The sequence below is a fragment of the Aphelocoma coerulescens genome, chromosome 4, assembly GCF_041296385.1.
Source record: "Aphelocoma coerulescens isolate FSJ_1873_10779 chromosome 4, UR_Acoe_1.0, whole genome shotgun sequence".
Classification (NCBI taxonomy): domain Eukaryota; kingdom Metazoa; phylum Chordata; class Aves; order Passeriformes; family Corvidae; genus Aphelocoma; species Aphelocoma coerulescens.
The window spans coordinates 33,041,171-33,329,528 of NC_091017.1; the positions used below are offsets into that span (position 1 = coordinate 33,041,171).

General features: G+C 39.0%; 2 protein-coding genes across 7 annotated transcripts; one reads left to right on the forward strand and one right to left on the reverse strand.

The window, feature by feature from the left end:
• Window positions 1-25,365: 25,365 nt before the first annotated feature.
• Window positions 25,366-142,718, forward strand: FHIP1A (FHF complex subunit HOOK interacting protein 1A). Of its 6 annotated transcripts, XR_011150652.1 has the most exons (14): window positions 25,366-25,571; window positions 25,838-25,926; window positions 71,829-72,061; window positions 73,460-74,086; window positions 78,835-78,993; window positions 81,140-81,226; window positions 91,575-91,742; window positions 93,875-93,954; window positions 95,386-95,573; window positions 96,080-97,117; window positions 100,588-100,766; window positions 101,055-101,193; window positions 102,812-102,907; window positions 105,195-105,278. XR_011150652.1 is itself a non-coding variant. In XM_069013477.1 (13 exons), the coding sequence occupies exons 3-13, from the start codon at window positions 71,960-71,962 to the stop codon at window positions 141,328-141,330; spliced, it is 2,787 nt and encodes a 928-aa protein (XP_068869578.1). In that variant the 5' UTR covers window positions 25,366-25,571; window positions 25,838-25,926; window positions 71,829-71,959; the 3' UTR covers window positions 141,331-142,718. The 6 variants fall into 6 exon arrangements, 5 of the variants coding, with proteins under 5 accessions (XP_068869578.1, XP_068869573.1, XP_068869575.1 ...); XM_069013477.1 differs by lacking the exons at window positions 102,812-102,907; window positions 105,195-105,278 and adding an exon at window positions 141,311-142,718; XM_069013472.1 differs by lacking the exon at window positions 102,812-102,907 and having other exon boundaries at window positions 105,195-109,582.
• On the reverse strand, window positions 117,355-160,257 carry GATB (glutamyl-tRNA amidotransferase subunit B). Its single transcript, XM_069013478.1, has 13 exons — window positions 160,043-160,257; window positions 157,932-158,082; window positions 143,469-143,582; window positions 140,250-140,448; window positions 139,150-139,272; window positions 136,188-136,301; window positions 135,081-135,165; window positions 134,676-134,720; window positions 132,570-132,759; window positions 125,947-126,080; window positions 125,483-125,561; window positions 120,034-120,168; window positions 117,355-117,811 (listed from the first exon to the last, which is right to left on the reverse strand). The coding sequence occupies exons 1-13, from the start codon at window positions 160,198-160,200 to the stop codon at window positions 117,683-117,685; spliced, it is 1,656 nt and encodes a 551-aa protein (XP_068869579.1). The 5' UTR covers window positions 160,201-160,257; the 3' UTR covers window positions 117,355-117,682.
• Window positions 160,258-288,358: the final 128,101 nt, after the last annotated feature.

Genomic DNA, 288,358 nt, shown 5'->3' on the forward strand with positions numbered 1-288,358 from the left:
TGCTGGCAAGTTTAATAATAGCATAGGCCAAACAGAGTAATTCACAATCATTTGGCTCAGATCAGTACACACACACACACACACACACACACACACACACACAAAGACTTTCTGCTGCTTGGTTGATGAACCCAAGGGAAGAAGGAAACAAAGAGGAGGGGAGAATGAATTGGACCAAATAATTTAAAGTGCAGAAGGAGTTAAAGCCATGTGGGAAATTCTCTTCAGAAAGGCAAGGGACCAAGCTCCCCTTTTACTTTTCAGTAAATAAACTGATAGAAATTATAAAAAGAAACAAAATGGAAAGAAAGAGTACATATAGATGCAAGTTGCAGAAGTTGAATTAAAAAAAAAAACAACTGAAAAAGAAGGAAAGCATTTGCTGTAGTCTAAGGTAGTTGAGAGGAAAGCATCAGCATGTGGCATATGTTGCTCTAAGGCATTTCATGAAGTACAATGTATTTGTGTCTTACAAGCAGGATGAAGGAAAAATAATTGCATTCTTGTACTTCAGTGAGAATCTCTGCTGCATACATGTGCGTAGGAATAAAAGGCTTTTGTATATTTTCATAGTTGTGCTTCTCCAGGAAAAAGAACTTTACTGTTTCAAAAAGTCTGCAGTGTGGTTAATAAAATCTGGAGATTTCTCACTGAAATTTTACTTTAGCATATGCATCTTTGCTGTAATGTACATACTTGTAATTTCACAATGGTAGAGTAAAAGAAGGAAATAACTGGGTAAATGGGTCTTTGTACTCTCTGCTGAATGCTTACAATTAGTTGCCTTGGCAGTTATTATTTTATAAGGATTTTGTTCTGATTTGCATCTTTGGAAATGCCACTTTGTTTGGCCCTGCAAAAAGACACTGTTTTTCAACAAAAAATGTCAGTTCTATGGAATTGCTTAATTGAAGTCACCCGTGTAGCCTCAATGTCTATTTAGGCTCTGCAAAGCAGCTGAAGCCTGCAATGAATGTATCAGTGTTTGGCTGAGATACAGGAGCCTCAGACCACAAAAGAATGCAGACAAAAGATTTTTTAAAAATGCAAAAAGAGGGGAAAATGTAGCCTTTGGACGTGACAACATTATTTTTATTCTGAGTAAAAATAGCAAGGGTCTCCTTCAATGGACGAATGACGTTAGCGATACAGCCAGTGTAGGAAGCTGACATTGCTGAGGGCCAAGATCTGATAATTTGATCTCCATTTGTGTTCAGCTGATCCAATGAGTTTTAGCGTAGCTGGAGAATGACATATCAGGAGCCTGCAGGCTTCCTGAAATATCTTCAGCTAAATGCAGGTTCTCCTTGCATTTTTACAACTACTTGTGGCTTCTAGCATACCAGCATGATGACAGTCTAAAGGTAAGTGGTTTTGTGATGAATGAAGATAATTAAAATAGAAGACTATTGGTTTCCTTGAATAATGACCTTTCTTATTGAAACCCTGGAAAATCACCTTGATGCAAAACTAGGAATTTTGAGACTGCTCTCAAAAAATTAGAAGGATTTTTCTGCATCAAAGCAGCAAATCAAATAATTTCAAAAGAGCAAAAAATGGCAGCTAAGGGGGGAAAACCTATTCAGAGAGAGATTCTTACAGTTCTTTGTTTTTAAAGTTACTTTTACAAGTAATTTTTGTTACTTTTGCTGTTTTCCAACTTTTGTGGGATAAAGGCATCCTTTCCTTTCCTGTCCTGTTAACAAACATCTTTCTAAAGTATTATTCTCTTTTATTAGTCTTGTCATTTGTGGAGTAATAAATAAATAAATTTGTTTCTACTGCCTTCATGATTAGAGAGAATAAGAAAAAGAAGTAGAAAAAAGTGAGAAAATACAGAAGGGTAAAGAGCTGGTACAGAGCTAAATACTTCTTAGAATGAGAGGCTGTCAAAGCCAAATTGATTCATAGCTTGAGTGCTGAAGTATGCTCATGTTTGCTCTGTAACCACGGAGTTATCAGAGGACAAAGTTGATGTTGTGCTAAGTGAGCTGGCAGCAGCATGATGTAAGAAGTATTATCACATTGGACACACGTGAGTCTAATACCTAAGGATGTACAATGCTAGCCCCAGGAGAGAGGCCAGCAGCTTTCCTGCAATTTGCACTTCAGTGCAAAGAGCTGACACAGGAAAAACTTATGGAAGAGAGCAGAGTCCTAAAAAATATTTCAAGAGGTGAAACAGGGTCATAAATTTGTCGACTCCAGTAAATTTAGGAGTTGGCAGTAAGTTTAGGAGTCACAGTAATTTGTCAATTGAGGTAAATTTAGTAGTTTCTCACAGTACTGAAATGGGCTAAAGGTATGAGTAGCTCTGATTTTGTTTTCTTCTGTTCCTCTGTCATTAAATGCATCTAAACTGCCTTTCACTGGAAATATATATGACATACAGGTAGAGAATCTTCACAGTTCAATACAAAAGTTTAGAGTCTCCTGGTTTTGGTTATTTTTCTTTATTTGGAGGTGTGTGTATGTTTAGTTGGTTGGGTTGGGGTTTTTTCCCCTCCACAGTACCACCTGTGAGCACTCAGGCATTCTGTAGCATTCTTCTTGTGCTGAACACTGACAGAGTTCACACTTAACAGAAGTTTTCACAAAGCTACGTTAATATGCAGCAAAAGAATAATTTTTCTATTAAATATTTGTATGATAATTACTAATGCAGTGCTCAGAAGTTTAATATTAATGAGGTTGTAACAGTTTAGCTGCATTAATGTGTATTTACTAATGGAAAAACACTTTTCTAATGTGGACGTTTAAAAAAAACTCAAAATACATGATGATAAATAGAATATTATGAGTTTCCAACTTTAAAAATAAATTACTTTGATCTGTTCCAGACATTATGTTTCAGTCGTAGATCCAACAACACACAACTTCTTAAAACAATTTTGTTTTATTAGAAGTTGAGTGAAAAAAAAGTTTGATGGTTTTGACTGGGTACTTGGCTAGGACGCCTGACAAATTGTGAGTGACACCTGCTTATTTCAAGCCAGACAGCCAAACATGATGCAAGATACAACAGTGTTTATTTTTCAATTTCTTTGGTAAGAAGGGAGGACCTGCATACCTAAGTAGCAATTAAGGAGAAAAGAAAAATAATCCTACCAGATAGTGTCACTCCTGTCTTTTTCAATTTTACACCACAACCCTTACTCTAATCACCAAATGTCAGTAGAGGGATAGATGATGACAAGCATCCTCATCATCAGGGCCTCCATAGTGGCTTTAAAGAGGCTTAAGACTTGACATCAACTAAGGGGTTTATGTATTTAACACTCATGCTTGCAAGAATCTGTTTTGCTAGGCTTTTAGGGGGCCTTCACTCCAGTTAAAAATACTTGTTTAAATAACTGTAGTTTCTGAGCTGACAACTCCCAGAGGCATATCTATACTATTTAGATAGATGAAAAAATGAACTCCAGAACTATTCCTTTTTCTGATTCCCAGAAACAGTTTCATGTTATTTATACATTGCTACTACAAAGTAATCTGGTGGTTTTGGTATCAATGACCTCTTGCTAAATTCTTCAGTGTTGTGTTTTATTAGCAGTATAGCAAGAAAGGAGGCCTTATCCTATTTTTTTCTACCTCCTGATTACTTTGCATATACATATACACATTCACTGGGTTCAGCGTTTTTTCTGTGTTCACAAAGTATGATCATAGGATTGCATCATTCAAAAGAAAAGGGTTCATATGATTAAAAAAATACAAAGCCAAAGTTTATAATGTGATAGTAGAACAGTAACCAAATTTCCCATTTTAGTTAATAACTGGATGGTGCCAGACTCTTTTCAGTGGTGTGCAGTGACAGGATGAGGAGCAATGGCCATAAACTAAACCACAAGAAGTTCCACCTCCACATGAGGAAGAACTTCTTTATGTTGAGGATGGCAGAGCACTGAAACAGGCTGCCCAGGGAGGTCGTGGAGTCTCCCTCTCTGCTCTAGGTGGCCTTGCCTTGGCAGGGGGGTTGGACTAGATGATCTCCAGAGGTCCCTTCCAACCCTTCTGAGATTCAGTGAAGTGAAATCCAAATATGTGCCAAATGTCTGGAGCTCCCAGTGAGGTCTGGACTGATGAAGCAGCATTTTTGCAAGATGCTGTTGGCAAAATTCTGACAAGGATGGAAAATTTCTCACAGCAAGCTCACACCTTGAATCAGAGCTTCACAGCAGCTGGTTTCTGGGTGAGATCTGTATACAACAGTTCTCAACTGAAAACTGAAGCAACTTGGATTTTCCCTAAGGCATCATTTTCAAACCTTTTTAGAGTTCCCTCACATCTTCTTTTCTGTGGCATTTTATGTCTCTCCTATTCTTCCCCAATGTGCGTATATTGTAACTCCTCTAGCCTGTCCCAAAACTCTGTCTTTCTCAGACTACAGCTACTCATACTGTTTATTCTTCACAATGTTTATTCCTTTACCCTTAAAGAAAATGCACTCCTTCCTCACAGAAAAACAGCTCATAAGTCCAGATCTTACAGCTGCTTATTGCAATTTTATTAGCTCAAAGGAAATGCCACATTCTTCAAGGGGCTGCTGAACAGAAAGCTTTAGAAGTGTGGAAAGCATGAAAGGCAGAGAAAAGCCTGCGTAGAATTTCCTGGGGTTTTATACCATGGAAGGAGGTACTGGCTATTCCTCTCTCCAAAAAAGGCCTCACTCCTTTACATGGGTTTTTCGTGTTTTTAAGGACAGGAAGTGGTATCCAGGAATTAGTAGGGCAAAAAGAATTCTAGACACACTCACCTGTGCTTTCTACACTCTTCTGGTTTTCCCATTGACTAGCTAAATTGTCTTTATTGACAAAATTCTCTAAATGCTTATCTCAGGATAACTTTATCAATTCAGGAACTGCTTCACAGAAAAAAATCTTTTATGTCTACTGTGAACTCCCCTCCTCCCAATGCTGTCTAAATGCCAGAAGTTGTCTAAAGTATCTCTACAGTGTTCAATTCCCGATCAGTAAGAGTTCAATGGTCTGGAAAATAAGGAAGAGAGTGTCAGAAGGAGTTTCTGGGATGCTTTTACAAAAGCCATGTGTTCAGCACTGTGCTGGAGCCAGGAACAACCTATCAGTCCTGAAGCAGCTTTCTCAGATACAACTTTATTCCACAAAACCTTCAGGATTCTAAAAAAGCCTTTGTATTCTGAAAGTCTATGATGTGGTCATGCCCCAGATTTGTACCTGGACAAACAATGTCAGACTTCCTTCAAGATGAGAGAAAACAAGTGAGATGTTCTGATTTAACGGAACATATAATTAAAACACAGTTTTTGATCTAGAATTCAGCTATGAAATCTACCCTCTCTTTTGCTCAGGTTGGAGGGGTGCATATAAAGAAGGTAGGTTTGAGTTACTCTCTTGTCTATATTTTATCTGTGCAGCAGCACATGGAATTTTCTACTGTTGATAGCTCTGGCATACACAATTGCTATTGGCAAAGCAATGATTTAAAACTGAGAAAGGAATGCAGAAATTTGAAAAAGGGTAATATAAAATATGCAGATAAAACCTCGGCCCCATCTCAATTACAATTACAGTAAATACGACCTTCCAAGGGGATTAGTATGGGTTTATCATCCAGTCCCAGGGCAAAACATAGGGAATGTTCAAAGCAAAAATATATTGAGAACTTTTGGAGTAAACTGTGTCTTGTTTTACTCTGGTGCTTACACTGGCTGAATGTTGATATACTGCTTCAGCACTAGGGCTCATCCATCTTTGGATTAGCACTAAAGAAAATGCCTTAGTTTGACAGTTGTAAGTGAGCCTTGTGCTTTTTCTTTTTTATTCACAGCTGGTTAAGTGTACAGGTCACGTTTCAGCCTCATTAGTGAATGGTGGCAACTGAAGTCTAGTTATTAATTCTCCAGCTTGCAAGTTGTTAGCAACTGAAGCCAAATAATATTGACATAATGTTGGCTCAGAGATTCCTGAATCTAGTAGAATCTTTATTTTTATTCCTTGATGGAAAATACCTTGTTGAAAAAAGTGACTCCTTAGTGCTAGACAGGTTCACATATGCCAACATTACACCTGGTATGTTAACAACTGGAAAAGTTATATGCCTAAATGTTTCTGTTCTGATTCTTTTCTTGGAATTTGTTCAAGGCTTCTGAAAATTTACAGGCCTGACTACACTTCCTGTTCTCCCTGGGAAGTGAATTTTTTAGTGAGTGCAAAGGTTCTTGTTAGCTTAAAATGCAAAAATATCTTCCATTTTCAAGATGTAATCTCCATCTTAGATACTCTGAAATACTTCAACATTCTTCATCTTATACCAGCAGATGTATTGTATTCATTCTCCATCATTACTTGGTCAAGAATTTCAGGGAAAAAATATGAATTTTCATATTTTCCTAATGTGTGACAAAATATATATTTGAAGAGGGCATGAGAGATGGAAAATCATCCCTGTTAAGATATCTCTAATGTGCTCATGATCACAATACCCTGGCATGTTAATTAAATTAACTGAAGCCTAATTCAATTAGGCTTTTTTCATCCTTCTCGTTACAATATCATGACTTTTATTTGTGGTTTTTTTGCATCTGTTTGTGTACACATAATCATTCCTGTTTCTGTCAGTAATGAAGACATAATTTATAGAAATAAGCTAAGATTGTCTTTTGTCCCTAGTAATGCAATTAAACCCCAGAACTAAATGAAGTAAAACATTATGTTGCATGACAGGACAGCATCTGTTTTCTCCTGTAGTTACTACTACGATGTAAAGGGAATTTTGTGTGCCATTTTTCCAATCTCTTCATTATCTTATGAATGCTATTCATATGTCTTTTTTTTTTATTCTACAATTCGAGCTCTCCTTTTCAAGAGTCTGTAAAATTAGCATTGTGGCTTACCTTTCAATTCTTGGAAAAGCCAGTGAAATGAATCTCTGGCTATTCGTGGGTACACATGTTGCTTTTCTTGCTGTGACTGTACTCTGAACCGTTGAGTTGAAGGAATATTGCAATGTCAGCATGCTTCTTGCCTATAAATAAAGAACAGGCATGTAGAATGAGTGATGTCAAGAAGGGAATGACAAATCATGTTCACATATAACCCTATATTTCTTGTGTGTGGCCCCCCTACAGCTCTATCCAATATTGATATATAATTTCTGCAGTGTAATCCAAATCACATTCAAAGGATGGACAATTTTTATTACCATTCATCTTTGTCAGGATCACTCAAACAGCACATGTAACTGAACTCTGCAAGAGGCAATCTTTTTCTGTGCAAAGTGATATCAGAATACAAACAGTGAGCCAAGAAGAAATAGGAAAAACAGAAGTTCACAGTACTCCTAAGAAAGAAAATCGAAGAGATTATATTGAACAAAGTAAAAGCCTTTTAAAATTATGCCTATTGGACTTGATTTTTGATTTGTCTAATGTCTTGTTTCCAGAGTCCTGTCAAATGAATCCTTTTATACTGAAAATATTCATTAAAAGGCCTCCCAGTTGTCATAGTTCCTCTAATATACACATGCTACTTGAAAGCTTATTTCAAGCAGGAAATTCTGAGGCTACCAGAAATATCACTTTTATTAAAGGCTAGTGAGAAATCAGGAAAAATGGTAGAATCAGAAATGAGGATTCAGGAGAAATTATAGAATCAGAAACCATCTAGAGGAACTGTCTTGTATAATCAGTGAAGGACTGTGACATGATCACAATGAGGGAAAGCCGTTATAAGGAACAATGAGTTGGAAGTGAGAGACAGAAAGCAAGGAGTGGCAGTAGAAAAGTGAGGATCAGAACAAACTGCTATATATTTTAGTTTATTTCTGGTTTCTAAATGCCCCAAGCATCCCCTGATCATTTGCGTCTTAATCCAGGAAATTAAATTAATGAAGAAACACACTGAGATGTTATTTCACAGAAATTCTGGCCTTACATTTGGTATCATAGTTCTTCTGTTTGTTCCGTCAACTATATATTTGATTAATTTCTTACTTTTCTCCTGGTTACATTACTCTTTTTGTTGGCTACAATAAAAAGTTGTGTTTATGTAGTTGTTCTTTGTGTAATAAATATTCTTGCATATTTATGATGAGTCCACATGGTCCACAATAACCCAGACCCCGATCAAAACAAGCTCTGTGTAGGTTTCACCACAGTGAAACCTACACAGTGTCATGTTTTCTCCATTTCTCCTGTTACTCTTGGGAGCAAGTTCAGTGATGAACAGGCACAGTGACAACAGAGATGTATCAACACAGTGCTTCCAGGTGCATAAGCCTCACTGAAATACCTTAGGGCATTGCAATAGTATTGAAGTAGTTCTTCTGTACTTCAGATGTCTTCAACTGTGCTCTACTCACTTCATGCTCATTAAGATAGTTGTTTTGCAAAGGGGGGAGTCCTTCTTGGTGGTGGTATATGGAATATAAAGGCTGTTTATCCAAAGGCCTCTTGCAGAACATGGCAAACAAGAGCTGTCAGAGCCAGAATCTCAGCACTAGTTGGAAGCCAGTTCAGATTGCTGAGCAACCCAGAATCCAAGGAGTACAAAGATGGTTTAAGGGCAGTCTTACTTATCCTCCCCTAAGGCTGTGAATTCAGTTCTCCTTCTTCTGCATATGCAGTGTAAAATTTCTACTGTAGCCCTGCTGCATTGTTTACTTAATTTGGCAGGCTCCTTTCTACATCAGGATTGGGTTTCCTCACTTAAAAAAACCAGTACAAATAGGAATGCTTTCCCTGTGTTGTAAACAGGCACAGGAGCCTGGCACAGGTATTTCTGTACACCTATTTTAATCCCTGTCAGCAGATGAGGACATACACTCCAAAGAGTTACAATCAGTCTTTCTGCAAACTTCAGCTGGTTTTGGGTCAGGCATGTAAATCCTCACATTATCCACAAAATATTTACAATGTAGAAGTAACTCAATGGAAAACTACGTATTTTCCAGGCCTGCAGATTGATTTGATGTGATCATAGTTGTGGGGCAATAGTGCCATTCCATTTCAGTCCTTTGCCTCTCTTCTAGCAAACCACAGGGCTGCCAATTTCTGCCAGCTGTGAGAAATTCTGAGATATGAATATTTATCCATTTGGATGTGAAATGAGAATAATAAAGGGTGATGTTTCAAAAAGCTGTATTTTGAAGGGAAAGAAAAGAACACCCGCATAATTTTGTAGCAATTTGTTAAATGTAAGACTGAAGAGAAATCAAGCCAACTTCTTGAAGCTGGTACTGTGAAAGAGGCTAGCTTTTTGAGCCTTATATTTAATATACTGCTCACAGAATTTATCATATCCAGTTCTTTTATGACAGTCAGTATAACTTCATGTTTGTGTGTGATTGAGAGCTATATCAAAATGTGTTCCTGAAGTGTTGCATTGTATTGAGCCATTTTTCTCTTTACACTTCAATAAATTTACTACAGTGTGTATAGTGTCCCAAAAAAATCTCTTTTATAACTAACAGTACTGGAGATTCACCACTGCCTGAAGGTTGTGCTAGATTCCATGCATTTTCAGGATAAGACTTTTGCAGTCAAGCCAACAGGAAAAGAAATTGTAACCTTATAGGCATAACATGAAAAGAAATAGTTCAAACAGTGCAGATAATTAAACAAAGCAGGAGAATCAAGACAGAAGATTATTTCAATGCAAAACTTGATTTGAGGTGAGAGAGCAGAGCACTGGGCAGCTCAAGGGGATACTTCAGTATCTCTTAGGGTTGTGTTCTTAATTGGACTGGACCATGACTTCCACTGTTTTGCAAGGATGGTAGCAGGTGTCTGACATGCTCATTTTAATCTGCTCATCCCCCCAAAACAGAGTATTAGTGAGGAGGAAGTGCTGTGAGGAACTATGTCTAGTGAAATAAAGTTAGCTAGAGTAGCCAAGCTGAAGAATTTATTAGTGTGATTATACTGACACAAAGATATTCCAACTCATATTGGACAGTTTAGATGCACTGTTCCTACATTGAATAGCTTACTGTCCAAACAAATATTTTAAAAAGACCAACAAAACCCAAAGCAATGACACCGAAAAGCAAGCAAACAAACAAAAGATAAAAAAGACAAGAGGAAGGAAATATAAGGCATGAGGAAAGTGAAATACAGAAAAGTTAAACAGCATTTCACCAGGAATGGGAGAAACTGGTAATTAACTCAGCCTCGCTAAGGCTCTACCCTTGCTAGTTCAATGATGCTACCCAACGTCTTTGGTGGCAAAGGTCAGGAAGACTGGGAAAACTACTTTTGGGTACCTCTAGGCACTTTCTGTTTTGCCACAACAGGATTCTGGATATAACTAAATCACCTGGAAACTATGATAAGATAAATGCACTGAATCTGTTTGACTGACTATTTCCTAGTAAACAGAACAAGAGAAAAGAAATGTAAGGTAAAAGCTGTTATTTTTATTTTCATGTCTTGACAATAAGGTTAATTTGGTTTTATAGGCATTTTCTCCTTTTGATTAATTTAGATGCACAGGGGAAAAAAGGCCCCTTTCTAAGACATTTTTACATTTCCAAAATATTGAGGGCATATTATTTTGTTTAAAAAAAACATACCAGTTTTGGCCACCTATGGTCTCAGAACGCAATCCAGACAGGTGAAAAGTATGCAGTTAAATACAAGTCTGTTATGTGATGCCATTGTAAAACCAAAGAGACAGTGGCACTCTGAAAATAGCCATGGCTCATATTTGAAGCTCAGCAGAATAGATAATATTCTATACAGTCCTGTTGTAGCCCTATTGCAGCCATATCTAAAATACACTGGCATTTACAACCATTTAGGAATAATGCAGAAGAAGTATGGTAAATGGTGACACAGTTTTCCAAAAGTTTCAGGGGAAAAAAATACAACCCTTTGTACAAGATGGACATTTTTAGGAGCTCCATGTGCAGGAAATAGTTCAGTTTATTACAGCAGCTCAAAACCAATGTTGACTGTTACAGGACCAGGTTTGGTTTGCAGCTCAATTCACCTTCATAAACCAACAGTTAAATTAATTCTTGCAAATCACAGCTAACCTGGCTTTTGCTAGCTCCGTGTCTCTGCATATATATTTTGATGTGCATCTACCCGACAGTGCCACATAAAATGTGTTGATATTTTTTCACTGTCTACTGCTCTAATTCTCACTCTTTAGCCTTGCTGGTAGATTTGAGTGTTTCAGCTGCATGCGTTAGGTGTCAAAGACTGCAGCAACTGCAGCACTTGGTAGATTTGTACGTGGCACTGATGGTAGCTTCTGCTGCAACAAATAAACTACAGAGAGAGATCTTGCGCTGCCTGCATCATGCTTCAGGCAAACTCACTCTCTTTTGCATTCCAGCCTCTAGCTATTTGGTCAGCATCCCTGTTCTTTGAAAATGCTTTAATTATCTTTCAATATTGTCACTTGGAACTTCAGCGTATGGTTTTAAGTCATGCCGCTTATGTTGCTCTTGCTTGCCTGACTACTGTAGAAATACTTTAGAAAATGAGGTAATCCTATATCTCCTTTTATACTGGTTAATTTCCTATACCCAAGATGTTTCTTGTCCAACTTCTTTCTGAGATCTTTAATTATATTGTTTTATGATTTCCCCTTCTTTCTTAATCTCCTGTTCATAGTAAAATCTTCTTGTAATATTCCTAAATGGCGGGATATAACTGTAGCATTGAGAGCCTCTTAATATATATAACAGTTCAGATTATTAGGACATGGGCACTGTTACCTTCTTGGCAGAACTAATTAGCACTTTTAACAGCTGGCTCTGTTTAGAAACCTAAGTTGCCTTATGGCTGAGCATCCTGGAAAATACTATTCTAAGAAGATTTGTCCCTTCTTATATATTAACCTACATTAACAAAATATATTAAAATGCTGAAGAGAGTGTCTGGAACAACGTTACTAACATGGCCAAAGGTCAGCACCTTAGTTTTTAGTTTAAATCAATGAAAACTGTACAATGTTTTTTTATTTTAGTAAGAGCAAGCTGTTTAATTTTTAACAATCCTTCTTTCTCTCTGCCCTCCAGAAAATCTAGGAGTGCATACAGGAGAATATTCAAAGCAAAACACATATTAAAAATTCTGAGTTTCTTTTCCCTCTACTGGGCTTCTCTGGCCAATAAGACCTCTTTTATTCACTTGAATGAATTTTCTTTGGACTCAATCTTTCAGATTGCTTTCAAACAGTGGGTATTATTTATACAGAAAATAGTAAAATTTTGAAGCCCTTACAATATTTTAGGTAGTAACTGATGGTCATAACCATCAGTTACTACATCATAACCATAACAAGTCATAACCAGGGGCTGTGTTCTTTAGAAGTTAACATCTACAAGAAATTAGATCTCCATCAGCCTTGGAGTTTTCCTCTTAACTTGGGTGTTGTAAAAATGATGGCAGGAACACATCTCAAGTTTGCTTTTGTTCCACTTTCTGAATGGAAATATGCAAAATTGCCCAAGGATGAGGAATATTAGTACACACATAGGAAGTGCCATTCTCACACTCTCGAACATTACTTTTGGCTATGAAAGGTCTTGAAACTGTAGAACTCAAGTAAAAGTGCTTACAGGCAGACAAATCTACAACTTGCTCACAGCTCTCCAGAAGGCAGATCTGCTAAATTTCAATAGTCTCCATTTGCAGATGCAGATATGAAAACAGTGCCTTGCATAATAACTTACTAGGCAGCATACTCTAACCTTGCATAAGTGAAAACATTCTTAACAGATGTTTAACGCCCCTTTAACCCATTTATACACCACTGTATAGGGCTACATATAAACATCTAAACATCATATAAAACACTTCACTTCCTTGACTTAGTTATTGCACAGATTCAAAATCATCAAAACTTCATACTTATGAAGGATACCAGGCATGGATCAATCTACGTGTTTACTTGATTTCCTGGCCACAGTATTTTGAAAGCATTATCCTTGTGCTTCCCTTTGAAAATCCAATTCAAATTAGCATTATTTTAGACAGCCAGGACAAGCAGGGTCTATATTAGAGTACTACAGTATGCACATTATTAATGATCAAAAAAATTCTTGGTAACAAATTTAAGATATCAGTCTGGTAGATGCCTACACATGATATGGTAGATTTTCCCTTCGTCCTCTTTTAAGGTATTCGTACTTTCCTTGTAGGACATGAAGCCCAGATGTTCTCTTACTCATTGCCAGAAACTCCTGCAGTACAACTTACTCCAGTGGAACTAAAGCTGTAGTTTATCCGCACGGCCATAGAGCGGCAGCCTAGTAACAAAAAAAAAAGATGCACTTGTTGTTACAAGAAGTGGGTGTTTCCTAATGGTTTAACATTTCAGAGTGGTTTCTAAACAGTAGAGAGAAAAATGCAGGAGGCGTGACTACTCCCTGGTGGCGGAGGGGAGGGGGAGAGAGGGGGGGAATCTGGCCTTGATAAAAGCTCAATACTAAGGGGAGGGAAGGGGAAAGAGGTTGAAAATTGGATGGCAAAGGGGGTCAGATTACGTGGCTGTATAAGCAAAGCTGATCAAAGAGTAAGACACAAAGTACTTGACTTATATCTTAAAAATCAAATGCTTTTTCTTCCCTTTGATACAGGCAGTTAAGCACTTCCATCATCTGTGGAAACTAGTGGACAAGCTAACGTTAATGCAAGCTAATTTTTTAGCTAAGCAGTTTCACAGACTTTTCATTGATCAAAATACAGCTCAAAAAGCCTCTGAATGTTCACCCAGCATTGCAAATCTAAAATGTCAAAGAACAGTATTTAATTGTTCTGTTGTTTGCCATAGAGTTTTATGTGTGAAATAAGAACAATTAGATCTCTCTGCATTACGCTTTATTTTTATGTGGAATTAAGTGAGTTTAGCAATTTCAAGCACCCTTGAAACAGTACGTAAAAAATCACTGAGGCTGAGCTTTCTTTGCATTTATGTAAATGAAAACTAGGATTAACTCCATTAATGCTGGTGGAGTTTCAACAGCATGAAATTAGTGTGAGAAAAGCATTAGCCACAGCAACTTTTAAAGAAGTTAGTTCCCAGTGCTACTAAATTATACAGCTCATTATCCTTAAAACCAAAATTATTTTTTATGAACCATTTATAATTTTACTTCAAATGGCTGCAATTATCAAATTTAGTTATTACACAATAAATATCTTCATGCTGCAATTCTTTTTTTGTTTTGTATCTGTGATGTCCACATATTACTTATGTCCTTTGGAAACCAGGAGTGATACAAAATAGAGAAAAGTGGAGAGATAAATGCCAATCAATTAGTAATCAAATATTGGCTGCACTATACTTTAAAGTCAACAACTTTGACTTCAGCAAGCCTGAAGATTACCTATCAGACTGAGAAACAAATTGGAAGAGTACCCTCACACAAAGTTGAGGAAACCTCTGCTGGCAAACTCATGTTCCTTCAAATTACCACATATCTCTTTTACCGACACATACCCATCTGACTTACTTGGCTGACATTCAATGATTAAATTTCAGAGAATTTCAATACTTCCCAGAACTGTAACAATTACTTGCAATAAATTGATGTTTCTAAAGAATTAAAAAGATAATGGGAACCTCCAACCTTCTCAATATCTTCCTGGTTATCAAAACAAAGTCAACATATTCTTTTCTTCAACTTCTATATCACTACCACTTAGCCTGTTGATACTTTCATGTTTTTAATGTGAAAAGAGATGAAAGTCAAGTACACAGTAATGGCTCACAAAGTGAGCCGCAGATGGGTCTGTCCAGCCTGATATCCTATCTTCTACAATAGCAAAAAGTCCATACTTCCAGGAAAAGTATGAAAATAGCTTGAGTAACCTCTCTCTCCAGCAGCAAGCTGTTCAGAAACTTTCTGAGCCAGGGAAGTGCCAGAAGTACTTTTTTCCATATCAATTATAATCAATGAGACTAGTCCTCCACTTTATTTACTCCCCTTTGATCCTGAGACCTCCTCCTAGGCTTCAGTTACTATCCCTCACACTACCTCTACCTGCTGCTTACTCGCTTTAAACCTGCAACCAGATCTCTCCATTGGCAGCACTCTAGTGCTTATTTTATGAGAATAATGGTGCCACAGATTCTACTGACTGAAATTAAGGGAATAAACATCAAAAGGCTTCAGGAAACTATCTAGGACCAAGGGTACAAAATCCAGCTAGCTGTAACTTATTAGCAGGGCCTTCAGGTGGAGTTGCATACTAGGGTCAATACTGTATAACATCTTTAATAAAGACCCAGATGGTGGGATGGATTGTATGTATAACATGTTTGTGAGTGATACCAAACTGGAGAGCATGGCTAGAGAGCAGAGCGGCTATTCAGAAGGACCTCTGTATCCTGGATGAATGGGCTGATGGGGACCTCATAAAGTTTAACTAGGGCAAATGCAAAGTCCTATGTCAGGGATGGAGTAACTTAATGCAATAGGACAGGCTAGAAGCCAGATGGGTAAAGAGCAGCTCTGCATAAAAGGATTGGGAGATACTGTTGGAGTTTGTTTGAGATTGAGTTGAATGTAGCTGGCAGCATGCCCTTATCTTTTATTGAAGGTGCAGAGCAAGAGGGCAAGAGGCAATGGGAGTAAGTTAGAAAACAGAAATTCCCACTAGGTATCAGAAACAACTTTGTTACCATGAGGGCAGTCCAATACTGGAACAATGGCCCAGAGAGGTTGTGGAATTTCCATCCTTAGCAACTTTTGAAGCATTTAAATCTAGGCTGGAAAAAGCCCTGAGCAACCTGATTTAACTGGCACTGCTCTGAGCCGGGTCTTGACCAGGGTGGCCTCCAGAGATCTCTGACAACGTGAATGATTCTATGTTTCTGTGCATCTCTGGTTGTTACAGTTGAACCAAAAGAAGGTGAGGAATAAGGTGGGGAACAGAAGAAGGATGTGGACCTGTTGGAGCGAGTCCAGAGGAGTGCCATGGAATGCTCAGATGGCTGGAACACTACTCCTTATGAAGAAAGGCTGCGAGAGAGTTTGGGTTCTTTGACTTGGAGAAGAAAAGGCTCCAGGGAGACTTTATAGCAGCCTTCCAGTACCTAAGGAAGGCCTGCAAGAAAGCTGGAGAGGAACGTTTTGTATGGGCATTTATTGGACAAGGGAAAAAGGCTTTAAAATGAGAGAAGGTAGATTTAGATTAGATTAGATTAGATTAGATTAGATTAGATTAGATATTAGGAAGAAATTATTTACTGGGAGGGTGGTGAGGCACTGGAACAGGTCGCCCAGAGCAGCTGTGGCTGCCCCCTCCCTTGAAGTGTTCAAGACCATTGGATGGGGCTTTCAGCAACCTGGTCTAGTGGAAGGTGTCCCTGCCCATGGCAGAGCGGTTGGAACTGGATGATTTTTTAAGGTCCCTTCCAACACAAACCATTCCATGGTTCCATGATTCCCAGAAGAGAGCAATTTCTATCAAAGAAGCCTGCTTGTGAGTCCCAGCTAGGAACAGATTAACTACCATAAATTATTTTCTGAAGCGCTTAGGATTCATACAGAATTGGTTTCAAAGAAATCTGGTTTTGCCATTTGAAACAACCATGCACTGTATAACTATAGCCCTTCAGCAGCACAGTCATCTTCAGAAGAAGTCTATAAACTTCAATTCTGTTTTCATTCCAATTTTAGTATTTCTTATTCTCATATATTCCTGGATACAGTTGCAAACCCAGTAAGCAACTTCCATTTAACTTTCCAAATTCCAATAAAAAAGTGAAACATTCTAGTTCATTCTGCCACTTTTTTCCTACAGATATATACACAACTTTCCCGGGTTATTTTTATGAAATTGGCAAGTTACATGTGTCCAGCTGATGAAGAATTTAATTTGCATATTTTAAAAAATTGTACCAGAGTTTTGATTAATTTATCATGTAAGAATACCAGCATTGGAATACTTGCAGAGGAATACCTATTTTGTCTGCTCTCTCAGGTTTATTGAGATATTAATGGAGTTGGAATCCTGAGGCATCATTAGGTTTCCTTTTCTTACTTTCTGTGCATCACAACTATCCAACGTGTTTATTGCTTAGTTTCTCAAAACAAAACAGGGAGGTGCTTTGACTACAGCAGATATGCTCATATGTGTGTTTTTCAGTTGCACTCACACCCACGTACACACAAAGAATTATGTGTATAGTCATACATACATATACACACACGCATTTATACTCTTCATACACATATATAGAGTAAGGTATCCTGGATCCAATAATAATAAACTAAAAGAAAAAATTACAGGCTTAGGTTTTCAACTATGCCACAGATTTTCCTTTTAATAACATACAGACTGAGACTGTACTAGCTCTTAGAATATAATGGGGTTTCTACCCATATGAATAATGCAGAATAGATACTAGAGGACTTCAAACTTTAACACAAGTTAGCGTCATCATTTGGCAGGTAAGGTATTTCCCACAGGTCACACAATTCTATATATTTATTCCTACTGATTTCACTAATCTCTGCTCTGGAAAGCCAAGCTCCTCTACTAGAGCATCTCATCCCATCTGATGCAGATAACTCCAGCAATAAGCCTCTAGTGACTGGAACAGATGTTGCTGTTTATTTAATTTATTTATTTTACTAATACACAGCTGCCAAGGCCAACAAATAAAAAACATTGAATTCCATCAGGATTGTGATTTCCAGTGACTACATCTTAAATGACAGACTCCCTAAAATTGATATTTTTTAAAAACAAGGATGTCAAGCTTGAACTTAAATAATTATTATGATAAGGAATCTAAAGGTGCTAGTATCTGGCAGCTTACATTCTAAATATATGAGTTCTTCATTGTGAAACTGGTTTCCCAGAGACAAGTGTATACAACTCATGCCCTACATTTAGGCCACATTTCTTGAACTGTAATGGTCCAAGTTCAAAGTTAAAAACATTTTAATATATCATCCAAATTATTTAGGATAGTAACCATGCATTTTTTTCTTTTCATTTGTCTTAATAAATGGCAACAATATGCAAGTTTCCCTTAACGCAGGTAAAATACTACAAAATCTCATTTTGGTGAGAGAAATATAAGGAAAAATAGCAAAAGGGAAAAAAATCAACAGAAATACCAAAAAAAGGCAGCTGAAAGACAAATTCCCTTGAATTATAATTCTGACTATTTCTGGTTTTCTATTTTGCCTTCAGCAAAACAGTTAATGGCCAGATTTCCAACAGTGGTGGCAGTGCCTAACTTTGAGGTGCATGGAGTGAGATTCACACCTGAGTTACGTGTCCTTCTCGGAGTGCATGGGGAGAACCAAGACCCTACACAGGCCACCCAACAAGTTCCTGTGAGCAGGGAGCTGTGCTGGGCCAGCTAAAGGGCTGTGTCATACAGAACAGTGCAACTGCAATTCTGTACTCCCTGGAGATTAAGGGTATGAACTAGGGCTGCAAATGAAGATTTTTTTATTTAGAAAGCACCCAGAGCCTAGAAACTACTCTCAGAAAGAACAGAAGGGAGCTTTCTTCAGAACATATCTGCTGAGGAGCTGCTGTTGGCTCTAGATATAGTACATTAATAGATCATTTGCCTGCAAAATAAAAGATCAGGACTTAATTTTAACTCAGCCAAAAAAATTAAAACTCACCTTCCCTTCCTTGCACCAATATTTCTTACCCATCACTTTATGCAAAGTGGGAAATTAGGGATTCTTTTGGAGCTGGAATACTACGCTGAAAAGAGCACAAGCCTGGAAGAGCAAGCAAAGGGAGGATGATTGTATCAGCTGGCAGCTGGGAACTAACTCTCAAAGGGTGAGAAAGAGACTTGGAGCTTAGTCTTTGAATTTTATCCAATGATTTTAAAATGCAAAGGGTTGTGAGTGCTTCTCACATGCTAGATGCTCTTGAAAAAATCCTAATAGGATTTTATTTCAAATAATTTAGGCACTTATCAATGCAGATATTTGACCCCAAATTTCCAACAGCCACTGAACTCTAATTCAGCAAATTTATGAGAATTTCAGTAAACCTTCCTACTGAATACCTTGCAAAACAAGGAGGGACCTTAAAACATGGGGCTTTATGTCTGTGATTTGACTGGTAGTCATACTGAAGGTTTTGTCTCTCTCCAGCTGTCTACTCTGAAAGTTTGAAGTGTCTAATTGCACACAAAGATAGGTGCTCAGCTTTTTACTTGAACTAAGTATTTATTTGGCATAAATCAAATTATTGGCAAAAACTTAAAAACAAGTTTTCAAAAGATTAAGTAAAAGCTTCTATCAATTAAGTACTTTATACTTAAGACTCTTAACAGCCACCCACAAACTCTGAAGAGAAGTTCAGCTACAATGCAAAACATTAAAAACCAACTCAGTTTCCAGGAAATAAACTTTTATTTTCTGTACATCTTATGCAAGAAATGCAAAGCAAAGCTTTCTTCCTTGGCAACTCTTACTTCTGTCTCTTATTTTCTCTATGGAATGTAACAGCTACTGGCTATGCAAAATATCTGAAAATGGTGAAGAATCACTTTATTCCAGACCAAAGCAAGGAACAAAAAAGTCCTTGCAGAGAAACAAAACATTACTAACAATTACTCTCTGATTTTTAGTTTTTTTTGCCTTGCAGCTGAATGGTTCATCTCCTGTCTAGCCTTGGTCTATTCATAGAGAAAATCAGCATTCATATACTCACACAAGAATGCTACTTAATAATATCTCATTGTATTTCAAGTAATATAAGAGAGACATGCCAGCTTATATGAACTTCCATTGCCTGTTGGTCTCTGCATCTTCCCAGGCATGCAGCTGGACAGTCATTGTATTCAGAGAGCAGCAGCTTATACAGTATGACATTTTATTTTTCCTTCCCTCAGTTTCCAGCAGACGAAAATTTGTATTATCTCAGGAAAAAAAAAAATTCCAAAATTCCAGCACGTCTGATTTCACATTTGGTAGATAGGCTTTGTGTAACTCGGACTGTGGGATTTTCTCATATCACAGGTAACCTATTCCCCATTGTCAGTAGCTCAGTGATTAGAGTCTACCAAAAGGGTAGTCTATCAGGAGGACAAAGTAGAAAGTTTTATGAAAGCAGAGATAGGTGTGACTTTGGAAGGGCAATATGATGGTGAAAACTAAGGGAGATGTTATGGAAACAGAATACTGTGTAGGTATTAATAAGCAAATGCTTCTCTAGGGAATTTTCATTGGCTGCATTGCAATTAGCTAGGAAGAGGCCTTGTATTTGACCCAGTGTGAAGCACTGCTGTCTTGGTCTACTAAAATTTTCTCTGCTGGTGAACTGTCAACATTATTTTTTTTACAAATCTGAGAAAATTAAATAATTTAATTCAGGTTTTCAGGAATGACTTTTGAGGGGGTAGCGTTAGAAAACATGGATATTTTTCACTATTGACTATGATGTGATACAGATGGCTATAGAAGAGTAGCTTTGGCTCTAAATTGCTCAAATACCATGTTTGCTAGAATCACAGTTTTTATAACCAGAAGAGCCGAGTAATGCAGATAACCTAATTTTCACTAAGAAATCTGTTATGTACTTCTTGGCCAAATCTCCCACTGGACCTTGGAGTACAACTTGTAATTAGAAAAGGAGGACTGTCTACTGCTACTCAGCCTCCAGGGATATATTTTTGTTAAATATCCTCCAGCTGTATTCTTAAGGTAAGGGGTTTGCAATGGTCCAGACATAAATGTTCTCTGGCAATGATGGTTTAGCAAATCTGAAAGAAATCTATAAGAGACAGAAAAATTTTCTATCCTGCAAAACTAGCAGCCTGTGGAGAAGGAAGGAGGTCTTGTCTTGTTTCTGCCAGAAGGAAAGATTTTTTTCTAAGTTGTCAGTTGCTTTCCTCCTCTCCAAAGACACAGCTTGGAGGATTTAAAGCACAAGTCCAGGGTTCAGCTCTGTGTCTTTAAAGCACAAAGAGAAAAGGCGAGCACCTAAAGAGAACACAAGCAAGTTCTCAGATAATGCAGTGGCAGTATTATATTCATGTGCTTTGGGCACATGATCTCAAACAAAAAAAACCCTCACTAGCAATAGAATACAGCACAATTGTTTCTAGATGCCTATCTGTTAAAAGCCATTTTTTGAATTATACTTTCAGCTTCATATATTCTCTACGCTAATTTATGGTGCCCCAGTTCATTCTTGCCCTCATGCTGCTCCCTCTCTTGTGCCAGAGTAAGGATTTATGCAGTGGCAGGTGAAGCAGATCAAAAAACTGATCCATGTTAAATTTAAGCACAAAAAAGGGGGGGTTAATTTTAATCTGGATCGTGGAACTGATCTCATTTATTAAACAGCTGCATAGATCAGGGAAGATGGAAATGTAGGGAGGAACAGAATGGGTGGAGGAAGGCAAGATTACTTCTTTTGATAGCAGTGCTGACCTGTGACATTTTACAGGGCATAAGAAATTACAGACTGTGAGTGGACTGACTTTTGGAGCACAGTGAATTAACTTACTCTCAAAATTACTGTCAGGCCCTTACAATGTATCACATATAACCAAATCTGGTTTTAAAGAGGAAAAATAATTTCATTAAAGGGGCAGTGTATATTGGTTTGTCTCATAAATCACTAACTTATAATAGTCACAGGTAAGTCCTTTTAACTAAATCCTGTCATACAACTTTTTAAACAAATTTTCTTTTATTTAAAGAGTTGTCTTGAAACAGGTAAATCAATACATACCAATTAAGATAGTTTACGAAATCTTTACCGTTTTTTCTGTTCATCAAAATACACACACTTAATGTAGTAATTTCCAATCTAGATACATATTTGTATTAGTTACCAGCCTAGCCAAGTGTCTGGATTCTATCCATGTAAATGCAACGTTTATCTTTCCTGTACTAATGATTTTAGAATGGTGCTACATTGCAAATTGTGTGTTGCAGCAAAATATCTGCAAAACCGTATCTCAAAAAAAGCTTGGGGACATCTTTGAACATTAAGGGATGAATGTGGCTTGTACCATTCAGATGAAATATGATTTAGGCAGAAGTAACCAAAGGTTTTTCATAGGCATTTAGAGTGCTTTCCTTTCTTAGTATGAAGGTTTTAAGGTATGTGTAGAGAAAATTCTGAAGTACCTTTCTGAAGATTTAAAGCAAACTTTCTTTTTTCCTGTTGCTCAGAGAAAATAAGGAAGAATGGCTGTAGCAAAGCATGTAACAGGACTTGGAAAATGCCTGTATTTCTCTTCATTCTTAAATGGGAAATGTTTATCTTCTAACACCTTTCCTGGAAATCAGATCTCTTGCTAAGAAGCAAATGTGGTATAGGTTTGTTTTACTGAAGTGGTATCTAGATCACATCTAAGAAAAATCTGTGTTAAATGGGGCAGTTCAGGGCTCACAATTTACAGTGAGCATTCTGGTTTGTTGACAGTAACTTGGGTTTCTTTTAATGAAACTATTTCTATCATGGGGATTTTCTCTTTGTAGTACACCTGTGACTAGTAATTGGAGAGTGTAATTCAATTCTTTGCATAAAGCACACTTCTTTATGGACAAATGGATAAAATACGTAACATGAAAAAATGGCAAAGAAATCTACAGTAAGAGAGCTCTTCTAAAAGCTGTCTGGTTTACCCATGTAGATACACTTGGTCATTTTTATCTGCAACAGTAAATACCTTTCTGATGCTGCAGGCATGCCCTGGGTCACAGAAAGCAGAAATTTTCTGGAATTTCATTAGAAAGCCTGAGCTTTTTGTGGAGTAAAACTGGTGACCAAAAGTATGAGCATACATGTTGTTGTGTTCTCTCTACTGTAAATACAAAGTTAGTTGTAATTATTAGTAACTTCACTAGAGGTACTGCACAATTGTACCAATGACACAACATTCAAGACTGGCAAGTGCCAGTCATGAAATCTCATGTTACCTTTACAACTTGCAATTATGCTGCCAGTCAGTTGTGTTTGGGTTCAAGTGTTATGCCTCTAACTCTTACACCTGGGTGAAGTATTTCTCAGTAGCTAAGAATGCCTTCAGAACAAAGAAGTGAGTAGGAGGATTAGTGTGAGCTTGTGATAAGCCATCTTTGCACTTCCATCTCATCTAACTCTGTATGATAGAACAGCTTATCAAATGATTAAGAGATAGGGATGCAAAAGGACAGCTATCTTGGATTCAGCCTAATTATCACAGCAAAAATAATTATGGAGTGCTTTTAAAATGCTTAGAGCAGCAATAGAAAGAAGTGAAACAGATTCTATCGGCATCCATAACAGGCACTGCTTCAGAGGCTCACTCCTTAATGACCTGCTTATGATGAGAGGTTTCACACAAAGGGCATCTTTCATCTGTGTGCTGGCTGATGGTTCCTGTGCTTCTGAGAACAAACAATTTAAACAGAAGTGTCCTCTCACTTTCTCCTAAGTCCTCTAGACAATTTTACCAAATTCCTAAGCTGGCCCCTGCTCTGCCATCCTAGACAGCAGCCAAATACCATCCATCTCCGCACCCAGGCTCAACATCAGCACTTGGAAGCTGCTTCCTGAATTTATGTAAAGAAATACCAGATGTAACGTTGGAAAACAGCTCTCCAAAGAGAGACATGCATGCTCAGACATCTAGGCAATAGATTCTGGATTCAGACTGTGAGGGGGATGATGTTAGTAGCTCTGCTGAGCACCGAGCACCTCTGCCATAGCATTTGCAATAAAGAATTATATGGCCTTAATATTTCATCTTGCAGTTCCAAAACCAATAAACAACAGCATGTGAGGGAGGAATTATAGTTTCTGGAAATGACTGTACTCCCTGCTCCTTAAAGTTTAGATTTAGTTTCAATGTGTGCCAAGATATAGTACAAGAGCCAATGATTCTTCCAGTCTTCCTAAGTGGAGGAGTGGAGGAACCTCAGTTATGTTAGATCAGTTTTATTTCTTTGTGGGTTTTTAGAGGATGGTTTCATCCTGGGTTGGGAAATCTTAACTCTGGCATACCTAGGTGTGTGCTAGTTTGTGTGAGTGTAGTTAGTTAGAAATTTCAGTAAATTAGCCTTTAACTACATAGAGCTTTGGAAAGAATGCTTCCTGAGCTCAAACACAATGCCATTACACTTGATAGATTATACTATACATTTCTTTAAATGAGCTGTAACCCTAATAGGCCAGCATCTATTCCTGTTTTGAGTCTTTAGTGAAACCATAATCAGAACCCTAACAGTCTAATTAATTTATCTGAAGCCTTTAAAAAAAAAAAAAGAAAGAAAATATAGCAGCATGTTGAACTATGCTTAACTATTCACCACAGCAGTCTATCACAGTTACAGTGAGGTATTTAAGAATAAGAACTATATAGTATCACAGAATCACAGAAAAGTTTGGGTTGGAAGAGACCTTAAATATTATCCAGTTCTGACTCCTTGTCATGGCTGTGCACTAGACCAGGTTGATCAAAGCCACATCTAAGCTACCCTTGAACACTTTCAGGGATGGAACATCCAGAGCTTCTCAGAGCAGCCTGTTGCGGTGCCTTACCACCCTCTAAATATGGTATTTTCCCTAACACCTCATCTAAAGCTCTCTTCTTTTAGTTTAAAACCATTACCGCTTGTCCTGTTACTATCTGCCCGTACAAAACGTTTTGAAGTTCTTCAGAGATGGAGACTCCCTGACCTCTGTTCCAGTGCTCTGCCATCCTCAACATAAAGAAGTTCTTCCTCGTGCTGAAGTGAAATTTCTTGTGTTTTAGTTTATAGCCATTGCTCCTCGTCCTGTCACCGTACACCACTGAAAAGAGTCTGGCACCATCCCCTTGGCACGTGCCTTTGACACATTTATACGCATTAATGAGATTTCCTCCCAGTCTTCTGTTCTCTGGACTAAACAGGACCAGCTCCTGCAGTCTCTCCTCATGAGAGATGCTCCCAAGTACTGGAAGGCCACAATAAGGTCTCCCCAGAACCTCCTCTTCTCCAGGCTGAACAATCTCAGCTCTCTCAGCCTCTCTTCAGAGGAAAGCTGCTCCAGCCCACTGATCACCTTGCAGCTTGTATCATTAGGGAACTACCTCTAATTTTCATTCGTAAGATCGGGATAGATTTAAAATGGTACTTCTGGCTTGCGGGTTTTCCATGTAGGGAGGCCGAGATGCCAGGAAGCTTTCTTAATTGCAGGCTCATCATTTCTAAAGTCGGGGTCTATTCCCCGCACCGTCTCCGGGCGGGCGCCTGCCCGGCAGGGGCCGCCTTGGGCCGGGCCTCACCCGGCAGGTCGCCGCTCCTCCCTGCCGCTCTGACTCACAGCCCGGCCCCACTTACACAAACTCGGCGGCCGGTGCCGAGCTGGGGCCGCCCGCTGTAAGGGAGCGGGGGGGGGGGCGTGGGGCAAGATGCCCGCCCTAAGGGGACGGAGCCTTCAGGGCGGGCGGGCGTGAGGGCGCTCCCGTCCGAGGGATTAACAGCGGCCCCGCTGTCCTGTCGCGGACGGCGATTCACCTGGGTGGCCACCACCCTCCCTCCTTCCCTTTCTCTTTCCTTCCTTCCTTTCTTTCTTCCTTCCCGGAGCTGGTGGTTTCGGCGGAGAGGGAGTGGAGCCCGCCTGGCCCCTCCCCGGAGAAACTTTCCGCCGCCGCCCGCGCCAGGTAGGGGCTGATCCCCCCGGGGCGGGAGCTGTGAGGGCGCGGCGGTGGCTGGGACGGGCCCCGGACCGAGTTTCAGAGGTGTCGCGCCGCCTCTCGGCCTCATCGCCAGGCGGGGAGGGCTGTCAGGCCAGTGTCCCCCCCGGCCGAGCAGCTGCCGTCTGCCGCAGGGCCGCCGTGGGCTGAGGGCGGTATATAGGTCAGTGGAAGTAATGCTCGCTTAATCCCCTTTATCTTTTTGGCTCGGCTTTTTTGCTGCTGCTTTGTAGGGCGACCCTTGGGCAGCTTTGGTCGCAAACTTCTGGGAGAGAGAGGACCCGGGCTTCGCGCAGGGCTGTATGAGCGGGCGAGTGCCGAGGTGAGAGCATGGGATACGCGCTTTTATTTTCCGGAAGGTTTTTTCCTCACAAGTGTGGCGCCTTACAGAGTGCCAGGTATTCCTGCGTAGGGCTGTCACTCACGTGACCCTGTGCATGAGTGCTCAGTTTGGGTTCGGACTTCTGTTTTAACAGGCTAATTAACATTGATTATTTCTTTGTCGTTGCGTCACTCACCGAATCACTGAAGGCTGTTTTGGTATTTGCTTTGGATGCCAAAGGAAAGTAGAGGTCTCGGCAACTTAGGGGCCCTGGTAACTGGAGAAGGCAGCGTGCCCTGACAAAGTGATTGCTATGCTGCTTTCTCTGGTTTTTGAGGAGCTGTTAGCAAGGTCATGTGAACCTTTCTGTCACTCAAGGGTGTTGGTAGCAACTCGGCATGCTTGAACTGCTCCATATGGACAAATACATAGGTGCTGGCAGATGCCCACTGTCTGGTAGGACGTTGTGCATAGGGCCAGCCTGCCAGTATAGGAGTTTGCCAGGTTGGGGCATATGTGGTCTCTTGTAACTGAGAAAGGCTAAGGCACACTTGACAGTATTTGGAGATTTTTATTCCAGTCTGGTTTTTCTCTTCCCTGGCCTGTTTGTTTGGTTTTCTGATTAGCATTAACATATCTCATATGATGGCGATAAGAAGAAAAAATGCATAAAAATGATTGTGTAATTTTATATGCCACCCTATTACTTCTAATTGAACTGAATGTGACTTCAGAATCTGCCAGTGTCCTCTCTGCCTGGATATTTTCTGTTTATCAGTGTGAAACTGATGCTGTGCAGGAGTTTACAGTTGCATTTTCCTTTAGTACAACAGTGTTTTTATTCTCTCTTATAGTAGTAAGAAGGATCTAGGGCCTCATCTTCTTAGCGGGAAAGCATTATGTTTTAATTTTATTTTCATTTTCAGAGAGAAGAGGTAGTGATAATAAAGCCTCTATTCAAAGAGATCTCTCATAAATACCAATAGGGCAATAGTGTTAGGTCCTGCAGTACAGACCCATGTTTCTGCCTTGTGCTGGTTTTATATCATAATTTCTAGAAGTATACCTTTTAGAAAAAATGTTAATTGGAAGGGTTTGTAATACCTGAAGGAGTGATGTCAAATTAGGGTTTTCACATTATTTGTGGTGCTTTACTTCCGCTGGGGTGTGTGTGTTCAAGAGTCCTCCTGATCTGAAACTAATCTAAGAATTAGGACCTAATGCTGTAATTTGTTTCTTCCTCTCTGGCTCTGCTTTAATGAACATGGAAGGTCAAAGGGAGAAGGGAAAGACAGAAAAACTTACAATTTACAAGGTGAAGTATAAATAATTGTAGAGGGTGAGATTGTACCAGTGAGATATTGATGTGTGATGGCACTTGGAAACTTGTGGAACATCCAGATGCCTTTTCCTCTTACCTGTCTCAATCAAAACAAATGTTTGCAACTGACTTTTGCTAACAGCTGTTTTAGTCTGTTTATTGACCCATGGTGATGGACGATGTGTGCTTTGAAAAAGAAGTGAATCCTACCAGAATGATGAAAAATGTGTGGACAAAGCCCATGGAAGAAACTTAGCTTTATGTACATAGTTTCCTTTTTTTTTTTCTTTAAACTTCAATGTGTCTACATGATATGGTGGTGGTGCTGGTAAAAACTGGATTGTCCTCCGTAAGGGTTTTGGCTTTGGGTTGTTTTTCTTGTTTTATTTTTGGGTTTTTATTCCTCTAAATGGGTTACAAACATTCATAACATCTGAAGCCGAGAGAATCAAAATTGGTGAAACTGCTGCTAATGTGGTTTTATTTGATCCTGGCATGAGACTGAGTATTAGAAATCTATAGCTATGTTTTCTCTTCAAGAAGATGCATTGATGCCTGTCAGGCTTAAGTCTTCAGATTTACAGACTCTCAAACTCTGAAGCATGTTTCTCTGTTAAACTGTACATTGAAGGATTATTGAGATTACTTTGATACACATCAGTTTAAGACTTCTTTTTAACAAAGAATTTATTCACAAGTGGTGCTGTTCCTCCCTGGAATAACTTAATTTATTATATATAAATGCTGTTTTTTGATGCCTGAAGATGGTTTCATTGCAAAAGACCTCCAAATTTTAATTAGTCTGATGGGAATCTTGTTTAGTTCTATAATGTTTGAGTAGCATACTTGACTTTTTGAGGATGCAGTTCTCCACGTCCTGATCCGATGTTACTGTGAGCAGTAGTTTCGCTCAAACATGAGAGAGATATGTTCTCTCTCTCTCTCTTTCTCTCATGGCATATTTAGTGTAGTTGGTATGTTTGTAGTGTTTGTTATATGCTGCTAAGAACAAGGCTTTTTTGACCTCTTGTTCCAGTTATCATTTTTAGTAACAATTTTATAGCTGTATTTTGGTTTACAGACACTTAAACTCTCAGACTCTTCTACTCAGACATGCTGGCTTGGCATTGTTACCTCACTTATGGTCTCTTCTCAGCCTAATGGGATAGATGAGTTTTATACTAAATAGCTGCAACCCCAAGAAAACAGTCATATGCTGTATCCCCATATGAATAATTGCCAGGAAAGAGGGCAGTCAAGGAAGGCTGTTGACAAAATAGTGCTTTTTGTGACCTACTTTTGGGTGTGTTTCAGGTAATTCAGTACACAACAGCAGATGCCTATACTTTTGGTATGTTATGGTTGCACTTTTAATGCTCTGATAGTATTGAGTAAAGACATACAATCTTGGGGTGCTTCCAGAAGAGGCTACAAAGGTCTGCACTGGTTAAAAGTTTGGGCATGAGTTACCTAGAAATCCTCAAATTTTTTCAGTCCTTTTTACAATACAGCGTAGTGGCCAAATGAAGACTTGTAAGTGGATGCTGGTATGGCTGTCCTGTAAGAATGTCTGTATCTTTAAAAACTCAGGCAAACAGCTTACAAGAAACAGTGCCATTTCCTGATCTGATTAATTTATTTGGAAAGTAGAGCTAGGACTTCATTGTGTCATGGGTAGCAGGTCAGTTGGACCTGGGTCGAGTTGGTGAGGCCGCACCTCAAGTCCTGGGTCCAGTTCTGGGCCTCTCACTACAAGGACATTGAGGTTCTGGAGCATGTCCAGAGAAGGACAGTGAAGCTGGTGAAGGGTTTAGAGAGCGAGTCCTATGAGGAGTGGCTGAGGGATCTGGGGGTGTGTAGCCTGGAGAAGAGGCTTGGGACCTTCTGCAACTGCCTGAAAGGAGCTTGTAACCAGGTGTGTGTTGGTCTCTTCTCCCAGGCAGCCAGTGACAGAATGAGAGGAAATGGCCTCAAGCTGTGCCAGGGGAGGTTCGGGCTGGACGTCAGGAAGAACATCTCCACTGAAGAGGTGGTTAAGCATTAGCAGGGGCTGCCTAGGGAAGGGATGGAGTCACCATCCCTTCCCTGGGAGTGTTCAAGAAATGACTGGATGTGGCACTTGGTGCTATGGTTTAGTTGACATGGTGGTGTTCAGGTCTTTTCCAACCTTAATGATTCTGTGAACCTAATGAATTAAAAGAACAGTTCTGAATGCACTTCTGAATGCATACAACAATAAGTGCTTCTGGCTTAATATCACTCCCTTGTAATACTTGTATACACATGCCAGTACATTTTAAAGTGTCAACTTAACTGTGGAGGTGCTGTGATGGTAACAAAGCATTCACCAGCTGAAGTTAGTGTTATGAACACTGAGGAGCTTTGGGAATGCATCTTCCCTTACTTTTGGTTGTAGGCATTGATCATAAGACTTCCTATTATTACAGGTAGATATCTCTCAGTCAAGGACTCATTGATGGTATGATAAGAAAGCTTTGCATGTCAAGCCATGTGGCCAAAAAATGCTTGTCAAAAGTGATCCTGAAGGACATATCCAGGTCAGGCAATTCCATGTGGAATTGAAACAGGGCAGGTAAGATAAGAGCTGGTAAGAGTGGTGATATAGGCTCAAGGCATGTGAAGACATAATCTAAGAATGTGTTGCCTATGATATCAAGTGGGATTACCTTTAATTAATGGGAAGATTTGGAAACATGACACAAGCATAGCTATCTGCATGCAGGAGGCCCAACATGTAGTTGGGACTTTGACTCAGATTATCTCTGAACCAAATGTAGCACCTTTTCCTAGCGGTAGGAAAATTTGCCCTGAAATTTATTCTGTTTCAAATGCTGCTGGCTTCCCATGGGTGTTGAGTTACTGGGAAATCAGTGACTTATTTCTTTTTCTTTTTTCATTAAAAAAGGTCAAATTTTGATGCAATACTGAGTTGCCTACGTGTACAGTAATTTTAGACCATGACAGTTAATTCTGGTCTAATCATAATGAGCATGGTGTTATCTACTTTTTGTGTGAGAACATACAAAGCATGGCTAGATTAGTTCTAAAAGTATGAGATAAATTCTTATCATGTAGTTTTTGCCATTTAGCTTTAGAAGCACAGTCAGATGTCTTCTCCCCTTGTACCTCTACTGCAGTCTCCAAGCATATGACAGACACGTTTTTTTTATTTAAACATTTGCATGCCTTAGAAGAACTTGTCCGTTGTTTTTTGTTTTTAAAGACAGGAAAGCTGTGTGGTAATAAAAATGTGCTAGATTCTTTGCATAAATAACTATTACTGAAAGACAATTGTGCCCATTATCATTCTGTTTCTAGCTCATTTTTGGAAGTTGCCTGTATTGTATATTGGTGAAGGGTAGGATTTCTTTCTGTGAAAATTTTTATATAGAAAGACTATTCTAGCAATAGTGGAGTTTGCCTGGGGAACTGATCAAATGATGCCCTCGAACAAGCTCACAGTTGGAAGGATTTCCTAATGCCTGTGAAAAAAATAAAATCTGTAAAGTATTGACAGTCCTTATATTCCAGTAAACCTTTAGATTGTAACTTAAATTTAGCTGTTGGCTAACAGTTGAAGAGTTAAACTGCTGAAGAATCAATCCCACTTGCATTCACAAAATCTTTTGTAAAACCTCAGATACCGTTGAGCAGGAGGGAATAGAATATTATACTTTTGAGTTAGTTTTATTAACAATTAGCAGTTAATAGAATTGTAATAACTAAATTATTTTCAGATGTTCAGGTTTTTTACACGACTGAGAGTGCTGTGGTTAAAAAGTTGCTGTTGTGCAGCCAAGTCCAAAAAGTAGCATAGGTTTTTATTGAATTGTGTTAACTCATTTTGCTGTGGCAGGCTCCTGCCCTAACACAGCAAAACTGAGAGGGAGAGATAGTTTGGTTTTCTGCTTCATCACTGTACTGGCATTACATTAAGAGTAGTGCTTCTGTAAGCATGTATACCTTAAACATACAGGGGAAGAAGGGAGCCTGAGAAGGGAGGTGTGCCTCTCATAATTACAAGTTGAAGGTGAAACATCAGTACACTGTTACACTGGACCCATGGCCCTTACTAAACAGAACTGTGCTGTTTCTTCCTTGCACGTTTGTGGCACTTTTACGCTTCATTTGTGCCATAAATGTGTTTTAGTTCAGGGTTATAAATTCAGTATTCATGTAAGGAAACCTATGGAGGTCAAAAGTTTATCTCCCCTTTTGAGGAATGCATTGATTTCCAATGCTAGACTTTGCAAGAAGTGCATGCCCCCAACCACAGCACAATGTGGATTTGTTTTGCAATGTGATCTCATCTGTTCCTCTCTGTGAATGGAATTAGAATTGTGCTGCTTTCTCTGCCTTGTGTGCCTGACCAAGGTACAGTGACAACAGGTGCTAAGCAGCCAAAAATTTTACAGCAAACCATAAAGATCTTCAGAAAAGTGTATGTTGCTCTTGCTGCTTTTTCTTTTGGCTCCGATGTTGTTCTCAAATCACCCAAATGTCCTTGGAATGCCTTTGGTATGGATTGGGAATACCAGTCATATTGTGACTGAGTTTCAAGGAAGTAGTGGATTTAGCTACCTTGTTGCTTTGACATGGTGGTTTGTTTTTTTTTTTTTCCCTTGGCCATTTTGCCATTCGGTACACGGAAGCAGAGAACACATAAGAACACACAGTCAGCAATAGGTGTAACAGGATAATTTCCTTTCTGAATTGCTGACTTGCATTAAGATTAATTATGCTTGCCTGCTTGAAGTGGTTTCAGGTAAACAGTTAGAAAGTTCTTTATCAGCTTCTTGAAACATATTCATAGGATGAGAAGCCTGTGAAGTAAGAGTATATTTTGGAGGAAAAACATGGAGGGCAGAAACTGATTTGCCTTCACAATGATTCTGTTCTTAGTATTTTGGTCCCAGCAGTGTGAACAACACTGAAAGATATTTCCATAAACTGGCTGCCAGATAACGCAGTGGTATTTATGGCTGTCAGTGGTTGCATCTGCTTTCAGCATAGTTTGCTGGCATGATTTTTACAGGGGTGATGTTTGCCAGCAACAGCCCAGTGCTTATGGGTTCCTGACTTGGTAGTGTTGTTAAGTGGAACATATAGTAGTATTGAGATGCTTTTGCAAAATTTCCTTTAGCTAGATAGGGCTGGGTTTGTTTTGCTTGGATGTCAGTGGAATCCTTGGACTTGGAGAACTTTTTTTTCTTCTCACAAGAACCTTTATTGTTAGAAAAAATAAAATTAAATATTCAGAGAGCAACAACTAAGGCAGTTTAGCAAAGACTGCATTTATAATGCATGCTTATTGGAAACATATCTTTTGCTAGTAGTGTTTTTAGTAACTTAACACTATGTGCTAGTGACATAGAGTAAATCAGAAACATTAACCCAACATTAAGGATTTAGAGATAAAGGTCAAAGGAAGCGATAATGCTCTTTGTTAGATCAACCTCTGTAGCTGAGGGAGTAGACAAAGTTTGGGCACACAGCCCTTGTTTCTCCTGACATTCAAATCAGCTTAGTTAAATCAACTGAATTATTTGACTTTAGGTGTCTGTAGAAGCTATCTGAACTCTTTTCCAGGTATTAATGTTTCTTTTAGTCTTTACTTATAAGGAAAAATAAATTATTAGCAGACTTTGGGGCTTGTATTTGCATGAACTTTTCCCATTAGCCTTCAGTGAAATTCGGCAGCATTTGAATTAATTTGTGTGCAGATACATCTTAAAAAGTTAAATGAATGAAAGGTGAATGACATGTTACCTGATTCGTCCTCTTGATAATTTAAAATTCTAACATGATAGCAATACCTCCCATTTCACGTATGTTGTATCAGTTTAGGAAGTGATAAACTATGCATGGCTTAAATTCAGTACTCCGTGTGCATTGCATCATTACCATAGCAGGTACATGTGTCACAATTCAGTAGGTGAAACATTACTGTTTGATTTTAAAGTAGTAGTAGTAGTGAGGGGGATAAAATTTTATTGTATTGGCAGCAAGGCATATTCTGTTACTACTGTACATTTGTTTTGCAAACATGTAAAGTGACAACAGTTCAGATTTAAAAGAGGCATCAAGTCAACAGCAGCATTTCAGGAGCACTTGGCATTGGGCTCGGTGGAAGGAGACAGTGTGATCTCATCAGTTACAATGTCAAAGTACATTCAAATATTCTGAGATAAAAATATTATTTATTCAGAAACAGGAATATTGGAGTCTGTGGCATATATTAATGGCAGAAATTGAAACTATTCTTTCATGGAGGAAAATATGAAAAGTAGTGAGAGACTGGCTTGGCTACTAGTGAGCTCTTCAGCATCAAACACAAGGAGGGAAAGGAATTCCCAGCTGGATTGCCAAGGACAGGAGTGAAAATAAAGCACACACACATTTAATTAGAATGCAACATTCAGAATGGCCAACTCAGAATAATGAGAAATCATTATAGAAATATAAAGTTAGTAAAAAGAAAGAGGAGGTTTGCTCCTGTTTGATGAGTGGAACTGTGGACAGATAATAAAAAGCAGGCTGAGGTCTTTTTTTGTTTGTTCACCTCAGCTCTAATAAAATATACTGGGACTTGGAGGTGAACATGATGTCCAAGGCAAGTGCTAAAACCTTAAGCTGGTGTGTGGAAAGAGTGAGTTTTAGAGCAGTTAGGTACGTTTAAGTTTGAAGTGTTTAAAGAAGCACTGTTGAAAGGGTAAGGGCTGGCTGATGTAATCCTTGAGCTGCTGCAGTTACTTAACTCATGGAGGGTATGTGTAACACTGTGCCACTGAGAAGAGCGATTGTAGTGTCTGTACAGGTGTCAGGGCAAGGGGCAAGTGGAAACGAGCAACTGTAGTCTCAGTTGTTTATCTTTATTTGTTCTTGTGTTTTTCTTGGGAATTAAACCCTCCCAAAGCAGTAGAAGATTACAAAGAAATAAGCAGTAGCCCATATGATTTTGTTTTTAAGATTAAGCCATTAGACTAATAGAATTTCTTTTTCCAAAATGCTAACAGAAGAGGAGCTGTAGGTCTCTGGTAGAAACTCTGTAATAGAAGCTGTCAAAACTTCATTCTTCTTAAAGAATGTCTGGATGAATTGACTGTGGGCAAATGCTAAACTGCTTGAAAAACATTGTTTTCCCTAGAAATGGACTCATGAGATAGTGTGCTTGTTTATGGGTGAGAGGTTTTTTTTAGATATATATATATATATATATATATATATATGAAGGATTTATGTATTTGAGTGGACAATAAGAATAACAGGAGCCAGCATTGCTATAGAATTGTAAAATTAGAGAATATCATACCAAGATACTGTCACAAAATGATTGAATTCTGCTCTTAGAAAAGGTTTTGGGTTATTTAGAATAGAGCTGGTTCTTAGGTTGGGACTGAAGTTTGTATTGCAAAACCCTGTAGCACAGTTTCTTATTTCAAACACATCAAGGCTGCTTTAAAGTAATTTCTGCCTTCTGGTTGATGGGAGCAATCGGAGAAGGCTAGAAGGACCAAATGCTTCTCCCTGAGGCGTGCTTCAGTTAACCTTAAGGACCTTTCCAGTTCTTGTTGTGGGATCCTGTGTCTGCATCACATATGTGTAAATAGAATTATGTTCTGCAAGTTAAATGAAGTAATCTTCCCAGCCAATATTGATGCAGTGTCATATTTTGAAGCTGGATTTAATTAAAAAGTAATTAAAAGAGAAAAAAAGAAAAAAAGAAAAAAAAAAAAGGTAATTGGAGGTGATTTTTTTTATCCTTTGAGTGCACAATGGAGATGGTTACTGTGGTGCAGCATGATGTGTAAAATCCAGGGAGAGCACAGTACTGAGAATTCACTTTCTTGGTACCTCTACTCTTATATTTCAACTGACAAGGAGGATCCAGAAGATATCGAAACATTATGCCTCTTTCTCTGTTGTGGCTTCTTTTTTTTTTTTTTTTTTTCACTTTCCATCTGCTTGGAGTAGATGGGGAAGACTTGTAGCTTCCCAGTGCTGTGGCTGTTGAAAAGTACTCCCTGTTAGAGATAACAACATGAAAAAATGACTGTGAGCATGCCTATACCCAGCAAATCCTAGAACAGGGAGTACAAGGAAATGGGGTGTGAAGATCCTGGATTAGCTTTGAAAACAATTTTGTCATATTTGTATGGCGTTGCATCCAAGGCACTGGGGTTTTACTGCTTCCAGACCTGTGCTAGCCTGCTCTCTGCCATGCAGACTTAATCAGCTTGTGCTAGTGAAAATTTGGAAAACTCTTTCCTGTAATCTGCTGTATGTTGTAAACAACTCTCTGTTGTGCTGCCCTTGTAGCCTGTGTTTATTTGAGTACGCTAATTCTTTTTCTGTAATTAATTGTCCAGTAACAGCCCAGAACAGCAGGGGCTCTTCACTGCGTGAGATTTCTTGTCCAAATGATAGGGATAAAAACAGTGACGTTAAACAAAGGTTTTAATTTCAGTTGCATGTTATTGGGCAAAACTGTGTGTAGGTGAAGGAAAATAAAGATTTGCGGAAGTCCTGTGGTGTCAGCTGACCTTTAAATCAAAAGCAAATAGCCACATCTTTATGTGAAATTAGCAGTTTAGAAGATTTCTGGTTTGTTATTCACAGAGGGAAATTTCCCAGGAGGTATCACCTCTATAATGTGTTTGTTATCTTAATTCATGCATGTATGAAACCGGAACATACTTCTCTCTTAATATTTTAAAGTCCATCTGCTGTTTTGAATGGCATCTATTGCTACTGGGAGTGTTTGTATTCATTCATGTATCTGTGGACTATGGTTTCTAGGATTATTTTCTTGGGCTTTCACGTGAAGGGGAAAGATAAGGAAAGCAATTTGAATTTCCCAAACCACAAAGCTATGCATCTTTCATAGTATCTAGCCTGGGTAGTGGTGTAGGTTAAGATGCATGGGATGTGATACAGTCTCTAAGGACAACTTCCATCACAAATAAAATGCAGTATAACCCTGAGATCAAAATTAATTGTGTTTAAAAAAAAAAAAAAAAAAAAGGAGGGGAGAGAGAGAGAATGTACAAATCCTTGAAAAGGGTTTTGCCATTCTGAGAATGCCCTGGTAGCCTGCCTGTTAAAAGAAAGTTTGACAGTCTTCTCTGCGGTGGCCTGAAGAAACATTGAAAACTGCAGTGTGTTACGATTTGATGATCTCAAGATACAAAGTAGAGTATCTTAATTCATGAAGGGTACTGATAAGAACTGATTATGTTCTAAAGCTTTTTGATATACGTGCCTTGCCACGCCCATTTTAGGACAGAATTTCAGGCTATCCAAGCAATGTGAGCTGAGATATATATTTTTTCTTATATTCCTATGATTATGAATCATATGATTCATATGAATAGTGTGATCCAAAAATACTATATAAAATTTGTAACAATCACGTGAGACAGAGAATATTAGATAAAATATAGTGTTTTCATATCTGGTTCATACCATTTCATATTTTCCTCACCTGTCTCAATTTTCAGAAATGAGAAGGCAGAACCTTTTTTTATTTTCTCCCTCTCCCTCTGTTCCCCTCCTTACCATCCAGGATACAGATTGCAGATGTGTATTATTATACATGGTTATACGTTATTATACATGGTGCCTATGTTGCCTGCTTTTAAAAAGCTGTGTATTTGATGCAAAAGCAGAATATTTGCTCCTCCAAGAATCTTACATAAGGCAAGACTGTGCTTGGCAGTAATGGTTTGTCAGTGCCTAGAAAGAGATTCCAGTGTCAATGCTCTCTGGAGATAAGGATGTATTGTTTCCTATCTGGCAATACTGAACTGGTGATACTGCGTGATTAATATGACTCTCCTGGGCCACAACTACAGGAAGCTCTCTGTTCAATTATCACTATGCTTCTTTAATTACAGCTTTAAAAATAATATTTAAAAAGATGATTCAAAATTGGAACTTGCTAAATTATTCAAATTTTTGTTCTTTCCTGTACTAGACTGAGTCTTCTTTTGCACTCTAACCTAAGGGGTGTCTGTGTGGGTTTTAGGGGTTTTTTCCAAATTTTTTGGGAAACTAAACACACTTAGGTTCTGGAAATTTTCCGTAGCTTGATGCTAAGGTTTCAGATTCAGATTTTTTTACATATTTTTGGTCAGGGAATTATTCCATGTTCTGAATGCCTTCTGTCTAAAACCTGCACATTAACTGCATATCATAGAGAAATCTTTTGTAGACTGCAAAAGAACTTTGTAGCCTACAAAAGAATAGACCTTTGTGATTTTCTTTACTGCCTCAGTAGTAGTAGCAAAGATTCAGTGAGTCAGTCTTGCAGGACTTTGAAGCTGAAACACTGAATAAGTTTGGATAATATGGCACCACTGTGTAATTTTTTATTAAGCATTTATTTGAAAACATGCACTAGCCGTGTCAGAAATGGGATTATCCCTCATGTGACTGTTCTTCATTGGCTCTGTCTCTCTCTCTCTCTCTTCATTGGTTTCAGTCTCTTATACCAGTTTTCAATTTCAGGCTTGTGGTTCTAGATAAAAGATTATTTTTAGATGGAAGCACGCTGGAATTTTTAAAACAAATTTGCTGAGAGGTTTTCCCTCCCCCCATGCCCACTTAATTCTGTTCACTTGAAGCCCCTCCGTAGATGCTTATTGCATAATCCTTTCCCACATCTGCTGAAAACAATGATTTCTAGAGAGGCTGTGAGTTATATTTAGTGCTGGACTTTAGTTTTGACTCTGGGTAGGGGCAATTTCTCTTCTAAATTTTTTATTCCCTGTTCCTCTTTTCTGTTCCCTCTGATGGATTATTTCATGTGTAGTAAAAGGAAATAAAAATACCAGGCTGATCAACTTGCAAACCTCAAAGAGGAGTACATCATTTAGACTATATCTATTTTGTTATGCATATGACAATAGTTTTTAAGCTATGCTACAAATTAAAGAGGATAATCCAAGGGAGAAAATAATTGTTTAAGCTAAAGGACAGTCTGGTCAAGAACATAATTATAGGCTCCACTTGAAAATTTACCCAGATAAATGATACAGCAAAACAAAAACAGAGAGACTGTGTTTAACAAATTAAACTTGGAACCTTATTTTTATGACCAGATGTGATGGATGTATGAAACAGACAGGAGAGAAGTTAGTATTAATTACAAATTATGGAGAAATCTCCTTTCTTTAGGGCCCTCACTTGCAATTATTTTGAGTAATAAGAAAGTATATTAAAAATAGCATGGTTTAGTGAGGTAGAATTCTGTGAACAGTATTTTACTACAGGAAACATTTTAGAGATGATCTGGAGGATAGCTTGACCCTGTTATCATTTCACTTGGAAATTGGCTAGGTTTTAGGACAGCCTCTTTGTTTTAATAGAGGGGGAAATTACGCTAGAAGTCTCATATGAAATTTCTAGTTGCATCTGTGGAGGAACCTGATACAATCATTCCTAAAATTCAGGAGCATGAAATGGCCAGGGATCTCTGGGGTCATCTAGTCTAGCATGTACCAAAACAATGTTATATTTGCAATATAAAAACAGTGTCTTCCCATAAGCCCTTAATTTTTGGCTGTTTTGTTCATGCTTCCCTGACGGGAAAGCTGTGTAAGAACCTGTTTTAAACTATGAGTTCTCGGTCAAAAACTATGTTTATATAAAAAATTATTTTTTCCCTTGATGTATATACTTTTTTAACTTTTGCAAGATTCCTTTCAGCATAACGAACTTTCAGAGTTTTACCTCCCTGCTTATAAGACACAAAAAAATAACAACCTCTTTGTTTTGAATTAATTTGTGTAGTCTGGAGGAATTTCTGTCAGGTTAGCAGGATGTCTGTGAAATCAATTTTGAATGCTAAGCACTGTGTAAATGAATAGACAGCCTTTTCATTCTTGCATTTTTTTGTATGTGTGCAGCCTTGTTACATGTCAAATATAAATTTAATATAAGTTACTTCATTGTTGACAGAAAGGTGTGGGTTTCTCCTTCTCCCTTGCATGTGTTTAGCTTGTTTAACAAGATGCGTTTCTTGTCTGAAAAGTGAGTTTTGTAATCAGCTTTTTGGCAACATAGCCTGCTTTAATATTCGGTGTAATACCACTTTTCTTCTGCTTCTGTGTTTTGTTTTTCCTCAGTGGTTACTTTTTAGCCAGAACAGTTTCTTAATTGCTTCAGACTTATTCAGTGTGTTATGCATGAGTGTTTTTGGGTTGCAGCGTGGATGCAAGTGTTTTTGAGTTGCAGCAGTGAACAGAAGGCAGCAGTGAAGGCAAATACGGATTGCTTCTGCAGTGGTGTGGGCTCTTAGCTGATGATGCCCTTGATGTTTTCAAGGGCTTCTCAGTGAGGTATTGGTGAAAGGCCTGGAGGCTCTGAGCTTGTCTGTGTGGATGTGTCTTGTGCTGTAAAATATGCTGGGTTACTGCTTCTCCTGAGTATTTGAGATTTTATCAGCTTGTTGTCTTTAAGATGGAGGTTTTTCCTTCTCGGTTCTTTAACTGCCAGATTTCTGTTAATAGAGAATGATAATTTTCTATTTTCTCTGCCTTTCCTTGTCTGCAGTGGAAAGCTGAATGCTGCTGAAAGCTGAAGAAACTTTAAGTCTAGATTTTTGACCAAATGGAAAGAGCTGCCAGAGCCGATTTTTCCTTGCTGACCTGTTGACATGCTTTAATTGCAAGTAAGATAAGAGTGTGTGTGTGTAATAGGTAGTTCAGAACAGAAGTCTCTTTGCTGAGCCATGAGCTTTCTATTTGGAGTGCTGGGTGTCACAATCAGTTTTTGTGGTACGAACACCCATCCTGTGAAAAGTAAGCTTGAGACTTTGGTTTTATTTCAGTTGCCTGATGGAGTCTCCAGTAGCACTCAGCTGCCTTTAGACACCATGGGCTCTGGAGCGTCCTGTCAATGTTTCTTCTGTTTGTGTTCACACCTGTACAGTGTAACTATTGTGTAATACTCCTGTGGCAACCACAGTAATTGCTTACATGTGACATGAATATACAGCAGTTATCAAAGGTGCTTTAGCTGTCTTTCAGTGCCCCATAACTTCTGGAGAACAAAAAATGTATTGTGACCTCTATACCCTGTAAGTCAGAGGCAGGCTGCCAGTAGCACATTGATGAGAATCCAACAGCCTGTACAGCAGGATTTTCTCGAGCTGGCAAGACTCCTCTTCTTTTTTGTTTGTTGCAGAATATCTCCAAATTGTTTGTCTTATTGTTTGGGATATGAAATAATTGAAATGCTTGTCATCTGAAGAATGTATGTTTTCTTTCTTTTCTCCTGACTCTTAAGAGGTACAATGTAGGATACAAAAAGAGTTGAAGTAGGAAACACTTGTATTCTCTATCTGATATTAAGACTTGAGCACAGAAACATTAGAAAACCTTTTACAACAAAAGCTGAATAAGGGCTAGAAGTCCTAGACTTTGGCTTGTCATTGGATCATCTTCCTTCATCTTATTCTGCATTGAAACTAGTTAGCTGACAGATAAAAATGCAGATAAGTCTTTTCCCCAGCCTGATCTGCAAGCACGAATATAATTTGGTTCTTGATGCAACGTTGTACATGTGCTTTGTTTTATTAGATGTTTTACAATGTGAAAAGGGATGAACGCTTATGAGTCACCTCCCCAAGAGATGCTTATTCTCAGTTTGCAGAAGGGGCTGATGAAAGAGCATGAAAGGGGGGTGTGGTTTTCATAGCCTGAATGTTTCATAGAAGAGTTGGCATCATTTGGGGAGTAGATGTGGGTGTTAATTGCAGGACTGTCATAAGGAAGTTGGTACAGAAGAGAAGCCCAAGCTAACTAGGGAGGGAGCCTGATGTGTGGGTGTGAAATGAGACTGGGATTAGTACAGACAGGCTTGAAATCACAGGAAACTTGACAGTGTGTTTGGTTTCCCAAGTTGTGTTTGTTGTGTCACGTAGAGCATTTATACCAATCAAACAACATTAGAAAGGGGAAGAAATATGAAATGATACTTCATAATAACCACTAGTTCCTGGTTTTTATATACCCAGATGTTCTTTCAAATTGATTAGCACGAATACAAATAGCTGGTAGATTATAATTAAATATTAACTGTCTGGTAAACTCTTGTGCTTTGTTTGTTGTTTTTGAACCACCAAACTCTTGCTTTATGAAAATGAGCACCATCTTTCAGCAGTTTGTTGCAATTCTTGATGCTGATGGGAGACTGTTTTGTCAAGTAGAAAGCAAGGATATTATTCTTCTCATAATAACCTACACTGCTCTGTAAAGATCAGGGAGGCATCTGGTTTCTCTGTAATAGTTTGTACAAGTTCCAAAGTATCATATCAAAGTATCTTTAGGAAAATGAGGGGCTATACATAGGCTGATGCTTGACAAGTTAAATATTGAGTATATTATTGTTTCCACTAGCAGAATGAGTCAGTTGGCAACACTGACAGTGTTGCAAACCTGTTTTATTAAATGCAGATCATTCAAATGTTTCTGAATATCAAGCCTTGTCTAAAAGCTCAGCTAGCAAGGTGTTTGTCTGGAAGAACTACATATTCCCAAGACTAATGGCACCTTATCCAATATTTATTGAGTATAAGCTTTTACATGTACTGACCCAACAGCTAATCCATGATTCTGTGGCTGTATGGAAGCAGCTTTGGTTGCCAAAGTGACTATTTGTCAGTCAGTTGCTGTAGGTAAGAGTTCTTCAGATGGTTTGTAGAAATAGAATTTAACATCTTGCACAATGAAGAGAGCTCTATTTCTTTCTCCACAGAGAAAACAAAAGAAAATTGTTAATTTAAACTAGAGTCTGGTCTTACTCTTTATTTCTAGCAGTGTAAAGCTTTCACTTGGCTGTTTCTTCTTTCCCTGACTTAAAATCTAGTTATGCTAATGGAAAGGCAATACAGTCACCAATGGTAGGACATGACATGAACCAACACAATGATGTGAAGTCTTTCTCTAGTTCTCATTTCTTCCTAATCTGTGTTTGTGTAACTCCTCAATTTTACTCGTGTTTGAATTCCCATTGGTCTAGCTAACAGCAGCAATGAAAAAAACCCCTAATTCCTTAACATAAAAGCTTTAGTATCTAGTCTAAGATTATTAAGTCTCTGTGATTATCAACTCTAGTCCCAACTGTTATTAAATCCTTAGTGGTTTTTGTTGGAAAATATTAATGCATTGGGAGCAAATATGTTCCCATAAATTTTTGTTTTCAATTAAACTTTTCTGCGTAAGACTTTAATATATTCAGGTTGGAATGTCAGAATGACCAAAGACACAAAGTGAAAAAACTCCATTAGTTTATGTGCAGTATCTTAGGATCGTGTTTCCTTTCAGCTGTATTCTTTTTGAGTTGTGGTGTTGGGGGTTTTTTGTTTGTTTGTGGTTTTTTGGTTGTTGTTGTTTTTTTTTTTTCTGGTGTTAGTTTGTAGAGTTTTGAGTTTGTTCTCATTAAAAAAATTACAAAAATTGTGAAGACTCAGACTTGTGAGGAGAAAAATGTCTTTTTCATTCAGCAGTGAGTTTGATCTTAGGAGCAAGCCAGTAAAAGCTTGATTACTGACAGTTATCTGAAATGAATATTATAGAGCACGATCCCGTTTTACTGATGTAGGTAATTTTTAAACTGCCTTGAGTTTCACAAAATGTTAATAGAAAATAGCTATTACATTATTTTACTCTTTCATAGGATTCCTTGGGCTGGTTACAGGCTACTTTGCATGGCCTTCTTGAGGAACCAGTGATGTTCTATAAATAATTTAAATGGTTCTGATTTCTAATCTTTCATCACTATACACTAGCATACAAATTTGCTCTCCCTGTGATGCTGAGGGAGAGGTCTGTAAAGGACACATCTACCTGTCAGTTCACAGAATATAAAGATGTATACATGGCTTTCATAATGCATAAGACATTTTTTCTTTCTCAGCTCAAGATAAACAAGGAAAAAACTCATGTATTTATCACACAATGTGAGCTATTCATTGTAAAGTTTCAGGGTATGTCATAAAGAATGTTTTGTCCAACCATCTTGATTTACTTGTCATTGCTTGTGTCTTGAGTTTAATTAGGTAAGTGCATATTTTGCCCTGAAGAACTAAGCACAGTGCAGGGAAGTTAGCAGTGTGTAGTGGTGGATAGAGGCCACTGGCATGAGGAGATAGAAAAGTACAACTGGTTTTCTGATCATAGTGTCAACAGTTTTTCTTAACTTTGGTCTTGTGGAAATAAACATGGTAAGTAGGTATTGTTTCAAAATTGGCTACACCTTAGTACTAAATCAGTGTACATTGTCCTTGGTAGCAGCCCTATGAAACCTAAGGGAATTTGTAACCATTCTGAATAGAGGATATTTGGTTAATGTGATGTTAGAAATTCAGAGATTTTATGATAGACATAAAGAAACCACAAAAAGCAAACCAGGAAAAAAGTGATTATGTTTCTCATAATAAAACTGATTATTATCAACATAGCGGTTTTATGTTCAATTTGGAGGAAAAGCCCACCATTGTGGCTACAGCTATCTTAGAAGGAAAAAAGTCAGATTCATGCCAAATAAGATTGTAGAACAAAATCTCGAAGGATCAGATTTTCAATTGACACGTTTTCCTGTGCATCATTGTTCTTTAGATCCTGATGTTTTTTAAAACAAAGAGGGTTTTCAGGTAAAGCTAGTGTTGATTAGTTAAATGGTTTTAGACTGTGCATTATTATTTCAAAATATAAACTTAGAAGAAATGAAAGAGAAGAAGAGTAAGATACACTGTTAATATATAGGCCTGCAAGAACAGATTGAATTGGAAGGCTAAATGTTCATTAGGTTTTGATTTTGGTTTTGCAGTGCTAGAATCCTTTGGGTTGAATAGAAACATATCATAGAAACCTCTCTGTAGCTGTTGTCAGACAAGCTTCTTGTTCATCACACAAGCAATGGAGATGTTTGATGTGTTTGTTGTATATGGAGCAGTGGGGATCACTGAGGGTTTTGAAGTTGAGCTGTCCTCACAGTAGGAGTTGATGGGAGAGAAGGGGGCAGGAGAATATGTGCATAGTCCCAGCATATGGTAGTGTCCCTGGTCACCTGCAGTCCATGGTCTTATTTAGTAGTCTTTCCATTCTATAAATTCAGTGGGTTTTGTCTTTTTCTTTCAAAATTGTTTTAAAAATCATCAGTGCTTTTGGTAACTCTTATGGCCTGTAACAATGAGTTCTGTAATTTGTCACAAATTATCACTTGAGCAGGAACAGAGATGGGAAGAAGAGCTATCTAGAGGAAGGAGAATGCAAGATCCAAGTTCTGGGTGTCTAAATTGTGTATCACATACTAATTTTAATTTTTTTAAGGACTCTGTGTATTGTATGTTTCAGCGCTATGAAGGTATATTGTCATTCAATTTTCTGGATTAATGGGAATTATTTAAAACTCTGGTTTGCTACAAATGGAACTGGATTAATGAAAAATTAATTGCATCTACTGCAAGTGTACTGTTGGGCTTTTTAAAGCAGTATTTGTGGCCTTTGTTTCATATAAAGTTCAATGTTCTGAAATGCACATTGAATATTTCTGTTGTCTTTTAAAACAAGGATTTGTACACTGCAAGTATAACATTATTAAAAAGGAATTTTGAATAAACCTTTTTTTGCTACCCAGATTAGATTAATGAGATTTTCTGGCAGTGCTTGAGGTTTAAAGTGAAGAAATGGGCTGGGAGTAAAGTAATTTATTCCATTGCCACACACATGCTCAAGTTTGCAAAATGCAAGCTAAGCAGAATACTTGTTTCATCTACTTTGTGGCTCTATTAACAGAAATAAACTGTAGCTTATCTTAACCAACAAAAGGTGGAAGTGATTATTTAAATATAATGCATGCCTGATATAATGCATATAATGCATTGCTTACTGAAACTAGCATGTAGTTTGCAATATGATTTATTGTAGTATTCTTTTTATGTCCATTCACTTTGACAGCTTCCCCTTTCTTCCAGTAAAGTGCTGCAGTGCATTTTATACACAAGCTGTTCTGTTGTAGGCTGTTTCCACATGCTGCAAAGGTGAGCAGCTAACTGCTAGTCTCATTTGAAGATTTTTTTTTGAAGCTTGCACAGAAACTGCTTTATGAAACACATGGGATTTTTGCCTCTCTCCTAGTAGGAACATAATATGCAAGAGGAGGGGAAAATCTCTTGCTGTATTCTAGATGTGGCACAGAGTCAGTGTGTGACAATATGTGAATGTCTTTGCTTGAATCTTTTGCTAAAGGGACTAACCTACCACAGCAGGAGGCTAACCTGAAATATTGAAACTTTGACCAAGAGTCGGTGTTCTTCTAGATAAAATTCCTGCAACTCCTTGACTTGATTGGCACTACGCTGGGATTTACTTTACCAACATCAATATTTTGTTCCAATGAAGAGCTGTTGGTGTTAGTCAGTTTAATCACTGTATCAATTGAAATCTGAGAGCTCTCTGAAGAAGTTTGGGATCCTTCAGATATAAAAAGGGGTACTAGAAACTAACTTGGTGTAAGTGCCACTTAATATTGATTTTGTTCAACAGCATTTTTTTCACTTTATAGTTGTTGTTCACACTTAATAGCTGCCCAGTTATACTGGGAAGACATGTAACATCATTAAAAAAACCCCTACCCCACAATTCTATCTCAGGATGTTGATATTTAATCAGTTTTGCTGATTGTTTTTGCATCCTGATGGGCTTTGCTTGAGTTGAGAGTTTGTTCTCTCTGTGTTGAAATTACATTGATGATCTCTAAAATGTTGTAGATTATCAAGTGACCTATGCAAAATATGCTTTCTACACTCTGGCAGCTGAGTATTACTGTTGTAGGATGTTCTGGAGAGAGGGACCTTCATTTCAGCCTCGTGATATAATTGCTCAGGTACACCCTTGAGCAACCAGTTGCAACTTCAAAAGATTCATTTTTTCAGAGGCTTTGGTAATGAAGTTTTTACAGTGAATTCAGTAACCTTAACATTTAAGTTGCAGTACAGTCATTAAAGATCTAATTACTTATCTTCTAATTTCAAAAATAGACTCGTAAAACACTCTGACTATAGTGTCATTCTATGGGTGATTCTAGTGAGTAAGTAGGCTATAATATGATACTGGGCAAAAAGTGTGTGGACTAATAGTTCACTGCTTTGGAAATGTCATAGTATCTTCAGTGAATGCAAGAGAACATTAAAAAGCTGGAGCCTCATCAATTTATGAAGGATTATAAATTATGATAACAGATGAGGGGGACTTGATAACCAAGGAAATCTTTCAGTTCCAAGTCCTAATGAAGGTCATGACACAGGGAAAATCTTTCAAAAGCCAAAGTAATTGAAGTATTTATCTTCTGAAAACAACTTAGAAACTTCAACATAACTTTTTGCAATTTATGAATGGCAAGACAGAAACTTTATTTTGCTTGGATTAAGGAAGTAATGGTAGGCATCATCCCAGGAGCAAGTCAGAAAAGTATTATGCCTTAGAGGGACAACTTTCCTGTTCCTCTCCTTATTTTAAGGCTGCGGTATTATCAGTCTGTTTTCCTTTTCAAAACTGTGTCACCTCTACACCAAAGTGCATTTTAAGGTGGGAACTAGTCTATTTACTGGTGCTGTAGTAGATGCATTTTGGAATTGATTCCCTCCATGCCAAGAATCTTTGAGGGTGGGATAGAATAGATGAGAAGTTGCAATCTCCATGGTTGTTTTTCTTTTTGGCCAGGTAGGGAGATGCCCAGTCCTACTTTTAGCTGTGTGAGATGCAAGAAGATCTGCTGGCCTCCAAGGTTCATGCTTAACTTGGAATTGGCTAAGTGCAGAATCGAAGGTTTAATTTTGGAGAAATAAAACAGTAGAGCAATCTTTGAGAAACCAGATGACTTTCAATTCCAGAGGAAAGAATGTGAAAAGTTTACTCTAGAAAAATCATGATTTTTTAAATTAATTTATTTGCAAAAAGAGATTAATCTCTGGAAATGTTTTCCCTAGTGGTCATATTCAGTATACCTAATGAATTTTTGTCCAGTTCTGCAAGTGTTTCATATAATATTTCTTTACATCTTTATCAGTTTGTGTCCCTTACCAGAGGTACAGTGGCTGCTAGGGCAGAGAATATTGCTCTTACATTAGTCAGTTCAGAATTAGGTGAGACCTGGAATGTGGTGTTTCTGGTGATATTTTGAACATGTTTGCTGCTAGTAAGTTTGAATTATTCTAAGATTATTGCTGAAGAACTAACACAGCATTAATTACTGTCTCTAAATCTTCAGAATCTGGTTTGTTGGCTCTAAATATGCAGTTATGGTAATAAAAATCAGGGAATAATTCTAGGAGCAGCAGAGCTGATGGAGTCTCTGTCCAGGGTGGACGCTGCACAGCCTTCCCAGGCTCTGTTCCCAGTTTGCAGTGACATGGGCTTGCTCCCTTCTGTTTTACTTTTCCTGGAGCTGCTGCTGAACTGACTTCCTTGTGAACTGAGCAGTAAATACTGTGTAAGTGTGCCAGGGATGTGGGACATGGGATAAGGACCTCGTTCCTGTGGGAGCCATGAACTGTTCTGCTCCTTCACTGCATCTTTTGGAGCAATGCTTTTAGTAAAATACCTATCAGGGATTCTCTAGATAACTGTTTTGTCCTAGAAGGATGCAACTGAAACGAAGATGAATTGCTAATCTTTGGGTATTAAAATTCATAGCCTAGAAAGCTTTGTTTCATCTTAAACTTTAAGACCATGCAACTGCATTCTGTTTTCCTTTTATTGGTGTAAATCTACCTTCATTTCACTGAAAGTCAGCCTAGCATGCAGCTGGAAAGAAAAATTCAGGCTATTTAATGAGATGCAGTTGAAGAAATCCAGTGAGACAAACTAAGATGAATGAACATGTGGGAAGCAACTACAGTCAAAGTGAATAATATGCTGCATTTTGAGAAATACAAACTAGTAGGAGGGTAGGAATAAAGTGCTTGCAGAGAGTAAGCCAATTGCCTAGAGCTGGGTATCTAACAATAGTTAATTTGGGAGATGAAGTTATTGTCCCATTGCATTGCTTTCCTAAAAGAAATGAGGTAAAACTGGTCTGTCACTTTTGAAAGGCAATGCAGCAGCTGAATCAGTATCGTGAATGAGCCTGTTCAGAACTTGTGGCTTTTCCTGAAGCACTTCCTGAGTGTGGAGGGGGGAACAAAACAAAAAAACCCTCAACCAAATGATAAAAAACCACCTCAAACAAACAAAAAGCAAAACCAAACCAAAACCAAAAAATCTGGAGCAGAGTTACTTATTCTCTTTTATGAATACTTTGGTTTTTCCTATTATAATGGAAATATTTTTAGTGTTTGCATGGTTATCTTACAAATACGTCCTCCAGAAAAACATCTGAACTGTTATAGGGCAGTGTGTCTTATATCTGTATCTTCTAAAATGCAAAGTGAGGAGGTCACGTAGGTGCAGTTTTTAGATGTATGTGTTCTTCTTTTTGTATTGCCTAGCATGTTACTAATAGTAAGACAAGGTGCTCTGTCAGCATGTTTCATTTACCATGTCACTATTAGCTTCCACAGAAGTTCTTAAATGTTCTGAAACAGTATGGGCTTTGAATTTAATTGAGACAAGACTGGTGCTGGATACTTTTGGAGGGCATAGATCCCATTCCCCTTCTATCAAGTTAGAGAATTTGTGTTGGGTGATTTTTTTTAGCATCTTACATTTTAAACCTGTATGGTATATTATCTTAGTTGAGCCTCTTAACAAAATTCTCTGTAGTAGCATACAAAAGTAGTAAGCATCTCATGATGTAGAATAATTGTCTTTAAATTATCTATAGGGGATTTGTTGGAACAACTGATCCCTGCAAGTGGGATTCCCACTTACGTTCATCAGGAGTGAGAAGATGCCACCATTTTCCCCTCCCCTCAGCATGCTCACAGCCTGAGCAGAGAATGCAAAGATAGGGTCTTATTTGTGCAAGTGGCCAGGTGTCAGCCTCTGTGCCTCAAAATTGCTGCCCAGGTGGAGTAGCCCAATCTGTGATCTTCCAATCACATCCTTTTGAAAGGAGATCAGTGTGTGTACATTTTCAATCTTCTAGACTGCTTAAGTGCTAAGAGGTTTTCAGTGCCCTTTTTTGTGTGAATCAGGAGAGCAGTGGTTAGGTAAATGCACGTCTCTTGTGGTTAAATATTTTAGTTGCCACAAGTTGACTCTACATCCTTTCCTGACTCCTGCAGTTATTAGCATGAGGGTGTTCACAGAAAAGGAACCTATCCCCAGGGGTGTGCTGTGTTTGTCTGTGGAGTATAGGTAGTTATTTTCTTGCTCATACGCTTATGTTTATACTCAAAGTACTCTTTAAGCTGCTTGTACTTCTAAGTGTGACTATTTTTCATCTATCACCATTCTGTTTCCATTTGTCTATCACCATTCTATTTCCATTCACTTATCGCCATTTATCTTTGTGATGCATAGCATGGATAGATGACAAAAAGGTTGAAAGTGTATCTTGGGTTTATAGAAAGAAATTATTTTTTCATTTTGATAAAAATACCACTGACTTACTATGCTTATACTAGTATCTCTGTATATTTCAATTTTTATTTTGGTTTCTTGCTTATTAGCTTTGTTGAGAATCACTCACAGCTCATCATATCCGTGTCTGGTATTCAAGGACTTATGCACTTTTCATTAAACTGCATATATGATTTTGACTTGTGGATGATAGAAAATGAAAGGTGAAAATGGAATGGCTACAGAGTTTTTAGAACTGAATAATTCCCCAACCAAGTTATGCAGTTACTTCAAGTGAAAAATTAACAACCTACTGTGCTTGGCATTTTAATAATGTATAGTAAGCTGGTCCCATGTCTGGGGGTTTTGTTTCTTTATTTGCTTTTTATTCTATGTGGGATTTGTTTTATTTATTTTTAATGTTTTGGCACATAAAGAATCAAGGACATTTATGGCATAAGGCTTATTTAATGCATATGTAATTGTTCAATTTTTTTTTTTAATAGAAAGATGTCTGCATCTCAAACTCTAGTTTTTATGTTCAAGTTGTAGATATTGAGGACTTGATATACTTTAGGTATGGCACTTATGGGATTTGACCATGAATTTAGAAATTCATGTTCAGTAAGTCTGCCTCAATATTAAGTATGCAGCAGCTCAACTCCTGACAGCAACGTGTATTGGCTTGGATGTGTATTGCTGTGTATGTGCAGGGTGATGGTAGGGGTTTTAACACTCAGGTACAGAAGAGGCTGATTAGTATTTTAAGCACTGTAAATCATATAACTCTATATTTTGTTTTCCATTTTTGTTTTTCTTTACTTCTTCCCATCACTTTTTGCCTGTTAAAAAATAAAGTTGGTTTTGTTTTCTTCATTAATCCTGTTTGCTGAGTCTGGGTGGGAAGTTTCTGTCAGAGGATGTGACAATGATACTTCTTTATTGTGGAGGCAGGAGGGAAGGGGAAAAGGACACAGTTCACTGCACTAGGGAGTTGTTTGAGTTGTTGTGGTGTGCAGAGTGGGAAAGACTGTATTCCTTTTAAAGTCCTGAGCTTGAGGCAGTAGTACTAAGCTTTGTTCTACCTCTTCAGTCTCCCTGCTATGTATAAAAGTAGTTTCCAGCATGCGAGAGGGCACTGTCTGAGCTAACCCTGGCAAAGGTTTCTATTCCCATCCTGGCTGAGAAGGAGAGGAGAATGTGGAAGTAGTTTTTTTGGGCTTCTGGTAAAAATAAAAGCAGGTCTCAATCCCCAGCTATAGCTAGAGAGTCTGCTGTGGTTGTTTCCTGTGGATTTTGATGAGTCATTTGAACACATAGGATGTTCTTGCAAGTTGTATTTATTTACCCAAATACTGCAACACCTCGAAAACAAACAAAACCTCAGTATCAGCTCTTAACTCTGACTTGTATGAAGTTATTTGGTTCTTTGACAAAGTGCTCTGCAGATCTAGGATTTTTGTACTGTGCTGGTTTTGGACTCAGGTAGAGTTAGTTTTCTTCACAGTGACAAATATGAGCCTGTGTTTTGGATTTGTTCAGAACACACTAATGATAATAGAGATGTTTTAGTTACTGCTGAGCAGGACTTACACAGAGCCAGGGCCTTTTCTGCTTTTTGTACTGCCACGTTGGTAAGGAGACATAATCTAGCAAGATGCAGAATCGTAGACTTGGTTTGTGAAGGGTACCACATCTGATATATGAAGGATTCCTGTGGAGATGAGTGCTTTGTGTTGCTGCTACTTGAATTGTTCTGTAGAAAACAGTTTGGATTCAGTGGTAGTGATGCTGAGCCAAACCTAATGAAATTCAGCCACTGTGGGCTGCTGTTGCTTTTTGGGTTCATCTACTCACTGTTGGCTTGAAAACAAAACACAGGGTTTGTGTTTAGAATTAATTGTGGTTTATGTAGCAGGAGTGACCTTCCTAGTGCTCTCAGTTATAAGCTTGAAAGATACAAGTTGTGAGAGAAAATTCAACCTAAGTGGATTTAAAGGTTAGTGTTTGGATACCTCTATTAATTGCCTAGTGTTTCTTATCTAGAATTGTCAAGGCTTATCTCAGCCACTTTAGTTGGGTGCTCAATTGTCATAGAATCATTTTGAGTATTAGTGCACATTTTAAATAATTCCAACAACTAAGCAGATATCCCCCTGGCTCCATTACAAATATGCCTTAAGGTGCAGAATACTTGAAGGTGACTTCCTATTTCCAGCTTGCACTTCATCAGCAAGGTGATTTGTAACATGTAAATGTAATTGATAGCTCTGCCTGGAATCTGGAGGCTTTGCATAATTCTATTCCTTACTGCTAATTAGTCCACTAGTCAGTTGCTTCTCATATGATCCTTTATATTTTGACAGTCCTAAGAGCAGTATTCATCTTTCACAGACATTTCTCTAAAACCAGCATTCTGTTAAACTCAGAGTCTCAAGTGGGATACTGAGTGAAGGCTCCAAACAGAGGTTCACAACCGAAATATTTTAGGGAGGTGACCTGACCTCTGTCAGCAGTAAACTTTTTGGTGTTCTTCACCACACCTGTGCCCTCCAGCACCAATATTTGAGGTGCCCTCACTGGTCTGGCTACTGGGTTCCATTAGGCTGCTTTCTAAAACTGCTTTCAAAGCAAGATGCCGTTCTCTATACTTTCCAGACATTCTGTGGAGGATCAAGGCAGTTCTTGATCAAGTCTTAGTTAAAGTAACTTGCTTAAGAAAAGCAGACTCTTGTTATTTAAGCAGTATTCTCTCTGGAGAACCGCATGTTCCAAACACTTCGTTATTTTGAAAATTCTGTCTCTGAATATCAAATTCTACGTGAGTCTCTGTTACAGTAATCTATTGGTTTGAGATTGGATTTGCTTGTTGCTAGTGCTATGAAAATGTATTTAAGTAGGACTTTGTGGCATTTCAGTGCAAATGAATAAGAGATGGGTGTATTCCAGACTTATTTTCATAAAAATGTAATAGAAGAAATTATTTAAAGCTTTCTCTTGCATTGACATACTGAAAATTAAGCCTATGAAGCACTAAAAAAATCAGAGAGAACAGGAGTTGGTTGGAGCTGGGTTGGATTAATTTTGTGCCTGGATCTTTGTGCTGTGCTTCTTAGGTGGTTTTTTGTGTTATTTTGAATTCAAAGAGAAATGTGAACAAAACATGATTTGTGTCCAACAAAAGAAGGGGCTTTAGCTGATAAAAATTATTAAGAAATCCATCTGGTTGCAAGAGTTGACCTGAAGTCTCCCTTTTTTTCTCCACCTGTCATTGATTCTGCCACTGCATATGATGAGGATATGCATACATACTCATAATGCAGGAAATGCTTAAGGTTTCCAACACCGTTAACTGAGGATGAGGATAGTGGCTTACACAAACCACTCAGATCCCTGCCATCATCTACTGCTTGGAGGAAGTGGCAGACCATCATCCAAAGTACTGCACCTCTCTCCTCACTATAAATCTGTCAACTGTTGAAGATCAACCATGTTCTGAGGGTGTGTCATAGTTATTTCTATTTTCTATGCACTAGCTCTTGCAACCCCACAATGTAGAATAATATTTTGGCAATATAAGATGCAAATTAAACAAATTTATTGACTATCCCAAAAATGTAGTTTGGGAAGTAACTCAAATCTCAGTTTGTTCTGGTCACAGTGGGTCAGCCTTATGTCCCATAAGTGAGATTATTGTTTGTGTTGCTTTGCTCAGGGGTGCAGATGTGAACATGTTTTTAGATGAAGATTTTCAAGGTGTGTTGTTCTGCTACAGGCTGGAACCTTCCTCTATGCCTCTTTGTTTTGTTGTTTGTTTTTTTTTTCTTTTTTTTTCTGAATACTGGTGCTGGTTTTTTTTTCCTGGCAGTAAATATGGCTGTCTAACATTCAGTTTTTCAGCACATACTCTGCTCTTAATGAATGTGATCATTTACAAAGTGTCACTGTAGTATTGGCATGCTAAATAATTTAGGGAGCTGTGGCAGGTAGATAGCTCTGTGGTGTCTATGTTACTATGGCAATACATTTGCTTAATGTAAATATTAGTCATTCTGACCGTATGAATCTCAGAGCCTCTGACATTATTAGCTGTGTCTGGGAGGTGGGAGTCTGTGTATCTGAAAGAAAAGTTGTTCTAGCAATATTAATAGTTTAAAGATGACTTTCTTTTTCATAATTCCTTCTGCTTTGTGACCGAGCTACATAATCTATTGATTGTAATGAGCAGAGCAGAACATTTCTCACATTTTTTTATCATGGTTGTAATGCAGCTCCATTATAAAGAAATAGATAACTGTATTCTGATCCTCTGAAAATTCAGCTGACTGAAATGATAGGAAATAGGATCTTGAGGGCCATCAGCTTTGCTCCTGAGCACAGTCAAGGCAGTTTAGATGCACAAGCAATAAAATCAAACTTGGAAGAAAAATTTCCAGGGTATTAGATTCAGTTCCCTGACTTGAAGAGGAAGCTAAGCCTAAGGGACTTTTCCATCCCCTCTATGGGTACCGGCAGGTAGAGAATTACTTAAGAAACACCTAATTTGTCAGAAAATTAATGCATAAACAATATGTTAATGAAGTTTGTTTCTGAAATAGTTTTTTAGATTTTTTTTAGTCCATTTTTATGAACCATTTCCAGGGAAAATGAACTACCTTCTGCAAAATCTTCCCTTTATTGCCAACTTATTCATGATTGTATGAACTATTCTTTGTTATGATCTGCTAGCACCTTTGAGGTGCAAATAGAAGCAGCAGAAGAATTAGATCACAGTTGATAGTGTATATAAAAGTTTGGTCACTTCAAGCCATGAATACTGAATATACTCCAGCAGTATTTGTAACATTTTATGTACTTTTTGAAACCTCAGAGTGTTAAACTGCTAAGCTTAAGATCAGTTTTAAAAAGATTATTTGTCTGGAATGTTCTGCCTTTTCCCTGTATTGAGAATTGTCCCCACCCTTCCTGCCAAACATCTGTAATGCAGAAAAAGAAAGCATGGTATGCAGTGAATGATGTCTTTAATTATTTGTAGGGTAGATTATACTGGAGGTTTCTGTGTGCTGCAGTCTGACATCAGTGCTCAGCATCTATCTGTGTTTGGCCCATTATCTGTCAAAGAAGGAAATAATTCAAAAAACAGTAGTAGCCAAGCAAAGACTTCTGGTTTCTTTGAATTTCACAGAAGAGATTTTGCCAGACTTGTATAAGTGTTCTTTACATTTTCTGTCTCTGAGATGATAAAACTTTTGCTGTAAGTGCTTGCACGTAAGGCAAAGCTCCTTGCTAGACAAGAATACAAACTAGAGTTGTTGCCTTTCCATGGCACTGATGCTCACAGATGCTAGTCTGGAACTCAAGTTAACCTAGGAAAATTAATTATTTACCACATCTTTTCCCGACAAGCCTGCCTGTGGGAATACTGTGCTGTTGGCTGTCTCCTCTTTAAAAATATAGTATGCTTTAGGTGTATCTGTTGATTTTAGATGCAGAGAAGTATTGAAACATTTAGATTCAGAATGCCTACCAAGTATTAGCATAGTTGAAATAGTAATTGGAGGGGCTTCTCTGTTTATGCTTTTAGTAAACAAACCATACTCATAAAATGGCTTGGGAAAAGCCACATCCAGCACAATGTATTACAGGAAAAAGACTGCAGAGGCACTTTCTACTCTGTGGGAAGAACCTGTGTAGAGAGACTTGCTCCTGTGGAACCAGGCTGGCAGGGTTTTCCCTTAGGGAAAGAGACTTGATGCTTCTGCTGTTCCGAAGTCACAAGTATCTATTTTCAAGACAGATTTCTGTGAGGGATACTTTGAGCTCTCAACAAACAGTCTTTCCTAGGTTTGGCTGCTGGAACTGCTGTGCGCCACAGGAACATGGCAGAGTGGGAGGGAGGGGATAGGGTGTGTGTTCCCTTGGCATAACTCATACCAAAGGGGTCTGGTGGAGGCTTAGCTGTCTTGGTGAGCTTGTGGCACTAGAATCTACCACTGAAGTAGACTGCTCTCTTTTTTTTCCCCATCTGCAGCACAGGCTTGGGGATGCCAGACAGTGGTGCCATGGCTTCCTACAAGCAGGGATGCAGTGGAATGCTCCACAGAAAGCTGTATACCAAATCTTCTCTTTCTGACCTCCACAGCATTTCTTTGCTTCTACTGCTGAAACACTGCATGCCTGTATTTTAAAGCTGGGCTGAAGAAAGTGGAATGGGTTGTGTTACAAGCTGAATGTTTAATTCAGGTGATAAATTGAAAGGAACAAAAGTGTGTTCAAAAAAGCAGTTGCATTTAATGTTTCACACATGATTTGCTCTGCTAGTTTTTTTTACTGTCACAGTGCAAATGCCTTTTCACTTTTCCCCACAGAAGAAAAAAATCTAATTGTTCTGCAGTGCCTTTTTTATGTGTGTAATGAATGTCTGCTTTTGAGCATTACCTTACAAATAAAGTGGAGATTTTATCTGTAGTGTTTTTATGCTTTGTGTTGTCATTCTTTATATTCTCCTTTGAAAAGGTAATGATGGCAGTTGTGTAGTCCTGTATGTGACTCTCCTAGAGGAGGGAGAGCTAGCACCACTCTCGTGTTGGGATGGAGATATCCCAGAGGAGCTTTGTTTCTCAAGCTTGTGCTGTGACTGTAAGTTGTTTTTGGACTGGCACATATGAGTCCTCACACTGGGTAGTGTTGATCCATGGATAGCTGGCACTTAATTATCCCATCTCACCTTCTTTTCACTGCTGTCACAGGACAAGTACATTGCAGAGATTAAAATGGAAAGAATATTATGGCCCTTGTCCTCTTCCGTTATCCTTAAAAATATTTATTGTCTGAGTGCTTATATAGATGTGGCATAAAAATATATAGGCTAGTTTAAGGTCTAAAGTATATTTCCAGTATCCTTTTCAGTAAATGGAGGTGCTTTTATACTTGTAGTTTTGACAGAAGATGGTGAAAAAGGTGATAAAAACCCAACAGCTATGGTTTCCAGGGTTTTGTTGTTAATTTTGTTAGTATCTCAGTGCTTTCTTTTTCTGTTAAGGATTAGAAAGTATATGTCAAGTGTAATTTAATATATTGTAGATACAAAAATATTTGTCACGTAGTCCTTATTGTTACTGCAGTAAGAGAGACACTGTTGAAATCATAGTAACATGCGATGTTTACCTGCCTGTTGCATTGTTAGAACATGGCTTTGGGTTCTCAGAAGGATCAGGAAAAAGGCACAGAAGGCTTGAGCTCCCTCACAGCATGAGCTCAACACGTGTTTATTTCCAGGTGCAGAAGACTTAACTTCAGAGCTACAGTAATACTAAAGGATGTGATTCTAACATCCTGCTTGATTATTACAGTTTAATGCCACTCAGCATTATAATTAGCTTTACTAGACATTAATAAGTGGGTTTAATATTCAAGCCATGGTGTTGGAGTTAAGTGTGCCAATGAACCTTATCAGTGGAGCAAAATGTAAATTTTAACTCATTTATCTCATTAGTCGTTAATAAGGCTGTGCTTCGCAAATCATGGCTGCATCATCTGCTGATTATACCCTCTGATCTGCTAAGCAAAACAGCAATCTAATAATAGCCCTACGTTGCATGAAATTCTCCCACTGGTGTTCTGAAACACTTCATGTATTTATTTTTTTTCATTTAGGGAGCCTTGATTGTGTCTTACCTCTTCTGCACAATGCCAAAATATAGAAGTGAAGGTAAGATGAGAATTCATTGCCCATAGGCCCTGGGTTTAGAAGTGTTTTGCCAAATAGGAGTTTGTGATGCAGGCTATAAGTCTAAGTGTGTAGTCTGTGAGTCTAAGAGTGTGGTGCATAGGGATTCTGAGAGTTTTTGGGACAGGTAAATGGCCAGACAATCAACTGAACAATGTTGACTTGCTCCCTTAATAATAATCAGAACTCTCTAAAAGTCTGTGGCCCTTGTATTAAGGGAGAAATTGAGCTGAGTGTTTTGCCTCAGGCCCGTGTACAAAGGAAGAGAATTGGAGGAGAAAGTAAAGTCTAGTGGCTTGAGCTCTTGTATGCAAGCAGTTACCATTGCAGCTCATGATGATGATCACTGTGTGCCCTGCATGTTATTCAGAGCAAGTAAGAGGAAATTGAACACATTTGAATTCTTCTAGCAAGTCCAGTTTTGATGCTTTTTCCCAGCAAGTTGCTCATACAGTGTTGTCTAAGTCTAAAGAAATTTGTTCAGTTCTTCTAGAAATTTTTAAGCTTTGAAGGTTTCCCAAAGAAATGTTGGTAAGATTCACTGACTGGGAGTGAACAGGGTTGATTCTGGTGTCTGAGGCAACAAAACTCAGTCATTCCACTTGTAAGCTAATTTGGTTCAGGTTTGCTTCCATGTGGTCTTTTATTTTGAAATATTTATTCATTCTCAGGTTGAATTTTTTAATGTTTGCATCTCTTTCTAGAGCAACATTAAAGCAGTATTTCAGATACATATGGTCTGTCATGAGAGAATCTGTTTAAATGGTTGCTAGAGGTGCAAGGGGAATCTCTTGTCTTACCATACTGCGTTAAATTGATATTCAAATCCCTTTGTAGTTGCTAAGGAATGTGAGATGGGACAGCTGCTAGCAGTGTATTTTAATAGCAATAGCTACTGCCCACACAGATGCACAGAGCCTGTTGACTACTTTTGGGGGTAGATGGACTGTGCTAGTAGTTATCCATCACAGTACTGTGTTGTATTTTCTGCATTGATCTTAGTGATGGTCAAGTCTGTTGGTAGATACATTGTCACAGAGAAAAGTCAGTTTTTCTCTAGAGAAAACCGTGGATTTGGCTCCCAGTCCTGCTGAGTTTGATGATGGAGAGTCATTCCATCTGTACATGTGGAATCCAGTGGTTTTCATTTTAAAGTGTTGGCAACTTTGGGGACTGATTCTTTCCCATTAGGCTGATTGTTGTGGTATCCATAATTGCAGCTGTATGTGCCTTTGGTACTGGCACTCCTGAAGAGAGGCTTTCATAGTATCATAAAATGGCTTGGGTTGGAAGGAACCTGAAAGATTATCCAGTTTCAGTCCTGCCACCCTGGGCAGGGACACCTTTCACTAGATAAGGTTGCTCGGGGCCTCATCTAACTTGGCCTTGAATACTTCAGGGATTGGGCATCCACAACTTCTCTGGGCAACCTGTTCCACTGTCTCACTACCCTCTGAGTAAAGAACTTCTTCCTATCACCTAATCCAAACCCCTCCTCTTGTAGTTCAAAAACATTTCCCCTTGTCCTATCACTGTCTGTAAAAAATTGCTCTCCCTCCTTTTTGTAAGCCCCCTTAAAGTACTGGAAGGCTGCAGTGAGATCTCCCCGAACAACCCCAGCTCTCTCAGGCTGTCTTTGTAGGAGAGGTGCTCCAAGCCTTCAGGTCATCTTTGTGGCCCTCCTCTGGACCTGCCCTAACAGGTCCGCATCTTTCTTGTGCTGAGGATTGTGGACCTGGGTGCAGTATTCGAGGTGTGGTCTCACAAGGGCAGGGTTTTCTTCTGTCCTTCATTAATTTGTCATTAGTCATATATATTTGGTTTTGTGCTGACTTACTAAAAACTCAGTTTATTTTTAGGTAGTTTTTTCAGCACAGACACTTGGTTGTATGCAAATGCTTCATAAAGTCACTGAAGGGCTTCCTGAGACATTCTGTGACACTCAGGACTGAGGGTGATGTAAAAGAGTAAAAGTCTGCTTGAGAACAGCAGGGATGTCTGAACTGCCTAACAGTTCTGAAACAGCAGGGAAGGACTTTATGATTGCAGTGGCTGTGGCAGGAATTACTGTGAAAGTGTAATGTTATCTGTGGGGCAAGGTGAAGATAAAACAGAGAATGGAGATGGCAGTATATGTGGTGACAGTAGAAATACTCTAAGTTTTGTTTTAGCAGAGGGATAGCTGGTGAACGATGTAACAGTTCTGCATATTCTGAAGTACTTTCATAACTGATGCATCAAAACAAAAAATTGGTTTGACATATGCTTTCTACAATTCAGAGGCTGGAAAAATAATCATAAATTTTTCAATTCAGTGTCAAGAATCATGTCCTCAGGAATAAAGTTGGAGGTCTCGCTTCCAAACATGCTGTGGTTATAGCTGACAGCTGTTCAAGGCCTGTGCATACACAGACTTTCTCATGCTTCTTTGAACTGCTTGTGTCTTCAGCTTGCGCTTCTCCTGTGGAGACCTCTGAGGACTGGTGTCAGATCTGACTGTGGGATACTGTAGCTTCTGCAGCTCTGACAGCCTTACATGGGAGGACAGAAGTGGAGGTGAGAAGCAGCAGGTTTCCCCACGATATACACAGACACTCCTCACTTTCAGAACTGTGCAGGCAGGAATGAACAACCTGTTGATGGGTGGAACCTGTGCTTTCCCACGCCGATGGAAGCCTCTGTAGGTGTTACAAAATTCGGTGGGAGAGGCTGTGGTTTGACTTTTGGTTATCTATGCTGAGAGGCGTTCCTGCCGGGGCTGACATCCAACTCTTTTATTTGCTAGGCTTTCCGTATTGGTCATTCCAAGTTTATTACTATTTAAAAAGTTTAAATAGTAATTCGATTTTATTTTACTTGAATCTGATATTTGCTCCACCTTTTATATTTGTGAGGCTCTGTGTTGTGCAGAACACTCCCTTTATTAGATGAATAGTCTTCATTTGCAATTTGTTAGGTTATTTGCCTTCTTTTACTCTCCAGGGTGTGAGAGGTGCTAGTTTATCTGCATTCCTTTCTGGACTAGAAAGACACATGTATTTCTGTTCATGTTTTCTCAAAGGTTCAAAGGCAAGACTGAAAAAAAATTATACAGAATTGTTATCAAAGTGTCAGATTATCTCAACCTTTTTTTTTTTTTAATTGTTCCTTTGATTGTTTATCAGTTTTTGTTTTTGCATGGTGGCAACATGTCCAAGACAGGTGTTGTATAGACTATATATGTTTCATTTTTGGCCAATGCATTCATATATTTCATTATCCAGGGAAAGGCATTCACAGGAATGGGAGGTGCCGTAATGATACTCAGTTTTCAGTTGCAGAAGACTCGGTGGTATAAGAGTGTAAAATATTTTCATAGTAGACTAGCCTTATGTTATGAGATCAGAGATGAAGAATTAATTTGCACTCTACATAATGGACAACTTAACACTGTTTACATGACACAAATAATTTTATTCCTAGGAAAGCTGGAGAAGCTTCGAGGGAAAGACATCTACCACCTGTATAAAATGCAATGTAACTAAATAGAAATGGAAATATAAACAACATGTAGATTTTTCTTTGATCTGGCTTTTTATGCACTAAACATCATAAAAATGCCAACAATCAGTTTTGAATTTTCTTGTTTATTACCATATGTATTAAAAGCAAAAAATTTAACTTACATATAGAAAACTCTAGTCTGCCGAAATCCACCCAACATGCAAATCTGTACTAATGTTATTAAAATCTGTACTGCAGGGGGTGAGTTTGTTTTTTCATTGAACTGTGCTCACAGATGTGCTATTTTATTGAGGTTCTTGACTTTGTTACAGGAATTAATATAACATGAATCTTCAACTTCTGTTTGTCTGCTCTGGGTTGGAATAGAAAGGGAGAGGGAGAGCAGTGCAGTGTCCTATGAGACAAATACCTGGAATTTTGTGCTTTGGGGATGGGGAGCTGGAGGAGTAGGATAGGATTTTGTAAGGAGTGTTCATTTTGCCATTCCCCCCCCCCCCCCCCTTTTTATTCTTCCACCCCTTTGTTCCTCAGTGTACAGTGAGATATAATGATTTGTGTGTCTCATTTTAAACAGTTCAGTGGTTTTGCCCAAATTTGACAATTGAAAATCATGAGAAGAATTTTGCAAGTGCTTTTCTCTTTGTCAAACTTGAGCATAATTTAGGAGAAAGAAGTTCACCAGCTTCTGGAGCTTTCTCCAAGCTAAATTGGAAATGTCTGATGCAAACAATATTGGTTCACAGTGTTCTGTTGTTTCTATCCTCCTTTTAATTCTTTTAAAGTAGGGAAGAAAGCTGACAAAAATACATTTTATATTTAAAAGTATCAATCCACTAAATATAACATTTTGCCACAAGGCCCTACCTAGTATGAGGTGGTAGATGTACACAGGGCAAGATAAGAAAATAACCTTTCAGATTTTAGTATTTCATTAAATTGAGTAGGTTTGAGGAGTAATTTGTGATAGGCATCTGCCATCCTACAGTGCACTGAGATGGTTGTCCTGAAGCTCTGTAACAATATGCTTTTGCTCAGTCCATTTGTTCATTAGTTCATCATGTCACTAACATGCTATAATTTCAGAGTGTAGGAAATAATGTTGACTTGGTGGATAAGTAGCTTGGGGTGATAATTCTCCCTAAAATGAGTAGTTTCAGTAACCATGTACAGAAGATAAATGACAGATTAGAGTTATCTAGTCAATTATTATAGTCCATCTACTATAATGAACATATTGAGAGGTATAAAAGGGTTTTACTGTGTGATAGCTACTTAAATTTAGATAGAGTTATAAACTGATTTTTTCTAGGAAAAAGAGAACTTTGTATTGTGAATGAAGTTTTGGAAGGAGAAATAAATATCCTTATAGATTAAGTATTATGTTAGCAACTGTGCAGTAACCATTCTATACCTAACAGTTTTGATTTTATGGAATATTTTGTCCTTTTCTGGTACTTTTAGTTTTAAAGAGAAAGATAAACAAGAGAGCAATTCCATCTGCAGAATGGAAGTTCTTTTCTCAGTGAAAACTTGGCAACAATCCTCATGGGAAGCTTGTTGTTAGGTTTGTTTCTTTATTGATCAAATAATCATGATAGTCTTAATGGTGTTTTACTGCTGAGTCTTATGTTTGAACTGTATCTAGAACCTGCAGAATAAACTCAGTGTAGAAATTAAAAAAAATTTATGGCTTCTTTATCATGAAACACGGAATGTTTAGAATATGTGTGTATTTGCATTTTATTGTGATTAGTGCTGAAAGCACACGCATCTTCTTTAGTGTCACTTTGTAGGCTTGAGAACATTATTCTTGGACTTCTTATGCTTATTATAATGAGTAATTTGACATGTTGTACAAATCATTTGAAAAATCGTCTTACATACTATTATAAAACATGTAGCTTAATCTTGTTTTCTGTAATCTACATATGATATTTACAGGTATATTGATAACATTTTTCTAGACCATCTTTCTCTTGGGAAGATAGTATTTCCTGTTCTGTATGCTAGTGTTCTGAAAATAGTTTTAAATCTTCAGGGTATAGAGTCTTCTATTGCTTTGCTGGTCTCATTCATCTTCCTGTCAGGAAAGCCTTTTCTAGAAAGGCAACTTAATAATTTCCTATGAATTTATTTTATAATTTTAGCTTCAGAAACTGTTTTACCTTTCTCAAAAACAATCTAAACAAGAAAAAGTGTTCCATCACTCCAGCATCACAACTTCAGGAAACATGTGGTTTTTCTAAATTATGAGCATGTTGGGGCCAGGTTTGTGTGTCACAAAGGTGTCAGAATTATCTTGGAAAGCAAAATTGATGCACAGAATGCATGGATCATTTTGATTTCTTTCTTCCACTTACATAATCAGAACATAGCGTAGGTTTTGTCAAATGTCTGTTTTCTGATGTGTTGCTCCATCCCACTCCTGGATAGCCATGAATTTGGAAATAAACCCTCTACAGATCCTCGGTAAAGATGAGGACTTTGGCAACAATTGTTTTTTAGCAATAATTCACTTCAATTATGACAAAATATTACTAGTCTAGACATAGCATGTGATATTTGTAATTCACCTGTAAATGAAGTAATGAAAGGTAGATTCTTTCACTCAGTGACATGTGCTGTGCCCTTTGGGGTTGTTTTGTTTCTCTTTGAGACTTGGTATGAAAACACGCTTGCAGTACAAAATTTTAAACTGAGGTTTATTGTGCTTGTAATGTCTGTCTCACACAGTACACCACCAAATGCTTTGATCTGTGGGCCCTGGACATTTTTGTGACTTGATTTTCTATGGAAGCAGTCTTTTCTGGGGTCATCAATTTTGGTGGTGATGTGGGAATGAACCAGCAAAGCTAAAGCCTTTAAACTGATTTCAGTTCAATGACATCTGCATTCTTTAGTATGTAGGTAGAAAAGAACTTTTCTGAACTGCTATTCTAAAGGCAATTTTTTAAAGTTTAGTTTTAATATCCCTTTTGCACCACCTGTCTGCTACTAGCAGACTAGACGCCTCAGTCATACTGTGCCAGAATGCTGTTGGGAATAGAGAGGTAGCTATCTTGGATTTTAAGAACCCTAGCTGCTATTTTATTACTAAGTTTTTAACCAATGTAATCTGTGTTTTGAACCACTAATTGTTACTGAATTGCTGGCTTTCTGTAGTAGGTTAAATATGAGGACATCAAATACAACAGAGAAACAGGTTTATTATATTCCTTATCTCTCATAAAAAGGATCAAGTCATACCATTAGAATAACAACTGTATTTTTTTGTCTCTCTAGCTTCAGAATTGTGACCTAGGGATATGAATATGTAGTTCATTCCTCCTGGGACTTTGCAAACATAGCTTCAGTAATTGTATGCTCTCAAGTTCCACTGAAATTGACTATGTGCAAATGTGTGTGGTAGATGAAGATACCCTGTGGTGTAACAGGTAAATCGAGCCTTTCCTGAGCAGGTCAAGGTCTCTGTCAAGTATTCTAGGTTGTTTAATTTCTGTTTTCTTGAGCAATCAGTGCCATTTCTCTACTTTGGTAATGTGACCTTTGATGAACTGTCTTTGCTGGGTAGCTGTTTACCGTCCTAGATACACTGTGTGTAATTTTAGCCTAACCCATCAATGCATTTTGGACCATACTACCTAACTGGCATCTCTGTTCTTTCATTTTGGCTGATCCATGCAGTAGGAGTCTCTGAGGGCTTGGAATGTGGCTTAGCCTGTGTCTCAGTGGATAGGCTGCCAGCAGGAGTTGATCCTGTTGCTTGCCCTTGAAGCAAGCCTGTTTATGCCAGTGTAGCACTGCTGGGCTGGGGCTGTCAGCTGAGCCTTGGGGTGTCACTGCTGCTTGCTTGCTGTGGGGAATTGACTGTTCATGTGTCTGAAGAACCATGTAGTTACTTAATGCTGGAACCTGGACCTCCTAATGTATAATACCATAGGATTATACAGATCACATGAAGAGCTTAGTGGTAGCCCAATTGAGCTAATGTGAATCTACAATAAATATGTGAGTAGTGTGGCTCCCCAGACATTTGATAAAAGATGAATTGTGGTTTTTAACTGAAGCAGGCTGACTGTAGATAGGACAGGAAGATTTTTTTCTCATTATAAAATATGTGTGTGTAGTTGCTCTCATGAGAGAGATTGTTAGGCAGTCTCTGTGGGGACAAGGCACAAGACATTCTTGCTTTCATGTTAGCAGGTTGTATTAAATTGTGCTTGATGAGAACAGATTGATACTTTGATTAACTACATTGCTTTACAGTTTGTGGTGACTCGTTCTCTGTTAGGCTTTTAAGCAGATACATTTATCAGTGTAAAACATATCTTGTCCCACCTACACATGGAAGGCTTAGCATCTCTGCAAATACTGCGTGGAAAAGCTGGATTGAGGAAAGCTGCCTAAATGTGAAATGCTTGCTTGAGGTGGACAAAAGACAGGACAAATTGGGACTGCAGCACTGAAACATCAAAGGACAAATGAAGAAGGAAGATAATTGTTCATGTCGTTTAAATGGTTCCTCTAGTAATCTTCAGTTTTCTTTCTAGTAGATCTTCTGAAGGATAGTAGGACTTAATGAAAATGAGGATTCCTTGATGCAGTGACTTTTAACCACTGACAATTTCTCAGTTGCCTACGACAGACCACCTGCTCTCCAGTAAGCAACCTGTAAGCCTTCGGCACCCTTGTGGTGATTGTATAGGATCATTAAGGCTGGTGATATAGCTGTTCTTCACAGGCTTTGCTTTTGCAGCAAAACTTTGCCACAAGCAGTATGAATCCTTTTTTTTGAAAGGATTGATGTCTTCCTTTGAAACAGTATTGTTAATAAGATTTAAACCCTCTCCCTGATCATAGTCCCTAAAGAAAATCCAACAAATTCATGCAGAAGGCTTTCTTTTCAATCAGAAGTAAACAAATCCTGAACAAGGTCCCTTTTAAGTTGAAGCTAAGTTGAGGCATGCTTAAATTTGCCACTCATTTTTCTCCTACCTTCCCTCACCCACTTATCAGAGACTTGCATAGCTAAGAGCAAGACCACATAATTTCCCTCTGCTTCTTTGAAGTGGTGTAATTTCAAGCCCCTTTATGCTACACTGATCCATGAAAAAGTTTTGATATAAGCTGTTTCTTTCACGGCCGTCGAGGTTTCTCTGTTGCCTCTTGTGTACCTGAACTGACAGGGCGGAAAGCTTTGGGTGTGTAGTATCTGACAACAGAGGTTCATTTGTGTTTGCAAATTGTTGAGCATGGCATCTTAATGTCTCAACAGAAGACAACCTTGATAAATTGCACAGCCTTGCAGCATGTTTTATGCCTTCTTTACTGTATTACTATAATACATTACTGTATTACTGTATTAGGCTGTGTATCTTTTGTCTTTGTTATACATTGCCTGGGAAATCCCAATCCTGCCAACTTCTGTTCTGGTTTAGGTTTTTTTTTTAATTCAAAAGTGAAACTTTTGAGAAGAGACACTCCAGTGTGAGAAGACTCCACAAGGGATTCTCTGCTAGGCTGTTCTTCCAGTGTACTTCACAGTAAAATAAGTACTTCTTTTGATTGGGGTGTTCAGCCCTGTAATCAGCTGTGTAAAAAGAGCTGATGGTTTCTAGGCTTCTGAAGGAAAACTGAATGCAGATATCCTCCCGTGAGTCCAATGACTGGGTCTCATCTCATCTAAAGCTACCCCATGCAGTTCTGGACTGCTGCTTTTCTTCACCTGGAAATAGGCTGAGTTGTACTAAGGCTTTCTGAAATAGCTCTAGAAGGCATATGTAAGTGGACTTGACCTTCTGATAGGGTTAACAACTGATAGATAAGATACGAAAGATTTACCTGCTAAGAAGGTTCTGTTACTGTATGGCAGAGTCAAAGTATTAAACTGAGTAGTGACTTTTGGAAGTAGAATTTTGAATGGACTGCATGAGAGGTATATTCACACTTGTCAGGTTATCAAATGATGGAGTAATAACTTCATCAGGATTTAGCAGAGACAAAAGGCTAAATTATTGTAAAATTTTAATAATGAACTGATTAAAATAATGGTTACTTTTGTTCTTAGTGGCCCCTGAGTTCACTTCTACTTTTTCCTCCATGAATTTGCGTTTTATTAATTAATTTACTTTGTCACCTTTGGACTCATTATGGTCGGGTTATTTGTCTTGTTTAATTGGAGTGAGATTTAATTCACAGGGAATGATGTGGTGTTACAGTTATTGTTCCACAATTAGTCTTGCAATAAAATCAAGAAAACCTAATCCAGTAACAAAATCTGCTTACAATGAATGTAGTCTGTCTGCTACTGCTGTAACTACAATATGCTGTTAGATTGAAATGTATCTTACAAGATAGTCTCTCTTCCAATTCAATTACCTTTTTTAAATAGGGATGCTGTTTTTAGGATCTACTCTGTGACCACTTAAGTTGTCAAAAGCTTTTTGAAACACTATTACAGAGTTTGAAGTCTTTGAAGCCTACACAGTCTATTAGTGTTTTGTATTAGTAAGGAAATCCCAGCATCCCAAGACGCTTTTGAAACTGGAAATATTTGCTTCCTTAGGGGAATTGATTTGAACTTAGAAATATTGTTGCACATTGCAGTCTGCAATGCTGTCTTGTTACTTTCAGATTAGAGATGATTAAAAAGCCATAGTTGGGCTGCTGTGAGGATAATGTCTGTGTTCTTCAACTGCTCTCAGATTTCTGATCCAATAGCTGGGCCAGAGGCAAGTGAACTAAGCCCTTGTCAACGTTTGCTGCAGGCAAGTTGTTTTCCACTAGTAATTTAAATTTGCCATTTTTATTCTTCATTTGATTCTCTGTATAGTCTGTTTATGATGGCTTTTGTGAAGTAGGAGTAAACATTGAGTGAAACATTAGAGATGTTATTGTTTGTCACCACAGGACAAATTATCTTTTTGGTGATTATTTCTTATTAAAGAGGTAAGCAGCTTTAATGTTGGGATTGTATGTATGTGCGGTATTCTGCTAGGTGCAGGTTTTAGTTATAGAACATAAATTCTGGAGATGAATTTGCTGTTTTACAGTTTGTTGGTCGCATACTCCTGAAGATCTTTACCAAGCAACGGGGTAGTGTTTGTGTCTGTATTAACAAACACAATCAGTGGACCAGGCAGGATTCATGAAACGTCACCTTGAGCGGACCTTCCTAAAAGGTTTCTGTGATTGGTAGCATAGACATTTCTAGAGTTGGCAACACTGAAAACCCTTGCTCTTCTGATCTAACTCTGACAAAGATGCAGTTTGAATCAAAATGTTTTTGGTGACTTGTGTATCTGAGAATTCACTGTGTTGCTATTTGAGTGTGCCCAAATTGGGACTTGGAAATAGCAAGAAGCTCTTAAGTATCTTGGATAAATAAGACCTTAGGGGTTGTTACACTGGAGGTGAGGGGGCACCTGCTTGTCTTGAAGGCATCTTTCACCGGGACTGTATCTGTTCTTTGTATGTGGTGGCTGGACTTAGAATATCCATGTGTGGGAAAAGATGTCCATTGTCCAAGCGCAGGCTGTAGCAGTAAGCTGTAGGCAGTAAGCTGTTAACAGGGGCAGGACTTGAATGTTCAGTGCCACAGTGATGGCTATAAATTCTTACACAAACATCAACTAAATAGCACTGTTGTGGAAAGTGAGCTTTCCTACTGGACACAGAAACATAACAGTGGCTCTGTCACTGGACCTCTTGGCATTTTGGTGTATTTTGAATGGGTGGCAAAGTATGTACCATTTTTAGTCACTTGAGGTCTTTTCCTAGCTGCAGAGAAGCAGGCAGTATTTCAGGAATCTGAACTCCAGTATGGAACTTCAACCCCAAGCAGTCTGTTTAGGGAGCTAAAAGATAGGGTAGGGCCTGTCTGGCAGTGAGGGAAAGAATCCTGTCTTGATGTTTGTGGAGTAGCATCTGAGGCTGGGATAGGAAAGATGCATGAAGAAAAGAAGAAAAAAGATGAAGAAGACAGAAAATTGCAAAGGCTAAGAAGGACAGAGGATTAAAACAGATTAGAGGAGAAGGGAGTGTAGTGGGTTAAATAGCTTTGGGTTGCCTGTGTGTGGTAACATCCTAGAGCTTTGCATGCATCTGGAGAGTCTTACATCACTGATTTTTATCAGAATTTGTAAAGAAAGCCATAGTCTCCCTTATTGTTGTTTATTATCTTAAGTACTGGAGGCTGATCTGAAGTTTCTGATTCTATGCTGCTAGCAGAATTTGTCATATGATAGGTATATGTGTATTATCAGTTTCTTTTATTTAAATTCTCAAACAATATGCAAAGGCTACATTGAAACAACCTCTAAGTTGTCAAGTGAAGGAACTCATAAATTCCAGAATGGATCTTGCCTCTGCTTTGTTAATTAAGTTCTCTTGTTGCACCTTCTGATACCATCTTTAATTACATGATCATATTAGTTTTTCCAAAGCTGCTTGCTTCGTGCGCAGGGCAGATCTGCTAAAATGGTGAATTAGGGCTGTAAAGTGAAGGACACTTTTGCCCAGAGGAGTCTGCTGGACTTCTACTGACACGGAAAGATTTCTGTTTGAAGGAGAGTGCTGTCAAAGAGGAAACTGGCAGGAAGTGGGCAGGTGATCTGAAGTATACATCAGTTAAATATTCCTTGGATTATTAGCTATGGTATTAGGCAAAGTGCTTAGAGCAGGCTTTTTCTAAATGGTGTGTAGGCATGCATCATGTTTTCCCAGTGTTTCTTGGTAGAAATGTTGAGCACGCAGAGCTGCAAGCACGTTGCCAAGAGTTGTGCATTAGAGCTATAGTGGTATCTGCTTAAGTCAGTAATAGTAAAAGTACCCAGATCCTGGCTGTCTCAAGTTGGGTTCTCAAATCTACTTGCTACTTTGATTATTTTGGTGTGTGGGTTGTGGATTTCTGTTTTTGTTTTGTTTTGCTTTGCTTTGTTTTTTCTGCGCAGGAAATCAGTAATGTAGAAATAGTACATTTCACTTTCACAGGACTGTTTAAGAAGTAGCAGTACTGGTAGGTGCCTTCAACTAAATGAGCACATGAAACAAGCTGTTGGGAAGGAGAATGCTTGGAAGTGTAAGGCCTGTATAAGCATGGAGGAGATAGGGGAGAAGTGTAGTCGGAGCAGGGGGACAAGGAGTATAGACTTTGATGATATTTTGTAAGTGATTCCCTCTATTTCTGGCATTGGCTGATTCTTGTGAGCTAATTCTTACTGGTTGTGCACAATCCTCTCCAGTGGATCTGGTTCCAAGTAGGTTATAATCTGGAGAGTAGTTTGTATGGAGTGCCACCTTCATTCTGGAAGTGGTGTTACCCAAACAGATAAAGTGTACAGGATTTATGCTGGTTATGCTGGTTTCTCCACACATGGAATGTGTTATCTGCAAAAAGGATGGGGTAGATTGTGTTAATTGTATTGTGTGAGAGTGCTTAGCAAATGCACAGGAAATGCATTGTAAGTGCTGAAAGAAGCAGGATTAGGATGGAGGGGGGAGGCTGATCATGCAATTGAATCTTGAACATATGAATATATGTGTATATATACACAGGGGAGTGCATAACCAGTTTTTGCTTTGCTTGCCTCAGAAATCTTAAAAGTTGTACCCTGTATTTTTTTAAACTCTTTTAAAATGGCAAAAGTTGCTGCTACTTTTGAGACAGGCTGGATGTTTTCTGTGGATGAAGTTTCAAGAATATAGACAGAGCACACATACAGGGAGCAGAAATGTCCACTACAGAGAAAAGATTTTCATCTTTAAGATATGCATAGAGAAATCCCTTCTATACTGGCAAAGAATTTCTGTATGGGATTTGGCAGCTTATGGTATAAAAAAATTCTGTTTGTTGTTGGGCGCTTTTGATTGGGCTTTTTTTGCTATGGTTCCAAACTGAAATAAATGCCTAGTCGGTTTGCAAAAAGGAGAATAAAAATGTAAACTTTATAAAAAGAAAAAATAAGGGGGGGTGGGGAGCAGGGGAGAGCTGTGTGGCTTAGGTACTGGTGTGTGAGGGAATAATATGTTGTCCTAAACCTATCAAAAATCTGCGAGATATCAATCTCTGTTTCATTTTAACTTTCCCCTGCAGGTCTGCAACTACTTTGATACTCAGATATCTAGGATATTAAATAATGGATGAAAAGAATGTTTCAATGTTTGATCCCATTCTCATAGTCTTTAATATGACATCTCAATTTATTTGTCTTTGGATACACAAAGGTTTTATCTTTTATGTTGTTTGGTTTTGCTTACTTTGACATTGATACAGATGCACCCTTCTACGTGAATATGGTAGATGTTTCCAACAGATGTTTCCAACTGTTTATGATATGGTTTCTGGCAGAACACTTCTAAGTACTTGTAATTATATCTATTACTGGGAATACTTTTTTAAAAAAATAGAGAAATAACCTGTACTTTTTTTTACCTATTCAGTCTATGCAGCATTAGTTACTAAGCAACTCTGAAGGGACATGGTCAGATGGCAAAAATGTCATCACGAGAAACTAAAAATGCAGTGACATGCACAAAATGTTTATTGCATAAGCTTCTGCTGTGCTTGTTTATTTAAGTAGCAATTTATTCTTATTTCAGTCACTGATCTCAAATGTTTGAGCATTATAAGGCATTATCATGAGCAAAGGTCTGAGAAGATGGTCCTATGTAACATGCTTTAACAAATTCTGTCCTCAAACTGAATTAAAAGAAGGAAAGTTTGTGTTTTCTATAAAGATGTTCTTTTTTGTTAGCTGCTATATTTTGATGTGCACTGGTATATGTGTGGGTTTTTTTGGTTTTGTTTTCTTTTTAACAGATTTCTGTGGGCATCAGAGCTCAGGACACAGTGTCAATCTCATCATGATTCTTCAACATCTGTAGCTCACCGGAGGATTTAAAAAAGAAATTCAGCATGGCCTAATTGTCTTGACCTTTGGAAATTTTATAATGTCCTCTGGAACAAGTATCAGCAGGAATAGGCAGGCTCCCAGCCTGCAGGGTGTTGACCCAGAAACATGCATGATAGTGTTTAGAACACACTGGGCACAGGTAATGTTAATTAGTTTTATTGATTGAAGTAAGCTGCATTAATACAAATTTGCTTCGTTCTTTCTTCTGGGATAATCCTGAGTTGCTCAGGAACAAATGTCTTTCATGCAGAATGTAGTAGATGACACTGAACTATTTTTAAAATGCAAAGATAATTGACCTTTCAAGGTAAGGTTAGCCTTTACTGATCGCACTTTGAACTCCATATTTGCATCTAAATGGGAAGTGGTAGGACATGGTAATATCTTATTGAAGGCCTAGGTCTTCTTACTGGCTCTGCTGTTGATTCATTGTGACTTGCACCCTGTTGCAAACTTCTGTGCTTCCTTTCCTTGTGCTGGGTAAGTCTTGCCTATCCTTAGTAAAGTAAATTAGATGCACAGTGCAAAGCTGTATGCACTCTTGTTTATTATGGATAGATGTAGATTATACACTTCAGCATATTCTAAAAATTGTTTGCATGTCATCAGGATTGTAATTGCTTTTAGGCAAAGGGGTGTTTTGCTCTGAGCACCATAGTATAAGGTCTTACTTGCTGCAGTAATATGAATAACAATTTAGATAAAATTTTTTTCTGTGCTGTTGTTTTTGTTGTTCTTTGGCTGTCCCAAGAAACCAGCCAGACAAATGGTGGTGTTTCTGAGGTGTTTCCAGAGTCAGAGGAGCTGTTGTTCAAGAGTCACCTTTTCTCACCTAACTAGTGATGCTGTCATGTTAGGAGATCCACTGTTCCTTTACGGTTTTGTGGCAATTATCTTCCATAAAAAGTCTAAAGACAATGGGTTTTTTGCAGACAATGAGCTTTATTGTTTGCATGCACAACAGAATGTAATTCAGGGTTAGAAGTGCTGGGATGACTATCACTACTTTATTGAAAGTTGTAAGATTATGTGGGCATCAGTGGCCATTTGGTGTCATAAAAAGGTGCCAAGCAAAGAGCAGCACTATGGGCTGCTACTACAATTACAGCTGCAAATCATCCCATGATATTGATACTCCTGGGCACAGTTACTCTGGCTGGAGAGCAGGCCCTTTAATTTCAGTCCTCTGTGACAAACTTGTTTCAAACATCACTGAAATTCAATTTCTGAACACTTAAGGAAACCTGGTTTATCCCTATTTCAGAGAACCCTTGGTTTTCAGGAATAGGGTAAATGACAAATTTAGGTGCTTATTAAAAAAAAAGTGAACAAAAGCATTGCAATTTTGCCTTGTACATGCCAAATGTGAAACTTCCAGGTTTTGTCTGTCAAACTTTCTAAGTTTGAAAACATGAAAGACTTAATGCTTTTTGTGTTAAAGAATTGTGATTAATTTTTTTTCCTTGTAGTGATAAGTGCATGCTTTTTGTGATGCATTCAAGCGCATTAAAACTGATCTGCCTTTGTTTCTCTTTAGGTTCTGAAAATCTTAGAGAAGCATGATCCTTTGAAAAACACTCAGGCAAAGTATGGGGCAATCTCACCTGACGAGGCCAGCACTGTCCAGAATTATGTAGAGCACATGCTTTTCTTATTAATTGAGGAGCAAGCAAAGGATGCCTCAATGGGGCCTATTCTGGAGTTTGTGGTCTCAGAGAACATCATGGAGAAGCTTTTCCTTTGGAGCCTACGGCGAGAGTTCACCGATGAGACAAAAATTGAGCAGCTCAAAATGTATGAAATGCTTGTAACCCAGTCTCATCAGCCTTTGCTGCATCACAAGCCCATTTTGAAGCCTTTGATGATGTTGCTGAGTTCCTGCTCGGGAACAACCACTCCAACAGTGGAAACAGAGTTGGTTGTCCTCTTGAACCAGCTCTGCTCTATAATAGCCAAAGATCCCTCCATTTTAGAACTGTTTTTCCACACTAGTGAGGACCAAGGAGCTGCCAATTTCCTCATATTTTCCCTGCTGATCCCCTTCATCCATCGAGAAGGAACAGTAGGCCAACAGGCCCGGGATGCGCTGCTTTTCATAATGTCTCTGTCAGCAGAAAACAACCTTGTTGCAAACCACATAGCAGAAAACACCTATTTTTGCCCAGTAAGTTGTTCTATTTTGCAAGGTCTTAAGTGCCAAAGTAACTGTCTTTCTTGCATTCTTTCATCCTTTTCTGTCATTTTTGGTAAAGAAGTGTTGTAACACATTTGTTTCTGCTAACAGCTATTTCACAAATGCTAATGCTGTTTAAACCATCCCTAATGCCAGACACAGTCTTGCTTCTTGTTTCCATACCAGTGTCTTGTGCTTTTGGGCCAGTGCAAGTGATTTTGCAGTCACACAGTGAATTGGATCAGGAAACTGATGGAAGTTATTGCAGAACTTAGTGGGAGGGAAATCTGTTCTGTGTCACTGTGAGGCCCCTTTGAGATTCTGGGGCTGAAGGGAGTGAGAAAGGGGATTGAGGTGTCCTGAGGTGCTTGTTTCTGGTGGCAGCACAAGCTTAAGCTGGCTGTGCTTCCCACATGGACATCAGTTCAACAGTTCAAAAAACAAGTGTGAGAATAGCAAGAGTGTTATAGAAGTGTAATAATTACAATAAAATTACAATAATTACAATAAAAAGTGTAATGCAACATAAAAGGGAGATTTTTTCATCAAAAAATTGGATGTTTCTATGGCTGTCTCAGGCTGACTACCATCTTGCTATGTTGTTCTATATTACAAAACTTGGTAACACTGTTGCATTGTTACACCTGGCAAATTGATCTTGCTACATGAATAGAAAACCTTTACTTACCCTGCTCTTAAGTAAGTAATCTGATTTAGCTAGCAAAGCCGTCCTACTGCAGTTTTAAAGCTAAAGCAGACTGGAATAACAACACCTGCTTCTTCAGGCCTTATCACAGTCTCATATCTGCAATGGCTGTGTTCAAACCCAAATATCATTCGGTACAAAAGTTGCTCTTTTGGGTCAGTTTTTGGATGGATTCTTTTATATTCTGCATGGCTTGCAATTTAATTTAAAAATGCCAGAAAAATGAAGTGAAGGACAGTCTTACATAGCTACTAAAGCAGAGAGCTGTAGAAGAGAGAACTCTAGAATCCCTGCCACTGCTTGACAGCTGCTCCAGCCTTAGGTTTCCATTTATTCTGAGATTGCTTTGAGCAGTAGGGCAGGCTAGGTGAGACCTACAAATTCCAAAACAAAACTTATAAATGGTTTCTTTTGTCAGTTGTAAATATTGCATCAATTTGAGACTCCAGTTGACTTTGTTTAATAGATACTGCCAAAGAATATGATATTGATTCTCAAACTGTCCCCAAGACAGATACCATTACTGGATCCATGCTATAACTTCCATAATTACATTTTCCAATTCATTAAAAAATGGAAAAAAAAACCAGCTTTATTACACTGAAGATAAAAGCCAGCTTTCAACAGCAGGGAGCCATGATTGACAATCATTCCAATTAGGAAGGCTTGTTGTCAAAATGTGCTAAAATCTGACTTTTCTGAACAGTAATGAGGTTGGCCTAAGTCTATAATAAGACTTTAATGTAATGTCTTAGATTTAGCTTATTAGCACGATATCATTTTTTTTAATTTAAGTTGTGATGAGCTGAAAAACATTTTGTTCTGATGGAGGATTTTGTAGGTGTCAGTGACATTGCTGTGTATCACTGAAATCAGTGCAAATGTTGCCTCAGGTACTCTGCAAAACAGTTAGTGCAGTCCTGTGTTGATAGAAGAGACATTTGGGTGGCACTGTGTTGATGTTATCTCTGTTTCTGGGGGTAGGTTTGCATGGAGGGTTTTCTTTACCATGCCTTGTTGCATAATATAGGCATCCCCTGGGATGGGGTCTGGCCATAAATCTCTGCTGCTTTATGTACCCAGATCAGTGTTAGATCTGTGCCAAAGCGAACCTGAAGGTTTTCATGGTACTGTTATTTGATATAACTTTGGTTAAGAGCTTTTAAAAACCTGGATTGTCCATAGATTCACACTATTCAAAACTGTAGGTGCAAAAACTATAAAGAAGGAAGGAGGCAGGTTTCAGTGGGATACATCACTAACAAATGTTTTTAACATGGAATGTGTGAGCAAACTGTTGGGTAAAGTTTTCTGATTTTACACCAAATAATTAATCATGTTTTGATGTTTTGACCTGAAAGTTTTCTGGACATGATTGAAGATATTATCTATTCAGTATTATAAATATGAAAAAAAAACGTTTCCAAAGAATTTTGAGTAGGATAACCACTGAAAGTCCCTCACAAAACTTTGTAAATACCTTGCAGCTTAGGAAAGCAACTATTAAAGCAGGAGGAGGGACAGCTCTGCAGTGCCCTTGAAAAGTCGAGGCTGTATATAGAAAGACTATGGATGTGGGAGGAAAGAGAATTATTAAAAGGAAATAATTGTCCAGGTAGCAACTGACTATGCATTAACAACACATTATGATCACATAATGTGCCTGGGATTACAAATAGTGTAGTCAGTGTCTTCTGTGAGTCAAGAGAAAGTAAATAGATCAAGGAAACTGGTTTGTAGAGAGACTCATGACTCAATGGTGAGAAAGAAACTGCTGGAGATGCTTGTAAAAGTAGGGCATGTAGGGCTGAGATGACAAATGTTGGAAATATTTTAAAAGGACACTGCTTTGCATAAAACAAAAAACAGTCTTGCACATCTTTCAGGATGTGAATGCATTCATTTCCTTCCCTTCCAGATTATTTTTTTTATTAATGTTTCATTACTGATTAAAACTCTGTTCTGCTGGTAATTTCAAATGGTAACCCTATTTATACCATATTCTTCTGTGAACATTTTAAAATATTTTTTATCTGAAGAGATGAAATTGCTTCCACTGGCTTCTCTCTGTCTCAGTGCTTAAGAAACATAATTTTATCGAGCCATTTGTGTTGTGCTTCATAGCAAAAATAAGAGCTTCCTAAACCTTACAGGTTTTAGCAGCTACATCTATCACTTCTTACTTCAGTAAGTCTGAAAGACGAAAGAATTCACGACATTGACTGATTGTGCATTCACTGCTCCTTTTAGTGGAGAGCAGTATGTCTTGTTCAAGGTCAGCTTCTTGTGCTTAAGGGCTAATACCCATATGAAGGAGAAACGTGGATGGGACACAGCTTTGAGAATCAGATTGCATATCGAGAAGGTGCATTTGTGTTTATGAATAGCAATTAAATTTTAAGCCGACAATGGAAGATCAAGTGTGCGTTAATTAAAAGTTCATGAGACAAACGAATCTCAAATTCTCTCATTGTCTGAAGCCTGGGTTTGTGAGAGTAAATGCTTGTGTGGGTTATGTCTAGGTAGTTCTAGAAGAGCTTTTTTCTGAGCTCTTCTACTGTGAGAAAGAAAAAAACCCCAAAGAGATTCTGGTTACAGAAGAATGGGATTGTACAAATAATGCTTTGCTCAATGGTTTTAGCTTCTTAATGTATGTCCAGCTTTGTCCTTTATCTATCTGTGTATATAGAATTGTGTATATGCCACTGTACTAAAGCAGTGAGTTTCCACAGTATTCTTCCCTCCCCTTTAATATTTGGCTTCCTTACCTGTGACAGAATAAATCCATCTTCAAAATTATGTGAATTAGGAATAAAAAGTATTCAGAAAGGCGCCCTTTGTCTGACTGTATGGATTAACAGTTACAATTGCTTGTGCATGTGTATGATCAAAACCTGATCACCTTGTGTGAGCCCTTGGTCTTTGATCTGGACATTGTCAACTGTTTGTTTTCTAGTGTTTTCTACTGCACAAGAGCTGTGTTTCATCTGAGCTTTGACAGTCTAGCTCTGTAGATGTGAAGTAGCCGTTTGTAAGAGGAAATATTCTTAGAAGAGTCTGTTGAATGAAAATTAAAAAGATTTCCATCAGGCCAAATTGTAATGTTCCCATTAAAATGAGAATCATCTTAAAAAATTATCGTGAAGTTTTATGAAATCATCTCAGAAGGATAAGAGTCCTCAGTAATACTTAGAAAGTTTCCAGCTTCAAATAACTTTAATAATTAACAGCTGCATGTGAAAATACCATACTCCAGATGCATTCAGCAAAATTTAAAAACTCTTTTGGAAGTATGCTTTTTAAATTGTAACTAAAAATGCTCTCTTGTTGTTAAGTGATACATTCTATTTAAATCACCTGTGAGGCTTACTATTACTGGAAACATTGTTTAAATAATAACCCATTTCAGACTTTTTAATTTTTCGCTTCCCTCTTCCAAATAAATAAGAAAGGAAAAAGAGACATTCTGGACAGTTAAATTTAAGTGGATTCAGCTGACTTGAAGTGCCTGGCAGTCAAAGTCAACATGTATCTGTGATCTAAGTGGGGCTGAACTTCATTTTTGTTGATGGGGCACTTTCCCCCTCCATTTCTGATGTTTCACGTTTCTGAGTGAAATGACTTCATACACGTGTGAGCAGTAACATTTGAATCACCAACAAAAGACAAGCTGTAGATATATGGCACCGGTGGCTGTTTTTAAAAGGGACTGAAGGAAAGTGCAAAGTAAGTTTAGAAGAATTTAAAAAGAAATTATAACTTTGGATTAAAAAAAAAAAAAAAGACAAGACAACCTGATTTTCTCCATCACTTTCTCCTAAATACCAGATCTTGAAAGAAACATATTGTATGGAAGGCTCTTTAAAATATTTATGTCTTTCTGCCACAGGACTTTTTTGAAAGGAAATTAAATTAATCTTAACACTCTATTATGTTACTAAAACTAATAGGAGAAACCATTTATGGTACTGCCATTCAAGCAGATGGACAGGTGGAAAGTTAACTTATTTCCTCTTCTGTTTCTGAAATGCAGGTGCTGGCAACAGGACTAAGTGGCCTCTATTCATCTTTGCCTACAAAGCTGGAAGAAAAAGGAGAAGAGTGGCACTGTCTGATGAAAGATGACTGGCTTTTGTCACCAGCCCTTGTACAATTCATGAATTCCCTTGAATTTTGTAATGCTGTGATACAGGTAATTGAACTGAGTTAGCCTATTCTTTCGAAGTAGTGGTGAATTATATCTCCTGCAGAAGTTTGTTAGTTATAGAGTTTATTTACTTTTAATAATGGCATGAACTATTAGACTAAAACAACCTGCTTGTAAAATGAATGCCTTGTGCTGTCTCTCCTGGTTATAAGGATTAACTAATATACTTGTGGTTTTCAGGTGCTACATGTTTCAAATGAGAGCTTCATATTATCTTATGTAATGGGGAGGTTTTTCTGTTAAAAGAAAACCAAATGTTTATTGCATTTTAATACCGCTGTCGATTCTAGAAGTAAATTGAATGCCTTTACATGTGGGAAAATGTAGGGTTTATATCTGTGTTTGTTCAAGCTCTCATTATGGTGTGCAAAAGAAAATAGTGAAAATAGTCTGTTTTTCCTGTTGGTGAATACAACATAAAGAAAGCCTTCCAAGCAGAATTATTTAGGTCTTCTCCTAGAAATATAAATTCATTTTAGATTGGCCTGTTTCGAATCTATTTTGTTCTTCCAGGTTTTTTTTTTTTTCAGTGCTTTGCTCCCTTACTGTTTTTTCCAATTTAAATGTTAAATGAAATTTTTGTCTTTACATATTGTTTTTAAGGCTTGAATATTCTATAGAACCCAAATCCAGTATTTCATTAAAACATGATAAAAATTCTGCAGATACTGGGGATTTGTGTTATTTGAAGAAATATGCTGGATAGAATTGAAAATTTAGTCACATTTTCTTTTAAATAAAAGCTATGTTTCAATTCAGTGTGTGCAAAGTACAGTAAAGGAACTGATTGACTATTAAAGCATTGAACAAGCAAAAATAATAGTAGCTGTCATTGTTCAAATGCACTATACCAGATTTTTAGCATGCATGTTTAAACATGAAGAGGAGACAATATTCATTTTGGTGTCTAACCAGTTATTCTACAGATCTGCAGGAGATCATAATTGATACCTTTATTTTTAAAAAAATGATATAAAGGGCACTGCAGAGAAATGAAAGAATGAATTATTTTAAAACCCCCATTCAACTAGATGCAAAATGGTTAAGGATTTCAGCTGAAATGCAGAAAGAGCAGTTTCTGACTGCCGCTTGATTGTGTCTGTATAGTCTTCAGCTGACTTGAAAGCTCAGTTACTGTAGGAATTTTTGCTCTGTGCATGGACTGGTCTGTGTTGACCCAAAAACTTTGGCCAGAGATTAAAAAGGAACTGTGTAGCCAGGACTTCTTGCCATTTACTACTTTTTCCCTGGACCACAGCATAGGAGGGGCCACCCTTTTTCTTCCTCTTACCAAATTAAGGGTTACAAGTTAGAGGAAGTCTGGTAAGAATTGCAGGTGGGAGACTCTGTTTGAGGCCACGAGTAGGCTGTGACACTCCAGTCTCAGTGAACTTCAAACATAATATATTGGCTTTGAAAACTTCTGAATGGAATTCTATTTTGCTTTTATATACATGAATTGATATGTTTTCATTGCAAAGACAAAATGAATGCTTCATTATAAAAGTAAGTTTTTTGGCTCCTAGTAGCAGTTTGGGGTTTTTGTTTGGTTGGTTGTTTTTTTTTAAAGCTCTTAACCATCCCGTTGAGTGAATTATGCAGGTTTTGTTGTAATTTCTGTTTGTTTTACAGTGGCTGGGAGAAGGGCATGTGAACAGTATGTTCTTACCACGTAGCTAGAGTGCTTTGGTTTACCTACCCTTGAAATAAAGGAAAGCGGCTGCTCTGCTTTTCTTTAATGTAGGAGGACAAGTTAACAATGGCAAATCCACCTTCAAGTGACCCTGACAAGGTTGCAGGAGCTAAATGTAGAATTTCAGCTCTTGCTTTGATACATGGCTATACACACTTTTCTGTCCATCCATTCATCTTTGTCAGCATGCAGGAAGATTGAAAAGCCGTGTCTCGAAGTTTGGCAGACTTACTGTAATTAAACATGGTGTGTGTATTTCTCTGTAGAAGGAACAGTTGTTAAGAACCTGAATCATATCAAATGCTGGTGAGAAGGACAAACGAATGTGTCTTATTAAATGGGAAAGGTTTTTGGTAGTGAGTAATAGCATTCTGTGCCCTGTCTTGTTTTAAATCTCACTGGAACTGTTCTGTGTCTTTCTCTCCTCCGCCCTCTTAGGTGGCACATCCCTTGATACGTACCCAGCTTGTGAATTACATTTACAATGGATTTTTGGTGCCAGTAATGGCTCCTGCGCTCCATAAGGTCAGTGACGTATGCAAGCATGGCACAAAATAATAACGGGCAAAAGTATTACGGAAGATCTCTGTGTAAGGATACTATCAAATGTACTGTCAGACTTCCATGCAATTCAGTAAGTTTCTAGACTGATTTTCCATTTTTTCATTCTATATACTTTCTTAAGCAACATACAGGTATTTCTGAAACATTTAAAATTCTTAAGTGTAATGAAGAACCAAAATATTTGTGTTGTTCTAGACTCACTTATCATCAAAAAAGAAGTGACGTTTTAGACGTTTTATCATGGCAGGCATGTTTCCTTGAGCATTTTTTTCCTAAATGAATATTTTTCTAAAGGAAGATGCCCACAAGGAAAATGTTTAGTCAAGAAATATTAAGCTAGTCTTAGCAAAGGTGCTATCGTTTTGTACTTCCTTACCATATTTGGTAGAGCTATTTTCCTAAAGTAGAGTTTGGTATCAGTTTTATAATATATTAGTGTACAATTTATGTTACTTTGAATAAAAAAAATTCAATTTTTCTTGGAATTTTAGGGTGTATCCTTTGAAAAATATGTCACCAATGTTAGTGAATTATTTATTTACTTTTTTTTTTTTGTTAGGCTACAAGAAGCTACATTTCCAGCTGTTGCAGAATATGTCACTTATGTCAATTTCCCATCCCTGAAACAAGGCCAGGTTGGATGGGACTTTGAGCAACCTGGTGTAGTGGAAAGTGTCCCTGCCATTGGGAGGGGAGTTGGAAATAGATGGTCTTTAAGGTCCCTTCCAACCCAGGTCATTGTATGGTTCTGTGATCCTATGAATTAAAAGCCTTCATTGCCCTGTGAAAGAACACTTCTTTTGAGGAGAAAATGTAGGAACTGCTGAGGGTAAAAATTCACAAAAAACTTCCAGAAGAGAACTATTAAATTATGTTTGTAAGATCTCCTAATTTTCACTAAGCCTACCAAGCAGAAAACATTGCAGCTGTTCCATTTTCTGAGAGGACAGTGAAACACCATATCCTGCTTCCTTGTTCACAACTTGTTTCAGTAGCACACAAAATTGTTCATGGTAAATAGTCACCAAGAAAGTCATAAGCAGTGTAAAGTCTTTTTTTAATGATTTGGCAGACCTCAAACACTTGAGAATTGGGTGAGAGTTGAAGTAAAATTTGGCTGTGATCCAGATCAGGGCTGTAGTCTGTCCTGAGGTAGTTCACCTCCTTACCTGGCAGTAATTTTTTCTATTTCTGTATCTGGATTTAATCCCTTACCAAGACTGGGAATTAGAAGTGAAAAGCCTAACCAGTTTTAGGTCAAGGTTATGGACAAGGGAGATATTAGAATGGATTCTAGTCTTAGTGAGTACTATTTTATCTCTGAAGTATTCAAGACTAATCTTAGATTGTTTTGAATACTACCATGCCTCTGAAAGCCATTCTAATTGGTCAGTAAATCTGCTAACCTGATATTGGGTTGATTACTTCCCTGTTGATGTTACTTAATTTAAAGATTGCTGTTCTGATTCCTTTTTTCCTTTGATGAAAATTCTGTTTATATACTCTGAAATTGGGTGACGACATATTTCTCTTGAAAATGGGGATGTTAGCTGCTACCATAGGTGACTTTCAAAGCCTAGATCATTCTCAAACCCTCATATTCTGTTTGGTGCCTTGTTCTTCCAGTAATAAACCTTTCCTTGATTAGCATTAAAATTGGCTTCTTCCTCATTAAAAATTAACTTCTTGTGTATAAACTTCAAATGCTTTTACTGGAGAAGATGGATTGCACCATCTAGTGGATCTGATACAAGGCTCTCACATCTGTGAGACCAAAACTCCATAGCAAAAGGAATTACGTAAGTTGAGGCACATTTGTCCTCTTCAGTCTTTCTGTCCTGTACTGCATGTTAATTTAACGATAAATAAATATTTTACCTTCTTGCTTTTGGGACAGATGTCTGTGCACTCTGATAATTATGCTGCAACAGCTCTTTTATACATTAAAAAAATTTCTAGTTGCCATTGAAAACATTAATGCTATGTGGAGGAGTGGGCTTTGAAAACTGTATCTCCCATTTGAGGACTTAATGTAATTAACCTTGAGGTTAATAAAAAATTGGAAAGGGCCAAAATGAGAGGCCAGACATACAATGTTTTTAAAACAGAAGTTCTTTCATTTAACACAATAGTAAATGGATTTTGATTTTTTCTTTTAAACTCACTGAAGTAGGTTTGGTGTCATAAAGTCTACTTGTGGCTGAAGATTTTAGTTTTAATTCAGTCATTCAGTTTGGATTATTCTGATTCATTCTGGCTTGAGTTCAAATACAGTGTGTAATGGAGCATGGTATAAATATCTAATTAGGAAGACAGATCAGTGAAAGGTTAAGGGGTGGTAAGAAGAGATGATGATAATTACTGGTACATCTTCCTAAGGTGTTTCTATACATCTTATTTCTAGAATTTAACTGGTGTGGAACAGCTGCTTCTGATAATTCTTGGTGATAGGGAGGGAAACAAGGGAAGGAAGGAAAGAAGAAAGCGAGGAAGGATGGAAGTCAGTCTAGACCTCGTGGGGCATAAAGGTCTTAACATCCCATATTCAATCTGGCACTCATGCTTCAGTCTTAATGTAAAAATTGGAAGGGAGATGAGCTTCTGGCTCTGCTCTTGAATGGCTTGGGTAGGCAGACTACTACAAACCTGGTCTTTCTGTACTTTATTCTAGTTTTTCTTCAAGAAGTATGTTCTGAGGAAAAAAATTGCTCTGCAGTAAGACACAGACTCACATTAATTGTTTTTGCAAAGACAGTTCCTGTCAAGAATGGGATTGGACTAGGTATCTCCAGAAGTTCCTTCCAACCCTAGCGATTCTGTGATTGAATACTGTGACTTTTTAAATCGATTTTGTCACCAGCTCCCCATCCCCATTCAGCAGTGAGCATGCATTTTTCACGATCTTTCTTTTACTGTTGAAGCTCTTCTTCAGCTCCAGCTGGGCTTTGGCTTTCCTAATCCTTTCTCTGCATACTCAGGCACTTTTTCCATATTTCTCTTGGCTCACCTTCCTGTGCTCCTGTCTCTTCATGTTTCAGACTTTTTAGGAGTTCCTAATTCATCCACACAGACCTCTTATCTCCTTTCCTTGATTTCCTTTTCTTCTCCCAACTTAAAACATCTGACTATCAAACAAGTTTGACTTTTGGTAAAAGTAGCATAAAAATTTCAGTAAGTAGAATTTCATTAAAAATAGTTCAGAGTTTCAGTATGTGGCTCAAAACTTTGAGATATGCTTATGTGTGATCTTGAAATGTTTGTAACATTTATGGAACCATGTAGTAAGCTCTGCCTTTTTAAAATTTCTGCAGATTGTCTCCCTATAAATACTTACTATGTACACAGTTCACTGTATGAATGAAACAGTACAGGACTGTTGAGGATGGGGATGTGTTTCTATAAAAAAGTCAGGGGGTGGGGAGACCAATATATTTTTCTTGGTGTGATTTTTTTGGCTTTATCTTGGGAAACTAGTATGGAGTTGATAATAAGAGTTCTCTAGTTCAGGTTTTTTTCAGTTAAGGAAGTTTCAAATTGATTGGGCAAGCTAACTAGTTTGACATAACATGTTTTTCACAGTGAGCTCTGCAAAGGTTATTTATGTAGCAGATTAACTGTGATGTGCTTAAATCACCCAAACATTCTGAAGCTTATGACTCCCTAACTTCATTTCTCAAAGATAAGTATCCTAAATATAGCATGTTCTTGTAGCCTAATTTGTACCTTGTCTGTCCTAGTCTTGTCACTTTGTGTGGGTTATCCCACCTACACGCATAATGAGCAATTGACAAGTATGTTCCTATCTCCAAAGCTGCACATTGCTGAATGGGTAGTCAGAGCCCAGATTTGTATTATGTAGCTGGGGATATGCATTAACTGGCTGTGCTGGAGAGCCCTGCCTTGTCCTTTGTTTGTCTGGATGTTACTGTACTTTTTACAGAAGAGCTACCTCCCTTACTTCCGACATATGAGTTGCTTGAGACATAAAAAAAAAAGTGATTCAATGAAATTGTTTTTGGAGGGGGGAGGAAGGCATGTCTTTGTGCAAGGTCACAAATTCATTTGAAAACAGAGGGTGTAAGATGGTTTGTCTGTAAAGATACAGAACTAAAGAAAATGTTAATTTGGTAGGTTTTCTCTATTACTAAAATTTTTGCCCTAACCGTCTTTTATTCTTTCTGGTGTAAGTGTTTGGGATTTCGGAAAATTAAGACTATCTGACAGAAACTGTTCTTAAATTAAGACTGCTAACTTTTGATGGCACGTCAGTTACAACTTGAAATTATGCAGCTCTGTATATTCTTCCCTATATTTTGATACTTAGGAAGAAAATATTTGTGAGAAGGTATAACTCTGTTCAGAGAATGGTACCATTAAATTCTATGACATATTTCATTGGCTATTTCCTGCTGCACTTTCAAAACTAACATTGAGCTCTATCAATAAAATACAAGGTCTTCTGGGGCCAGATTATACACGAGTCTAAGTAATTGAATAAAGCTAATTTTCTCCTCAGTTGAAATCTAACTGAAATCCCAGAGTGAATCCAGAATAACCCTACAGAAGTCATTTTTACTGATTCTGCTAGAGGCTCTATTGCCTTATTTTGGTCTTTATATATTTGTTAGTAGACAGTGTTTATTTGCCTTATTCTTTTAGATGGCTACAGCAATTCTGTAGAAATAGAAGTGAAATCCTTTTCAGAAGGTCTTGAATATGTATATATTTTGCAGTCAAGCCCATGTACTAGATAATTAGGAGCCACACTTTGGTATTTGTAAATATTATGTTTTCTTTGATACAATTCAGATTGGTTATATATGTCCTTCCACTGTCAAGGCACGTGATTTCATTTTAGTTTGGCATTCAGAGAATTTGGTTGACAAAGGCAGCTATTCAGAACATCTTGAATGTTTATGTAATTTGTGGCACTTCAATTTATTGAAGAAAGCACTAAAATTTGACAAATTATATGATAAAAGCAAATTTTTAATGTCAGCATTTACTGCTCTACTACATGGCATTTAATTGCTAACTATGATCTAATTATTTTTTATACTTGGAAGGCTTGTTTCAGTCTGAATAGGCTTGGTTTAGTCTGAATAATGGAAAATTATACCATCATTTTAGTGTAAAACATTGCTTTTGGCCAAGTGAACAGAATTGCTCAGCAGAGGTGCTGGCATGTCCTGTCAAATAAGCTCTGTCAAATGGACCTCAAGTCAACTGCACACTAACCCATCCAAACAAAAGCCTCTGACATAGTGTGCTACTGTGATAATTCAATAATATTTGCTTGATGATTACACAGCTCAGCTAGGGGGAAATGACCTGTATATTATACTGTACAGATTAGAAGGAGCATCTTTATAAATATCCTACAAGACTGTCAGTTCCCATTTAGGATAATGCCATCCTTCACCTTACTGAAAAGTGTTTGGACAGCTGCTGTAAAAACGTGTAAACCAAGTGTCACTGGAAAACTTTGAATAGTCTTGTGCTTTGCAGAAGCCCATTAATAGCTACAAAATTTAATTTTACCAGCTGTGGTGTGGATATATGTAAAATGCCTTTCACCTCTTGCTTCAGACATAAAGTTCAATTGAATTTTAACCTGGTATAAACTGAGGCAGTTTATAAATGTAAGCTGAAGGAAGCTGAAACAGCTTGGGTTTTCTGGTTCCCCCAGTGGGCAAACGTCCTCTGTCCCTGGTCCTGCTTGTCCCTCTCTTTTGCCAGGACAGCTGTTCACACTTGAAACTAATTGAGGTTAAAACTCACCTTTACTTCTGGATAGTTTTAATCTGAATCAATTTCCTGATCCAGTTCATTGTGCACCAAAGTGAGGCATGAACCCTTCTGCCTGTATAAGCAGGGGGAAAGAAGTTGAAAATTAATAGAAGAGACTGGAAGTGGTCGGATTTTTTTTATCAGTGAGGTGAACTTATTCAGGTTAAAACTGCTTTTAGATGGATCTAGAGGATAAATTCAAATAAGAACATTTGTGGTCTTTTTGTGGGCGATATGAAGTCCTTGTAAGAAGGGATATGTGATGGAAAGGAGGAATCATGTAGGCAAATTCTTGTAAGTGGGCATGAAGCTGTAAATTAGAAAATATGTGATTCCCAAGAGAAAATGACCAGTAGTAAAGAATCCATGCAATTGGTCTAACACAGTGAGTGTAATATATTAAACTGAACTCACAATGACAGTAATTTCTAGCTCTTTGCTATTACTCGGCAGAGTAACTTGTGAAAGCTGAATCTCTTTACAGTGTTCTCCCTCACCATCTAATCACTCATCAGAGGAGGCAAGAAAAGATTTCCTAAAAATTATTACATAATTATAGAAGGGTATTACATGGCTAAAAGTGGCCTTCTCTTTTCAATAATCTCCAGTCAAGTATCTGTCTGGCTATGAAGACTCTCAGCTGGTCGTTTTCGTTGCAGTTTATGTCTCAAAAGAGATCTGTAACAGCTGATTTTGTATAGAAAAACACGTGGATGAGGCTTTTAAAATGGTATTTTTAGATAGAGATTTCATATGCATATTGAAAAAGAAATCCAGCAACTTTTAATTGTTACATTTTTGGATAGTCAAAAATGGTAGTGATCTGATTATTGCAATGGATGTGAATTTTTTTTTTTTTTAATTTATTTTTAATCCTATAATTTTATTTTAACAGCAGAGATAACTCTGGTCTCTGCCATTAGCAGAAAGGTTCTAACGCAAGGGATGCTACTGATGGGTTTCTATTTTTGCTGTTGGGGAAGTGGTGGATTTTAGTATTGCTGATATATCTTTATCAAAAAGGTATTATCATAACATAGCTTGAAATTTAATTACTTAACAAAGGGCTTTTCTAGAAAACTACCATGTCTTGATTTTATTAGTCTCCCTTTGTTTTGGTATTTTTCTTGACATCTGAATTAGCAAAGGTGAAGAATTTTTAAATTAAATATCAGATTTGTTTAAGTTTTGGCTTACTATTTATCATCTTTTCAAAAACGTTCAATTCTGAGGACTAGTAGCTGAAAGCTTACTTGGACAAATGATACTGTAATCAATGTTTACAATAACAGATTTTGTAAAACTGCCTCAGGATTTGACTGTAGTGGACATACTTGACATGGGTAGTACCTGTTTAGTTCTCTGGGAACGTTTGTTCTTTTGTTGTTTATCTGAGTACTGATTTGAATTTATTAGAAATGATTTCCCTCTTCCCCCAAATCTGTCTCATGAGACATTTGTTTAAGAAGAGACAGCCAGCAGGTAGTCTGTAAGAAGCTTAATAGCATGGCTTTGGTATCATAGAAAACAGAGATCTTCAATAATAACTGCACAAATTGAACCAGTCTCACTTTCAGCACTCCATGTTTTATGTATGATGCAGTCTGTAGAGAAGGTATGCAGAGTTAAAAGGATTTTTGCCTTTGGAAGGTTGCCTTTGGAACCTCATCTAACTGATTTCTCCAGCGTCCATCTCCAGTTAATTGCAAAAAGAGTCAGTTCTCCAGAGGTTCAATCAGAGCAGACTAATGTATCCCATAGAGTAAAAAGATTAGCTTTGTGGAGTTAAAATTGGCTTTCTTGAATACTTCTCTAGGTGCCTTGAATCTTCAGAAGTTATGCTCACCATCAGATGTGCTAAAAGGGAGAAGTAAACCCAGAATGCAAGGTGGCAAAATAAGATATAATTGTAAAAGCACAGACATCTGCTTGCCAGGTTAATCGATCTTTTTCCTAAGCTGCATACCTGGCATTTAAGTGCCCCAAAGCTATATTTTTGTTTGATTTGCCCTGGCAAGGAAGCAGAAGGTTGGTCTCCTTGCTGGTTTATAGGGACAAGTTGCACACAAAGGCACACTGAGAGAACACTAGAACTTCTAGAACACTATAGCATTGAAGGTGCTTGTGCAACTTTAACTTGCCTGCTTTGAGTGTTGCACAGTGACCCTGCAAAATAGATCCTAGCTTCATTTTTTGAGGAAATTTGAAGGAGTGTTGTGGATAAGGCAATGCATTTTCACTGAAAATTGAAAAAGATTCTGACAAATCCATTTAAATCTTGCAAAAGTTAGTCATCTTGTCTCTTTCTTGGAAAACGGTTACTCAGATGCACCAACTTTTTTCCCAAGAAGGAATAAAAATTAAGCATAATGTGATACCCTTCACAAAACCCCTCATTTCAAAAAAACTAAGATTTAACAAGATTATAAGTAACTTATAAGTAACTCCTTTGTGAACTGTTAGGGCTTCATTAATCATTGGTTGGTTCTTCTAGCTCTGCTTAGTGGTATCAATGAAGTGTTGGCTATTAAACATGATTTTGTTTTTGTCTAGTGCCCAAGCTGTTAGAAGCACTGAACATGCTCTCAAAACGTAACATTTCTTTTCTAAACTGCTCTCCAGCTGGCTTTCTTCTGCTGCTGCTCTTTGTTTCATTCATGATACGCACTTTGAAAAGCGTGTGGGTTTCTCTCACTGATAGAAATGTAGGATGAGTTGCCCAAAGAGTGTGGGTTTTAGAAAAGGGTCACTGCCCTTGTGAATCTGCTGGCTTTTCTTGCTTTCATGTACAGCTGCAGTATTTGATACAAGTACATTCTGTCAGCAAACTTTGGTGAAACTTGGAGCCAAGAATGTGCTTCCTTTACCCCATAAAGGATGAAGAAGTGACGTGAAGACAACGATGTATTACTTCTGTCTGGCCTTTCCTTGGCAGAGAGTTTAAACTTGTCCATGAACTATATGATGTCATAATGATGTCACATGATGGATTTCTTGGGCTTTGCTTTTTACCACTCACTGCTATAAAGAAAAAAAAAGGCAAAAAAGGGCAAGAAAAGCCAGCTCTTAGGACAACAGACACTAACTTTCACCAGAAAGCTATTCCTTTTTACACCATAAGTCCCCAAACCTATTGCAAGAAAAAAAATTTTTCTGATTGGAGCTGGGCTGCTTCTATTTCCTGATGAAAAATTTGACTGTTGCTACTTTGCTGGTGCTTTGTTTCTAACGCTAAAATGAGCTAGTATCCCACTGTATTAATGATGGTGTAGCTGAGTATTAGAATAAAGCTTCGGACTGAGAGTGATTCAATGACCTTAGCTTTAGAGCTTCTCTCTCCATAAGGTCTGCAGGCTGCATACCCCATTCCTATGTTCTGTGTAACCACCCAGAAGCAGCTTGTGATCTTAAATGCTTTAAAGAGAATGTTTGCATCATGACATTGCTGTGTACATGGCTAACATGCAGCATAATGGAACAGGGATTTTAATATTTACAGCATGTTACGTAAATGTTGCCCTTCTGAGTATTTTCTAAATCCTCTTAGGTCTTAAGTGACAGCATTGATTTTTTTTTTTTTTAATAAAATCAGTCTTTTCATTTATCCAGCTAAGTTTGGTAAACAAAAGATGTTTAATACTTCCTTTCATATAGACAGATTCTTGTATTTAAGGGTTTATCTTTGTGCACCTAAGCTTATTAGATTCCCGGGTAACTATTTAAAAAATGCTGACTTTGCAAGAGCAGTACATGGTGCAGAGGTGGGCTTTGGAATTTTTCTGTGCTTTGCCAGTGTATTCTGTGAATAGATAATCTCCAAGGGATTGCAATAAGCAGAGCAGCGTGGGTTATGGTATGCAAATGTCACACGGATCATGAATTCTATTTTGATCTACTAATAGTCAGTAGTGAAGATTCTGGGTTGGGCTTTCTGTGTGAATATATTTGTATATATACACTTTTTAAAAATGGAGTAAAATGAGAAATTGTGCTGTGGCAAATTAAAAAGAAGGAAAATTGTGACAAAATTCTGGACATCTATGGGAATTTTCTCTTTAAAGCTTCACGACCGTGACTTTGTACTGTGCTTTGATTCTGCTCTGACATTTATTTTTAATTAAGTGGTAGATGCAGACATTCACAACATCTGAAAATGCTTCTAAGGGACAAAAGAAGCATGATGCAAAGGAGGTGACACGGGCAGAAAGGTGGTGGAGATCTTCTAGCATGATTTGGTCTTTGATTTTCACTGTGAGATCTGGGGTGTCACTTTGAGGGAGGATGTTTTTTCTTGGGGTTGCAAGACAGGTAAGAAATGGGTTCAAAATGCTAGAGAGGCAAATTCAGCAGTGAAGACTCAATGTTTTTGTGGCAGTGTAATGGATGGAGGGCTTTGCCAGATGTACAGTCACGGATGGATGGATGGATGGATGGATGGATGGATGGATGGATGGATGGATGGATGGATGGATATTTTGTGTGTGCAGTATGTTTGCATTTCCATTACTTTTGCTTACAGGTGACTGTGGAGGAAGTGATGACTACTACTGCATACCTGGATCTCTTCTTGCGCAGCGTTTCGGAACCAGCCCTTCTCAAGATTTTCCTCCGCTTTATTTTGCTGCACCGACATGAGAATGTGCATATCCTGGATACACTTACCAGCAGGATCAACACACCATTCCGGGTAAGACAAGCAGAAAGGAAGTTCAGGTACTCAGCATGGATGTAGGTTCAATAGTTAAATGGGAGGTTTCATGTATTACAGTTGGGTACTTGTTTAACTAGGAATTTTATCCCCTCCACCCAGTGGTGTGACTTCTCCATCCTTATAATTTTTTGTGTGTGTGTTATGACATTTAGCAACCACTATACAAAGCTGATAAACCTGTGAGGTGGTTTCACACATTTAGGAAATTGATAGAGGTAATGAGAGCCTCTGGAAGTCTGAATCCTGTTAGAAGATAACAGGTAAATTTGGAAGCACTTTTATTCTGAACAGTGCTGGATTAATACTATCATAGATAACTCTCCCTAGGACTTATAAATATACTTGTGGTGAGGAGTGTTTTTGATCTTTGGAGTTTTGCCAAGCAACAAGCATTTTCAAATAGTCCATCTGGGGAAACAATGGGAGCCTCTCTAAGGATGTCTCCAAATGGATCCCAGTTGTTAATTCTGATTTCACTGATGTATTTCTCAGGAATCTATAGTCTGTATTACTGTAGCATGCTTGCTTACCTATGATGTTGCCTGCTTTATTTGATTAAAAGAACACACTTCCTTGCTCGAATGATGAGGCTGCTGCTTCCTTCTCTTTGCCTTCACTCCTTCATGCAGTAGGGTTTATCCCAGATTTGTGCTGAGCTCCTTCTCAGCCTAGGCACAGTCCACCACAGTGGCTGGAGAGCTGCCTGCCAGGGACAGTTGGATCTTCTGGATGAGAAAATGACTACTTGTTGCACTGGACTACCCTTCTGAGCCTTGACTGGCAGCCTTGGCTGACTCTTTGGTGATGCACAGCTTCAGGATGAAATTAACAATACTGTTTTAGTGCAAGTGAATGCTTAGAATGTGCAGTAATGTTTTAGAGAAGCCAGAACACCAGCATATGCATTAAGTTTGTGTATTAGGGACAGTAGCTTCATCTGAAAATTGTTTTGAAATGTAAGTGCATGCAAATATCGATATATGCTGCTGTTAGTGCATCTCTAAGATGGATTAACTCTGAAAACTGAAAGTTCTGTCAACAAAAATGCAAATGCTGTTGTCTCTGCTAATCATTAATTACTGTTCCATAGGCAAACGAGATGGGAATTGTAAAGAATTCTGCAGCCCTGAGCAACTCAGGATCTCAGCCAAAATGGTTCTGTGATGCTAAAGGAGTTTTCTGCAGTATAGCTCAGCCAAGTGCAAACATAGCACAAAATCTGTGTACATTACTATTGATGAAAATACTGATTAATAATTCAGAGTTAAACTTATTTACAGACAGGTGCCCAAAAGGACTTGTAGAAATACTATCCTTTTTGTTTCTTGAGTGTATTTTAAATCTTATCTTTTTTTCACAATACAAAAATAGACTTAGATTTATTTGTTCAGAAGATTGCGGATTTGCAAATGGTTGCAAAGACTAATGATTACTGTTTTCTTGCAAACTGAAATTTCTTAAATACAGGATAATGTGAGGCAGCACCAGGCGTTTTTGAACTTCCATGGCATGAAGAAAAGTTATACTTGACTCCCTGTAAATTTCACTGAGGAAAAGAGATTTCCTGTTTTTCTCTTATGTCCCTTCCCCAGTTGAAACACACCTTTCATGCAAGAATCTGACTTCTTCCAAAGGCTTGTTGTGAAGCTCTTCAACCATTCAGCTTCTTAAAGTGCAGAACACTAATCATTCCTTAACCCTAAAGCAACAGAAACCTGAGATGATTTATAGCTTTTCTTTCAGAAAAGACCTTTAGTTGGTTCAAATTCTGTGTCAGAGGTAAAAACTAAAACACTATATTGGAAGTTAAAAGGTTCAGTTCATGCTAAATCAAATTAATAAATTGGAATAATATTTAATACTGCTTTTTTTAAATAGCTTATTTGAAGGAAAATTCTGGATTGTGTTTTGTTAAAATATAACTTATTACGTGTATAGCTCTAGACAACTTGAAAAAAGGATCTCATGGGGTGTTGATGAAATATCATTCTAAGAGTGTCTTATAAATCATAATGTTCTGGCAGAGCTATTTTGTAATGTAGGATGCAGGGAAGATTGGAAAGATACAATTTCTAGATCAAAATCTGACTGTGTTTATCATTTTCCAGCTCTGTGTGGTCTCCTTGGCATTGTTCCGAACGCTTATTGGCTTGCATTGTGAAGATGTGATGTTACAGCTGATTTTAAGGTAAAGCCCAAAGCCCTTTTCCCATTCTTCATCCTAACTCTGGGATGTATGGTCTCTGTCTGTGGATGCAGAGCTGGGTGGGAGTTCTCCAAGAGAGCAGAAATCCAAGTAACTACAGAGACAAAAGTATTTACGGTCCTCACAAAAGTCTACCAGACCTGACAAAGTTTGATTTACATCCTGAGATCTCCAGAGCAAGAGATTTTTCTTGTGATTTATTTCTATAAAAGTGAGAGAAGCTAAGAATGTATTTATCACCTCCAAACTCCTTATTCCCTGCTTCTAAATACAAAACTTTTCTCTCCAGCATGTTTTCTCTAGTGTATTATGCACTGTGATACAGACCTATATACTGTTTGCAGCTTCCACCCTTCTTGTTGTTTTCCACCTCTTTGATTCCTCTCTCAAAGAGAATACTTCAGGTTCCTGAACTGTTTTAGGTAGATTGTTAAGTGATATACTAAATGCAGTGATTAGTTTTGTTTTAACTTGTGATTCTATACATTGCTTCAAAATACTTATAATTTGGGTGTGTTTATTAGATGAGAACTGGTTATTTATTTGGAAATATTGGTGTAACTGACTTGGGTGTTTAGCATTGAAGATCACATGAATGTTCCAGATACTGTCTGTCCCTCTACACACAGGCACTAAGGTGAAATTCCCTATAGATCTGGCAGTTGTTCCTGGAAATACGGCTAGGATCTCTGTGAACACTAGTACATCACCACTCTAGCATTAGAGTGCTGTGGATGCTCTTTTTGTTTATTTAGGGAATCCTTTAGAATTTATTTGCATTTTAACTGGCAAATCATTTGTCCAGTTAACACTGGGGCTCTTACAAAAGTGCTTTTAAAAAGTAAAACAAAAGTGCTCTAAAGAAGTTCAACACGAGACTGTGCTTTCTCTGTTCCTTAGCCTTCTTTAGCTTCTTCTCTGCCTAAGAGCTCAGTCTTGATCTACTGCAGGAAAACACTTGGATGACCTTTCCCTCCTTTTTTTTCTGGCTGCTTGCATGACAAACTGCCTCTCTCTGGATTTCCCAGGAAAAAAAATAAATGGAGGATTCTGAGAAGGAATGCATTCATAGTTGGACCAAACCATTCTGCTGGCCTTTGGCATGTGCCCATGCCACACTCCCTCCATGCCTTCTTACAAAAGGTCTGCTCTGACCTGCAAAGGATTCCCTGTTCTGATGCAGCTGGTTTCCTATCTCTACTTGTCTTGACAGCTCCTCATCAAACCAAGCTTCACAATTATAAAGAGTCATGGTTTCATGCTCTTGAGAGGTTTAGAAAATGGATCACTGTAAATATTATTATTGCTGTTTCTTTCATTTGAGAAAGCAGGAAGGTGGGAAGGGAATTTTGTATGTTGTTGCTTTCTCTAACATGAAAGGACGATCAGTAATGCCGGGCACTGCTGTTTTAGGTATCTGATCCCATGCAACCACATGATGCTGAGCCAGCGACGCGCTGTGAAAGAGAGAGACTGTTACTCTGTATCTGCTGCAAAACTGCTGGCCCTGACACCTCTTTGCTGCTCCACTGGAATCACTCTGACGCTTGAAAGCCAAGGAAAAGATTATATTCTCTGGACAAAACCAGCACAAACTAAAGGTAATTGGTGCTCACGGGAAGACCAAATCATTAACCGAGTTTGGTCTGGTAGCACCCTGTTGGAGGAATGGGGAAAGAATAGGAGGGGAAGGAAACGTGGTGGGCAACAATAAACTGGGCAAACCTGGACTAGAAAGTTTGTTTAATTCCTTCCATATATCCAGGTCTATCGAAACCTTATTTTAACAGCTATCCAGCTTGAATATGCGTTCATGAAAATAGTGTACAGGTGCATGGCTGCAGCTCTGGCTGCTTCAGAGTGGTTTTCTGCTGCTTCATTGAGGTTTGAATGCAGGCTGCTCTCTAAGAAATCTTGAGTTACAGCTCTGTCTTTGCAATAGGAAGAAATTGTGTGTTTATGAGCAAATCTCAATCATTATGCTTTGGTCTTCTTGCCTTATTGGATGGTTAGGGTTAAAGACTCTACCTGCACTGTTTTAATGGATTCCTTGTTGCAGAAAATTTGATACAATACTCATGATATGAGTCATCTTCTTTACTTCCAGATCCTGGTAGGCACTCTTCTGAGTCTGCTTGCATTGTGGAGTATGGAAGGGCTGTGGACATCAGCTACTTGCAGTACCTGGGGGAAGCTCAAGAAGCGATCATCCAGTGCTTGAAAGATTGTAAGGTTTGGTCTGCCTTGTATGATGGAGTAAATCCTGATCCAGACACCTTTATCCAGACGCTTGCAGAGGAGAACAGTACAGATGTGGAACACCCCATGTTTCGGCTCCAGCAAAGGACACCTAGCACATGTAGCTCTGCTCAAGCAACTCCATTCAGTGAGAAGATGCAGCTGGATCTAGAATGGGATGATAGCTATGACACAGGGATTTCTCCTGGATCTAATGTGAGCTCACAGACTTATGATGATCTGGGAAGCATAGAAATGCAGCCACCTGCAGAGCCACCAAAACACATTCAAGAAATGAAAAAAAATGCCATTATGCTCATCAAAGGCTCTTACATAGAGGAGTCAGACTTTCAGGATGATGTTATGGTTTACAGGTTATGTGCCCAGAAGGATACTCAAGATGATGACAGCTCCAAGGAGAAAGCTTTAAATGTAGCCAGAGAACACAAGGTCCAGAGCCAGACAGTAGTCAATGGGTCTCTTGCAAAGACCCAGCTGGAAATGGACTTGGATGAGCACAGTAAGAGAAATTCAAGCTCAACTAAAGGTGTAATGAGAGAACAAATAAACCAGAAAATGACTGAGATTGATCCACAGCCAGACTTAGAGTTGAAGACTTCTTCTCAGGAGGCAGATTGTAACTTAAGTGTAAAACTGCTGAGTGCAGATGGTGAGGATTTCATTGCACAGTATGACAGAATTATTAAGGAACTGGATCCAAACAGTACAAGCTTGGAGGAGCAGAAGTTGGATACTCCTGACCCTGTCTCTCCAGCAGAAGAAGAGGAGGACTTTGAGAATTTCTCAGCAGATACCCCTTCTGCAGAGAGTATATCATCTCCCTTTGGACCAAAGGAGGATGTCTCTCCAAAGCACTCTCCAAGGAGCCAGAGCGCTCCATTTACAGGTGGAGTGTCCTGTTAATTTCATACATAACAAATATAGAAAGGCATGGGGATTAAAGGTGGCCAAATGAGATCACACTGTGTGTGGCACACAACACAGGCATAGACCAAGGAAGAGTCGTGGCACTAAACAGGGTATAGCCCAAATAGCTGAAACCACTCCAAGCAGAGTGAGAGATCCAATGTGAAAATACAGCAGAGTCATCAGTGTTTCAGGGGTTTATTTCTGGCTACTTTTTCTTGGTAATTGTTTAAAACATAGAGCAGGGGTTAAGTTGTTTGTATGTGAGAGCTCTGTCACTCCAGAGGAAGCTTTTGCAGTTGAAAGGTGTTCAGAGTAGCTGTTTTGATATACAGAGCCCAGGTAAATAATTTGTTTTTCTGGCGACTTTCATCTCTGATGGGATGAATGCAACATCACAGTGCCATTTTTCCTCTCTCTGCTGTTCCACATTGTAGCACGAGGTGTCAGCACTGGTGCCATGTCTGTACGTGCCTGTCTCCATGCTCTGCCCTGGCATCCTGTTCTCCAGTGTCAGGTCTGCCCTCGCTGTTGGCATGCTTTTCTGTCTAGTGCCAGGCAGCAATTTAAGATTGGTCTCTGCTGACTGTCCAGGCTATTCAGGAATGACATTACTACTGGAGGTCAGAGTGGGCTTTTGATCTGTATTTGTACAGCTCCTTGCACTGCAGGCTCCTGGTCTTTAATTAGGTCTCCTAGATACCGGAGTAATGCAAATAATAAAAAATAGTAATGTACTAGGTTTCCTCACCCAACACAAAACCTCTATAAGATGGCTTCTTGTTCATTTGGAGGGGGAAAACATGTGTGTTCGTTGAAAAGCAGCCCTAGGTCAGCTGTGGCCGAAATACTTGGCACTGTTCCTTAATTGAAAAATTCACTCTGTTTTTCAACTAATTTGCTATTTTTGCTGTGGTGGCAATTTCCTTGTACCAGAAGCTAATTGCATCCCAATTTCTGTTTTCCATTATTTGCTGTCAAATGTAGCTCAAAAATGTTCTCTCTGGCTCTCATTCTTCATCTGGTCCCTCTCTCCATTTGTTCTTTTTCAAAAACCCATCCCTCGCCCAAACCCACAAAAACCCCAAAACTGAGGAAAATTAAGACAAAAAGCTAAACACAATAAACCTTGATGTTTGCTACCCATCTACAGTACCCATCTAGACTCCTTACCTTGCTTTAATGGAGATCTTAGTGATTGCATGTAAGGAAGTACTCGTAACAACACCTTGGAAATGTTGAAATTGCAGGCCCTTTCAAAGACAGGAACCTTGTCTACTGGAAGGTGTTCCTGCCCAGGGCAGGGAGCTTGGAACTGGATGGTCTTTGAGGTCCCTTCCAACCCACACCGTTCTGTTATTCTTTATCTAATTTGGGGTGCTGTATTATGTTTGTAGATGTGTTTGATAGAGGTTTTAGGTTGCTTTTACTGTTTTGGGATGGGGCCTCTTTCTGCAGAATCAAATAACCTGACAGAAGTTTCCTACAGCCAGTAAGTGTCAGCAATGCAAAGATGCTCTCTTCAGGCCTATGGATCTGTGAAGAAAATGTCCTCTCAGTGTCTTATATCCACTGTAAAAGCATTAAACACTCTCCTCCCTATTTTTACCTGTGGTGTTCAGGAACAGGAATTTATTTTACTCCCTCCCTCTCCATGTATCAATGCTTGACTTCATGGCCACGAAAGGAGTAATTTTTTGACTTCTCATCTAGTTAACCTGTTTCTTACAAGGCTTCTAAACTCTGCTTTCAATAAATTCTTGGGGGGTAGAAGTCATGCTATTACTGAGAGGTTTTTTTTATGTATTTGGTAACCTCTCTTGCAGTGCCAAGCAGCAGTTGTTACAAGTACCTAGCTTCATCTTTACCTACTCAGCTTTGAAGTGTTACCTAGAGAAGAGAAACAGTGACACATCTCAGCTCCTTCTGCCATCCCTTTTGATACAGTAGGGCTCCCCTCAGGAGCTGTGTGAAAATGTCACCATGAACAGGATAGCTTACGCTGGGACAGAAGAAACTGTATCTCAACAAAAGGGTTTGGGGCTGCTCCACTGGGTACCCGGGCTGTGATGGCTGTTGTGGTGGTTGAAAGGCAGCAGCCACATAAAGCCTTGTCAACACTGGCCCTCCCACCTTTCCTCTTGCAAGTGGAGCTGTGCCAGCATTAGCCCTGAGAGATGAGTCTGGAAGGAGTGCTTGCTTTGTACTCACAGTTGCTGTAAAGCGTGACAGATTCCAACCTTTAGTGGAGCTCTGTTAAGTGGAATGGCAACATTCCTCATTTGATCCTTCCTTTTGCACTGGCCCAGAACTGCCTTAGCCTCTGCTGCAGTTTCCTGCAGGCACTGGGCTGCACTGTGCCCTGCTCAGATGGTAGCCATGTGCAAGCTGAGGGGAGCTGGAATGGGTTGGATTATGGCCACCTACTTGACCCTAGAAATGCCTATGGCATGCATCTTTTGCGGGTTCGAGAGCGGGATATTCAGTTAGCAGTGCTAATCATCCAGGGATTCTTCTGCATGGTTTTCCTAGCTCTTATGGAACTGGAATAGTGTGGTGGGATTATGGGTGGGACAAGGCACATTTCTAAGACTTTACTTGTGATAGGTCACTTGTACTGGCTGCCTCAAGCATCTCCCCAGCTGGGTGGTCTAACAGCCTAGTATTTGGGTGAAGTTGTTCTCAGCCTTGCAAAGGTTTCTTAAGCCAGAGTCCTAAGGGTTTATGTACTTCATGGTAAATGCTTGTGTATTTCAGTGGCTGTCCTTCAGCATGAATACACAAACTAAAGCTATTATTTATTGGTGACATTTATATGATAACGCCTATGTCTACCAGCAATTATGCTTATAAATCTATTTTAATGTCTTCCCTGCTTTGTGTGACTGTTGCTGTACTGAAAATGCCTTTTCTTGTGATGGGAACTATCACAGCTTGGTTTTTATGGTTAGAATAGCATTTTCCTGTTGTCTTTGTACCACCAGTTTTTTGGTAAGACAAGAAAGCTAGCGGTAATTTACTTTGCCCAGTCCTTACATAAAAATAAGGCACAGGAAGAGTAAAAAGAGCAGATTCTATTTGCATTAGAACTAGTAGTACCATTCCAATTTATTCAAGGGGAATAGAGTGGTAGACTGTAATGTCCTAGGCTAAATCCTTATTGGCACATGCAAAGTGGAATAGTCACGCGTGTTAAATATGCGGTTAATGTAAACTGATTGGCTAGGTAGCAGATGTGCTGCTAACCACAAAAGCTTTTAGCACCTCTGTTAAGTCTGCTTTTCTGTTCAGCTACCGTTTGAGTTTTCTCCCTGTTGTCTTTAATTAGTGTGTGGGAGGGATAATTTGGTTGGTTGTGATGGTCAAAATTCCCTTTAAATGCCTTTCCTGGATCTTAGGGTTTTTCTTCTGTGGAAACAAAAACATTGGTTCCTTCTCATTTTCTTGCAGGACCATTCATCAGCGTGGTGTTGTCGAAGCTGGAGAACATGCTGGAGAATTCCTTGCATGTAAATTTGCTGCTTATTGGGATTATTACTCAGCTGGCAAGTTATCCACAGCCGCTTCTTCGCTCCTTTCTGCTCAACACCAACATGGTGTTTCAGCCTAGCGTGCGCTCACTCTATCAGGTATTTACCACAGGTGTTAGCCATGCCTACTGGAGCAGTGTCTTTAGTGTCTCCTTAAACCTTACATTAGCTCCTTTCAGTTTCTCATGTAGCTTCCCTACCTGTCTCAGAGCTTCTTATTTCATTTCTGCGTTTTAACTACATTTGTGCAAAGAACTGGAAACTCTGTATGACCATAGCTTTTGTCAGAACTCTGTTTTAATGCAGGTAGAGAAAGCCTGAATATTCAGTCTGTGGCTGTACTGGGAGCAAAGGAGGAAGAAGTAATTGTTACTGTTGTTTTGGCAGGTGCTGGCATCTGTGAAAAATAAGATTGAACATTTTGCTTCTGTTGAAAAAGACTTTCCAGGTCTTCTCTTGGAGGCCCAACAGTACCTGCTTTTTCGTGTGGACGTGTCTGATGCTGCGGAAGAATTGCTCACCAAAGGTAAGTGTTAACCACACTCAGAGGAGGGCTGGATGGAATGACTTACCAGCTACCCCTCTCCTTTTCTTCAGATGATTAAAAGAAGGTGTGGTGCATTGTGAATATTATCAGCCAGATGTATCCTTTTGGCTTTAAACTGATGATGCCCAGTAGACCACAGTGTATGGGTCTATTTGGATATTCTTTGCTTTTTAGAATCTTTTACTTGTTATATAAAATATCTATTTAAAGAAGTAACAAAATCAGTTCTTGGCTTGCTGTCAGTAAACAAACTCACTTTCAAAGCTTGAGGTGAGGTGGCATATGTGCAGGATTTCATTTTATTTTTGGCTTGACCTTCAGCTAGTCATTGGTTCTTTTTTGATAAATGTTAGAGAGGACAGAAGTCCAGGATGAATTGGTTTCTGCAACAATTGAATAAGGCTTGGTATCAGGGTTTAGGCTACCACTGAAGGAGATAAGACACTGAAAGTTTTCTGGCTAGTGTCTTTCTTGTATGACAGACAAAGCAAAGCAAACAGAAGAAACCAAAAGTTGTGTGTCTAAGAGCAGTGGGGAATTAGACAGGTATCATCCCACCAAGCCAGCTTTGCAGGGGGCTCTGTAACATCTGCTGCTTCTCAAGCACAGTGCACACTGCACCTGTCTTTACAGTTACCCGTATTTATTTATACCTCTGTGGGGCAAGCTAGTAAAAATAAACAAAATGAAGTCTTAGCTGCTAACTAAGAACCTTTCAGACACAGCCAGGCAATGGGTAGAGTTGAAGCCCTGCTGTGAGGACGTGCTTGCCCTCAGCTTGCTGCTGGGTGGGCAGTGTTGGATGCAGGCTTCCCTTAAAAGCCAACTTCCCACATAATGGGAATGTGTTGAATTTGGTGAGTCATTAAGAGCTGACTCCGCAAGAGGGTTCAAGAGAGGCTGCATTTACAGGTGTGTGCTTACTCATCATTGGGAGTCATTAATAATCACCCACTCTGCCCACACTTCTGTGAAGAGGTTGATCCTTTTCTTGGATTTCCAGAGGTGTGGAAATCAGGATTCTTTATGTACCATTTTAATTGTGTTTTCATTTTTCAAGGCTCTGAAAAATAATCTACCTAGTTTATAGTCAGCATAGTATGTCTTTCTAAGGTTTGCAGTACATCTGGTCTGTAAAATTATGATCTTGCTAAGGCTGCTTCTCAAAGAATTAGTCTGTGGAAGATGCCTACTGTAAAAAAGCTGTGTACTGCAAGTGTCAGTAGTGTTTTAGGCTCTGCATTCTGGTCCATAGATGAGACACACAAGTAGACGGTATTGTAGCTACCATGTGGGAGATGAGATTAGGAGGCAACATTCAGAATCCTTTTTTTTCTCAGGTGCTGGCAATAAGAACTTTTACATAATGCATTCCTGATGACATTTATTTAAACTTCCTGTTTTACGTCAGTTTTCTTCTGTGGGCTTCAGAATTTTCCAGGTTGACTCATGCTGGTCATTATTTAGGAATTTGGAACAAGGCTGCTTAGTCACCCTGTCTTCTGTATAGTGGCAACTCCTGCAAAGAAAGCTTCTCTTGACAAATTAGTGGAGGGTAAATTAATGTCTGGATAACTGCAGACTTGGTTCCCTACAGGACTGGTGATGCAAGTCATCAAACTATAATCCTGGGGGAGAGTTGACTCAGTAGCCCACCAACAAGTAGTTCATTATATTGATTAAGAAGTGCAAGGTAAGAACTGCTGCAATAACAGTAAATGAAAAAAAACCCCAAACAAAACAACAAATTAGGAACTCGTCATGGGTGTCTTTGCATTAGCTTGAACACCACCTCTGGCTGTCACACAAACTGGTTGCTCTCTGAGTGATTTTTCCCCTGAACAGAAGTGGTGAATAACCCCAGTGTTCTCTGCAGGTGTGAGCACAGCTGGCCTCCTACAGAATTCACATACGAAAGCCTGAAGCCAGAGATAGTGGGGAAGATGAAAGTAAAACCAAAACATTCTAGAGCATTTTCTTTCTCATTTAGGGGGATGGTCTCTAAAGGTGTTTGGGCAGAAATGGTAAAATTTGTTCTTTTTTGCTTGCAGTAGCATGTGGTTCTTCCACAGCAGCTTGGGCTCTGGTTACACAGGTAGAGCTGTCACGATGTAGATCTCCTGTACAAGCTGCCCCTCTTTCAATGTGTTGGTAACAATCTTCAGAGTACTCATTTGCTCAACTTTCAATAGTATGACTCAGATTGCATCCTGACCCTAGAAAGAAGGGAACAATCCTGATCAAAGGAAAAAACCCAAATCTCTAGTTCCTGTATCACCTTTCTGTGCTTTTCTGGTGTTTTGGGGTTTTTTTTCCAAACAAGCAGTTAAATCTAAACCAAAATTATTTTTAGAAATGTATCAATTTTGAGGCTTTTTAAAAGGAAGAGTAAAAACAAAAGCAAATCTTTGACAGTAGACTAGCATTCTGGTTATATTGCCTAAACTATTTTAAAAAATCAAAATTTTAATTATGAAATGTTTTGACATTAGAAAATCTGAAAAAAAATCTTCAGGGGAAGCTTAAAACTTTATCTTTTCATTGTAATCTATAATTTAAGTTGTTTTTCCTCCCACAGTCAGATTTTCCCACAGAATTGAAATTCCTGTACTCTGTCTCTAGTAGATAGAAATTTGTAGAATAACAACATGAATGATTGATAAGTCTGGAGTTGGAAAGGTGTTTTAAACTCAAGAAAAGTACAAATCTGTTAAATGATTAAGATGAATTTTTTTTTCAAGTGTTTGGAAGAGTAGAGTAATTCCACAGTGCCTTGGGTGAAGTACAGGCAAGGAACAAAAGTGCAGAGCTGTTGAACAGAGGGATTGCTGTGCAGAATGAGTGAGGCCTTCATCTACAGCTCCCCGATTGCTGCTTGGAGAGGTTTCAGAGCGAGGCTGGCGTCACCTGAGACTTACTTTAATATAAACTGTGTGCACTTTAAGGGAAGCCCCTTCTGAGGGCAGCAGTGCAGTGTTGGGCTTGTCTGCAGTATGTGAGTTAACATAACAGCCCTTTTATTTCTTTTTAATGATTTACTTATACATCTCAGGAGAACATCCACTTGTTAGTTAGACAGGATCTGTCTCCACTGTTGGCTTCGATGATACCTTGTAGCAGTGAGTTCTACAGGTTATTTTTTCTTTGTAGAGTATTTATTTCCATCAGTGTTAAATTTTGTCACCTTTTTAGTTTCACTAAATTAATTATCATCTAATTAAAGGGCAGTTCTGCTTCAGGTTGAAACAAGGAGCACTTGATTAAAATTTAAGTGTTGCTGTCACTGTAATTCCATGCATTCTGATACTTGAGCTCTGATCCTTTGAACTCTGGCAGCAGAGATCATATAGCAGAGCACACAGTGGCTTTCACTTGCTCTCTTTTTAATGTTTACTTGCGTTACAGGGAAGTAAATGTAGTTAGTGGGGCCTATAGCTGCAGAAAAATCCAATTTTTAAATGGTTTTTTTCCCTTAGTTTCTAGCTTGCTTCAAACTCATGTAGTGATATGACAGCTCGGCCTCAAACCCATTGACACGGTGATTCACAGGGAGAGGATAGAGAAAGAGAAGTAAAATCAAAACAACAGTTTGATCTGGGGGAGGGATAGAGCACAGTATTGTTGAAATGGAGACAACCATGCTGGCTCTAGATGTGTAGATATTATCTACTGTTTCAGAAGGTAAATCCATATTACTCTGTCCCTTGACTCCTCTTCTGCCCACATATTTCTCTCATCAGAGCTGGAACTGAATAATATATAACCTGGGGAAAGATAGGTAATAAAAAATGCAATAGAACCAGGGCACGTAGAACTTTAAAATGCTGGGTTAGTGAAGTATATCTCTGCACAATCTGGGTACTGTGAATCACAGCTCTGACCACAATCCTTGTAAACTGGTTTTGCACACTGTACAGATACTCTGTGTGCTTAATATACAGAGTCGTTTTTCTTTCCTCTCCCTCTCCTCCTGTCTTCAGGTAATGTCCAGCACATCAGCAATGCAGGGAAAGGAAGGAATCTTTCCGAAGCTTACCCGGCTGTACTGCAGCCTTTCTTGGGACAGAAAGGAAAGAAAGGCCTGGCTCATCCCAGCCTTCCTGCGCACGTGAGGAACGCCGTACTTGCAGCTGCCCTTTTCCCAGAGTTCCTGAAGGAGCTGGCAGCTCTAGCCCAGGAACATTCCATTTTATGTTACAAAATACTGGGGGATTTTGAAGATTATTATTAGTGGGTTTTTTAAATGTGTTTTTAAAAAGCTTTTGGAGTTTAAACAGATTTTTAATGCAAAGCTGCTTTCAAAAGAAGGTTGTACTTCAATATTTCCTGAAAATACTTGATTTGGAGGATGAAGAAGGAGGCAAAATATTATTCCAGTTAGGCCTTATAATTTCCCTTTGTGCTATGTAACTTACTTGAGATTTCTGATACTGCTCTTACTGCAACTTCCTTCTTCATCCCTTCCTCTTTACAGAGCCACCCTTCTTTAGTGTCAGTAATTCCTGTTGAATTTCTGCAATAGACACTTGTAGGCTGGCTAAGAGACACAAACATGTTATCTTTTTCTGTTCCAGGAATATTCTTTTGGATAACTTGTTAGGAGACAAGTTTGCTTCAAAAAACATTGTCCCATGGGGAAAGTTCACAGTATAAAAAGACATGCAAAATCTGCACAAAACCCCTTTATGTGAAGGGCTGTGTATCTTGGTGTCATTGTCCTCTTTGCCTCTTCCCTTGCTTCACCCTGAAGCCGTGTTCTTATCAATCCACATCCGAAACCCCCTTTTTAACTACTGGCTCAGGTTTTCTGAATTCAAGTGATCTTATGTGTAGTAAACCCATGAGTAGCTAAAAGCAGGTGCTGGGCCCTACACATACCATATTGCCTTATGTTGCAGACAGATCTGCAGCTATCAGCTGTTGGGCTTTGAAGTCCAATGAACTGTATAAGTGGATGTGGATTGCAGACTGCCTGGAATTTTCCTTGCGGTTTCTCGGCATTCCTTGATAACTCCTGCATTGCTACCTAAGCCCGCGAGCATGCCTTATTTAGTAAGATTTGCACAAAGTACAAAACAAAATGTTTCTATGCAAGCTGTTATTAGTGTCTAGCTTATTTGTATGCTTGTTTTAATAAGCTCAAGAGAGATACTCAGTATCTTTCTGCAGTGTTAAATGGACAGCAGGCTGTTTTTGTCTTTTTGTGGTCTTTTTTTATTAAATGAAAAAGGTTTGCTTGCTCATGAAAGGTGTACTGTCTTATTGTTAATTTCTTTTGGTTAAGGGAAAGTTAAGTACTGTTTGTTTACTTTTAATTTAGGTGTTTTAGGTGACTTTTCCTAATATTGCACTTCTGGGATGGTGAGGGGAGGACCAGGATATTCACCAGCTGCAGAAAAGGAAGGAGTAATGGGGAAAGCTGTCTGCTGGTGACTAACTGCTTGAGAAAATTCTCTTCTCTGAGTAATGGGCTTCATTAGGAGAACCCAAACATGATGAATTGGTGCATCACCACTGCATTTTGTCTTATCTTAGCCGCATAATTGTGCTTCCAGGGTGTTGTAGTTGGCTACATAAAGAGAGGCTTAATTCAAGAAAGCCATAAACCCTTTTGTCCAAGATAAAAACTAACAGTAACCCCAAAAAATGTGAAGAAACAGAAATCAGAAATAAGACTTGCATACATGAGTTCTCCTGCTCATTGTAATTCCATAATATGAAATTCCAGTTAGTCACATACTGGTTTTGAAGCACACGTTCTCAGAGATTCCAAGGAAAAAAACAGTTTAAAAACAAAGGCATTCCAGAAGAGTCTAATTAATTGCAGGTCAAATTCCTCTGGAATGTGCAGTGCAGTTTAAGCTCCTAAATCCTTTAGATAGTTCTGAAAAGTTCTGCCTTTAATCTACAAGGTATAGCTTAAATTGTCTGCATTCATTGTGTCAGCCTGCTGTAGGCTATTCCAAGGGGAAAAAAAAAAATCTCAAAGTCTACCTCCAACAAAATCACCTCCAGAACTTCTCTGGGTCCATCTTTACTTTTTGCTACACAGTCTTCACTTCCATGATGGCTGGGGGTCATGTTGCTTCCTAGCTGACTCTCTCTGGTTTGCTTTCACTTATAACTTGTTTAGTTTTTTAGATGCCACTGCATCACCATTCTGTAAACCACCTGCTGATCTCCACATGGCCCTCTTTCACCTCAGGCTTTCTTGGAAGCTGAAGCAAAAGCTGTGGGCTTTTTCTTAAGTTGTAAGTTATCCAGTTTGAAGAGAGCTCTTTCTTTTTCAGTTCCTCTCACCCTTGCATTGTTGTTGTAAATGGATAATGAGATTGATTGATTTTTTGTTTTTTTAATGATTATATTTTTTAAGCTTGCCCTAGGGCACGGTGGGTCCTTTCCCCACTCCCCCATTACTGCTGCCTTCCATGCTGTACTCACAGGCCTGGCCTGAGGGGGTTCAGTGTGTGTGTTGGAAGTGTTTTAGCATTATGGATGTAGGGTCAGTGCTTGCTCTGCTTCTCACCTCTTCTGCAGGAACTGCATGTGAGCAAAAGGAAAGTGTGATCAACTGGCTTCTAGTCATTCAGAAACAAGTGCTAAAATGCAGAAGCAATCTAATCCTTTTTTTTGAAGGACGTCTTTAAAAGAAATTGTAAAGAATTATTTCACTTATTTAAAAATAAAGAACTCTGCAGACCAGTGCTTAAGGCAGTAAGTTCCTACCTGAACACTCTCTTCCTTTGTTTGTATTCTTAACTAAGAATTCTTATTTTCTGGGTGGAAGGGATTTTTTTTGAGATTTGGTGTTTTCAACAAATATCACTGCAATTTCATCCCACCAGGTCTGTTAAGCTACCATGAGTATTTAAAAATGTGGACTGCTCAAAAAAGCATCTGTAACTTTGAAGAAGGAGAGGATTTTCCTCATAAATTGTAGTAGAGCTTATGCTCTACATCTAGTAGGGTAAAGTCAGCCTTTGAAATCTGGAGTTGTGTGGAAGGCTTCTTGCTGAAAGGTCAGAGCTGTGTTGGTGCACAGTGTCCCCTCACAAACCTGAAATGTTTGTCAGCTCCCCAAATGGAAGAGGTGGATGAGTGCAGTGACCCTGACCTAAAATGAAAACATGGAGATCATACATGTACCTTTGCATTGCTTGGTTCTGAGTGGAATCAGACTTGCAGCTGTGTCTCAGTTGTGATAGCAGCATGTCTGGCAGCCAGCACAAAAACTATTGGTGGGAATTGCCTCTTCCTGCCTTCAAAATGCAGAACCTGTGATTTAGCTTGAAAATGTTGATCTTTTGAGATGAATCACATCTGTGTGCATAAACTCTTCAGCCAAATGCTTGTTTAATAAGCTTTTTCCCTCCTGTTAGATAATGTGTTATCCTGTCTCTCACCAATGACACATCCTTTCCCCAAAAAAACCTGTGCCTGTGGTCCAAGCTTTAGTCCAGCCTCTAGGTCCCTGGAGGACAACAGCCTTATGCTGCTCTTTCCAAGAACAAGGAAGTGCTCTGTGATTTGGTTTTCCCCACACTCAGGTGGGTGTGTGACTGGAGCAGTCCCTCTGGCACACTGGCTCAGCATCAGTCCCAAATGAAGTGCCTTGGCAGATCTATTCCAAAGAGTGCAGGTGGTGGCTCAGTGATACCAAAGTGGATTTCCAGTCTCCTACTAGATGTTTCAAACCGTGAATGCCGCATTTCCAATGGTGTAGCCTTGGAGTGTGTTTTTAAGCTGCTCTGCTTAAGGAATCTTTCCAGCAATTTCAACCTGCTTTTTTGTGCATGTGTGTGTTTTTGGTTTGGTTTTTGTTCGTTTGTTTGTTTTTGCAACCTACCTATAAAGTGAGCACTTTGTCTTCAAAAAGTTGTAGTCATTCTCTTTTACCTTTGGCCATTTTTGGATGCTTTCTGGGTTAGTCTCAGTAAACATACATTTGGTTTGTATTAATTGGACTAAAGCACTGAGCAATTTCATTCATGCTTGTGCTGATCTTTGGACATGTATAGTCAGGTGCAGTTCATGTGTTGTGTTGCTGGCTGTGCTCACTGCCTTTATTATTGTATTCTAGGCATTTTTCTTTAATTTGATCTTTTCCATGTGTGCCCTAAAGAATATTACGATATTTCAAATGAGATCAAGTTGTTGGTGTTACAGTTCTGGGTGTGAAAAATGCATTGTCTTTTTTTGTCCTGGTAACTTCTGACCTTGGTTTGGAAGAACAGAAATGAGAACTTCTCTTTTCAGCTGTACTCTGTAGACATGAGAAAATTCCAATATCAAGCACGGACTGTCCCTTCCACCAGCACGCCCAGGTACATCCTTCCCAGCATCCAGTTAATAAATTACTTCCTTCCTCTTTCTTTGGGATTTGTCACTTTGTAAAAAGTCTGAATTCAATGGTGTCATGCTGTGGTACAGAGCATTTGCCTTTCAGGTGTGATTTGGTATTTTTAGTAAGATTGGTAAATTTCCTAGAATGGGAGAAAACAATGTGTGATTGAGGTGGACCTCAGATATCAGCAGGGTTCTGTGCTTTGGAATGGGAATAGGACTAGATAGACAATAAACCTGAGCAGCATTCCTGCCACTGATGGCCACTCTTTGGCCTGTGCACAAAGCCCAAGTGGTCTGTTCAGTCCTTCAGAGAAAAACATTTGCAAACAAACTCGCAGCATCCTGCAGAGTCCAAGGTTTTAAGTTCAACAGGTTAAGTTCTGTTTACCAAGAGAAGTTCACCATCCAGCACAGCATGTGCACACTCACTACCCTTTTGTGCACTCTGCTTAAGCCTCTCAGAAGGTTTTGTGCTTCAGGAAGGTTTTTTAGCTCCCCTAAGACGCTCTAAAACCTCAGGGTTGGAAAGAAAAGGATGGGAGCAGTGTGATTTGTTGCAGTTAAATTATGTCATTGTATCATTTGAATTTGTAGCCACAGCTCCTGTTTGAGGATGGCTTGATTTAATAAGCAATTTACTCTGCTGTATTTACTGAAATTGCTATGTCATGCCTGCAGTTCTTATGACAGCTCCCATTACATTTGTAACATTTGACTTGTGTCTGTGTTTATGAGTAGAATACTGGGATTTTCCTCTTTAACTCAGATAGCTCTGGCACTGTATAGTAACGATGCTGCTGTGTCCAGATCTGATTTAGATAATTAGAGTATGTTCCTCCTTGCACTCTTTGAGCATTATCAGCAGAAATGGAGGGTACATGGCACCTGGGCTGCTTACATTAATGAGCAAACCAAAGGGAAACCACCACAGATTAGCAGGGGGCACTTCCCTCTGTGTGAAATGCAGAATTTATGTTTGTGTTGCTTTGATTTATCAGGGACTAGAAAGAAAAAGCTCAAACTTGAAAAGTGAATATGGCCATGTCCTACAGTACCTGTCCAAGTGGATAGCACTGCTATGTGATGTTTTGGGACAGGAATGTGCAAAGGAGGGTAAAAATTGCACCTTGTGAAGGTGGTGTCAGACTTGCATAAATAGGTACTTGGATAAGATGATGGTGGTGCCAGCTGTCTGACCGCAGATAGCCACAGAATGCAATGCTTTTCCTGTGACTTTGCTGGCGGTCAAAGCCCTGCTCTGAATAAATACACTCTATTTTTTAGTGGCCCCCAGCTTTTGTAAACATGTTGTGGCCCAGCATCAATGTACTTCATTTGTTAAATGCTCAGTTGGAAGCCTCTTATTTATGAAAAGGAGCATTACTTGGATTCTCAAATATGTAGGTGCTTAAAGTGGCGTTCTGTTGCTGACTGTGCAAATCTTCTTTTTGTTCATTGATTATAATGGTTCTTGTGTGGCAGCTGGATTAAATTAAGACTGAAGTCTCTGGGCTAAAAGCCCTGATGGAACTTTTGTGCAAAGGCTGCATTTCTCAACTTTGGCACTTCAGCAGACTGCCCGCATACAATTATGTACTGTGGACTAAATACCTGCAAACCTACGTCTCTGATGAAGCCAATTCCACAGCAGCTGTGTTTTATTGCAGTCTTCTTTAAAAATAACTAGCTTGGATTTAGACCAAAAAGTAACATGGATGACTCAAATCCAAGACAACTAAACTGTGTCCAGCTCAGTGCTGCTGTGTCAGTTTGGCCAGAGCTCAGACGAAGTGCCAGCTCGTCCTCAAAGGAGAGGGAGTGGCCCTGGGTCTCAGTGTCCCTTGCTGCAGCTTGAGCCAACTACTCATGTCTCTTGGTGTCCAAGCACAGCTTGGTGTTTAGAAACACTGATCAGTGTCTTTTGTAAATCTCCAGGGTCATGACATTGGTTCCTGAGCTTCAGTGTGAAAAAATCTAGCAGCCTCTAAGACCAGCCTGAAAGTGTGGCCTCTTGAGCAGCTGAAATACAGCTTACTGATGGTTATGCCTGCTTACTGGGTTAGACAATTACAGCTGTGGCTGATGCAACCACATGTTGGGAGACCTTTTGCTTTGTGCTTACACAAAATGGCTGTGCATGGAGGGAGCATTCCCTACAGTGAAGCTGTTGGCTCTTGTGAGGATCATGGCAGTACAACTCTGCAGCTCCAAGTACTGGACTCAGATGGAGGCCTTTCTCCAGTGGCTGCAATGACAAGGCAGGGAATGTCGCACGGATTACTTTGCTGCCTGTGTATGAGGTAGGATAACATGGGGTCTGCCACAGCTGTCACCAGTCTTTTTCTCTGGCAAAGCCAGCAGGCAAGATGGGACTTGTTCAAAGGGTCATGAATTGGACCTTCCCCCCACACAGATAAAGGGGAGCAACCAAAGGTCAGGGTCCCTGACCACTTATATCTGCAGCTGGTCAGCAAATGCTGCAGACAGTTGTGAAATGCCTGTATGCCCTACAGGAGATCTTAAGGATCTTGGACTAGGATGATTTGCTCCCTCATGGTGGCACCTGAGCAATTCTGCAGTTTGCTTTATTGCAGTTAAGATTCAGGCTGTACAGCCTAATGTGGGATGTGTGCTGGAGTAGCGTCAGGAGAGGAGGAGCATTCCCGGTGGTTTTGTGTTCCCACTGCAGTCATCCCTAGTTATTGATGTGGCTTGGCCCAGGGGCTCTTGAAGATGGAGTCTAAGTTTGCCATCACAATGGGCAGAAAAAGGCACAGCAAATTACAGGTCATGACAACCTAGGAGTTTGCATTTTGTTGCATTCCTCACACTGTTTAGCAATAGAATCCTCTCTGTCTGTGTATTACGTGCATATTTGAGGCTTCTGAGGGGACAGAGGACAACCTGCACTTGAAGCCAACCCAATGCAGGGAAGCTTCTGAGCCTTTGGGTTGATAAATGTAGACCTCCTGTCTGCTGTAACTTGGTTTTAAGTGGCCACTACCTGATTCAGAACCCAATGTGTTTGTGTATGAGTATGTGTAAATAGCATTTTAAGGAAGATGCTGGCAACGAGGGCAAAGCAACCAGCAGTGTGCTATTCCTTCTTGTCCTTCGTGCAGTTTGAGAAAAGAGAGCTGACTTTAAACCAAATTTGTTCTTCTTCATGTGTGAAAAAGCAAACGCTCTCCATGTTGAGCATGCACCCAAGGCCATAAATCCCTGGGAAGGTGCTGCTGAGGTCAGTGGTTGTGAAAGTGTAGGTAGAGAGAGGGTGCTCAGAAGAGAAACGAGAGCATCCTAGAACCCCTACGCCACACCACAAAGCGGGGTGGAAAGGGGCTGCACGGAAATCACAGCTGAATGCTCTGCTAGAATCTTTTAGTTAAGGTTCCTCTCGTATGCTTCTATTTTTAACACAGTTAAAATTAAACTCCGCAGCCAAGGCTGAGCGCTAGAAATTCTTTCTTCACTACTTACAGCATTGCCAGCATCTTTTTAGACAACTTTAATCTCCTCTTCTGCAGCCTCAGATACAGGATACTTCAGCTACAGGGGATAGTAAGTATCAGCTCTCCACCCTCAGGCCTGACCTCCTAGAAGACTTCCAGCAATGAGTAGATGAGATGGTCACAGTGTCTGGTGTCACCTTTTAATTTGTGAGCATTTTCCTTGGTCCTCTGTTCGTGGATGGTTACTGCTGAAAATCTGCATGAAACTGTCCTTAATTCACCCTGCCTGATGCTGTTGCACAGATGGCATCTGCAATCAGTAGATCAGAGAGCACTGGAGTAGCTAAATGAGACTTCCAAGTTGGGGTCAAAGCCTCAATCTTCATTCCGGAGTTCCAGCCTCGATACAATGACACTTGGAACAGCCTCCTGGTTTGCAGAATGTTCTACATCCAACACTTCAAAGTCAGGCTCTTGCCTTCTATCCTGCAGACCCACCTGTCCTGTAGGGTTGTTTTATTTGTCTTTACAGTAGCAGACACTAAATTCCTTGAGGCTGTTGCTTCTGCTTTTTTTATGTGCTCAGGAACTACTGCTAAGCAGATATAAACCAAAGCTGTTTGTTTTGCTCAGTAGAGTGTTCACTTGTTGAGTATTTCAAATTTGCCTTGAGCTCCATTTAGGGGAATGGGAAGGAGGTGGTTGTATTTAGGCTGCTGTATCAGGCCCTTGGCAGCCAAAAAGGATCCCATGTTTTGGTTATATTGGTTCAGTCAAAAGGGTGTGAAGTGACTGATGAGCCCCTTAATGCAGGCTGGGATAGTGGCAGCAACATGAGCTGGCCCTACTGAGCCTTCCCATCGCTAGGTCTGAGCACTGCCAGCTACCACTGCTTTGAAGTTGGTACCTGATACCTCCACAAATGTTAAAAAGCTTCATTATCTTGATCTCAATTGACTCAAACCACTTTTTTTCCTATCAAAAGGAAATTTCCATTTTGTGTGTGTCTGCAAAAGAGTTCTTAAAAAATTTCAGAACTGACTGTTTCATAATACAGTGCAAAATTTATAGACTATGGCTGCTCTTTCCCTTCCCTGGAAGGGAAGAATATTACAATTATCCCTTTTTCATCTTTCTTGTTATCCATCGTGTCTGGCAGGTAGAGGTGAAAACAGATTGAGACTTACAGTAAACCACAGAATGCTTTGAGTTTGAAGGGACCTTAATCTAGTTCTAACCCTCCCCCACCATGGGCAGGGACACCTCCCACTAGACCAGGGTGCCCAAAGCCCCATCCAACCTGGCCTTGAACACTTCTAATGATGAGGCATCTACAGCTTTTAAGGGCAACCTGTTCCAGTGCTTCACAGTAGAGACTTTTTTCCTAATATCCGATCTAAACCTGCCCTCTCATCTTAAAGCCATTCCTGCTCATCTTATCACTACATGCCCTTGTCCTTCTCCAGCTCTCTTGTTGGCCCCCTTTAGGTACTGGAAGGTGCTCTAAGGTCTCTCCAGAGCCTTCTCCTCCCAATGCTGAGCAGCCCCAACTGTCTGAGCCTCTCCTCACAGGTGAGATGTTCCAGCCCTCTGATCACCTTCATGGCCTCTGGACTCACTCCAACAGGTCTGTATCCTTCCTGTGCTGGGAACCCAGAGCTCGATGCAGCACTGCAGGTGGGGTCCCACCACAGTGGAGCAAGAGGGGCAGAATCCCCTCCCTCATCCTGCTGCCCACACTGCTTAGGATGCAGCCCCGGACAGAACTGGCTTTCTGCAAGCGCACATGGCCAGGTCATGTTGAGTTTGTCATCCCCCAGCACCCCCAAGTTCCACTTCTTTGCACAGCCACACTTCTCAAGCCTGTCCAGATCCCTCTGGATGGTATCCCTGTCCTCCAGTGTGTCAACCACACCACACAGCTTGGTGTCATCAGAGAACCTGCTGATGAGGGAACACTCAATCCCACTGTCCTTGTCACCAGCAAAGATGTTAAACAGGGCCAGGTCCAGTGATGACCACTGGATGACTCCACTCATCATTGGCCTCCACCTGGACATCAAGATACTGACCACAACTCTTTGAGTGCAACCAGACAGCCAGTTCCTTATCCCCTGAGTGGTCCACCCGTCAAATCCATGTCTTTCCAGTTTAGAGATAGGATGCTATGCAGGACAGTGTCAAGTGCTTTGCATATGCCCAGCTGCATGATATACTGACAGAGACTCTACTCAGAGAGAACCTGGCTGGTGATTTTTAACAGGTTTTGCACCATATTAGCAAAGTATAATTCTACAGTAAAACAGTGGCTAAGAAGTAGCCCATAGAGAGAATTATCAGCACTAGCCTTGCTACACTGGTTGAGAGCCTTCCTTCTTTTAAATCAGTTTAGCTGATTTACTCTCCCAAATACATTGTTTTGATTTCTCTTTTTTAAAAGGTACCCACTATAGCAGTGGGGAACTTAGCACAGCAGCATCCAGCCGTGCCACAACAAGCACTAACCTTGGGAAACACCTCTGGGAAACAGCTGTGTTTTTCTAAACTGAGGGAGTGTTTCTAATATTCAAGATTTCATGCAGAAACCCTTGTGCCTTCTTGTTTCTTGCTGCCATGGCAAAAGTTGAACAGAATTCCAATATTTAGTTTCTTGTATAATCTAAACCTTTATTGACTGAACACTTACCTGAAAATTCACACCACTCTTAAGTAAAAATGGTACTTTTTGCTCATGATGTGAAAAGTGATAGTAGAAGTCTTAGTCTGAAGGTCAAATTACATGAAAATCCTGGGCAGGGTGTGATTTGGGGGGAGTTGTCGGAGGTTTAGGCTTTTTGTTTGGTTGATTGGTTTTTGAAGGGTCACAGTTTTTGACTGCAGTCATGTTACTGCTTTTTGTAAGCTGTATGTTGATGCTTGAATTGTAAAGGTACATTTTGTGAATAATGAGTATACATTTTATTCATTAAATATATTGAAAACCAAAGGGTTTTTTCCTTCTAATGAAAGAGTTCGTACTTGAACCTCAGCCAGTTTGTATAGCAATGTCCTCCTCAAGACATAACATCAGCACTGGCACTCAGGAGGAGGAACTGCCATCAACCTACTTTGAACCAGTGCTGCAAGCATCACATTTGCCAAAGGTGACTGAAGTCCCAGGGCTAGACCTGCTGCACTCCTGTGGCAATGTCTGCCCTGCAGGCACATCCTAAAGAACAATTCTGAAGGCAGCAGCTATGAGGCCTGAGGTAGATGTGATCTTTAAAAAGTATGGCTTAGCAGTCTCCAGGAGGGATTTAAGAACTTCAAGCACCTGGTATTAATGGGATTTATCTCCCAAATGTAAATTTGACAGGCTCCTTCTTGTTGCATTTCCTGTTAATGGCTCGATCAGCTAAAGTTGGTTGGGATGGGGAAGTTTATTCGAGATCCCTGTGTTTCAGTGAGTACTGAAAGCCAGGAACTGAAAAAAAAAAAAAAAAAACAAACAAACCCCAAAATAAAAATCACCAACATAAAACACCTCTTTGGATTAAGTAGTGGAGCAGGACTGGACCCCAGCTGAATCCAGCTTGGTTTTGGTAAGCCAACTGCATGTTCCATTCCTTCCCCAAAGCAGTGCAGTTCCAGGTGACAGCAGAAAACCATGTGCCAGAGAAGCAGCAGCCCTGGGCATTTGTAACACAGGGCCAAGTTCTTGCCTGCAGAGAAAAAACACCAAACTGGAGCAAGCAGTCCCTTTACTGAGCTACTGCATTAGAAAAAGACACCACTTTCTCAGGCACATGGTGTGATTCCTGGGGCTGTTCTGTGCAGGGCCAGGGGCTGGACTCCGGTGTTCCTTGTGGGTCCCTTCCAACTCCAGCTATTATGATTCTACTTGTTCTGCTGTAGATTGTGCAGGGCTGGCAGAAGCACATCTGCTGTTTTGAACCTCTGAGGCCAAAGTGGGATGTGGCCCTCAGAAGGGCTCAGGCACACAGCTCTCAGGCACTCCACAGAACTGAAAGCAGGCAAAGCAGGTATATGGGTGCATAACTGGGAGAAGGAGCAAACACTCTGACATGGGGAGATGCTGGCACTTCTGTCTATGGCACTACCCTCAGGAACACACTTAAGCAGCTCATGACTTCATCCTTTCCTCAGAAACCAGGAAGAATGATAGCAGTCAACTTTTTTTCCTTGTGTTAGGCATTGAGGCACATTTGGTCTCCTCAATTACTGCTGGGTGTTTTAGTCATTGTTACTGCTGTGCTCAAACTGACAGTGAGCTATGGTGTGCATCCCCAGACTATCTGAGATTGTGAATCTCCCTTCTCATAAACACACAGCCAAGAAAAGCTGAGTTTGTACCTGCTTTATTAGAAAACTAACCCATGCAGTTTCAGCTCTCTGCATACTCACAGACACCTCTGGGAGCTTGTTTCCCAGGGCTGTGTGGAAATCACATTTCCAAGTGCCACATCAAAGCGAGGGAGATGCCAATGGCTGTATCCCGCTTTTCTCTGGCCCATCTGCCTTTGGCTGACGCATCTAGGGAAGGCTGGGACATCAGGCTGCTTGAAGTACAACCAACAAGCCTGATGCTGCACGAGGAGACACCAAAGTTCATTTGCAGACAGAAGGAAGTACGTATTTCTGTGGTTGCTTGTGTGCTTTTTTTCTTGTGGCTACTCTGATAGCTTCTTCTCTAATAACTGCTTCACTAGAACAGGATTGGACCGTCCTTGTGTCTTCCTTTGTACCAGACCAATTAACTTATTTAGAACTTTTTGATTTCCTGCCTTTATCGCCATAACCTTTAAAGAAAAAAATCCAACAGACAGCATTGTTACAAGAAAAGCGAATGTCTTCACTCATTCCCAACCAAGGTATGAACATCTTTGTCCGTTAGACTATTGTGATAGAAGACTGCATTTGAGGCTAAGGTGTTATTTATAAAAACTGCCTTCAGCCTTGCAATAAGCTCCTCCTCTGCTCCCATGAGAGACCTGCAAGTCCCTGCAGCAGCAGGGCCTTACAACTAATAGAAAGAGCTCCTCTTATTTCAAGAGTCACAAAACACTTTTGGATTTTAACAGCGTTTGCAACTTGAATGGCAACTTCCTGGAAAGAGCCAGAGATGAACTTTTCCTTGCTACTAGGATCTACCATTTTACTGAATATAATGTCCTGTTATAACAAGTAATTTGCATCAAATCAAAATCTATTCCATAATATTGGTGAGGTCCTTCAAGCACAGACATAGGTGTTTTTTATTTCCTTCAAGCAAGTAATCTAATTTGCAACATGACAATTAATTAAACTGGTCAAATATGACCTCCTATCAGACAGCCTTTGATGCACAATCACCTGCTGCATTGCAAGGGCTGTATCTAAAGCTGAAAGGATCTGAAATTTCACCTCTGGGCCTTCCTAAAGGAGATGCTACTGCTGAAAGACAAGCATCTGGCCTTCCTACTGTTTGTGCGGCAGGGAAGGCATTCTCTACATTGTCAGAGTTCCTGGGCAGAACACAATTGCTGCGAAGAAACAGGATGATATATTTGCAGGGATGGGTTGCAAACACAGGCACTGTGCCAATACCAAATTCAGATACAAATACTGCTTTTCATTACAGTATCTGAATTTTGTCAGTTGAAAGTCTTCTCTGTTAAGTTGCACTGTGGAAAGGACTCAGTACTCTGGATCTGCTACTCTGGATCCAGTCCTGGATCCTCACTGTCATAAAGTGCTCAGTATTGGTTTGAGCAGCTGTTTAGAAGCTATTTCATTCTGAAAAAAGTTACTCTCAAAACACATTGAAATGCATGTGTGGTTATGGACCTTCAGCTCCTGCACTTCCCAGTCAGTTCTAATGTTCTCTCCCTCCTGGCCTGTGCTTTCATACCAGCCTAGAAATACAGCAGCACTTTTATCAGGCTCTGCAAATGAGTCAAGTTGGATGGAGGTCATGCCGACCTACTGCAAGCTCAGTTTATCTACAGCTCTTGCAGAGCTGTTAGCATCCCCCAGTGAGATCTGGAGGGGGTGGTATTGTTCTCAAAAGATATTAATGTTTTTTTCCAAATGGCAAATGTAGCTAGACATTGTTGATATTAGAAGTAAGCTATTCACTTCTGCTTTTACATTTTTGCTCCAGAGAACATATAAGCACTTGTTTTCTTTTTGCTTTTTATAAAGCAGATTCTACAGACTCTGTCAAGATCCCCTTCCCACTCCTCCCCTTCATGATCAACAAGGGTTTTTTCCCTTTTTTTCCAGCTCAGACCTTGTTAGACTGAGCCACAATGGCTGCTGTGTGTCTTTCCAAGGAGAGGGGGAAGAGCCCATCATCCCCCACAGGGGAGCATTTGTGTGGCTGCAACTGCAGAGTGGGCAGCAGCTCTAGAGCCACTGCTGCTGCTGCCCCAGAGCTCTGGCTCCTCCCCACCCCAGAGCCACTATCAGGCAGGAGAGCCAGCTAGGCTCCTCTCTTTTTGCAGTGGACAGAGACATGGACATGGCAGAAAGTCAGATTCAAGTAAAATTTTTGCCTTGCCAGCACTGATACAGTCTCTAATTCCATAACTAATATATGCCTTGCTGGCAGCTAACTTCCATCTCCAGCTTCAGAACAGTTTAACAGTGTTGCCCCAATATCACAACAGATGACATAAAAATCAGAGTTATGTGGCTGGGTGGCAGGGTCAGGTTAATGGCAGTACAGCTGGAGAGGGACAGGGCCTTGCAGTTTTGTTTCCTGCATTAAAGTTTTATGGGCTCTCAGAATGACTTAGCACATTAGCCAGACTGGTAATTTCTTTTGCTGATCATTTTGTGTAAGCTTCAGTTTCAAAAAGCCCACTTAGTAAAATAAGAAAGGAGAAGAAAAGCCTGATAATATCTTGGCAGCAGCTTTACTGCTCTGGCTCTAGAGCTCAAATGCCATCAAAAGGGAAAAAAAGAAAGGCTATTTTAACCCCCTTTCAGTGCCACACACTGCCACTGTGCAGAAGGTTCCTGGCACCATCATAATCACCTCATTTTCTTGTCCATCAATCACTGCCTGGCAGATCTGTTCAAGCTCTTTTTGATCCTGTAACAGTTCAAGTTTCTGTAGTTTAACAATTTCAAGAGGAGTCTTCCCTTGTCCCTTCCACAATTCTGCAAGCACCTGAAAATCACAATAAAAGCAGCAAAGGTCAGTGGCTTGACTTACCATCACTGTTTACATGCAGTGTTTCGGTTATGGATGCAAGAAGCCCTGTTTTTGTTAAGAGCAGATTGTCTAAATGTGAACAAGCCCAAGATTTAATCATGTGCCTCTCTGAAAGAGCCCTTGTACCTCCCTCCTTTTCTGCCCCCTGGACTGAGACAAAGCATTGCCACCTCCTGCAGAGTCCAGGTTAATGGTTCACAGCTGGGGCTGTGCAGCCTCCGCAGCCCAGGCCCTGCCTGCTCCCCCAGGGCCGGGGTCTCTCCACAGGGGTTTGCTGAGCACAGCCCCCTGCTCCTCATGCATGGAGAGGAGCCACCACAGCAGGGATGGCAGGGCTGCAAGGCTGCTCTTTGCCAGTATCCCTGCTCTTCTCACATCATTCACAGAATTGCCTGGGAGCAGCAGGGAAATGCATCTCCATGAGCAATGGCTCTGCCCGGGAACTGATGATTAGTTGACTATTGTACCAAGTCCAATCCCAGGTAACTCATCCCATTACCAGTCCTTGCCAGCAGGCTGTAATGAGGATATGTATGACAAAGCAGAAGAAAAATGGTGCCAAGCAGAATGAATGCAGCAGCTCCAGCCCACCTATGCATCATCTCCAAGTACTGGACTGCTGGGCAAACCCAGGCCTGTGGAATAATCACTTGTTAATGCTCGTGTTTTCCTACACTGCAGCAAGGCTATTGCCCTGGAATACACTTGAGAGGAGAGAACATTTATAAAAAACCAATTTCCTTGGGCAGTCATTTTCTGTATTGCCTTTGCTTTTATTTCAGGGCTGTGGGAGGAGAGTAAGAAAACCCTTATTAAAACAGCTCGTCGTGCTCCATCCTGAGCTGAAGATATAATTGTAGGTTTGGGCCATTGCTGTGCCCCAATATGGAAATGAATGTCCTGTCAAAATTTCAGAATTAAATATTCCCTGTAGGATGAAGAAGAGGCCAAGATGGGGAGACAAGGAGGGGCATTCAAACTGCATGCTGAGTAATTCGCAGGGCAGCAAGAGAACTCGGGTAAAATGAAGCACATGGGATGCTATCTTAACTACCCCAGCAATTTTTTTCAGCATGACAAATTTTCAGGTACAAAAGACCTTTGGTTAAAGAGTTCTATATCCACAGCAAGTATTTAAGAACCATGCATTCATACAATTGCTGGAAGAGGATATTTGTTTGCCAGTGGCACTCTGAAGCTTTTTATGGGATCTTATCACTCTTCTCAAGACCTTGTGAGAGGGTAATGATACACAGCTGTATTGTGGCAGCTACATCTTAATTTCTCCTTGTGAGAGGGCCAAAGGCAGATCACAATACTGAAGTTACTGATAAGCAGCCAGAGTTACAACAGCTATAGGTAAAGCTTTCAGATCTTTATACTGAATAAATCAGTGCTCTATATGATGTCTTCTACAAGATCTTCCTTCTAGTGTGAAATTTAAAAATCATCATGCCAGTGCTACCTGGAATACCCCTAGAAATACATACATCATATCCAACAGAGATTCAGCCTGTATGCAGCTGCTTGCCTTTTTTGTGGTGGTGTTTTTTCATGTTTTGGGGATTTGTTGTTGCACTCCATTGCTACTCCAGGCAGCCCTTCTGCTTCTTCCCTGAGGGATGAAGCAGGAAGGTTTCTCTCCTGGAGGCCTCCCAAGGCACCCATACTGTATGTCACCTCTCAGAATGAGCCCTGTCCTCACCGCACATCACGGCCTCTAGCAAAACACCCTGGAGAGTCTAAAGTGTTGCACAAATCAGGGTGGACAAGGAATAAGCCCTTTCACTCTCCTGGAAAAAGGCAGATGGGATTTTTAGGACTGGTATGTATTCAAACAGGATGCCATGGGCTGCAGGAAGGGGAAATCTGCAATGAACAAAATCTACGGAGCCAATCATGGCAGAGTCACACAGGAGCAACTCGTACATCAGGCTGACTTAGATCAGGGGCAGGACAGCTTGACAGTCAGAGATCCAGCTCTGATTCCCTGTTATGCCTGTGCCAAATATTTCCTGGCACTGAGGAAAGCTTGCCCATTAGAAACCTTGAAGGCACCAGATTTTCCCTGTGACAGCTGCACCATGTGTCCCTTCCCATTTGGTAACAAGCACCTCCACTTAGTTAGTAGAGCAACAATGTTATCAAGGCCCTTGCTTGTTTACAGGTATGTAGGAAAGCAGAAAGAGTTGTGGCCAAGGCCTGTCAAAAGATGCACTTTTTAAAAATGTGTTTCTCCACTTGGCAAGGAGTACAAATCTAAAGAAAGCAGTTTAAAAAATGATTTCAACTCATTTACACAAACTGCCTGCACCAGCACAGGAGGATCAAATTATGAAGTCTCCAGAGCCAAAACATGAATCTCAGGCCTCATTTCCATCACTGAAATCTCAGTGGCTTCTTCTATTGATTCTTGCCTGAGCGTGATTAGATTTTAATGATGTTCTGTGGTCTCCACCTATGCAGGCATAGCAGCATTGGTCAAGATGAATTAATTAGGACTTACACGTCTGGCTGCCATGGGCATCATATCAAACATTTTGCAACTGGTGACCGTGCCAGCTGACTGTTGTGCCTAAGAATGCTCCAACTGGAAACTCTATCTGCAGTGATTTGCTGCCAAGGGCGGGAGGAAAGCAGCAGGCAGCACCATTCCAGCAAGTCCTGTGGGCACCTCTCCTTTCCAGTGACGGAAGCCTTCATGTCTGGCAGGTGTCCCTCAGCCTCTCAAGAGAAGTGGGGGGCAGGTTGGGTCCAGTCCTCCAGATGGTGTAGTCATAATTGTCAAAGCAGATGGTTCTGTTTAGATATGCACTCATTTCCCTGCTATCTACTTTAAAGTAGGGGTGCAAAGGAGGTCTGTTGAAGTTACTCCTATGTGGGTGACCTATGCAACTGCAGAACCCAGCAAAACCCAAGGTCTGCTCTGCTCCATGGCCTGCTGGGCATGGTTCCCCCATGAACTAGTGACAAGGGTGTCCACACGGAGTTGCTCCAGCATGGCTCTTGGCAGTAGGGACAAGTTTCCACTTCCCTGGCCCAGGAACCAGCCTCCTCCCACAATGCCATAACTCACAGGCAGGTCTGTTATGCCAGACATGGATCTGCTGCCAGTCTGGCAACTTGAGGAGCAAGACCCCATCGCAGGCACACTCCCCATCGGACTGGTTTCAGCCCTGCGTGAGCAGCAGTGACATCTCCCACTGTGGGCTTCAAAATGGTGCCTCTGGGCTGGGCCACAAGCAGCATGTATCCATCCAATCCAGGACACCCTCAGCCCACAGCCCCACATGCCAGTGCAGCTGGAACCTGCTCCCCCCCTTTGCACAGGCACGCCAGCCTGGAACTGCTTCGGAGACCTCTGGAGTGGGACGCTGTGTTTGATGGCACGTTGGGCATGAGCTCTGTAATTACCTACATGGTAATTATGTGAGCACACAGTGCCCTTAGCTTGGCACTGCATCCCACCACACAATGCTCTGTGTGTACAGCCAGTGCTCATGGCTTTTATCTGCCTGTTTTACTGCCTTAGACAGCAGAGCCCAAACACAGAACCTTTTCAATAATTGAAGTGGTTAACAACTTCCTGCAACGAGCACATATGTGTACACGTGTCTGCATGCTCACCCCATCGAACTTCTTCCATCCCTTCCCACTGGATCGGTGTCTGCCACTGCAGATCATGCTCCCCTCCCCAAGAGCTGCAATTCATCTGCTGGTGTGTATATATAGCCCTTTCTGCCCTCAGGCCATCCAGCGTCTCTGCCTACTGCTGAGGATTGTTATAAACATTTGTTACTCTTCTGACATCCAGGCAACCAAAATACTTTTCTAAATGTGGCAAGGTTTCTGCAGTTTGATAGCATCATCACCCGGTGAGGGCAAACAGTACTGCGATTTCTGGGTCCAGTTTCAGAACACTGAGGACAACATGCACATTACAAGGAGCTGGTAATTAAACAACAAATGCATTTCTGAAATTCTTGACATTTCACAACCTGTCAGAAGTGACTGTCACACAAATATATCACAAAGCAGAAAATCCCATAGATGAGCATTAGTACCCTGTCCATACCTCCACAAGGAAGAGACTTAAGACTGGAGTTCTGAAGCTTCCCTTTCAAATGCAGACACCAAACTGATGGGTGTGTCACAACCCCGCAGGCACAGAACTGCTCTGCATTCCAGTGCTTTTCCTATTAATACTTTATCTCCTTTTTGAAGCTTTTACTTTTCCAATACAAAATTTCCAAATACACATGCCTGAAGCCAGGCACTTAAATCCTTATTTATGATGCCCATCTTATGCAGCTGGCTATCCACAGACACAGACCAACTTAATTAAGAACCACAAGCATCTCCAAAAAGAGAAAACAAACCAGAAAGTTCATTCACAGTTCATGAATGGTTTCACTGATAAACACTGAAACAGTCACCTAATGCACTTATCTAGAGTACAATAATTAATCTGAAAAGACAAATCATTCCATATAAATGAGCTTGCAGCAATTTAAGGTGAATGACTGATTATGGCCCATCACAAAAAAGCCTCTAAACTTTGTCTACAGACACAGCAGTACCATACCCATCATAACCAGTTCACAATTTTAGATATAAATCATCAAGAGCTGATTTTTCAGACTGTCCTAAGGAAGATGATATATAAAAAAACCCCAGCTTTACTTGCTTGAGAGCTTCATGACAGCACTTGCTCAAAGAAGCAAGGATAAAAGAAAGGCCAAACCTCTCCCACTTTTGACTCAGGTACACCAAAGCAGAACTCTTTTTGTGACTATGCTTGGATGAATTCTATCCTTTCCCATGTGCTAATGCTTGGGAACGTAGACCTTACTGTCCCTAAGAATCTAGTAACTGATACTCTCATCTTAACTGCAAGCCATGGATTAGCTCCCACTGACCTTTCACACAGGTCTGACTGGAATAGTGAAATTGAGATCTACTGTCTGCTCTGTTCAGAAGCAGGATTTATTTGAGTTCAGTTCACATAATTTAAGTCTACTACTGTTTGGCTTCTGCCCCCTTCTAACAGTGAATATGCAGATATATCTCTAAGATTATATACACACATAAAGCATTTGCATCTATTATATGTATATAATATAGCTACAGAAGCTATCCTTTATCAACACTCTAAGTAATTTCCCTTTAAAGCAACCATTGTACTGGTACACAATGATTGTAAAATTGCTACACAACCAAAGTAAGCAGCCACAGATTCAGAGTAAAGCAAAATCAAAAAGGTACTTACCTGCTTTGCTGCTGTAGAAGAAATTTCTTTTTTTTCTAGAAGGTTCAAGAGGTCAGCCAGGACGAAAGAACTGACTGGGCTATGGAAAAAGTGGGCAGAAGTTACCTCAGAGAATAAGGTGATGTAATGTATCTATGCTACTGCTGCTTGCCTAAGGATCACAGCGTTCAGGATGACAAGCTGTTTTTCCTCATGTTTGGTACTAATGGCCTGACTATGCCTTACCATCAACACACTCTGAAGACTGAAGACTGGTTGCTACTCTTAACCACATGATCCTCGTCTCTGCCACTTATTTGTCTAATTCCATTTAGCAGGACAGAGGCAAGGCCTGTGCAGGACTGCCTGGAGTAACAAACTTCACAGGTAGCAACTAAAGCAGGCACAAGCAATGGAGTGACACGGTACCATTCATGAGAAAAGGATCACTTTGTCTCAGCACTGTAGCAATTAAGAAGACTGACCTTTCCTTTACTGTAAGGGAATGTTGTTTCAAGTAACTGAGCAGGTCATTTAGAATCCAGCCAATCACTTTCTTTGGCTTCATTTGGGTCTGTTTTACCACGCTTTCAAAGAATTCTGCAAGTCCATCTTCATTCTGTTTAAGAAAAATTAAATCTGTCAAAGGGATACTGGAGTGCAAACATGACTACAGAATCACAGAATCGCCACGGTTGGAAGGGACCTCTGGAGATCATCCGGTCCAACCCCTCTGCCAAGGCACGGTCACCCTGGAGCAGGTGACAAAGGTTACAGGTTGCAATTAATTATACAATTACACTCAGCATATAAATGCTCAGTCCTAAAGTAAACTTCAGTTGTGAATTCACTCCAAAGTCACAAAACTTTGGAGTAATTTTATTAACAGCAAACAATCTTATGCCTAGAACAGGAACGTGCAGTTTATCTGTCAGCCTGTCTGTTTCAGTGGAACTTCCAACAAATGAGCGATCATTTTTCTCTTAATGCCTCCCTAAAATTAGCATTTGGGGAGAAGCTTTCTCACCTTTGCAAGTGTTTTATGTATAATGCTAGAAAATACAATGCTGCCATCTCACAGGCTGTCATGCTACCTTTTACCAAGAAGAGCCTTTTTCTGAAACTGTCAGATAATTCACTTGATCTTGCAATCACTTCTATTTATTTTGGATTGAGTGAGTAAGTTTAGCTTGCATTTACCCTTCAGTGATATGGAAAGGTCATATGTAAGAAGCAGGGTTTTATTTTTCCATTTTTTTTCAGAGAAGCTATGGTAAGCTTTACACAGCACACTAAATGCTCAGAAGATATCACAGTGGGGGATTCAATTTATAGCCTAAGTGAAATCTGAGATTGTTTTTAGAAGAACAGATACTGCACAGTCTGTTGAATGCTGTGGTGTTTGTCATCAAGGCATTGATGGACCTTTAAATGCAGCACAGAACTCACTGGGTTTACTGAAGGCTGAAGAAGTCTGAAGTGGCAGCTCCTACCTTTTCAAGGAGGAATTCAAATCCAGCATGCCACTGGACTTCTGCAGTATGTAGCATAAACACACAGGAGGACAAGCCAGCTCTCAGAAGTCAGGAGATAACAGCTTAGAGATAGCCAAGGAGCTATTCTAAGTATACAGTCATCACAGCAAAAAACATTTCTCGAAAACATACTGACTGCAGCCAGATCTCTGAACAGTTATGAACAAAAAGAGTGCAGGGTAACCAAAAAACAAAGCCTGTGTTCTCCACTCACATTCCATCAAAACAATCTCATTTGCCCTTGTTTCTAAAGGCCATTTACTGCCATAGCAATACAGAATTTTAGACTTTCCTTCTCCAAACTTTCACAAGACAAACTTCCAAAAGTTCTGGATACCACATTTTTTGTTGGTAATGATGTATGGCTTTTGAGAAGACTGCAAACTACTGATCTCTGTTCTGTGAAACAGAACAAAGTTTACCTAGATTAATGTCTGATGTGCTGTAAAACTGGTGTGACAAAAATCAGACCCATCCCCTTCACCTTGAGACCATGACCAAAGAAACCAAGTTCTCAGCCTAGGAAACCACTGAGGTCTTTTGTGAACCAAGATAAACCTTCTAACTCCCACTAGTTATCTATTGAATACACAGAGATAATTATCTTCTTCTCCAGTGTTCTGATTTAACTAGCAGTTACTCTCTAATCAAACTATGCAAAACTAAGGCTAAATAGACTAGAGGAACAAATTTAACTCAAAAAAAGCAGTAAAGGAATTACATGATTACCAGAGCACAGTAAACTTGATTAAAAACTGTGTGTGTTAAGCAGAATTCCTAGAATGATGCACTGCCAAGTACAGTACTCTTTCTAATTCACCTCAGGATTCAATAGCACAAACAAACACTCATTATTTAAACAGTGGGTTCCTTTACACAGAAACAATTGCCCATTCTAGGTAGGGAAAAGTGAGCGTGCCTGAATGCTGGTTTCTTTACACATGCTGCAGAAGGTTTTATGAACATTCCAGGCAGAGTAGGTCTAGCTACAACATTATGCACAGGCAAATGATGTCTGCAGATGCCACATGTCTGAATGCAGCTACACAGCTCAGTCGCAGCACGCCCAGTGCTTCCATCGTGTACAGGCTACAGAGCGTATCCCTCGCAGTGGGCACATCCAGATTTCTGGATACTTACAGCCTGGCTGGAGTTACAGTTCTGATCCTGCTGCCAGACCTTTGAAAAATCAAGGACAAACGTATGCAGCCTTTGCATTTTAATCAGATGATTTCCAGGCAACAAGTGCAGAAAAGCCCAGGAAAACTCAGGGAGACAGACTTACATATGCAAGTCTCTGAACCCCATACTCACTACTTGCGCACACACAACCAGACACATGCCCCAAAATTCACTTGCATTTCGTTTTGGGTTTTTTAAAGTGACTGTCATTTTTTGTAGCCAAAGAGAAGAAAACCCAGTAATGCTAGACTGAAATGAGTAAGGCAGAATGTCAAAACATCAGAATGACTGACAGAAATGAAACATTTTCCTTATTTTCTTGTCATATTAAAAAAAATGTAGGCATAACTTGATTAGCTTCAATTTCTACATACTGCACTACTTGACTTTAATTTGGTTTACATTTTGGTAAACTTTCTTCCTGCCAAATTCAGTCCAACTACCAACACACAGACCTGTCCCTTGCGGCAAATCTGAGCTGAAAACCACTGCATGCTCCAACATGGTGGATTTACAGGAATGCTGACTGCCTGTTCTCTCTTCATTCTGAATACTCTATTCTAAACTTCATTAACAGAAAACCAGAAATCTGGAATAGCAGCACCATGTTTGTGATCCAGGCCACTCAGTGCTCCCATCAGACACCAAATATGCTGTGATTTATTCATGTGAGTCTCACTGGCATGAAACCTGACATACCAATATTTCAATCAGATGCAAATTTCTTTCTTAAACATGGTTAAAAATGATCATTTCATAGCACTGAGATATAAAAAATCCTAGTGGTGTAGTGATTTCAGGTACCTTTTAAACAAGTTTAAAACAATACTTTATAGAACACCATGGGTACAATCTTTAGAGACACTGGGACTGTAATGCAAACTTATTCTTTTAAAAACCAGTAATGTTTCCCAAAGAACTAAAGAAGAAAACTACTTCAATGTTAACAAATAAAATGTCATTTGCAGCTTTGTTATTCCCATTTTTGCCATCACAGTTCCTACAATAACTAACTGTGAGGTAACAACTGCTGCAAAAATGTACAAGACTGTCAGGGGAAAAAACCCCAAAACATCCAGGAGACAAGCAGACCAGTCAAAGAAAGTTCAGACTTTTTCCTAAAGCTTCTTATAAAGTGATCCAAATTCTAAAAATAAGCATAAGTTCACCTGCACACTAACATGTATGAGAGTGGCATGGCATAAAACAAAATGGTCAAAACCAATTTCTCCAGAGCCCCACTTCTGACTGTTTGAAGGAGTCACCAACACGATTGTTCCACCAGGGCAATCAGCCCAAGTGGAACAGCCACTTTTATCTGGGTAAGCAGAGGAACAGTAGATGCACAGGAAGACTTGGAATTCACATGACAAAGGAAGTGATCAGACTCTTTTTTTCTCGTGCTGTACTGTGACAATTGATGTATTTTCTGGTTGGACCTCCCTGGACCTCAGCACACATTTTGAAAACAAAACGTCACATTAACACATTAACACATTAATGTCTATCCAAGTATATCTTATTTTTTTACTCAATAGATAGCAAGATGAAAATACTGTAATACTATAACTGGCAAAGTTGTCAGAGATCCTTCTGACTGATGTATCTACCAGATTATCGGTTTGCAGAGCAAAGCAGAAATTGCATGCAGAAGTTGAGTACCCGAATACCATGGAGTCTACATGGCTCAAAGAATTATATCTTTATGAGTAAGAATAGTTCTGCATGAAGAAAAATCAGAAACATCATTTATTTCTGCAATTTATATAAAACTGCCAAAAATGTAGCTGTTTACACTTAAAGGAATTTCAGTTATGAAGATACTAATAGGGTACTCCTTCCCTTTCAGTACATCTGTGATTAGCAGAAATCTCAGTTTCTCAGCACCACAGTATGTACAGGCAGCTCCTGTGTACGAGGACAAAGCTCTGGAAGCAAGCTCAGAAGCTAGCCTGCGTGCTGGAGTATGTATGTTTTATTGTAACTTGGGCACAAAATGCTTTCTCTAACACGTTGGTGCAGAACAGACTTGGCATTTTAGAGCCATGCCTCTACAACTGCCATTTATTTAATGAGCACTCCTGGGCGCTCTAACCTGGAAGAATGCTCATTAGATGTGTGCATCTGGCCCTATCAGCAATCCTGTGCAGCTTCCGATGCAAGCTGAACGCAGCGACAGGCACAGCGCTTCCCGATGAGCTGAGGTTAACGGGTCTCCCTGTGCACAGGCAGGCAGCTTTGGTGGGGAGTGCACAGGCTGACATTCCAATGCACAACAAAGGGAGACCCGCAACGAAGAACGTGCTCACTTCATGCATTCAAATGGATGCATTAGCTTATTACAAGCCAAATCCCAAACTTCTGGTTGGAGCTCATTAATTGTCTTACACATTGCAAAAACGATTAAAAGCAAAAAGGGGAAAAGCAAAGGCAATAAAGGATTTCAGAGAACAGCTGAAAGAAAGGGCAGTTGATGAGGCAAATATATAGGGCTAGTTGGCAGAGATGACAGAAGCCACCCATACCAGCAACTTGATATGCACAAAAGGTAGGCTGATGCCAAGTGAAAGGAGTGGGTGCCCTGGGTGTGGCTGCCATGGAGTTCATGTTCTAAAGAGGGTGCTGTGTTTTGGATTTGTGACCACAGCAACGCTGACAACACACAGGTGTTTTGGCTACTGCTGAGCAGCACTTTCTTTCTCCGCTCTGTTCCCCACAGCAAATAGGCCAAGGATGGGCACAAAGCTTGGTGGGGACACAGTCCAACAGAAAACCCAAACTGGTTATATTCCACACCCTGCTCAACAAGGAAAACTGAGGGAAGGGGATTTTGGGGGATGTAGTCAGTGTCATTGGCTGCAGACTGGCAGCACATCAGTCTACTTGTGGGAGTGGTGAGTGATTGTATTTGCATCATTTTTAGGTTTTCCCCTACTCCATTCCTTCACTGAAGTGTTTCTCTCAAACTGCGAGTCTTACTTTTGCTCTTCCTAATCTCTTCCCTGTACTGCTGACACGGAAAATGAGCAAGCAGTTGTGGTACTCAGCAGCTGGCAGGGCCAACCCACCACAGAGAGGGAGAAGTAGAAAAAATCAGAGAAAAATGATGCAGGACCTATCTACCCTTTCTACTCCTATGTTTATTTTAATATGTGAGAAATATGTTAATGTGAAAAAATACATGCATGAACAGGAATACTGGCTGCAAAATATGATTTTGCAGCTTATACAATGAAATAGAAAGGTAAGAACTGCTAACACCTCTCAATACTACGACTGCAGTCTTATGACTTTGATGAGACTTATGACTCACCTGCCCACCAAACAATCTGCAACTCACTAAAAAGGCACAGCAGCACAAAAGCAGTTTTCCTAATAGCTTTCCTCAGAACACAGAATTGCCTTCTTCCTGTAGAATCAGCCTCTGTACAAGTGTATTAAATTACAGACATACAAAGAAGGGATATGAGGTAGTTATGTGCACTACTTTCCCTTCATTTATAGTCAAGGGAAAGGATCTCCTCCAGAGGACAATTTAAAGTACTTACAGTTCTGCTCTGAATCTCACTCTGAAAAAATCCTTTGCCTTCTGTCTCCACTAATGACAGTGGTAACCAAAGCAGGACATTCTCCTAGATTAGCTGGGTATGTGAAATGTCTAATCTAGGGTGAGTAAACTAACTCCCTCCCCAGAGTCACTACTGACAAAGAGAGATGAGAGTTTGCACTTAAGCTCAAAGTCCTCTAGAATCATTTTGGGAGTTATGAGATTTTGCTGTCACTTCCTTATTTATAACTGTATTTGCCACATCTTTTCCCTTCTCATCTCCTCTTCTGAACCTACCCCTGGTAAACTGCACTGTGAGGTCAAAGTTGATACTGTGCAACCATGTGGTATAATTCCCTAAGAGTAAAGGAGGGGAGGGGGGGTTGCTTCCAATAATGTGGAAGGTAGGTCAGGGAGCACATGAAGCTGAAACATTTAGACTTTGGATTTTGATTCGTGTTCATTAAATATGGTCAGTGTGCCCAGCCTTGCAGCAGGCCCAAAGCTGAAGAGCAGGCACTTGCAGCCAAGGGTCTATATCCAGAAGCTGTACATCTGTTGCAGTCAGTCACGTGCATCAATGTGTGGACAGACAAGATCAATATTAAATAGCAGTCATTTGACTGCACTTTGTGTGAGAAACACTTCCTGGCACACTGAGGTCATTTTTCCCCACCATTCTGTGTGTATGGCTCCATGGCACGAAGTATGCATTGGACACACTTCCAAATAAGAATATTCATAAGGACTGACAGCTGGTTAATATGACAGCTGTAAATCTTTTCAAGAACCGTGCAACTTTGAAGCTTCTAGGCTTGTTCTAGCACTTGATCAATAGACCTACCAATAAGGTGAAGCTGTGTTCAGGAAGAATCCCATACTGTTCAACAAGTTTTTCTCTCTTCACACTGGGGAGGTCAGGAAGTCTCTCATGGATCCAATCAATATTTATCACTTGCTGATGGTTCATATTAGCTGGCAAAGATTTTGCATCATACAGAATCAATGGGGGAAGGTTTGGCTCTGGCATGAACCTAGCAAAAACAAAGAAAAATTCCTTTATAATTATTTTCCCTCAGAAGCTAAAAAACAAGGAATAAAATTGATACCACAATTTTATACTTCCTGAAAGTTTTACCACCCTTTCAACTAAACAAAATATTAAAAATTAATGACTTGGTATATCACTGGTAAGTAGAAAGAGACCAGGCCCCAAACTGTTGCAAAGTCTCTATTTTTTTTCTTCAGGTATTTTCCACGAATTGTCAGAGTTCATAACACAAAAGGGACAATTCAAACACTTCTGCACCAAAAAGAATAATAAAAAGTCCCAATAGCACCAGTAATAAAAGACATGGAAACAGCCCACTCTTTTTGGCATCAAGCATGAATTACAGACTTGGACAAAAATGGGCCTGCACTGGCAGGGAAGAACTCGGATTGACAGCCAGCTGCCAGGAGTGATCTGGGCAGGTTGTAACCTTTTCCAGACAAACTTCAAAAATCTTGATGAAATCTCATGCTGTGCTAAAAGCAAAGTTACTGTGCTCAGCAGGGTGCCATCACAGAACAAAAGGCTCCCTTAAAGAGAAGGCCAATTCAAACTACTCAAATAACTGCAATTGAAGCAGAAACTTCACTCTTACATGATCAAATGAGGGGTTCAAAACCACCAGAAAAAAGGGCTTAGGGCTATAATGATTTCTATTTAAAATCTGCCTAAACATAGATTTTAAGTTTAATGTATAATGTGCATCATTAAGTTACACAAAACCCTAAAAAACATCGTTTACAGTTCAATACTGTTCATAATCTTAGTACTAGTAATAATCTTTATGGTCTTTATTTGAAATATCTTAGACTCATCAGTTTTGTCTAGTTTTCATGAATTTTCGTTTGCATTTTTTCAAATTAGTCTTTTTAAATAAGCCTCATGCCTGCCCCTACCATAACAAGGAATTCACAAAATGATCAGTGCTGCATTTCTACAAAAACATAATCTAAAAAGCAGATTTAAATTAAAAGTTTGTGGGATGCTTTCAAAATTGTTGCTTTGCTGTAGCAAGATCAGTGCTAGAATATAAAATCTAACAGGAACACAGAGCTGACAAAGCTAAGAGGCTCTGAAAGTTCTCCTGCAGAATTACAGTTCTCCCACTGGAAAGTGAACTCTGGGAGTAACAGGAAGCTCCCTCTGGGATGCAAAGCTAGGGAACTACTAGGAGGATCAGCTCTAAGATGGCTCTAAGCAGCTGTGCTGCTGCCTTGCAGTGTTGCCTCAGAACTTGTTCCCAGCAACACTGCTTTCCAACAGGACTCGTGCCTTGTCCCCTCAGCCCCACAGCTAAATCCTTCCTGGGTGACTTTATGGTTCAGTGGCTGTCATCTCACACTTAGGGAAGGCAAAGTACTTAGCAAGGTAACACCTTCATTAGGTCTACAAAGAACTTCAAAGTAGAAACCAGCCCATGAATGCTGACACCTTTCAACAGCAGTCAGGATTTTCAAACAGTGTTTGTGACCTGTGATCAGAGAATCTAAGCATGGAGGAGCAGGGCCTGCTAGCTGAAAACCATTTCCCTTTCTATTTACTTAAAGCAGGAGCAATGTTGAACTCAGAATATTCTGATGTTTCATGTCAGGCATTCTTAAGAATACACTTATACTGGCCATACAGTAAACCTTCAACTTTCCCACTTTGAGCTGAAATACTCCCAGCCTAGTCTCTGGGAAAGCTCCAGGGGTTTTACCAGAAATGAGACACAAATCCAGATCTGAACTGCTCAGACTAGCACTGATTTTGATAGGTCTCTGCCCCTTCCTGTGGAAAGTAAGCTTCCAGCACATACTCACTGCACTGACTAACTTTACATCCTTATTACACTGGCTACACTTCAGAAATTGAATAAATCCTCAGTTCATGAAATGTTAAGTCTATTAAAAAAAATACCGATAATCCTGTTTTCCTTCTTTGTCTCTCATTGGTACTGTGCACCTAAAATAAAAACAAAACAAGATGTGAAAAGAGGTACACCACAGAATTAGTTTTATGGCAAAAACACAAACCAAAACCTCTGCCTCATGAAGATTAGGAGAGCCTCTTAAAACCACTTCAAAGAATAAGGGCATGTAAGAGGGCAGTCATTTTCACACAGACACTGCTTGATGCAGCACACAATCTGCTGTGAAAAAGCCCCAGCCTTAAATTACTCCCTATGAGGAGACTATACTTGTGAACATTAGCTCTAGAAGACACAAGTTGGGCAGTACTGTATTACATCTCCTGATCATGTCACTAGGTATATGTGGCCACTCTAAAGTGGCTATTCTGTGTTCCTCCAAAATAAAAACTCACCCAAGCTTGGAATCAAAGGCTCTTGTTTCATTCAAAATTGTCCCTCCATTTTCAAGTTCTTCAATTTGCCTCTGTATTTCATAGTCTGACAGTAATAAAAGAAAAAAGAGTAAGCTTGTTAGACTACACTATTAGCTTTAGTGCACTCCACTATTTCATTTTTCACTGCTATGCAATAATGGAATACTTTGTTGTTTTAACCTTAATGAAATCACCAGCAGTAGTTATGGGCAGAATTATCAGTCACTGTCTCTCTCTCCAGCACTGTTTCTTTGTGTGTTTTCCTCATCTTCCTTCATTTCCTTTAAATGGAAACCATTTTCTCCCAGGCACTGCAGTCAAGTCATACATTCCTGGTGACCTTGCAGTCACGCAGTTCAGTTTTCTTTTGGAGATGTAACAATCAGCTTTTTTTGCTCATACCCAAGCTGTAATCTGAACTTCACACACATCATGTACCATACTCAGTGGAAAGCAATCATCTCCACTGGAGGACACAAAACCATCGCTACCATATTTCAGTACATGCTAGGCACTGAACCACCTGCTTCATTCTTTTAGGCAGAGATTTTACTGCAAAAAACCTGCAGACTAACATGCCTGCTCTTCCCAGAGTATCCCATACTAAGATTTATTCTGTCAGGGAGCAGCAAGAGCTGCTCCATAAAGAAGGATAAGCCAGGACTAAAGGGTGACCAGAGCCCAGGCCATGCCCTCATGGTCTGATGCAGTCCCACCAGTCTGGACAGTGTGAGCAAGGGCAAGTGCTACTAAGAGAGTCCATTCAGGGAGCTCAGGGAGAAGCAGAAGGAGCTAAGTCCTGAGACAGGACTGGGAACAAGACTACAGAACAGGTCCAAGGTCCTTCAGGAGAGAGGACCGAAAACTGGCACACCTGTGACACAGCCACTCAGGCAAGGTCTGAAGGCCCTAGCCTGAGCCTAAATGGAACTCCTGTACCCACAGGCAAGGCACATGAAAGAGACACCCAGGCAAAGCTAGTCAGGGCATTTAAGGCCAATTACTGCACTCAGAAGCCTGACATATTTAATCTCAGACCACATCAAATATCTACAATGCTCTTGTAATGAAGCAACCACCATTTACCTACTGCTTTTGCCAGAAATCGTATGCTATTGATATTCTTCACTTCAGTCCTCACTCCGTAAGGTTCTCCAGGGTGATGTACAGAAACATTGGCATCCACTCTCAGCTGACCCTCTGGAAAAGGAAATTTTATTAACAGAACAGTCTGCCCTGATCAGTAGAGTTAAAAACCGTGGCATGCATTAATAAACTGCATGTTATGTGCAGAGCATTAATAGCAGATTTCTCTATGTTCAGAAAGGAGTAACAACCACTTCATCATAGCTTTCTGTTTGTCATTCCATCTCAAGGCACTGCCTTGTATCATTCAAAATAGTTTTAAATCATTGCTCATAATTCCTCTCAGAAAACTGCATGATGCAGTGCAGCACAGATCCTCTAAGCCATACAGTAAAAAGAGCTTCTGATTCACAGCTCTTAAATAAAGGGCAGAATTAGACAAGCAAAGTGGTGGATTGTGAGCTTCCATTCCTCTCAAAGCAGCACAAAAATACCTTTTGGAATTACAATTTGATGGATATATACCACCCTAGCATGGAACACAAGAACTTAAGGTTATGTTGAACAGATTTACTAAGGTGTTCTTGGAAATTTACAGCTCAAGGACAAATGTGAGAAGCAGAGGATTTTTTTGTAATTTTCTTCTTCTCCTTCAGGAAATTGCAATCTTACCCCTCGAAATGTCCCTGGCTGCCAAAAACGGTACAAAGTTTTATATAAAAGCATCATGCACCCTCAGTCCAAAATGGACCAATGTCCTTAAACATTTTTAATGACTCAACCACAAGGAAATCATAATTGTATCTTTCTAAGTATTGTCCCTCTAAAGACATCTCTTCTGAGAAGAAAAGGCATGCCACAGTTATCAACTGCTGGGAATACACAAACAGGAGAGGCTGTATTACATCCTGGAATGTTAAGAAACATTATTGTCCCCGTATTACACAGTGAACATCTGTAGCCTTTCCCTGTGGGTTTTTTTTTTTAATTCATTTTAAAATTTCAAATACAGATATCAAGAAACAAATGCCTACTGATTGGATTCAGCAGCATTATAAATGAGAGTGCAAAATGGCTCACAGTTAACACTGTGAAGATGCTACGGCTTCAGAAGCCATTCCGGTCACTAGATTTAAATTGACCGTCAGGGCCTTGGTACAATTTGTAAAAGCAGGCTGGATGACAGCACACTAATTTCCTCTGCCTTCATAGAGCCCTGCCAGACATGCAAATGAGACAAAGATGCTGGAATGACCCAACATCTCTTTCAAGGGAAGTGTTTTGCATGTGCTCCCTCTTTGGGGTGAAACTTGTACTTGTTCCAAAGGAGGAATAGTCTTGTCCTGCTCTTGCTTCATTTGAGATGTGACCTGTTTCTACTTGGATGTAGGTGTCAGTGTGACCAGACAATGAACTTCATCAGGCATAAGCAAAAGGAGATCCAGGCTGAAAATGTTCTTAAAAAAACAAAACAAAACACTTTTTTTCTTTAAGACCAGCTTATTTAAATTTCACTTTACAATGAAATCATCTTTTCTTTTGTTTGTTGGTAATGAAATAACACCTGATAAAACTGGGCACTTGTCTTCACTGTACATGCAAAAGCCCCTAAAACCTTCACATAGAAAGAAAAAAAAAATCTAAATACTGTTATAGCTAACTATCCTGGAAGAAAAATATTTCCAATACTGGGATTCTCCTATAAAGTCAGAAATCTCCCTGTGATAAAAGGTATCATAAAGCAATTCCAATGGCAATCTTAGGGCCAAATTCAGTAGTTAAATACTGTATATATTGTATATATGTATGCCCACAAAGTCCCTTGAAGAAGCATCCAAACTGGCTGCTTAATACTGACAACTGTGCCTTATTTGATATGTGGGACATTTGTGTGTAAAAAGATTCAGAGAAATAGATAATGTCTAGCTATTATTATTTCCCACTACATTAAATTATACTGCATCAGTAGCCAACATTTATTGGATCCCATTTATTGTGCAATGCATGGACCACTCTGACTCAGTTTTTCAGGAGACATCCACTAGTATAATGGACTGAATTTGTTGCCAGACAGTGAGGCCAACTGTCACAGGCAAAAATACAGCTTACACTATGAACACTAATAAGCAGCTGCTAATTGTGGGTATGTGTGGAGAGGATGAATGCCTGAAACCACTTTTAAATTCTTAGGCAGATGTCTGCTATGTGCTACCTGTAACTGTGGGCTGGTTGTAAATTTTGGTAACATTAAGACTGAGGAAAAATGGCATGACCTGAATCTTCCAATTAATGAGACAGAATCACCTGCCTGAATGCAGGCTATGCTTCTGCACATCACCTATTATGAAAATTGGGGCCTTAAAATTACAGATAGAAGAGCTGGTGCCAGAAGCAATGTTTCCTACAAAAGGAAGTGGTCTCAGAAAGATAGGCCATCTTGGCTAGAATTAACCCCACCACCCATTTCTGTACATGCTGTTGTTTATCCATCTCATCCATGGCACCGGCACAAGTTTACTGCCTACATCAATTTTATGACTAGCTGAGACCTGACACTTTGAAGATGATCCTTGCTCACACTACTTGGTCCCTTTGTCCCTCCCATACTCTAAATTAAACCTTACTACAGATCTTCTGTGCTGCAGTGCTGTGGCAAGCAAGATGGAGAGAGACAGGGAGAAGCACCACAAGAGCCCTGGGGACATTTCTTCCTGCCTAGCTTTACCCCGTAAAATTACTGTGTGAGGAAACATTAACATCTAGCATGGCAAAGCTCTGCAGACAAAGGCAGGCCTATAGGCATGGCAGACACTAGGACAGACTCTGAGGATTGTAAAAACAACAGCTAGAAAAGGCTATACATTATAAGCAACTGCTGAGCAAAATAACCAGAAGCTGCAAAACCCCTGCAAATGCAGAGAATTACTGGTGGCAAGGGAACGTGCCTTTCTCCCCTCAGTACCTGCCATGACTGCCTGGCTGCTCCCAAGTGTTTGCAGAATGAGCTGAAGCTCTCTGACTGCTGCAGCTGCTTCTTCCCCACAGCACATATCAGGCTCCATGACAACCTCCATGAGACCGACTCCTATCAGGGAAAGAGATAGAAGATTTTCAACAACAGCTTTTGATCTTGGCATATGAGAGTGCAACTGGCTAAACACATGAAAGAACCTGGGCTTTTTTAAAGAAAATAATAAAAATACATAAACCCCCATGTATTATTTAGTAACTGTCACAGTGGGCCTAGCTGCGGACTGCTAAAAAACTTTTCCTTCTATTTTTTTAAAGAAACAGACAAACTGCAGACAGCCCTCCACCCTTTGATGACATGGAGATCAGAAGGACCCATTCCTCTGAGAACTCTAATTTAAAGCCAATCGGGTTCCACATAAATTTATTTATTTTAAACTAATTTTGGAGCAGGCAGAACTGTAAACAGATGTAATCTAGTTTTTAGCTTCAGGACCTAACTTTCAAGGAAGCAGAGCAGCCACAGCCCTCAGCTTCAATAGACACCAGAGTGCTTTGCCCCAGTTAGGCTAGCCCAGTTAGGTTGCTGCCCATGTTGTGTGCTCCTTTGGACCACTCCACTTACCATTTCCAAGTTAAAAGAGAAAATCTACATTTCTTCAAAGCTAATAATTAAAAGAAATGTCTGACTCATGCACCAACAAATTCCAACAGCTGCTCTTTCTATACACAAAGTTGATTCACTAGGTCTGTTATATTTTACTTTTTTTAACAACACATACAGTGCAGAGCTTAAATAGCTGAGTGGCTCTACGTGACTGACACAGTTTTGAGCAAACTTGAGCCAAGAGATTTCTAACTTGCTACTGCCAATTGCCATCAACCAACAGCAAATGGGAAAGTTTACTGGCCATTAAAAAAATCAAGTATTCATCTGTTTCAAGTGTAGCAGCCATTTTTACGAATTATTTTTTCAAGGAGAGAGACATAAAGCTGGTTTTATTTTTTGTCTGTCTCCTGTCACCCATTTACCTTTAAGGACTCATTTTACCCCAAAAGGAGGAGAAAAACAGGAAAATAATCCAAGCCTACCAGCCCTATTCAAGTCCACAAGAGTCTGGCTCCTTGTGTCATCATGGAGACTTTTTCCACTGTCTTGCTCCAATTGAATTTGTTTGATCCTCACAGTTTTGGTGACCATCTGGCTCATCTTGTTGTCTATGCAGAGACTGTATGACAGACTTCCATTCACTGCAATAGGAACTCTTTGCTGAGTGATTTGATAGCCAGCCTGTCAACAAAATTAGCTTTATACTCAAATGAAACATTCACTTTTCAGACAGCAGACCAAGTGCAAATATTATTGACTAAGAACAAAAATGAAAATGCAACATCTTTCATAGTGACCTATATAAGAGGAGAGAATACAAGGGCATGTAAATTCAAAAGTTATTTTGGTCAGATGGAGAGGAGGCAAGCTAGAAGATGAGCCCAGAATTCAACATAACTGTAAGAAGCTGGAAGTCTGGAAAAAATACGAGGACTCCTCAATACAGACAAATATATGATACCCTACTAATGCTGAAATTATCAATAATCAACTGCACAATCTTTTGCCAAGGATGACAAACTTCTCTGATACTGCCCTGGTGCAGGATATGGACTGGAGGAGGTTCTTCCATGCCTGTGGTTCCACGATCATGTTAGATCTTGTTTGAAGCCAGTTACTGTACTTCCATTCCCAAGCTGGGGCTATCCCTCTCCTCTCTGTTCCAAACTGTACTCATTAGAGGGGAGGAGAGGGAAGGGGTGCAGGTGTGGAAATCAAAAAAAATGAGAAAACTCCATGTCATTAATGTAGCAATTTAAAAGATAAGACACTGCAACCCCACGTAAGGCACACAGCTGATAAATGCCACCTCATGCCTGGGACTCCACTCAAAGGGAAACTGCTGGCCAAAAAAGTGGCTGCCAGGAACAAGGTATTGGAATAACTGCAATGATGTAAAAATATAGAAGCGAATCAATGACAGCTGAGGTGGGGTTCCCTTTGTTTCCCCCTTCCTCACCTGCCTATGGCACTAGTGGTGAAAATTAAAAAAAACATCTGCCAGATGCAAATGATCTGAGAGGAGTATCTGCATATTTTGCAGGGATGATGAGCTTACTCTGAAATGTAGAGATGGTGAATCCCAGGGCACTGGAATGGAGAACAACGGTCTGGCCCTGTCAACACCCCAATTTATATATGCAGTGAAGTGCATGACCTTCTAGACATAATCACTGTAAGAAAAATAAAATAACTGACTCTCTGCAGCCTATGCTAATCACACGGCTCTTCTCATCTCCTAAAACTTAGCATTAAAATGATTTTTTTAAAGCCTGAAATATTGAGTGACAATAAATAATATGAATCCCATTTCCCATCCAAAGCCCCATTTTCAAGAGTAACAATAATCCCATTGTCAAATGACCCTAAGAGCTGGATTTATCTGTTCTATTCAGCTCATTAGCCTAAACTCTGCATCTTATTACAGGGTTCCTGACTAGACTGTTCACTATGAAATACAGGTCAGGCAGTTTATTGTCAGTGCTTAAACTGCAGAAGTCAGTCAGTAAAAAGCCAGAATTACATGTTTCAAGCTAATAAAGTGTGTCAGCATTTCCCAAATTTCCATGCTTATGTGACCAGAGGATCCTGTAGATCATGTCTGCAGAGTCCCACAGTTTCTTCCACCTCAACTGTTCTCTCGGACACATGGATGTGGATTCTTTCCCATGACAACATTCATCCATATAGCTGCTATGCAGCAGACTGAGAGCAGCAGACATCACAAGAATATGAGAGTGATTTCAATTTAGTAGAGTGAGCACTAAAGGTAATTTGCAAACAAGTCTGTGATGTTTTTGATGTTTCTTCATGAAAAGGAATTTCGAAAATCATGTTTATTTCCTGCTATTTCACCTTTTTTCCTTCAGGTCTTGAAATGGGCTTTAAGATAGTTCTACAAGTTTAAGAAAAGTACTGGCAATTCAAACTCCTAAGTTTGCTTTTTACATTCCCAGCAGGTCACTACAGAGCTCCCAATAAAAGGGCCTCTTAATGGCTTACAAATATTTGCAAAGTTATCCCCAGAAACCAAATCAAAATTATAACAACTTCACAGAAGAGCCACAAGTTCCCAACCTAGAAGAAAATAAAACAGAAATCTCTTCTGAGATCCAGGTCTCCAGCGGACGACTATAATATAATTCTCTTTCTAAGGTGGGAGCAATTGTATTTGAAAATGTTTTGTGTAACTTCAAAATACTTTCAATATCTGAACAAGAGTGGGAAAGAAAGTGAATAATACAGCACCTCTACAGATTCATCTGAGATCTGAGAGGTCTCCCACTCTGCTTCTCTGGATGCCTGAGACTCCTCACCCACAGAGAGGATAAGCTAACATGCCTGATCTTTCCCAAATAAAATAAACCCACATACTTTTATTGTAATGTCATCAGATCTTCACCCCCAAAACCACAGAAACTAAAAATAGCTTCCTCCCTTTGACAGATTAGTGTTAAACTGAAACATTCAGTACAAATAAGCTGATGCAAAAATAAGTTAAAAATTAGAAGCGTTTAATGTCATTAGAAAGAAAAAGAGGCTCAAACACTGCTGCATCCTGTTGCAAGGACAGAAGTCATGTTCTTAAATTATTTCAGTATTTCTACATCCATATCAAGTGCAGCAAAATGCATTTGACTTCCAGTGGCACCTTCTACCCAGTATGAAACCCACCGACAAACCATAGTGCAAAGACTCGATTTCTCAGTTGTTTTGGTTTTTTCATTTATTAGAACTATGACTGAGAAAGTTTTGAAAGGAAATTAAATATTTTTAGGTCCCTAAGCACACACAAAGAAGCCACTACTGTGTTTATTCCACTGGAACCTGTGTTTGTTATACATTCACTTTAAATGAAGGACTATTACCAGACAGTTTTACCCTAACAGACGATTGGTACAAAACACCAGGCACGGACAACTTAAGGGACAAAGCAGCTCCAGCTCCCAATTCAATTACATTAGGCTCCTGGAATTGTGCAGCTAAGCAAGGAGTCAGCAATCAGAGCAATCATATTCAATCAGTGAGCACCAGGGTACAGCTGCCTATTCCATCAGGGCACAGTGCAGCATCCTGTTGGGGTGAGCAGAGCACTGACTGAAAACAGAAAAAGCATCTCTTCACTCCTCCCCTGCTGCCATCCGTACTCCAGACTTGTCCTTCCTACAGCCCAGGAGGGACCAGCCATACTGCATACTTACAGGCAGATCTGCATAGAAGTAGTGTTTTCTGTCAAACAAGGACTTCTTGTTTATGCTGCAGTTGAGTGCCAGGCCTGTCATCACTGCTGCTTCTACACATCTCCTGTTGAGAACCTAAGGAAACATGACACATGGTTTTGCTCAGATACTCAGTATGTTACAAATGTGTCTCCCACACACTGCCTTATAAGGAGCATATATTCAATTTCTCTTGTCTTCAGTCACCATTAGATCTCTTTCTTTGCGTGGGTAGCTCTTATTCATCATTAAAGTTGTGGTAGATATAAATCTGCAAAGCTTTAAGATGAAAAAACAAGCTATTCAGTCATTTTGTCATACCACATATGGAGGTGTGCACTGTTCTGGCTTGCTACTTTTGCAAAAATTCAGTGCTTTCGAATCTTTGAGGGTACAAGAGACAAATCACAGCACATGATAACTGACTTGTAACCAGCTGTCAGCTCATACTGGGAATTTGAAGCACAGGGGATTTGCATTAGGGACTGCAGTGCTGTTACAGTAGAACACTTCAGAACACCTGTAACCACAGAACCACAGTGAATTTATGAGTATCTACACATACCACAGATTTTGATACTTTGCTTAACCAGGATGAAATGATGCACACTTACATCTTTGCTAAAACAGAACCCAAAAGACAGCAACTGATCCCATGGCTACAAGTATACCTGTTTCCAGTACCCAAGAAACGCATGTGATTAAGGTTTTTGCAGAATGCCATGTGGTCTGAAGACCCAGCAAGGCCTTCACAAAGAAATAAAGGAGTTAAATGCAGTTTTTCACCACAGACCCATCACTCTCCACACTACACCCTTCCATCTCCCCAGAAGGGTAAGGATCCAGAGAAGAAAGAAAATTTCACTCCAAAAAGTACTGACAAATGATGGTTTTTTTCAGATGTGCTCTCATTAATTTAACAGTTTGTTTAACTAACATCAAATGGATGAAACTGAAAAGGAAAAAAGACTGAATTTGTCTTAGTACAATTCTGACATGCTCACACTTAACAGCATTTTGAAACAGGAACAGAACTTTATCCATCTTGTTCTGCACTGTACAGCTGCCAAGAAGTCTATTTCCAGAAGGACCATTAAAGGAGCACATTATGTAAAAGAATGTACATGACTTCATCTACATTGACCAGAACATAAAAGGCTTAAATAATGTTTTCTTCCATGTTTCTGACAGTATTTACTTTTTATATTCTCTAGCCTGATTTCTGAAAACATATTAAGCAGCTGTACATTTCCCATCCTCCCACATCTTCAGCCAGAAAACAAATCTCTTTATTTTACTCATTTAGTTTTTAAAAATCAAAATAGTAAGAGAGGATATGGGCAACTCTTCATGTAACCAAAACTTAAAAATTGCTTATACAGAAAAGAAATATTTAAAACATTTAACAAGGGAACTTTCAGATCTTTAGTGTAGCTATATATGGCTAACTAGAACACATCATCTGTTCAGGCATATTTTACTTATTAAAAAATTTAATAGATACATAAAGCAAATTCTAGACAAAAAAAAAGTAAGAACAGTCTCCCTTTGAAATACTGATTCACAGCAAAACGAATACAATCAGTCCTGACTCTAATCTAAAGAAAATTGGTAACTACAAAATATTAATTTATTTTAGTAGCATAACTGCAATTCATTATATAGTAGATGCTTCTGTTTTCAATAATTAAATGCCTCCAGACAGTACAGACACTTTTTTTTACTGTTTAAGGAATTCTGTAACAGTGCTAGTCAAACTGTTCAATGTTCAAAATATCATCATATTTCTAAATATGCAGGCAAATTTCCTCCTACTAAAGCCTTATGGCATAATCCTGTTCAGCTTTACAAATTAGTGAGGACCATGCCAGTCAGTCCTTTACAAACTGGCCACCAGAAACCCATTCAGCCTCCATAAGGACTGGTGGACTCAAAACACCACTGCTTCAAAGCAGTGAACCAGTATCCTGCTACAATTCCTGATGGTGCAGGGGCTGTGACTGACTGCAATCAGTGAACAAGACAAAACCCAGCTCCCGAGTCACAACCAGTGAAAGCTTCATAGCACTTCATTGCTCTTCAATTTTTACTTCAAACAGGGTAGTGTGTATCTTACTCATTGTCCTAAGGGATAACACTGTTTTGAGGTGAAAAAAATAATCCCCATGTATATACTACTTATACCAGAGAGAACCTTTTGCTCTACTGCTGATGAAACATTTTGGTGGCTCTGGGGAAAAGCTGGCATAAAAACATGAAGTATTGATTATCTTTATGTAGTATTACTAAGCATTTAGATGACTCTGATGTGTATGTATCCCCAGTGTACTGGATCAGAGTAGCCAAATCGTTGTATATGCACCATTACTCATTCAAACTCCTGTGCTATTCCTTCACTGATCTCAGTGGGGAGAGAAGGCCTTGCAAAGCAGATCTTTCCTGCTATGGCATACTCAGATGGCTACCATGCCAATCTGCTTCCTCTGCCCTGTGTGCCTTTAAAAAAAACAACCCAAAACCAACCAGATGACCCTCTTCTTCTTCAAAAATCAAAACTTATCTAATACTGCTTCATTTCTGAAGTGACTTTTACTACCCATTCCCATGACCAAGGCTGTAAACACAAAGCAGAATTGTTTAAGCAAACTACTACCTTTCCTTCAAACAAGCCTTGCTTTTCAAATAATCTGCAGTGATAAACATCAATTCAGTATGTGAAACTTCCCATACTAATGACCTAGAGTAAGTCCTCCAGCTTGTTTATGCAGTAAGCTGTTATTAAGTTGACAGCTTTGACTAGCACCAAAGATTTAAATTACTGGCTTGAACTGACAAGCTGCCTGTCTGGTGTGTTAGCAAAGTGCTGGCCTTGAAAGCAAGCTGTGTAGTTCCTGCAGTAGCTATGGACAAAATACAGTAGTCTATAAAGACTTCTTCAATATTTCTGGTCTTCTAAATTGGAAGCATCCCTCCTAGTATTTAAAGAAAATCCTAGAGAGCTGTTACAAAAGGAAATGTAAGTTGTTTGTATTGGAAACTCATGAAAAACCTTAACAATGGCATCACAACACCAGCACCATTTCCCTTGTAGCTACGGTCTCCTGCTACAGCACCATGGTAACTGAGCACTAAAGGAATGAAATAACAATCCAACCGAGATCTCTCTTTTTCTGCTACTTGTCTATTCTTCACATCTAGTCCACAAGTGGAAAGACTCCTTTTAAAAATTTATCTTTATTTGCAAGTTCAGTTTAGTCAAGACCTTAGTTTCAAATACAATATTCAATAGCTATACAAAACTATATACAATACCTTCAATGGCACAAATTCCCACCAAAAGCAATTTTCTAACAGCTTGTTCTTTAACAACAGGTTTACTCCTTATATTAATATATTAAAGAAACTTGGCACCCTTTTAAGTAAAGGTATAGGCTTCTATATTTAGTAAATTACCATGTTTACATTTTAAAGAGGGTAGGTATGCAGCTTCTTGTTTTGCTAATGAGTATTATATAGGATAATTGGGGAAAAAAAAAGAAGAAGTATCAGGGTAACTCTCCTGGAAAAAGTTTATTTTTTCTACCTTTTACAAAAAAACAGTAATCTCTGCAATAACATTTGTACCCAGGAAGCCTATCTTACAGAAGAAAATATTCCTTGTACTAAAACCAGTAAAATCAAAATAATTCCCCAGAAATTTTTAAAGTTTTTGATTCTAGGGCACGCATTTCAATAAAGTAGATTTAATATTCATTGGCTATCTTAAGACTTTCAGTCCTACTTACAATCATGAAAAAATCAGCATTAATCAGATTAACTGCAGGACTGTTTATCTAAGAAACATTTAATTTTAGCTCCTTTTAATTCAAAATAATATCTGAAAGAAGGAAGTAGTACAAGGTACTCAGCTAGCTCTCTGTAGACCAGACACTAATCTTCAGAAACCTCAACAGATATATCTAATCACATTTTCAAGTACTCCTATTTCATCTCACTCTGATTTTTATTTGCTTCTACTAATGGATATATACTCAGTCTTACTATTCTAGCTGTGTTAAAAGTACCAAATTGCTGCAATATATGGTTCTTTGAAGTGCAATCATAAGTTAAACTTCAAAATAAAATACCCCCATATGTACTTAGTCCCAGTGTAACTGTGGCTGTTCAGTGTGACACTGTAGATGAGTACTTACTGCTCTGCAGCATTCTGCCTTGGCATCTTCCCACACACAGAGAAGGGACCAACTGTAGCTACGCATGTACACAATGTACATACAATACATCAAGAGCTGACCATTCCCCAAATGAGCCATTTATTTCAATGGGTTACAATCAGACTCCATTCCCTGAAGAATACAGTAAAAATTTAAAAAACAAGACAACCTAAGTCCTGTCATTTCTTGGGTATTCAAAGAACCTCCGTTCCAAAACTTAGGTCTCAAATTTCAGGGAAAATTTTAAAAGCCTCAGTTTAGTGTCCTGTGTACTTAGTCCAGCATCTACTTCACAGCATGTTTGCTGCCCCAGTATGAGCATTATTTTCTTATCCCTAAGGAAAGGGACATGACAGAAGGGGAAGAAGCACCAGACATTTTAAATTGAGATCTTAGCTTTATCAAAAGAGATTCCAGCTTAAGAGAACAAAATGGCAACTCAGAAGCTGAAACAGCAAAGGCAACGAGGGCCATTAAACATACCTAATGCACTTTGTAACTTTACCTTTCCACAGTCTGGGACCAAAGCTATACATTGCTATACAAAACATATTACTGCTAACCTTGTCTAATGGCAAAGCTGGCTTGTGGTGATGCAGCACGCATTGATTCCAGTCATATCTTAAAAGCAGGCAGTTGTGACATCAAGAAGTACCCAGCTCCCAAGCACACTACTTGAGGTGTACTCAAAACAGTAAGAGGGCACACTTTCTCAACGCTGGAGAGCTAGCCTGAAAGCTTGTATCACAAGGCTTAGGATGGAGGAAGCATCTTCCAGTGTCAGTGATTATGAGAAAAATGGAGCAGCAGTAGGGAGAAATGCTGACCCCTAGGAGCAAGAATACCAGATGCAAAGATATTTCAATAATGACAGACTTTAAGGTTTCTCAGCCCAACAGGAATTGCTAAAAGAAACGCAGAAGGAAAAATGCATTCAAGACCGCTGTGTGGGCAAACCACAGAATAAATCTGTTTTCTGGGAAGCAGCCAATCCTGATCCCATCAGCAGTATATAAAACCAAATGAAGTTCCACCCTGCAGAACCAGTTCCAAACAGGAGAGCCCACAGGCAAGACAGGACAATACAACGGTGATACAGTGGTTCATGATATCCATAAGCAAAGGCTGTGCTTGTGTGGTGTTCCCATAAAGAAGTCCAGTACCTCTCTAACATCCATGCTCTCCTCGTTGACATCAGTCTTCTGCATCTGCCACATGGTGTTTTTTGACCTGTCATAAGGATGCTCCCTCTCTTATGCCAGCTGAAATTTAAATCACTGCTAATACTCTGATCCAGGGCACGTTTAGTACAGGAAGATCCAGTGATAACATTTGATTGCTGCTGGAGGTAGGAGACTGAGCAATGGCTAAAACTTAAGTTACAGACTATGATCAAATCCAAAGGCACAAGAGGTTTGAGGAGAATTCTTACACTGAGTTCCAGAAAAAAAAGGCTTTTCAACGTGAATATCATCTGCCTTCTTCAACATAACACAGATTGTTTGATTTCTTAAATGGAGACACTTCAGAGCATTTAGGACAAAATAGTTTGCAAAGCAACCCCTGCCCTGTTTCTCCTTGCAGATGGTCCTTTGCTTGTAGCCTTGGTGAAAGTCAGCTCTGTGGTTTTCTGAGTTGTAACAAATTCTGACCTTTGATACCCATTTACTGTCATTTTCTATTATTTCTAAGTCTTGGCTATCTGCCATCTGCTCCTTCTTGCAATCTTTGTGTATATGAGAGCCCCCACTAAACACACACTAAACACTCAGCCCTTTGCTCCAACTCCCTCATTCCTTTTTTCTCCAACTGCTGTCTCCCAAAACACGGTTATTTGTTCCTCAGCCATCTTTTCCCTGCAAAAAGAGATCCTGACCCAGATCTCTTAAGAGAGCACAATATACAAATTGGGAGTAAACCAGAAGTGGTCTTTTACAGATAGATAAAAGATGATACTAATTCAGGAAAACATTAGGTGACATAATGCAACAAGTCTTGCAAAGAGCTATTAGGAAATTATTTGAGAGAAATTATAAGAGAGCAAACTGACATTATTTGCTTTTAACAAAGTTGTTCTGGAACAGCAGAACCAACAGAGACTAATTTCCTTTAAATAATATCCGTAGTTTGTTTTACCAAAGCATTGACCCCAAAACTCTCTCCCCTGTGACTCCCCCATCTTCTCCTCATTTCACCAAACATCCCAAAATGAGTATAAAGTGTCACAAGTATCTGAAGAGCAGAAGCCCAAATAAAGCTGAGATCAGCGGGGAGACTAAATTGATAATTTCCTCTTCATATGCTTGCTAATACATTCATAAAAACCCTCTACAAGCCTAAAACTTTTTTGAAGGAAATTTAGCTGAACTTGGCAGCAAGTGGCAAAACCAGCACTTCTATATAGAAAACAATGGTCCTTGTGGCAAAATCTGCTTATGTAACTAATAAATATCACTTGCAGAAATTTACATAATCCTCTCAGAATCAGTCATATTTAAGGTGACAAGGTGACTGATAATCAGAGAGACCACAAAGAAATTAATTTTACCCCACTAACCAATTACAGCCTAACTGCACTAAGATAAGTTTCAAACAAAATGCATAAACCTGACAGTTATGCAACATTACACACCAGACAGCTAACCATGAAGAGAACAACGATCCAGTCGACAATTATTGGTCATTACTGTTGGACAATGCTTCCCTAAACACCTTTTAAAGAAAAAACTCTTCAAAGAAACAATTGTTCAGAAGAAGAATGGTAGCAAGATCTCCATTTGCAAAGTTAAAATGCTAAGAAATTGGTAGAACCATGAAACTTTTGCTTAAGAGAGCACTGCTTACATACACATATATACAACAAACTACCTTGGATTTCCTCAAATGGAGGCACCTGGAACCAGACTGTCTACATACTGTGAGAAAACTAAATCAAATCAAACACTTAAGGATAGCAGAGCATCTATAGTGACTGATAACAGAGGTAATAGAAATTTGCAACAATAAATCTCCTCTCAGGTCCAACTTAAAGAAATTCCCAGCCCACTCAGAAAAGCTACTGCAAAAAGCTAATGTGCATTTCAGCAATTTCCACCTGAATTCAGAAAGGGGGGACACCAACATGCCATGTAGTGGTTGTGCTGTCCAAAAGAGTCAAAGATGGCACAATAACTGCAGTAACAGGACTGTGTGAAAGAAAGGAAACAAGATACTATCAATTCTTGCTCCCCCACTAAGAAGTAGAAAAATACCTGTGTAAAGCAAAAGGTAAAGTGATTAAAAAGAAACAACACAAAATGAGGTAAGAGAAAACACATAGACAACATCATTGATACATTGAAGGATCTACTGCAATAGGTGATAACAAGATGTTTTATCAACTCAATGTCATTCTAACTGGCAAGTTTGCATCAGCCAGAGGGACTTGTTAAGGATGAACAGTAAAGCCAACAAGAAAAGAGAGCCCAACAGTTACTGAGGTACTAAGGAGACAGCCCTACCTGAATTGTTAACCTTGACAAAAAGATTAAAGCACCCAGAATGAGTGTCAGAAATACCCAGACATGTATGAGACATAACAAAAACTGAGAGAAAATGTTACAAGGGACTCCTTCAAAGCTTGAGAGGAACAACAAATGTCACCAAATACTTCAATACACAAGAGCAGAGACTTCTCCAGAAGAAATGGCCTAAGTATGATATAAAGTCAACCTAAGCAACTGCAGTAATGGAGGAAGTATTACATTTCTCAGACCCCAATGAAGGAGTTTAGTTCCACAGGTAACCCCAGGGCTGCGAATGATCCTATGGAACGCAAAGAAATAGAATGAGAAACAACCTGTACCATAACCCAGTCCTGAAAGTCACCCAAAGCCAGCATCACTCATCTTTCAAAGGCCTCTTCTGACCAGTACAACAGCTTTGAACTGATTAATAGTTTGAAATTCTGTAGGCAGGCTTTAATTCACCATGAACTTGGACATTTAAGGGTCTGTGAACCACAGCAGCGTCCTCAGGGAGCAATGGTTTAAAAGCCTAATTCACTCCTCTACTCTTGTTCTAAATTATGTGAGATTTTCTTTATAGAAGCTTTCTGGACTGCAAGCCCAGCAAGCTGGGACTGTGTGAGCAAGAAAAGACTCTTAAGCACTGACCATACAATGCATGTCGCAAACCCAAATATTATCAGGAAAGAAAGGACTGCAACAGAAAGGTACCATCAAATTCTAAAAAAAAAAAAAGTCTTTTTTCTCCTAAGAACAATTACTATAGTTTTAGTGAAATAAGTAATGAGGAGTTTAAGTGAACCTAGACATAGGCAAATGATTTAAAACAAGCATGAACTCAATTCTTTCATCAGGCATTGCCACTGATTTTAGAAGAGAGCTCATGGATACAAAACCTAGCCATCATATGGTCTCAAAGAAAAGAAGAAAAATTATGTAATGGAAGCTAAAAAAACATCCATACAATGATCAGAAGATTGTTCAGTTCCCCATGAAATGTGCATGCAATTAAAAGTGTAGTTATCAAAAGTCAAGCTGAGAAGCAGGCTTTTTTTCAAAACAAAGTAGTACAAGAAGGGAGTAAATTCACATGCATGCCGGCAGGAATGTCAAAACAAAACTGAAATCACAAGTTGGTAAAGCAGCTGTTGCAATCTCCAGATTTAACAGGCACAGGATATCAAAAAAATCTAGTTTCAAGCTGTAAAGTATAAATTCTGGTCTCAAATGCTGTCTCTGTTCCAGTATGAATAGCTGACAGACAGATCCACCAAAATCTCACACAAACCTCTCAGAGCCTTTGAAAGAAAACGCATCAGATAAATCCTGTATATTCTGATGAACTGTAGATGTTATTTAAGTCTGATAATCCATCACCCAAAACATCTAGAAGAACACTGGGTACCTGCCACTGCCAAGAACAGATGGTAACACCCTCTCTAATCCCATTATTAGCCCTGTCACATGCCTGGGCAGCCACCTCAGCAGCCCAGCACTGCAAGGCAACAGCCTGACAGACACGCTCTCGGCGACTGCGCAGTGCTGCGCCGGCATCTGCTAGCTCCGGACAAGCCCGAGCTTGGAGCTGAACGTGCCAGAGCTGCACTGCCAGAAGAGACAAGGGCTAAAGCTGCTCTAGCATTGCACTCTCCCATGAAAAGGAGTGATCTGGTTGCCCAACTGCCATTATACAAGTAAGAGAAGATAAAGCAGGACTAAAACATGCCCCTCTATACTGTTTACAGATGGAAAAGGAGAAAATTATTTGTTCAGACAAAACCATGCATCTCACGTGACACTCTACAGGAGTGCTCAACACAGATCTTACTCTGTTTCTTCTGAGGTCAGAAGGTATTTAACTTTTCTTCATTGGAAAAAGAGCTTGATCATTACCAAGTGTTTCTGAAAAGTCTGTTGTAAAAAAAAGATAAAACAGATGCTGTTCACACTACAAGGAGAATGAAATTCAAATGCATGAGAAGATATCAAAAAGTTCAAAATATTTAAGACTGTAGGGATAATATTCATTCAAATCTTATTAATTTAAACCTTGGTTATGTAAATCCTAGATTATTTCTTTATATACTTGCCTACAAACGACTGCCTACAAGAGGATCACGGTTTCACTTCACTCATGCAGGAGACAAACGTAAAATGTGCGACAAAGACTAAGCACCGACAAAAAGGTTTCAGCCTTTAGCTGCTAGATCTACTATCTTATTTCTGTGGCTGAGCTATAATTAACTTTTAGTCAGCCACCTCCATCATGAAAATAGATAATCATGGATTCTTCTTCTGTGAGCATAGTTTTAGCTTTAAAAACCTTTATAAAGCCTCTCAGAATTTTCAGAGGCTAAACTGGATTGGGAGGGCAACCACCTTTATGGATCCTCAGAAGAATTTTAGTCCAGTCTGCAGGTATAATGCACTATTTGCTACCATGTATAGAGTAATACTTCCTTTATAATAAGTCTTCTGAAGACACCAAGCCAAGATCATTGCCAAGTCCATTCAGAAGGTAAAAACCCCAGGCTTTTGCAAATTGCATTACATGAAATGAAATGTATATAGTCAGATGCAGTCCCAAAGAAAGGAGAGCACTGTAGTAATTTGAGTAAGATGCTATCACATCTGGTGGTGAGGGGCTTCATCACCACAGTGCACAAAAAGTGTGCCGATTAGCATGGGATGTGCCATGCAGTCCTGCTATTCCCAAACCCCCTTTATTAATCAAAGGTTTGACACATCAGTCAGTCTCAGCTGGCCCATCTTACTTTAGTGCCTGGCAAGATTATGGAGCAGAAGAAAACTATGCCAAGACACATGTAAAATAATTAGGTGGTTACTGACAGCCAAAAAACTTCACAAAGGCAAATCACACCTGATGAATTTGGTGGCTTTCTACAAAAGGGTTATAGAGTTGGTGGATAAGAAGAGCAACTGACATCGTCTACTCAGACTTGTGCAAAGCATTTGACACTGTCCCACAAGACATCACTGTCTCTAAACTGGAGAGACATGGATTTGGCAGATGGACAACTCAGTGGACAAGGAATTGGCTGGATGGTGGCACTAAAAGAGCTGTGGTCAACAGTTCAATGTCCAGGTGGAGACCAGTGACGAGTGGTGTTCAGGGGTTGCTACTGGGACTGGAGCTGCTTGATACCTTTGTCAGTGACAGGGACAGTGGGATCAGGTGCATTCTCAGCAAGTCCACTGATGACAACAAGCTGTGTGCTGTGGTCAACATGCTGGAGGGCAGGGATGCCATCCAGAGCGATCTGGACAGGCCTGAGAGGCGGGCGTGTGCAAACCTCATGAAGTTCAACAAGGTCAAGTGTGAAGTCCTGCACCTGGATCAGGGCAATCCCATGCACCAATATAGGCTGGGCAGAGAATGGATTGAGGACAGCCCCAAGGAGAAGGACTTGGGGGTGTTGGTTGAGGAGATGCTCAGCATGAGCCAGGAAACCACACTTGTAGTCCAGAAAGCCAATTGTGTTCTGGGCTACATCTAAAGCCCCATGGGCAGCAGGTCAAGGGAGGTGATTCTGCCCCTCTACTCCACTCTTGTGAGTTCCCACCTCGTGTGCTGCATCCAGCTCTGGGACCCCCAACATAAGAGGGACACCTATTGGAGAGGGTCCAAGGAGGGCCATGAAGACGACCAGAAGGCTGGAACACCTCTCCTATGAAGACAGGCTGAGAGAGTTGGGGTTGTTCAGCATTGAGAAAACTCTGGAGAGACCTTACAGCATTTTCCAGTACCTAAACAGGGCCTACAAGAGAGCCAGAGGGACATTTTACAAGGGCCTGTAATGACAGGACATGGTTTTAAATTGACACACGGCAGGTTTAGATTAGATGTTACAAAGAAATTCTTGACTGTGAGGGTGGTGAGGCAGTGGCACAGGCTGCCCAGAGAAGCTGTGTGTACCCCATCCCTGGAAGTGTTCAAGGCCAGGCTGCATGGAGCTGTGAGCAACCTGGTCTAGTGGAAGGTGTCCCTGCCCATGGCAGCGGGGCTGGAACCAGATGCTCTTTAAGGTCCCTTGCACTCAAACCATCCCATAATTCTATGACTCTAATAATAATTTTTTTCCATCTCATGCCAAATAGGAGGCCACCTGCATAGCTCTTCTCACCTGTAGCTGGCTCTCAGAGGCACTTTATGAGAACAACACAGTGAAATGGCTATGCCACTTCCACTGTGATGACCCTCCCACGGCCTACTTGCAGCAGAAGCATAAAATAAGCTGTATTAACCTTACAGGAAGCAAATATAAAGAGGAAAGATGGAGGAGGGCTTAAACACATTCTTCTAGTTTCACCTCTCCTGTGCAGAGCACAGCAAAGGCTCACACCAACACTTACTGGTGACCCAGAAATGCACAGCAACCTGAAAAGCTCCCTTTAGCACCATCATTTCTGGTCCCATTGTGAAGGAGCAAATACTAGCATGGCTCTCTATCACAACCACCTCGTAGTCACACAGTAAATTTAAGTCCCTGTGATACTGAAAACTGTCCCTATAGTTCTCAGTTTAAAACAGCAATCATTCTATTCTAGAGACAGCACAACTATTGTATAAAAACTTTGCTGCTATTTTTTTCATTTCTCAACAAAACAGCGTCCAAAGGAAAGGCTGAATATTTACCTTCTAAGTAGTCTTATCAGGCAATAACCAAATATTTGTTAAAATGGCTTTTTTCTTTTTGTTTGGGTTTATTCTACAAATATTTCCAATTTTCAAAAATGACCTTCCATCCTTCAAAATTTACCAGAATCCAATTCTGCTTCAGATACTATTGCCATGTACAAACTTACATACAGAAAACAAGCCCAGCTGATTCCAGAGCATATGCTGGTCTCTCATATTGATTCCTGTGCAGCAAGTACAATGGGAAAGTAAAGCTGTGACTACTGACTGGATTTTGCACCATATTCTAACATGCAGGAACATGTATTTTGTAACATCCACTTTCAGCTCTATTTTCACCAGTACTACAGTAAGAAAAATCTTTCTTCTCTTTGTATAGATAAAAGCAGCTGGTAGAACCTAACATAGCATTGCTACTTTAAAATTAACCTAACCATTCTGGATTTTTTCTTCTCAGGTGCAGTTATATTCTCCATCAAAGCCCACATGTACTGGGGTCTTCTCACAAAGGTCATACCAAGCCTTGTTTTAAAACCTCATTAATAAAGAAAAAAGACACACACACACACTGCACCCTTGATAAATAGTAACATACAGAAGAATTAAATTCCTCACAAATATTCATTTTTGTTCACTCAAGAACAGCTTTTCTACTTGACTGAAGATAAGCAGTAGACAATTTAAGAGAATTTCTGTGCAGTAACAGAAGATTAAGTAGAAGGTCTAAAACCAGAATCTTGAACTCTTTTGGATTTTGTGACTACCTAACCTAGCCCTGCTCCCAAATGAAAGGAACTAATTTTCTGTCTTTAAGTCTAGCTAGACTCTTCTAAAACCAAATGATTGCATAAGATTCCCATTATCTCCATGAAGTTTTCAGAATTTCCATATAGTTACATCTGAAACTCAGCTCTGAACTGCCACTGTAACCAGAGTGAAATCCCAATTTTATTAGCATCTAAACTTCACTTCCTTAGTTTTCAGTACCTTTGCAAATACAGAAATAAAAATAAAATAATAATAAAAAAATTTCTCTTTTTAAGGATAATGACATATATCAAGACCCTAGAAATCCAGCCACAAGTTAGTTCTCAATTTTAGAAGATTATCTGAGGCTGTTTTATGGTGATGAAAAGCTTCAACTAGATTTAAAAATACATTTCTGCAACTGGAACTCAAACCTGCACTTTAATGAATACAGTCAGTGAAACACTTCTGCATTAAATAATTAGACCCCATTACAGTCTCTGCACACTTGTTGCATGTGGCAATGCTAAGCCTATTCAATATTTATTTTCACTGTATTGTAAGAGCTTATGTTGGAATTTTTTAATTTTTATTTTTATGTTAAACTTGTTAGATTCTCAGAGAATTTTACAGCAGTACTGTCATAGCCATCACAGTTATAATTAAGCTGTGAATTCAAACACTTACTATGTTTTCACTAATAAACCTTATTGCTAAGTGCTAGCTAGTTATTCTGACCTATTAATCCACAGTGTTTCACACAGATTACTTTTTTTTTTTAATAATTGCTTTGCTCTGGAAATAGGAATGGTTGACACTTTCCTAAATTGGAGACTTTCTACTCAGGAAGCCAAGTAACTCCACAGTGAGACATTCCAAATGGCAAATGACAGCTACATAAACAAACATATGGCAAAATAACATCAAATGGCCACTCAGAAATCTAAGATGTTCTTCTCTCACTGGGCTTTAAGCATCTCTCATATTTAAGGAATTTCCTGTGTGGCATACTAACCAAACACACCCACTCTGGCCTCAAAGAAATACCACAATCCATTCACTATGCTGAAGAGACACTCCTGATTTTTTTCCTTTGCAGGGGATATAAAGTATCTGAGGCAATAACTAGGGAGTGAGGAAATTGAAAAGAAACAGTACTAGGCATCTCATGTTATGAAACAAACAGAAATCAGAACAGCAAGGAAAAGTAGTCATATATATGACTACTGTCAAATCCTAAGAAGAATAAAATATTAGAAACATACACAAAGTTGTCTGACATTAATCCTGATATAAATGAAATTGTAGCTTAACTTACCGGTAAAGTTCCTGGTAAAGAGGCATCAAAGAAAGATACCAAAGAGTTGGGAGGTGCTGCAAACTGGACTTGGGAACCAGAGAAGAGTTTTGATTTGGAACTGATCTGTGCATGAATTTCCAGACCCACAACTGGTATCCATGGAGCAAGGCTGAAAAGGAAAGAGAAGGGGGAAACAATTTAAATATAGATGACATTAAAAACCATGAACAGCCAGAAACAGAAGAATTAAGAATGCTTAATTTATTAACAAAAATTAAATTGTGATTGTAAAGACATTGTAAACAATGTTGCAAATGCACCTACACGGTAATGGAAAAGGTTGTCCTGCGATACTGGAGAACAGAGGCTACAGGGACTATATGGCAGTGTTGGATGCAAAAAAGAATGTCATAAAAAAATTTAATGATTTGTAACTTTTAACTTTTCCTTACACAAGAAATCTCTGAGAAATTAATGAGGCACACTTGCATGCTGGATGAACCCTAATTTGCTGCCTCGTGAAAATCCCCAAATCATCATAAATATGAATTACTTCTCAGGTAGTTTGATAAATCTCCAACAGACAGGTGGCATAATAAATTATGTATTCTTTGTCAGATAGACACTTGCATGCTGGGAAAGGTGGCTCTCCAGAGCAGCATTAGTAGAATATTAGCATAAACATTAGTAATCTGGTAATAGAGAAATCATCATTTCAACTAGAGAGCTAATGTTCTCTGAATGTATTCAGCAGAATAAAGCTTCTCCATATCATCTAAAAAGTAATTGCAATTCTCACATCCATAACCTTTATATGGACAAGAGAAAAAGGTCATCTTTAAAGTATGAACTGCTTGACAGTTTCTGTAAGTAATTATCTGGCCTTGAACAAATGAAGTGGCACAAATAATATTTCACTGATGGAATCACATTTCTATGGCAGAATCCTTCAGCAGTATGAGTACCCAGATAGCTATAGGAGATAGCAAGCTGTGGAAAAACATCAAACAAATATATCAAGTACAGTGTTCCTTCCAAAGGTGAACTTTCTCCATTGCCAAGGTTTTAGTTCTCCATCGGCCCCCCAACAGCTGAGGACATCCCTACGAACAGCAAACTAGTGATGTGGATGCCATTTATATTGATGCTTTAGGGAGAAGAATATTATCATAAAAGATTACGGTTCAGATGTTTAAAGAAGCTAATAATTTTTCTTTTACTGAAATAGTATTATTCTTTGTTATTTTCAACTAATCATACAGATGCCTCAAGTTTTAAGAAATAATGTGGGCTTTCTTTTACACTTTAGAGGCAAATTTATTGTTTCCTGCATTCTTCAGAAATGCCTTTCTGTCATATCATGGTATTAAAAATTACACCAGGTGCTTTGCTGAATCGGTGCCTTGGCTTACACTCAGAGAAAAAGGTACATGTGCCAGTCAGCCCTTCAATCCTGCTAACAACACTGATGAGGCACCTGGAACTTCTCGCCATGTTTGTTCAAGGACTGTGTTTATCTGTGTCTCTAAAGAATCAGCAGCTACTTCCCCTGGTGTCTGCGCAACTTTCTTGAAGTAATCAGCTGTGTGGAGAGAAACTCCCAGCACACCAGAGAACAGGACAATTTGTTCAGGTCGTGACTTTCAGATGCAGCAGAAATAAAATGCTGTTTCAGGCACACTGCCCAAATCTCGCAATACTCTACTGGAAGAAAAAGCCTCTTTTGGACTAGAATAACCCTTGAAAACACGCTCATGGAAGCTGGTGCGGCCCTCGCTGTTCATTTTCGGCACACGTGAACGCTCAGGCTTCCTGAGCTGCACGCTCTTATCGCAGCCAAGCGTGTCAGAGGGTCACGGCCCCACTGCCGCGGCAATTACCGTGTGCGCTTTGGGGAGGGCGCGAGATAAACGCGTGCTGAGCAGGCGCTGCCAGCTGCCAGTAAGCTGTGCATGCCTTACACAGCTCAGAACTCGGAATTTACACCGAACCCCGCCGCCGTCACCGCCGCTCCCGTGCCCAAGCCCGGGGCCTCAGAGCCGGCCCCGCGGCTCCGCCCCGAGGGCGGGATGCCCCACGACAGAACCAGCTCCGCCAACCCCTCTACCCGCGCCGTTCCGGCACCGTACCCGCTCTTCCCCGCCGGCACCTCCCCGCCTTTCGCGTTACAGGCGACAGCCCTCTGCCCGCGGGGGGAAGGACCGTGCCCGGCTCCCGGCCTCCCCGTGCCGCGCTGCCACGCCCGGCGCCAGACCCGTCCGCACCCCCGCGCCGCCATGGCCGCCATTGCCTGCCGGCGGCTGCCAGACGCCCGCAGCACCCCCTGGGAAATGCAGTCCGGGATGGCTGCGCGGAGCGCGGGCTCTGCGGGCGGACTACAACTCCCGTCAGGCCGCTCGCGGCGGCACCGCCCCCGCTGGTCCCCTCACTATCCCGGGAATGCGGGGGCGAGGAACAGGGATCGCTTCTTGGCTGTTGTTTAAAACGCCTTAGGTGGTTCAGGCCCCCAAAATGGGTTGTATGTGTTTTTCTTCTGGGCTCACGTTGACATAAAACCAGCTGCTGTTTTATCGGCGGCCGTTTGCAAGCCTTGGGCATCAAATGATGCTGTACCACGCGGCTGAGGTATTGGAGCTTAACTTCTCATACACAGAGCAGCCAGGTTAAGTCTCAGCAGGGCCTGGGGATGGTATGTGGTAATAAAGAGACTTGTCCGGGGCACACGCAAACATCTTTAATGTTTACGCAGCTACATTGCACAGATGATAGAATTAACGACCTTCCATCCCAAGCCACAGGCCTGTGGAGCTTAAATGGGAATGAACATGAGCTGCTGCTTATGTCATCTTTGCGCTATGTCAGCGACCGCCAAGAGAAGCTGATCAGTCACAAACCCGTCAGTGAGACTGGTTTCTTCCAGCAGGGGACAGTGGTGCACACGAGCACTTGAAAGTGTCTTGGAACTTCTATGACCTCTTGTCTTCCCAAGCTCTAATATGAGATGCTGACTGGTTCTGAGTCATGCAGAAAATAATTTACCGAAGTAAGAAAATGTCTTATAACCAATGTTTCATAGCACTAATTTTCTGATGTGTTTATATTTTAAATAAGTTAAATTAACTGGAAGTGCTTTATAAGAAGAAGCAGTTGAGGGATCCCTTCCGTAGACACTGATCTGTAGGTACTTGTGCAGTATATCTTGTTTTAATTAGTGTGTCATGTTCCTTTTCTTGGGAAATATCCTTCCCTTGTACAACAAAGAGTGACCAAGAAAAAGTTCCTTTCCAATAGAGAAGAGCTGACCACAGGTCATCTTTTACATGTTGTGGAGATGGAAAGAACATTGGAGTGGCCTTTTTCCTTCTCTTCTGCTGGAAACTTCTTCAGATATGAAGTAAACTAATAAAAAGCCAGTGTAGCAGTCTTTAAACCAATGAAATATTTAAGAACTTTTGATAATTCTGATTTGAGGAAAACCCCATTTTCATTTGGACTTAGCAGGGGCCTTTGCAATGTATTTTGATGAAAAATTCATTTCAGACTGAAGCTTTAGTATATGGCTTTTATTTCTGTGACAAATTCCTTGTCTTTATAATTGTCCTCCATGAACTCTGGATTCAGTTATTATTTGAAACTAGGGAGGGATTGGCAGGTCATTTCAACCCAGCTATCAGGATAGATTCTAAATATAGTTCTGAAGTGTTTCTGCTGATGTAAAAGTTTCAGATTATTTGACTTTCTTTTAAGCCTGTTATCCTGATGTAATAGAAGATTTCATAAATAGTCACCAAGAAGTTAAAACCTAATGAATATTAAAATCATGTTACTTAAAGCCTTACTGTGCCCTGATTGCACAGACTTCTGCCCTTTGGCCATATTATTTAGAGGGGAGTAGACAACACAAAAGGGTTGAAATCCATCCCAGACAATTCCTCTGGAACTTTTAGCTGTATTAGGTATTGTCTTACTTAGAGAGGAAGACTGGGAAGTACCATTGTTTGTGATTTAAATTGTCTCAATGTTATTTTAATTCCTTTCTCAGAAAAAAATCCCATTAGAAGAACCTTTTCCTTTGCAGCCTTTTGCCAGTAACCACATAGGTAATAAATGAAAGCTCACACATCCATATACAGTAAGCTGCTCATTCACAGGGAAAAATTGCCTTTCCCAGCAGCTTACTTTGAGGTGGGAGAGGCTACATATTTGTTCCTTATTGCAGTGTGTTTGTAGATCATGCTGTGGCTTGGAATAGGAAAATAGCACTGCATAAAGATTTGTGCTATGATAGTTCAGTACTATGTAGACTCATATCTTAGAGAGGCTAGACCCAGGGGACAGTTTGCTCTGAGTCTCTTGTTACTGTAAGAATTTAACCAATGTCTGAGAGGAAATTGGAATTTTGTAGAGAACAAAACCCCAACAGCATATCATTTAAGCCATAAACAAGCAGTCTCTCCCACTTATTTGAAAGAAGATCCCTCTGAATTTCACTTTCTAGGGTCTGAGCTCTAAAATCTATTTTCTTGCAAGTCATACTTAGCATGCATACTTACTCCTTTTGTGGACTGTGAGCTCTCCTTTTGGTATAGCAGGGAATGGGATATTCAGACTGGGGTGTTTGTTAGATACTTCACAGGCTGCCTGCAGTGTCTTATTTCAGCCTGTGAAATGAGGAACAGACAGGAACCTCTGTTAGATTTTGAAGCAGAGGTTGTGACTTTTGGAAGAGTAGATGCATAGTCTATCAAAAAATCAGACATTGCCCAACAGGCAAGAGTAATGAAGCAGATTGCAAAATTTGGAAGCAAACTATGTTAAGGGATGTTTTCAAACTTTTAGGCCCCTAGGATCACTCCAATACCTTGAAAGCGTTGTTGTTTTTATTTTTTTTTCCTCTACAGGTATAAAAAAAGAAATTTTCTTTTTGTCCTGCAACGTTGAGCTAATAGTGACAATGATTTTCGGTCTGGAATATGGATTCAACTTGTCTATCTACCAGTAATAGGACATGGCAAATACAAAAATATGTACTTGATCCTGAGGATTGGGAAAGGATATTTCTGTTGACCATAGGAAAGAGTATATAGGGAGCTAATAGAGCTGCCTGTATGATCTGCTGACCATGTGTGTATGCATGCATGCAGTGATAGATTGGGTAATGTGAACAGCCTCGTGATTTGAGGGGGTCTTGTATCAAAGTGTATTATTGTACAAAGTGTCATCAATTTCCTAATTGGGACGTAGTGCCATTTTATTTTATTTAACAAAATTTTATAACTCATGAGTTGAAAATAAGGACCAGACTTGGCTAGGAAAAAAAAAAAAAAAACACCACAAAAATTATGTATGCACAAGCAATTTCTGTAAACAGTAATGAAAACATGTAAGTTACATATAGGAGCTGATGTAGAAGGTGAATTCACTGTTCCTCAGAGGCTGTGTTGCTGAAGAGAACTGGTATCCTTGGCTCAGCCATGAGGAGCCTGTGTATCACCACCTTTCTGTACTGGTTGTGTCTTGCCTGGGAGCACTGCACTGAATATTGGCTACACCTGTGATTTGAATGTTGCTGGCAATCCTGAAAACTCTCACTTAGGTGCACAGTACACTTCTTTGTCTCAGGACCCTGAGCTGGAATTGAAGTGGTTACTGACCTTGTGGTAGCTGAGTTCCACGAAAACCCATTTGGCAGAGGCAGTGTTTGAGGAAGTCCAGTGCCACTAACCTTGTCTGAGGGTGAGTACTATCCTAATCTTCTTGTTTAATAAATTAAACTCTTATTTTTCCAGTGTGGAATTCCACTATTATAGGCATAAGAGGATTTCCTAGCATATCACTGTGGTCTTGGTATTGCATCTTGATTAAGTTGTTGAAAAATCCACATTATGAGCCTATGCTACCTTTGGTATGATTCCTTGTTGCCTACAGATTCATTTCTTTTAGTTGAAAATCAGTATGATTTACCTCCAGGGTGATCGCTCCATTTGATTTGGACCTGCTATAATGCACAATGTTTTCTAAATGTTTGAGCTGTAATTCAGGAACCATGTCAGGTTTATACTTAGATATAGTTCAGTCTACAAGGAATATGTTATAGTGGTTTGCTTTCATAGTTTATTTTTCAAGCAATGGAAACTGCATTTGGAAACAGCAGAGACTAGGCTAAAGCATCTATATTAAACTCGAATTATTGGATGAATCTTATGTGTGGGCTGTCTGTGGTGATTATGCAGAAATGATGGCTAATATTTCAGCTGATCTAAAATTTACTAGTATGTTCTCTCTAATTCTATCGGTATCTGCAAGAAAACCTTTAAAATGTCTTTCTAGATTTTGGTTTTTTACTTTGGTCCATTCAGAACAAGGGAGAATAGAGGAAAAAGCATGTAGAAGTGAGACTAATTTATTCTTGTGTTTCATTTGCATTGCATTTTTGTTTAGTGTTCTTCTGCTTATAATTTTCAACTGAAATTTTCAAAGAGCTGTGTTGTATCTCAGACCTGTTACTTCTTAAATTAACAGCTGTAACTCTTGTTGCAGGCAGTCTATGACTTTATATATATAAATGTCATGGATCTAACATTTCAGCAGCATATAGCTTCACATAACTGATACTCAAACAAGAACTTTCATATACTCCATTGTAAGATTCCAGCTGATAGCCCAACCTAGGAAAAAACAGACACAAAGATCTATGCTAAATTTCTTAAAGAAGAAAAATTTTAGCTGAACAGTCAAATTGGGAATACACATCAAAGTGTTTCCCCTAAGAGATGGTATTAAAAATCAACAAAGCCTTCAATTATTATTGATTTCTCTGTCATGAATAAAGCGAAGGAATAGTTTGAAGGAGTTGTCAAGCAACATAATGCTGGGAGTAAGCTGGTTATAATAATGTCATTAGTTTAGTGTAAAATTAATTTTTTTAATCAAAACCAATCTAAAGATAGTCTGAAATGTTAAATCCTGTCAAGCTGCTGCTTATAAGAGAAGGATTTCTTTAAGACATGAGATTACTAGTAGGTTGAAGCCAATTTGAAAAAGTGATTATTTAAAAAAAAAAAACTATTCCACAACTTAGCATGGTGCTTCTAAGGGCTGCCTTTATTGTTCTTAATGCTAAGGATTGATTTTAATTGTCTAAAGCAATAAGGGTGTAAACTAAAACTGTTTTCCAGATGGAACTTTGTGATGTATTACTTCACTAAAAGAACAGCAGAAATATAAATGCAGGAAAATACTGCAGAGAAATGTTCAAAAGCTGTGAATAAAGTTGCAGATCCTGAAGTGAGAGAGCCCTGTCTTTTCCCTATGCAGCAACACAGACTTTTGTTTTACTAGTTTACGATTGATTTAGTAGTTAGCTAGTTATTTTCAAAACTTTTTGTATTCCTTGCCTTCAAGTGTATACATTTATACATTGTGTTATGTATGACCCAGATGGGCTTGAAGAACACATATTGAAGCCTTTGTCCTGCTGGATGTGATGTTTTTACTCTGGAATACAATTTTTTCTTTAATTACATAGTTGCACTGCTGTCTTCATCTTTCCACAGTGCCTGTGGCATTCAAAGCAAAATCTGGTTTATGTTCTGCTTTTTAGTAATGAGTGACAAGAATGTTTATGATGTATGTTTGGCTTTTTTTCCCCTCTGCACTGTATTTATGCCATACCTATGTGCTTGGTACCTTTTCTTATAGTGAAATAAAAAATGTAAACATTGCTTCTCCTGAGAATGAAAAGAGAATGCTAGTGCCCTTGAAATCAAACATCCATCTCACAATGTGATGTAGTTTTGGGGGTTTGGTTTTTTTTTTTCCTTTCCTTCAGACTCACTGCTTTTGCATCTAGATTATGATTTCTCCATGGACCTGGTAAAGATGGTGTGTTAGTCACAGGCATAACTGAGAGCTTGTAAGTGGAGACAGATTGTGACAACCTGGAGAAATGAGAGCCTTTGGGTACAAAACAGGCCAGAACACACAGAAGCAGTACAAACATATTTCCTGTTTTGTTACTTGTGTATCTAGTGTCCTAATGGAAAGTACTGCCAACAGATTTCAATTGAGGGTTTCCTCTTGAGTCATTTATTCTGTCCTTGGACTTTCTGTGGTGCCATCAGTTCATGCTGACTAGTGTGAACTGCTACCTGCTAGTAGTCACAGCTGATGTGAAATAGGCTGATAACTAACCAGAGCCTTTTTATTTCGTTATGAACTTCACCTGGGAGTTATCCCTTCTGTTGAACTTGACCTGAGTTACCCCTTGCTCATGGAATAACGTGGCCCATTGAAGGCTCTTGGAGTGGTGTTTCGTACGTATTATATCGCAGTGTTTGTTTTCCAACTTATTCTTTGAAAAAAGTCTGAATAATTATGCAGGCTTGTGGACAATAGACATTTTAAAGTCATATGCCAGTATATAAAATACATTGATAGTAGAATACCTATTTTAATATTATATTAAAGGCAAGGAAAATAATTAAGTGCTGATATTTGGTTTGGTTTTGTTGGTCAAGAGGTATTTTTTGGAGGGAGAAGTTGGGGCTTGGGGTCTTTTGATTTTGTCTGAAGTTTGTCCTGTATGTTGGGTTGTTTTTTGTTCGGGGGGTGGGGGGGGAAGTTGAGGGGTTTTCTGTGTGTGGTTTGTTTTTTTTTTTTTCTTATCTATCACCTCAGATTAGATGAGATTAGATTCTTCCATTGCAGAAGTGAAATTTTCTCTATAGAAACTTTTATTAACTGGTCAATCACTTTAGGACTGAAGTGCTTCAGCAAGTGATTTCATCATCTCAGATTAGATGAAATTCTTCCATTATGGAAGTGAAATTCTCTCTGTAGAAATTTTTATTAACCAATCAGTCAGTAACTGCTTTGGGACCGAGGTGCTTCAGCTTCAGTAGCTGATTAGTAAATTGCAGTCTGAAGCCAGAATGTAAGAGGTGTTGTGTGCTGTGCACATATTGGGGCAATGGCTCATTAAGTTTTAATACATTAAATAATCTTTGAAGTTTATATTTCCTCCTTGCCTTGTCCAGGATAGCAGCATGTGCAGGGAATTCACAGCAGCACATGATACTTAGACTGTGTCAAAGGGCTGCTTCTACAGGCCTTGTTCAAACAAAACTCTGGGGGATTTGAGTAAAGGTTTGGGTTTGGCTCCCCAAACCATTGCTAAAGCAAACCCAAAGGAGGTAGCATGTGTTAGATAATTGCAATAACAACTTTGCCAAAGGGACTTTGGAGACCAACCTTTCCAGCTTTGCCATATGTCCTTCTCTTTCCTCTCTAGATGTTAGCATTTATTGTATGGTAGCACAGCTTTCTCTCTAGAAATTTTTTCTTTCTGCTGATGCTCATTGTTGTGGCCAAAAGTAGGGGTAATGGTATAAAAATACATTGCTGGCTTTTGTTCCAACAATGCTTTTGGTCTCTCTTCTGTCTTTTTCTGCTACTGTGTAGATTAAGGGAATCCATGAGTGCTGACATAGGAAGCCTTTTTCATCAGGGTAGTATGTGTATGAGGAGAAGGGCTACTCTGCTAAGTCACTAGACAATTCTTGTATTTTTACAGCATGTACAGAAAAACCTTTCTGCTAGGCCAGGCCAGGCCTGGAGTGGCGAATGTGTATCTGAAGGTTACATGACGTACCTGGCCTCAAAGACACACTTTGGATTACTGCTTCCTGCGTTACTGAGATGGAAATTCAATGGCAAAATGGTTATTTTGAATAGATATGCAGCTGCCTTATGCATGGCTGGAAGAAATATATCTGTGTATCAACACATTCTATTTTTCCAATTATGATCTCCTATCTCATGGTACTAGGTGGGAACTGTGTAGTTCAGGAAGCATTTTATTACTTCTATATGGGTTATGCAAAGCTTTCTGTTTCTTTTAGGTCCTGAGAGGGAGAGATTTTTACTTCCTCTTGGACTCTTGTTCCTCAAAGCATGTGTGGTTCTGTGGGTTTTTTTTCCCTTATAGTCTTTTGAAATATGGACACTTGCTTGTGTGTCTTAACTTGTCATCATTATATTTTCTTGGTCTTTCCCAATCTCTAGCTGTTTAATTTTAAATCCGTTTTTATTGTTACACACAGAAAACAAACATATACCTTTAGCCAGGATGATTTTACTCTAACAAGGAGAAGAAAGAATTAGAATTTTCATAAAAAATATAGTCAGTGTATCTGCTGACCTCTTTGGAACTGGACAAAAATGAATTTGTTGTCTCTTTTTACCAGAATGCTTGAAAGGTTTGTAAATGCATGATAGTAGCTTAGTAAATAATCAGCATATTGTAAATGTATCTTTTAAAGGCCAAGGAATAGCATAAATACACTTTCAAATTGTGGTTGATATAAAACATTTCCAGTTGGATCATGTATAGAGTAATTACTTTTGACAAGTTAATTTTGCAAGTGCCCAATTAAGCTATTCATTCACAGCTTATCTCTTCACAGTGTGGCTGTATTCACTTAGCTGTTCAGGCTTGAATTTCTATTGTACATTTAAATATGGATCCAAATTCATGGGATGTGGATTCATTGAAAGGGCAGTTCTTAGTGTTGAGAGTTTGAACCACCCCCCATTCACATCACAAGACTAACTTTAAATCAAGAGGGATATGAGACTGCATTTTTTCTTTTCTTTTTAAAATAGTAGTAAATGTTTATTACTTGGCTTCTATTTTTTCAAAAGTGTTAAGATTTATATCCTCAGTGTTTCTTTAAACTCACTTTAATTCACAATATAAAGTCACATTTAGGGGTGTGATTTCTCATGAAGCTACCAGACTCCTAAAGCTGGGACTTTAAAATGAAATACCAAATATCAAAAGGTAGCTGAGAATTACAAGATACTGAACTAACTCTTATGAATGTTGTAAAGTAAGGATAATGAGAGTATAGAGAATTGAATATTTGAGATCCCAGGATGACAGTAGGTATTTTCAGTTGATAATGGAAACTGTTGATTTACTGCTCTTGATAGAAGTGGAAATAAACCAAGTCAGGAGCATAATGTGATTATTCAAAGGGTTCAAGGGCATCTGCAACCTGCTTCAATGGGCCAGGTGTTTGGATTTTAGGAATGAACTAATAAAGTGCATTAAAGATGGACTTGGGCCTCTAGAAGCTTTTAAATAAAAAACCTTAAAAATTTAGTATCTAGTGCTTATCCTCTGAGTGAACAGAGCAGCATTAAGAAACTGCTACATGATTAATCAAGCTAGTGTTTATACCAAACTGTAAACTCAAGGGATCAAATTTACTAGGCCCTGGGCAGGTAATTTACATGATCTGCCCTGGTATTAGTGAGGCACATTCAACAAGATGTATGATGGTGGTGGTAGACAGTGTTTCTTCTCTGCCGGCCCTCCTGTTTTTCACTTGCACAGAAATGTATGTCTCTAGTAGTAATGGGATTAGGTCAGAACATAGCTGAACCTTTATAGTTCTTTGCTGCTACACAGAAGTTTGTAGGTTGCTGTTCTAAATCCATCCAAGGGGCGAGAGGGAGAAGCATGATCATCGTAGTAATGATGAAAACCTGGAATGATTGCACTGGACTTCCTGCCTCTTCCATCCGTTCTTGCAAGTCAACTGCCCCAAGCTGAGAGCCTTGATCAAGCAATACATGCACACACATCCCCACAAATTCCCTTGGCTTAAATTCACATGGACACTGAGTACCTGCATGACTCTTTCCAGTCCATACCGTAGTGCTTCTGTGTTCTTTCAATTCCTTTGTCTGTTTTGACACTTAAGCTGTAAATGGATCTTGACAGTGGGTTTCTCACAGGGGTCTTGATATCAGGCTGTGTCATCCCACACATATTTGGATTAATTACGTATCTATTCTACACCTCTCACATTGACGCCTGTTTGAACATGAAAAAGTCTAACTTTCCCTTGCAAGGGCTGGAAGCTGCTAACATGAGATGGAGGGCAGGCCAAGCTAGGCCAGCAAAGTTCATGCTGGGATAGATAATGGAAGGCTTTTAATATTACTTGGATTTTTCGGATTGATGGGTGAGCCCAGCAGATTGCAATCATCAAGCTTCATTACTGCCACCCAACAAGGCAGTCTGCAAGCAGCAGCAATTTTTTTTCCCCAAAATCTGTGTAGCTTCACTTTCTCAGAAGCTCTGCACTTTGGAGGAGACCCTCCACTATAACTTCCCAAGTGGTTCAGGATGCCAAGAAATGCTGTCTCCTCTAAGACTTCTGAGTCTATCTATTCAACACACTGCTACTTAAGTACTGTTGGCTTACGTTTCCTAAACAAGGATTGTCTAATGCTATTTATCTACCTGCTTATTTAACAACAAAAAAATTGACCTTCAGTATTTGTCCATTGGGCTATTTCTCTGAGATTAATTCTGTAAGAGATAGCTGAAAATCTCTTTATATATTGACTTTTGTTTCCCACAGTGGGATTATCTAGAGGATAATAGTAATATAAATCTTCCACTCAGATGTTACGGAATTGTTTCTACTTTTTTTTTTTTTTTGGCACAGTTACACTAGGTCTGGGTTCAGGCTCACGTTATTTCCTCTTGCATCATCACCTGTATGTGAAAAAATAACTGCAAAAAGCACAATGTTGTAGGGTACACCTATGTTGGCCTCTGTTTTGGTGCAGATAATGTAATAACTGCTGACCAGTAATGCAAACACATACCAGTTTTAGAGTAATTTTTCTTAGCTGAGGCAAGAAAGCTTCCCTAAGCTCCTTTCCAAGGAGAGCAAAACATCAAACAAACAGAACTCCAGTGGCCTTAATTTCAGAGGCAATGCAAAAGGAATATATTGGGGGTCTAGAGAGGGGCCTTCAGAAAAACACTAAATCTGTGAGGATTTTCCAGTTAGGAAAGCCTGTTCAGATATTGCAGTTGTAAGCAATTGTCACAAAGTTAGTGTGAGAAAGCTGAAGAGGTGGTATGGTTTTGACTGAAGAAATAAAGCATTATTGTTCCTTTGAGTGTTGATAATCCTGGACTTCAGAGAAACTGGTTAAGTATTACTGCGTTAAAATGTAATTTAAAACAAAACTGATGCTGCTTCTCAACAGTTCTTTGTGCTAGTGAAGTGGCTAAATGTTTTCTTCCCGTAATCAGTGGCAGTAAACAGGACTGTGGTGCAGCTGAAGCCAGGTGAATGTAGTCAAAGTTGGAATTCAGACTGGAAAGCTTGTTCATTGGGAAGAGGATTTTATGAATGGACTGCATCTGCTCTGCTGCCTGGAAGTAAACTGTTGAATGCAGTGCCTGATGTCCTATGGCTTGGGCTGATCCTGCTTGGACTACTGACTTGCCTCAGCAATTACTACTGGTGTAGTACACTAATTGTGTATTACATGTTGCATATTTGGTTTCGATTTGATTTTTGCATATTTAGATTTTGGTCAAGATTCAAAGATGTTTTAACCTTCAGTGTCACAGTTTGTCCACATGTTTCCTAGACATATTGTTAGTAAACCTTAGAACTCTCCCTGTACTTCCTATCTCATGTCACTGCACTAGCACTAGTATTTAATTATTTTCATTTCATTGTTATATATTTATTAGCATAGGCAAACGCCCAGGTCTGGATTCATTGTCCATGTAATAAGTAGAAAAAATATTTAAACACATGAAAAACACCACTCTAGGGAATTAAAGTAAGGGGGGGAAGTCTAATTTACATATTGGGACAAGTCAGGGTTAGCCAAACAGTGACTGACAACCCATTCAACTAGGTTGGAATGGAAATAGAGAGAAAATACAGTCAGCAGAGGAAATGGGGTTTATTGAAATATGTATACATATATATATATATATATGTACATGGGCCTTTAGGGAAATTCCTTATGAGAGGGGAAGTGAGTGCAAGAGAAAAATAATCAGACCCAATCTGAATACAGTCACCAAATGGGTCTCTGCTAGGCAACAGAAACATTGTCACCTCTGCTACCAGCTCCTGTGTGCCAGGTGTAAGCACCACCTTTCCTGCAGCAGGGAAGGAGGCACGTGTCTGTGCTTTGCTGTATTGGCACAAGCCACCACAGCAGGTAGGTTTGTGCTGGAGGGCTGGCTGAGATACAGTAGTGGTTTTGCTATCCTGTCTAGGATTCCACTTGTGTTGCTTCTACACTTGCTCCAGCAGTAGAATTAAGCTATTCACTTATTCTGTGCCTCACACTCATCCTTTAAATTGGTGAGACTGAGGTGTAAATTGCTACTCTTTATGAATATGTTATTTGACCCTATCCTTCACAAAAGTAGATGAAGTTTCATATGCCGATAACAGTATTGGACTAGAATTGTTACCTCATTCTGCAATTTATCTCTAGAATGGAGGAAAAAATATTTTGGGATCAAACCTTCGGTCTCTTCTGCCATGGATAATTTCTTAACTGCACAAAGAGGCCCATAAGATTTCACACTCCTAGAGACTATTTAATCAAGTGGACATGTGTATCTTGAAACATTAAACAAAAATATGCTTAAAATGTAGCAGGATTTTAGCATAAAATAAGTGTAAGTAGCAGTCCAGCTATAACATTGATTCACTTGCCAGGTTTGTTGTGTGTAGTTGCCTGAAACTTTGTAGTGTTCATACTCCTGGAGCCCGTAGGAATCCTATTGTTTTTTAGTTCTTACTGAAAGGCGGATAACATACTGGAAGTAAGAGGTTAATCAGTGCAGTGGTACAACAGCTATTTTTATAGAGACCCCCAGAGACTTCTTGCCTGTGTGCAATGCTCCAAATAATTATTATTTATTACCAAAGTATTTGCACCATCTGCCCCCATGCTTATCAGTGCTACCTTGCTACCACTGATAAACCTGTTCCTTAACTCCTGCTTCTCTGCCACCTCCTCCTTCCACGAATAAATGCTAGAGCTGCTGCATCATGTGTAAGGGATGAACAAATTCTTAAACGCTTTGAGAAGGGAGTCAGATTATCTGTTTGACGTAGTGATTCATTTGACAAATTAACCCAGAGAAGGATAGGGCATACAAATGTTGCTGTGTTCTTGCTCTGTCACTTTTGAAATTTCTCTTTCTTAACTTCTTTTATTTCAGTCCCTAAGTACAATTAGCAAGTGCGTATAAGTGTCAGGTGCCAGATGCTGTGTATGTCTTTCTAGAATTTACATAGCTTTTCAAATTTTTTGCAAGAGAAATAAAGCAAAGTATACTACATAAGTTGACAAGTCTGATGTATTGCTTCTCAGCCACAGTAATGCATAGGTTTGGTTTAGCAAGAATATTCTCAGCCTTTACTAGCCCTCAAGAAATCTCATAGTGAAATGTACTTCCTAAGTTATTACTTCTTTCTTTATATTTATATTTTTTTCCCCTCACAAATTCAGGTACTTTCTATAATTTTTTTTTTTTTAATCCAATAGATTTTAATTCTGCTAAAACTAGACATTGTTTTTTAGTCCTCAAACCTTGCGGTTCACCTTGCTACAGCTTTCAGTGAGTGAATGAACACTTGTACTACCCTAGGCCAAAAAGTGGAGATGGGCTAAAATGTGTAGCAGACACATTCTGCAAAACACTTTGAATAGGAAAAAGAGTATGCAGAAAATCGGGAGTTACTGTTGAATCATGTGAAGTCATCTGTGTCTGGGCCTGTACTCCAGTGGTGTTCCTGACAGGTGTTTGTCCAACCTGTTCTCAAGGGCCACTGGCAAAAGTATTTCCTACTTTTTTAGTTCTTCACTATCTTCACTAAATGCAGTATTTTGTTTACCACAAGCCTCTCTCTTTTTTTTTTTTTTTCCCTGTGATTAAGACAACTTCTTGTTGTCCTGTCCATAGTGAGTAGGCAGAGCAAATGAATCTCTTCCTCTTTGCAGCAGTCCTTTTTAATTCAGTAAGACTCTCACTAGTACATTTCCACTGATCTCTTAAAGCTAAATAGTCCTGTGTCTGTCTTTCTTCAAACCTGGTATTTTTTAGGTTCCTGATCTCTGTTCTCCTCTGAATTCTTTCCATGTGGCCTAGGTTTTCCTTGAAATACACCTTGATGGGAATTCTGGCTCAACTGGTGCTGAATAGAGGTACTTCACTTATCTTTCAGCTTAAATTTATTCCTATAAGCGGCACATCTACTTTTTTTTAATTGTATGGTACTAAAACAAAAAAATATTAAATTAATATTTGTGATCCAATGTAACAACCAGATTTTTCCAACAGAAGTGACATCTAGCAAAATGTCCTCCACTGTGTGCTTTGAGCAATTAGTCATTCCTGCCTAAGTGTATAAACCTGTGGTATAAACACTTTCCAACTGCTATTAGAAGTTATGCACCTTTTCTGAGTGGACTAATTGTTCTGCTTGAGAGAAGGCAAGTTCTGTTAATTTCCATGTAAGACAAATATTTGCAATACAGGTATAATTTTAATGATGGCAATTAAAAAAAAATTAGATGGCGAGTCAGCTGTCTCTAAGGAATTTTCCTGGTATTTAAGTCAAATGGACTTTTCAGTAAGATATTAGGATTTCTTTTTTGAGTGGTGCTTTTTTTCATTTTTTCCCCCCCTATATTCTGAAACAGTTGAAAGAGGAGACTTGTTCTGAAAATGTGTGCAAGCTTACAATGGACTCGTAGGCAGTGGTAATGACTGCAAAATTTCCTGGAGCAACCACAACATGGCTTGTCCTGTCAGGTCTAAAACTGTCTGTTAGAATTTCAGAAGCAAATAGAATTTTAGGGATGTGATGACCTTTTCAACTCATTTTTTCTGCCATTTCATTTTCAGAATGTTCCCTTATAGGATTGAAATATAAGTGTAGATTTGAGTGTTAGAAAATGCATGTATTTGAAGAGCTGGTTTTAGAGAGAATAAATTCTTTTATGGAAATAAAACAAGAGAGGGATGAAAATGATTGGCAAAGAGGATTGTAATGAACCCAAGTTTTGTAGCCCACCTGGCTGGGGCACTTGAACTCCATATGATAAATAGATTTTAAGGCCTCCTGTGTCCAAAGTGTTTGAGAAACCATTAGAGTGCAACCTCGATTGATTTGATGGAAAGAATATGACCTCCTCTCTGATTGTAGCATACTTAGATTTTGTTCAGAGGCTTGACTTTAAAAAGAGCAGCAGCAAATTTTAAAGTCCTCTAAGCAGGGAATTTTAAAACAAACCAGAAAAACTAATGAAAAAAGACTGAAGTGGTCCCAGTTGTCACAGGAGTCTAGGAACTGTCAAAAACTTAAAGCACTTTCTCCTCTCTCAGTAACTTGGGTGTTTCCATCAGCATACTTCATCACTAAAAAGATGTTATTTTGAGCCCTCTGTAGGGACCAAGATGTCTGACATCTTGACTTGCACTGTCCAGCTGATCCTCAGATCAGAGGAGGTGATGCAGGCGCAAGAGACAATGATGTGGGTTATTAATCTTTTATGATTGTGATCCCATGGATTTTGTGAAAAAGAACTATAGCTGTTGTAACATTCGGTGACTGATTAGCATATATTATTGCATAATTGCAACAATAAAGATTGAGGTGAGATGCAACAAATTGCCCTAGTAATGATTTTTAAAGCACCATCTGTGGGCTGATATTTCTGGCTCTCTAAAAGTGGTGTTGTTCAGAAATGTGTTGTGTGGCATACAGGTGGCTCATTCTGTGCTTGCCTGCTATCAGCAGTAGCCTGTGTTGGTGGGGGATACCTCCACAATGAAAGACAATGGTATTTATAATATTTTTTGGAGCAGAAGCACTCCCCACAGGCTATAAGTCGGTGCTTTGTTTTGGTTGTCAATTTCCCACAAGACCAAGTTTCCTGAAAAGGACGAACAATAAGCCAAATGCTCATTATTTGGCTTCATGTATTTGAGCACAACACAGCATCTGATATAATTGATTCAATTCCACTAAGTAGCATATGATGATGTTATTTTAGGTGCACTGTACAGGGAAAACAGCAGGAAGAAAAACACTCTAGTGTCATGTCCTTATCTAGTGACCTTCAAAGCTGACTGATCTATGTTACTGAATCTTAACTCAAAAAACCCAACAACAGAATAATCAGACACAAAGAACACCCCTCTCCACTAAACTCCCCAAAACAAACAACCTTGAAGCTTCAATCCCTTAGGAGTAAGTCTTGAATCCCCTGAATACATTAGTGAAAGTTGATGTCAGGTAATCCATATGTAATTTGTATAGCTTTCTCCTCTCAGCTCCTTCTGCTAGCTTTTACTCCTTTATTGGGCCCAAATCAGCATAAATTATGTTGCCTACTCTGTGCCATTTTTACAAACAGACCTTATAGGGTGGTAGCAGAGTAGAGGAGGAAATAAGTTCTATTCCAGGGAATTCAGAAGAGTTGTTAGCATTTGGCTGGTTATCTTTAAAGGGCATGGTTTAGAATGAGTTTTGCAGTCAGTAGTTGTCCTTGCTGTGGTAGTGAGAAGTGTATGCTTTGCCATCAGCTAAACCTTCCAGCACCTTAAATTATCACGTGCCCCCACAGGAAGTCTGTCACTGGGAAGACAGAGATTACCCCATGGGGAAAGCAAACTGAAAATGTTAATTTTACTGCATTGCTGTGAGGTGGCAGGACATGTCAGTCAAGCTGGCATCCTGTTGTACTTCAATGCATTATTTTGCATGCACTGAAGTGCCAGACTGGAAAGTGTGATTAGAAGATAGGGGCACAGTGTGGTCAGAGCAGAACTTGCAATTAGTGTGTGTTACAATGTGGCACATGACTGTATTATCCCTGATAGTCCCAGATCTCAGTATTTTTCAGTTTTGGCATTTGCTGTGGCTTTCACTTAGAAAACCAATGCTTGCTTCTATTGGTATCTCATTTATTACTGTTGGGCACTAACTATTTCGCAGTATTAGTTATAACAGTATTTCTGTCACATGGTAATGAGGTGGAATTTTATAGCAATTAACAGAAGATGAGTATGGCTATGAGCTTTGAAAAAGCTTCTTCCAGTTTGGATGGGTTTTTTTATTCACAAGGAATGCTTTTTTAAAAAACAAAAAAGCTCATGTATTTGTCCAGAGCCTATCACCCACCACTTGAAAACTACTTTCAAGATGCTTCATTAACACTAGTTAGAATCCATGTTGTGTGGTGCTGGTCAGTTAGAACTTGGTCACTAAAGAACTAGCCTCTCTCCCCTTCCCCCAGTAAATTCTGACAGTAAATTCTGAGACCTATAAAAAGAAGTATTTTAGTAGAAGGTATTTGTTCACCTGTGTAATTTGAACCGCATTGTACTACTTGCAACACCTTTCCTTCAGCCACAAAAGCTAACCCTGTATCAGTTTTATTTTGAAAATATTTCAGATTTCACTGCTTTCTGCCCTCAAGTTACACTTTGACTTGTTTATGCTAAAGCTTGTTTCAGTAGTTTCTGAAATTAGTATGCTGTTAAAAAGAATGGATGAGATTGAAGTCTATAACAAAATCTGATGGAAAAGGTTAAGGATTTGCAAAAGCAGGGTGAAATGTCTTACAGAAATCTTTATTGCTGATAACTTTAGTTCACTGCAGAATAGAAACTAGAGAAAATAGCATTAAATCCTACAAGGATAAGCAGTAAGTGCTGGAGATTCTTTATCATATAAAAATTTTTCTTTAATCTTAAGAATTAGTATCTTAGTTCAAGTGTTTTTGCATTGCTTCACTTCATGTCTTTTGCTATAGGCATGAGTCAAAACCCTTTAAAGTCAATGAGAAGATAATATTTCACCTTGACATCAGTCGGCTTTGTATCCGATACTATGACTCATGAGGCTCTGTGGAGTTCTTACTATACTTGACTGATAATACTGTGACCATTGAAGTAGCCAGGAATTTAAACAGATTTTAAAAAATAAAACTCTTCTCAGCTTGCACACAATAAAAATAAATCTATATTGTTTTCTGAGTGTTTTGCATTTCTTTATAAAGATGTTCTTTGGGCGTGATTTGTACCATTGTGGATAATAGAAATGTAGTCTTGGGCAGCACTTCAGTAGCTGCCTGTATTATTTTATGTGAAGATCAAATCCTTAGCTCACTTGCCCATGCTTGTTTTTGATTTTGGCTTTTTTTAGCTGTCCATAAGTCAAGCAAAATAAAAAGTGGTTGAAGGAGAAAGAGAAGACTTGGAAATAATCAAATGTAAGAGGCGTCTTTTCAGACCGATTCTGTCATGTTCAGGAATGGCTGTATCCTGTGAATAGGTTCTTTCATAGACACCTCCACAATGCATGGCTCCTGTGCCTGAGAGTGTTCTGACATCCAACATATTCAAGCTTCAAGCTCCTATCAGCTGTGATTCAAGCACTAGCATAATCTTGTTCTTCAGGAGCCAATTTGAAATATGTTAGTGATTGCAGTGATGGATACAGTGGGTCACTGACCATCACTGCAGCTGGCACGTGAGGTACACCTGAACAGAATGGGAAATGAAAGCTCCTCTACTTTCTTACTTCTGTTGGAGAGCTGATGTGACCTGCCTTCATGCAGTGTTTTATATACACTGTAAATCTATGCACCAATTCAGCTTTCAATCTATGGCCCTCAAGTTTAGTACAAATTACACTGGAAATGTTGGTTTTTTAGAATGCAAAAGGTTATGCTCCGTGAGGTAAAAACCTTAAAAAAACCTTAAAAAAAAAAAGTTGGGATCTTCTGTGTACTTGTATCTGTTTCAGTAGAAGCCCACAAAGCTTGAGGAACACAGAAATCCCCACATAATACAATCCAGCACCTGCACTGTGATTATATCCATTGCATGCAGTGTGAGCCTGCTCAGACATACTGCACACCCTGCATGTGGCTACAGTCCTGGCTGTTCCACTTCTAAACCACTGTATAATGCTTGCACCAAGCTCTTCCTTGGTTCTTTGAAGAAAAAATTAATTTTACATTGCTTACTCGAATGAGAAAGTGGTGTTTCAGTCTTATGAAGGAATTTTCCCTATGTGGGTTTATGGTTTAACTTGACCAGCTCTTCAGAAGTAAGAAGAAGAGGTGTTTTGGACAGGTAGATATCAAGATGAGTTTACAATACTGATCACAAAGCCATCTCTAGACTGCATCACACCAGCTGCCTAGAAAAGCAATGTTTCTTTTTATGAATACTGTAGTAATTTGAGGGATACCATGGAATTTTCTTTGTTCCTTTGGCATAAAAGGAACCTGTTGTTGTAAAAGTTGCTTTGTTTAACTAGGAGGAGAGTTGGACTGGAGAGATGCTGAAGTTCCTGCCTGCGTTAGAATTTCATGACAGTATTATGTAAGCAGTTATCTCTCTCCTGAGCTGTCAGTAGCTCAGAGTCTTCTACTTTGATTAGATCCGTGACTAAAAAAATTACCATAATCCACTGACAGGCATGAAGAAAGCCATAATAAGACTGATAACAATGTGTCAGTTAAGTGGCTATTATATTTTACTGCCTTACTACAGCAGACTAAAAAACCATTCAAACGTACTATTGATATAACTAAAGCCTTTTAAAAATCTGCTGTCTGCTCTAGTCTTAATAATACTTATTATGCCTGTGGGAGAAAGAATTAAAATATGTGCCTATTTACACAAGTGTTTAGATGTTGACAGTTTGACTGCAGGCATAGTGTGTAGCTACAAATAGAGGGCCTTGGGTTTTCCTTCTCTAAGTGGGAAACTTACAGATCTGGGCTGGAAGGGAATCACAGAAAGAAGACTGGCTTTGAAATGTTATGCAGTGACAGCTCAAGCCTGCAAATCCCTTTTTGTGGTAACTTCACAGGATATTATGTATGTAGAAAGGGCGACAGGCTCCCTATTTCAATCTCTACTCCTTTTTCCTGTCATCCCCGGCACAAAAAATTTTTGGAGTAAGTCAGGACAGGTTTTGGAGGCCTTATGCAGATTGTTTAGAAAGGTATTTCAGTTGGAGATGTTTGGCCTATTGAATCTAACAGGTAGAAGATCAGTGTTGACAAAAAGGTTGGTGGCACTATTGTCTGCACTTTGGGTACAAGGTGGTTGACCAGGAAATGTGTTGATCCTCTAGCATAAATTTAGCAGCCCTAGGACACAGATTTGTAATGTGCCTTTCCTCATGGCCAGTTGGAGTCTCCAAAGCTGTAGATTGTGGTCAAGACAGTTTGTTACTTCATAGCTAAGGTCAAGGAGAATTTGACTCCATTGGCACTGTGTTTCTTCTAGCAATTCTTAGCCTCTTCATTGAACTACAGAAGCTCTCTCAACTGATTCTCATGAATCATGTTCTCTAGGCCATGATCACCTTGGTGATCCTGCTCTGGATGTTCTCACATTCTCCATATCTACCTGGAACTGGGCAGAGATTCCTGATGCTTTGCCAACACCATGTAGAGGAGGGTAATAACTCCCATTGTTTTGCTGGCCACGCTTCTGATGCAGTGAAATATTCAGTTTGCCTTGGTCATTATGAGTGAGCATTTCTGGCTCGAGTTCAGGTTGGTGTCTGCTTTATCTCACAGATTCTTTTCTACTGGGCTGAAACTTATCCATCTGCTTCACAGCATGGGTTTACTCTGCCCCAGGTGCAAAACTTTGCACTATTCTGGATGCTCATTGTTGTTGCTCAGATGTTACTAAACAATACAGACCTTGGTATCAATCATTGGCAAACATTTCTCACTTTTGACTGCCAGCCATTGAGCAGTTGGTGCCCAGCAGTATTCTTTGAGCCCAGCAGTCCAGCCTGTTTTCAGCCTACCTAGGAGTCTGTTCTTCCAGCCCATACTTGTTCAGCTTCCAAAAACTTTACTAAACTCTAGAGAGATTATTTTCACTACTCTCTCCAGGTAGTTAGTCTGTAGGTTGGCTAAGTGTGGCTTAAGCTCAATAATTCAATGCTGATTTTCCTGTTTGCCTTCTTGGGGGATGTGTGTGTTTAGAATTGTGTTCAAAGAGGTGCTCCATGATTTCCAGGACTTCAGGTGAGATTGTTCCTTGGATTCTACTCTTTATTTTTTTTAAGGATCAGCATAGCACACTTTAAAAAAAAAAAAGTTTTATCAGTGGTCTGAACACAATAAATTTTCATAAATTATATTAACAGTGTTGCAATCAGATCGGCTGGCTCAGGTGCTTCAGGGCTCCAAGTTCTGTCTGACTGTATGGACTTGAAAAATCCTGCTTCTCTAAATAGTCAGTCTGTTATGGAGATATTATGTCTTCAGCAGCTCTTGCATTGTTCATTGCTACATTCTAAAGGATTTGTCATGCAAAATCCCGAAAATTGTCTGTGATTCTAAAATATGGTCAATTTAGATTAGATGTAATGAAGCAGTTTTTTGCAATGATGATGGTTCAACATGGAAATAGGTTGCCCAGAGGTGATGAAAGGGCCCATGCCCTTTCATGCAAAGACATACTGTGATTCTATAAAGCCCATGTAAGAGATACAGGATGTAGGAAACTGGCAAGTGACACTTGAGAATTTTTCTTTTTTTTTAAATTTAATTTTTAATTGATTTTTTTATTACTCTATTTAGAAAACAATTTCAATATTGATAAGCAGGTTACATTAGCTGTGGTCTGGTTTGTTAAAGTTCATTTTCTTTCCCTGTGTTGTTTAGTAGGTTCCTTTTGTCAGTCACGAGTTAGCAGTCTGTTAGTTGAGATTCTACTTTCGGTCTGGTTTTTAATGCATGTACACACAAGCATGCAGAGTAATAGTGCAGCTCACACAGACTGAGAATTAATAAGGATCAACAACTGATATTTCCTTTAAATTTTTAACTGATATTTCCTTTAAGTGTATTGTCATGGCTCTTATGCAGAATGCACTGAATTATTTTCTTGTACTTCCTGAATCTTCATTTTGTCTTCCTCTCAAAACTGTCATAATTCAAATCCATAATCTCCAAAAGCTTCCCTCCTATTAGTCCTCTGTCTTTTAGAATCTCACCTTTTGAAGCTCTGTTTTCAGAATAGAAATGGACACACTTTACTTCTGTGTCTTGTCAGCATCCAAGTTCTACACCTTCCATGATGAAACTAAAACCTTGTCCTGTCTGATCTTTGCTTGCGCCTGTACATGCACCTTTGAAGCTCAATACAGCTGAAACAGAGCCCTTAGCCTTTCCAGCCATCCTCACAGCTTTCTTTTGTATGCCTTGATTATGCCAACAGCACTTCTCCTAGCCTTGGCAATGCAGGTTTGATCCACTTCTGTCAGTGGTAATTGCTGCTCTAAAGATAATTTCCTTAGCTCTCAGTTTGACCTCTGTCACTTCTTTCCTTGACTTCATCATCTAGCTCCACCTAACCTGTCACATTAAATGTAGGATGTTTGTCTCTTGTTTTCAGGGCTCTTTATTCTCTCCTACATATCTCATCTCCTGCATTATTAAAACATTTATTTCTGCCTTCAATTGCTAATCTCCATAAACCATTTAAGTTTTTAACATTTTTTTTAATGCTGTCATTCTGTGATTTCATAAACAGATGCAAAACTGCCTGCAAACTCTCATCCAAAGCCTTTCTAAAAAGTTTCTTTATTTGTGGTGTCTGCAAAAGTTACCTACCACGTAAGCAGCTGGGTTATGCCAAGACTGCTGCTATTCCACTGTTTTTCTTGTGGTTTACCCTTTTTCCATCTGCTGTCTCTTATTCAAGTTGTGAAAATGGACCTATATTTCCTTCTTCATCTTTGTTCATACAGTACTTAAGAGAATGGCCTTGGTTGCACACACACCATGGTAATTGTAGCTATAAGGGACAGTATTTATGACTATGGCTTTCTTTTCCATCAATAAGCTGCCAGTTTGTATATTGTGTTTGCAAACCTCCTAGAGGACAGAGTCTATGGAAGAGAAATTCATTTGACTGTTTTTTCTCTCTTAGTATTCCAGCAGTAAATGCATGGCTGTAGCAGAGAAGCATCCTGTGTACAAATTGGGCTCCCTGGTCCCGTTAGGAACTTTGCTATAACACTGTCTTCAAACAGGTCAGATTGCTGGAAAAACTTAGAGATTGCTTTTCAAATGATTCTCACTGAGAGGAATACAATTCACTTGTACCTATTGCATTTTGGGCTTTGTCTTTTGTTTGCAAGGCAGCATTTTAACATCTCTGTTTCTGTTTGAGCCCAAATGAGAAACAGCTAATTATTTGGTTGCTGTGTGTCAGTCAGCATTATCCCATTTTGCAGTCTGTAAGAGAAAGTGCAAGTGTGTGGCCACTCAGTGAAAGGCTACGAAATGGGGCACTTCCAGAAAGCATATTCCTCAGTTGTTGTCTTCTCATGCTCTTCTGAAAGCTCAGAATGTTAGATATGTCAGATACCTTGGTTTCATGGCTATGCATGATGGGAGCTCAGACCTACTCAGTAGAGGCTTATTGGAAGCATAGAAAATTTGAGGCAGTTCTCATTTCCTCCATACGCATTCTTTAAAGGGGGGCACTTATGAATCCATGATAGATTTTCACCAAGCCTGCGATAATGTGAGTTTTGTACCAGATAGGTGTTATTTTTTTGTCTAGATAGACTGCTGGTGGAAGAAGCCGACACTTGCTTGATATGCTTTAATATTTTCCCATTCCTCTTGTGTATGCTGCTTGCTATTTTAGATTCTGAATCCTCTGAAGCACTGATAGAATCTCTGGAAATTATCCCCTAGACAATGGGTGCAATTGTAATTCAAATGAAATAATGGAAATAATAAGAAGACTTGATATATTCTGACTGTATGTAATGCAGCGGACAATAGCTTGATATGTTTGTTACATTTGGATCTTTGTGCAAATTAAAGATTTCATTTTTTCTGTAGTGGGCTGCATTTTGCTTTAGCTGTGTTTGGAATTTCACATGTATCAAAGCCTAATGTGAACAAATTACAGTGTTTTCAATGAAGTGCAATTTGCAATTCTCTTTATTTTTTTCTCCATGGTCTTTTCCTTTGTGCCTCTGAATGAAGGTGTTCTTTTCTTTCTCTCTCACTGATTACTTTTGTATACAAGCATGAAAATACTTTATTTCTTTTCCTTTTTAAATGAATGTACCTGAACTTACCTGGGTCTTTTGTACGCAGTCTGTATCCTTCAGTGGACATTATTCGTGTATTGAAATGAAAATAGAATTCAAAACAGAATTCTGTTTTGGCTGGAATGCACAGTCATTATTACATTCTAGTTTTCATTCTTATGAACTTGTGATTTTTAGGAGCTGTGGCAAGCTGCATATTAGCTGCAAGAAATTTATACTGCCATTATCATAACTTTTCTGTGCTTTAAGCTACTACTTTATTCTTCAGATTTTTTCTTGCACCATATGTCCCTCTGGAACAGCTTTTCTTTGTCCTTCTCTCTATCACAGTGACAAAAAGCTCCCCACATCTTAATATTCTTGACTCTAGCATTAGCTAGATCTTGGAAAAGCAGTGGAAATGTCTTAAACTGTCCCTAACCCCATCAAAATCACTAAGACTAAACTAATTCAAGTCTTGTGTTTTAACTGAACCATGCCATTTAAGACACATGGAGGGAAAGAAGAGATCCTGCAAGCAAAAAACAACGAGGAGGAAAAATATTACTGTCTGCAAACAGATTAGGTTTTGTTTTCTTGAGGTAAATCACAGCCCAGGAGGAGCATGTATACTGGCTATGGAGCATGGGTATATTTTTCAGAACAAGATAGGAAATGTGAACCCTTTCTGTGCCATCGTATGACCTCTGGGGTACCAGCTGGGCTCAGCAGTCCCTGTGTGTTCTGCCACTGTACATCCTTTCTTGTTAAGTCCCATAAGTTTTCCACGTGTTCATTTCTTTGATAGATTCCTTGAGCCAGTCCTTTGGATTCTTGCAGCTGCCCAATAGCATGCTTGCCATGGCAGATGCTCCTGACTTCATTCCTTAACACATACTCCACATGTTTTCATCTTCTGCTTTGGAGATAAAAGTTGTCAAACACCCTACTAAGCTTCAACTTTTATTGACAGTTAATTCAGTTTGATTGAGTACCTATAATGTTTGCAGTCTAGTCTGTAGATAATGCCCAAATTAGGAACAGCTATGAGTTTAGTGCTCTGTTTCTGACTTCATTACATTATTTCCTCTGGTCATTTTCAATGACTTCCTCTGTACATTCACAGGGATAACTGATCTTCTGTATTCCTTTGTCTCCTACTTTCTGAGAGACAGTAGGACACCTCAGTTTCCGGTGTTGGTTCCATGGTGTTACATGAAGAGAGTAACATGAGCTACATGAGGGAAGGGGTGGTGCTGGTAGATTTGACTCTTTTTACTTAAGATTTAAATTTTTTTTTTAATTTCCTTATTTATTTTTGAAATGTTAAGAGCCAGGCATGGTACTAACCTGGGGCATTGAGTGTGATAAATAAGCTTCTGGACTGTGTTTCTGCTGCATTAAGTCAGCTGCCTTCGTGGTGGCCTGCCTGTCAGTACGCTGTCACTTTGCCATCGCATGTGGCTTCCCTGGGTGTTTCAAGCAGACAAATCAAAACTTACTGGCATGTTTTAGTCTCGGAGCTGTGTCTGCAGTGCCCTTCTCTAATGGCTACTTCAGTGTCTGGCGAAGGGTGCACGTAACTGCAATTGGGAATGACATTCCAGACGTGTGTGGTAGCAGCTGGAGCATGCCACAGCTCTACAGAGGTAAGGCAGCCTGGCATGCACCCGGAGGGAAAAGAGTTTCAAATCCAAGTGCATTTTGAGGTCATTAACTTGTCCCTGGCAGCACTATAGTTAGGGGGCTGTTTAATTAACGCTGATTGCTCTTTACTTGTTGTGCGGCTCATAAAGGATTTGCTGAAAAGGACCTCATAAGATACATACAGCTTTGAGGGAAGCGCACCTTCTCTCATGTACTCAAGCTCAATTTATGTGCATTTTTGCATGCATGAGGAGGTGGTACCGATGTTATTTTTATTTGTATAACATTTATGGAATGTTTGAGGTATTTTAAGTACATGGTGTGGCAGAATAAAGAAGAGTCATGGGCAAAAGCCAGGTCTAGCATGCATTGTGTGTTAGTGTTATGGGTTTATTTATTTATTAATTTTAAATGGGAGGAGATTAGAATGTCCTTTGCAGAGAGGATGAGCAGATTTACCAATCTCTTATCTCTTTTCTTTCTTCATCCTCCCTTCTCCTTTGTTCAGGTGCTTCTTTCAGCTCATTTTTGTATGTGTGGCTTTATTCCCTGACAGAGACTGCATTTTTTTCCCTTCATACAGCTTGTTGGCTACAAAGAGGAAGAACTGACAGGTTTGAAATAAAAGTAATGATAGGTAATGGTTCATATAACTCTGCCAGTGCAATCAGAGAAAAGCACTCAAAGCACTTTTATACGATAGTGCCAGTACAAAATAAAGTTAGCAGGTTCAGATGAAAAAGGAAATTAATGGTGTAAGGGAAGAACTTTGCCATTTTATTACAAGAAATAATGATATTTTGGGATTAGAAATGTGGGGTTTAATATTTATTGAGATCTTAATCCCACCTGTCTGCTTTTTACAGCTTTTCTGCTCTTTTTCTATTTTGTTTCCTGTTCTGTGACTCCTGAGTTGAATCCTGCTCCAGTTCTGTGGACCTGTGAATATGCCTGATGGCACAAACAAGATGGACTTTTTTTTTAAATACATATTTTTACCTTTTACTAGTGTGAAAAAACAACAAACAAAAGGCGGTAGTTGTGACAAAGCAGATATTTTTTCATATATTCATGCCATCTTTTTCAGTGAAAATGGGCCATGGCTGCCTGTACTTGGCTGCATAAGTTTTGTTGTCCTGAAATGTCAGTGATCATACATAATAACATTGTTTAAGTTTAGCAGTGCCTATTTGTCAGTGTTCCACAAGTCTTTCTTTTTAACTTAGCCTTTCGCCTTCACATTTGTATTGTACCCGTTTTGAAGAAGACCAGTTTGTACCAGAACTGGCAACCCTGCAATGCTTTTACATTGCTGCAACCCAGATCTGACTACTTTCTGTTGCTGTCATGGTATGTCCTTTTAGGATAACACAGTGCTTATAACCAAGGTTTTATTCCTGTGTGAATTATTTTTGTGCTGTTGTGATCCACAATGTTTATAGCTAGAGAAACTGGTTGTAAATTTTCCAGGTTTTATCAAAAATTAGGCTTACAACCTTTGAAATGAAATTTGTATGAAGAAAAGAGACCTTTGCTTTAGAACGGAATTGGGAAACTCACTCTGAAACAACTGATAATATGGTCGTTAGGACTGTGTTTAGAGTCCTTGGTCTGCCTAGTTTAGATGAGGACCCAGCATTTTTGGTGTCATATACAAACGCACTCCTAAGTTATTTCTTCATCGGGATATTGAATATTAATCAGATAGGTTAGTATTTCTCATTTCATCTTGGCTTGTTTTTGTTTGTGGTTTCAAACTTCAAAAGGTCTTAGTTATATCCTAGTGCACTTGATCTTCAAAGAACTTTACTGACTTTAGATTTAATACTATGTGATGCCAAATATCTCCTGTTAGGTGTTGAATACTTCTGCTTATACTTGCACTTTCACACTAGTTGGTTCTGTTTCCTAATTAAATAATTTCCTGACTGGATCACTTGATTGTAAAAACTGGTTCACATGCATAATACCTTGTAGTTTCTAATAAATTCCTTAAACCAAATCCTTTTAACTTTTTTTTTTTTTTAATTAGCTAATATATTGATGTCTTGGTTTTGGCTGGGATAAAATTAATTTCTTCTTGGTAGCTGAAGTGGTGCTGTATTTTGTATTCAGTATGAGAATAAAGCTCATGACAAGCTGATGTGTTGGTTGTTGCTGAGTAGTGTTTATCCTAAGACAAGGACTTTTCGGTTTCCCATGCTGTGCTAATGAGGAAGTGGGGGGGAGCATGGCCAGGACATCTGACCCAAACTGGCCAAAGGGGTATTCCATATTGTTAAATGCCATGCCCATAATCCGGGAGGGGTTGGCTGATAGGGTCAAATTGCTGCTGGGGATGAGCTGGGCATTGGTCAACAGGTGGTGAGCAATTGCATTGTGCATCACTTGTGGGGTTTTGTCCCCTCAGTTTTTGGGTTTTTTGGGGGTGTGGGATATTTTGCTTTGGGTTGGTTTTTTGTTTGGTTTTTTGTTTTTTTTTTTTCATTACTATTTTTATTATTCCTAGAACAGTTTGGGTTTGAAGTGACCTGTAAAGGTCACCTAGTCCAACGCCCCTGCAATGACCAGGAACATTTTCAACAATATCAGGTTGCTCAGAGCCCTGTCCAACCTAACCTTGGATGTTTCGAGGGATGGGGCATCCACCACCTCTCTCAGCAACTTGTTCCAGTGTTTCACCACCCTTGTAAAAATATTCCTTATATCTGATCTAAATTGACCCATGTTAGAACCATAAAGTTGTTAAGATTGGAAAATACCTGTAAGATCACCAAGTTCAATTCTTAACCTAACAAATACTGGCATCTTGACCACTAAACAAGGTACCCAGTGCCACATTTATGCATTTTCTGAACACTTCCAGGGATGGTGTTTCCACCACTTCCCTGGGCAGCCTATCACAATGCCTTCACAGAAGAAATCACATCCTTCACAGAAGAAATTTTTCCCAATCTAGACCCCCCCCCAGTAGAACCTGAGGCCATCTCCTCTTGCCCTGTCTCTTCTCATGTGGGAGAAGAGCCCGATCCCCATTTTGCTACAACCTCCTTTCATGTAGTTATAGAGAGTGATAAGGTCCCTCCTTAAGCCTTCTTTTCTCCAGGCTAAACACCCCCAGGTCCTTCAGCTGCTCCTCATGTGATTTAGTCTCTTGAGCAGCTCCCTTGCCTTTCTTTGGACATGCTCCAGCACCATTACCCTTCCTCCCAGGGCAAGTGAGGTGTGGAGTGAGCAAGCGAGTGCATGGTACTGAATTCCTGGGTGGGGCTAAACCACAACCATTCTCCCTCTTTCCCTCTTTCTCTGGTTTATTTTCCCCCCCGAAATAATGCTTTTTCTTACATGATTGTTCCACTTAGCACATACTCCCAGACCAATTATTTTACATTTTTCTACACTCAACTGCATTTGCCATCTGCTGGGCTTATTACCAAAATGGTCCAAATCCTTTGAAATCTGATTGTATTACTCTTCATTATTTAATCTAACTCTAATTTTAGTATCATTTGAAAATCTGGAGATCTTATTGTGATTGCTGTTATGTAAAACCAGTGACATACATGATGATTTGACTAATATTAATAAGTATATATAACACTTCCCTTCTGTACCACTTCCCTTCTAATTTTTGAAGGTAAACTTTGCCTTCAAATAGATTCCATTTGGTCACTGTGTATTTGATTTTCAAGGAGCTGCACAGATCCTGCAAGGTGCTAGCATGTATTGCAAGGTGCTGAATGTCTTCCACTTATATTGATACTCTCTAGATTATATGAGGCATAAATTGATTCAGTTTCGCAGTGCTTTGTGAGGTGAGTAGATATTTCCCTTCTGCGGACACTGAGGCAGAGAGATGTGGCATATCACAGGATGTTGTAGAAAGTAGATGACAAACAAAGATCTCCTGTCTAGAGCTTGCATTATCAGTCAAAATCATCTGTCATAGCATTAACCGTAAAATCTTGTAACAGTGCTTTCCCTCTGACTTGTCAATATTGATAGAAAAGACACATGCCAGCTATCTGTTAAACGAATATAAATGTCAAGTAGGTTAACTTTCATATTGATGAATGTGTAATTTTATGTTTGGTTCATTATTGATTTGAGAATTAATTTTGTGATGGACCTAACTGCAGTTGGCAGTTTTGCAAGTTAAATTAACTGAAGATACCTCACAGGTTGGAATCATAGAGTCATGGAATATCCTTAGTTGGAGGGGACCCACAAGAACCATGCTGGCTATATTGCAATTTTTCCTGTAATGGCACTATCAAGTTGAACAACAGAAAAATTAGCTGTTCTTACCAGTTGTTAGTTTCAAGAGGATGTCTTTTGCAGGCTGTAAACAGGATATCCGAACAAGTCCTGTTTTTCTCACATAAACAGGAAGCAGTAATGCAGAGTAGGAGTGCCGGGCATCCCTGTCAACGCAGCGTCTTGGCCACAGTGGTTTCCTTATGATTAGCAGTGTGTACATGAAGTGGATTCTGGCTTCTGTGTTGATTGACTGCCAAAGGAGGTATTTCTGGCCCCAAATTCAAGGAGCTCACGCTCCACAATTCCACTGCATACTGAAATACAAGGGAATACTTGTGTATGGGAGAACTAGGGATCATGGCTTATGATCTGGATGTGCACCTCCTCTTAAAAGCAGTGTGATATTTGATACCCCTCCACATTTGTTTTGCTCTATAGAAGAGCAATTTGTAGTTTCTGGGGTGACCTGTAGGCACGTAACTGCCGATTTATGGAACAAAGAATGAAAACACAGCCTAGATTGGGCTTTACAGGTGACTTTCTGTTAAGTTTAAGAGCTAAAATGGCTTAATTAAAGAAATACTTCAACTTTATTTGAAACTTGAGCATATTCAAATATGTCAATTTAAAAAAAATAATGAAAGTTTGCAGGGTGAAGCACTCACCAATTCTTCTCCTTCTCATTTTCTAAAATTCAATAATGTGATATACATCAGCAAATAAGAAATGAAAAAGAGATCATGATGAAGTGAATTTACATTGTGTTTTCCTCATTCCTGGATATAAGTCATCAAGAAGACAAATGGCTCTTATTAGATTTAAATTTAATTTAAGGTTCTTCTGAATGAACATTTTTGTCATGTTTTATCTATTAATATATAGTAGATTGAAGAACTCTTGAACTGATTTTTGTTTTTTAAAGCAATTTTGCATATAGTTAGTCATTACTGGGCATTAATAGTTTTTCATTGTTTTGGGTTGTGTTCTTTTTCTAAATCTTTCCTGCTGCATAGGATAAAAATAAAGGAAAGAAGACATTAAACATGCGTAGGAGTTTATTTTCAGAACCATTTCCCCATCAATAATAATGTTCCTGTTAAACAGTGTTTGTTAAGAATGCCAGTTCTGATGCATTGTAGGTTTTGCCCCAATCTTAAATTTCATTTAACTGCTTGAGTACAAACCCCTACTCAACCAAAGAGCCTTATTACAGTCATTAGAGAAAAAAGAAAAGTTAAAGGAAATTAAATGTGCTGTAACAGTGGTGTGACAGGCAGTTTCAGGTGCTGTAGTGGCTGTACAAAATGGGGTGAACTGAGGACACTACATGCTTCAATATCTGGTGGACTAAAGAAGTAAGACTCCATTTACAAGATGCTCAACATCTGCCTCTGCATGATGCAGAGGTGATGTTTTTATTGTTTCCCAGGGAAAACTGAAAGCAGCGACTGTTTCACAGGAATAATTCCCTCCCCTTTTGAAATGCACACATTTCCTTGTCTCTCAACCATAACCCTTTAAAATGTAATTATGTGCTGTATGTATATGAACTCCTGGCTCTAGGCAAATTGAAGCTGGCATTTTAGAAAGAGAACAAGCCATTATAAACTCTTGACCCTTTGCTGCCCATAGCTGTTGTAGCTGAGGTCATCAAGCCAGTCAAGCAGCAAGTGCACATCCCAGCTGAGGCTAACAGTCAAACAAATTCAGCAAACAGATGAAGCTGCTGATAAGAGGCACCACTGAAGAAAATAATCACTCTCCTGAAGGCTCTGCCACAATTTCATTAAGGAAGTAAACACTGTTCTTTATTCCTTTTTACTTTCTTCACGCATTGCTTTTACAAAGAATTCATCCATTTCATCATCTCTCTAACAACACTGCTGAGATTATTTGGATACATTCAATGGATATTGTACCTGTAGTTTTATTTTACCAAAGGTCAAAGAATGACATGGGCATAGCATGATTCTCTCTGAGCTTAAAGGAAAGGTCTTGGTCTTTTTTACAGGAATTTGTTTAATAAAGAAATATGTTTGTCTGGATGACATGCTCATTCCTCTCAGAAAAGGAATCAAGTACGACTTGACTGTGTAGGTACAGGACTATGAGGAAACAGCCCCACATGTTTCTAGCTCTTGCAGGTCAACAAATTTCTACCTACTAGTTTGCAGTAAATGTTAACCCAATTCTTATTTCCCACCCTGATTCTAAGGGTCTTTTTCTTCCCCATAAGGCACCACAGTGTTCAGTTCTGTTGCATGCAATGCAGAGCTACGTTTGCATGACTAGACTTTCAAAAAATTTTTTCCTGCGAGAACCCAATTTTTTGTCAGGAGTTCTTGAACTGTGTGTGGTTACCGCATGTGGCCTCACGAGGTGGGGTTGATGTCCAGACATAGTACTGCCTGATCTTAGGAGTATTTTTGGTGAGGACTGATGCAAGTTTTATAATAGGAGAAGAGGTTTCAGTTATGGTGAGAATAAATGTTTCGATTTTTTTACTTGTCTCATTTGCCTGGCCTGTAAAAGAGCCAATGATCAAAGTTGCTATTGGGGAAACATGGGAAAGATGTCTCTTAACAATGTGGTAATGTTTCCTCAGGTGCAGGGAGGGGCAGGTATCTGAGCAGTCAGTTTTCTGCCTTTGTTAATCTCACTGTTTTAATCTCACTTAGGAAGCAACAGGTTGGTTGTGTTGCTGCTTTGTGCTTCACTTGCTCAAGGAAACCTGAGTATCATGATCTACAAGGGAGAAGAAATTCTGTAGTGTCTTTCCCACCCTGCTCTTCCAGAATTGAAAGAACAGCCAAGACCCAGGTGAAGGTTTCTCAACGATCAAAGAAACTAAGTTGCTATGGGGTCTGAGTATAATAATAGTCATCACTTCCTGGGTTGAAAAAGAGACAAGAGAGGGATCTTCAGGAATCACTATCAGTGAATCAGAGGAGATAAACATTGAAGTCCCCAAGAGTGTAGTCACTAAGTTTGTTTCAGAAGTCGAATGTGGTATGCTAAGGGTGAGGAACTACAGCAGGACCTCAGGAAGTGCTGGGGTGGAGGGAGGGGCAGTGAGGGAGGAAGGCAGCAGATCAAGCTTCAGAACAGGTAAAGGTCATCTAATGGATCTAAGTAAAAGTAACCCAAACCATTCCCACACAATACCAGCTCAGGACAAGCAATTGCAACGCAAGAGGAATATCTCAGGGTCAGTTGATACAGATTGCTGAAATTGTTGGCTGAGTGTGCAGCAGCCAAAGGACCCAGCAAAATGGGGTCATTATAATAAGACAGAGGGCAGGATCTTGGCACTATATGAAGCCCTGGTATTTTACACAGCAGGCAGTGAACTTCTACAAGCTCCTTTCAGCATGTTCCAGAAGCAGACAATTGCAGCAGATTTGCAAGAGATTAGATTAAATAACATACAACAGGTCTATAAATGGATACCGAAAGGCTAGGCAGGGATGTATCCTTTAACCTCTCTTATGAAGAGAAATGAGTTGCAGGCAGTGTTAGGCTTTTTTGTGTTTTTCAAATAGCATTCCCTAATGTCACTCTCAGGGACAGGATCGTGGGTTAAATAGACAACTGAGTAGATGTTCCACGGAGAGATGAAAAGGATGAGTACAGGATGCTGGGAAGCACAAATGTCATGGTGGGCACAGTGGTAGGGAATGAGAGTACTGTTTGGTGAGGTTGGAGGATGGAAGCAGCAAAAGAAGAGGTAGGGCTAAGATGTGAATGTGTGCAGTAGAAAATATGCTGTTAGCAAATTTAAGCTATAAGCTAAATCTGTAAGCTCTGCCCTGTGAACAGTGCTGATTGTCCCTCTGACACATAGAGGGGGTCCAACAAGGTCTGAAGTGAGAGAAGGAATAAAGATGCAATGTAATAAATCTCTAAGCTAATATACAGTTTTTGATACATGGCCATGATAATACTTTGGTTTCTCTAGAAACGAAAAAAAGTAATTTTAAAAGTTGCATTGTTACTGCTAAGATATTATGACTCATAAATTATTCAGTCAGTTACTATAGCTTACAATGTAGTTTTTGTAAGTGTTAGTAAGTGACAGTTGCTGTGCCATCTGACTGATGCAAAGGTGAGGGAATAGATTAGAGGCTTAAGCTTCCATATAAATGATATGAAAGCTACCATGACTGAAGATTTGTGAGAAACCTAAATGCTACTAAGTGAAGAAAAAAAAGGAAACCAAAATCGTAGTTTATTGAGCTTGATAGAGCTGACTTTTCCATATCTGGTCAACTTTAGGTGTGAGGGAAATATTTCAGCATTCAGAAAAGAGGTCCATTAGGCAGAAGAACAGATTGTTCAGAAATGTGATGTAATAAATAAATAATCTCTCTGCTAGTGAACCGCCTCGTAGCACTTGCCCGTGCTAAAGCACACCTGCAGTGTTACAACTCCCAAGGTCAGTGATGTTCAGTACCACACAACTCGGAATGACTCGCAAGTAGCTGTCAATAGCAGGATTGTCAGTCCCCTACATTCACAGGCATAACATTGACTGGCTTGGTGCTTAAGCTGGGTACATGTGCTAACAATATAAAATGAAACTGCCTCCATTTTTGAACTCCCAGCTTCTCCTAAGTTAGCTAATGTTACTGGCTCTCAGATTGATGCTGTGAAGTGCTTTTGATGCTTATAGCAGCCCTCTCTGGACTGTGTAACTAAGTGATAGGACACACATTCATATGTCCTTGCCATATGCATCTTGCAGCTTCACTTAGGTTCAGGTGGTGTAATTTTCTTTTTATGCCTCTGTTTACTAACTTTAATTTCACAGTCTCCCCTCAATTTGACTGGTTTTCTTTGATCTTGTGTGTTCCTTGCACTATTATAACTTGTATAGGCAACTGTGGGCCACTGCTTCTCTTGGAGGCCAGAGAGAGAGAAGGAAGAACAGCAGAGCATTCAATGTTTTCTGTGGGACAAAGCTGTTCTCAGTTCCTGTGGAAATAGTGTGAGCAGCTCCCCAGTCACACCACCTTGTCTGGACAGGCAGAAAGGAGAACATCCTTAATAATTTTATCAGTTCTACCTTGCTGTGTTAACAGCTCTGACTGATTTCTCTGCTTCCAGAGGAAAAGGAGCTGTCAGGAAAGGTTGTACAATCATCTATACACAGTGTTTTCCACTAGGGCTTTAAATTCAAAAGAGCCTGCAGTAGATTTGTCCTTCTCTTCTGAGTCATACCAGAGCTCTACAGGGTCAGCATAATATTTGCTAGATGTTTCAGTCTGAATTCTCTGCTTACCATCAGCATTAGGGATGGAAATTTGTTCCGAGACGTTGGACCAGATCCCCAATATGTGTTGGAGAATTTTGATGTTTGCTCTCACAGTGTTGAGGCGACCTGGAGCAGGGTCTATAAGATCTAGATCATAAATTGAGCTTTGGATGTGTCTCCAGTATCAAATGTAGTATGCCATAACATGCCAGAGCCATGCCATGTCTTGCTAGTAGAAGTATTTTATATTTTATTTTATTTTATTTTATTTTATTTTATTTTATTTTATTTTATTTTATTTTATTTTATTTTATTTTATTTTATTTTATTTTATTCTTCTCCAATGGATCTAAAACTCCTGTGTGTTGTAGCAACTAGTGACTGCCAAGTTGGTGTTATTCTAACCACTAGTATTGTTGAGTCTAGATTTGGTTGACTTTAAGTGATGCAGTAGCTGAAGTCCTAAAACTCTGTCCTTCACTTCTGCCAATACAGTACAAAGAGCTCTTTTGGGGTTATACTCAGTGGGAGGTTAAAAAATGAAATGCTGAGATATTCTGTGAATAAAACTACAAACTAAGGCTATACATGAAGAAGAGACTGTTCTCTGCCTGTGTCTTATATACGGATTTCAATCATTGCAGAAGTATATGACATGCTAATAAATATAAGTGGGTTCTGTTTAGAAATATATTAGCTAAAAATGTTGTCATGCTACAAGACAGTACTTTTCAGCTGTATTTTGAGGAAGCCTTGAAGAATTAAATGTTCTTATTTCCCCCTTGTCTAGATTCCTAAACATGGTATGGAGAAGATGGCATGCATTTCTCCTGTACAGCATGGGGTCCATACTCTCCTTTTAGAGCAGTGGAGGGAAGAGGGAAAAGCTCCTGCAATGACAGACAACTAAACCTGCTAAAAGTAGAAGGTTGTGTACAAGGGATCCTTTTATTTCTTGGCCTTTTTAAACTGCTAATAGTAGATTCTGTGGGTGTACAAGTACTGACAGCCACATATAAACAGTGCTGCAGAATTTCACTACCCTTGCTGCAAATTTTAGGCCTGTGCTGTAATTTCAGAGCTTCTGTTTTTGTATATCCAATTATAGATCTTATTTTGGTGTTGAAATTTCAGCAGGTGGCTATAGTAAGCACAGATCTAGCTAATTTTTATATATGGAATCATAAAACCAAGTGACAGAGACAAAGCTTGGTTGTAAACATTGTGATTTAGTCTGTTTTCCTATTAAATGAAAAGGCATACAAATCCTTATAGATTTGGACCCCTCTGAACAAAGGTTAAAATTATATGCAAACAATCTGTGCTCCACACATAGACAAACATTGCAGGTATGTAAGAAGTGCTAAACAAGTTAATTGTGTTGTAACTGTACATAATCTGATGAACTGTTCTCCTCTGAAGTCATAATTAACTGACTGCATGCACAGAGCTGCCCAGTAGTGTTTCCTAGCAGCACTTATCATTAAGGACTTGGCATTAGGTGAGAATGGTTTACACAGAGCCAGTTAGAAATTGTAATTTTCATCAAACAGTACAGTAGTTTTGTCTGTTCTGATTAAGAACCACACTGATTTTCTAGCTTAAGATACAGTGACAAGTGTCAAAGCAATTTTTTCATTTAACAACATATTGAAGTATCAGTGTTATCCTGCACAAACGGGGAAGTCATAATCCTAATGCAGCAAATGACAATTATATCCAGTCTTTATGTCCATTACCTGAGATTTTTGGACAGTAAATTTGAAAGCTATGTAAATTGAATAGCTGAATGATCTTTTTTCTGCCTCTAATACCACTCCTATTTGAAGGGAAAATGATCCCCAGTTTTGTGTTGCATATTATTTTAGCTAGCTAGTCAAGGGAAGTAAATGGTAAGAAATAATACTGAGTTTTCCAATGCCACATGCTAATTCAGAGACAGAACAAAGACATTTAAACATTTTTGTAAGTAGTTCAAAGGTAATCTCTCTAGTGATCATGTAAAATTTAGACTTCAGCATGAGTATGCTTATGAAATGCCTTCAGATATCAGCCCACATTACAATCTGCTATTTTGTTTTGAATGAATGTGTCGTGACTAGAAGTTTAAGTGGTAACTACAGATAAGATTGAATTCAGTGCTTTAATGATATCCCTTTTCAAGTTAGCTGCTGGAAATATTTTCATTTAATTTGCTGAAGTCCATTGAGAATATAATTTTATTTTGCTTTACATAAAATTAACAAACTTGTGATGTTCAAAAGCCAGTGCCAAAATCTTAATTAAAACAGGCTTTTTTTTTTTTTTTGTAGTCTTAAGCATGTTGTCTGGAAAAGAGGCATCCTGTTTGAAATAATTTTATCTTTGATCTTTAAATACTGAGACAAATTCAGTTGGAATATTTTGCATATGTTTCAATTGTGTAGAGTATTTGGGTTTCTTGCTACTATTCTAATACATTGTACTGTAACACCATTAATTTAGAAGAGTGCCCTTGCTGGGTTTTGTCCCAGAACATTCATTCTTATTTTCCCTGGTGGGATGGAATTGGGTTTCATTTGCCCTCAAAAATTTTAGTAAATCTGGTATGGAATACTGTATTTGTCTTCCTACTACTAAGATCAGTTCAGCTTCAGTATTTTAACCTTTATGAAATGCCTGTCTAGCTTCTGGTCTGTAGGAGTGCAAAAGTCTTCTGAGTGGTATTGGCATGGTTTCACCATGCAGAAATGGTGTGTGTGGGAGGACAGGAACTGAAAGTTAGAATCCAAAGAGATCAAAAGAAGGATATACATATCTTTTTGTCAAATCTGAAATAGCATCTTTTTGATCCTGTAAAGGACAGGAGGAAAGCAGTGAATTGAGATGGGGGGAGCTGGCACAGCATTTCTTCTGATCCTTCCTTTCTTTGCCATCCTCTGGGACAGATGTAAGGTACAAACAGACTCAGGTTTGCCCTGCTCATTGTCAGAGCTGGCCACACATGAGCTTGGTTTGGTTTTAATTTAAAGTATCCTGTCTTTCAAATAGTCTTTGTGGAAGAGTTTACATAGATCTATATGGATTTTTTTTGTAAACAGGTCAAAAAAATGGAACCTGCATGTTTGTTTTTTAACCATGAACAGAGCTACCTATGTTTGCTGGAGCAGTGAAGGGGAGCTGAAGCTGAGACACAAACCTTGTAGTTTTTTTCTCAGTGTAGATTTTTTAATAGGATTTTTGTGTATGGTTTTCAGATAAAACCCTTTCAAGAAATCTATCTGTTAGATCGAGCTGCTGCATTGGTCCAGGCCCATATAGCAGTGGTATTTCCCAAATTTTGTTTCATTTGATACTTCATACAGTACTCCTAAGTATTTTTGAAATGAGGAATAAGGATCCACTAATTCACAGTCCTCACTAGGACAGCTTCTTTGGACTGTTGCCTCCAAATAATCTGAGTAGCAGTTGACATATGAACCTAGTTGGCAAGGATGCCAGTGTAGCTATTTCTTGACTGTAATGCTAAGTAAGACTGTGAAAGCATTTCCTTACTGTCAGCTTTTCATTGTTATTTGCTCTAGAGTCACATTCAAGTAGGTTTCAAAAACATGGAAAATAAATCAATGAAGTTTGAAGATAACTGATTATTTAATATGTGGATTATTTCATATGTATGTATTTCATTATTTTCTTTGAGTATTCTTTATTAAATACATACGTTTTCTATTAGGAAAAAAATGAAAAAAACCCCAAAAACTCCAAAAGCAAGCCCACCTCAAAAAAACCTCACCTCAAATCCCTAGATATTTTCCAAATTAAATTTCATCCCAAGATCACTAGCAGATAAAAATTTCACTCAATTCTATTGCAGTCAGAACAGAACAGTTCTAGAGACTGGACACAATTTTCTGAGTTATTCAAGAGCATGTTCCAGATATGTTTTTATAACATGAAGATGTTTTATGACTGAAGATGACCCTCCATCCCTCCTTCCCTTTTTCTGCCTTGTTATACATTTCTTCGTATATTCAACGCATTAGACACTGAATGCTGAACATTGCCTGGTGATAAACTAGAGGAGCAGAGCATTTGCTAGAAGTAGTATTATTCTAGTATAAACTAGAAGGGCAGAGCCTTTGTATGAGCAGGAGTCTGAGTTTGGAATAGCAAAGCCCAGTCCTTCAGTGTAGAGCAGCCCTTCTACTGTTTGCATGCCTGCGTACATCTCTTTCTGAATGAAGAGCTCCATGTCAGATCTTTGGGAAGTGCATGGTCTCAGGAACAAAAAATCTTCAGAGAATAAGCTGGCTTGGGTTAATCTGATAGGGATTTTGGGATGAAATTGACCCTTCTTGGGATACACCCTTGTGGTATATCATAAAAAGCTTAGATGTTCTTAAACTCATGCCTGTTAGGGCTTTACTGCGCAAGTTGGGTTGATCAGTCTTGATCATTTTGGATCCTAATTTGCTGAGCTGGCTGCCTATCTTCTTGCTTTCAAAGAAAGCTTGGTGAGGTGTCCCAGTTTATTAAAGTGATTACAGCCTTAAATGTACTCTTTATGTAGGGACCTGAGGTTGTGGGAGACCCCCATTCCCTACCTGTCTGCCCGCTGGGAAAGAGACGTCCTTCATCCAACCAACTTAAGAAAACCAGCATTGTTCTTTGACTCTTTCTTCTCTGAAATTTCCAGAACTTATGTTGTACTACAACAGGAACACTTAAGCAAGTGTGAAAGCTTGAGTTTTTCTCTCCCCATCCTTCCTGGGTAAAAAACAGGTCGTCCATCAGATCCTCATTTTTCCCCAGACTTTTCTTCCAGATATGTAACAGTAATCTCTAAAAAGGGAAGTACGTTGATGAAGTTTCACCCATGAAAATCCCATGAAAGTATAAAACCCTCTGAAACTGCATTTTTCCAGACTTAGAAAAGTAAGATGAGGGTGTGAAAATGGTGTTAAAAGCCCGTGTGGGATGAAATACAAGGGGGAAAGCATGAGGTCACACCATGAGCAATGAAAGGTGGGGAAGTGGCAATGTTGGTGTTGCCTGACTGGAGATAATGGCTGTGGATACAAAATTTTACTGATGAGTGTAGAATTTATATGGGTTTGGCATATGCATGTTGCTGTTGAACTGGGACAAAGACATGTATTATAGTAGGCCAGAGAGGCTGTAGTTAAGATTTTTGGGAAAAAACTGTGAGGGAACATATACTCTTCATAGAAATACATGTGCTCTCATCTCCATTGAGATTCATGTCAAGATGGTTGCAGCAAGGGTCAAAAACTGCATTACTCAGGCTATAACTGTGAGGGTTCCAGTACTGTATTTGTTACACATGCTGTGCATGAGGAGGAGACATTAAAAATAACTTTAGACAAACCACAAATAGAAGATAATTCTAGAGGCTTTTTATTTTGTAACAGTCTAGTAATTTTGGAGAGACTATAACATGTAATAAAACCAGTCTCTCCCCTTTCCACTGTCCTCTGTTAAGGTAGAAAAACCTCCTAAACTACATGCTGTGGAGTCAATATTGAGATGAGCATTTTCCTCTTTGCTGCAGCCTGATGCTCTTATTCAGCACAGCATAGCAAGAGGTAGCTGCTGATGCTGGGATTGTGGAAACAGTGACAAAACCTTGCATCACAGATTGGACGTGCCATGTGGGTGTATTTTGTGGCTTCCCTGGTACATTGCTCACTGAATTTCAAGAGCAGAACACCATATTGATAATTTAGACTAAAGAAGAAAGTATCTTTTCTAAAGATAAATTAAAATCAGTAGCTTTACACCACTGTGATTCTCTTCTATCTGACAAACCCTTTTGTGCAGAAGCAGTCTTTGATCAATGCAGCCCTTATATATAATGTACATACTTCTATTTCTAGCTGTACTATCTTCCAGGAATATTTCTTCAACAACTACTATGTACAATACTGATTTTGGCTTTAAAATTATGAACGTTCCTGTTTTAAATTGTTGATCTGTGATTCATTTTAAATAAGCTGCAGTATCTTTGCTAACTGATACTCAAGTGCATATTCAAGTTTCTCAAGAATATCTTGTTTGCTTCAGGGAAATTAAACTCTGTCTTTCTATCAAGTACATGCAATCAAATATCTGTCTGAGTTGACATTTTAGCCTGCTTGTACAGCATGTTCTCTGCTGTGACTGTAGGTGAGACATTCTCTGCTCGGGTAGGATGTCTTTGTGTAAAGCTACATACGTGGGGTCAGGAGTAAAAGCGGCACTTGTCTTGCAAAATACGCTATTGAGCTGTATTGATTTCTCATTTAGCAGCATTGGATGTTCACCCTGGAAATGCAGCTAGGTTTCTCATTGCTCATGAGAAGGCCAATTGGTATTAGGTTATCTAATGAGTGCATATAGATGCTAAGGGCTTATGCATGTTTTATGCGCTCTGAACAAACCAGAAAATACATCTACATGAAATAATAAACTGTCTAGCAACCATGGAGGTTTTTAGACCATTCAATTAAGTTATTTTTCAGTTTTTGGAAGGCAGAAATAAACAATGGATTAGTAGTTTGATTCTTTGTCTGTGTTTTAAACCAGCTGTGTACTTTGAGATTCTGCAGCGTAAGATGAAACAGCAGAAAGATACGATTTGGAAACCTGATAAATGAGGTTAAGCATATGTGGCTTATGTGGCTAGAACCTTCAGGTCCACTTGATTTGGTGTCTGATTCAGGTTTTGGTATATGTAGCCACCCAGCAGTTCCACATGTCTGTTGAGGATTTTCTGCCTTTTCACTTTCCAAATATTTCTCAAAGGCAATGTTGGCACATCTTCTCAGGGACACACTGTTGTTGCTAGCTGCCCTCGCTGTGGGACTGGGTCTGTAGGCCAGCACCCTTGCTTGTCTCCGTTTCCCATGATGTAGATAACAATGGTAGGTGTGTGGTGGCTACCTTTTAAGTAAGGTCACACTGTTAGTGGTGATCTTCAAGCTGGACAAAGTGTTTTTTGAAAACCAAACCAAGAATACTAGTGTTCTGGATTATAGAAGGTCAAAGTGATTTGTTTTGAGTGCCCAAGTAAAGTGCTTTCAGAAATATAGTGATGGAACACTCATATTTCTTGCTGAAATCCTTGAACAATTTTTTTCATTACATCTCCTGATTTTGTTCACATGGTTCCTTTGATCCTTGCTGCAAAGAATGTTCCTAACTTTGAAAGTTGATGTCCAGTTGTGCATGTGTGGGAAGAGGGGAGTGTTTCATTCACTGCCAAGTTATGCTTTTATGGGTGGGAGAGTTTCATTCTGTTCTGAAGGACAGATTGCATATCACATCAAACAGGACATGCACATTTTCACAAGTTTATCTTAATTTTAATGTAAGAATTTTGACTCAGTCATTTGTCTTAAAAATTATACCAAAACATATAGGAAAACTGAGGCATGTGCTATAATCATAACAGCATTGCCAAATGTTTTCACATTCTTTCTTCATGAAGCATACCCAGGAAGATGTTGACAAGGAATATCAGCATTCTAGCCTGGCTGTGCAGTAGTAGTCATGTAACAGCTATAAAAGTAAATCCTTCAGTGGTATTCTTGTCCAGATTGGACATATTATCCATATTTTTTAGTTCCAGATTTGTGTTAATATCTGGGAATTTATAATTTCTTGGTCATACTTTGCATTCCAGGAATAGGCTTGGACTTGAGCCTGCCTGTGTTACAATGAAAAAGATTTTGCGTTTATTTAATGAGAGCTTTGTTGATGTTTATTAAAGGAGAGCTGTGCTTCAGAATACTTCATGTAAGTGCTGTATTGTAAAACCTTCATCTTCAAGCAATCCAGAGAGAAGGTAAACTACTGAAGCAGAGTAAGTGGTTAAGGGAGAGCTGAGGAAGTCATTTGCAGGAACAGGGAAGAGAGGAAGACAACAGGCATTGAGAGTGAGAGGTGCTGTGAAGAGAGAGATTCTTGGAGCAAACTGGCATGTAAATAACACTGCTACTTCAGAAGGTTTATATTTGGTTTTATGTAGATTTGAAATACTATACTGTACTTAAAACTTCTGCACACTTTGTATTGATAGAACTTCACATAATCCTGCTGACAACAGAGCATCCTCTTTAATATAGAGAAAATGGGTTAGAGTGCAAGCAAGTTTGAATTTTACTTTTAAATGACAGCTGCTGTTGATGAACTACTGATTTTTACATGGAATTAAGTATAGCTGAGTCAAAGACAATATGCAACAAAGTGCATACCTCTCCTGCTTGTTTTATCACGCTATACTGTCTAATAGGAAAACTCTTCTATTGTTTTCATGGTACTTTGAATCCCTTATAAGAAACTTTGTACATTATAGCTGCCCCAGGCATCATGACAGCATGGGAAGTAGATGTTTATTCTGTAAATTATTTATTATATAAATAATAATTTAGAGAAATTATTATTCTATAATAATTTTCAATTATTACAAAAATAATTGCACAATGAAACAATATAAGCATGATGCCAATGTGGAAAAAAGTTGATCTTGTAAAATGGGGCCTTTATAAGTTGGTGCAATGGAAATAAAATGACAAGAATGAACATCCAAGCCTATCACTTATAAAGCAAATAAATATCTTGAAGAAAAGAAGGATTTATAGAATACTACAGGGAATTTTAAGCAGTCAGATTTGCTATCATGTAATCAGTAAGTCCAGCAGTCAAGCCATTCCCAAGCATTGGTTGTTTGATTTCATTTCACACAATCAAACTGAATTTTGCTATCCACTAATGGTGGGGCTTCAATAGCTGGACAGATGACTCTTTGTCCTGCCAAATGTGTTTTCATCTATGCTATCACCATCTGCTACTCTAAATTGGAGAGGCATTGTTAGTGTCTTTTGCCAGATGTGATTTAAATCTCTCGCTCACTCTGTGGTAATAAATGTGCTTTTATAGGCAACTGAAGGTGTGTCAGACTTGGTTTGTGTAGGTGAGATAAGGTTTGCAATGCTGCTACTGTTGAAATGGAGCTGAAAAAGGTGACACCTGGACATAGTGTGTACCATATACTCATAGTGGAGTTATGCCTGCCTGTCAGTATCATAAAATGTTTGCAAAAAATTAAGCTTTAATGGAGAAACTTTTTCAAATAATTGAATGGAGCTTATTGCACTTCAAAAATTAATTCTCAACTTTTTTTATTGTTTGATGCAAGGAACACTCAAGCTTCCTTATATTTCAAAGGAAAAAAAGTAAATATCATTTTGTTCATAACAACTTGTAAAAAATTAAATGAATTCTGCATTTTTTTATGCTATTAGATGGAGTAATTTTCAGATTGAAGAGCTCTTAGATTTGATTGGCAGTGCATTCAATCTCTAGAACAAATTGCTCTCTTCCTGGGTTGTTCTTTTTTTTCTTTCTTTCATTTTTTCTTTTCCCCTTTCATTCCACCTCTGAATTTCATGTTGACACAGAGTAGTATTGGTTTTGCTCATTTTCACCACTGTAACTTGGGGTACTTGCTGAAAAGCCCTAAAATGAGGAAGAAGTTCAAACTTCAGGCAATTTGGGGATGGTATTTTAGCTCATTTTATATTTATATGCTCATTAGAGTGCCTATCCAACCTGTAGTCTCTCCCTTCAGTTCCCCGAGAGGACCCCCCTGTGCTCCAGGTTGAACCAGCAGGCTGTGGTCACAGTGGCCGTGCCCTTCCCTTTTCACCTTCTCTTCAGGGCAGCCCTCAGGTGATGTCTCATCTCTAGGTGAAACAATGCAATTCCCCTCGGGCTGAGTTTAGGCATGGAGAGTAGCCCTTCACTTAGGCCTTCTGTGCTAAGGGAAACGGCCCACACTTCTACTCCCTTCTTTGGCAGCCAGCGACTGGTAGCTGATGAGAGTGACTGAAGTTTTTTCAAAGCAAGTATGTTTTTGTTTTTTTCTTTTTTTTTACTCGAGGATATACAGACTGTTACTAATTAACCCCTATTCCTGATTGTTATTAACATATTTTGACTCCCTTTGCCTTAATCTTTCTTTTAATTCTTAGCAGTATGGGGGCAGGAGAAACCCAGAGGGATTCTGGGGACTTTTCAGTCATTCCTCTTCCTTTCTGTTAGGATGTATTTTCAGTGTCTAAATTTTTTCAAGACAGTAGTGTAACTCTATTTGGCTCAGGGAAAAATGTCTCCTCAGTTATTGGCCTAGCTCTTGTCATTCTCCTCCTGTACAGATTTCTGCTTCAAATAAATGCCTTATTTCTGATTTATTTTTTTTTATTATCATTTTCCCCACATCGCTCTAGACTAGCAATTTAATGGGGAAGTAAAACTGAAACACTTAGCATACTGTACACTTAAAATACAGATAATGCCCCAGTCTTCACTCTAGTGGGCTGGGCTTTCTGTCATTGCAGGGGTCTGTTTTGCAGAAGAGAAGAAAATGTGATTGTGCAGCCTAAGCTTGGAATGGGCACAAGTTTTGTGTTATCTATAGGAGAGCCCAACACTGAGTATCAGACAGTAAATGGACAATAAATATGATCATTAATTAACACTTTGGTTTATTTACGTATTTAATTTGTCGACTTCTTGTTCCTTTTCTTAGAGGAAAAAAGTCTGGTCCCATAAGTTCAAACCAAATAATGTCCAGGCAAACAAAACCTATTCTATGGCTGTTGTTTATAAATCAAACTCCCTTCTTGGCATCTCTGAAATCATGGGTGTTTTTCAAACATGCTGATGGTGAAGGCAGTTATTCAATAAACCAATTTCTATTTCATCTCTGTTCCATTGATCATGTGTGTAAATCATAAAATTGCTTGCTTTGGCCTATGCTGTCTGAATCCCAGCCACCTCTATGTATGTTTGTCTTTGTAGTCTTTTCTAGATTGTCTTCATTCTAGCTAGACTAAATTGTTTATTCCAGGTATAACTGGACATCACTTACTTAGCAGCTTGTTTGTAGTACATGCACTTAACTAGTATTTCTCACCAGGAGACAGTTTCAGTTTGCAAATAAATGTCTGGCTCCTCAGGATAAAGATGGAATGTCTTATGCAAGTTGCTGAATGTCTTAAATCTTTAATTAAATGTATAGGAATAAGCTTAGAGAATTCAGTTCAAGCTTTCTTCAGATTTAATTTCCTTTGCACTAACAGATGTATTTCAGTCTAAGAAGAGTTTGGCCCATAGAGAACTACTATCCATGTTACAATTTTTAGTATTTTTTTTCTGTAATTCTGAGGATAGGAATTTCTAAAATTGAAGAAACACAATTATAGCAAACTTGAAGTGTGGCTTTAAATGCTGTTTGCTCAATTAATATATCTTCCCATGCAATACTCACAACAGACAACATAAATAAGCACACAAGCCCAAAAAGAACAGATTGTAGGTAGAGGGGGTTTTTTATACAAGGAGTTATTAAAACCCCATTGTTTTGCATTATTCAGTGCAGTGTTAATGACAGAGCATCCTTTTTCTAGGACGAATATTTGATTATTGTTGGAATTTAGCAGACAGAGCACTACACAGTAAAGCTAGAGTGCTACTGTTATAAGAGATAATAGTAAAGACCTGTCCCAGCATATCATATTAAACTTTTCTGAGATGATTTCTGGTATAAAAAGAAGACATTTATAATATTGAAATGTACAAAAATTATTTTGCTTTGAATAGAGCTGTGAGAAACATACCCATTAAGTGGCTCAGAAAAAAAGAGGTTTATGGTCTGGGAAGAAAAAATAATCTCTAGGAAAATTAGTTTTCCATGGTATTTGAAAAGCTAATAGTATATTGGGATATACAGTCAAGTTATATGCACAGAAACCCAGCATTTTCAGCAGGTGAAGCATCCAACTTGAGGAGGTTGCGGCTGTATGTGGGAAAAATCTAACAGGGTTCTGTCACTTAGTTAGAACAGGTACTACTTTCTCTAGCAAAAACAAAAAAAGTGGTAGGCTTGAGAGTTTAGGAATTTGGAAATGGAGTATGACTATCTTTCAGCTTCTCAATTAAACTCTGTCCAGATGTTTGCTGTTCACGAAAGCTGGGTTTGATGTAAGAATAAAGAGAATTAGAGATAGTCAGGTTGTAGCAGTGTATGGCTTTGGAATAGTGTGGCAGGGCAAGCAAAACTGTCTTCAATTGAAACCTGTTAGCATATCCACAAGTGTTCCGTGATTTATAATTTTTTTTTTTCTTTTTAGTTTTCAGCAGCAATGGCATTTGAAAAGTTTATGTTCTGACTGGTAAAGGAATTACTATGTCTGATGTCAAAACACTGGAAAAATGGTGCTGTGCAAAGTCTATTGCTTAGGCAGTTGATGGGACCTAGCATAACCAAGAGCTGTAGTAATGGAGTTGGAAAGTATTTTGGAGACTGCCCAATCCTTTAACCATGTCTTTCACTGCTGGGTATTGGAGGTAAATGTAGTTTTGAATTCTAGCCAGCTCATTTCTCCTCATGTGTGAGACTTATTCTGCTGTCTTTGCAAGGTGTGTGTTCATTCTTTTCACTATTCCTAAGACATATGGAAGGGCTTAATGTGATTTTAAAAGAAATAGGATTAGCCACACTGTGAAAACTTAAAGGATTTGAACAGCACTGGAAAAGGGCACTATCAGCAATGGAAAATACTCTTAGTTTAACTGTCTGTAGAAACAAGTATACTCGAAGTGCTCAAAGTTCAAAGCATCCTGACTTTGTACAATACTGTTTTGCCTTTTAGCCCCTTTTCACTCTTGTTCAGTTAGAGAAGGCATTCCAGTTTGTGACCTGCCATTATTTCTTTGCCATGTTGTGCCAAGATTCAGGAGAGATCTTTTAGCACCTGACTGACAGTATTCTTATGTGAATTTTGTCTGTCATGGCTTTTCTTAACATAAAGGGTGAAGGAGGGGAGAGATGCCCGTTTTGCTGACACTTCTTGGGGAATATGCTGAATATTAATATTTTTAAGAATTCTCGCCTGCAACAGAAAAAGGGGTCCTGTATGTATCCTCTGAAACACTGACACTCATTTTGTGGTCCTGAAAGTCATCCTATTTTGCTTGTGATGTAGCATTCTCTTTTTGTCTCTAATAAACACATAAAGAGTTGCACAGCACTGGCATGGTGAATACTAAATGCTATAAATATTGTATAAGAACTGTTGTTTTATGGACTACACCTGCCACATTAGTATATCCCCTGTGCTCAGCAACCTTTCTAGTGAGGGGGAGGCTTCAGGCTGAATGCTCAGATTCACTTAATTTGCAGGTGTCCTTAACTCCATCCACTGGTTCGTTTGTGATATCATAGAATTATATAAAATGGTTTGGGCTGGAAGGGACCTTAAAGACCTTCTAGTACAAACTACCCCCACCATTGTCAGGGGGCCTTCCACTGGACTTCGGGTTGCTCAAAGCCTGATCCAGCCTGGCCTCGAACACTTCCAAGGATGGGCCATCTACAATTTCTCTGGATAACCTGTTCCAGTGCCTCACCATCCTCACAGCGAAGAATTTCTTCCCAATATTTAACCTAAACCTACCCTCTTTCAGTTTAAATCCACCCCCTTTGTCCTAGTCCTAAAAGCCCTCATGAAAAGCCCCTCTCTGGCTTTCCTGTAGGCCTTCTTTAGGAACTGAAAGGCTGTTACAAGATCTCCCTGGAGCCTTTGCTTCTCCAGACTGAACAATTTCAGTGTGTCTTCATAGGAGAGCTGCTCCAGCCCTCTGATCATCTTTGTGGCCCTCCTCTGGACTTGTTCCAACAGGTCCATGGAGCCAGCCACTTCCAAGCAGCGTTTATCCTTACAGACACTGGAGTAAGTTTAGCAGTAAATTTTGGTTTTTATAGCATGGGAATGTAGGTGCCTCAGATATTGCAGGCAGAAAGAGTTCTTTTAGCTTCAAGATTAAAAGGCTCAGGCTCAGAAACAGATGACAAACGTGGTCATAAACTCCATTGGTTAAGGCAGTATACCGTGGAGGGAGCATGGAGTTCTTATGTGGAGGACCAGATCCCAAGAATTAACCTTGTCTTCTTTGCCCATTGGAGAATGACAAATATCAACCTCAGCATCTTCTGAACAGTAACGCCATTTGTGCTGATAAATTATTGGTCTGTAGGGAAAACTTCTGAGGACCATTGTCTTTATTTCAGCTAACCTTGTGTTTACATCAGATACTCAAGCACACCCTACATGTAATTTATTTTTCCAAATATTCTAGTTCAGTATTTTTAGAGCATTCATTTCTGTCTTGTCTGTATTTATACACATATGTACACTATTGGAAAAAATGTTCTGCAGTGAGAGCCTTTGTCACTATGCAGTTTTAAACCAGGTCAGTGAGACACTAGCCTTAAAGATTTTATTTTGTGAGCTGCTTATGCTTTTCCTTTTGCTAAAAACCTTATCTCTACAATATGAGGAATTGTTCAGAATTGCCTTTTAATGCCTGCCTTGTCAGAGAAAGAGGGGGGAAGAACTTCTCTCTATCACACACACACGGGAAAAAGTCCTGAGAAGGGAACAAGCATCATGAAATTCAGACAGTTCTGTAGTCTTGAGGATTGGCTTTAGTTTCTGAGAAAAGCCAGAAATTATCCCCTGAGAACAAGAGACACAAGCAACTCTGGAAAAGCAGAATTAGCTACATTTCTAAACTAAAGAGTAGTAGGGGACCATAAATTTCTCCTTTCCTTCTGTCTGTCCTATTGCTGTGACCTCACAATATGTGTAGTGGTAGGAGTACAATATTTATAGCTAGTACAGCAAATTGAGCTTGGAGTACTGATTTGACAAGAAGTTCCAAATATTTCAGACTAGAAAAGCCACATATGTTAGGTAGTTTCTAATAAATAAATAAAAAGACAAAATCTGACCTAAGTTTGAGCATAAATATATAAGGAACAATTTAAAAGGATGTTTATAAGCAAGGATCTTTCATAAAATATTCTTAAACAAAATTCAACACTTCAATTCCTGTTGATATTAGTGGCAATTGCTTTTGCCATAATGGGGTGTGGATCCGGCCTGTTACCAATTTTTGTAATAAAATGTAAGACAAAAAAAGAAATGCCTAAGATGCTGTGCAATAATAAAAGTCTTGTTCACTCCCCCTCATTTGCTTTTACCTTCATAAAACTCTTGCTGAAATATCATGCACTACTATATAATCCTCAAGATGTATATAAAAATACTGTACACACAGTAAGGAAAGTGTGTTAATATACTGTTGAGGTACAAAGAATCCTAATGATGTTGATCTCTCTTTTTCCATTTGTGAGTGCTAGAAGGCAAGTCAACTGAAAAGAGCAAAAGTTTGTCTGGGTTCAAAACAAGCAAATGAAAATGTTGGAAATTTAATTAATCACTTGTCAATTTGTCTGAAAAATACCTAAACTTGGTTACCTCTGACTCCAGAATTTTGAGATCATTCAACTGCTGATGCAATTGAATTTAAGCAATTGTATTTTAAATGACAATGTTTTTAAGTATGTGTAATTGGTAGAATTAGAAAATATAAACAGTAATAGGTAAAAGACAGGAACAAGGATGCAGTTTTTTTAATGCAGTGATTCAGAAATTTGTAGAACAGCCTCTTTTTAATGCTGACAGTAATTTCAGATGTTCCTTAATATGGTTCCTGGCAAAGAATTTTGTTCCTAATGTAGCCTATGCAAAAGTAACCACTGAGTGTTTATGTGGAGCTCAGTGTAGTAAAAGATGTACAACTGCAGTGATTTAAAAGGAGTAGTGAAATAATTGTGCTCCAAGGGCACACTACTCTTGCATTGGAAGAAATGCCAACAAAGATTAGAGGAAGAAGGAAGTGCTTCATATACTTCATAGATCATTCTTATGTTTTTGTCACAGCCAAAGTTCTGGTCTCAGGAGGGAGAACACCTGCAACTACTATTTGATTTATAACTTTTGTTTATATTGGTCATTCAAGAATTAGGTTGTATGCAAGACCTTTCCTCTTTATCCTTAATTCTGTGCAAAATAGAATGAATTGTAGCTGAAGAATCATCATCTTGGGATGTATGCTCTGGAAAAATGAGTATATGTACAAACCTCATAAAAGGAAGAAAAAATATAAGGAAGATATTCTGCCCTTTCAGAATGGTTGGACATCGGCACAGGTTGCCCAGAGAAGTTGTGGATGTCCCATCCCTCAAAATGTTCAAGGCCAGGTTGGATGGGCTTTGAGCAGCCTGACCTAGTGGATGGCATCCCTGCCCATGGGAGCAGGGTTGAAACTGGATGATCTTTAATGTCCCTTTCAACCCAAACCTTTGTGTGATTCTCTGAAGCCTTCAGCTGTGTAATGGCTGAAATGGGGCCGTGGTGTAGGACTTCCACGTTAGTTCCACACAGCTCTCCCAGCCTGATTTTGTAAGGCTTCAGTGAAGTACAGTTTTGAATAGTGACACATAAGTTGATTGTGAATTTATCTGTAGGGTTGGGCAGATGTTTTTCGATTTCAAAGCATGGGAAGATATGATATAAGAGAGTCATACTTTTAAAATCAAAAGGCGAGAATTATCATCTTACTACAAAGATAAATTTATTAATTATGTGATGTTTGGAATTCATTGTACAACTGTTGTTTGGTTTTGGTTGTTTGTTTTGGGTTTGCTTTTTTAAAAAAATTTATTCTATTTTGGTGGTCCTAAACTTTGGCCTAAATTATGCCAATGAAAATTTAGAGAAACTCTACCGGAGTTAATATTATTCTGAAACTATACACCTGGCACTGAGGTCAGAAGATGTGGTCACATTATTCTTGTCATTTTGCTTGTGTTATACATATACAATATGCTGTCTAAAAGAAAAAAAAAAAAAAGAAACAAACATACAAACCCCTTCTCCTCAAAACAAAACAAAACTCCCCACAGAAGCCAACCAAAAAACCCAAACATCAGCTTTTGGTAAAAAAACCCAAACCCATCCAAACCTGTATATTCCCAAAAAATCCTACTGAAAATATAAATAGTCTGGCATTTGGATGAAAGAGAACAAACTGCAACCCAATAAGTATAGGATGTAGAGGTGCAGTCTGTTTTAATCTGAGATACAGAATTATGGTACATTCCAGTGTCTGTAGCCAAGTTGAGGAGCATTACAATTCACTTCCATTGTCAGGACAGTAGAGACATGTTCTCACACTGGAACTTTTGCCTACATGAGGCAAGTCTGAGGAACTACTCCTGCTGAACTGTCAATGAGAGAGATTTTAGCAGTAATATGTAATTTTATAAATTAAGCAAAGGTAAAATTAATATTTACAAATCTCTAGGGTGGACACTATCCAATCAAGGGTTTTAAGAGATCTCTCAGTCATGAAATTACTGAGTGAAGAGGTGAAATCTATTACTTAAAGTGGCCTCAGAATATGGAAATGAAAATTTATGCAAATTTTTAAAGACACGTGGCAAAAATCCCCCCAGAAGGTCTGACTTCTCCTCTGATCATATAAGTAGAAAAGAAATTAAATTTTGTTTTATAAACATGGTTTAAAGATGCATATAAAAGGAATTTGTTTTATCCCACGTACACCTTGAAGCAAAATTATACCTCACTAATCAAGTAGATTTTGTTTTCCTGGAGTTTTAGAATTGTCAATGAACATGAATGTGTGTGCTCTTCTTAGTGCAGTATGCTGAGATTCTTCAAAGGTCTTCTGAAAAGAGCCCTCATAAACAACTCTTGAAGAAATTAAGCTTGATGAAGTAAGTGGAAAGGTCTTCCTGTGGATGAATGGTTACTTGACAGAAAATGAAGTTGAGGTAAAAATAGTCAGCTTTCACAATGGAGAGAGGCAACTGAGAATCTTCCTTCTAGCATTTTGAGTCTGAGGGCTTGCCATTTAACATATTTATGAATGAGCTGGAAATGGGATGAAGTAAAAGTGTTCTTAACTATGTTTAACTCTGAAAAACATGCAGTAGAACTGGAGTAGATGAAGAAGTATCTGGAATGGTTTTTACACGAGCAGAGATTAAAGCTGCTCTTGCTAGAAAAGACTCAACCTCGGAGAATATGACATAGGCCTGTAAAATAGGAAAAAGAAGATAAAGAGTTGCCTGGGAAAGATCGCTCACTATTTTCCACAGCACACAAATTAGAAAACAGTTGCTTTGAACACTTAAGACAAACAAAAGGAAGTGGGTTTTGTTTGCTTTTTTTTTACACTATGACTAGTTGAATTTTTGGATTTCATCAATCGTCAGAGGATTTTCTAACATTCAGAAAAGCGATAGAACTGTTAAAAAAAAGTTGAGAGAATTTTAGGAAAGACTGCCTGTTGAGTGCTATTAAACATGATGATCTGGATAAAATATACTATTCAGAGAAGTCCCATAACTACCTCCTAATTATAATAAATGTTCCAGGGGAGCTGTTCTTATATCCTGCTTCTGTTCTTTTCATACTCTGCTTCTGCATGTCCTTCTCCCTCCAAGAGAAGTTCAGAGTCTCAGCACTGCTGCAGTGTATGGAAGTTGTCAAGTTACCTCAACTTTCCTCTGTTTGGAACTACTACACACTGTAAGCAGGCTTTAAAAATTTTTTTAAAAATTGTTTAGGCCTATGTAAGCAGTTGTTACTGTCATTATTGCTGTATAATATGGTTGATACTTTCTGTTGTGTAGTACTTAGGTAGTCCCTGCTTATTACATGGATACCAGACTCCACAAAAAGAACATATATTTAAGGAACTAAAAAAATCACAGATGGCAGTAGTATTACTTACTACACATTGATGTTAATACGGTTGACTTTTCCAGACCCTGAAATAATTAACATTTTTCAGAAGGATTAAAATGACAGTGTGAAGTACCATAGGTTAAACTCGTATTGGCTAAGCTGACTCCTTTAACTTCTTTTCCTGTGCTTAAACACCTGAACAAATGTACTGGACTTGGAGTAACATGCCTATGGACATGAATGTTTTAGGGTTGAGTCTAGCCTTAGTGGGGAAAAAAAGCAGAAGCTACTTCATTGAACAAAATGTGCATTTAGGGTAGAGCAAGTAAGAAAACAAATTACTTTCCTTTTGCCTTAGAGTAATCTCAGTGCAAGAAAATATGAAGAATTACTCTTCTTGATCTCGAGTGATTGAAAAGAATACATTCCACTGTGTCAGGCTTCACACAGTGCAAGGTGTTCTCTCCTGCTCTGTGTTTTGCACATTGGCCCATAAAGGAGATGGTGCTGGGATTGCATCTCAGAGGTGTTTGTTAAAAACAAACAAACAAAAAAACCCCAAACCATCAGGTTGAATTGAAATAGAATCTATATCTGATATGGCTCAGGGGCTGTAAGAGAAATGGTGTGGCAACCCAAGCTCTTCTTTTTGCACTTATAGAGGTGTTATGAGCTCTTACCAGGTAAGCACAGTTGCAAGAAGGGGAGCTTTACAAAATTTTATTTTTGTGGTGCAATCTTGTGATTAGAAATCTTATAGAATGCTTGTGTGTCCAAGGCTTGAGATGACTGAGTACTAATCTGGATGGATAAATACTAATCTGGAAGTTAATTCTGTTAGATTCAGGTTGTGTTCTGAGCCATGGTAACAGACCAGTGCTGGGAGTCTATTCATGAGGTTCAACAAATGAAACTTGATTGTTGTATTTTATTCTCCTTGCCAAAGCAAAAGGTAAGAGTGGTCTTTCATGTTGGAAAACATGAAAGTTGGTCACAAAAACAAAAAATGAAAGCAACAAAACAAACAAACAAAAGCTGAATCCACAAAAAAATCCCCATCCAAATAAAAATCTTAAGAGAATGTGCTCCACACAAGAAGCACTAGCCATGAAATACTCCTCCCTGTGCATCTTTGCAAAAGTATAATGCTGCCCAGGCTATTCATGACATTTTTGCAGTCGTGCCTGTAGTTTCTGGACATGAGCGTAGCTGCTGCTTTTAAAGAAAATATGCAACTATGGCTTTCTTAGAATAGATACTGGGTGCTGTAATACTTCCTTAGAAAGCTACTGGAATTTATGGCATGAGCTGGGCTAGTGGTAGTTCAGATGCCAAGCTGTGACAGTCAGGTCAGAGGCATCTTAAACACATACCCACCAGGCTGTCCCTACAGCTTTCATGCTTCCAGAATAGTCCACAGTTCAGAATAAGTCACATTTGCAAAACTTCCCTAATGTAGAAGAGTAAGATAGGATAGATGAATACTATGGAAAACATTCATTTCCTTGGTATGAAGGATACAAATGAAAGGGAGATATTGGATGTATTTTGTTTAGTTTTTGTCCCCTCAAATATTCCAGGTTTTATTTCTGAAATAGAAATAAAAGGTCAATTTTGTGTGCCATTAGAATTAAGGATTATAAAATTTGTGATTATTTTATGTGGCTGGTTGCAAAAATATTTGGAATTAAATCCTGTGTTTTGCTGTCCTATTGTCTCTCATTTTTCTAGGTAAAAGAAAGTAAAAGCCATAATACCTTCGTTCAGTCAAGGCTGAATAGAGAAAGGGAACAGTTTGCAGTTCACAGAAGTAATAGCTTCTTACTAAATCACTTGATTTTGAGAGTGGAATCACTGTTTAAAATAAGGAAGACTGTGTTCCTAGTTTAACAGGGTTCATCGGTTTGAAAATGATTACTGTAGTCTGAAACATCTCTAATGAATTGAAACTTAAACCTGTCATATATATATATTTTTTTTTAATATATTACTAAGGTGGTATTACATTTGTGTTAAAACATCTGTCATCTTGTGTATGAATGGTTTTCCCTAATGGTCAGCTTGTCACAGTTAATTAATCTTTAGACATATGAACAGTCGTAAAGCAATGTGACTTTGAAAATTATGTTTCTAAACACCCATAACTTTGAACCCTAAACAGACAATGTACTCACTAGATATTTGTGCTCCAAAGGAGACTGTAAACTACCTTCAGTTCCCAAGGGCTAAGGGAGCGTGCAGTTTTCTGTGTGAAACACTTCTTGCATGTGCTTTCAAATTTGCTGCATGCATGTGTTCAGTTTTGACATCTTCACAGGTTCTTAAAAATTATGTAGAATTGCACAACTGATTTTCTGTACTTCTCAAATTTGTTCCTGAGTTTTACATGTCCTATTTGCTAGCAGAAAGCCCTGACTGCGCTCTGAAAACAAAAACAGCATTATACGAACATGAGGTTGTCCCCTCAATCACTGACCATCTGTAACAATTTTGAATTATCATGAATTTAGATTTATTTTGATTAATTGGAAAGATATGACAAGTTTAAAAATTTGAACATATATTCAGACTTGAGGGAATCCTGACATTAGGCTTTTCATTCAGACTTTCATTCAGACTTGTTTTTAACTTCCTGATGTTCCACACAAATATTGACGTGGTGCTGAAAATATACATGGGATTCACTTTGGAAGAATGCAAATGAGCACCAAGATGTGCTGGGCCATTAATCCTTGTTTGCTTTAAGCTGAAGAAAAGCCGAAGGAATTTGGAAACCTGCAGGATATATGTCATTTTCCAATTGGATTGGGCTCTATGATATAAAAGAGACTGGGGAAAAGAAATGAAACCAATAGAATAAGTCCATTCATAAAAAATTATAGCAGACGCTACATCAGGCATCTTTGTTGCCTGATGCTTTTGCAAGAGGCTTTTTCTGCCAAAGGTAATTCATGATGTTGTACACCCTGTTCTTTCTTTTGGATAAGGTGAGTTCCATTTCACAAGAATTAATGCTTTAGCATATAGGATTCAGTTTTTATTAAAACTCTCATTATGGTTTTCTGAAGAAGATGTAATTGCAGGAAGATCAGAAGCTAGTGGTTAATGTATGTCTCTAATGAATTCTATTTGGTTTCCAAAAACACAGCAACTTATATGTCTTAAATTATAAGATGATTCTTCTTTTTTCAGTATAACAGTCTTAGTAGACTTTAAAAAATATTAATAGGGATGGAAGAATTATGCAAGGGGAGATGGCACAAATAGCTGATGTAAGAAACTGACAAAATGGACTATGGGCACATAGGCAGCATTTTCCTTTTTTAAGAGTATTCTAAATTCCTGTAGACAGTGACTGATCTTCCCCTGTGCTAGGGAAGAATGAGGAGCTTTCATGCCCCCTTCTCTCACTTTACAACCTAGTAGTTAGCTGTCTTCTGAGTTTGGGATTCTGTATGGGCACCTGACCAAAAGTAGGGGTTACAGATGCCATTTCATGCTTCACATGCTGGTAAATGCCTAGGAAAAGCAAGATATTCTTTAGCATCATCCCCTGGAGGTGGAGACTATGCTTCCAAAGGTAGAAACAAACGACAGAAGTTACTAGGAGAGTAAGTGAAGTATCTGTGTATGCCACTGGGAGGTGGACATCTGAAGTGGTGTGGAATCAAGGACCCTTCAAGCTGATGGACCTTTGTCTAGCAGGTTTTGCAATTAGAGCACTTGGGAAAGTTGTGGCGTAAAGGGCTGGCCTTTGAAAGGACCTCTTGTGAAAGACCCAACCTTAAAAAATCTTGAGAAAAAGCAATTAGGGCAGATCTTAAGAGGAAAAAGAGAGAATCTGAGACAATGTCATTAAAACTATCAGGGTTGTTTTCCCAAGGCCATAACACTGCATGGAGCTGCAGTTTCTCAGCACCTGTCCAGCATTCTGCAATATTTTAATGTTATACAGTTATTCCTTTCTTTGAATCAAGCTTACAGACTGCAGCTTGACAAAATTACAGAACACGCCTAACTAGTTTTAGCAAACCCTGAGCTCTCTTACTGCTCCATATACATACACCCTAACAAGCAATAACACTAAATGTCTTGCAGATGAGAATAGTTTTCTAAATGCTGTGGTAACAGAATAAACAAACATTAACAAAATAGAGTCCTGCTCTGATAAATATACGGTACATTACATTCTGAAAGCGAGACTCTCGGGACCAGATTCTCCTCATCTGATTTAGACCAGCTCAGCCTCATTATCTGACATGAATTTACACAAGTTCTGTAAAAATATGAATCGAAGTTATTGATTTCTTCCCTCCTTAGGGATGATTTTCAAACCATGTTTCTTTTATGCCATATAGTGTTTTGAGATTATGGTGCAGAATTCAGGCTTGGCCTTGAGAAAAGAAAAGAATCTGCAATTTGTCCAGACCAGATTTTGTCCACAGTCAGGGAAGCTCTGCTGCAACAACATGATGAATCAGGAAAAGGTAGCTAGCTAGTAAATAGCTAGGAGAGCCTCAGGTGTCTTCTGAATGTTAATTTTGCATGGACACATCAGTGCAGATTTTCCTGTAGCCAGTGAAGATTCTTCTCTGAAATCAGAGTTGACAATAAACATTCTAAGTTGTTCTGACCCTGCAGAAGTAAGATAGTAGTAATGTTCATATAATCACTATTAGGTGTAGCTATAGGTTATCCTGTATCTTCTCTACACTCACAAAAATATTCTTTGTACGTTGTGGTCTGTTGTGAGCTGTCAGCTACAGAGTACCTGGCAAGGCTCTTAACACACAACATCTTGACAGAGAATAGAACTAGCAAGTGTGTGAATGCATCTGTGGTCATCCAGCACCATTCAGGTTTGTGCTTATATTTAACGGAGGTTCGTGCATTGAGAAAGTGTATCTTAAAAATATTCACATTGGGAGGCACTTCTGGAGGTCAAATGGACAAAGCTCCTGGTCAGTCCAGAGCCAATGCAAAGGCTAGATCGGGTTGGTAAGGGCTTTGTTCAGTCAAGTGTTGAGAATGTTCAGGAAGGGAGGCTCCTCATGTCCCTGTGCAAACATGATGTGGTCGTAACTACTATCTGTGAGTGTGCCTTCTTCAGCTGGGGATAGCTGTCAGCTTCAGCTTCAACCTAAATGCTGTAGGACATCTTGCTGCTTGTCTCTGTGCTGACATTAACCAATCTCTTGCTTCAGAGGTTTTTAGGTCTTCACTTACAACAACGTATTGTGGGATTCAGTAAGGAATTGCAAGACTCCAACTGGGGGGGGGCTTTTTTGGGTGTTTTTAGTTGACATGCAGAGGTTGAGGAAAAAGCCAATTATTTGGCAGAAATTTCAAACTAGATAAATCAGAGATGTCTTCAGGACATCTTTTTCTGAATCTTCTTGAACTTTAGAAAACTGAGGAACAAGACTTAGAAACTTTGCTCAAACCTACCTCTGCAAGAAATAAGGGAGGGCTGAAGTAAATCTGGTATGGTATATGCTATTTCAGCTTGTGGCTGGTTAAACTTTTCTGCTGCAAATGCGTTGTGCAGTATGTAGTGTACTGCAATATATTGTGAGATTTTAAAGGAGAGTGACATAGAGCTAAGAGAAAAAAACAAACTGCAGTCCTCATGTTTTTGTCTTTGCATCTGAATTAGGGGAAACAGACCTATGAGTTAATCAACTGCTGGTCTGAACAGTGGGAAAGGATAAATCCATACAAGAATAACAATCTCTGTTGCTAAAATGATGTTTACCTGTTATAGTGCAGGCTATGGATATAAATCAATGTCTTGAATATTTCTCAGCAAGGAAAGTGGAGAAGTGCTTGTGTTGCACTGTTTTTATTTTTTCTCGGGGGTTTTGAGGCTATCAGCTTAGGCTTGCAGTGTAATTCAGAGGCTGCTCTTGATTTCATTAAGTGACCAGAGTCTCCTGAGCGCACCCTGCAGTTTATTCTTGCTTTTGATTATGGAAATTCCTTTGAGATATTTAAGTGATAATGTGTTCTGACCTGTTCTGTTTTGGAGCTATGTATACTACAACTGGCATCATGCTTTCTCGTAGTAGCTAACAGTTGCCTTTTGTACAAGTGAATCTTCCTTATATTGGCTGCAGTTCAGCACAAATCCGAATTCTGAGAGAATTTTCCATCCTTGCTACTGAAGAACATCATTATGTCCTGTGAATATGTAAAAGACCTTTACCAGTTGTCTTTAGCATAAAAATACTTACACACAGAGGCCATACACCCCTTCCTTCAGAAAGATATAGAAACGTGCTCCCTGAAAGTGATCTCCTGAGGTCTATGTGAATCTACATGGAAGAGGATGATGTGGAAGAAGTACTGTATTGGCTATAGCTCTTCTTCTGCCCTTCTCTCTAGCTGTCCAGATAGTGCATCTGGACACAGACAACACACATTGTGATATTTTTGTAATAGGTTCAAGTAATACAGTATTTCAGAGATTTCACTAGAGGAAATTCCCCAAAATGCAGCATTTGAATATACCACAAGTTGCTGATTTTGCTTCTAGATTTGTTATGAATTCTCTAGCATTTTTGAATAGTTTATAGGTTTTTTTAGAATCACATATCTAGAATTTGGAGTTCAACTCTAGCTTTATTAAAACAAACAAACAAAACCAAACAAACCTCCCTCTCCTCCCTCCCCTCCCCCACAAAAAAACTCCCAACACCCAATTCCCACCCCCAAAAATCAAAAACAGCAGCCTAGGTTTTAACATAACATAGATCCTCTCAGAACTGGGTTAAAAGGATTTTGTCAGCTCAGACTAGTGTTCAAGGTTACTGTAAAATCTGAAATTGTGCAAGTTTTGACAAGGTTTGATATTTTGAAAAGAACATTCTAAGCGCTTCTGAAGATGCACACACTTATATTTGACATAAAGGACTGTATAGGCTGTATTTTCCAAGTCTCAAAGGTGTTTTGAGAGATTAATGAGAATTTTCACCTTTGTTGCTGTCATTGCTAGAAGCAAATTGATTTTCCTAATTAGCTGAACATTACTGATACTCTTACTAAAACAAAACAAACAAAAAACCCACGAGGTGAAAATACAGGAGAGTAACTGTTGGGAACAGTAGGCTATCCATCTGTCTTCATCCTGATTGTATATGGAGGGAATTTTCCCTCTTATTTCACCTGCAAGAACTCCCTCTCTCTGCAGTCTTCTCCTGGTATCTGTGGAGAAATAGAGTTTTGTTACTACTATGTAGAACATGTGCCATTCTCTGTAGTGGAGGTGATTTCTGGATGCCACATGTGACCAAAAACTAAGCAGCCCCTTCAGTTCACCCTGTGTCCAGATTCTCCTTTCCACCCAGGAGAGATTATGAACAACTTCTGTTCTGAGACTGGAACTTCAGAGAATGTTTTAAGTGTTACTTTGCCAGTTCATTCAAGAGAGTTGTAGTTAAACACCCTTACCCAGCAAACCATCTGTGAGATCTGCTGGTTGATGGGCAGGCTTGGGTGGTCTGGCAGTTCTGGTCATAACCTTGGCCATTGGCTAACAGTGCTGGATCCAGAGCTTTGAGGGTTGCTCTAGCCTCATCAAGCCGTCTTAGTGTATTTATCTACCAATAAAACTTCTACAATATGTCTTTCAGAGTCTTGTAAATAGTCCTGATCTCTATAACATCATTAAATCTCTCAAGAAAACTTTACTTGGGCTTTGATGGAGAGGTCATTTTTGAGATAAGATGGAAAATTCTTGTTTTAACAAACCTCAGTAAAAGAATTTTTTTCTCCCAACTCCCTATTTTAAAAACTCATACAAGAATCCCTTACAGTTTGAATAGAAAAAAATCACCAGTATGACCAGAGTCTATTATAACATCCAAAATCATTGTAGCAATGGAAGATAGTCTATGGAAAATATTTTTAGTTTTTTCTGTTTTGTTCTTCTGTTTAAGCTAGTTTGACTGCTTTAGGTAATGTTTTTATTAGTCCATTCATGTTTTACTGTCAGGATCTTTCTGATAAAATTACAAGAAGGAAATTATTTTGAGGAAGAATTAAGGTGGGTAGCACTCACTGAATTTGAAAGGGAAAATATTCTGACTACAGAAGTCATACAAATTAGCTGAAGGACTCTGGGAGCCATCATAATACTTCCAAAGCATGTTTTGACTAGGTAGAAAATTTGTTTGTTATTCTTCCTAACTCTGAAGGCATTAGAAATTCCTTGTAGTAAGCCCTAAGGGAAGTTTGCCTTGGAGTGTGCTTCTCCCCTGTGACACTTCCCTGATGCAAATTATAGATGCATGGTTGCAATCTCCAATTGTGACAGCATTTCTATGTTTTAGCTTTAATGAAGCTACATGATAGTTATTTGGCAACATTAAGTCTCATTTAAAGCACTGTATTGATGATTAAGTGGCAAATATCACTATATCATTGGGAAATCTGTCAGCAATAGTTACTTGTTTCCATGCCTTCAGCACATTCATCAAAGGGATAACAAACAGATACTTTTTTGAATTTTAATGAAAATATTGTAGTGCAGACATGAGGCTTTAAAATTCAAAGGTCTATAAATAATGAATTTTTTCAGCAATGGTTACTGTTTCCTTATCTTTAGGAAAAATAACAGCTATATGTTGTACTTTTGTTGCTAACAGCATACTTTAATATTTATGAACTGCCAGTTTTCTACAGACAGAGAAATTTGGTAGTTGTCACCATAATGGTTTGTTATTTATATGTGTCTAAATTTTACAGAAGCAGAATACTATTAGTTTATTAAATTTGCACTAACCAGAAACAACCTCTTTTACTGTTACATTTGACATAGAGTAACTTGAAAGCTACAGAAGCGCTGCCTTATGGCCTGTCACCAGAAAGCAGCCCACAAGCCTTGGCTCAAGAGAGGTCACTGGTACTCTGTGTGTGTCTGTCTGCAGGACCTCAGCCTGCAGGCAGGAAGCAAATTAAAGAAGCAAGGCTTTCTGTTCGGTATAATTTCGTATCTTGGGATGAATGGAGTCATTGTGGCAATAACTAGATTATCTGATTAGGAGATGGATTTTGCTGCAGTTGTATAGCCCCATTTTCTAAGAGGAGTTAATGTCTTTTGAGTTTTATGGATACTGCTGTGTTTTGAGAGGCCTCTGAACATGTTACAAAAGGACTGTGATTCGCTTCCTCTCGAGCTCAGTTTGGACACTGCAACAGTATTGCATACAAGCACTTCTGATTTTCTAAATTATTTTAAAACCTTTTAAATCTATGAGTGTCCCAGGCATCTGCACTTATTCTGAGGTTTTAATTTGCCTCTGAGACTTAGGATTTATTTGATTCGACAAAATGACATCTCAGAGGTGTAACGTGAACCTTCAATATTTATTGAGACAGTATTTTAGCTGTCTCAAGCTGTTTTTGTTTCGTTTTGTTGAATTACCAAAGGGATTGTAGAAGTTTATCATTGCTTGACAGTGGTAGCTGTGTACATGCCCTTTGTGAAACTTGAATGAGTCATTACAAATATATATGCTCACGACATGAAATGTTACTTCACTTAAATAGTGTCCAGATTTTTTAATCATTTTTGCCTCTGGATAAAGAGCTAAATCATTGACTCTGTTTTTTTGGTAGATGAAGAACAATGTATTGTCACTTCTAATGTACAAAATGCTGACATATACTGTCTGCTTTATTACTAAATAGCTTTCTTGTCTTCCTCTCCATCTTTCTAAACGTAGCTCCTCTGCTGCCACTTAAAAGGCTGTTTTTGCAAAATATGGATTGTTTGAATAAGAGCTTCTGAATTATGTTCTGAGGGGCCTAATTTTTAGACATCTGGCACAGGAAACAGAATTTAGAAGAAGGTGCTTAAGTCACCTAAAAAAGGTTGCAGAAAACAGGGAGGAAGAGAGCACCTCTGAAAGGCAATGTAAAGAAACTTGCATGCAGTATAAGGATCAATCTAGAGCAAATAGAAGCCACTGTGGTGTCTTCTGTCTTTATTTCCACTTCATCTTAATCTTTGCTCTCCTCTAGAGAATAGCTGCCTCAGCAGCTCCAAGAAAGGTGGTTTGCTCTCTGTTTCCACAAAATAGAATAATTTTTTATGAAAAGCTTCCTGCCAGTTAGTTTTGTTGTATTTCAAAGAGTTTAGGAAAAGTAGCATTTTTTGGTTTTAAGATAGATAGGAATTGGAAATCTGCAGATTCTATTTTTGATTTTAAAAATTTTTATTTCAGTTGGATGATTATATTTTTACGTACCTAAAAAGTTTTTGTAGTTCTGACACAAAATGACACATTAAAAAAGAAAACAAACAAAAACCCAAACAAAAAAGTGAAAAAAAACCCCCCACCCCCCACCCCTGACATTTCTAAACATTATGCTATTGGCTTAACTAAGGTAAATGAGTGTACACAAGGTCTGAAAGGTTAATTTTAACAAGAATTCATTTAAAGCTTTTCATTTTTACTGTATTTACTTGTTTGATATAAATATATTTACCTTAAAAATCTCTGAAGAACAGTCCATATAATGAAAACAGTTTTATTCTCTTTGAGAATGAATGAAATGTGCATTTACTTCTATTTCTTTCCACAGTTGCAAGACCTTTATCTGTTCTGTAAATTAGTTTTCATACTAGTGCACAATATGTTACAATATGAATAATGTGAATTATGATGCAGATGGTCTACTCCAATGTACTTTGGTATTCTATAATTCATGCCAAAATTTAATTTCCACGCCTGTGTCCATAAAGACACTATCATCTCAGATTTTGCAGAGCAATGTTTTTAAAGGTTGGTTCCCATGCGTGTTCAGTGATTCTTCCTGTAAATACTACTCAAAACAAGAGGTAAAAAGAAAACAAGGAGTGGGACAGATGAAAAAAATCCAACCCCAAAAAAATCAAAAACAAAGGAAAAAGAGATTCAAACAAATACAGAGCCACCCCATAATAAATGTATTTCAGCTGCTAATTCAGATCATCACTATCTGAACCAGTGAAGATTGCATCTGTGTAAAGCAGAACCTCACTCCTTGATTTTGGCACAGTTCTGCCCTTTATTTGTGTGTAAACTCCTACTTGGATGTGAGTAGCTCATCTACAGTTCCCACTATATTCAGTCTGAAACTGTCATTTAATGGCTTTTTGGGAATTTTGAACAAGGTTCATTGGGTCAAATACAAAGACAATTGTTGTTCAGATGCCCAAGTTTCTTGCAATATATGGTCACACCTATGATAGATTTCCAAAAAAGAAGTCTTGCTGAATGAAAACATTCAAGAGCACAGTTCCTATGAAGGGGTTCTAAACTAGAGGAAATGTCTGAAGTGAGAGGCAATGGCAGATGTTTTGGTAATAGTAGCAGTAAACACTACCATCAGTTTTAATGGAATTAATTAAAGGAATTAAATTTTCTCCTCCTCTAGCATGGAATATCAGCACTTTGTTGTGCTGAGGAGCACTGCTGCTCATGACTTTGATACAGACTTGTTAACTGGGTGGTTCTTTATCTTTTTGTTAAGCAGCAGTGACTATAATGCCTTCAAATGAAGGAGACCTTCCTCCAGAGGAATGAAGAATTGTATAAATGTAGTTATATGGAGATGCCCTGGGTTTTGTGCTTGACTCTGTATAAAGAAATTAGATTTGGCTGAAATTGCACTCCATATCATTCAGTAGAAGTAAAGCGGTGAAGTAAGATATTTCAGAGGAAAGGTCTGGATACTGATGGATTTTTTTTTTTTTCCACTTAAAGATGTGCCTTGAAGTATTGGAATGTTAAATATGAGGTGCACTTCTTGGCATCTTATCAGGATTGGAAGTTCTTGTGCTTCCACCCTCCTCAGTGGACCACAGCTACAGCTCTTAAGAGGCAGCGAATCCTAGAATTCCCACAAGCATCCCCTAAGAGATCTATCTTTTAAAAAAGTCAGAAACAAAACCCTGTTCCTTGTTTGTTTTGATACTTTTCTCTTAGGAAAAAAGTGTCAGTTACAGCCTATTTCACTTTTCACTGATCACATTTTCTGACAGCAAAGTGTTCAACTGGGTAACTTCTAGTCAGTCTAATTGTCATCTGTTAAAGCATCCCAGACTATAATGAAGGGTCCCCAAACTGCAGTCTCCAGGGACATTTCTGTGGTGTTTATCTTCTAGTGTAATCCAAGTGTTCAGTAAAAATTAAAGTTGATGGGATTTATGTTTGTTTCCCTTTGATCGACTCTTTATGATCAGCTTTTACTTGCCCATATCCACAGAGCTGGATTCATCATTTCTTAAACACCTTCCAGGTATGAATTTGAGTTTGGATTAGGTTGGGAACATAAGGAGGCAGGCAGCAATGTAAATTATTTCATTCAGGGATTTTTTTGTGGTTTTTTGCTTGTTTGTTTTGTCTTAATAACAAGAACACAGTATTTCAGAGTAGCAATATGGTAATTAATGTCAACCTACTACTGATCAGCCATTACCGACACTTTAATTCATATATTACAGGAGATCAGAGAAAAGAAAAAGCAAAAGTTACCATAGGCATGAAGAACAGGTACTGAGCTTCATGGATCTTGAAGAGAATGACTTCAAACTTCCAAAAAATCCTGGTTTTTAATAGCAGCAAGGTCCTCTGTATCAATGCTTTTTAAAGCTGGATGGGGACACACTGCACCATCAGCTTTGTCAGAGGCCCTTAACGATCCTTGATCTTTATTTGCCAGAGGCTCTTAATCATCCTTGATCTTTATTTGACAGATAAACGGCTCATACCTTGGTTCTTAATGCTTTGTTTCAAACTCTGAGAGAAGAGAGGAAAGTACAGCATGCTCTCTACTTTGCCTAACATACATATAGAATACTTTGATCTGGTAAAAATATATTGTGTCAAACAAATCTCTCTGAGGACCTTAATAAAGAGAGCTGACACGTCTCTAAGCGTTGTCCTAAATTTCTCCAATAAAAAAGGTCTCTGTAGCAGCACCGAGCAATGCTGTCAGCTGGGCTGAGCTCAACCTCCCTGCAGTGGCAGCACTCCGAACCTGTGGAAAATGGCTCTTCTCTATTTATTTCTGCATCTGCAGGATGTCTGAATTTTGGTTAGGTCTAATTAGCTGACTTCTCTGCAATTTATGTGAAGCAAGTAGTTAAAGTTAACTGATTGTTTTATCTCAACTTGGGCACTGGGATCGAAGATGGGCTCCTGTTCTTTTCCAGGCAGGTTCTTAAACATGTCTTTCCATGTTTGAGGTTCGCACCAGAGAGGTGTAGCCAGCACTTTTCCTGACATTCCCTTGTTTCTGTGTACCTGTAATCTATTCTGTGTGCAGGTGTTTGTTTGCTGTTTAAAGGGCATATAATCACTATACTTTGATTGCCATAATTAGGTCTTCTGGAATATGGAAATTCCTTTCAGCTCAGCATGAGGCAGTGTCTTGCTGAGAAAGCTGGAGCTGGCTGTGAGGCTCCCACCATGAACAATGACTTCTCTGAGTTTACTGGGTTTACTGGTACTGTAATTCTTGCAGGTTGTTACTGTCCTTTGTATACTCTAACAGTGCTTAAGTATTAGTCACAGAAACAATGCTGTCTAGCTTGTAGTTTGTCTTCTGCCAGCTCCAGCTTCTTTTTCATGTTTTTTCTTACTGTGTCATGGTTGATCTCTTTCTGTAATGCTCAGCTCCATCTGAAAGCTGCTGCTGATGAGAGATGATTTTTCCACTTCAGAACACAGCGGAAAAAAAGGAGAGTGTGTGTGTGTGTGTGTGTGTGTGTGTGTGTGTGTGTGTGTGTGTGTGTGTTTGTAGAAAATACATAGCTTAATGACTGCAGGGCTTCAAAAATGACAAAACTTAAGATCTCCTACTTGGAACAAGTGTGTCTGAGTCATGACTGATATTCTTCAGTAAAGCACCTATTAGCACTAGTAAAAAGGCTGCAGTATTTGCCTTGAGTTATATTCCTGTAGGTTAGTACCTAGGAATAAATTCTGAAGGCCAGTTAAAAGTTGTATTTGTTTGGAAATAGAGATTTAATAACCATTTTCAACCCAAAGTTAGGTATTGCACCAATGCACAGTGCTATTGTTGATTTAGGGGAGGTGGTGCCTTACTAAAGGGTAAGGTTACTATTGAGAAACCTTTTCACTGTGTATGAAATAGCATCTGTTTCTGTGAAGTAGATTTATTGCAAAAAATTTGGTTGAATAAGCTTTGTTTCTCAATTGTAGTGTAGTGGTACAGAAGGAGTATTGTATTCTAGGGATTTGTGTGTTTTTAATGTTACCTTAAGGAGTCATAAAATGTGAACTTCTGCTGATGTAGTGATGTAGGTTGGGCATGAAAATGGCTGGGTTTGTGTGTTTTGCACAGCGGCGTGAGAGGCTACTCTTCTGAATGTGCAGGAGTCAGCCAAGGATTGTGGGTATGGAGATGCATAAGATTGACTATCCCAACTCCTCCCTCAGGATTTGATTGGGACTTTTCACTTTCCTCCTTTGACACTGTTGAGTAATTGTCCTTTTCATGTTAAGTTTTGCTCTGTTGTCTTCTTCTTTGTCTGTGCAATGTTACTATTATTTCTTCTCTCTTTTTTTCTGAGAAAAAAGCCACAAAACCTCTGGATCTGACGACCAAGGATTTCCTTTTCCAATACATGTCCCTGTAGATGATATCTAGCAACTGAAATAGGAAAACAAACCAAGGATCTGTGTAGCATGTTCAACCTACACGTAGCAGCTGTACATAGGTGAGAATGGTCACAGTTCTGCTGTGATGTATGGCAAGAGCTGAACTGCACAAAGCCTGGGTGGATCTGGGAATTTTTACCCACACATTTGGAAAGAGATTTCTGGATACGCTCGTGCAACTGAATTAGACTTTTTTTTTTTTTTTTTTGGCCTACTGTTATGACACATTGATCAGATAAGAAAACACTTTTTCCAGAGAGAAGTGTTATAAGAGATTCTTGTACATGCTCTCAGTATTTCCTGATACAAACTCAATGGCAAGGCTTTCAGTTCCTCTGTGGTAAGTCAGAACAAAATTCATCTGTGGCTTTTGGAAAAAATTTATATAAACTGAAATCTGCTATTCATGGCCTTTCCATCTGATACTCTCCACAATATGGCAGAAAATATAAAAGAATTTAAGAATTTTCAGGGGTTTATTCTGCTGTGCTAATTATTTTTTTCTGTGAGTGTTCAGTTTTACACACTGTATGGTTAAGTTATAAAAAATATAGGACTAGGTTGTATATAAAAATTTCCTTGCCTTTGCTGAGAAGGTACTTAGCCTCTGGTTTGATTATGTAACCAAATCTGGATTTTTTTTTTAATTATTTTAGATGTAGTGGTATTAAAAAGTATTCCTAAATGAGTGTTTTATGCTTGAAGTGAAACTTAATTCTCTAGGGAAAAAGAACAGGTTTCCAAGAATTGGTTTTCTCTTCTGAAGTCTCTTCACCTTTTCCCTGTGAAGCTGTAAGTGTCAAACCTTTGAAAATCAGGTCGTAAAGATTCTTAGATGTAATACAAGTAAGAATGCCTGAAAAGCCTTTGATTAACAGAGAAACAGATTTTAGTTGAAGTTTAGGTGTGTATCTTGAACATGAGTTTATTTGGGTTTGTTATTTGGCATAGCTGTACTAATATGAAGCCATTGGTAAGATCTATACTGCTGCAAACCTTTAAGGTAAGCAAGAAGAGCATCTGTTTGTCCTAGTTATGGTTATTTCAGCCTTATAGTGAAGTAAGTTCAACTAATTTAATACAAAGTGGCAAACTTGCTGCTGCTGAGTTCTTATTAATTCACACCCAAGAAAGCTTAAAGAATGAAGAGGTGATTTCAGACTAAGCAGTTCAAACTAATGCAAAACTCTTTAAACTGCACAAGTAGGTCTCAAATATCTTGAAAATAACCAGTTTTTAAGGGATTTGGTTGTTTGGTTTTTTGCAGGTTTTGGTTTTTTTTTTTATTTTTTTGAGGGAGGTGAGGAGTTTTGGAGGGGGTTGTAGGTTTTTTTTGGGGGGGTGGGGTTTTTTAGGGCAATACTTGATTCTTGGCTTCTCAGACCTTAAAAGGTGACATAAACTGGCACTGATCTTGAATCTTTATGCATAAATGAATATTTGTGGGGCTATGGGACGGATGATAAAAACTTGACAAATATCCTAAGTTGTTTACATTACTTTAGGAGAGCTCCCACATCCTGCTCCCTAAGTGTTATGTGCCAGAAGAGAGGTAGCTATGCAGGAAGGTGACACAAAAGGCTGTGCATGTTCCTTCTGCTGACAGTTGGCTTAGGCTCATGTAAGCTTTAAAGTGCCTAAAATGTGCATTGAACTGGAAATTACCTTCCTGGAAGAAAATGGAAGAATTACAGTTATCTAAAATCAGAAGGGTCTAGAATCCCTGAAGATCAAATCATTCAGTCTAAAGGTTTTCTTCAGCCAAGAAAGCTGAAAAGGTCATGAGGAAGAGCAGCTGAGATTTAAAAACCTGCTTTTTGTGAATCTGAGAGGTTTAGAATGTTATAGTCACACTTAGCTTTGGATCGTGGGTTTTTCTGAGTCCTTATCCTATAGAAAATATTTCCTTTTGAGATGCAGTCAGTGTCAGTATTTTGAGACCGGTGCTGTTGTGTGTGACAGGTCTGCTGCTAAGCATATAATTGGTAATCCATTTCCTCTCCCTCATCATTTTATGAAATGTAATAAACACTAGCTTATAAAAAAAGCCTTCCAAAAGTTCCTCTATAACAAAGCTTACACATTTTCTGGAGAAGGCTTCATGCACTGAGAATTATAAGAGGACTACTGTATGTAGAGTAGGTAATTTTCTGTTTTTGCTAAGCACTAGATTTGCTAAAAATATGGTTTAAAATTGTTGTAACATGGTGAATTTGACCTAGATTTGTCAATTTTACAAATATTCCCTGTAAGAGATGAAAAGGTGAGGTGTTTCGATGTTGATATTAGGTAGAGTGCTCCAGGAATTCCCTCACTGATGCTGAGAAAATACGTGTGTTTTCTTGAGCCTGCAAGTAAATCAGAGGCAGGCATGATGGAAGCAGTGATTTTACTGACCTGTGCAAACTTTGGTGATCAAGAACATGACTGCTTGACAGGTACTGTGGTCAGCTATGACTGGATGATTTTGCTCTCTTAGTCATCTTCCTCCTCTTCCACTTGCCAATTCTCTCTCTACCACTTTTGTCTCCTCCAAGATAAATATTTACTCTTTTCCCACTGGTCCTGTTTTTTCTGGGTTTTACACCTTTGGTATTTCAGATATCATTGCCCAGGTAATTTCTTCTAGGGTTAACAATTCTCATAAGCTGGTACCCCTGTTTGGTTGTTACATAGTGTTTATTTCTGCCATTTCTCATTATGTTATCACATTAGTGCATCCTCAGGGTTACCTTTGCATGCATAGTACTACCTCTTTGATATGAGGATGCTATGGCAGTGTCATGTTCTTAACTTGTTGGTGCAGCTGTACATTCAGGGTAGGCTTATTTATTTGCATCCCTCAACAGTTTCAGTGGCCAGTCTTTGGAGAAAGTGCCCAATGGCAATACTGTCTTTTGTGAATGCAGTGGATAAAGCATGGAGCAAGATAACAACCTTGGTTTTTTAATCTATCTTGAGGGAGTTTGTATCTCTAAATGCTGTGGAAAATGCGCTGTCTCAATGCAGTAAGGTATTTGGAGTCACCCACACTGTTTTACTTCTCAGAAACAAGTGCTCAGTGGGATCCAGATGGAATCTAGATGAATGAAATATGTAGATAGGTATTTGGTGTTTTTTTCCACACTAGTTGTGAAAAGGAAAATCCGCTACAAGCACAATCCTAGGTATCTCTTGCCAACAGTAATCTTCTGCTACAAAAGAGGAAATTCCAGGGAGCCAGATAGCAGGACTCACAAGCCGCAAAAATTACAAAGCAGCTGGAATGTGTCTAATAATTTGGACCAAAAGTGTTTGGTGGTTTGTAGTAATTTAGTAATTTGTATCTACATATCTGTCAAGACCTGAAAATGGAGGCAACAAAGAGATTTGAATCTCATAGGGTGCATTTCAGAACAGCGCAGAAGTGGCAAAAAACTGTGCAAAGAAACACCCAAAGATGAACATGCTGAACATTTATCTTCATCTTGAGTGATAGAAGAAAAGTTGTCAACAAAGCATAAGTCAATCTCTCTGTGTTTAGTTCTGGTTTATGACGTGTGTTAGGAGATAATCAGTTCCAGCAAAGATAGAAGGTGAATTTAGACTCTCTCATTAAATTAAAATTATTTTATTTATAGAAGCATATCTTCACTATAGAAATTGGGAAATGTGAATGTCAGCCTCAAAATGCCCATGGCTTGGGAATTGCCTATGTAAGAATAGGTACAGTGGATATTATTCACCTATCCCACTCTATAGCCATCCGTAATCAGTGTTAAGGGAAGGGGGCTGTTCCAGAGTGGTTTAGTGCTTTCTCAGGTGTTTGGGATTATTCTTTAAACATTTAATGAGTATTTTAACTAGCTATGGACCCTGGAAGATAAATAATTCCCCAAAGACTTATTTCTCCATTTTGGTCTTTTCACTTCTGCTTGTTACACTTCGAAAATGGCTACTGATCAGCACAGCAAAACTGAATAAACATTTGTTTTGTGGGTTAATTATTGCACATTTATTTAAACCTATATTGTTTAAAGTTTCAAACTATTTTGGTGGGGTGCTTTTTTTTTTAGTAGGTCTGGGTTTTTTGAGGTTTTTTTAGTCCTTCTCCTTTTGGAAAGTTTGGAGTGAAATGAAAATAATACACACACACACAGATCCAGCCATTAAGTGACTCAAGAGTTTGGAACTGCAGTAAAGAGAAATGAAGTTTATAACACATTTTCAAATTAAATTAGTCCTTTCCTATTTATCAATAACAGTGATCGATCAGTCATGTCTAGTCCTGCCCATCTGTGCCAAGGAAATTCTGGCAAACTTTTAGGAACAGTAAGCTTCCAGATCTGTTCTCAGCTTTGAAGCAAAGCAATTAAGACTCCAGCATAGGTGCTTTCACATCAGTCCCATCAATGAACAGTGGAAAACAAGAAACCATTAATACATAAGAAGGGTGCTGCTGTGGGGGCTTCCTTGAGAGATGATAAGCAAGAGAGAATATTGTGACCACTGGTTTTCACCAGGCTGGCAGTACTGAAACTCATTCTACCTCTTAATTCACTCTGTATACTTGAGAGATAATTAATTCCTTGGAAATATATTTTGTCATTAAATCTTTTGGCATTAATATAAAGAATGTTCTACTGAAAAACAAAAAATATGTGAATTACTGTTATTCCCATCTGGAGGCATTGCTGCTAGACCATTTTCTAAGGGTAGCAAAATAAGTTTTCTAAAGAAAAATACGACCCAAACAAAATAGATGATTTCTGCTAATCCTTTGAAAGTTCTTAAATAATTGGTGTAATTATTGGGAGGAAACCTCAGAGGTAATCTCATCAATGCATCCTTTTGCAGGTGTTGGATGCAGAGCATTAGTTGGCAGGGTTTTTAGCTTTCAGATATTGTTCCTCGGACATTATTTCGTGGAAGTGGGCACACACTGCCATGCCCCATGATGTGTTTGCAGATATATTTAATGCCTGCTTCCTATTCATTTGGATAAGGATTGTGTCTGCTGTTGGTGCCTTGAGTCTTGCATCAGTTCCACTGATCTTGAAGAAAACAAAATACAAAACCAGCAATGGCACCTAAATAAAATAATAATTTCAATAAATTTAAAATCATGGAAAACCCCCAACAACCAAAAAAAACCCCATACAAACAAAACCCAAGCAAAAAAACAGCAACCAAAAGACCCCAAAAGTCTCTAAAACCACAAAAACACAGTCCCAAACTTTCCCCCAGACATATCTAAGCTAATTGATTACTGAAGTGCAATTACTTGGTATATTGGAAGGTTTGGTGTGTTAGATACTGTCCCACTGTAGACTTAGATTGTAACTTAGTTGGAATATGGATAAGATATTAATAGGTAAAATCTTATTGCAATTATTTTTTAAGGAAGTCTTTGCATCCTTACAACTCAACACAGTTGAGTTCTGCTGTAACATGTTGTTCTTGTTGCAATAGGTGTGAAACAGATGTGAAAGTGATGGTTGTTGTTGTTGTCTATGCTTTCAACCATAACAGAACTTTAGAGAATTGTCTTGCTAAGCTATCTCACTTTTTTTTTTTTTAAAAACGCCATATCTTGTCAAACCAGGTGATTGTGGAAATGCATTTTGGAGGCTGCAGCAACTTGAGCTGTTCAAAAGTCCTAACTGCTGTCATTAGAGGCAGGAGAGAATTCTTTACTTTTTGCCTTCTTCCATTTATCTCTCTTTTAAATCAGAAAGATTTGAGTCCAATAAAGAAAGTGAGTGACTCGTGGCTATCTCTCTTTTCTAAGCCTCTTAAAGAAGAGAGATGTGTGGAAAGAAAAAGCTATGTGATACTTACGTAATTTTGTACAGCTGAAGTAGTAATTCCCTGAAAAATAACACCTTACTTTCTTGGTAGAACCAACTTAGAGAATCATTTTCCAGATTGTTCCTGAAAGTTGTTGCTTTCAAGACCTTCAGGGCTATCCACTTCCCTATCTACTGTATTTAATTTGGTTTTTGAGGCACCTGTTGTCTGGTGCTGCTGGTCTGCCTTGTCACTCGTTCATTTCTACACAAGCACCTTTCTGCTTTCTCTGAGTGTTTCTCGTGATTAGAAGGTACTTCATATAATTATCCATAAAGCCACCTTCTAATCATATTTCAAACCCTGTCTTAAGTTCTCTGTCAGCATGCCTGTAAAAAAAAGAGGTAATATTTTCTCACAGAACCAAGAGCACTGCATATTAAACTGGTGTCCTACTGATCTTATAACCCCCAATCATCTACTTATTGTCTTATAGATTGTAATTCTTAAACATGAAAGCTTTGTGCAATATGCAGCATATTTGGTTCTTTGTTTATTAGCAGTGTTTTATAGCAGTATGAGAGTATAACTGACTAAAAATAACCCAAATTTCTGCAGTGTTTCTTGATTTGCCTTGTATGCTAAATGCACAAGTCCTTTGGAAGCTACAATGTATCATGGTTTCAAACTCCTCCCATGCAAAGTGACGAGCCACCCAGATAGTTAAGAAAGGGGCTTTCCTCATTTCAGCCTGATGCTTTTGTAAAGAACAAAGCAATTTGGTATAACTAAGGCTTGAATCAAACTGGTATTGTATTCATGGTTGCTTTGTGGGCAACAGTATGGCTCCTGCATCTTTACATGTCTGACTATTTCTGATTTTCTTGTGTAAATATTGCAAATTCCTTATATTGATTAATTCTGACATGTATAGATGAATTCAGCTCTGCCTTTAGAAATTGTGATTCAAAATATGACATTGTTACTTTTCAAAATAAATGCATGTTACATTCACAGCTGAGGCTTGGCTTCTTCTGTGTAAGACTTTATTTTAGAATAACTGTGTGTGCAATTACAGAATATAGACAATTTAAATCTCATAAAACTGCAGTTTTGCTAACATGGTGTGTTCTAGATTGGCTTGACACATGGGGTGAAGTATGCACCCAGTTTGCATTTCTCTGTTGTTGGCCTCAATATTAATACCCACACAGCACGTGTGAAATACTTCTGAAAGATCACAGACCACAGCTGATCCATAATAAAAGCACATGAAGCAGAAAAATATTATAGAAATTTTCTCTTCTTCCACTGCTAGGGCTAATTCTTTATTTCACTGTTTAATAAGGAGAATTGATGCTAATCTGTCTGAAGTGTCTCAGAACATGCTTTTCCCTCCTACTATAATGTGTGACGTTCAGCAAAACACTTAATGTATTAGTGTATAAGTTTGTTAGAACTTGAAGAATAACATATCTGGCAAGTGATAGAAGAACAAGAATCTTTGGTCTTAACTCCATTAGTTTGCTCAGGGTTGCTGAGCAGTTAGCCAAGTGTGAGGGTTCTGTTGTTATATCAGGCTCCTAGTAAAATAATGTGATCACTCTCCTCAGAATTTGGCCAAAATTTGACCATGGAGATACTTTAAGTTCTTGTGCCAAAGCTGTAGACTCGGCATAGTTACATCCAGAGTAATGTATGGCCAGCTTGCTAAAGACTGTCTGCATTAGAAACAGCCATGGGAAAATTCCTGAGCACAGGAATACCAGATAACTGAAATACCAGGACCTGTAATTTTGTCTTTGGGCTGTAGTAAACAGGATATATGATACAATTCTGTGCTACAGTATCCTCAGCTATTTAGCCAAAACATCCACCAAAGCAGCATTCAATGTTAGGATAATATTTCATCAGGTTACAAATGGATAGGACAGCTAAATATATGGTAAGGTGAAAGGTCAGTTGTAACAGATTAATTCAATTTCCATGATACTAAAGAACTTAGTAAATTATTCTTGTATTCTTGTTTATCTGTCACCATAAAAGTGTTACTAATCCCTGGAAAATGCTATCTCAAAAGTTACTATTAAAAAAAAAAAGGTAAACAATTTCCTTTCTTAGATTTAAACTAAGAAAAGGAAATCTGTCTGCTTTACCTTTTAGACCATATCATCTGAAATAGGAAGTCTCCATTTTTTTGCTGATTAATGTTATTAACAGCTTTAAAAACTGTTAGTTGGTATGGTCAAATAAAATAATTGTTACAAGACCAATGAAATAATTATTACAATACTGGAATGTTGTGGTCTGGCATATGTTAGGGTGCTGATTGACATGATCATGTGTTCGTGTAGATACCATTCCCAAGAGCACAGTAAATTCTTCAGGTGCAGAGTTCATTAATTGGTAGGGTAACTGAGTCTCAGCAGTATTTAGAGAGTGCATAGAAGTAAATGTAAAATTTGCATGGCTGTTCACCAGGGCTTTTCTGGAGTGTGTTCAGTGTCCTGTGTCCTGATGATCAGCTGAATATTTACAAGGCACACCAGGGTTACTACTGAATGCAGACAGGTTTCCAGGTGATAGCTTCCTGCTACTTAAAGCACCTTATTATTATAATTAACGTGCTTTTAGCGTGACTTTCAAATCCTAAGCTAAATGCATAGGTCTATCAGAAAGCAAGGACTTCTAGTATATTTTGAGATATATTGCACCTAGAAACCCCTGAGAGTATATTCAGAATGGAATATTGCTTTCTGTGCCAGCAAAGGTAGTTTTATGACATGAGCCCTTTGCTAGGACTGCCACTGCAGAGGCAGCAGAGTCCACACCTCCTGTATGATGCTGGAGTTGCTTTGTGAGTAGTGGAATGTAAGACCTACCAGTGATATGTGTGCAGTGGAGTCTGTGCTCAGCAACTGCATCCCTCTGGTTGCAACTCTTCATTCTCATTAGGTCTCTTCAATATTTCCTGCTCTTTCCTGTTACTAGACTTTTTTCCTTATTCACAGCCTTCAGGGAACAGAGGGAAGGAATAGATTTTTTGTGTATGTGTGACTAAGGAAGGGAGACACCTTTCATTTCCTTACATTTTAACTTCTCTAAAAGTTAAACATTTCAGGGTGGGAGAATACCATGAAAACCACACTTTTTTTGCTCAGGAGAGGAGATAATTTATAAGATCTAGTATTTTTTTTTTTTTTTTTTTTTTTTTGCATTCTTCTAGTATTTTAGGTTTCAGGTATAAAACAGAATGCTGTGCCACAGAATACTGGGTGAACCTCAAAGATTTTTTTAAGCATAAGACTGAAGTCTCTTTGAAAGTCTTTTTTGTTAGAGCGCTTCACAGAGGTGGCTACATGTAGCATTCAAATTGTGAAAGAAATCCTGATGTCATCCCTCTTGAGATCAGCTTGATGCAACTCAAAACATATAGCTACATTAAATTGAAAGAAAGCAACAGTAAAACTATCAAAGATGCTTCATCCTCTTGAAAAGGACATGGGAGGGGGTAGTAACCTTGGACTTGGGGTTTTATGACAGTATTTTAGATTTGGATTTGAGCTTTGGTTTTCTTTATTTTTGTTTGTGTTTTTTGTCTTGCTTTCCTCTTGACATTCAAATGGAAAAATATTTGGTAAATTTGGGACTGGCAAACTTGGAATTCATTCTGGAACATTAATGAAAGGGATTCTTGCATATAATAGAGCTGGCAGGGCTGCAAAAAATAAATAAAGGGCCAAAAAAATAAAGGGCCTTCAATGTCTTCCACTGTGTATGTCAAAAAGCGGTAATGAACTCTGTACTAGCAAAACAGGCTACCAAAATTTGTGTAGTTAAACTTAATGCCAGGTGACATTAAAATTATATCTCTTAATCTATTCTGTGCAGGGAGGACACAGTTGGCATTAAGTCATATGATATTGTTTGGCCATCTCTCTGCATTTCTTTTTGCTCTTCCCCTCCATCCTTCTTGTACCAGTACATGCCAGGGAAACATTGTTGGTCTATTGGATTCGTTTGGTTTTAAAGCAACATAACTGAGAGTAGAATACATATTTATTATGTATCAGGCAAGCCTCATGTTTTGTTTTCTTTGCACTTGCCATTGCAGCAGAAACTTTTAAATATAATTTTTTTTTTAATATGAATTCCTTACTGAAAAGGGTTTCATGCCTCAGAGTAGGTCTTAGTAATGTTGCTCACTTTTAAGTTTTTGGCTTCTTTGACCAGAACAGAAGTGAACCTTAAGATTTTTTCAGAAATGAATTCCCATCAAATGTGAATTTTCAAAAGTGCTTCCCAATGAGATGGGGTTCATGATGCTATCCAAACAAACATTCCCACCAAAGAGCAAGCTCTGAATTCTGCCATGTGAAACCATAGACCTGCAGTACAGCTCTAACGACAAATATTGTTTATACTCCTTAATACGTTGGAATGCATGTAGTCAAGGTTAAGCTCCATGGCCAGTGTTTTGTTTTGTTAGTATGAATTACAAATTCTGTTATCATCATCATCATCATTGTGTTTTCTGTCCCAGACTTGGTTCAGTGCCAGGTTGGCCTTAGCCAGCTGCCCACCCTAATGCTCTCTGTCCCCATTCTCAGCAGCAGGATGAAAATACTCAAGGTTTTGAGATAAAGACAGAGCACCTTGCTATGTCTGTACACCCAGTATGCCACCAGCTGCTCTCTTCATCTTAAGTTTAAAGGTGAAATCATGCTACAGCTAAAACAGATCTGTTATGGTGAGTACTCATACTAAGTCTAGATATGCAAATCAGATGCTGAAGTTAGGCTCATTATACACAGAATGAACCTTTATGGGGAATGCAGAAGTTAAATGCCCATTATCCATCACACAAAAATGCTTGCTAGAAAAACCCTTTATTCATTTTGTCTAGCAGATGGCAAGGGTGAGTTAATGTAGAAGGTTACTACTGCTAGTGAGATTGCAGTTAGACATAATGTTCTTACTGAATTCAGGACAGGTTAGTAGGATTCAGGCCTGTCTGATCAGCTTCCATGACTGAACACGTAAATGTTCTGTAGTGTTTTTCAGTCAAAATTATTCAAAAAAGAAAAACTAATTTAGAGTATATCCAAACTCAGCCAAATACTTCTGGAACACCCTTGCTAGGAAGCAACTCAAGGTACAACTGTGCCCTGTGCCAACCTTAGGAAGATATACCTTCTGCCAAGGGAGATGGTGGGAAGGAGGCAGGGACAATGATGAGCAGCCTGGGGAAAGCCTGAAGGTCATCAGTGCTCAGTTAACTTATCTTGGTAGATAGTGTTAAGCATTCAATTATTAGTCATTTCTGGTAATAGATTAGAGGCAGATGGACTTCTGTGATGGGAGACAGTGCTCCAGACTACTGGCTTGATTTGCAATAACAGCAGTAAAACTAGGGGCTATTTTAACCCTGATTACAGTACCAATACAAAGAACCAAATTAGTCATAATGGATGCTAGTACACTGTAGCTGATGAAAAACTTCCAGTTGAAGATTGTATATTCTCTGCAGTCAGGAATGGGACCCCATTTTTCCAAGTGGAAAAGTGGGATCACAGTTATCACAGTGTGTTGTGAAACTCTGAGCGCATCTCTAATAGTCTAAACAGAAAGGAAAAATAAGAAGGAATGAGGAGTATTTTGAGAGCTTTTTGGTGTAGGTGTTGTCTTAGCAGTACTCTGTAGCTGTCATAAAAGAAAAAGAAATAGCTGTAACAAACAGATTTTGGAAAGTAAGCTGCAAGACCTCAGCAGATCACAGCCAGAAGGCAGTCTGTGCTGATGCTAAGTTGTCCTTGTTCCTTTCTCATGCTGGTGACATGCTCATTCTTCCATCTTTCACCAGTTTTTTCTCATTTTGTTTCCTTTTTGCATTCTCTTCATAATGTTTTTCCCCAGTACTTCTTTTGCATAAAATAGAGCTGTTGCCCTATGAGTCAGTGTAGTATAATCTCCTAATTGTTTCTTTTACTCTGTGTTTCCTTCCCTTTTGTTGTAGTGACATGCATAAAGCTTTGCAAGGATTCAGGTGAATAGTATGGAACAAGCATACTCTTCCTTAGAATGTATTCTGAGGCCTGTGAAAGGAAATAAAGTTAACCTGAGTGTCTATGTATTCTCCATAGGTTGTTTCTCAATGACTTTTATGATGAAGGTTTTTCAAGATACGTAAGTTTGCCATTCAGCTTCTGACAATTGTTTGTACAGTTTCTGTTTTCACCAGCAGATATACAGAGCAGTGTATCACCAGTATCCTGTCTATGGATGTTCAGGAGTATGCGAAAGTGCATTGCAGGTCCAAGTATTCTCATTCACTGCATCAATGAACAGGTACAATTCCTAAAAGAAACATTTGTCTGGATGTTGATACCCCCCAAACAAGTTGGTTTCACTGTTGCAAAAAGAGCTTAGTAGTGATAACGTGCATAATACTGCAGCATTAGGCTCAAACTGAGGCTCTCTTTCATGGATTCCTGGAGCTGGTAGAATCACTTGTACAAATCTTGTCATCAGTGTGCCATGGTAATGTAGCAGCATTATCCACTTGCTTGCACAGTATCATAATTAATGCACTGTAAAATGTTGGTTACTCATCTCTCTTCTTAACTCCAGAGGCACAACTGGTTTTACCTTCAATAATTATGTTCATGAAACTACCAGATGTACTTTATAAAGCACCATCAAGCCTTAGGAATGATGGTGGGTGAGAGATTTCTGAGCAAATAAATCCCAGGTAGTTGTCTAGAGCTATAAGGTCTCTCCTGAGCCTCCTTTTCTCCAGGCTAAACACCTCCAGCTCCCTCAGCCATTCATGTGATTTACTCTCCAGACCCTTCTCCCACTCTGTTGCCCTTCTCTTACCCTAAGCGAGGTTTTTGACTGTTTCCTCCAACTTCCTTGTGGAAAAGTGGACAAAGTACAGCTTAGATAAATGGGCAGTGAGGTGGAAAACTGGTTGAACAGAGGATTGCAATCAGCAGCATAAAGGACCCTAGGACGTGTATGGGGGTCAATGCTGTTTAACATCTTCGTTAATGACCTGGGTGATAGGACAGATTTGCACCCTTTCCAAATTAGCAAGTTACACAAAACTGGGAGGAGAGGTTGATACACCAGATGATGGTGCTGTCATTCAGATGAACCTCAGGAGGCTGGTGAAACGCTGTGATCAGCAAAGGGAAGTGCCAGGTCCTACATCTGAGAAGGAGCAGCCTTTGGCACATGCAGGGGCTGACTGGCTGAAAAACAGCTCTGCAGTGGAGTGGACTGTGGGGTCTTGATAGATGGTGGGCTGACAGCCAGCAATGCACCCTTGGGGCAAAGAAGGCCAAAATAATCCTGGGCTGTGTTAGGAAGACTCTTGCCAGCAAGCCAAGGGTTGTGATGCTTCCCCCTCTACAGAGCTGGAGTGCTGTGTCCAGTTTTGGGCTTGCCCACACAAGAAAGATACAGACTTCCAGGAGCAAGTCTAGCAAGAACTGTGAAGATGATTAAGGGACTGGAGCATACCTACTGTGAGGAGAGCCTGAGAAAGCCAGGACTGTTTAGCCTGGGGAGCAGAAGGCTCGGAGGGGATCTCATAAACCTATATACATACCTTTATGGGAGGGAATACAGATGAGGGAGTTAATCTTCTCAGTGGCACCCAGTGATACAATAAGTGACAATGGGCACAAGAAAACACCTTTTATTGCACATGTGGTCCAACATTGGAATAGGTTGTCTAGAGGGATTGTGGAATCTCTGGCCTTGTTGATACTCAAAACGTGGCTTGGCACCTCTCTGGCAACCTGCTCCAGGTAACCCTGCTTGAGCAGTGGGTTGGACTAGGTGCCCTCAAGAGCTCCCTTCCAACCTAAATGATTCTGTGAACACAAATAGAAGCAATAATTGGGCTGAGCTTTGGGAGAGAATCTTTGGATTTAAATTATGAGATTCATGATACAGTAGGTCAGAATATATCTCTGAACAATGAGCTTAGTGTCTCTTTCACTCTGTATACAGTTAATTTAGTGTAAGTCTTATTTCTTTTATCCTTCATCCCTTATGTCTTTGCTGCATTCTGATTTTTGTGCCAGGAGGGAAAAAACTTAGTATGAAAAAACAGTGCTAGAACTGAACTCCTGCAGTCAAAGAAGGGAAAAAATAGTGAATGGGGGAAGGGAAAGAATGTCTGGCACAGCTGTTCCCAAGAGCTTTTGCTCACCTTGAGCAGAGCTAATAAATATGACAGGAGCCTTAAAGGATTATTCATCTTTTGGTTTTAATGTAAGGTTAAATGTATCTAAATGCAAATGTTTTTATCCAAAGACTTTAATGTTTCGGGATAATTCACTGAACTGTGAATTAAAGAAGGTTTTAATACTCTGGATCTTAGGCAAAATGCAGAAAATCTTCTAGACTCTGTTACAGAGTTTTTCACCTATACGCCTTGAATTGTTCTGTCAAGGAATTATCATACTTTTTTTTAAAAAATGGGGCTAAATCAAAGCAGGCAGAAATTCAAAGAACTTGCCCATATTCCCAGGGTGCATGAAGGTAGAGCCAAAACCAGAAAACTGATTTCTGAGCTCCGGTGTGGCTCATTCTATTTGATGAAAAGGTTTTCCTTTCCTCTTTACATGCTTTGTTCTGAAGTAAACATGAATTGTCTCTGCCCTCGCATGCTATGCTCTTAGAGCCAATATTTCTCCTAGGATTCAGCCTCTCAAATGTAAAGGACAATTTGTTTCTGTGCCTTTGGGGTTGGGGACCAAGAACCTTCTTGCTAATACAATTCAGGGATTAATGTTCCTAGCTTTTCTGTGGTAGGAGAGAAAGAAAAAAGTTGTGTTAGCCTGTCAGTGCTGGAGCTGGAATGATGACAAATATTTAATCTCTTTGCAATTTTGAAATCTATCTCACTTATTTAGGGGGTTAAATGAGCCTTTAGTAAATATTTTTATTTCTCATTTGATTGGTTTTTGATATTTGAAGGTCTTCTTTAATATAAATGGAAGGAAAATTCAAAATAAGTAAATCAGAATAATAATTAAAAAGATACATAGAAAACGTTCAAACAGTTGAGCTTTTATGATTTTTTTTAAGATCCTTTTTTCCCCTTAAGCCATTTGATGAAATTGAATTGAAAAATGCCGCAATATTGCTAAATATCACCTGGAATGTACAATTTCACACAGTTCTGCTTAACTTACTGGCAAGATACTTGGAGGACTGAGTACTTCAGAGAACATCAATTCTGCTGCTTTGCCTGTTCTCTCATAAATGTTTTACTTTTGTGGAGTGATTGTGACAACAAGCACTTCTAGTTTATCTGTGAAGGTGGAATCAGTGGCTTTTTTTTTTCTTCTTCTTTTTTTTTTTTTTAGTTGCCTTTTGGAGCAGTACACACTTGGCTTCTCCCTTGCTCCTTGAGTGGTCTACTTCTTTCTACAACCTGTCTTTTTCTCTGAAGAACAGGAAAGTTGATGCCAGTCTATGAAAGTTACACGCTACAAACACAATCAGTTTCTGTGGAGAGGGGAAATGTCGGTAGAAGTAGCACTTTAAATTTTTTTTTTAATTTCTGCCAAATGAGGAAACTTGCAGGGACTGTGAATCTGATGCTTGGGAGTCCTGTTCAGGGCAGGCTGGCAGGTTTCCCCTTTTGCTCTGAGGTTATGTAAGCCTCCTGTTTCTCTCGCAGAGGGCAGGAACAGTATTGGTTTACTGCTTCAAGTATCCATGTGTGATTTATGACAAGAAACGTACCACACGGTGTTCAGGATGGGTTTAGATATCCTAGGCCAGACAAAAGAAGTGGAATACATGCAGATGTAGAACATTCCATTGAATACTCTAGGTATTCATACAAAATCTGATCCTAGCACTCATTCAGAATTGGAATACTGGAAACAGATATGAAAATCCAGCTTAATATCAGACTGCTGCCTTTATTAAAAACCCCAAAACATAGAAAAGGAAGTTTTATGCCTTTTTCTGCTCCATTCTTTTGCTCACTCTGTCTTTGGTGCAGTTTTGTGCATGTTCCTATGACAAGTTGTGGTCCCTGCTTTTGCTTTCACCTTGGCTGTGTTCCCAGCTTTTTTCCTTTAATTGGTACATCTCTGACTATAAGGCACTGAACATCCTTATTTGTCCTTAGAACTAACCCCCCTCCAAACACACACCCACACATGCACCACCCCTGCCCAGAGTATTTTGGCTCGGATCCTGAAAGGCTGGCCAAAAGGAAGGGGCAGAGTGGAGGTTACAACAAGAAGATGAATCTGGACGAGATGGAAGGAAATACTTTTTTCCTTTGGTTTCTGACAAAATCCTGTTTTATGTTGTGTAGCTATGTAGAACTAAAGCCAAGGTCCCAGTCCTTTACCAAGGAAAGCTACACTATGGAGGAGTGGTAACATATTACTATTGTAGTATGATTGAGGCATACAAAGCCTGATTCTGGGACTCACATGTCGTTATCTAATATGGAGCTGGGGAATCTGGAACTTCCTGTATGTGATACATATGAACCTTTCTCTCCAGTTGACCCCAAGATGAAATGATGGTTAAGGAATTGTCTTGCACATTAGAGAGAACAACTCAAGTTTTAGAACAGGAAGAGGGAGAAAAAGTGTTTCAAGCTGACTTTAGCTGATCTGTCTAGGAAGGCAAATTGTACTAAAACTGCTACCTGAACTTTCGTGTTTCTTCTCTTTTTCTCTCCCGTATTTCCATGCTCCTGGTATTGAATTATTATTCAAAACCTTATCAATCATTAGTCTTCATGTGCAAAGACAGTAAATCAGAATTTGTGGGATAATGTTTTGTCTCATCATTTTTATTTTTGAGGCTGATGCTGACAGGATGAGAGGTATGGGATTAGAAAAGTAAAAAAGGGAATACGGCATGTGTATATTTTAGATGAAACATATGTTTTGCATTATATCACATTGTCTTGGAATGTGCCCAAACTCTCCCATTATTTTAAGTAGAGCATGAATGAAATTACCAACTAGCCCTTCCAAAATTGTGAAGGAAGAAATTTGCATAAACCCCTCAAAAATACTTGTGTATCTTGTTCTTTTTTTTCCCATTTGAGCTAGCTGAAATGTTAGAACCTATTTTTTCTCTCTAACAATTTGTGAGAGGTAGTTGAAAAGCAAAAAATTGGTGGATTTTTAAAAATGGATTTTATTTTTCAGTTGGTGTTACTATTTACTCAGTGATTGTCTTCCTACTGACAGCCTACTGGCACCATTTTCTTTCCCCAGCTGTCTTTCCAAGTCAGGGCTCTTTGCTTGATGCAACTTTTGGTCTACCTGATGCCTAAAACTAGCTTCTAAAGGTACTATCAATCTAATGTACACACAACTTGACCTAGAATAGTAATACCGAAATTGCATTTTATGTGTGGCAGGAATCATAAAGTGAAATGTATTATGGTTTAAAGAGAAAACTTATGAAAGTCTGTGTTGACAACTTTAATGTCAAATCTGTGGTCTTAGATTCTTACAGTAAATGTTAGATCTGGTTTTGGTACCAACTCAAGATGATAGGTCCTAGGACATAGGACAAATGAGATTCCTAAAGAAATACCATGTAACGGAAGCACAATAAAAATCTGATATTAAAGATTTTAATGTGTACGAGTATTGGGACAACATGATGTACCCCATCAGCTCATACATTAAAAAAATCCCAAGATTAAAACCCTCCAGATGGCATGAAAAGTGTTTTCATAGCATGGCTATATGTTTAAGAAAACATGTAGTTCATTTAACTCCAATACTGAATTACTGACAATCTCAAGTAACACTAAAAATCATGCCATGGAGGCAGAAAATAAAAATTAAAAAGAATGTCACACAGACCAAAGAGGACTATTTATTATTGATCATCAAAGAGGTATGAACAGGTTTTTCATGTGGAAGCTGAGCAAAGAGAGCCAAACAGAGGGAGTAGTTATGTAAGAGTATTTAACAGCACTTTCAGTTTCCAGAGATAAAATTAGAAGTGCCAGACTGTTCAAAATTTGCCTCTGCTTGTCAACTTTCTATGAGGACCACATTTCAGAGGGTCATTTTAATCAAAATGAAAGACACATCCTATTAGGACAGCTTTGCTGACAGATTATTAAGATGAATTACTAGCATACACTTGTCCCAGATGCCTTGTTGATGTCAGTTAGTAGGAGGCATTGGGAGGACTTACAGTATATGCTTTGCTCTTTAAAAGCAATTTACAATCAAAGTTAGCAATTCTAACTAAGTGAGAAGAGCTTAATCCTAGAGCTGTCACTAGGCATTATTTTCAGATTCCTGACACATCTACATGCAAACAGTTTATATGTAAAAGTTGATAGGGTCTAGGATATTTCATTATGTAAAACAATCAACTGTTTTTATTAGAACAACCACATTTTCTCTGTGTGGAAGAGGTAGTGCCATAATAAAATAGAGCCTCTAGGTTGGGTCCATTTACAAGGTTTCATAATATCTATCAAAAAGTTCTGAGTGACTGTTTTTATCCTGGACAACAGCTGGTGGACTTTTGGTGTGTAGGCTTCAAATGTTAGTGGCTGTGCCTGCTGTCTTGCTCCCTCTCAGCCCCCAATTCAAATTTATGTTGACATTTTTTTCTCTGAAGGCAGTGAATATTATATTGTAATTAACTGTGGAAGCTGGAATATTTGACAGGTATTTAATGACAAGTTGCCACTTTCAAATATGATCAGTATGCTGCCATGCTTGAGAAAAGATCTCATTTCTGTGTCTCCATTTAGAAACAAGAAAAAAAAGCTGTTGAATTTGCCTTACGAGAGCTTCAGGTGTTTTACCCATTTCATTTTCCCCAAACACAGACCTTCAGGCTTATTCACTAGAATAGCTATGAGTCAATATTAGAAACTCCTACGTTAGGGGAACACTTCTGACTGGTATGTATGTCTCTCTAAATAATACAAAACAAGAGCAGATATTTAATTCAGAACACATCAATTCTCTTCCATTTTAAAACTGACCATGTGAAACTTTTTCTCTTAGAGAACTAGGGAAAAGTACATATTATGCTAAAAGTACATATGATAATAAGAGAGTAAGGGCTTTTAAAAAAAACAAATCCAAAATGAAACAAATTAGGTTTTAGGCGTATGTGAAGGCAAGAGGTTCTGGGTAGGAGGCATGCTAATACAGTACCATCATCTTTATCCTGTGTTTTGCATAAGATGTCCTTTTGCAGTGGTATCCCTAGGTTTGCCTGTTAACTTTCTGGAAATACTGCTGCATCCCATAGCATTAATACTCGCTTTTTCCCTTCAAAGCAGGGCATGAAGGCAGGCTGTAGGATCACAACTCCCAGGGAAATTGTGGTGCTGCTAGGTCTGGAATGCGCAACTTAGGTTCTCACCATGGTTTTTACCAGTTCCATGGGGGTCTGTCTGCACATCAGGAACCAAGGGAAGCGTTTGGCAGGTAGGACCCTCCCTTGAAGCATTCTGCTTGCATCTTTCACCTTTTTGCAATGAAGTTGCAGTATGTGTCTTCCGGATTTCTCTTTAAGTAAGCAAAGTGGTCTGTCAGGAACTGCTCAGTTGTTTCTGATGACTCCAACCCTATGCTAATCATAACTCTGGCATGGTGTTTCTCCATCTGTGAGGAAGAAAAGAGCATGGGAGGAGGGGGTGGCGGCGGTGGTGAGGATACGCTAATGCTACAGCATTCACCGTAAGCAAGATTTCGTTGGCATACCGTAATGCATTGTTATTGTGATTAATTATTCCCCTCTGTGTTCTTCATGGATCCTGATGCAAGAAATAAAATGAATGACAGGCAGTGTTTACCCTGCCTTTCCCTACCACGGTACCTGAGAATTCTTTGGCCTTGTTGTGGCTGCGCTGTCTGTATCTTTGCTAGATGTGTAGCATATTTATTTTCTACAGGGGGCAAACCTCTGTATTCTCTAGAGATGTACTGGGGATCATGCTTCTTCATACAAAAGCTTTTAGCTTCTGTTTTGTTGCCTGCTTTCTTCACAGTGGAGGCTCTAATTTTTGTTGCTGCACTGATGATCATCTTTGGAGAAACCTAAGTCTAATAGCACATAGTAGAAAGAAACAAAAAGGGTAATAAATTCTGTTATATTGTCTTACTTCGTGGCAAACAGAACTTGACTCTTTGATCCCTTCTTCACTGAGGCTCAACACAGGACCTTTCTAAAGTTAGAGTGAAAAGAAAGTGTACTTTGCACAAAGGAAATTGTGGAGAAAGGAATCAGCGTGGTAGGAGAGTGATGCTTTTACTGCATTTGTGATGGAATGGAACACAGAGACCAAACATTTGATGATGTTAAAGGCTATGTATGAAGTGCTATTACTGTCACGATGATGACTGAATGCATGTTGAAATTACCTTTACAGGAATAGCAACAAATGATCTCTGTATCTTCCCCTCCTACTCATCCAAAGCTCTCAAGGCTGCATTCCTAATCAACGAAAAGCAGGCATCCCACACCCATGCCAAGAAGAATAACCTGAGCTTGCAAGCTCTGCTTTGGATTAAATGTTAAAGCCATGTACCCTATATTGTCAGGTAATAAGAATTGAAAAGGTAACGATAAATTCAGTTATAATTCTCTACATCTACCCTCATGTCCTGTTACGCAAATTTCAGTGCTGCAAACAAAATTCTCATTAAGTGATAATGATTATAATCATACAACTCTTTATAGCATATCGTGGTCAGTAATTACATACACACATTCTTAAGTTGGAATCTTTCTTTATTAAAAATACATTTCCTTTTAGGGGCTTCAGTCACTTGAATGTGGAGTGAAAGTAAATTAGGCTGTAGCAGGCGTTGCAGCTATAGTTACTACTTCTTCCATTATTGCAAGTTATTATAAGCTTGTATGATTGAAACTGCTATAGATAAGCATGCAATAATATTTTCACTGTCACCATGATCACTGACTGAGATAAGAACTTGATGTTCTATTTTTGTTCTGGATAGAGAAAAACAAGGAGGGGGAAATAGGGGGGGAAAGGGCTTCAAGTCTTGCAATGATATGCAAGGAAAAAAAATTTCCAAGCCTAAAGGAGGCCCACACATACGTCAATGATGACACGCAGCTCTCAGAGGATTTAGTGTTAAAGGGACGTCTGCTAATTTTATTTGCAGGAGAGAAGAGAAAGCATGAACATTCAAGATACTTGTTGTATCATTTTTAAATCAAGGCCATCTTTTTCTCAGTGGTAAACGTGAAATGTTTTTAAAGGCCAGACTTAGCATAAAATCTATTGGTTGCTATGGAGACCACTTGCCACACAGGACTGCACTCTGTGTTCGACTCTGATTTTCTCTATTCAAAGGTTCGGCATTGTCAAAAAACAAATTAGTTTTTCAGTTGTTTATTACAAAGTTCATTATGAGAAAGGTAGTAAATAATATGGTATTTTATTCATGTGTGGATAGGTGCCATGTGTGAATTAACCAGGGCACTATTCCTTAAATTTGCCATTTAAAAATAATTATAGCAAAATTTGCTATTGTTAGGAAATAAAACGGATTTTGATCATTCTGTGTAAATGAACATGAAGCAAAGCAGGTAGTTGGAAGTCTGATCCCAACAAAATTACATGGTAATAAGGCTTTTCACACCTACACAGCACTTAGTAACAAAGCACTGAAAGAGAAAGAAAGATTAAGCCCTGTTAGAGTAAAACTTTATACCTGAGGTGCATTACTTCTCTCTTTATGAGAGGAAAGGTGGGTTCAGGACCCCACGCTCGCTGAATTATTCATGCTGTCTTGCATCTCTGATCTTTAGGGTTGAAGCTGGTAGAGGTTGTTATTAGCAAAAGCACAAATCTGACTAGGTACAGCAGTTCCTTGAAAACCTATTCAGCTGTTTCTCCTGAAGTGTTTGTCTAATTACAGCAAATGCTGCCAAACTGCCCAGCACACCCACTCCAAAAAGAATACATTCAGGGAGGATGTGCAAAGTGTTTCATTTGGAATATATTTGAAACTGAGGCTAGTTGATAGCCAGCATCTGGGAGAGAGAGACAATTCATAGAAGTATCATGGGAAGCCTTTTATGTCACCTAAAGATATTTCAAGGACAAATTGATGTCAGCAAGTTCTTTCTCACTTCTTTTTTTAAATAGCGTTTTAGTCTAATTTCTGATTACTTGAGGAATGCATGAATATGTTACTTTCAGCACCTGAGATTTGCTCCTGTCACCTCCCTGGTGCATTCTGTACCTAAGTGAGCCAAACTCAGAGCTGCAGTAAGGTGCAGCTACACTGACTTCAGATTAATGCTGTGCTGCTTTTGGTATGGGGTCTCACTCCCATTGACTGGCCAATGATAGGATTGCACACAGCATAGTAACAGGTCTCAGCTCAGCTCTGAGGTTTCTCTGCGGATTTTTTGTGCTTAACTGTTCATTTGGCTTTATTTAATGGGTAGATTTTTGTGCAGTGTAGGTTGTCTCTAGTGATTTTGTCGGACCACTAGACAAATGAAAGGATATCTGAGACACGGTGGTTGATGATGGTCATTTTTAGAAATTCTGAGGTTGTAAGTAATGCAGTAAATATTGCTTAATGGCAAATCTCATTTTTTGCCAAGAATTTGTGTGCATATAAGTTATTTAGATGATTTCACTTTCCTAGTCAAATCACTCTTCTACTAAATACCAACTGTACAGTGTCAAGTCCTGATAATTAACATGTTGCAAACTTGCTATTAAGACAAATCAAATTGAAACACATAAGAAAAATGAAAGCATAATTTAATTCCAGCTACTGTCAGTCTCTTCAAGAATTATTATGCAGTTGGCCTCCTCCTGTGCAGCTCTGTTTTAGCAGAGCATGCACTGTTTCGCACTGCATGCAAAGTAACTAAAAAAGAAATGAGTCTTTAAAAAGGAATGCTCCAGTTTAAACAAGACAGTGGGGGCTACTTAAGCAAAACTAACTGGTGACACTATGTTTATAGTAATAGACAAGGGAATCTGACTCACAAATGGTGCAGAAAAAACATGTTTAATAAGCTTTCACTGAAAGTGTCCTATTATTATTTATAATAGAAAACTTTTCCCCCTTAGAATAAGCTTTTCATTTTTCTTTGTAGTCAGGTTTGTGTCTGAGCTCTTCTGCTTAACGTCTTGCCCCTGTTTTTCCTTTGGTTGACTAGGGTTCCTTCAGAGAACTTAGTAGGGACCTGGTTTTCCTTCTGTGTTCTGCCAGAGTTCATTAGGGTGCTATAGACTGTTAATAGAGCAGAACTTTTTTGCCTACCGCATAGAATGGAATAATATTGTCTTTAATCAAAAGGAAATGTACTAGGAAGTTATCCCTGTCTGAATCAGCTCTCCTCTACTTCTAAAGCAACATGACAAGGGGCAGAGTAGGAGACAAGACATTGTTTCTAGAACTATGTTTTCAAGTGAATGAGGCATTCCTCAAAGGTGCCGTATGTACAACACAAAAGAAGCAATCCCGACACGCACAAAGAGCATTCAAGATTCCCATAAAAATTACTAACCTAATAACATGACCTGAATAAGACATAAAGCAGAAGATTATTTTCATGTTTTTTGAATGCTATCAAAACTTTTACAGGAATACTCACAAATAGGAGTCTGCTTATTGCCACATTTTGCAGTTCTCAGTCTCTCTGCTTAAACTGGTGGCTAACTGAAAAACATTTTGGGCTTGGTTTAGTATCACTGAATGTACTCTAGGTTCTACAGAGCATCTATGTTGTTGACAAAATAGTGACTGATCTTAGAAAGAGGCAAGGTTGATATTTTCAGTCCTCATCAAAATTAAAATCAGTGCATAGTTCAAATTGGAAGTTTCATTTGGGTTTTTCTGTGTTTATGCTTGTTCATAAACCTTACTGAAGCTCAACATTTCCTTAAGAGAAATTTAGCAAGAATTTCATGGCTTGCTATCATGTTTATAGTGCATTCTATTTATAATTAATCTCTTCTTCTGACAAAGCATTTATGAAAACTGTGATACCATTTTTAGGCTGGAACTTACCTGTTACTAGTAGTTAGCTCAGTGCAGAGCTCAGCCATGGATTATGTTTCCAACAGATATCAAGAGCAATGTAACTCTTTATGTTATGCAATATCTTTATTCAAGAAGAAGTGATGGTTTTTCAGTTAAAGCTAGACTGTCCCAGATCACAGTCCTCATTTTAAATTTCAGTAATTTGAATGAGTTGAAATCAGGGGAGATGCTGTGTGCATGAGTTAAACGTATTTATGGAAAACAGCCATCAAATGATAAAGAATGAGTCTGCCAAGGTTTGTTCTGTTAGTATGGGCTTTAATACTTTTATATAGAAAAAAGTAGTAATGAGAGAGAGGAGAATGTTGAGAAATGTGAGCTGGAAATTTAACGGTGGGGAAAATTCCTTAAGAATTTATTTGAAGGACAAGTGATATACGAACCCAAATAGTTGAATTGTCCAGCCCAGGCTCAAAATGGCAAATTACAAAAACTATTCTTCAGTCCTTTACCAACTACTGAGTAATCAACTTATTTGATCCAATTGTTGTCTTCTATTTTTTCTTTTTTTTTTTTTTTGATAGTTAAAAAGTAAACTGGTCTATTAGGATAAACTACGTAATTTTCTGAGTCTGTAAGACTGTAACACTAAACTGTTTGTTTAATAATTTTGATATGTAGTTTTGGACAGTTACTTTAATAACAGAGAGTAACATATTCTTATATGACAATCCTTCCTTAATCTACTCATTGTACTTGGTTAGTAAGGCAGACTAAACTGTAGTGTGTCTCTGTACTCAGCCTTGTATCTTTGTGCTGCCATGCAAACATTTTAGTTACATGAGATTTTCAATAAAAACTCCACACAGGCACATTTGTTTGACCCAATATTGGGCAAACAAAACATTGGCATTGCGTGTATGGTGCATCATTCTCCTAGAATAGATGAATCAAAGAAAATATGCACATAACAAAAACGCCCAAAGCTACTGCAAGAAAACTCCTTACAATTTTTCCTGCCTGGGGTGGGTCTTTCTTAAGAGTGATTCCATTTCTCGGCCCCTGTACTAGTTTGAAAACAAACCAGTGGGAGCTTGCAAGTCAGAATTATAATTTAATAGGAAAATTAAAATAAATACAATAGTACAAGCACACTGACAGAGGCAGGATACAACCTGACACCCTGTTAGTCAGGGTGGTGGTAGCAGTCCAGATGAAGTGATCCTGTAGAAGGGTCTGGGCTTCACCTGTAGGTCCAGTGGTAGCTCTTGTCCTCTGGGAATCCAGTAGGTAAGGGCTGAGTGTGGTGTTCCAAACCTCAGATTATATCCAGGATGGAATGCTTGGTTTCTCCCCCTGGGTGGAGCATCTCACAATGTCAATTATAAGTCATGCAGTGAGGCTTGATAGCCCATTAATAGAAAAATATCTCTCCGGAGGGAGTTATCAGGGATGTGTCACGGAAGAGATAAGGAACACTGCCCCACCTGGTTTTAACAGATGGTGATAGAATACATACATTTGGTTGCATCTTACATTGTAACCTAAGTCAAGTCCTTTGTGCTATCCTTTGTCTATCATGTTTGGAAGAACAGTGTTTGTAGTCAGATTCTTAAGGACTATGAAGACTCTGGGTTTTAGAATACAAGTCTAGGTTGCAGCTTTATAACTAAATAATGAGAAATTTTCGCCTGTTTTTCTCCTGTGTATAATGTTCATGAATACCCTTAACTTTAGGACCTTTCTGTCTCTAAAATCTCAGAGTAATATTCATTTAACTACCCACATGTTGTATAGAAAATACTGACTGATGCTTTATCGTGAGGAACCCGGGTTGTGTGGGACTTCAACAAAATATGATATTAATAGTGGAATAGTGGTAAACGTAAATGAATCTGGAGAAAATGACAAGACTGGTGTTAGAAAGGAAAGATATAGAAATAACCAGAGTTATTTCTGTGAGACTTCTGAGAGATTTTTACTTTTTTGGGTTGGACTTTGGATCTGAATTTATATCCAGACTGCCCTTGGGAACTGCAATTCAGCTATCAAATATCACTGCCATTTAGTTTGGGGAGTTGATAGGAAAAGAGCCAAAGCTGCAAAGCTGAGAGGATAAAAAGGAACTGAGCAAAGCAGACAAAGTGGCCAGCCCTAATTTATTAAAAACACAAACCCAGCTGTATATATTTGTGATGCTTCTTGCAATGTTCAGTGTTTTCTACTTGGTTACAATTTTGCTACCTTTTTCACTCCATTCTGGACGAAATTCTTTCCCCAGACTACAGCCCGGTAGTGAGTTCTGGGATACAAAAGTCCCTGAGAGTGCAATATAAGTAAAAATTGGGTAACTTCACTTTTTGGAGGCCAAGTGGGATTTTGTCTTGTCCAGATTAAAAGTGGGAAACTGTTTTTCCGGCTTTTAGTGTTGTATACACTTCTTATCCACAATACTTAAAGGTTAAATGTACATTTTTATAAAAAGCTACTTTTCATCCCAGACCTCCTAGGCAAGGAAATCTTTTGAAATGCTTTAGGTATCAAACAACTTGCATAAGCAAAAAAGTTTCCCTCTATCCAGGGGCCTCTCTTCCTGTGGAATGAAGTGCTAATTTAATATATTGAACAACAAAATCAAAACAGAATTAATTTTTAATTGTTCCAAAGAGCAATGGGATACTGAGGTAGGGATCCATTGTTTTGTGTTTTTCCAGGTTCAAGATGCAGTGATTTCTAGATAGCTACAATTCACTTAATAAAGGGAAAAAAACCCCAAATGTATATAATAAAAACAATTTATTTTAACATGGAAACAGACGTAAAACTTGATCAACTGCACTGAAAAGGGACAGGCCAAATTTACTGAATTTTGTGAGCTATAATTATTGAAGATTTGCTTCACTTCAAGAATAATTGTTAATCATTGATTTGAGTTCATACAGTCTCTGATCTCACAATGCCAAAAAAATGAAGATGGGTTTAGTTAGATTAGCTTGTACTATAAGGGGCACAGAAAGTACAGAAGAAGGAAGTATTGAATGTATATTAAAAGATTTACATTAAAATTTGCATAAATCTGCATTTAAACTGTGACTGCTTGAGAAAGAGACAGTGTTGAACTGGCTGGTGTTCAGATGCACCATACTGAACTTTGTGCACTGGGCCCTCTAGGACAGAGGAGTGTGTGCATTCTGTGCAGATCCCAGAACACTGTACAGTTCAAGCATATCTTCTGCCTATTTAAGGTAGAAGATTTTTTCATTTGTATGTCTTGGGTTCCTTTTTCTGTCAAATGACAGTACTTATTTTAGTTGTTATCAGATTTCTAAGCAGCTCACAGATTAAGAATAACTTCTCCCTAACTGAGAAACGTGTAGGTTTATAGGCTCTGTTTTGTGTCATGACACATTTAAAAGTCATTTGAATTTTCTAATGAATATGAAAATTAAAAGATGGATTATTTCAGGAAGATATGTCAGTATTGTTGACAACATCTATTACCTTCTTTGTGCCAATGTGTTTGCAAGTTTAACAGTGTGTGACCTTGAAACTTGCAGGCTAAAGAGTACTGCTGTTTGCATGGGAAGAGACCTGACTCTAGCAAGCACTGTTTGGCACCAAAGTAAACGGGATTTAATTGCTTGAAAGACTTCTAAAGAAATAAAAATAACATTAATTTTCCTTTGTGACTGACAAGAGAGACATTAGTCTACAGAGGTTCTCCCTTCCCTTCCTCTTACATCCTTTTGTTTTGGGGCAGTTCCCTGTCCACTGAAGTAAGTGCTACTTTCCAGAAATCAAAACACACTGATTAATTCCTCAGTTGAGGCACAGCTTGCTGATTTGTAATGCTGTCTGTTCATACTCATTTCAAATGACTGTTAAATTAGAGCACTGAACACCCACATCTATGCCGTGTTCCTTCAGCGGTGTTTAACAAATCGGTTCCGTTCACTGAAGAACTGCTGCTCCAGTGAGCACAAAGTTAGTCCTGTGCCACTGCAATAGTGACATTCACCTCAGCAAAGCCTGGTTATAACTGAGTGTTGTAGTATCCCTAGATCTGAGATTAGCCACCTCTGCTTGTAAAAACTGTCATCACTTTTTTCTACAACTGAGCAAGGCTCTGCTTATGAACGTGCATTTGTCTATGGTATTGCACTTGTCTCCATTTACCAATGAATTTGATGGTGGAGGAATATTTCCTCCCAAAGGTATTGTTGCTCTCTTAGAAACTGTATCTAAACTACCATGCCAAAAATCCTCAATAATTACACGAATGAAGCCTAGCTGTACTTACTGTACCTTCCTGTAATGTGTATGCCTAAAAGAACCGAGTGATGATGATTTCATTGTGTCAGAAGATGTAATCATACAACTAGACCTTAAAATAGCAGCAAATCTGGCTCTAGAAGGAGATGGTAACAGTAACTGTAATCAGTGTACTGCTACATAAAAATGCATATTTGAGTGCTGAGAAGTTTGAACTAATTCCTGTGTAACAACTTGTTAGGTACAACTTGTAGCCCACAGTAATTTTGTTTACTGCCCAGAGCATGTGTCTGGATGTAGATTCCATATTCTTTCACAGAATAATCACTCTCTCTTAAAGCTGATGGGGCTGGGGAAGGGGAAAGCAGGCTCAATATGTGACAAGAAAAAGTTAACCTCTGCCAAAAATGTTGGATTCTACTAGACAGTGTAATTAATGAAAGGATTTAGAAGAAAGAGCCTGTGGAACTCTTTAAAGCACAAAAAAGGGACATTTATCTGCATTATGTCTCTTGCTGCAGTTCACATTTTCAGCTGGCTCCGTGTCAATAGTAGCTTATGATTCTGTTAGCTTTACACAGAGAGAAATCATACCTAGATGATAGATGTCACTTGTGGATTTTTCTTTGCTGTTTTTTTCCCATGCACTCAGTCTGCAGTGTATTAGCAGGTTATTCTCCTGTAACATTGCGAGATGCCTGGCAAATGTAACAAAAGTAGTTCGTAAATAGATGTATATTCAATTTACAAACAGTTTTGAGTTGTTCAGTATTCTTAGGGCTTCTGCTTATGGTAAAAAATTGAGGTGAACAACTGAACGGCATGAACTCTAAAAAAAAACATACCTGATTTTAATGACTGAGACATAATGGGATATGTAAGACTGGTAACTCCAAGAGTAGCAGATCATACTCTTATGTCATAGAATGGTGTTAATTCAAAAAATGGGTTTTAAAGGGAAGGTATTTGGTGTTTTATGCTTCAATGAGTTGGTGTTTCATAGAGATACCTGAACTAAGGAGATAAACTTTGTAAACATTTGAACAAATGGACTTTTCTCTGTTCACCTTTCCACATAATGCCCTTCTGCCAGAGTTTTTGTTGAACAGAGAAACCTGAAATTAAATTATGCTGAAGCACACACTTGCTGTGTCAGTCATGTTTCAGTATTGTAAATTTAGACAGGTAACTTGTGAAAGATCAGATGGAGAAGAGTTTGTATGCTGTAGGTGTTGTACCATGCAACATGGTGGTGTTCATCTAGTTGTGCCTGCTTGGCCTCTTGGGTTGATAGAATTATGGACTCTTCAGTAGCTGATTATCACAGAAAAAAGAATATTTGTAGACTAGTGACATGAAGGGAGAGTGTGCTGGTTTGTAAAGTGCTTGGAAAATACCTCCAAACTTACGTCTCTAGTTCTGATTGCATGTTCTTGTCCTGTGTGATTTTTAAGAGTCTCTGTTTTCATGTTTCAGCACAACTGTCATAATATTCTAGTTGCAGGGACTTCTGCAAAGGATTAATCAAAAATAAAAATCTTCACTGTGTCGTAGGGGCTTGTTTCAAATTACAAATCCCTTTTTGTCCATTTGTGGGCATGTCTGTTATGTTCCTTGTCTGAAGTCTGGGTCCTTGAACTTATTCCTGTAAGTATTAGTTTGTGCTGTTTTCTACTCAATTTTCATCTCACAGAGTAAGCTGATCAACTTAAAGAAGCCCTTTGTATATAATTTTTGCATTGTCTTTATGTACGTAACCTGTACATGGGCAACTATTGTACTTTGACAGAATGCACTGAGAATATTGGAGCCTCTCTTCAGTTTTGATGCTGTTTCTCAGATTTTACCTTTTGCAGCAATGATTGGCTTCATTGCTGATTCATATGGAGATGTAGTAGTCTGTTTTGCAATGCTGATTTGAAATTGTAACTGTAATACAGACTGCACACAGTTTCCTGTAAGAAAAAATAATAAAATACCTGTCTTCATTTCCAGGCACTATTTAAGAAAATAATACATCAGTGTAATTCTCTGTAAAGTTATAAGATTTATTAAAGACAGCAGCTTTGCTCGAAACAGCAAAAGTGCATCTCCATTAGTTCTGCTATATGTTGTTCTCAGGCATGATTTCATTTTCCATCTGAGAGGAGTCCTAAACTTAATCATGTTTATTATGGTTTGTTAGTATTTGAGGCATTTATATTTGTATTCCAGAACTCAAAACTGAATGTGAATTAACTGTAAATTTTGACGTTGTCTTAAGTATAGAGCAACATACAGACCCTGAGAATAAAGGTGTATTAATCCTCTGAAAAGTGGTTAAAGCTCAGATGACTTCCTACTTAACTTGCTTAGGCCTTGAGAATGTTAAAATTTCTGGAGTCCTGGAATCAGTTAAACCAGTCTGTCAATTCACGTGATAGAAACTGGTTTACTTATTCATTGAACTTTCCCTGGGCCCTTTTCAACAAGTGTCATAGGAAAGGAACTGAACTGTTACCTGGTGTGCATATATGCAGAATCTCAAAATCACAGAATATGCTGAGTTGGAAGGGACCCACAAGGATCATTGAGTCCAGCTCCTGGCCCTGCACAGAACCATCCCCGAGTGTCACATCATGCACCTGAGAGCGTTGTCCAAATGCTTCTTGAACTCTGTCAGCCTTGGTGCTGTGACCACTTCCCTGGGGAACCTGTTCCAGTGCCCAGCCACCCTCTGGGGGAAGAACCTTTTCCTGATATCCAGCCTAAACCTCTTCTGACACAGCTTCAGGCCATTCCCTCAGGTCCTGTCACTGGGCACCACAGAGAAGAGATCAGTGCCTGTCCTTGTGCTTCCCCTCATGAGGAAGCTGTAACTGCAATGAGGTCTCCCCTCAGTCTCCTCTTCTCCAGGCTGAACAGACCAAGTGACCTCAGCTGCTCCTCACGCAGCTTCCCCTCAAGGCCCTTCACCATTCTTATGGCCCTCCTCTGGACACTCTCTAACAACTTAATGTATTTTTATACTGTGGCACCCAGCCCTGCCCCCAGCACTCGAGGTGAGGCTGCCCCAGAGCAGAGCAGAGTGGGACAATCCCCTCCCCTGCCCGGCTGGCCATGCTGTGCCTGATGCCCCCCAGGGCACGCTTGGCCCTCCTGGCTGCCAGGGCACTGCTGGCTCATGTTCAGCTTGCCATGGACCAGGATCCCCAGGGCCCTTTCTGCAGCGCTGCTCTCCAGCCTCTCATTCCCCAGTGTGTATGTACTTTCAGGGTTGCCCCACTCCAGTTCAGTATGAGGGAGCTTTGGTATTTTCCAATTGTATTTTCTTATTAATATTGTTTTTCCCCTCTTTTTCAATGACAATCCTTAGTTTCTAATGTACCCACTGCATAGAGTTGCAGGTAAGTTTGTGGATTTTCTTTAGTTTTCATGCTGAATTAGATTGAATCTTCTGGATTATAGCCAAAAGACACCTGCAAACATTTTTACTATCTGATCTTCTTAGTCCCTCTGTTGTTGTGACAGTTTGTCTCCCATGGTATCTAGATTTTTTCACTTGTGATGATAAAGAGCTTCAGCTCCAGCTCAGTTTCCAGCTGGTTCCTCTTGTCAGGTTCATAACATAGGCAATGCACTTAACCCAGTTATTCAACTATCACATTCGAAAACAGTTTTGCTGAATGAAATAACAGCAATGCTTCAAGCCTCAATTAGGCTGCTGTGTTGTATTGTTCCTGCTAATCAGGCTGGTTCCTAGCAGGCTCTCTTGGGCCAGCCTCATAATGTCTTTTATCTTTTATATTAAATCTAGGACATGGTGTGGTGTCAAGGACAGCTTGTCATAGCTGGACTTTACTGGGTTTAAGATGCCTATGTCTTGGTGGTTACAGAGAAATGTGACCAGGGAGAAGCATGTGGATTTTGGTAGCAATCCTTATTGTTAAATAAGGCAGACAGCAGCTGCTGGTCTAGGGTTTTGTGACATGGCTGATGGGTTTTATCGGCATCTGCTATCAAGTCTGGCTTAATCATTGGACCAGGTCATTTGTTTGAAATGGTAAACTGTAGCTTTCAGCAACTTGATCTATGTAAATGATAAAGTTCATGCCTAGGTTTTGTTGTGAAACTTGCCCCTTCATTGTCTGGCTTTCTTCTTGGATACTGCAAACTGGAAAAATTGTTTCTGTCAGCTATTGCCTTAGCATTTATGAGATGTAAGGATAGGGCCTCGGTGAAATGGGAGAAGCTATTTATTATTGTACCGAGTCTGATATTCTGCTAAATTCTTCTTGAACAGGCTAATTGTATCCATGTTCATTTTCTCAAAGGGAATGAGAATTATGTGTGGGATTAGAAGGATTCAGGGAAATTTTCTAAAGTCAGCCGTTGTCAATTGAGGCTGTACAGGGAGAAACTCTGTATGTTCTTGTAAAATGTTATACTGTTGAAGTAACTGGGGTTTCTTTAATCTCCTGGCCTTGCCAGTGTAAATGTTGTAGTATTTCATGTGTTCTTGTGATTTCTGGGATTCAAAAAGAACTGTCTATTGGATCCTTTTTGACTATCAGCAAGACACAGAAGCTAAGGACTTGCCCATTCATCTTTACTGCTCTAAAATTTCTCCTGGAAGGTCCTAGAAGATTGATACTCTGATAAGGCTTCCTTTTCTTCATTCTACCTGAAACCCTATCTCTGCTATCAACAGATTTAGAAGCTTGTCCCTGGCTTCTGGCCTGTTATGACTGAAGTGTTTTTTTCTTGTGTTTATAAGCATCCACAGGATTAATGTCAGATGGAATTGGGGGAAATATTGCATTGGGAGGGACCTCTGAAAGTTTCTAGTTATGGGACCACTCTGCAAATAATTATACTGAACACAGAAGCCTGAGAAGGACATGTGGATACACCTTATGATACCAGTAAATATTAAAAGGCAAAATAAAATAACCCCTGTGTGTATGCATACACATCTGCATGTGTAATCATCTAAACTCCTCCTCTCCAAAGTGAGCAATTTTGATGATCAAACAGGTTTTCCCTTATCCACATCTTTGCTGCTCGCACAGCCCTGGTTATAATTAGTCTCTTATGCAAATGGCATAGGAAGCCATGGGAGGAAGTTCCTTAAGAAAATGGCAAGAGGTAAAGAGAGGTGTCCAGATTCTTGGACATAACAGATATGTGCACTGCTGGCAGAGCTCACAGACCTCCTCTGACATGTGGATCCATTTGCTCATGCCTGTGCCTGCACCTGTCACAGACACCTCTCATTCAGAGCAAAAAGGTTCACAGGTTCCCCTGTCAACTCCCCACCCCCCATATTTGCTCACCCTCTTAAAGGCAAACAAACCAAGCCAGTGCAGACTCAAGGAGGAATGCAGATTGGTAGGGACCCCTGAAAGCCTCTGCTCAGCCCCCTGCTCAGTCAAGTGGCACAGGACCTTCTCCCATGAAGTCTTGAGGGTCTCCAGAGATGGGCTTTCTGCAGCCTCAGTTGCAACAGCCTGACTCAAGGCTTGTCTTCTCTGGGAAACTTTTCTTTCCCAATTCCCAGACAACTCTGCCCTTGCTCCAACTTGTTGGCTCCTGTCCTTTTCCTCTATGCACCTCTGAGAAGAGTCTGTCTTCTCTGTGGCTCCTGACAGGCATTTGAAGGGAAAAATTCCCTCCCCTCAGCCTGCTCTTTCCTATGCTGCACCACCCTTGCGCCGTGCTCTGGATTTTCTCCTGGCTGTCAAGACTGGTCTTGCTCCAGGAGGTCCCAAATTTGGATGCAGGGCATTCCAGATGAAGCCTCCTGAGCTACTGAGCCGAGGGCACAGCCCCTTCCCTGTACTTGGCAGCCACACTCGTGCTCAGGATGTGGTTGGCCTCCAGCACGACAAGGATCCACTCCTGACTCGGGCTGTCCCTCCCACCTGCTGAGCTCCAGCCCCGTCCCTGCAGGGCTGCCCCTGGCCTGCAGCCCCAGCCTGTGCCTTGAGCTTCCTGGGCATGCTGGCAGGTCATCCCTGCAGCCAGCAGTGACAGGGAGGGAGCAGTGCCAGGAGTCCCTCTGTAGGGCTGGGGCCTTCCAGCAGCCATCAGCTCCCTCTGAGTTGGTGTCACCTGAGAAGCTCCTGAGGGCAGGTCCTCTTGTCCTGTTGATCAGGTTGTTGCTGCAGATGTGAAGCAGTGGCAGCCCCAGAAGTGACTCATGAGGAATGGCACTTCTATTTGCCAGTCAGTAGGACTTTGAACTGTTGGCCAGTAGCCTTTGAGCCCACTGGTCCAGACAGCTTTTCAGACACCTTGGGCACTTTTGGACTCTCATCAGCAAAGATGACGGCTGTCATCATCAGAATTCCTGGCAGTGTTTCCTCTAAGATCTTTAGTGGGTACCACGTTTTTCTCTGTAGTGTTTAGATTTGGTACTATGTTCACAGGGATTTCTGGGAAGAGCTTTCTAATACACTGGATTCTACTTAGACCAGAATCCTGATTATGGGTTCACCTTGCCAATAAGATGATTATGATCAATTGCTGTCCTTTACTTTGCATTTCCGATGGTAGATGAAAGAAAATAATAATGTTTATTTAGGAAACTCAACACAGTTGTAAAGCTCAGAGAGATGACTAAACAGAGAAGAAATGAAAATTATGCCTCTATTTGACTCATATTAGCACCCCAATTTCTTTTTATAGCATGGAGCTATTTATGAGACCCACTTGGACTTACTGTTTCTTAATCAAGGAGCAGTTTTTACCATTCTGCTAGGTTACGTTCCCTAGCTTTGGAAAACCATATGTCCTTTTGGCATGGCCAGATACAGCTATTACTTGTCGGAAGGTGAACAGGATCAGTTTACTGTTATACTAGCTCAAGGCTAACCCCTGATGCAGGAGTGAGTTATAATGGATGAAGTATAATACCTTGCACTGTTATAATACCTTGCACTGTGTCCCTGACCTCAGGTCCAATCATGAATTGGTGCAGGTCTCTAAGTATGAGTTTGTTTTATGGGAACCTGCTTGAGCAGGATCCAGTTGTTTCTGAGGAGCAGCTGCTACTGCTTACTTTGGATAATGCCTCACTCCATTCTGACCCTGCTGTCTCCTCTGTTGGAGAAGCTGGCTGGGCCAGTGCCCATGGACCTTTCATGGGACCTTATTTTTCCTGTACAGTTCCTGGAATGTCCCCTGCCTCAGTAGTCCTGTTGGTGTTTTGCAGTATGAGAGGCTTTGAATGATGTGTTTGCTCAGTTACAGTTCCCAGTACGGTCCATTGGGTGTATACATCATTTTTTATAAAGTCTTTCAGCTGAGGAAAATTGTTTCATCTCTGCAACTGTTGCAGACTTCTGCTTGTTGCTTTTTGTTTGTTTGTTTGTTTGTAGGTTTTGTTTGGGTTTTTTTGGTTTTGTTTTTTGGGGCTTTTTTGTTACTGTTGTTGGTTGTTTGACCTGTTTTAACAAGACAATCTGCAGGGAAAATATTGCTTGATGGCTAATTATTTGTTTGCTAATCATCTTTTAATTTTCTTTCATCTGTTAATTCCCTCCTGGTTAAAATTTCAAAGCATCATCTACTAGGATCTTCTAGAAACCCCACTATCTCTTAATTACAGTCTATCTTCAAATCCCTACAAAACAGCTGTAATCAAACTTCTGTTTAATGTCCTGGTGTTTTGGGGCTTTTTATGAGTTAAGGTAGATGTATTGATAGTTATTCCTAGATCTACTTATGATATGAAAAGTTGGCTTCAAAACTTATGTGAAATTTACCCTCACAGTTAACTGCAGAGACAAAATAACTTACTGTAACTTCACTAGGATATAATTTAAGTTATTTTGAGGTGAACGTAACAATTTCATTTGCACTCTTTTTTAGAGTCAGCAATAAAGTAATTTATTTCTCTTAGATTTGATGTTTTACTAGGAGTGGAACTTTTTATTCTGGTGTGACTTTGCTAACATTATGGTGTTCTCTCTCTGTTTTTTTCCTCATTTACATCTTTATTAAATAGCGTATGAATTTACTTAACTGCACTTCATGAATTCCATGAAGTGCAGTTAAGTAAATTCATACGTTATTTAATCATGCATGGTCATCACTTGTAGGCAGAGCTTTTCTCTAGGGAAGTCTAAAGATGCTTTTGAAGAAACCCAACCAAAACCGGGGCTTTTTTGTGTGCTAGTTTAGTTTAGGTTGATGTTGCTGTCTCAAGCTGTGATACCCAGACACACATTCATGTTGCGGAAAGCTTTCTTGGTACCAAACAGTTTCTTGCTGTATATGGACTTCATTTTCTGCAAACAAGCACTGTCTCATCATTCCTATGCAGATCTGTAAAGAGTTGAGAGTGATGCATCTCTTTCAGGAGCTTAGGGCTTAATACAGGCAATTCTATCAGAAACTGCTCTTTATTAAAGAGTGACATGGCTAGGTCCAGGGGAATCAGAAAAAACCAGCTTTCCTTCATAGAAAATGCTAGTTTCATTTAAATCTGATTTGGTTTTATCATTTTTCGGTTCTGTTCTGGACTAAACCTTTCTGGAAATAAACCATAAGAAAGCTCCCTTCAAGCAAGGTTTTGCTACGACTTTCTTTGCAATTTTTCAGAAAAGTTTATATAGGCTTTTATACCTTACTCATCACCATAGTTTCTCTGAATGCTTTCCAGAGGATGCCAAGTGATGTGCATGATACCCGACATATGTGGTTTGTTACTTTCTTCCCAGAAGGAAAATTCTAAGTGTGGTAGTTTGTTTACTTTTGAAGGACTTTGGGGATAAGAGATAGATTGTCTAGCCTTTGACTGAAATTCCTGCTACCTTTCTGACCCTTTAGCAATTCTTCCTGAACTGCTGGGCAGTTGGTGACTGCTACCTTTTGCTGTTAACTCTAGCAACAGGCAGAAGGCAATAACATTTCATTATTTATTCATGTTCCTTTAAGGAGCCTTAAATGACAACTGACTGTTAACAGAGGAGCAGTAAAGGAAACAGTGAGATGACAAAAATCCAGCTTTCTGCTATTAAATAGTTCACCTTAAGGTACTCAATGTTTATATGAACTCCTAGTTTCTACTATACTTTCAGTCATGGTGTATGACTGATGCAAGACCTGACTTGTTTCCATTGTATGTGGAGGGTATATAGTCCCAGGGGAGGAGAACCATGGCTCAGGTGAGCCACTGGCGGGACAAATTCCACATGCAGACATGTTTCACTTGCATTGCTCACACTTTTTGGTAACAAGACAGTTTAACTTAACAGTATCAAGCCCATGCATTCTAAATATTTTTTTGCCATTTTAAGATTAAGTAACTGTTTTCTGTAATGGTTTGTCTAGATGCAGGGGGCTGTATCTTTTAGCATGATTAATACTCAGCTATACCTGTTCTGGCATGGCAGTGGCATTTCTTGTTGATGATAATAATCTCTCTCTTCCTTCCCACAAAAAACTGTCTCAAATAGCATGGACTCCAACTTTCAGAAAAGTAGGAACAAAAGCAAGATCCCAACAGAGCAAAAGTTAGCAAATAATTTCTTATTCTCTTTTTAGATTTTCTTTGGTGTTCGTGTACATGCTAACTTTAAAACCTGTTAATATTCTTACACAGAATCCTTTTGTCTTTCTCAGTTTTACTTTTTTTTACTTTAAGCCTCTGGTATTCATTACACTATGGTTTGGTGCAGAGCCAGGCTTTAGAGTCCAAGAAGGCCATTTTGCAAACTATTAAACTAAGAATTAATCTAGTTTTTGTAAAACGTGCATTTTCCCACTTTCCATTTTGTTTCCAAAATTAGCCTTTCAAATGGAGCTTTGGGACTGTCATTGCTGAGATTTCTTCCTCTGCACCTACTCCAAAGGTTGAAGATGAATCATTGTCTTTCCTGGAGAAGCTGGGGGTCTGGCAAGCCTAGTGATTCAAAGTGAAGCCTTCATAGACATTACCAGTAATTTTTAAGCCCTGCTGTCTGACACAGCTCTGGGTTGTTTTCTAGAAGGTTAAGCTGCTTAACTTGTCTCTAAATTGTGACAGCTTGCTTACTTTGGATAATGCCTCACTCACTTAGCCATAACTCACCAGGAGTTATGGCCTAACTAGAAGTACTGATTGTGGGGTGGTCTGGTAGTGAAAAGGGGAGGAAGAGAGAAGATTAACCCAATGGACAAGAAGAGATTGCACTTTCTGTAGGTGGAGATGCGGTATGGGAATTGGGGATTAGAGAGCACAGAGGAGGCATGGAGTTCAAAAGTCAGGTGAAAGAAGGCATTATGGAGAGTAAGGGGGTGGTCATAGGATGGCAGTATTGGCCAGAAAAGGGAAGAAGAAAAAGCACAATCAGGAGAAGGAAAATAGAGATGATAGTCTCAGGTACAGGTAGCAGGTCATGCTGAAATGTGGAAATAAGTTAAATGCCAAATCTGCCTTCCAGTTATTAATTTATTAGAGAAAGAGAATTGTGATTAATTCCTGCTATAAGCATGAAAGTGTTTTTGTAATTGTAGCAGTGTATATATGGATCTGGATTTATTTTGTTGGTAGGTTTTTTGTTTAATCTCATGAATATTCTAGGAAGCTCATTCTGGTGATGTACTGCTTCTCTATGAAACTCCCTTCAGTTTTTACAGGTGTCTTCTATCATGAGATTCTCTGGAAGGACCTAAAGGAATTAAGTAGATAATCTGTTAATTCAGGTAAATATTTATTATGTTTTTCCTTTCAAGAATGAGAGAGCTGTTTTGGTCCCAACACATTACCAGATTTATTTCACACACACTCTATTGTGAAAGGTCCTAATTTATTCATCTCATGATTGAATTTTATGTCCTTTCTATTAAAGTTATTCTGCAAGTGATGCAGTCTACTGGATTAAGGGATTGAGAGTGCTGAATAGGATTTGTTACAACATACTGTCAGAAAGGAAGAATTTCTTGATTTGAAGCTGATAATCAGATAAGCCCCAACAAAATAGTCCTAGGTGCTTCTTTTTAGTATGGTATGCTTATCACTTACCTGGCTGTGTGTATATAGAGCTCTTCTCAAAACGGGCACTTTTTTCTTTAAGGGTTTAATCTGACACTGATTTGTACCAAGTATTACCCTACTGACAATTGATATCATACAGAAGGTTGACAGACTGGGTTTTAAATTAAGATGAGAACAAGAAGGGATTGCAGAAGAGAAAGGAGAACTATTAAAAAAAAAAAGGCAAGAACTAGAAGTTACGATCACACAGTCATTTGGGATTTCAGTCACCTTGAGTTACAAAATGTTCTTTTATTCATTCTGTTTTAATTGGCGTGTTAAACGGTTTAACAAGAACAGTTCGTGCATAAGTCTTTTTAAAGAAATTAATTTTGAAAGGACATATAATGAAAGAGCTTGCAGTGAGAATGCGAAAGAAACTTCATGAATATGGGACTATGGGAAGCGTTGCGAGACATGTAAGTTACCACCACAGTGTTTAGGCAGTGGATTTTCCTTTTTCTTTTTTTTTCTTTTAAGCTTTTTGTACTGTGCGTTCTTCTTAGACATCAGCTTTCTATGTGCAATTTGAGACTATGGTTCCTGGATCCTGTGCTTGTTTCCTACCACCAAAAAATGTTTTCAGATCAGTTAATTCATTTGTGGTATTTGTATCCTAATGGGTATGAGTATGCAACTTGTGTATATTACTGTCACTTAGCATTGAAAGGACTTAACACATCAGCCCTGAGGCTAGAAATTCTTCTATATGCCAGCAGTTGTGGGAATCACTGCTCATTTTTTCACTGTGCTATATGCCAGCAATACTAACATAATTCACCTGGGTGCGTTTTTTTGTAGGAATGCATGTTTCTTGCATGTCAACACAATTTACAAGTGAAAATCTTTGTTTCAAACAAACAGAAATAAATCTTGTGCATATTATATCCACTTTTTATTACTTTATCCTTATTTCTGGATTCTGGTTCCATGTTTATGAATTCCAGGTCTTCCTAATGCTTCCGTAGATAGATCTCCGCCTGAAAAGCTCTGTTCTCCATCTGTCTCTTGTATTTTCGCAGTTGGCATACTTGGATCATTGCTTCCTTCTTGTTTGCTTAATGATTTGAGGTTCTGAAATATTTCTGATTGTTTGTCTTGGGGGAGTTGATGCCAACCCATGACATAGCGTCACTGCAGAAGAGCTTATGCAGAGGGAAGGTCTTGTGTTTGAGAGAGCTCACCATCAGAGCTTGGTGAATGAGCTCTGATTTCTGCAGCCAAGGGAGTTCTGCAGCTGAAGACTACATCGAGAGTCCTACCCCTAAACCTAAGCTCTACCTTACATTTGGATGGTTCCTGCTGCCTGTGGACCTTGACACCTAAGTGCACATGCTGTTTCACCTAAAAGGCCCAAACACAAAGCAACTCTGCAAAAGTTCATCTGAGCAGACCAGAGAATTCTGCTCAGAATGTGGTTAGACACAGGCAAATTAATTCCTGTGTAATTTGATTGACTCAGCTGCAGTTGCAACAGAGGTTAATTTAAGTATATTTTGCTTCCTTTAAAAAGCAACATGAGGAGAGAAAAGAGCCCACAAAAAGCTTTGCAAATAGTTAGGTTCAAAAATTGGCCAAGATCTACACAACTGAAGTAGCAGGGAGATGAGGGAATGGGGCATTAGGTAAGGATATTAACTGCACATTTTCTTTGCACTGGGATCATTTTACAAGTATGACCTTAAAAAGTCTGACTCTTATTAACATTTGTATAATTTTCCTTCCTTCTGGCCAAAACACAGGATCTTTGACCATTTGTAATTTTACCCTACCATGTACAGTTAACATTTAAAATAGCTAGTTGTTTAATGCTGACTGGTGCATATGCTCAGCTACCGTGCTTTTAGCAAGAACAAGATATGCAAGTGCAAAACATATAGAACATTTTACAAGAGCTTGGATTAATGGGCATGATTTCATAGAGGACCTTTTTTGTTTTCTTAAATGCTTTACTATAATAATCTGAAAATAAGAATATAAGTGCAACTTCTACTACCCTGAGCCATCAACGTAGCAGTTTTTTCTTAAGATGCTGACCCTGATACTAGGGAAGAAAGGAACTTAAATAATGCAAGACCCTGCTGTTAACAAGGCTTTTTCTTTTTCCTTGTATAAATTTCATCAAACATGTTACCTATTCTTGTGCTGGATAAATTGGTGGAGGACTTGGGTTCTATAACAGTGTTATAAATTGTCCAGCTTATACCAATAAACATTTTCATTCCACACACCAGAGTAAGCATGATTTCTGTAATCTGTTTAGGGTATTCCAAGTTCACACAGGCGTGGAGAGATGGTGGTCTTCTGCTCCCTACCTGTCCTGGTAATAGCACCTAGGGTTAGGGAGCTCATTTCATCAAAATCTAATGGATTTGTTATTGGTTGGGGTTGGATTTATTTTATTTTTCACCCCTTCAGAACTATCTTTTTTTGTCAGTTCAGTTTTTGAATCTAGATGATGGCATGCCCAAATAAACATTCTGTTGCCAGTGATAAGGAGGCAGTGGGATCATGCAGGCAGAGAAGGTAAAGGCTTATCTTTTCAGCAACAGCATTACTGTGGTTAATTTTTCGCCCATTTTGATGCTGTACGGATATTTTACATATCTGCCTAATGCAACATATAAAGGCAGCAGTACCATTATTTCAATATTTGTCACAAACTTTACTGCACACAGATCTTAGCTGACATTTCATTAATTTGTACAGCTGTTACATACCTTGCATATCTGTGGTGCATAGTTAGAAAAAATCCATTTATTTTACATATTTCAAGACATTAAAATCAATACACCATATTCTGTGCTAAAATGACTATATGAAGTGACATTTATACTTTTTGTTCTGTCTACAAGTATGTAACCAATTTTTAGAAACTTGGGGTATTTTTACAGAGAGTAATATATGTGTGTAGGGAGCTTAGTGACAGTTTCATCAGAAGACTTGGTAATCTCAGGGTTATTTTGCCACCAAAGCCCTAGGGAGGAATTAATTTTGTCTAACTTTCAGTAGTCCATTTTGTTGTTTCCCTGCACCTTTGTAAATGGATTTGAGACATGCTCCAAATTCCAAGACATTTGATAAAATATTTGCTAGTACATGATAAAAATTATTATAATGATTCTGGATAAAATCCTGTGAACTATTGAAAAAGCAAAACTTGGAGACACTTGAGACTGGCCTTCTGAATAATAGAATTCTTAAGTTTGGAAAAGGCCTCTAAGATCATCAAGTCCAACCATTAACCTGACACCACTGTGTTCACCAACAAACTGTGTCCCCAAGTGCCACATCCACATGCCTTTTGTAACACTTGCAGGGAGGATGATTCCACCACTTCCCTGGGCAGCCTGTTCCAAAGCCTGACCACCCTTTCAATGAAGAAATTCTTCCTGATGTCCAAGATAAATCTCCCCTGGCACAACTTGAGGCCATTTCCTCTGATCCTGCCACTGGTTACCTGGGAGAAGAGGCCGACCCTGACCTGGTTACAAGCTCCTTTCAGGTGATTGTAGGGAGCAATAAGGTCACTCCTTTTCTCCAGGCTAAACAGCCCCAGATTCCTCAGCCAGTCCTCACAAGGCTTGTGCTCCAGGCCCTTCATCAGCTCCATTTCCCTTCTCTGGACATGCTCCAGCACCTCAACGTTCTTTTTAAAGCGAAGGGCCCAGAAATGAACACCGAATTTGAGGGGCAGCCTTACCAGTGCCGAGTACAGAGGAACAATCATTGTCCTGGTCCTGTTGGCCACACTATTCCTGGTAAAAGCCAGGATGCTTGGGATTGTTGTGACCCTAGGGCAGGACCTGGCACTTTGCCTTACTGAACCTCATACAATTGGCCTTGGGTCATCAATCCAGTCTGTCTAGATCCATTTGCAGAACCTTCCTGCCCTCCAGCAAATCAACACTTGCACTCAAGTTCTGTGAAGGCAAATGTCTTAAATGAGTCTTAATCATCTTATGGAAATATAAGTGTATAACCAAAAGAGAAATTTTTGGCACAAGAAATTTGTTGTGGGTCCCTGCTTATCTGACTTTGTTTGTTTGTTTTCCCTTGGAAAAGAGAGGTTATCTTCCTGGATCAAAAGGTTATCTTCCTTGAAAGGAATCTGAATAACTGGAGTTTTGGAGGATTTATGTTTTATTAACCCTGTACATCAAGGAACCAGGGGTTCTTGATGTTCTTCTGTGGGTCAGGAGGTATTTCTCCTGCCCCTTTCCCAGTGAGGCACAGGGCTGTTGCAGTGGGTGCCTGTCTTGAGGCTTGTTTGCCTTCTCTTGTCCCCTGAGTCAACTAGAATGGTTTCAGCTGGAGAAGAGTTGGAATCAGGGTATATGGCTGCTCCTCCTGCCACCGAATTATTACTTGGTTGGTGTGTTTTTTTTAGACTGTCATTGTCTTATTTAGGCTCAGCAGGAAATTTGCTCCTAGCATGATACGGCTGTTTGTTGTTTGATTCTTGTGGAATTTTTTTGTTTGGGTTTTTTAGCTGTTTGGTTTGGTTTTTGTAGTGCTCTGTAATATGAGTCATGAGCTTTTTCAGATTTATTCAAAGCGTTATCTAAACAATCCAGTGCCATTTCATGGACCTTAGTCTCTTCTGCTCTGTTCCTTTTGTACATTAAATTTCTGTGGGATTTTTTTTTGTGTGTGTGAAATATGTGATTTATGGTGTTGTGTGGAACGGATGTTGTGAATAAGATATCTGTAGTACTCTTGCCCATGATTGTGGGGATCTAGTCTCAGTGGGCTAAGGAATCATTTCCACCCTTATAAGAGATTTGTCTGGCTAAAATTTACCTGACATTGAACTCTACCCCCTCTCCTTAGACTTGTACAAGGAAAAAGGTTGAGCCTCTTCTGCATGGAGTATGGAGATATTTCCTTCCACCACCTGCCCTCCTCCCCATCCTTTGTTAGTCCCTCCAAAAGGAGTACTGTTTTTCTGGAATCTATGGGGGAGCAAAGGGTAGTAATTTAGAGGTAAATATAGGATCACACTTAACCTGCTTCACATCTTGGATCGGTATGTGCAGAGAATCCTTGCAGAAACAAGTATAAAGTTATGCTGTATGAATTGTTGAGGGGGTCTCCATGACAGCCATAAGAGTTGGAGGTTGTGGGGCAGCCTTGGCCCGAGCTCCCTTCTGGGCTGGGAGTTACCTTGGCATCCTTCATGGCATTTTGAAGAAGGCACAGGGAATGCAAGATACATGAGGATTTTTCCAAACAGTTTCCAGAAGTTTTAACTGTGATAGGGGATAATCAGTGGCTGTTAAAGTCTGAATGCAAAAAACACTGGCTGAGATTTGACATCATCTTTCTGAATGGGGGATAAAAAGAGAAATATTAGCTTTGATCTTATAAAAATATGGAGGCTGGAGGCTGGCTTTAACTGAAGGCATTGAAACTGTATAATTCCCCAAATATTGTGTAGCAGACACTTGTCACTTTATAAAAGTGGTAAATAATCCTATTATGTGCTACAGTTAAATTTATAAAGGCTGAGTTACGGACCTAATTCAAACCTGTTTATTCAGAAAAGCACAAAATGTATTTTGAAATGAAGTCTGCACAAACTGGAATCTGAATCCATAGAAACAGATACTGCATCTTGCAGTGAGCAAAGCTTCTGTTGAATCATACTGCATCATGTACTGAACATAATGCATTGGATAAGGAGGTGTGTATTCAGTGGTCACCACTCAGCTTATAGCCCCTCCACGGGCTTCCTAGAGTAGGTAAACTTTATTTGAGATGCTTGTCTTTTTTTTAGAAACAAAGTACAGCAAGAATCTTAGAATAAATCGTGGCATAAAATACATTAAAGGTTGGAAAATACTCTAGTCACTTTAAAAATATCTGAGCCATCCTTGCTCTGTAAACTGTTTTCCAGTGATTGATGGCAGGTGGTGTGGGGCTGTTAGCTGATGGAGTCCTTAAATAGAACACCAGACAGCTTCAGATATACCTGACATTGGAAGGCAGGGCTTATCAGCAGCTCTGTCTTGTTTTCTGAGGAAAGGGCGTAGGTAGTATAGTATATGAAGTATAGATTTTAGGAAGTGTAACAGTCAGATCTGAACAAACTTTGAACACAGATGGGAATCCAGTCCTAATTGCTTAAACAGAGGCAAATGATAGTCTAAAATTTTGTGTATAGTTAAAAATGTCCTGATAATCAAAGGCATGGAATGCATACAGTATTAATGTACTCAATTCATCAGTACTCAAAATTACTTGTGATTTAGGAATTCAAATATGAAATTAAACCACTTTTGTTTTGCTAGAATTTATTTTGGGCCATTCTTAGTGCTTTTTTGATTCATCACACTTTTCTTTTTTCTCTCTTTCATTAAGTTTTCATGCTTTGAGGGTTTTTTTGTTTCTTTTTTTTTTATTTGGGTGGACCTTCATGTCTTGTGGCATTTAATGTCTCAATGGGGTAACACAGCTCTGTTCTTTTCTCTCAGTTGTCACCTGCTGTAAGCCTTCATGGCTACCATTATCCGTCTCTTCTCTCCTGGTTCTTTGCCACACCAGGAGCAACAGTTTTGATGCAATGTGGACTAAAATGGCAATGATGGGCAAAAGCTAACTTGTTTTTATACCCAGAACAAGCAACAGGCACTGCAAGTTATCCATAGTACTTGAGATGAGCACTTGGCTGAAGATGTACTAAGTGCAAAATGCTGTGCACTTTTTCTACAAGGAAAACTTTAAAAAAACCCATCTGGATTAGTTTCCTTCTTAATGCCCCATCTATTTAGTTATAGGTTGAATTCAAGTTTTTGGCCCTGCACTTAATTTAAAATGAAATGGATTCATAAGAAATGTCTTGAAGAATATCATGCTGTCAATGGTCTTCCATCCGAGCAATGGAACTGGTAAGTGCTGAAGTGGAAATCGTGTTTGCAGGAGATGGATGAAGTCCTCTGGGGTGTGATAAGAGTACTTATAAACCTTTGTGTTTAAACCTGCATCTCTGTCTGCCTTTCCTGTGATATTAGCAAGTGACATTAGCAAGTGACAATGCTTCACTTACTCCTTAGCCTTGTCCATGCCAGTCCAGTATCTGACCATGGTCACTTCTTTTTACACATTACAGCTATCCATGGAGGGTCATTCTATTAATAAGCCCATTTCCAGTTGGGTTAGATTTTGACTAAACACTACTGTGAAGTCTTCTGCTGTGCTTTATAAAGGTGAACAGGTTTCAGTGGTGGAACAACCTGTAAGGCAGAGCCAATTTCTGCATTGTTGTAGCAGAACAGAGCAGTTATTCCTGGGGAGGATACTTTTTGTCTGCTTTCTGCAGTCAGTTGAACAGAGGTCAGATTTGTTGGAAGCTGCTTAATTGTACAGGCAGCACTGCTCAGACCATGGAGCACAGCTTCATGCTGTTCTCTCAGCTGTCTGCCCCTTCTGCAATGATTGGCTCTGCTTCTTTTCAACTGCGAATATCTCACTACAGGCCTTCCTTGATCGTGCTGCCTTATGGCTCGAGACCAATGTGTGGGCACTAATCACCATCTGGAGGGAGAGTGAGATTCAGGGCCAGCTGAACTTGGCTGTAAGTAGCATTTGAAATGGGGCATGGGAGGCTCTACACCAGGCCACCGTTCTTCTATCCTGAAAAGCTTCATCCTACCCCTGTTCCCTGGCAGGCGGTGGCTCTGCAAGTACCTGCAGGAACTGCGGGAGCCACTGCTGCTGGAGCAGGAGTAGCTTGTACTGATCAGCCACTCCAAGCAGGGCAGCCCTTCCTTCTTCAGCCAGTTCCTGACAGTGCTGGAAGCAAACTGGTGTGGAGTAGGAACAGCCCCTGCACAGAAGAGCAAGGTAACTTTAAGTAAGCAGGAAGCTTTTGCCTCCGTAGGGCGCCTGGTGGGCTATATTTTGTCTCCGCAAGAGAGTGTCCCTGCTGAGTTTGGGATTGTGTCTCCATCTAAAATACACACATATCTGCAGACTACAGGTTTCAGGGAACATAGTAATGCATGTCAGAGTATCTCAATGCCTTTGAGTGGAATGGTGAATTTCCCCATCGCTGTTAGTTGGGATGAGGGCTAGTATCACATTCTTGTGATTTTTTTTGTAATCCTACTTTGGATGCTTCCATAACTTAGAAGGGAAAATAAAGTTGTATCGAGTATCATGCCACTATTTTCCATTTGTTAAAGACATACTTCTACATCAGAAATAACTTACTGCTCCATGGCTTGTTTTACAATCTGCCTGTTTTGCTTTGTTTATCTGGGTCCAAGAGTATTTGCAGGGGAGAGGCAGGGAAGGAATGCAACTGCTAAGCTCCCTACGGTCCACATCAATGCCTGGCAGCATTCTCCAGCTGTTAAGATGGATGTTTTATGTACGTGGAAGTAGAGGTAGATTGTTTTCTGTGTGAGATGTATAGTTTTGTTAGAAAATGAATGTGTCTCATTACATGAAGTTCTATGCTTTTCTGAACAGAAGCATTTGAATTATGTTCTAACAATCCCTCATATATCCTGTTTGTTCTGATTTCAGTTAAGTTGTGATAATCTAATATGATGTTTTTCTGAGTACCAGAGTTAAAATACGGCACCATCCATATTCTTCATTCAGCATAGATATGTACCTGAAAAGTCATTTTTTTGCAAGAGTTAAGAATGCCTATACTCTTGATAAATCTACCCCAAACAGCAATGAATAAACTGAAAAAATTTTGAATTAATTCTGATATTTTTTATCAGAAGTATGGCCTAGCCTTGCTCCCTTTTGCTTTCTTTTTCTCGTTTTCTCTCTCTCTCTCTCTCTCAACAAAATTCTTCTGCACGGTGCTTCATTACTGCTGTCTAGGTTTTCTTCCAAGATCTAAGATGTAGTACTACTTCAGAAACAGAATTAAATCACTTGGATTAAAGCAAAGGTACTTCATGTCATCTCTAATGAAATCCCAAAGTAACTAAGTCTGGGTACACCAAAACATGCCTCTCTATTTTCCTACATTGGATTTCTTAATTTTTTTAGATTAAGTAAAATGTTTGATCCTTTACAGGTAGTACTGCTGGCAAAATCTGTGCTTCTGTTTTCTGTAGGAAGATCTGATATTTTTAATTTTGTGAAAGATGCACGACTCAAGCTGCAATTAACATAAATTAATTCTGCCCCAATGTCCTTGAATACGTGCAGTCCCAGGATTACATTGATTGATCAGAACTTCTCCTCCAATTGCTCCTTGCACATATCATGCATCATGCCAAGTGTGAAAGAAAGACTAAAATGTAGAGAAGGAAGCAACAAATTAGAGCATATTCCCTCTGAAACCTGAGACATTTGAAAAATTCTGGAGAGTTCTTAATTTTAGCATCCTCTATTACTAGTAAATGGTTATGAAATCTACTTTAAAGGTCTGTCTTCCAAATACACTTACTACTTAGTCTCCTGAGAAATAATGGCCTGCTACCTCTGTAGCATCATTAATTCAAGCAGCAGAAGCTTGTAGTAAACTGTATCTAGAGCTCTTGCTATTAAGTATTGTTCTGCATAAAGAAGTTTATATTAATAGCCTAGGCACTTTTACTGTGATTTCATACATTAAACCAATGCTAATGTTGTAAAACTTAGGAAGCCAAAAGTTAAGAAATACTGCAGTCGGTATTCTCTGCTATCTTAAATTGATATTCATGTGCATAAACACCATAATGCACTATTTTATTACATGCTTCTTTCCTCCAAAAGGCTCTAGCCTCATTAAATACATATAATAAAAATGTTATCATTCATTGTTCCAGAAGTGAGGTGTGTGGTGAAAGAATGAAGGGTTTGTTAGGAGAATGATGTCACGGATAAAGCAAATAAATGTTATTCTTATTCCTTGTAGGCTTTTCCTGCATCTGCCACAAGATAATTTGGGGAAGTTTCTTAAATTTTTATAAGTCGTCACTTAACATAGATCTTACTTTTTAAAAACCTAACTCAGTGCTATAAAAGTGCTGATCTCTCACAACCACAGCTGATGTCTAGTGGAGTTTTGCTTTGAAATACAAAGTGCTTTAAAAGGCTATATAAGCAGATAAATACAAGTTTGTGCTATCAATTTAGGATACAAATTCTTGTGGTTTTCACTTCTGCTATACCTTAGTTCCTTTGTCTGAAAAATTGGGACAGTAACTAAATCGATTAGAATAGTTGAGGTGTTTAGGGGAGAATACTGTAGAAACAACCAGGGGAAAGTTAACAACTCTATAGTCAGCATAGGAAAGACTGTTGTGTAAGTAATAAGGCCGATGGCCAAAATTAGGGTGAAAGTAACCCAGGGGTTATAAATCACTCCCTGAGCTCTGTCTATCCTGAGTGCAAATGAGATAGGAGTCCAATTGAAAAATTCCATGCATGTAATTGATAACAATATCATAACCTCTATGTATAGTGGAATTAAGACTTCTGTTATTGCCTGTTCTGAACCCTTGACTCTTCATCTTGATGGCCTTTTTCACCTTGCATACTTTTTTTTCCTGTAATGAGAACTTCATACATATAAAATATGAGAATATATGAGCTGGTATGCATCTGGATATAATGCTTCTAAATTTTTATGGATACCTCTTACATGTAAAGAATATGCAGTGTGGACATCTAGATAGTCTTTCTCCAAAGGAAGTCCCCATTTGTTAGTGATAATAAGCAGCTTGCATCCATGCTGAATGAGCAGCTGCAGAGAATCAGGATATTGGAGATGATGCTTCCCTCTGGGTTGCTACAATAAACTCTTGTTTTGGTGCTTTGATTTAAAGCACTGAAAATCTCCAAAGGAATGTGTCAGGACACCGAAGAATTCTTTTCCATTTGCAGTACAATGGAGAAAATACTCTTAGGGTCTCCAGAGAGATAAATATGAGATTGCAATACATTAATTGTATTTAAAATGAAAGTGTGCTGAAAGCACTGTATTGAATATTAAGTAGATCCTATTATAATATACCTCAGATCAGAGTATAGGATTTTCCCTTAATACTTTGCAAGCTACTGCTTATCTGAACTACAGAAGACATTCTATACTAAGGCTTATTTTGCCTATAGATTAAGGGTCCTGAGTCTAATATGGCCTGTAGGATGACTGAGCTGCACTAGTACTTGCCGAATGATTCATTGAACAGTGTTTACATCATCTTGAAAGAAAAATACTTTTCCTTTCTGCTCAGTGAACAGAAGCAGCTGCTGTGAATATGGGTATTGACAAGAGGCTAACAGAATCAAGTGAGTAATATGCAAAGGGAAGAGAAAACACACCTATCATGTTCATGCAGGAGGTAATAAGTAATATTACTGTCGTATTTACTTTTCCAAATGAAAATGGTTTACATCAATATATACCTCATATCCAGATTGAGCCAAAGGTGTTTTTTTAATTCATAGACAGTATAGGATCTGTATGTGTAAGCAGGAAAAACATACAGCCGAATCAGGAAACCCAAATGCCAGAAATTGACTCCGCAAATTTGTGTATCGTGTAGCAATCAAAGGAAGCCCATTTCAAATAATTAAGTACATACAATTTCAGCAAACCATTACAATGCATGGCATGCTATGTAGGGTTTGAATCCAAAGCTTCAGGGCAAGATTTACAACCTTTGTTATTTTGTGTTGATGCAGTAACTATCAGATTGCAACTAGTATTGCTTTTGCTGACAGCAGCAGGGGTAAATCATCACTCTGTGTGAAGAGTCGTAATGGAGAGCTGCTCAGCACCACAGGAGGGACACCTATTCTGCAGGTAGTGTAGAGAAGCTTCTGGATTTGGGAACTGGAAAATCAAGCAACTGGGATTTGAACCTGCCATGGTATCATCAGTGGAGGGGGAGATGTACAATGTAAATGGAATGTAGAAAAACATAAATTCCTTAATAAGAGCTTCAGCATATCTAAAACAGGATGTTTCATGTGTTTAAATTGGGCCAAATTTGAGCATATTTTAATGGGAGCAGAAAATACCCATATTATTTTTTGGGATTGCTAAATGTTAAGGTCCTCTTCTGCCTACATTTCCAGAAAGACCAAGTCACTGACATATGACTGAGGCTGTAGGCTTGAATGTCTCCAGGGTAGTTTCATTAGGCCAGGTGCTCCTGCATGCCGTAGAGAAGACAGCTGGTATCATTAAATCAATTACAAATTATCTTAACAAATATCAATTTTACAATAACGTTTGTGTTGAATTTTGGTTCGTCTCCATAGTGGCTCTTTTTCTTTTTCTGAGTGGAGATGGGAAAGCTGCAATTGGTGTGACCCCCAGGACTACCACCAGCACTCAACTGTAAAAGTGCCAAGCCTTTATCCAGGAATTGAAGCAGTTCAGTGTTTCAAGGCTCTGTAAGTATTTTTTTTTCTAGATTAGACTTTCACAGCATTGCTGGCTGTTATTCATTAGCCTTCTCTCAAACACACTAATTTTCACCCTTTATATCAAGCCTTAGTGACCCACTCTGTAGAAGCTCATCCCCTTTATACAGTCTTCTAGTTATTATGCCTGAAGCTAGCAAAGTCAAATGATGTATGTTTCAGACAGGCATCTAATCAGAGTGATTTGTAGGCACTCTGAGAGGAACCAAAGTCCAACTGGTGCCCCAGTGATAAAAGCCCACTGATTAATCCCAAGGCTACACTTTGCTGTGATTTGCCATTTGTGCAGAATAAATAAAACATGATCCATTTCATGGTCAACTGCTGGAAAACAGTTGCTTGTTAAATTCTCTCACTCACAGAAATGAGAGAAAGAGAACTTGTCTGGGATTCTACCCCAGCTTTTTTTCCCCCAAATAAGATTGTTGATGGGTGGGTTTGATGTTCCAGAAATGTTTCCTAATGAGTACATGATTTAATATAGTAGATGCTGGTGGATTGATTTAATTTTTTCTAATCGGTTTAGACAGGATTATATATCCATCTATAAATAGCTTTAAATGCATGATAAGCATATCAAAGACCTGGCTGGCAAAGAGGAAGCAATTTTTCAGAGAGGCCTGAAAACTAAGAAACTCAGAATGTGACCTGCTGCACAAGCTACTGCTTTGTGTCTATGAATGTTCTTTTTTTGCTTGAGAGACCTTTTGCCAAAGGAGGAGCAAAACATTTATTCAAATATAATTTAAATTCCTGGGGTTTTCTTGCTAGTTTATTTATAAGCTCATTGTTTTATAAAGAGGGCTAAAATATTGTCTCTTAGGAATAGAGGCTCTTTCTTACCTGATGTCCCTTGCACAGTGTAATTGGTTGTATTCTATAGTTGTAGAATCAGAAGTGATTTTATCTACTGTAACCAGTAAAGAAAGAAGATAATTTGATTAGGTAATTGGAAAAAGAGACTAGTGTGCCTTATTTTGTCTATTTATTGGGCCTGAACTGTATATAAAACTTTTTATATAGAAAGGAATGGGACAGTACTTACTGCATCCTAAGAGAGAAATATATTGTTGAGAAAAAGCTGTCCATTGATTTCTGGGGGGCTTTTATATGCAAACAGTATTTTGAAGAATCTAGTTTGCTGTTAATCTGCCTTCATGGTTCAGTGAGAGATGACATCCTGAATCCAGGATGCTGGTGAGAGATTACAGAGCTCTCTCAGGATACAGCCAAATGTGAGATCTTTCATTGCAAAGATATTTGGCTTTTTGTGAACAGTAGAAGACAAAAGAGTAAAAAGGACTTCTGTGCTTGACAACCACAGGACTGGATGATATGAAAGGCAATGTTATGTCTAAAGGAAAGAGTGCAGAAATGGCAGGTTATTTTATGGCTTGAAGCTAGAATGAGACTCTTTTGTAGACGACAGGTACTTATTTCCTCTATCAAGTAAAGTTGCTGTTGGGTACCACTGGCCAGTGGAACAGTTTTAGTGATGACAGCAAGCCATGACTGGATGTGTCACAAAGAAAGAAATGAGAAATAGAAAATTGTATTTTTCCACTAAGTGATTTAGTAGAAAGGTAGGTGGAGAAAGAAGTCAAAAGACCATTATTCTAAAAACTGTAAGAAAATGGGCTGGCTTTGCTTTTATGTGTACTCTGAATTTTCTGTTTCTTTTATCCTAACTAGTGCTGTGTTTGAGAATTAAAGGTCTGTAACAATCAGTTTAGTTTGACACTCCAGCTTAGTGTTGTAGCATAAGAGAGTAATTTATTTAAATGCCCAGAGCAGGTGTGTTTTTTCCTCTTGGATTTCTGGTATGTATTTAAACTAGTTTTATTTTGTAACTTTATTAAGGGCCCCTAGGGTTTCAATCCGTCCTTTGATCCTGCCAACAGCGCTCTCCGGAAAGACACACAGCTTGCTCTGGAAGGAATCATTCTTAATTCTGAAGAGACAATTACTAATGCAACCATGTCCAGAAGACATGAGCACCTCAGCCTCTAAATCAGCCCAAAGGAGTTCCAGATGCTCTGGTTCAAACTGAAGACTCAAAGATCTGAATCAATTTTCATGTCTGAAAAGATTTCCCTTCTGTATGCCAGGGCAGACTATAGGATCAATTCAGAACTGTAGGGAGCCTTTTCTTGCTCCCATTTTTCTCTCTGCTCAGTAGCTAGAACAGTAGGTTACACATCATTCAGGGCTAGCAGCATGGATGCTAATGATGGCATGTCATTTTAGAGGAAAAGAATGCTTTGTTGACAATATAAGTTTTTGCTTTGTGATTTGGTTATGTTACATGCAGCAAGATGTATTTAGTGATGTCAGCTATGAAGGCATTATGAGAGCTTTACCTAGGTTTGTGACAGCTGCCAAAATTTATTGTCAGACACATACCCACATTTTATTTTTCCTAAGAGTGGTTCAATCCAGTCTTTTAGAGGTCTTTACATGCATTTTAACACCATATTAATACTTCTCAGCTAGGAATTTTGGAAAATTAAAACCCTTTCCCATCTTCACACATTTATACATTCAGCAGTTCTTTGTTCCATACAAATGAAGAATATTGTGAGACTATTAAGTTTTTAATGTTTTTTTATTTTGGTTGTTAAAAAGACAAATCTGATTTTTCAGTTGATTCTTGGGATTGCTTGGACACTTGTCCACCAAATTGCTGTTGGTAAAACAAATCTTATTGAAGATAAATTCTTTGCTGTGTCCTGCAACACCTGTTAGTCATACATAGCCTCACTGGAAAAAAAGCCTGCCAGTGTGAGTCTGATAAGCTTTAATATCTTCTTTCTGCTTTTCCAGTTGACTATCAACATTAATTTCTCTTGATAGAAGCTCTTCCTCTTCTAATGAGCACAATTGTTGCAGTCATTCCAGGATTTCCTTCTAGGGAGATTAATGCCACTGTCCAAGAGTAACAGGGCACTGCAGCACCCATCTCCCATTGCAGAAGTAGCAAACATCATTCATTAAGAAAGAAAAAACATTTTACCTTTTTCTAAGGTCCTTCCTAATGACACACACAAATGAAACTCCATAGAGAGGATGGAGACAATGCGTGTCTTAACCATTGTATTGAACTTGAAATTAATGTTGTCAGTGGAAAGAAGCTTTGAATCTGTAGAAATATTTTCCTTTTTTACTTTGGCCTCATGGGTTTTTAATTTCCTTGTGTAGATGTTTCTTGACTCGTGGTAGAATATGTTAGGGTTTTTTAAGGTTTAGCGAACTGTTAGCAGCAGTTAACAAATGACTAGAAAGACTAAGCAATGGGGCTAAGCAATTGATCTTTACAGAATGTTACTTTTCATCCATGGTAATTCTGAATTAATAATTTAATTTGAAAAAATTAGGTGTCTGTAAAAATTTAGTAACTAATTGGTAACTATTTCCATCCAGCATTCCCAGATACATTTAAAAAAAATTATTTCTACTGACTAGTGACAGAATTTTGAATGCTTAACTTTCCCTTTCCCCTCATCTCATATGCTTCTGAACTAATAGTGACCTTGGCATTAATGTTGTTAATGGGAAGAAACTTTGGATCTGTAGAAACATTTTCCTATTATGTAGGCCTGTGAAAACCTCTTTCTTGGATAGGTATTGCAGGGAAAGTGAACCTAATTGAGGCACTAATCACACATTCTCTGAAATTTCTTGTAAGGACAAAATCAGACCCAGAAATAATTCTGATTTCTTACTAAATGTAATTTCTCCTAAGCAGAACTACTGATTTGCCTGTGTTTTCATTTGTTTTCTGAGCTGCACATCTCCATCCATGATGGCTTTGCGTGCTCAAAACATGAGATTTGCCTTGTCTGGTTTGCACTAGCAGTGCAAGATGCTTTAGGAAGACTTGTGTTTTTGAGTTCGTTACCAACTGATTAAGGAACCATCTGTTCCAATGGGGAGGGTTTCTCCCTGGATGACCAATTGTGTGAAAAGACATTGTGAGGTAGCTGGGAAGGAGCATCCTGCTCACTCAGCTGAAACTGAAACATCACCGATGACATCCTTGAAGAGTGCACCCATAGCTGCCATGTGAGCTCTACTCACACTTCTACTGCGTGCAGTGCTCTTGCTGAAACATGAAGTGGTGCTGCTTCTGGGAGGTCAGATTATCAGATCTTCAGTCTCTTTTCTTCCCAGGAACTCTGCCATCTGGTAGGTAAATGCTGGGGTACTGCTTGAAATCAGACACAGTATAAATCTGCATGTTAGAAAAACACTCAGATGTTAGTTAACATGTTACAAAGAAAAAAAGGAAAAGGATGTGTACTGAAGGGTTTTGTCATGGTGGTGTGTATAATTATATGCTCACTTTTTAACTCCTAGTTCCTTTTATGGGATCACAAACTCTATCCTTAATGAACCATGACTTCAGATAACCTATTGATACTGGTAGGTTTAGAAAGTCCCTGGCTTACAGGATTTGCATCATGTTGCATCCATATTGTGGATACATATGTAGTCACTACACATCAAAGAAGAACAAGGGCAGGCAAACACCACATATTTTTAATAGATTAATAACTAGATAACTAGATTTATTTTAAAAGTGCAGAAACTGGAGTTTTCATTTTGTAAGAAGTTTCATGTCTTTAAAGTCTGTCTTGTCTCAAAGCAAAAATAAGAATGAAGACTTTGGGGGGAAAGTCTGTGAAATGCCTTCCTAAAACAGTGTTATCATAGAGAAACTAGGCTTATTTTAACTCAAATGTAAATTAAATTTTAAGTTTGGTTTTATTTTGAGTAATTGTTTTGAAAACAGAATTGTTTGCAGCATAATCTGCATATTTTTTCCAATTTGACTACTACGATAAAAAGATGAAATATCTGTTAACAGGCAATATGTAGTGGGGAAAAAAATAGCAAACCCATACAAATCCACATTTGGGAATTTTTGAAAAGGCCTAGTTTTGTCCAAGAGACATTCTCCCTTGTAACTTGTTCTTGGGCTCCAAAAAAGGCTGATTGCAAAATGTCAGCATGGTACATGAGAAGGCCTGGAATCCCTGGAGCAGCCAGTGGTAAGAACACACAAAATCACATGGCTCTCAGGCTGGAGGGGAAGAGAACTGGTATTCCAGGAATTACAAATGAGAAATATTAGCTAGGTTAAGTAAATGGCGTCCTAGTTTCCTCCTGTCGATATAATGGAGCAATTGGACACAAAAAGAAAGGTTACTTACAGGAACTGGCCTGCAAGGGAGAATTTTCTAAAGATTTGCATTAATTCATTGCTGCATTCAAGACTCCCAGCTTGGACTTTATTTAAGAGACACCTTTTATCTTTTCAAGGTCCTTGAGTTTGTGCGATAATTTATTTTTAACATGAGTTGTTGGCCTTTAACTCTTGAGAGAAATCAGATGGATTTGGTGAGCTGATTAAGAACTTCTGCTCTTGGATGCTTCATTTGCTACCCAGAATTGTAGTCAGAAGCTTTTTTTAATTTTCCCGAACTCTACCTGTGTGTGTTCTAATGTCTCCTCTTACCTGCTTGAATGATTCTCTCTACTGCTGCTTTATGCAAGCCACAGCACAGCCAAAGTCTTCTCAGAGATTGAATGAGTGACAGCATGTATTTTCAAGGTACACTAAATGAGAAATGTGCAATTTAAGCAAAGCATTCACACATTTGAATGAAAGAATGAAACTGTTGGAACTGCAGCTGCTGGCAGGAAATTGATGTACCAGTTGCTATTTACCTAGCAGAAATTAGTTCTCTGTGATCAGTTTTATTAAACTGGATGGAAAAAGTAAGCATTCCCTCAAGAGGGTTAAAAAAATGTTCTCTTCAAAGTTGAGAGAGTTGAACGTGCTACTTCCCCGTGTCATTGCTGTTTTCTTGTCATGTCCCTTGTTGTTTGTTTTTTTTTTTTTTCCTGAAAAAATAGCACTATAAAATAGACTAATAAGCTTTCCTAGCTGGCATTGACTCCATCCAGAGCTTCCCCTTGCACTTTGGAATCAGTGAGTCAGTGACAGAAGCTCCACGAGACGAGATTCTTCAGTCAGAATGTTCTCCCATGGAGCACAGGCCAATGCACCAGAGCTCCACGTTTCATTTCCTGAGCACACAAGCCAGACACCCTGCAGTATAGACTAAAGTTATATCTGAACTAGAAGGTGGTTTTCTATTTCTAACAGGTAACTTTTTCATAAATCAGACAAGTCCCTTGGGAATCTTGCTGTCATGGAGAGGTTCGGTTGGTTTCACACTCAAATGCTTCAGGGTTGCTTGATCTGTCGGATCTTTCCCTACTGAAGGGCTGTAAATTACCATTGGTTATTAATATAGCACGGAAGTATGCAAGATGCACAATATTTGTTAACTTTGCCAAGTTAATCTGCATCTCCAAGCATTTGAAGCCTGTTTCTAAAACTGAGAAGGTCTGCATGTGTCAGATACTTAGAGCTAGAGAACATAAAAGAAGCACTTAAATCTAAGGCTGAAATAAAGTTTCTGGGAGAGGGTTTCTTATTGGCACAGATATGATGTATAGTCCAAAGAGAGGGTAACCATTCCCCTTCCTATTAAGCAATCAAAGATAGGGGGCTGGAGCCACAGTTCTCTTTAATGGGAATCCAGTGGTCATAGCTCTTTCTAATTCTGCCCAGGCTCTCATACACATGTGAGAGTAGCTGTGTGATACTTAAATGATAAAAAGTTCTTCGTATTACTATGAAAGAGCAGAGTGGTTCTATGTTATTTACGACCAAGATATCTGTTACCTGGGAGATGTTCCAGAGTCTGGTGGTTTTGCAGGGTGAAGACTCTCCAGTAGTTCACTAAACAAGCTTTATCTTACCTGCCTACTTTTCTAGTAAAATGTAAAGCAGATGGATTGTGGGGTTTTGTCTAGATATAGTGAATCTATCTGGGAACTAACCCTGGAACTAATCACTTGTGTTTTTCAAGTGTGTGTGCCTAAAGTTAAACACCTGCATCCACATCAGACACTTCAGGCACTGGAAAGAAAAAATAGGTCTTGTTTTTCAGAGCAGTTAATTCAATGACAGGGCTTGCAAGTACCAAGGTAAGGGTTACTGGCAGATGAAAGTACTCAGCACTTAGAAAATTCAGGATTCCAGGAAATTTTTTTAAACAGGCATGTTTAAGTATTTGGGCCACTGTCTTTATAATAAAGATTTTCTTTCTTTTCCACTTTTTAATTCCTCCACACACTTATTTTAGGGATGTTCCCTTCATTTTGGTCTCTTTTTCAGTTTTTATGCATCTATCTTATTGTTAATAAATCACAGGAGAAAGAATAATGGAAATACGGCTGAACGAGATACTGAGAGGTTGCCTAGCCCATCCGTTCTTCCTTCTGAGGAACACCAACTAAAGCCAAGATAGGCGAGAGAGCAAAGTAAAAGGCTATTCCTGCCTTTCTAGCTTGGGCTGTGTACCCATGACTCTACTGTCAGAGAAAGGCAGTGCTACCAGGAGGTCACAAAGGGACACAGTCTGAAAGAAAACCAAGTTTAAGCAGCAGCATATCTCCTCCATACCTCAAAGGTAGGAGACCTGAGCATCAACTCTTAACTTTTTCTTCTTGCCCCCACCTTCATAGTCCTATCCCAGTTTTGAGGTACTGCTGGGAGAAGGTACCTTCAGGGCTTCAGGAGGACACATGGTCTGCAGGTTGGGCATGAGGCTGAGGATGCATGAACACCAAAAGAAGGTACACATACTGGAGACAGGTGGAGCAGGGGATAAGGAGTGATGAGGCAGGCAGAGTAAACTGGCAAGGAGCTGATGTTGGTTACACTGAAACTTTTCCCAGGAAAGGCTGGAGGTGGTCAGATTTTTTTTTCTCTGCTCCATAACAGGTTCAGCTTTATCTGAGTATTCTTGAAAAACATTTGCCTATGGAAGTAGCATGGTAGGGTAGGCATTTGAGAACAGTTTAAGCAACTTATTCCTTACTTTACTATCCTTATTATTCATAAAGTTTTCTCAGATGTGCCTCTCCACAGCCTCTCCCCTGTTGGAGCCCTTGCCTTCTGAAAGAAGTGTTTTATATCTATAATGGTAGTCAGAGCACAGCATACTCTCTGTTTGCAATGTTTCGGCATCTCAGTCAAGTCATTCTAGTCTTTGACAGTGTCTTTGATGTGTATGGGCATGATTTTAATGGGCCAAGTTGTTTCTGGCATTGTGACAAATGAACCTATGAACCTATTTTTTCAAACTATTACATTTTCTAAAGCTAGATTACAGGTTTCCAAGAATATCTAGAATCTTGAAAAAAATACGAATATTAATCATTTAAAGCATTAAGCAACCAAAGAGTATTTTTTTATATATATACTTGCCATAAAGGATCATTAAATAGATACACAACTCATGGTTATGAGACTTTCAGCAATGCTTGAAACCCTATGAAATTAACATATAAATTTAAGGCATCACTACCACCACAGTTAAGGTAGAAATTGAGAGTGCTGGTTACTTGTTAATGTTACCTCTTGGCCAGCAAAAGTGGCAGGCACTGT

Bases quoted from the DNA above. Each gene is read 5' to 3' on its own strand.
- FHIP1A (XM_069013472.1), top strand. From the start codon at position 71,960: ATGTCCTCTGGAACAAGTATCAGCAGGAATAGGCAGGCTCCCAGCCTG. The intron at 72,062-73,459 runs GTAATGTTAATT...GTTTCTCTTTAG, and splicing joins TTAGAACACACTGGGCACAG to GTTCTGAAAATCTTAGAGAA. The intron at 81,227-91,574 runs GTCAGTGACGTA...TTTTGCTTACAG, and splicing joins TGGCTCCTGCGCTCCATAAG to GTGACTGTGGAGGAAGTGAT.
- GATB (XM_069013478.1), bottom strand. From the start codon at position 160,200: ATGGCGGCCATGGCGGCGCGGGGGTGCGGACGGGTCTGGCGCCGGGCG. The intron at 136,302-139,149 runs GTACTGAGGGGA...TTCCTTTTCCAG, and splicing joins CAGCCAGGCAGTCATGGCAG to AGGGTCAGCTGAGAGTGGAT. The intron at 117,812-120,033 runs GTGATTATGATG...TTTTCTTTAAAG, and splicing joins TTGATGGACAAGAAAATGAG to GTTATGGCGATAAAGGCAGG.